Here is a 252,153-nt window from a genome sequence, read left to right on the forward strand (position 1 = left end):
GAAGACTACTAATTCACTCTCCCTGGGTAAGGCTGCAGTAAGAGCCGGCCCCAGCTTCCAGTGGCCTAGGACGACAATTTACTTCCCACATTGCTTGTTGAATGTAGGCTGAGTCTGGCTTTGTGGCTCCACTCCAAATCACTTCTCCATCCCAGGATCCAGGCCGGGGAGTAGCTCTTAACTTGGTTTCATGGCAGAAAGTAAGAGAACAGTAACTGAACCACACAGTGCCTCTTAAAGCTTCTTCCCATTGGGGTCATATCCGTCATGCCTGCCCATACACCATTGGCCAAAGCAAGTTATGGCCAATTCCAGTACCAATGGAAGAAACACTGGATACCATGTGGCAATGGGTGGGGATGTGTAATCCTCTTACGAGAAAATCAGTGACTAACTGGAACAGTAATAAGATACACTGCCAAGACTTTGGGGGTGGTTTGGTTCAAGCACCTCATTATTCAGAGAGGAAACTGAGGCCCGGATTAGTTAAGCAGCTCACTCACAGTCACATGGATCACCAGTGGCAGAGCATGGATGAGGACCCCGGTCTCCCGGCTCCCAGACTAGAGCTCTCCCCTGGACCCCGGCTGCTCTCCTGAAGCTCTGCTTTGGCAAGTGAGGAGAGAATGTCCACAGTGTTCTCTGTCCGCCTCCATTCACTCACACAGTATATCTCCCAGCAGAGAGCTGGCTGATAGGGCCAAAGAGAAAGTTCTCCAGAATCTTTATTTGAGCTTGTTTCTCCCTGGCGTCCAGTAAGAAAAGAAAGCTGGTGGGCGGTGATCGAACAGAGCCTTGGAAGCAAATGCAAGAAATTATGGTTCTGCAACATATTTGGATTTGGATTTGGAATTGGGGATTTGGGGCTCCTTCCTTTTATTCTGATTTTTTTTAACCAGCTTCTAATCCCACAGAGAATAAAAAATACCGGTTAACTGAATATCTAGAAGGTATCAGACACTGATAGATCTGATACATACGTAACCTTTGTTACATCATAATTTCCCTGATAATTTGGAATTTTTAAAAATATTTCTCAAATGCTTCTCTTCCCTCTCTATCCCCTTTTTTAAACATTCCTGAGAATACACAAAATGTAAGAGAAGCCCTGTGATCATGTGGGACTACTATCTAGACTTTTGCTCTGCCAAATATTCCATAAAATATATTTCAAGCTCTTAGTATATAAACTGATTACAGACGCTAAGGATTTTGGAGAAGTCACGGTCTGAAAAACCCATTCACCTTGACTCAACCAGGTCTGAGCTTCAGATCTGGGCAGAGCATTTCGGTTTGTGTTTAGCCTCCCAATGTCCTAACATTCCACTGGACCCAGTGACCTGCATCCTGTCCCAGAACTATTCCCAGTAGGAATTCCCTCAATGGAGTGAGGGGACCCTCTATACCCCAGGCTAAATGGACGAGCCAGGCAGGAGCCTTAACCAGTCTCCTTAGCGGGACCTCTAAGGCTCTGATCCAGAAAGAGTATACTAACTGTCAGTAGTGGTTGCTGTCACCACTGAGGAAATGGATGAATTCTACACTCTTCACTGGCCTTCACTGTACCCTCTCCCCTGCCTCCCTCTTCCTGCTCTCATCCCTGTGACTTTACCACCTCTCTATTCCTTTCTCCCAGAATCGCCATGGATTCTCCAAGGGGCTCTCTTTACCAGATTTCTTCATTACCTCGTACATTAGCTTATCCAACCCTCACACTCTGTGTGACAGACACTGTTATCTTCATGATGCCGAGGAGAAAAGTGAGTCTCAGAAAAGCAGATGATCGATTGAGGCTATCTGGTTGTGGAGCCAGCATTTGAAACCTCATCTGCCGGACTCCAAAGCCACAGACGCTGAAATCCATTCATTCCCAACTATGACAGAGTACCTACCATGTCCAAGTCCAGTGTGGCACTAGAAATAAACGGTGGATAAGACCAAGCCCTCGTGTAGCTTGTTCAAAACTCACTCGACAAACATTGTCTGAGCTCCTTTCGTGTGCCTAGGCCAGAGTAGTTTACAATCTACTAGTAAATGCAGAAAAATTCACAGGGCACTGACAGTGTGATTTGCTAAGTGCCTCAATACGGGTGAATAAGGGGTAGGTGAGAACAGAGAGGGGGAGTGAGAGACACAAAATCTACCACTTGTCTAGGACTGGTTTTGACAAACCTTGGGGCCTACCCAACCCCACTCCCTCTAAATCTAATTAATCATCCCCTTACTGGATAGCTCATCAAAAGCAGGGACCTGCAGGGATTTATGATATACCGGCCTTTGTCCTGTTCTTTGCAGCTCTAAGAGAAATCCATCGGAGCAGTGCCTTAGGCCAGAATCAATTTCCATCCAAGCAGACACGTGGATACTTGCAGTTTAATAATGAGGGGGTGCTGGGAGAAAGCCTGAGACGGTTCTGGAGAAGTCCAGAGCTGGTTCTGCAGTCCATTACTGATGGTGAGTGAGAAATGAGGTCAGCTTCCTGACAGCAAGGCCCAGGAGAAGCAGCGAAATACCACAGAACCCCCATTCTCTGTGGTCCCCAGGACACGGCCTCTAAAAATAGACACACAATACCACTGGATCTGCTGTAGATTTCACAACTGCTGGCCCAGCACAAAATGTTTGGCTTTGGCCAAGGCAGGATGCAATGAAAACCAGCCGGGAAGCTTAGCATGACCAAGATCAACATTCACCAGGACAACAGCAACCCCTCTGTCCATCAGGCCTTGACCATGCAGCTAAGTCACCCACTGCCCTAGGCCCTTGTTCAACTTGCTCTGCAACTTACAGAAAACTTGCCTTGCACGCCAGGGACTTTCTAAAACATTTCGTATCAGGGACGCTGGGGGCAGAGGTACTTTGTGGAAGTTTGCCCTGAGAACTAGAAAGTTAGTGAGAAATGTCCATGATTTTGGTGGAAGGGGAAACACAACTGCAAGCGTGGGATGTGGGTGGGATGGGATAAGAAAACATTTTAAAGAGAAAATAATTACAAACACATGAGATGGAGAAAGGGCATGGCCCGGGCTCGAAATGTGCAAGAAAAGAAAATGAAAACAAGAAAACACTTGGCATTATATGTGTGGATTTAAAACCAATTGTAAAGTTGACAACTCCACTCTACAGGCAGATATCTATTTCTATAATTTATGAGATAGTATTCACTGAGTAAGTAGCATGTGCCAGAAGCTGCTCTTGACCTTTCGTATGTATCGTTCCGTTTAGTCCTCACGCCAACTCTGCGGGGCAGACACTGAGACTATTCCCATTTTTTAGATAAGGAAATCGATCTGCAGCCCTTAAAGCTGGAACAGAGCTTAGCAATCATCTTCAGCAGTGGTTAGTAGCTGACCCGTATATCAGAACTACCTAGGAAACCCTGCAGAATCCGGAGCCCTATTCTAGACACCACCACCCCCAGTCAGAATGAGAATAAGAGTGGGTCCAGGGATATGTGTTTACCGAGCACCCCAACTGGTTCTCACATACAGCCTGCTCTGGAATCCACTTACCAATCCAACTGACCTCTTTGTTTTCTAGACTAGAAAATCAAAGCCCAGAGTGTTCTAATGGCGTGCCCAACATAACCAGTCAGCTGGCAGCAGATCCGGGACTGGAAGAGCCCAAAGCTTGGAATATGTCACTCTTGCCAACACATCATACATTCCTCACCGGAATTGTAAGTGGGGAGGAGGTGGTTTCCTCCTCTCCCACCAAATCACTACACTTACCACTGCGTTCACCCAACTCTTGCCTAAACCTTTCAACTGAACTCAGTGTAGTTTAAGTTTCACTGAGCACCTGCTGTGAGCTGCACACTGTATGGGTGCTAAGAATCCCATGATGAACGACACGATCATGGAATCTTGCCCTCATAGGGTAGAACATCTTTTTTTTAATGTTTATTTATTTATTTTGAGAGAGGGAGAGCACACACAAGCAGGGGAGGGGAAGGGAGAGAATCGCAGATGGGCTCCACACAGTCAGCACAGAGCCCGATTTGGGAACTGTGAGATCATGACCTGAGTCAAAACCAAGAGTGGGACGCTTAACTGATTGAGCCTCCCAGGCACTCCCAGAAAGAACATCTTTAAAATGTAACAGCTTACTGAATAAACTGGAATCAGCCAAAAGCAATTTTATTTTCTCATCATTGCCCCTTCAAAACCACTCTATCTTTCCATTCCCTGGAAATCCTAGACATCTTAGATGGATTCTATAGCTATTCTGGTCAGTCTTTGGTGTTAAAGGACAGCCTCATGCTTCCAGTAACTTTCAAAGTCCCATTCGGTCTAATGACAAAGCTCCAACCTCTCATCCAGTTAACAGTTTCTCCCCACTGTGGACTTGGGACTGGCTCAGGCTCAGAAGCTGCAGGGGAGGAGGGGGTTGTGTGTGCTCCTTTGCTGGTCCTTGTCTTTCTCCCTAGCTCACTATGCTTCTTTAGGCTCCTCAGGGAGGGGTGGGGAAGGGAAAGGGGCAAGGGGCTCAGGAATCAGTAAGCAGAAATGGGAAAGGTAAAGAGGTGAGGTCTTATGGAGCCAAGGTCATCTCTACTAGCCGAATTCATACCAAGGTCCAAACTCCGGTTCTTTTCCTCCAAGGACTTCCTCCCCACTCCCTTCTGCCAGTGATGGAATTGGCCTCCTGCAATTCCCTGATGAGGGCCATGCCTCTCCCTGCTGACCTCTCAAGCCCTGACTTCTGCTATCCTATTCACAGATCCTTTGCTGGGGTCACGTTGTACCTTGCAAGGGATCTCTTGGGTGGGGACCCCTTTCAAAATGACACAAGTCTGGGTCTCCTTCCTGGGACCATATCCTGGCCCCCATTGCCATTGGGAGGACCGTTCACACCAGCATATGGTCCACCTTCCTATCTTTCTCAGCAAGGCAGCTCCCGTGGGCCCCTCTCTAGACCCTCCAGTCATGAGTTGTACACCAGTCACCGAATCCTTTCAATGCCAGGGATTTTTCCAACTGATTCTCAGAAGTCCTCTTCGTCCAGCTTGGAGGAAGGGAAGAGAGGCACGCGCCTCCCTTCCCCCACTCTGAGTATGTATTCTCCAGCGTCTCTCAATCTGATCCTCCCCACCCCACCCCATTGTATGTCCTCTATGTGGCTGATAAGCTAAGAATTCTTTTCAATAAAAACTGATTTCACAATCTCTTAGCATGTACTAAACAGATGGTCTCCACTTTTAGGATTTTGCCAAAACACCAAAAGTCAAACTAAACATCCTGTGACACAAGAAATTATGAATTCAGGGTACCAAGGGAACATAACAGTAAAGGCATTTGAGGCCAGCCCACTTTACCCAGTCCTGAGGTCAATTACCAGTTCCTGCTTTTCTAGAGCCTTTCCAGAGGGCAAGTGAGTAGCTCTTTGCTACGGCTCACAATTCAACCATTCACTTCACCATACTATAGTATATATTTGACACCATTCATGTGTGGATGTTGTACTTCTGTCCCTGGAGGTAGTTTAGGACATCTCTAGAATGATGAGGATGTGGATGTTGCCAAGGACAGTGATGATGTCAATTAACAATAATGATAATGATTAGGGGTGAAGGAGCAAAGGGAAATTATTAGTTTTTCCCTCTTATCTTTTCTATTAATACACTGTCCAGCCTTCTAGATCCAACTCAAAAATCTATCACTTCCACCCATAACCATTCCAAAGATGTGACATATTTTATCGAGTACTTTCTGTGTGTTAAACAATCTATTGTAGTGGCCAACCTCCAAGACAGTCCCCAGTAATCTTTGCCTTGTGGTATTTACACCTTTGTGCAGTCTCTGTCCTCACTGAATAGGGCTGAACCATGTTGCCAAAAGAATATTGTAGAAATGATCATGTGTGACATCTGAAGCTAGGTCATTTAAAGAAAAAAAAAAAACCACAATTTCCACCTGGCTGTATCTTTGAACATTCATTCACTCATTAGAAAGCCAGCTGCCATGTTGTGAGGGCACCAGGCAGCCTTCTGGAGAGGTCCATGTGGTGAAGAATGGAGGTCTCTTGCCCACAGCCACGCTGACTGCCAGCCATGTGCACGAGCCTTCTGAGAACTGGATTCTCCAGCTTTAGTTAAGCCTTCACATGACTGCAGTCCCAGCTAACACTTTGACTTTAACCTTATAAGAGACCCTGAACCAGAATGAGAGACTCTTTGCACCCAAGGTAAACAGCTCCTCAAGTGCTTACTCACAGACACTGTGTAAGATAATAAATGCTCATTGCTGTTTGAAGCTTATAAGTTTTGGGGAAATTTGTGGCATAGCAAGAGATAACCAATATAATATGATGGTTAAAAGCAGGGCCTGCATTTACATTGCGTGCGCTCAAATCTCACCTATATTAATCATGCCTGTGTGATTTTGAACAAATCATTCAATGTCACTGAGCCTCAGTTTCTTCTGAAAAGTAAGGAAACAATGATAGTTGCTTCCTAGACTTTTAAGAAGATCAGATTAAATGTGCCTGTAACACAGACAGTCCAGGGACTGACATAACAAAGGCCCCAGATAAATATTAGCTATTATTTTTAAACTCCTCAAAAGCTTTCCTGACATGCCACATAAAATGAGCCCTGCCTTCCCTGAATGCTGAGAGTATTTGCTTTTGTGTTTGCAAAAAACAGAAAGGGAATGGGGGTGGAGAAAACATCATCCGAGCACGAGTCACTATCCTGCAGACCTGCATGTATTATCACAGTTGATCTTTGCACAGTCCTCGGGGTAAGGGACTTGCAGCTTAGGCAGGTAAGTCATGTTCAACCTAGTATTTTGCCATGTGTGGCTTGTCCAGCAGATGGATGAGGCTAGCCTGCCAGACGTCCATTTGCGTGAGGAACCCCCATTGGGGGAGCAGAAATTTAGCCAATTAAAGATGATCATAAATCCTTTGGTACTCCGCCCACTGAGAGGTGGAATCTATTTCCCCTGAAACTGGGCTGGTCCGTGACTGTTTCTGACAAATAGAGTATGGTGGAGGCGACGCTGCTCCAATTCTAGATCTAGCCTCTGAAGAAGACTCACAACTTCTTCTTTGGTCTCTTGGAGCCTCCAGATCAGACCAGCCATCAGACAAATGCCACCTAGTGATTCTAGTTAATACCATGTGAGCAGCAGAACCGCCCAGCAGAGCCCTGGCCAAATACCTCTGTACAATTTTATGAGATATAATAAAATATTGTTGTTTTAAGCCACTGAGTTTTGAGGTAGTTTATTTTGCCGTGTAAGATAGAGGTGGGACATCTGGGGTCCACTTATTCCTAAGTGCCTATGGATGGAATTCAGGAAGTCTATAAATTTAGAGAACAAAAAATTATACCTTTATTTACACAACCTATAACTCAAAAATAGCATCATATTTTGATTTAGAATGTAGGCAGAAAACTACAGTAGGTATCAGCTACATCTATGACTTTGACACTGAGAAGGGATTTATAGGCGCTTCCCAACTGTCAGATGGGTTCATGGTGCACGTACACATGCACACACACACACACACACACACACACACACACAGTGTAAGAATGCTGGAAGAAAGAGTAGAAACACACAAGTGAGAGCCCAGGGCAATGGGCCAGTGTTACATGGTTGAGTCTGAGCATAAGGCTGTATTCACAAACTGTCTCTGACTCAAGCCCGAGCCCTGGAATCAGGGAGGCTGCATTGAAAGTGGACCAACAGGCTGTTTTACTGAGATAACGGGGAGACTGAGTCCAAAGTGGCCCTGACACAGCAGCTCAAGCAGACAAGTCAACAAGAGTCAGGGAAGAAAGGACAGTGTGGCCAACATCTCCAGACCTCTGAAAGGGATCCTGTGAACACAGGCTTGATTCTTCTTGGAGCTATTCAGAAAGGGTTGGGGATAATCGTGAACCTATCTATAGTTCCACAAAGTACAAGGGGGGAAAGAGTAAAGATATTTGGGGGGGCACAATTTGGCGATACCATTTTTCCCCCACATTGAAATGGCTTTGAAAACATGGCTTGTATGACATCGGCAAAATGATCACCGTTTGGCAGGGACTCAACAAGAATCAGAACAGAAGAGATTGAGGTGATCAGTGGCAGAACCGTGATTCAGATTCATGTCTGCCTGGCTCCAGAGCCCACATTATTTTGGCAAAGTTAGCCCAATGCCCCCTCTTATCACTCCTTCTCAAGGTTTCTTGGTTTTTGTAACACATCTTGAGTTCCCAAACACCTGTGTCACTGCTCATATGTTCCCTCTGCTGATCATTCTCCCCCAGTTCCTCCTACCCCTGCTTGCACTCCTGAAAATCCTTTCCCTCATTCCATCAGAAGAGTTTACCATTCTCTTCTCTGTGTCTCCGTAACCCTTCATTCAGTATAGACTTTATCACATTGTGAGATTTGACTTCTTTGTCTCCCTGCTAGATTGCTAATAGAATTATTAATAATAATAGCCAACATTTACTGAACACTCACTAGGTTCTATTCCAAAGACCTAATATTTAAGTCATTTAATAACAGCCCTACAAGAAAGGCACTACTATTATCCCTATTTTCCAGACTAAACATAAACTAAACTAAACTAAACAGAAACAGAAACTAAAACATAGAGCTAAACCAACTTGCCCAAGGACACTCAGCTACCAGAGGGCAGATCTGGGATTTGAGCCCATGTCTACCTGACTCCCCACCTCACATTCTTCACCACTAGGTTATAAGGCAGAGACCATGTCATATCATGCTCTGCTTTCTCTGCACCCAACACAGGATCTGGCCCTCAGTGTAGACTCCATAAGTAATCACTGGATGAACCATGGCATAAACACATCATCTTTGCTTGTGTACGGCTTCATCCAGCTCCAGGTCTGGTGCCTAGAGCATGGGAACATGGCCACTGATGTTGTTGATTGACTGGTCAACGAAATAAGTCGGTTTTCAGCTCTGTGCCTTGTGACAGTGGGGCAGGAATACTGAAAGGAAATCATCCTTCCAGACAAGAATTGTTAGAACTCTTAATTCTGGAGTCTCTGTTCTTCCCTGGGATCATCATCACCAAAAATATTTTTGAAAAGCCTAACCGGGGGTGCCTGGGTGGCTCAGTCAATTAAGCATCCGACACTTGATTTCGGCTCAGGTCATGATCTCACAGTTTGTGAGTTCGAGCCCCGCCTCGAGCTTTGCGCTGACAGTGCAGAGCCTGCTTAGGATTCTCTCCCTCGCTCTCTTTCCCTCCCCCACTTGCTTTCTCTCTCTCTCTCTCTCTCTCTCTCTCTCTCTCCCCCCCCCCTCCCTCCCCCCCTCAAAATAAATAAATAAACTTTATTAAAAAAAAAAAAAAGAAAAGAAAAAAAGCCTAACAGAACCCAAACCCCTGCCAAGTTCTTGGACTGACTCCCTGAAATCCTGGGGAGCCCAGAGAGCAGAGCAAGAAGCAACTGAACGTGCAGTCTGTGGCGTTCATGCTACACTTATTTTCCAAACCAGACCCAGAGGCCTGGTCTTGAAGCAAGCCAAAACTCATAAAAGGCAGGCTTAGCGTTCTTGAGCCACGACTTCAATAAAACAATAATCATAATGAGTTGAAAGAATCACTGCTTCTAGGCCATTATTTATGAGTCCCTGGGCCAGCCAGGCGGGTTCGGTGTAAACCCTTTTAGGTGTCACAGGTGACAGGGAAAGATGAGGTGTGGGTACAGATAGAAAAGGAGGCCCATTTGGCTCTCCTGGCGTTGGCCTTTTCTGGCTTTGCTGGAGGTGTTGGTCCCAGCCTGAGCCACATGGCAGCCCACTTTCCCTAACCTGTTTTTCATCACCCACTGTGGTCCCAGGAGAGCCTTTTTACCTGCCAGGTGCACGGCTGAAGCGGGCGCGGGGAGAGGAACGGAGAGGCCCAGAGGAGAGAGAACGTCGGGGTGTGCAATCTGAGTTTCTTTTGAAATAAAACGAGATAAGCCGTGGAGTTAAATTAAATAATAGCTATAAAAGGCCCAGCCCAGGACCTGGCACAACATTAAATGCTAAGAAGTGACGAGTTCCCCTTTCTTCTGCTAATCACAGAGCCATTGGCTCTGGCAAGACCTGTTCCGGGAACGTGCCTAACACACGGCAAAAAACACGCTGCGTTATTCTCCCAGTCGGGGCTAACATTTCAGCCAGTGTGCCCATACCAGTTTTTGTACAGTAAGTCTCCATCCCAGTTGGATCATGCCTGTGCCTACTGGTTATGGCATATTTTGAACATTACAACCGGTTTTCAAATACCTACACTTTGAGTCTCTACCACATGCCAGAACCCGGTCAAACAGCAGTGAAAGACTGGGTGAAAAGAAAAATTGAAAATGTCTTCTCTCTGGGCGCCTGGGTGGCTCAGTTGGTTAAGCATCCGACTTCAGCTCAGGTTATGATCTCGCAGTTCGTGAGTTCGAGCCCCCCACCGGGCTCTGTGCTGACGGCTCAGAGCCTGGAGCCTGCTTCAGATTCTGTGTCTCCCTCTCTCTCTCCCTCTCTGCCTTTCCCCTGCTTGCACTCTGCGTCTCTCTCTCTCTCAAAAATAAATAAACGTTTTAAAAAACTTTTAAATGTCTTCTCTCCTATGGCACTTACATTCCAGTGTGAGAGACCAGCAATATAAAGCAGTGTATGTAATATGTCGTGGGTTAGATGGTGATAAATGCTATGAAGAAAAAGCGGAAAAGGCATAGCAAGTATAGGACTGCCATTTTTGCAATTTTTCTTGAAATGTACACACGTAAGGAGAAGTGGGCAAGTCATAAGAGCTCAGCTCAACACATCTTCTTAAAGTGAACCTACCCACGCAGCCTGCACCCAGATGGAGGCACGAAACACGACCAGCGCATACGGGGTTCCTTCCGGTTGTCAGAGACCACTTCCCTGAGATGTGGGAGCCACTGGGGAGGCTGAGCACGTATGACCAGCTCTCTGCCTCCTGGATTTGGGGTAAGACTGTACTTCTCTGCTTCCTGTCAGGGACAGCCATTCCTTTGCTTCTGGGGGCAGAAGTGACCAGGGTCACGTCTCCAGGGCCCCTACCATGCTGTGGTGATTGAGGAATCTGTGTTGCCATGGAGCCTCCATCAGTCTGGGCCCCAAGGGACTCGTGAACAGCACACCCTTGCCAACCCCCAGTGGGTATGTAGCATGGGCACAAATAAATCATTCTTGGGCGAGCCCCTGAGATCAGGAGCTTGTTTGTTACCTCGGCGTAATGAACCCACCCTGACCAATAGTGAAGGTGACCTCTCAGGAGAGATCTCAGGAGACAAAAGAGCGAGCTTTCCAAAATCCTAGGGGAAGAGACAGCCAGGGATGGCGAATTCAAAGAATCTAAAACAAGGGTGCGTGTGAGGAGCGAGGAAGAGTGTCTCAGCATGGAATCCCCCAGAAGCGAAAATTTGAGACAGGAATTTGAAAGTGGCGGATTTATTTGGCAGTTGATCCCAGAAACCGTGAGAAGGGAATGAGGAAGTGAGACAGGGAAGGAGAGGAAGCCATTAGAGGGAGGAGTCTTTCATGAACAGGTTGCCCCTGGGGCTCAGTTCCACTGGGAACCTCTGAGAGATGGTGCAGAATGTGTCCCAGAGCTGTTCCCCCCCGGGGGGGGGGGGGTGAAGGGACTGAGGTGCTCATTCGTCAACATTGGCCAATGGCAGAGGCTGGTCCCCAAGTGTTAGCTCCCAGACAAGCCAGCAGGTGGGGCTGTAGACGCCCGTGGGGTGCCTCAGGCATGAGGTGGGATGGGAAGTGACAGGGCCAATGGGCAGGACACGAAGAGCATCTGCAACAAAGAGCGAGGAGGCCAATGTGGCTGGAGAACCAGCATAGGTATATAGACAAGTATAAATTACAAGAACCACCCAAAAACCACTGGCAACATCCCCAGACTAAACAAATTGTTCCGGCTCTTACTCCCTCATCAGGACTCCGCAACCCTTTCCTATCTGCTATCCCGCCTCCGGCCTCCCCTGGTCTAATCCATCCTTCATATGCAACCAAAGTGGCCTATAAAACATGAGAGGCTGTTTTATATGAAAGTGACACATCCCTGCACAAAATCCTTCAGTGGTGTTTCCCATTTCTGTCAGGACAAGCTCTGAGCTCTTGGGGTTGGCAGACAAAGCCCTGTGGGAGCTGGCCCTGCCCGTCTCAAAAACTCGTCTCCTCCGCCCTCCATCTCCAGCCGCATCGGAAGGCTGAGCAGCCCCCACTGCCCCAGTTCCCTCCACCTCCCTCCACCCGGTCAACTCTTATTCGTTCATTCAGCAAACACTTATTCCGGGCATACGATGCACCAAGCAAGCTATAAATTATCAGACCGAGTCCTCCTATGCACAATGAAGCCTATCGGGGGGTGGGAGGTGGGGCTGGGGCACAGCCCAATAATAAAAAAAAGCAAATGAAAAAGACAACCAAATAATAGTAAATGCAGTGAAACAAAAATAAGTGTTACGTGACACAAAGTGATGATTCCAAGTGGAAGTGTTGTGGCAATTTTGACTGAATGGTCACGGAAGCCTCCTGAGGAGGTGATATGTGACGTGGCTGGTCTGAATGACAAGAGGTTGTCAGCCAGGTAAGAACCAAGGCAGTGTGTTCTAAGCAGAGGAGTGACAAGTGCAAAGGCCCTGAGGTAGGAAGGCATTCGGAGTGTTAGCATAACTGAAAGAAGGCCAGTATGGTGAAGTGTACAAGCCAAGGGGGTAGGTAGGAGATGTGCGTGGAAGGCAGGGGCCAGGCCATCATGGAGGGCTTTTCTGGCCATGGGAGTGCTGGACTTAGTCTTACCATCTTCTGTTCAGGTGACACCTCTCTGTGCTTCTCTCTCTGTCCTGTGGAGAAGGTGAAGGAAGGAGGGGCCCCCTTCTCCTAGCACCCCTTTCATACCATAAATAATCCTTGACTCAGAGATCCCAACAGTTGGATTGCTTCAGGCACTTAGTCCTGGCCTTACCTCTTCCTGGCTGTGTGGCTTTAGGCAAGTTATTCAACCTCTTTGTGCCTCGAATTTCTCCATAAATTTTTGTTCTATCCTCTGAGTGGTATTGAATTAACTCAGCCAGGTAGGTAAATTGGGAGAAAAGTGTATGGTTTTTCATCCATTTCATTGGAAGAAAACCATACATTTTTCTCCCCTCCCTTCCCCCAGAAGAGCGTTTTTTGAGTCCTTCCTTTGTAGTCGTTAAGAACCTGAGTTCTGAAGTCAGACAGCACTGATGTTGCATCTGGGTTCACTGCTTTCCTGAGCAATTTATTTAATTTCTGTGAGCCTTGGTCTTCTTAGTTGTACAATGCAGCTTATATTTGGTCCTACTGCATAGTGTTTGGGGAATGATTTTGTGAAGTAAAGTCTTTAATCATTTACCATAGTCTTAGCACAAAGTGAGGCTCAGTCTATAGCGTCTATAATTTCTTAACCAGTCCTGCTGACCCTGCCTGGGCTTGGGCCGTCTCACTGTCTCCCTTCTAACAAGGCTAAGATATGCATCGCAAGGACCCCCAGCCACCCTCAAAAGTTCACCCTCACATTCTGGTGCAGTGGAAAGACAGGAAGGGGGCCCTAAACCAGGAACTGAGTCCCATCTCTGTCAGTGACCAGCTCTCCAACTTAAAGCAAGTCCCCTCTGTCCTCTGGGTTTTGCCACATGACTTAAGGCAACTGCCTTTTAAAGGGGTCTGTGGAAGACATGGTCCCCATGTGGCAGATGTGGTTCCCCAAAGATGTTCACATCCTAATCCCTCTAAATAGGTCACCTCCCTTTGCAAAAAGGACTTGGCAACTGTGATTAAGTTAAAGGCCGGAGATGGGGAGATTATTCCAGATTACCTAGGGGAGTCCAGTTAATTACATGTCCTTAGAAGAGTTAGAGAAAGAGATGCAGTGACAAAAGCCAAGTCTCAGCGTGATGCCCTGTGGGTCTGCAGATACCACACTGCTGGCTTTGCAGGTGGAGGAAGGGGCCACGAGCCAAGGACTCTGAGTGGCCTCTAGAAGCTGGAAAAGGCCAGGAAGAGATTCCCCTCCAGAGCCTCCAGAAGGAACACAGCTCTGCCAATACCGTGATTTCAGCCCACTGAAACCAATTTCAGAATCGGACTGCCAGAACCCTAAGAGAATAAGTTTGCGCTGTTCTCAGGCCCTAAGGTTGTGGTCATTTGTCACAGCGGCCGTAAGAAACCGATGCACAGCCCGTCTGGGCAGGTTCTTCTGAAACCCCTCTCTGCCTGCCATTTATCCCTCCCCGACCTCTAACATTCAAGGTGAGTGATCTGGCATGCCAGCAGGTAGTTCAAAATCGAGCAGGGGGAGAGGTATAAACACAGGGCTTTATTACCCAGGGGCCAGGGTCACTGAACCTTCAGTAGACCACAGCCGGATGTCACCAAAACTGAACCTGGAGCTTCAGGATCACAGCTCCCCAGGACACCCAGGGCCTGAAGAAGGCCAAGGAACTTAACGATCTTTCCAATAAATACACCCTTACTTTCCACCCTTACTCAGAACCAAAAGATTTTGTCCCGGCCAGATCCAGCCTGGCGGAAAACAGGACCATCCACAGGAATTTAGCATAGTCGTGGCTATTTCACATCCAACATGAAAAGCGCTAAGAAATAAAAAACACAACAGCTTCTTTTCAACCATCACCCGCAGTACACTCATCCTCTGTGATTACCCTGTGTTATTGTTGGGTTTGTGTGTTTTTCTTTTTTCTCCATAAACAATGTAAGTTGCCTTTGCTTTTGAGAAAGTTCCTTGGATAAAATGCCAAAAAGGCAGGGTGGGGGGCTTTCTCAGGATCCCTCCCCATGGTTTAAAACTGCTAGGCTCCAGGTTTTTCTACAGAGAAGTTCCATAAACATTCTGCCACGCAGAGGGCTCTCACCCAGCATCAGGAGCATTGACTTTGGCAGCCAGACGGGTCACCGGGGGCACCTGCTGAAGGCAGCCCTCTCTTGCACTGAGCAGAAGCTGAAGCTGTATGCAGAAGGGACCAGGATGGGCCCTGGCAGGGGGGCAGGGCGGAAATGAGATCTGGGGGCGGGGTCTAGGGGACCCCTAGGGCTTAATGGGACACACCTGTTAGAAACAGCCTCACCAGGGAGCCCTCTAGCCAGCTGGGTAGTTCAGACTTTGAAAATGTGGACCAAGAAAGAGTAATAATAAAGAAGAGGGGAGTCTAGTGTGAGGACAAGGGACGGTGGGTTGGTGGAAGTGGGTGGAAAAGGAAGAAAAGGAATGGGAAAGAGAGAGAGAGTGGAAGGAAGAAAGGGAGGGAGGGGGGAGGGAGGAGAGAGAAATGTAGTATAGGGATTATACATATTAGTCTTCAGAATGTACGGCTGCGAAAAAGATTCACCCCCCACTCCCAAACTCTGACATATTCTGAGAGATTCAGTAGTCTGTGTTGCCCAAAGTTTTCTCTTTCCTAGGACCCTGGGGCAGGGGCAGCCAGCCCCTCTCTTCCTAGCTCACCCTCCATTGCATCCTCCAGGCTTGGTTGGGAGCCCCCTGCCTCTAACTACTCAAATGTGCCCGCCCTCTGGAATAGGCTGACCAGACCCCACCATAGCAAGCTGCTAGGTCAACCGACAGTGTTAAATGCCTGGTGGAGGGTTTGGGACCCAGTTAGCTTGTAGCTGATGGGTAGCTGGGGAGAGAGGCTGAAAGGAACATTGGAAGGTAATGAAACTGGTGATCCCTGGCTGGGTGGATTACAGAAAAGGTAAAAGGAAAAAGCGTGGAGGACAGGAGAATTTTGTGACGTTCTGTAAGGAGAAGAAAGGGATGACCAAAGGGAGGGCTAGATACAGAGCCTTTACAAAACCAGATTGCCCGGCTTTATCGTCCCCATTTTCATTCTGGAACACATAAAAAAAAAAAATGATAAGATGAAAGTGATTCATAATCCTGCCATCAAGAGATACATTTTTAAACAACCTTACTGAGAATAATTGACACACATAAAGGGCATGTTTAAAGTGTACCACTTAGTAGGTTCCATTGTACATCTACAACCGCAAAACCACCGCCACAATCGGGCAATGATCCTTTTCGTCAGCCCACAGAGTTTTCTCCCACCCTGTTACAACCCCTCCCTTCTGTTCCCTTCACATTCCATCTCCTGTGTTGGCTTACTAGCTATAATTTGACTCTTGGCGTTGTGATTTTAGCGGATGCTCTAGGGTTCCTAACATACATCTTGAACTTACCACAGCCTTCCTCCAGGTGGGATTTTTTTTTACATACGTCAGCCTCTGTAATATATGCACGTATGCATACATTCAATAAATCTTTATCCAGAGCATAGCAGTGCCAGGTACCGTAATAGGGCTGAGATCATAGTGGTCACCAACATACACATGACTTGGGGTCTAGGAGATACACCAGGTGAACAAATAACTTTATAATTACCATAGTTCTGAGCTTGTACCTTTCATGGGTCTTGCCTGCAATCAACACAAAACAACTCTGGCTTAGAAGGACATCTGGTGGCTCACCAGTTCATCAGAAAGACTGGAGACCGAGTCACTGAAAATATTCAGACAAGAGAGAAGCAAAATTCATGTGTAAACATCCTGCGGTGGATGCTGCCAGGGGCATCATGACCCCAGGACATTCATCACCTCAACCCTGGACACTCAATTTCTTCAGCATTGATGTAAATAACCTCCGATTATCTCTGTACCTCAAAGACTCACAGCTCCAAATGGAAAGTTTGTGACTGGCTAGAAATAAAAGACAGAATATTTGTGCCCCTTCCACCAAATAAAAAGGGTATTCCAATGATGGGGAGTCTGCTGTAAGGTCTTTGGACAACAGGTAGAAATGTCAAGTACACATTTAACCAGAGTTGGAGAGAACTCAGGAGAGAGGTCTGGGCTGGAGATAAACCCTCGGTGTCCTTGGCTTAGGGAAGGGGCATGTTGAGCCCAGGAACAGATGACATCACCCAGGGAGAGAGAATAGACTAAGGGGAGAGGACTGCCCATGACCAAGCCCTTGGGTCTCGTCAAGGAAGAAAAGCCCACACAGACCCCAAGAGGGAGTGGCCAGACATGTGAAGTAACGTGGACGCCAAGGGAGGGAGTGGGCACCTGAAGTAAACACAGGCATGAGGTCAAAGGAGAAGAGGATGGAAAGATCTCAGATCTTGGAAACCTTGATGGCTTCAGCAGAAAAGGTTGTGACAGCACAAAGGGGAATTCAGGTAGAGGGGAATGAAGAGGGTGGGAAAGAAGACAAGCCTAGGTGACGCCTTCAAGAATTCTGCTGTGTCTCAGAGGCAAGAGGTGAGATGGGCACTGGAGGTCTTCTTTTCTTTGTCTTTCCTGAACAGGAGAGACATGATCATGTTCAAGACTTGACTGGATAGAGCCAGGAGAGAAGAGGCTGAAGATACAGGACAAGGAGGGGGAAGATGGAGAGTATCTCATTCCCGGTCATTCGTTCAACAACCATTACTGACCAATGAGCTGCATACTCAGGCTGGAGAGCACAGCGGTCCAGAACAGCCCCTGGAATGTCCAGATCTTGACTGTGCCCTGACTAGCTAAGTGACCTTGGTTAAGTCCTGCACCTCAATCTTCTTAGCTGTAAAATGAGACTAAAAATAGAACATCGTTCACACATTTGTTGTGACAAAGAAATGAGCTGAGGGACACCTATCTGGCTCAGTTGGTAGAGCACACAATTCTTGATCTTGAGGTTGTGAGTTTGAGCCCCATGTTGGGTGTAGAGATAACTTAAAAATAAAATCATTAGTGAGCTGACTAAGATTTAAATTAAAAAAAAAAAAAAAAAGAGGGGCGCCTGGGTGGCGCAGTCGGTTAAGGGTCCGACTTCAGCCAGGTCACGATCTCGCGGTCCGTGAGTTCGAGCCCCGCGTCAGGCTCTGGGCTGATGGCTCAGAGCCTGGAGCCTGTTTCTGATTCTGTGTCTCCCTCTCTCTCTGCCCCTCCCCCGTTCATGCTCTGTCTCTCTCTGTCCTAAAAATAAATAAACGTTGAAAAAAAAAATTAAAAAAAAAAAAGAAAAGAAAATCAAATCTTTAAAAAAACAAAGAAATGAGTTAAAGTACAAAAACAAGAACACCAGTAAAAATGTCATAAGCATGTGTTATGTGCTTAATATATAGTTGTTTCCAACAGATGGGTAAAGCCAGTCCCTGCTCCCCACATTAGCCTGACACAGAAGTGAGGATAGTAATTTTTTTAAATGTACTTTCCTTGTGGGATATTTCCCCCTCTGGATACATTAGTTTCTGTAATGTAGATATGAATGCATATATTTCAAAAATCTGTAACAGGCGCCTACTTACAATGTGCTAAGCACTTTAATCTTCCTGAATACTGTGAGGTAGGTCCTATTATAATCACTCCCATTTTACAGGTGAGGAACAGAGGCCACAAAAGTTAGGTAACTTGCCCTGAGTCACACGCCCAGACGGTGGAGCTCCAGAGTCTGTGCGTCTAGCCGCTGGACTATCCTGCCCCCACTAGCTCCAGGAAGTCCAAGGGTAGTAGCAGAGTGAGGCAAGATGTCCACAAGCCAACAGGAATAAGCTGGAAAATGGGAGGCGTGGTAGGAGACTCCCGAACAAGGCTCACCTACCCAGATTTATACTTTCACAGCTGGCTTCTGGGTGAGGCTGGCAGTGTTAGAGGCCAATGGAGATACATAAAAACCAAACCACCAAAAATACCCACTCATCTCTTGATGACAAGCTAGGCCCCTAGTGCTCTCTTAAGCACTCACAGCACTCTCACAGTCCCTGGCTTCCGGGGCATCCACTCTAATGACTCCAACAGAAAAAGACCCTGTCCAAAGCCAGTGGGGAGCCCCAGGACCCGGATGGGGCTTCCAAAGCATAACAAGGCATGTTCGTGGGAGCCGGGCTGAGCCAGAAAGGGGTTTGCCAGCAGGCTTCATCTTGTATCCCTGTCGAGCGGCACCCCGAAGCTACCACAGCCTTGCATCAAGCCATTTCTGGAAGGAATTTCCATCAAGAAACAAAATGTAGAGATGGGCAAACCACCAGTGTGTAACTTTAATTGCTTCTTTGGGATTACGCATTAGCCCCAACAAGGGCCCGAGCAGACTATGATGTTGGATTCCAAACTATTTGGGGTGGTTTGACACACCGCCCATCTAGAGCACGTGACCCTAAGAGTTTAAGGCTCCTCCTCCCCACCCCTGCTGGATTTGCTTAGAGAGATTTGAGCCCCTGCAGTAGAAAATTCCAAGCTGCACACACCATCACCCCATCCCTCATTCCTTTCTCCCCCTCCACTCCCCACCCCCGCCCCCCGCCTTCTGGTTTCTGCCTTACATAAATCTATTTGGAGTTCTTGGCCAACTCACTCCAATTCTCTCCGGACAGGATTGCAGAACCTTAGAGCTAGAAGGGGCCATCAGGAAAAATCAGGCCAAGCTTATTCTGCACACCAATGCTACGTCCAAGCAGAGTCTGGACTAGAACCCCCAGCTCCCAGGACCAATTTCTCCTCTGTCCTCTGTGCTACACTGCCCTCTTCTGGCAGTGGAAGGAAATTAATTGCCTTTTTGGTCTGTGCCTCATTTTCAACTGTCGGGATGCTCTGACCCACCTCCGCAGGGCCGACTTTCTCTGCAGACTGACTCCAGGGCTTGAGGTTCTAGGCTGTGCCTCTCTTGGCAAATATCACTCACTCTCTCTTGCACCCTCCTTACCTCAGGGAGCCCTGTCCTCCCGGGGAAGGATGGGAGGAGGGTAGACATCCGAGCAAGGAGGTAAGGAAGCACCATGGAACGGGGGCCAGGCTAAGGAGAGGGACTGCCCTGGGCCTTGGTTCTTGGCTAGAAGACCTCCTGTTCTTGGCGGAAGAAACCATGCTGCACGATGGCAGAACCCAAAGATCTCGTCTGATGGAAAACTGTGAAGTCGCAGGCCTTAAAAGAGATTCACAAAGAGCCCGAAATCTCCGTTTCTCAGGGTCAGGATTTCTATTCGGTCATCTCATACCCTGCAAAGATCAAAATTCCAAACGCCTTTGACAGCCAGACAACTGTCCTCAATGGATGGAGAAGCAGTGGTGTGTGCATGGTGGGAATCGTGAGAATCCACAAGACACAGGCCCACCTGAAGGTGCCCACACTCAAATTCTAAACACACATTCTGCTGGCCAACTACAGGCAGGCTCGTGTCACAAACCTCATAGTTTCAACGCCCTCCTTCCAGTCAGTTTTAAGTGATATTTACTGAGCTCCTTATTATGTGGTGGGCACTGCTCTAAGCACTTTAACTGTAGTAACTATTTGAGCCTCACCCAACTCTATGAGGTGGGTGTTCTCATTAGCATCATCCCCATTTATAATGAGAAACTGAGGCATGGAGCACTGCAGTAACTTTCCCTATGTCAGACCGAAAGTTAGGTTAGGATTTGGACTCAGTCTGGCTCCAGAACCCCACCCCTAACCACCAGTATTATATACACAGTAAAAATATGTGGAGTTGTAGCCTTGGACATTATGGAGTGCTGATTTTCTCTCTATAGAAAAGGGGGTGTGATTTTTAGTGGACTGAGAGACAGACAAATGTGAGTCTGAATCCCGGTCCTACTGACTATGTGACCCCAGGGCAAGTTACGGAAGCTCTGTTAGCTGTCGTAACAAGGTCAACAAATCAAAGATGGCTATTATTACTACCTAAAATGATTGCCAGGATTAAGTGAGATAGTATGCGTTCAACCTGACTTGTGATATAAAACACAGATACACAACAATGGATGGCTACTACTTATGTTAACCACTAAGCGTACAACCCTGGGCTGAGCTGCTCTAAGGGCCAGTGCCTGCCTTTCTGGGCTAGCTGGACATGGGAAGGATAAAGGCCCTTCTACTAACAAGAATCCAATTAGCAAAATCCTTGATCATTATCTAAGTTTTCAGAGGGAGCTAATCAGAGGGAGAGTGGACATATTACAAAGTTGTTTGTGTCATATAGTAATACATTCGTTGGTCTTTTAAATAGTGGGTTTTCTTGGTGTATTTCAATGGTGCAACTGGATTTATCCCTCCTTTCTGAAACACAACAGCTAAAAAAAAAAAAAAAAAGAAACCGTTCCTGTAATCCCAATTTAGACACCAGATGGCGCTAAATTCTCATTTCAAGTGGCATCTCTGGCTCCCACAGCCCCCAGAACTACTGATTTGGGGCGACTCCACAGCCGAAAGTTGAAGAGTTTGAGCTACCCCCGATTCCTGGCTGGTGCATCCAGCCATCTTCTAAGAGTCAACAGTCCATATAAGGTTATATGAGACATCAGCCCAGCCCGGCTGACCTCCCCAGTGACAAAATCTAACAAATCACTTGCCCCACCCCAATAAGAAAGGGAAGATTTGAGCACCCTGTGCATGCCAGGACCATCCCAGCAAATGAGAAAGACCTATGTTCCCGAGTTTCTAAGAGTGACCTATGTTCCTACGTTCTAAGTGGGACAGTAAGCATCTTAACGCCGGGATGTACCCGGTTGCTAACAGGCATTTCAACAGAACATTACCAGGTATTTAAACACAGGCCACGGTTTCCCCATCGCTCATTGCCCAACAGGTACTGCCCCTGGGTGTTGATGAACAACAAGCTCAGCATGGCCAAGGTGCCACTCCCCTTCCACCCAGAATGCAGTTCACTGCCTGCAGGAGCTCAGCTGTCCTGATCCTTTGCTTGCTCTGGGCATTTTGGAAATTTGCTTAGGCTTGGGATGGAGCCTAAACAAATACTGGGAGAGAAGAGAGGGAAGTAAGCCCTGTCTTCTTCTTAGCTTGAGAGCAGGGGTGGGGGTGGGGAAGGGAGCAATGTTCTCTCTCTCAGATTCAGCCTCCCCATCTGTACAATAAAGGAGTTGGATTGAAACCCCTTTTCAGCCTTTGCTAATACCCGCCACATGTTATGAGTGAGGAACATTCACTGTTATGAAAAGGAATCACTGATATGAAAAGGAATTAATAAAACTGAAATAGAGCCCTTCGTGAAGTATATGGAGGTCACTGTCTGTGTTCTGATTTATGCTATTTTAAACAATAAAAAATGTGAGACTTTTCCCCCTGTATTTCTCCCCCACCCTTTTTTTCACTTTTTTTTTTTTTTACATGTATTTATTTTTGAGAGACAGAGCACAAGCGGGGGAGGGACAGAGAGAGAGGGAGACACAGAATCTGAAGCAGGCTCCAGGCTTTGAGCTGTCAGCACAGAGCTGGATGCGGAGCTCGAACTCACAAACTGTGAGTTCATGACCCGAGCCAAAGTCGGACACTTAACCAACTGAGCCACCCAGGCACCCCGTTCCCCACCCTCCTGCCCGCCTTTTGAAAGGTTTTAATTACAAAATATTTCTGGCATACAAAAATGAATCAAGAAAATGGGGAGATGGAGACATACATGACAAACAAATGTAGCAAACTGTTCATTGGGCTAAGGTGTACTCACTGGACAATTCTTTCAACTTTTCTGTTGGAATTTTCATAATAAAATGTTGAGAGAGGAAAGGCACTAAGAATAATATCATGAACACCCAAGTAGCCCCTACTTAGCCTAAGAAATCAAACACCGTGAGTATGGATATTCTGTCTCCTGGTCATTTCTTGATAATTTACTATATGATTATCTTACAGGGTTTCTTAATTTTACATGCAAGTTTTCATACTGTGTATTTTCACTGAAGCTCTTCTTCTTTCAGCATTTCTGTTGAAAGATTCATCTGCACTGATGTGCAGGATTCTAATTTATTCATGTTTATTATTGTTCCGAGGTCCATTGTATGAGCAAGTGACAGCGTCATTATTGCATCCATTATTGATCAGGATGCCAGACCTTTTAGGTGTTTCTGATTTTTTTAGTCATAAGCTATTAAGTCCATTCTTTACGTGGCTCCATGTCACCCTGTATACATATGAAAGGTGGCACCACAGTATGGCCTTCTGTGTAGTGAAAAACATGGCCTGTGGAGCTTCAGGCACAGATGGATCCAGGTGTTCAACGTATGTCATCAGGAACCTGTCTGTTACCATGTCTATGCTCCACTTTCTTCTATGCCGGCTTCATTCTCAGGGGTCTCTCCGTATAAGGTGGCCCCTGGTGGCACTGGGCTTATGTCCTGCCAGCTAGGCAACCCCAATAGACAGAGGGCACTCCTTTCTAGAAAGTCCCCGCAGTAGTCAGCAGGTCAGATGATCGCCGGTGTTCATCTTGAACAAATCGGACTAGGAAAATGGGATTTCTCATTGGCCAAAACTGGGTCATGTGCTTGTGATGTTCATTCTTCTCTGAGCCAAATGGACTCAGAGTGGGGTAGAGGTGATTCTCTAGAGAAAACTAGGGGAATTATTACCAGTCAAAGGATGACTGGATGCTGGGCAGCCCGCAACCAAGGTGGAGGACTTCGTCAGTCCCTCCCACAGGCACATGTCACACTACATGTGATTACGTACCGTGTCCCCTGTTTGGCCGGGACCCGCATCTTTCATCCCGCCTCCCAGAGCAGATGCAGCTCGTACCCAGTGCATAATAGTCACTCACGGAACCAATCCCTTGACCAAACTCAGCCTGAGGAGGGGCAAGGGCAGTCGAACCCTCTGCCTCTGTGGTTTTCACCTTCTCTCCTGTGGACCCAGCCTGAGAGGCGAGCGGAAGAACCTGCACACCATGCCGCACCCTCCCTTTTCTCTCGGAGTCACTGAGCAGCAAGATGGAGATCCCAGAATGCACTGTCCAGTTCAAAAGTCCACGTGTACTCAAACATCTGCTGGCTATTGAACACCTATGTGCCACACAATTTTCTATATCCAGCAGGGGCAAGATTTATCAGAATGGGAATGTGTCCAGCCTTCTGTGACTATACTAAGAACAGGTGTACATTTTAATAGGGTGGATTTTATGGTATGTGAATTATATCTTAATAAACGTGATTTTTTTTAAGGAATACCAAGGGTGATATGGCATGATTTACATGAAATTCATAAATGGGCAAAAGTAGCCTATGGTGATAGCAGCCAGAATAGTAGCTATCTTTGGGGGTTATTGACTGCAGGGCACAGGAAGTTTCTGGAGTGCTGGAAATGTTGTATACCTTGATCTGGTAGTTCGTATGTGATGTGACATGTGGAGAGCTTCATTCAGCTGTGTACTTCAGACGTGCATGCCGGAAAGTGCCTGAAAGCACGCACGTTGTCCTTCAATGAAAAGTAAACTCCCCCGAATGTTAGGTGTTTTTAAGTGGACGAAAGAAACCAATCTACAGTAGTAGTTCAGAGCACAGGTTTTTAACTTAGACCACTGGGTTCTAAATCTGTCTACTTACCAGCTGTAACTAGTAAGTATCTGGAACAAGATACCTAACCTCTCTGTGCCTCAGTTTCTCCACCTGGAAAACGGGGATAACAATAGTACTTCCCCTAATGACTGCTGTAACAGTTGAATGAGTTTGTCCTTACATACCCTCAGAACAGTGGTTCTGAGTAAGTACTCAATAAATGTTTGTTATTTTTATTGTGACTGATGTGGGCGAAGCACAGTGATATCATTGTGGATACAGAGATAAAAGACACAACCCGGTCATCCGTGGAGTGCAACATCCAGTGGGAAGACAGACAAAAAAGCAGTCACAATGCCGAGGGAGGAGCCCTTTCATAGCGAGGAGCCTGGAACATAAGAGCCTGTAGGAAAATCTCCCAAATTCAGCCTGGGGTTCAGGTGCAGGGAGGTGGGGAGCTCTGAGTAGAAGAAGAGTGTGCAAAGGCACTGAGGTGAGGAATGGCTCCATGGATCAGTGCACCTGCCAGCAGAGTACATGGAAGATAGGCTGGATGGCAGGGAGAGAGCAGTCAGAAAGCTCTTTCTCAGCCACACCAGGGAGCTGGAATTTTCCTCCGGAAGCCAAAGAGAAGATACTGAAGGATTTAGTGGAGAAGGGTCATAGGCAGATGTGCTTTTGAGAAAGATCACGCTGGTCACCCATAGGGAATTCCTTGAATGGGAGCCAGGCTGGAGACAGAGAGGCCACTTGAGCTGTTCCTGTCCCTCAAGACATGTACCGCCATTTGCACACTTATATCCGTTTCCTTCCATATTTACTGTTGGTCTCCTCCCAACTGGATCATGAGAATCCTGAAAGCAGGAAGCCTATCTTTTTTTTTTATTATTTTAAAGAGAGAGAGAGAGAGAGAGAGAGAGAGAGAGAGAGAGAGAGAGAACAAGTAGGAGAGGGGCAGAGAGAGAGGGAGACAGAATCTCAGAATCCCAAGCAGGCTCCACGCTGGCAGCACAGATCATGACCTGAGCCGAAGTCAAGAGTCAGATACTTAACCAACTGAGCCACCCAGGTGCCCCGGAAGCCTGTCTGCCTTGTTCTCAGTCATCTCCTTGGTGTCTGGCAGAGAGCCGTATTCTCTGAAAGTTGTTGAATGACTACTGAATGCACACCTGATGTTCCTGTTTCCAGTTAATAGGCAGGGGTGCAGTGAGGGCCCTGCTGGAATTCAGACATCATCCGGTGATGGAGTGGAGAGGAGGCTAGGAGAAGTGGGATGGGGCGGCTGTGTCAGGGCTTCAACAGGAGTGGATGTGGAGAGGCAGGGAGACAGGGATCCCCTGAGCTTCTGGCTCAAGCAATTGCAGGGAGCAGTGGCCCCACTTACTCCTGGGGGAAATCATGACTTCTGCTTGGAACCCACGAGATGTCTGGTGGAGGGGGTGCCCAAATGTTACTGGAAAAACAGATCGATGATTTGGAGGCATGCTTTGAGGAGGACACAGGGTGATTTCAAAATATTTAACCACTGGTAAAGCATGGGTGCCCGCTCATCAGAACTAATGCCGGTCATGGGGCTGGTCCCTCAGGACCCCGCTGTGCCAGGGTGTTAACCTATTCGTTGCTGGACTGTATGCCTAGTGGTCCCTAGAGAGAGAATTGAGAGCTCAGGGCCACAGCTATTTACCAAGCAGCACAGAGCTATTTCAGTCTTTTAGCTTTAGGTATGACCGCGCATGAGCGAGCCCCCAGAGCCCTCACTGTGTACCAGATGCTGTGCTAAGCTATACCCTCTCCCCCCGTGCCTTCATCCCGCCGTCACAACCGCCCTGTGAGTCATCCTTCCCAGTCTCAGGGATCAGTGTGCTGACAGTCTTGCCTGGGGAATTTCACCACAGCCTCTCACCCTGGTGCTGGATCATCTGCAGTCTAATCGATACCGTCAATAACTTGTGCCTATTCCCTGTACAAAGGGTAGGGCAACCGGTTTACTGAAAGTGGGAACCTCTACCCATGAAGGCATTCCAAGAGACTTCCCACTGGCCTGTGGGAACCCTGTTCTAACCATCCCAGCTGAACCCAGGCAGAACTAGGCAATTCCCCTCTGCGCCCCATCATACCTGCTATAGCACCTGTAATTCCCTGGGATGTCTACCAGTTTACATGCCCATCGCCCCCATTGAGCTGTAGGCCCTTTGGCCTATAGGCCCGGATCCGGACAAGGATCCGGTCACGTGCATCCTGAATTCACGTAGCAGAACGTCTAGCTGTGGGGTCGCTAATGTTCACTGAAGGAATGAGCAGGCATGTGAGCAAGACTGAATTGTGATTGTTGTCTGGGATAAAATCTGCCTCCAGCTGCCCCACCATCAGGAGTATGTGAATTTGTAATACATTTTTTATTTTCACCACCTGAATTTAAATTCGGTTACTTCTCTGACCCTTTGTAGAGGTTTTCTACTACAATATTAAATAAGCATCTATTAAACCACTACACTGGGCTGAGATTAAAGACTGAAGAAATGATGGCAAGAGGAAGATGAAGAAAATGCCTGATACAAGAGACCAACCTGAAAAGAAACCAGGACTTAATTTTCTCCGTGCATGGAAATTCAGCACCGTCCCCAAATGAAAGCAAAACTAGTTATTAAACTAGTTATACCTTGCAACTCTTCTGTTTTAAAATAAAATCACAAACTCTTCTGTTTTAAAATAAAACTACAAACTGGGGTGCCGGGGTGGCTTAGTCAGTTGAGCGCCCAACTCTTGATTTCAGCTCAGGTCACGATCCCAGGGTCGTGGATGGAGCCCTGCATGAGGCTCCGCATGGAGCATAGAGCCTGCCTAAGAGTCTCTCTCTGCCTCTACCACTCATGCTGTCCCTAAAAAAAAATAATAAATTAAATTACAAATTATTTCTAACACCAATAAAGGGTCCATCCTGATTTGCAAACTGCTTTGGAAAAGCATCAGCAGAGTTGATGCCGTGCTGCCTGAGACCCAGAATGACTGACAAAGAAGTTCAGGGAGATGGGGACCTCCAGGCAGAAAGGACAAGAGACCACACAGGCACTCAGGTCCTCATCTCCCTCTGTACCCTGGGTGGAAGAGAAAGGAGCCCCTGCAGCCCCTGGTTCTGCAACAGCAGCGGCACGGGTCAGCTGGCCCTGCACTGGTGCTGGTGGGGGTGGCGTTCACAGGTTAAGAGCAGGACTGGGTTCAAATCCCAGCCCTACCACTTCCTAGCTAATGATCTTATGTGATGCTTCCCAGCCTGCTGCTCCTCTGTCAAATGGGGAACGATACTGCCTGCCTTCGGGGAATTTAGAAGGAAGAAACAGGGACCTGTTAAGGGCTTGGCATGATGCACAGCACACAGGTACTCCATAAACAGCATCCGATATTAGGTGGGAGGTGGAGAACAACCTGGGAAGGAAACCCGGGGGCTGAAGGTCACTAAGATGGTCTAAGACCGTGGTTGTCAGGCCTGGCTGCACTTTACAATCAGACGGGGGCCTCGGAAATGCTAGTGCCAGCCCTCTTTGCACGTACCGTTGAATCAGAATCCCAGGGGGCAGGCCCAGGCTTGGTTTCAAGTTCCCAGAAGATTCTATCAGGGAGTCGGGGTTGAGACCCTCTGCTGTGACTAAACGTTAGAGTCAAGCAGTGACCTACAACCAAACCTGCTAACAGTCAATCAAAAGTTATGTGCCAGGCCTAAGAATGAAGCAATCTTGGTTTCAGAATTGAAACAAAGCCTTACAACTGAAAACTTCCCTATCTTTCTAATTGGTGTATCAGAACTGCTAAATCCTCAGAAAGCAACCACTCCAGAAAAGTCATAACAAAGCTCAAGTGTTTATTAAGAATTAAAAATACTGTAAATAAGCCATACAGTTCATTTCACAGTAAACTAAACAAACCTTTTTTTCTCTTAATTTTCTTTTTTTTTTTTTTTCCTTTTTTCTTTTTTCTTTTCTGAAGGGCAAGACAGCCATTAAAGAACAGTACAGCTCGAAGGTAAAGGGAAACAGCAAAAAACTACAGAAAATGCACACCTTCCTCACTGACAGATGGGGGTCTGCCCTGACAGCAAACCTCTTCGTGGACACTGTGGTAAAATAAAAACACTTGGCCTCCATTCCCTGGGGAGACGGCCCAGGCCTTTGTGGACAGCTCTCAGACACATTTCCCGAAAGAATCCAAGGAGTCCCCTTTCTCGGGATTCTCAACCTGGGCATCATTTGGGGACCCTACCAAGGGATGACACAGGTTGGCCACGGGGGAACTCCGTGGGGTGTTGTGCCTTCACATTCAGAACCATCTGGATTCTTTGCATAGTTACCTTTGAGATCACAGGATGATTCAGGAATGGAAAAGACACCCCACGCCACTGGAGGTGACCATCGAGTCAAGCAGCTGGTTCTTTTCAACCTAAAGGCCGAGGGGCTTGCTCCCCTCCCAATGGAGAGCTGACACTTGTGAAGTTTAGCCAGTTTAAAGTGGAAGACGAGAAGTGAGTGACAGCTCATGAAAACTTCGGCCAGAAATATTAAAAAAAAAAAAAAAAAAAAAAAAAAAAAAGGAAAAGCAATTTTCCTTAAAGACAATTAGAAAGAAAAGTGCCTCCTCCCCCCACTTTTTTTCCTTGAAATCTGCCAGCCAGGCAGGGTTTTCTGAGGTTACAGTTAATCTGCTTCTGTTAATCCTCAGTTGAAGCCATTCTACTCTGACACGAGAAACATCCCTTCTAAAAGGCGCCCCTGATTTGCAGGGGCTGGGCCTTCAGCAAACCAACCAAAAGCAGAAGCAGAAAACTTGAGAAACCAATGGTGTGTGGTAATGATCGTAAATAAATTAAGCAGGCATGAGAATAGAAAATGCCTTGGTGTTCGGGGGGGTGTCCACTGCTTTTTAAGAGGGGACAAGAACATGGTGGGGTGGGGGGGGCGGGACACGTGGGAGAAAACAACACAGTTTTTGGTCATGAGAAACTGGACTTTGAATCCGCGCCCTGCAGACACAACTCGCTTAGACTTTTTCATGAATCTTTTCCACTTTCACAAACAACCTATCCAGGTCATTCCTCAGGTCATCTAGCAAGCCCCTGGCTGATTCCAAGTTGTTCTCGTTGGTTTCTATTTTCACCGAGTAGGCGACCAAACTGTCCACGGCAGTCCTGAGCATCCTCAAGTCTGATTCCACTTGGCTGACTGAGGCTTTGAGGTTGTCTAGAGAAGAGAGTCTGTCCAGGAAGTCCTGAGGAGGCAAGGGGGCCGCCCGGGCCGGGTCCCGCCCCAGCAGCGTGTGCACCTGCTCTTGCACCTTCTGGAGAGCCTCCACAGTGCTGGGGAGCTCGCCCATGCTTCTCTTCAGCTCCTCCACGTCGCCGTAGAGCGAGAGCTGGGCCTCGCCCAGGCTCCTCACCGTGCTGGCCAGGCCGCCCGCGTCATCCTCCGAGGGGCCCAGGCTGGCCACGCGCTCCTGCAGGGCGGCCAGGCGCCGCTCCTGCTCCTCGCTCTTGGCCAGCAGGGCCTCCAGGCTCTCACTGTGCCGCGCGGAGGCCGTCTGCACGGCATCCACTCCGTCTTCCACGGTTTGGAGCCTGGAGTCCAATCCCTGACTCTTTTCCTGGAGCGCTTCTAAGGCATCAGAGTTTTTGTAAACCCCTTCTTCCGGCCTGAGGGCCTCAGTTTCCAGGTGGCGCAGCTCCTCCTTGAGTCTCCTGATCTCCTCAGGGAGGCGGGAGGTGGCCTCCTCCGACTGGAGAACCTTCTCCGTGAGGGCCTGCAAGGTGAGGTGCTCCGAATTGGCTGCCTCCTGGAATTTCTGCTGCTCCTGTTTGAGGCTCACCAGCTCCTTGACCTCTGTGTAGACGTCAGATTCCAAGGTCTGGAGGGTGCTTCTCAAGGCCTCGATGTCCTTTTCTCTGGACTTCACAGAGGACTGGATTTCCTTCACAACGTCCTTCAAGGCTTTCAGATCCTGTTTGTACCCCTCGGAGTTTTCCAGAGAGGCGACCTTCGCCTTCACATCGTTGATTTCCTTCTGGCTCCTCTTCTGGACGTCGGTAAAGATGGCAATGTTGTCGTTGATGGACTTGGTGAGCTCTGTCAGCCTTTCCTCCACCGTGTTCTCGAGAGACGTGAAGTCCCGCTCCCGGGCATCCTTCACCACATGGATGCCATCAGAGAGGTCTTTGAGAATCTCATTCTGGAGCTTCTGCAGAACTTCACTGATCCGGTTAATCTCACTCTCCCCTTGCTTCACAGCTTTCTCCGTGAGGTCTTGTTTATGCTGGGAGCTCCTCAAGATGGACTCAAAAGTCCCAAATGTAGCTTGAAGAGACAGCACCTGCAACCAAAATCCAGATGTTAACTACTGAGAAGAGCTGAGAAGTTTTATGCAACAGGCTATATTTCTTTTTGTCTGCCCAGCTTCCAGGTCCCTCTTCTGGAACAGAACGATAATTGTCCTTGGAGAAACGTCCTTCCACGCATAGTGCACATGGTGCGGGGGCCAACCTGAAGGCCCGTTCCAAGTGCTCCAGAGATGGTCTGTAACCGGCCTCACCAATCGGCACTTTCCGTCTACCTACCCCTGCTTCCCTTCCAAAGCCACAGTGATTAGCCCAGGGATGGGCATGTGGCCTAAGGCAGGCCAGCAAGTCAATTCCACGACTTCTGTTAAAACTACTAGTAAAGAGAGGCACCTGGGTGGCTCAGTCGGTTAAGTGTTTGACTCTTGATTTCGGCTCAGGTCATGATCTCACAGTTTGTGAGATAGAGCCCTTCCAGCTCTGCACTGACAGTGCAAGGCCTGTTTGGGATTCTCTCTCTCCTTCTCTCTGCCCCACCCCAATTCACACGCACTCCCTCTGTCTCTCTCTCTCTCAAAATAAATAAATAAACTTAAAAAAAAAAAAAAAAAAAACAGTGGTAAAGAAAGCCTTTTTCCACTGGGATTGCTAGCCATAGGATGAGGAAAGCCTGGAGAGGCTCAGACCATACACAAAGTAGGCCAGTTTATGAGTCAAGGAAGGCAGAACCAGAGACAGCAAGTTCAAGTTCTGAAGACACAATCTGAATCTCTGAATACAGCTACACCTTTAGGAGTCTGCTTTTGAACTTCTTAGTTTAAGCCAATAAATTCTCTCTCTCTCTCTCTCTCTCACCCTCCCTCCCCCTTTCAGCCAGTTAGGCTGAGTTTCTGGCTCTTGGAACTGAAAGAGTCTTGCAACTTATCACAGGAAAAAAGCGGAGGCACATGGGAGACAGTGGGCTGGGAGGCAAGAGACGACGGCACGGGCACCTTCTAGCTGGGGGTCCTGACCAAGTCACTGTCCTCACCCGAAAAAATGACTGTGGATCAGGTGATTCCTCAGCATTCTCGGACTCTGTGAGCACATTATGACCCCATGTGTCACGACACACTCGTTCTAAATAAATTCTCCCCTAAACAAAGTCTGACCTGGGAGCCACTCCAGGGAGCGGTTTCATGCACCAAGGCTGACCACGTAAGGACCACTGACCTGGGCTTCATCCTGACGTGGTGCAAAGTGCCACCCAGGACACTTTATAGCAAAAAAAGAAAAAAAAAAAAAAAGGAATCTGAATCTCTCAAGTCTCCAGTTCTAACCACCAATTCACAGGAAACGTGCAAGAGGAAAACGCACGATGAGGATGCAATCAGCCAAACCCACAACAGATCACCAGGACCTTCAATAATTAAATGGCATTTTTAAAGGCAGAAAGACAGGAAACTGTTACACATTAAAAGAAATTTAAGAGATTTATCATCCAAATGTAATGTGTGGACTTGTACGGATCCTGATTCAAACAAAGCAAGACGTTTTTGAGAGAGTCAGGGAAATCGGATTTTGAACTGGGTATCAGATGAGAATCAAGAATGACCAGTAACTTTGTTAGGTATGATATACTGTGCTTTGCCAAAAGGAAAGGGAAAAGAAGGAGCTCTTATTTGTTAGAAATAAATCCTAAAATACTCTAGGGGAACTAATGTGTCAGTCAAAATTAGATCCTGGTTCCACATCCACCGCGTCTGCCAGAGCAACGTGGGCCTTTCAGAGGGCTTAGACCTGAACTGCCAGCTTTTTCTGCAGGCTCGCACCTGCCTGTGTCCACTGGATCTTCTGAGTAAGGACAGGCCAGCCTTTCTGCCCAGCCTACAGTCACTCAGCAGACCTGGGCTATTTCCCAACGCCCAGAGCATCTGAGAACAAGAGAGACCAGGGGGACAGCCGACAAGGGGTGGAAGAGACGGCTTCAGTGTCACTCTGCTCTGACTCCAGCCCAAAAACGACAAAACAAAATGGGAGGGAAGGGGTGGGGAAAAAATGAAACGAGAAGAGCAAAAGAATGAGCATTATTAAAACTGGGGTTCATTACATTGATCTCTTCTGTTTATGCCTAAATACCTCCACGGTAAGAAGTTAAAACATAAAATAGCATGGGCCTCTGGAACCAGACTGCCTATGTTCAAATCTTAGCTTGGATACTTCCTAGCTGTATGATCTTGGGCAAGTTATTTAGCACATCTGTGCCTTAGTTTCCTCGGCTGCTGGATGGGAACAAAAATAGCACCTGACTCATAGGCTCGTTTTGCAAGGATTAAGTGAATTAATATATACATAGAGCTTCAATTGTGCCTAACACATAGTAAATGATCAACAAACAGCAGATAAGGTCTTCATTATTGTTTAATCTTTCTTCTGGAAGTAGCTCAGAAGTCTGGAGATTCTGAGACCATCCTTAGCCCAATGCCAAAGGGAAACACTATAGAAATGAGAACAGGACACCTGGGCTCTAGTCCCAGCCCCACTTATAACCAGCTCTGTGAGCACGAATAAGTCACATTCACTTTCCAGGTCCCAAGCTCCTCGTCTATTAACAAATAGGTTTCTAAAGTCCCTTGTGGCTTCCAACGGTCTGTGATTTTAACACAGATTAGAATCCAGTTCTCAGGGACTCCAGAATACTAGACAATTTCCCTGTTAAACCAAATATGACCTGAGCCATAAAGGGCACTTTGAGAAGGTATGGGAGAGAGATCACCTCTGAAACTAAGTTATTCAATCACAGTACCTGCCGGTTCTACACAGCACTCAGAAAAGAGGCATGAACGGGTGAGCACAGTACCTGCAACGTAGCAGGCGTTCATTCAGTGTTTTCAGTGTTTTCTGAATGGATCGGGATTTAATTAATTAATCGAGCAAAGCCTGATGAAGAAGGAGCTGGTCCATTTCCCCTCTGATCCCTGTCACCCCTAACCTGGGCTGACTCTTTGCAAATGGCCAGGAAGCGGACTAGATCAGAAATCATGGCGGAAACCAAACACCCCAACCTCCAACACTATAAAAAGAACACAGAAATCGCCCCCCCTCCCGATGGTGCTGTGCGCTGTTCATCTTTACATGCAAAGACCCCATTATAATCAACATGCAATGATGCATCTGTTCCCCCAACATACGCGGGGTGCCCACTACACGGTGGGCAAGACACCAGAGAAAAGTAATGGCTAGAACAGGATCCCTGCGCTCAAGGAGCTCACAGCACGAGGGGAGACGGTGGTAGCTGACCTTCAACGAGGCACTTACTGTGTACCGAAAACTATGCAAAGTACTTCCGAGACATCATCTCATTCCACCCTCGTAATAACCTCCTGAGTTGGTGGTTCCCACTGATCTCCAGTTTACAAATGAGGAGACTGGGAAGCGGTCATGCTGAGCATCAAACTCCCAGAATGGGTGACTTCACCACTGAGCTCTTAACCTCCAGGGATGAGCCAGAGCAGAGGCGTGTCCCAAGTGCACCGAGGGCTCAGACGCTGCCTCCGCCAGAAGCCCGGACTCCTGCAGAGTCAAAATGAGAAACAAAGAAATACAACCAGAGGACTCCGTCTTCTACAAACAGCCGTTCCTCTCATCCAGCTGTCCCTCGGAGGCCCATTCCTGCAAGCACCTTACGCCACCCCGGATCTGCCAGGGCAACACTGGCCCTTCAGGGCCTCAGACTGAACTGCCAACATTTCTGAAGTCCCCGCTCAGTCTTCCATGGAAGGACAGACCAGCTTCTCTGCCCAGGCTCCAGGCATCCGGCAGGGCACGTGCAGACGGAGATGAGGTGGGCACCCACTACACAGAGTAGAGGGCTTCAGGTCACACTGCTCTGACTCCAATCCCAGTTCCAATACTTAAGGTCTGCATGTGACCCTGAATGGTAACACGACCGCTCCAGGTCCAGCGGGTCCATCTGTGAAACGGTGCTAATAAAAAGGACCTGCTTCAGAGGGTGGCTGGGAAGCACTTAAAAGGATGCCTAGCGCACAATGGGGCCACCTGGGCGTCTCAGTCGGTTAAGCGTCCAGCTCTTGGGTTCAGTTCAGGTCACGATCTCGCGGTTCCCTGCATCTGGCTCTGCGCTGGCAGCGTGGAGCCTTCTGCCTGCTTGGGATTCTCTCTCTCCCTCTCCCTCTGCTCCTCCCCCACTTGCACTGTCTCTCTCTCTCTCTCTCTCTCTCTCAAAATAAATAAATAAACTTTAAAATAAAAACGGACGCCTAACCCATACCAAATACTACTTATGAATGATAATATTGCAGGTCTACATTCCTGCAAAGGACCAAACCCCACCCCACACGGAGCATCATACAAAGTTACAAAGGGGCTCACACTTAGGTTGTCAGAGCAGCCAGCACTACTCTCTTCAGAGCAAAGGAACTTCTTCACTGGCCACCTCAGAGGTGCGGACAGAAATGGCCACACACCGTGACAAATCCTAATACTGTTCTGGGCACATTCTGAGTTCCACATCACTGGAAGCAGCCTTAGCTGAAGACCTACTACGAACCTGGCAAGGCAGGGGAAAGACAACAAGATGAACAAACGGTTGAGGGTGTTGCAGGAGCTAACTGCAGGAGGAACCCTAGCCCTGCCACTTACTAGCCGGGAGACCTTGCCGTTACTCTGCCTCCTGGGTCTCACACTCCTCATCTGTGCAAGGGGAGTATCCTAGTGCTTACCTCTTGGAGCTGCTGTGAGGGTCAAAAGACAGGAGTACCCAATAAATACGAGGCATTACATAACAGCTGGCCTACATGCTAAATGAAAAAGAAAGGTCACTGTTTCAAGAGTCTACGGCCAGGTGGATTCTTAAAACTCTGGACAGAGCCCTCCCCTCCCTGTATAGATGAGAAAACTGAGCCCCAAAGAGGAAAGTCATCTGCATACAGCTTCCATAAGAGGAGAGGTGGGAGCCGGAAGGGAAGGAAAGAGGGAGAGGCAGGGGAGAAGCAGAGAGAAAGAAGCCCAATGTCTTCAACATCGATTCAAGACCTCAATTTCATCTGGGCCTCAGCTTCTCTCTCCCGTCCTGCTACAGGCCAGGTAGCCACTGCTGTCCCAACATACTCAAGATAGAACCTCCTGCCTGTGTCTTCATTCCTTGTCTTAACAGTTATTGACCACCAGCTAGATCTAGACTGGCACCACCTTGGCCACTGGGCGTACGGGCCTAGGCAAACTCTACACACTCTCTCCTTCGGAACTCACACAACGTTGACCCTCAACTGAGACCCACTTATGTGCTGCTTCGCAAAACCGGATTTGTCTACTGTACCTCTGTACCCCCCACAGGGCCAACACGCAGCCCTATCACTGTCAGACTTTAATAAATATTGTGATGGATTGGTAAGTGGGTGGATGAAAGAGAGGAAACAGAGGCTAGTGATTATCCTCCAGCAGTTTGTCTACTTCTTAAGAATGACTTGACATTCAGGATAGGCAAAGCAGCGCTGCCTACTTAAATCCCTACAGAAAGTCACCTCCCTTGGCCTGCAGCATTGAGCAGGCTGACTCATTCCAGTTGCTTTGCCAGTCTTAAGAGGAAATTCCTAGTCCTGCATACTCCACAAAAGTCGATAGAAACTTGGCAGGGCAGGCAGCATGCTGGGAAAAGGAGGCAGCAGTTCCGGGCTCAGAAGTGGTGGCGGGATTTTTTGTTTCGATCATACAACTAACTTTCATTGAGCGGTGACATTAGTGGAGGCCGGAGGAGGAGGTAGGAGGCCAAGAGAGCTGCACTTGGTGTGGAAAAACACAGACAGGGTGGAACATGAGAAGCTTTGTGGTGAAAGTTGGGTCCATCCACACCTGAGAGAGGCCTCTGTGGACCCCCCCCACTGGGCAGTGGCCTAGGCATTCTCATGCAGTTTGCCACTCACCAGCTGGGATCTTTATCAATTCACTTAATCTCTCTAAACCTCAATTTTCTGGTCTGGAAAAGGAGTCAAAACTGCTAGTCCTCCCTCCCAGCCAGGGTGGCTATGATGATTAGATAATGAGTAAGCCCTCTTAACATCATGTAAATGTGCCTTGTGATATTACTCACCAGTACCCTCTAGTATTTTGGGCCTTTCCTTTCCTCTAAAGCTGGTATATGGTATTTCAAAGGCCCACATGGAGACATTGGTCCACTAAAAGGCAAGGGGCCTGAAGATATGTAATATTTCATTTGAACTTCACAAATGAGTATGATTACTTGTTTCTCCTTCCCCGGGGTCTGGGATCTATTAAAACCTGGCTCAGACGTCTCCCACGGGGAGAGCCCAGGTGTGGCCTTGCCCGAGGCTTCCAGGGATGCGCTGGCGTCCCTTCCAACCTCCTTTTCAGATAACTCTGCCCATTCAGCGGTTCCTAATCCAAAAAGAATGGGCTCCCCAGAGCCCGGCGGCTTCCTTACAGGTCACCGCTAATGCCCTGTGACAGGCCCTTGGCCCACCCTGGCTCGTTGGCCTGACCATCCTCGCAGCGGCCCATCCCTCGGGGCCCATTCCTCCGCGGCCATTAACAAAGAGGGTCTGGGGACCGCCCGGGAACGGGCCGGGGGGGGGGGGGGGGGGGGGGGGAGGAGGGGACCGGGGACGGGGCATCCCCGGCCGGGGCCGGCCGTGGAGAGGGCCCCGCTCAGGCACCGAGGCCTGGGCAGAGCCAGGGGCCCGGCCGTGGCTCGGGGGCCGCGGGTGGGGGCCCAAGGTACCCACCTTCTGCTCGACGCCCTGCAAGCCCTGGCCCAGCTCCTCCCTCTGCCGGGAGAAGTCCTGGTGGCCGCGCCGGACCTGCTGGACCTCCTCCAGGACGTGGTGGACACACCAGCCCGAGAAGGCGGCCGCCGCCACCAGGGCGAGGTAGAAGAGAAAGTTGAGCGCCCGGCCGAGCCTGCGCGAGCAGGACGCCGAGGACGAGGCGGCGGCGGCGGCGGCGGACTTGCCGCCGCGGTGGCCGCCCTTGCCGTGCGCCTGGTTCTGCGGATGCTGCGGCGGGTGCTGCTGCGGGTGCGGCGCGGGCGGCGGCGGCTGCTGCGGCGCCGGCGGCGGCTTCTTCGCCACGTCATCCGCGCCGCCCGACGGGTGGGCGCCCTTCTCCGAGGGGCTCGCGGCGCCGTGGCCGCCCTTGGAGCCCCTTTGTTTGGCCGAGGGCATGGCGGGCGCGGCGGCGGGTGAGGCCGCGGACTGCGAGGCGAGCGAGCGGGGCGCGCGGCCCGGGAACTTCCTCGGGCTCCCCCGGGGCTGGGCGAGCGGCACGCGGGCGCTGCTGGCGTCGGAGCGGCCGAGAGAGAGCCGGCGGGCGGGCGCGCGAGAAAGGAGGCCGGACGAGGGAGGAAGGAGGAGGGGGCCTGCCTCCGCCGCCGCCGCCGCCGCCGCGGCGCCGACCCCGCCTCCCGAGAAGGAAGGCCGGGAGAGCCGAGCCGGGAGAGCCTGCCACGCACGCGGGGGCGGCACGGCCCCTCCCCCTGCCGCCACGACCCCAAGGAGGGGACCGAGCCGGGGGCGGCGCGGCGGGGTCCACGCGGCGGGGGTGGGGGTGTCTACGAGGCCCCGGGTGGGAGGGCCGAGGCGAGGGTGGTGGCCGAGCGCGGTCCGGGGCGGCTGGTGGGAGGGGGGCGGGTGTCCCGGCGGGGTCTACGGAGGCCGGGGCAGGCGACTGAAGTGGCCGAGTGGGAGGGGGCAAGAGGCGCGGACGTAGGGAGGGCGGCTGGCCTGGGTCTGCTGAGGCGGGGACCGGGAATCGAGGTGGCCAAAGGGAGGAGCGCAGGGCTGGGTCGACCGGCGGCCGAGACTGGCTACTGAGCAGGGGCCACGAGGGCCCCAGGGATAGGCGGCTGAAGTGGCGGTGGCCCAGGAGGATCGGCGGGGAGGAGAGCCGGGAATGAGCTTTTGCCTTGGGCCGAGTTCGAGACCCCCTTCCTTCGACCTATTCCGAGAGAGGAAATGAAGCGGGGGGGGGGGGGTGCGGGGGGGGGCTCCCGGGAGCCGGGTCCCTGGGAGTGGGAGTAAGGAGGTGGAACGGACACCTCCGGAACTTTGCCCCTGGGAGTTGGGGAAATCCCGCCTCCCCATCCATCCCATCCTCTAAGCCCGCCACGGGGTTGGGCCTTGACTCTTTCCTGGAGATTGAAGGCGGAGGCAGAAGGAGCTGTCGAGAAACCAGTTGGCTCTGCAGAGGCAAGTTTAGGGAGAGTTAGCAAAGATTCTTGAACTGCGGGAAGTCTATTCAGGGAAACATCCCACTTAGCATCCCACTTAGCCTGGTCAGTCCATGTCCACGCTGTTTACTTTTTTTTCTGAGGTCCTTTGCACCCCCATTTTCTCTTTAGGGTTCCTGCAGTCTGTCCATAGCCCAACTACGGACGGGCTCTGTGCTGTGCCCTGGGGAAGTCTGCAGGGAGGAAGATGGGGGCTGCCATCCCTAGTCTGGTAGAAAGAAAGAAAACACATCTCGGTATTTAACAACTTAAATGTGTACTTAAAACCTCACAAACAGCCTTGTAAGGTAGGATTATTTTACCCCTTTTATAGGAAGGAAACTGAGCCCCCACCCCAGCTGATTGGATCAAGATCACAGAGCCATGACTTGAACCTGGATCTCTTTCTTCCAGAGCCCATGCTGCTTTGGAGTGGGAAGGAAAGGAGAGGGGGCAGGGAAGTTAAGCAACTTGCCTGCTCTCGCCAAGGCTAGTTGGTGCTGGAGCAAGGACAGAACGCCACTGCTTTCCCCCCTGAACCTGGTGGCTGCTCTATGCCTGGCACTGTGTGTGCCTGACGGTGCTGTAGGAACACTGTTTCCTCTGCCAATTTTGTTTTTAAAATAACAGTCCTTGTCCTTAAGGCCTAGTTCAAATGCCACTTCTTTCATGATGCCTTCCCTATAACACCGCCTCTCGTGACACTTAGAGACAGCTAATAGTTGCAAGAAGAGGCATTATATATATGTATATATAATCATATAATTCAATATAACAAACCTGTGTGGAGGGTCCACTCTGTGCCAGACAGACGTCTACAAACTAGCCTCCCCTCCTTGAGGACAAGAAACAACCATTGCTTCTACTTCTCTTTGTGTCTCACCGTATAAAGTGCTTTCAAAAATCTCTAGTGAACCGATGAACACATGGGCCTGCCCTCAAGGGGCCTGAATTGCATTTGGAGGAATGTGCAGAAACACTTCAAGGGCCAAATTATGTACTTGAAAAAATAAATGTAAAGGGAGCTTGGAAAGCATATCGTGGGGCTGTGGGTACATGGGGAAATCTTCTGGGGCAGAAAGGTCTGAGCAAAGCTGTGAAGAATGGATTTGCATAGAAGGAGAGCAGGGAGGGTATTTCTGTGGCGGAAACGGGGTGAGCCCTGGATCCCGATCTGATATGAAGGGAGTATGTCACGATATAGGGAAGAAGAAGAGGAGTTGGGTGGAATGGGTCCAAATTGCAGAGGTCAGTAGAAGCCAGGCAGGCAGGCAGAAGAGGCATAGTAGTGTGGGAGGCCAGAGTAAATTACAGCAGGTTCTGAACTAGAAATATAATCATCTGCCCCAGACAGAGGAGCACCCACTCCAGCTAAATACAAGGAGTGATAGTAGGACTCTCCTAGTTCAAAAGAGCACATGACCTAGGAGCGGGGAAAGGAGATGGCAGAGACTTACTCATCAGAAGGTGCTAGAAAAGCCTTGTTTAAAAACTGTTCGGCTGAGTTCAGCTTGTGTTTAAAACCTCTAGCATGCAAAAAAGCAATCCTCCTCCTTCAAGCACTCATCCATTAGGGCAGGGCAATGATAACCTTCAAAGGAGCTCTGGGGACCCAGCCCCACCTTGGCCTGGGAGGCAGGAGTGCTGCCCTTTTGACCTTAGTTCTGCCACCTTGAAGAACTTGACCTTGAGAAGTATACTTACCCTTCTCTGTGGATTTCAAGGTCAGCTCTTTGCATCTCTAAAGACCTTTCTTATTCTATTAATTTATTTCCTAGAGAAAAACAGGCATCTGATATCAGAAATAATTGTATATTTTTTTAAGTTGATACAGACCTTAGGCCAGAAAGCATGGAAGGTTTCTCAATTTTCTGCCTCTGCAGAGCACCGGAAGCAAAGCAGGTGGGGGAGGGGAGTGTTACTATTTTCAGCATTTCCCTCTTCACCCTTTCCTCCGGGAGGCAGTAAAGTATAATAATTAAGACACAGGCTCCGAGGGGCATCTGGGTGGCTCAGTTGGTTGAGCGTCCAACTCTTGATTTAGGCTCAGGTCATGATCGCCCAGTTCATGGGTTCGAGCCCTCCATGGGGCTCTGCTGGCAGCGTGGAGCCCGCTTGGGATACTCTCCCCCTCTCTCTCTAGCCTTTCCCTGCTCGCTGTCTCTCTCTGTATCTTAAAATAAATAAATAAACTTGAAAAAAAACAAAAAAAAAAAAGACACCGGCTCCGAAATAGACTGACTTGGTTTCCAATTCAGCTCCATGACTGACTGGAGAGTGTGACCTTTCTGAACCTCTGTGTCTTCATCTGTGAGAGGTGGGTAATAAAAACGACCTCACCAGGTTGCTGTGAGGGTTAAAGGAGAGACACCATATGATATTAGGCACATAGCAGGGCTCAGTGGCTAATACAACTTGCAGTGTAAGTAGAGCTGTATAGAGCTTCTATGTCTAGATTTCAACCATTTTCTTTCATCACTATTTCTTGGCACCCCCAGCACCACATGTGGCTTATAGACCACAGTCTCTGATGTGTTTGACTTGAGAAAGCGGGCAGTGTTTTCCCTTGAAGCGTGGCTCCACCGTGGTGTTTGGCGAACCCAGAGATCAGTGCGTAGTCGTGGACGTGCATCTTTTAGGGCCAGAAGGCGGCAGCGGTTCTTGGAGATTTCCGTCCTCCTACCCTATTTTCTGAATCAGCACAGCATGCATTTAAAGGAAGTCTCCCTTCTCCTTTGCCTCCTGCTTTTGTTTACCTCTATCCCTTGTCCTCTTCTTCCCCCCCCCCCCCCCAAAGCATATTGGATGGTCAGGAACGTGGGTGGGGAAGAGGAGGAGGAGCTGGAGACATCTCTTCCTTTCCCCCAGCTTGTGCGAAGACACTTCTGAACACCCTCCGACTGCATGGACCATGCATTCTAAGATAGAGATTTGCAGGCCTGCAGCCCTCTTGGTTGTCTGCATTTTGGTTGGAATGCCTAAGGAGAAAGCCCCTACCACTTACTGTTGATTGCCTCTTGGTTCCAGGTTGACAAGAAGCCCCCTGAGGCTAGGACAGGTGCCTGAATGCCCTGCAAACAGGGTGTGAGTTAAAGGTGGGGGTCTCCTGTGTAGTTGGCTCTGGAGTGCTAGGACACAGGCTCAGCAGTTCCCACCCTCAGGAGCTCCCCAACTCCAAATGCTATAGCCCCGTGCAGCAGGGGAGTTCTTTCTTGGAGCTCACAGCACTGTGCATGGCGTATGGACCACAGGCTTCACCTCACTGAGTCCCAGTTTTGTGGAACATAACCGTAGCTCCTACCTTATAGAGGCGATGTGAACATTAAGTCGATTTTCTCCTCCACCCCTGCTCCACTCAGTCTCCCTCGTCCCAGCAGTAACATCCATCCAGTTGTTTAGGAATCATTCCTTGACTCTTTCTTTGTCTCTCACCCATCCCCACCCCCAACATCCAGTGCAATATATTAGTAAACCTTGTTGGCTTTACCTTCGAAATACATCCAGCGTCTTCCGCTTCTCACCACCTGCGCCACTGCCACTGATCCAAGTCGCCACCAGCTCACACTGGCCCCTCTGCCAAAGGACCCGTTGCCCATGGTCTGTTTTCAAACCAAGAGCCAGAGCAGTCCCTGAAAACATAAGCCGGGTCATGTCACAGCTCTCTCTAAAACCCCCCAATGACATTTCATGTCAGTCAAAGTAAAAGGCAACATTTCTGCAATGACCTCCACAGCCCCATGACAGGGCTGCTGCTGCCTCTCCGGTGTGAACCCCTCTTAGCCCCTGGATCACTGACGTACAGCCACAGCAGCCTCTTTATCACCCCTCAATATGCCAGTATGTTCCTACCATGGGGCCTTCGTAATGTCAGAACCTGCGTCTGATGAACTTTACCCCCAGGTATCCCCATGGTGGTGTCCTCCGTCACCTCAATTCAAATGTCACCTGTAGGTGAGCTCGTCTTTGACCATCTCATGGGCAATAACAACTGCCCCACCCGAGACACTGTTCATCCGTCTTCCCTGTTTTTTCTCCGACAAACTACATATTTGCTTCTTTATTTATTACCGCCTGCCTCTTCTCATTAGAGTGGAAGTTCCGTGCATGAAAACTTTACTTAGCTCACTCTTGTGTCCCCTATTACCTAGAACACAATGTCCGGCACATAGTAGGAGCTCAATAAATGTTATGAATTTCACATGAGTAAAATCCCTCCATGTAGGGCCTTCCCTTTCATAATGACCACAAGGAGGGACAGTGGAGGGGAGGAACCCAGTGAGGAATGACCTCGTAGAATGTCAATATCATTATGATGATCTCAGGAATGGTGGAGGGAGCGGTGATGATGATGGCAACGATGACGACGGCAATGATGAGAGGGATGACAGAGAGAGTGGTTGCTAACACCGTTAGGCTGCAGGGTACCTGCCATATCACAGCAAGTTCACATTTACTGATCACTTACTGTGTGCCGGGCGTTATGCACTACTGAGATGCCACAGTAGTACCAATCCAGTTCACCAATGAGGGTGGGCAACTTGGACAGGGTGACACAACTTGAGAATGGTAGGAATCATGGCTAGATTATTGAGAGCTCACACTCCCATTTAGCACATGAATGTATAGACAGATAAGAAAACAAACCTAGTCTGATGGAGTAATTTATCCAAGGCCTTCTGCTAAAATCCACATGTTTAATAAGCATCGTGAATCTTGAACTGGGAAGCAGAGGACAGGGCTATATCACTGGTTATTCACCGCCACAACGGCTCCCTCTCACCATGCTGCTCGTGGATGTGTTTCACCCCTTAGGTGTGCTGTAGGGGGAAAAAAAAAAAATAAATGAAATGAAATGAAATGAAAATTATATATGTATAAATCCTTCACAATCTGACCCTTGCTTCTCACTCTAGCCTCATTTCTCCCTCAAATCCCTTCCTATTCTCTGCAGCCAGACTGAGCTCTCCTACAGTTGCCCTAATTTGCCATATTCTCTAAGGAACACAGCTTCCTTGACCCTTTTCCTGCACCCCCACCCCCAACCTGCATAAAATGTCCCTCCCTGGTGCTTCTCCAGTTCCTAGAGGGTCATAGCACCTACCACAATGTATGGTGATTGCCTGTTTATGTGCTGCCATCCACAGTAGAGATTTCAGGACGGAGACTAATCTGTTCCTTTTCTTATCCCTCGTGCCAGGCGGCTTGCCTGGATTGTAGGAGGCACTCAAAACACGCTGGATGGATAATTGCATGGATATGACAGCATGTAACGTACAATGCCTTCTGATTCTCAGCATCCTGCACTGTCAGACTACCCACTCTTCAGGGGGTGAAATGTTGGGAGTGTCTCAAAGTCTTGAAAGTTTAGTAGAAGTGGGTAATATGTGCAAATGCAGTGTCTTATGATAGGTTCAGACAGCGTGTTACAAATGTATGTTGCTAAGTTAGCCAGATAAATATAAGAGGCACATGGCTATGATGGATTTCTAAGTAAACAGGATAGAAGAGTTGCTGTAAAAACCCAGCCCCGCAGAGAACATTTTCATTCCTGCCCCAGTCTTGCTCAAGAATCTCCCATACCTCCGTATCACAGTCAAAGCGCAGGACAAGGAGTGGGGGGCGGGGAATGAGGGTATGGGAGCTACACCTCCCCTCCCACCTAGGATTCTATTCGACCCACCTCTCCCTGCCCCACAGCCACCTCCAAGCCTTTGTTCTTTGTTCAAGCTCTTCTCCCCGGCCTTCCAATCTGGAAGTCCCAGCAGCCTCCTTCTAAGGAAAATCTAGTCCCTGACCACCTGTCCCCTGCCCCCATCAGTCCCTCCATCATTTGGGCTCCTCAGGATGAGAGAGAGTGGTAAGGATACAGATTGGGTTTGATCCTATCTGGAAAACATACTAGGGTGTATGGGGCTGGAAAGTTAACTAACTCGTCCTCAGTTTCCTCATTTATAGAGTAAGATGAATACTTTGCAGGATTCATGGGAGATAACACATATGAAAAAGACCATTATAACTGTAAGCTTCATATACATAATCATCATTCGTGTGTGCCAACTAAATAAAGCTAGCCCTTCTATAATTCTGAGCCTAGCTGGATATTTTCAGCAATAGAAAAAAACCTAAAATACCATCCATAAACTGTGGCTTAGAGTACCAATGGCCTAGGGTTGTGGTAAGATTTCAGTGAAATAATATCCCTAAAGCACCCAGCTTGCTCTGTTTCAGCAGAATGGAGATTAGTATGTAATTAGTGCAATATCCTATCCCTACCAGGCCCTGAATCTCTAGAGGGCAAAACCTTGTCTGTCTCATTTCACTATACCATCCTTAGTGCTATTGATGCATAGGTAACTGACCCAGAAAGTATTATTTTCTTCTGATTCATGCATTGAACAAATCTGAGCATCTGACCTAGGCAAGGGGGCTACAGCAATGATGAAGCAGTTCAAAATCCCCATCCTTGTCGAGCTTTCATGCCAGCAAGGGAAACCAGGTAATAGCACATCAGGAAAACACAGTATGCCAGATGGTGCTAAGGGGGGTGGGGAGGGAAGTAAAGTGGAGAAAGGGAAACAAGAGGGCTGTGTGATTGGGGTTGCTATTTTATTTATTTTATTTTATTTTATTTTATTTTTAAATTTTTTTAACGTTTATTTATTTTTGAGACAGAGAGAGACAGAACATGAACAGGGGAGGGGCAGAGAGAGAGGGAGACACAGAATCTGAAACAGGCTCCAGGCTCTGAGCGGTCAGCACAGAGCCCGACACGGGGCTCGAACTCACGGACCATGAGATCATGACCTGCGCCGAAGTCGGACGCTTAACCGACCAAGCCACCCAGGCGCCCCTATTTTATTTTTTTTTAATGTTTATTTATTTTTGAGAGAGAGAGAGAGACAGAGTGTGAGCAGGGGAGGTGCAGAGAGAGAAGGAGACACAGAATCTGAAGCAGGCTCCAGGCTCTGAGCTGTCAGCACAGAGCCCGATGCGGGGCTCGAACTCATGGACTGTGAGATCATGACCTGAGCTGAAGTCGGATGCTCAACCGACTGAGCCACCCAGGCACCCCGGGGTTGCTATTTTAGATCAGTTGGTCAAAGGGATCTCACTGAGAAGATGACATTGGCGTAAAGACCCGAAGGAAGTAAGGGAGCCAGCCACGCAAATATCTGGAAGAAGAGCCTTCCAGGTAGAGAAAAGAGTGATTGCAAAGGCCCTGAGGTGCATCTGAGGAGCAGAGAGGAGGCCAGTGTAGCTAGGGTGAGTGAATAGTTCATCCAGCAAGTATTTATGCAGCCCCTACTCTTTGGGGAATAAACAAATGAGCACAATGTCTGGCACATAGTCAGCTCTTAGCACATGTTACTGTTTTCATCACTGTCGTTATCACTATTTTCTCTGGATCTCTCCCACCGTCACCACTTGGCAGTATCCAGCCCCAAACCTGGCATCTAATAAGAGCTCAGTAACTGCCTAGTGAACTGAATCTCACTGTCCTATGCAGGCTGGGTCCCTAACCATTAACACCCAGTTATCCCTTGAAATTGAACGGTATCAGAGACTTCTTGTTTCCTTACATTGGCCTTTTGCTCTGAAAATCCTTAGGTCTTAAAACGATACCAGAACTGTATGTAAATGCAGTATTCTATTGCTCTGGTTGAATTCCTCAACCTGCAAAAAGGTAGGGAGGGGAGTCCAGTAGTTGAGATTCTGTGACTTCTGATAAGCCCTGGGCCGCTTCATTTCATAGGGACCCCTTAGGGGAACAGCACGCTCCGGGTTTATCAGCTTTGGGCTATCACATGGGACCCAGCGGCCAGAACTAGGTGCCTGCTGTTTACAACCCAGATAAGCCTCGGAAAAGATTTCACCTAGAAGGGGGTGGATGAGAGTGAGGCCACAAGGTGCTTCCTGGAAGCTTTCACACACAATGATCATCACAGTAAATTCAGGAGACCTGTCCAGCACGTGGAAGAGATTGAGTCAGTAATGAACTAATGAACTCCCCTCTGAACCTCTGTCAGCCAGGGGATTTCAAGTCTCTTGGAAAGGCAGATCCTTAATGACTCAAGGCCCTCTTGCTCCAATAAGCCTAGGTCCTATTGTTCTTTCTTCAAGTGAAAGAAATCCCACCCTTCTTTTGACCTATTTGTCAGAAGTGAAGGGGGAGCGGACGAGCACTCCACTCGGAGGAAACTTTCAATTCAGTTGCAACACGACTTCGGTGCGTTCATCTCCCGCCCAGCCACCCACTCAGAAGCTCAAGCCCCTCCATCATCCAGAAACTTCCAAGACCCCACCTTAAAATACTGCACTTTTAGGGTGTGACCGGTGTACCAAGCAGAAGTGCCCTTCTTCCGTTGTCAGTGTTACCTCTCGTTCCCAAACACACCCTCCCCGTTGGCAGTCTGGCTTGCTTCTCCATCTCTCTCTCTCTCTCTCTGTCTCCTCTCAGGTACCATGCAAGTTTCTCTCTTTTTTTTTTTTTAATGTTTATATTTATTTATTTTGAGAGAGAGAGAGAGCAGGGGAAGGAGGGACAGAGAGAGAGGGAGAGAGAATCCCAAGCAGGCTCCGTACCATCACTGACACGGGGCTCAATCCCATGAACTGCGGGATCATGACCTGAGCTGAAATCAAGAGTCGGCCACTTAACCGACTGAGCCACCCAGGTGCCCCACCATGCAACTTTCTATCTTCTAGACTGAATAAGTTTGTTCTTCCTTTCCACCTACCAAATCTTCTCTTCCAGGAAGAGAGCACTGGCTTAAGAGTAAGAAAGTCATTTTAGAGAAAAGTAAGACCTGGGCCCAGTGTGTTTTCATGATCGACTTAAAGTCACATAGCTTATTCCTATCAAGAGTTAGGGTTTGAGACACATGCTTCTGATTCCAAACTCCTCTCCCTTTCTCCCCATCCTCACTGCCTCTTGGATGGGTGACCTCCAAAGAATACCGATTAGCCTCCTAATTAGCATTCCTCCAAGGAGTACTAATTAGCACCCAAAAATAAATATTTGGTGTCAACTCATATGCAGGGCAGCATGGAAAACTGTTTTCAAGTGAGTGCTATAGAGAGGCCAGTTCCAAAGTACTTGTCAAACAGAAGTGATATCAATAAATATTTGTCAAATCGCTGAATGAATACCAATGGTATGAAGTTAAGGCAGGTGGATCTTCGGAGAAGTGATAGCATTTTCCGTTCTGGAGAAAGGAGATTCTTTCTCTGTAAACAGATTTGCATGAGAATTTTCTTTCATAAAAGTGACTCTGCCTGCCTTATTTTCACAACAGCCATCCTTGGTTTATGCTGCCCAGGAGCTGGAGTTATCTTTGCTACTGAGCCAAAATGGCCTACATACAGTGAAGCCAGATTTTGCCTTTGCCAAGTTTATGAAGGCAAGACCCTTGGGAAGTCCAAAGCTTCTCTACATTTCTCTAAGGAAGGAGGGTTTGTCTCCAAAAAGTATAGCTTCTGGGAAGGCTGCTGAAACGTCTGGAACTAAAGGCCACTTGGACCTCTCTTTGTTTCTCATCCTGACATGTATTTGCATGTTTTCTCTAGAAATATCTTGCATCAGTTCATCTCAAAGACAGCCATGAGGCAGGCCTGGCATGGGCCAAAGGCTTGGTCAAGAGGAAGAAAGGAGAATTAATTAAAATGTCAGGTGCTGAGCCAGGCATTTTATACTTGGTTTCCCACTGATTCATCACAATCCTATAAGGTAACTATTAAGTTTGTTTAGGACAGAAAAATAAGATTCAGAGAAGACCAGTGATCTGCCCCAATCACACAGCCTGCAAATGGCATAAATGGGATTAAAACCTGTGTCTGCCTGAGTCCAGAGTTCATGCTCCTTCTACTCTCTCTCAGAGGCTTCCTGGACCTACAGTTCAACTGGGCTTGGCATTGACACCTCCCTCAGTCTGCTCCCTATTCATCTGACTAGCTTTATCCCCTGAAGTTTCCCATATCAGCAGTGCCCAGGGAGCTTTTTAAAAACTAGGTAAACCCTAGTCTCATATCAACCTACCAATGGAAGAGCCTAAACATGGGTACTTCTTTAAAGCTGCCTGGTCAACAGGTATGTCCATCCCTGGTTAAGAATCATTGCAATATATTGGGGCACCCGGGTGGCTCAGTCGGTTAAGCACCCGACTTCAGCTCAGGTCATGATCTCATGAGTTCAAGCCCTGTGTCAGTCTCTGGGCTGACAGCTCAGCCTGGAACCTGCTTCAGATTCTGTGTCTCCCTTGCTCGTGCTCTCTCTCTCTCTCTCTCTCTCTCTCTCTCTCTCTCTCTCAACAATAAATAAAATTTAAAAAGAATTTTAATAAAAAAAAAAGAATCAATGCACTATACGGACCCTTTATTCCAGAAAACCTCTACCCCACGCCCGTATATGCCCATACTTCTCTCTTCCTCACCATTTTCCATACATATTCCTTAAATTCAGCAAATCCAGTTTCCCTTCAACAACCCCCACCTCACCTCTCCAGCGAGCAAAATTCATTCTGTCATCTCTACAAATCAACGGAGAAGGAAAGATTTCATTAAGTCCAATGTTGGCAAAAAAAAAAAAAAAAAGAAAAAAAAGAAAGAAAGAAAGAAAAGAAAAAAAAAGATCCATTTAGATGCTCAGCTCACCCACACACTACAATAAATTACAAATAAATTAAATCATTCAATACAAAGTTTCAAGCCTAGAAAAACAGGAAATGAATAAAATGAATATTAGCTTAGAATTTGGGTAGGGGAAATGGAATTGTAAGCATGAGAGAAAAAGTTTTTATTAAAGGGAAAGTGGATCCGATTTAACTACACAAAAATGTAAAGCTACCTATTAAAGAAGAAGGATAGCATATAGGAAGAATTTTTGCTGTAAATATGACAGAAAAAAGTTAGTAATATTATCTTCTAAAAAGACCATACGAATAGGATAAGAGCTCTGAAGATGGGAAACTATCTTGTTTGGTCTTGTATTTCCTGTGTCTGTAGACACTTGGCCTATAGTAAGGTCGCAGGATTTTTTTTTACCCCAACACCCAGGGTTTGTTGTCTCACCGCTTCGAAGAATGAAGAGGAGGACACAGAATAAAATGAGCAGCAGGCAACAGTTTATTAGAGTTTAAGAAAGAATAGAATGAAAGGGCTCTTTGCAGAGAGGTCGTTCGAAGGTGAATACTAGGCACTAGGCACTAGGCACTAGGCAAGGGACCTTGTTTTATAAGGTTCTAGTCAACCCTCCCTCCCCTTTCCCCTTGTTCCTTCTCACGTCCTACACTGATTGACTCGATTGAGCTCTAGGTGCTGGGTTGTCCATTCCTGACTGGCTCAATTCCATTGTATGAGGGGCGGTCTATGGCCATATCCTTCCTTGGGGGGCATGCGTTTTATGGTCTACTTATTTTTAGTCAGGTCTTTTGTCAAATTCCTGAGGGAAACCTGAGGGGGAGTAGGTGGGGCCTGTTACATTCTTAAGAGGAAACTTACACCAGAGGGGGTTTGGCCGGAGTCAGACACTCCCAGCCTTGTTCCAAAATATGTGTTTTTCCCCACCCAGGGACCTCAGGTCCTAACCTTTCCCTCTCTGCCTACTGAATCCTATCTTTTCCTATCATAGTAGTATTGGTTGAAGAAGAGATTTTTTTTTTAACCTAAAACCTCAGGAGATTGAGTGAAAAAAAGAAGACATAAAAATCAGTCACAGAAGCAGAAATATGATTATTCAACACAAGGGAACATATTGCAGACCTCACTTGTGATATGAGAAATAGAAGTATTTAAAATACTGATGGGCTATTATTTTTGTCTAAGAAATTAGCTGAGATTTTTTTTTAACTATAAAATATAATACTAAGGCGAGTAGGATGAAATAGCCCTTTAATGCTGTCATTGATTCAGCCACTTTGAAGACTCGTAGAAATGGGAACCAGGTTCTGATAGTATTGAGATGGTCACTGTAATGGGAATTACTGGTTTTGTCTGACCAGAAACTCAACCTCCCCCTTCTGACAGACCCCATGACCCTCAGACAATGCACCTATCCTGGTCAGCCTTCACTGGGATTCTTCAAACCAGCCCTGTCTGGAAGAGAAGCCCTTTTTCGTCTCTGGACACGGACATGATTGAGGACATGATTCTGGAAGCTGCCAGTAGTCTCTTGTAATATGGAAGGAGTATATCTATAGTATGAAAAAAATAGGTTGGTTTGCAGGGAATCCTGTTAGCATTAGACTCCCCGGTCCCCGTCATTCCTGAGGTCATTTTCTGTGTCTGGGCTCTTCTTACAGGGTAGTGACCTGAGTCCATCATCTCTCCCACCCTTAGCGTACCAGAGTAGGCTCTTTCTGGCTTTCAGGCCCATGGAAGTCTGAAAACACTGCAGATCGGTGCTTCTAACCACCCCCTGCCCCTGCCGCAGCCCCCATCCAAGGGCCAGTTGTTACACATTTACCAGCACATCACTTTCCTTTAAGGTACCTGGGCTGGATTTCTGTCACTAGCAATCCAGAGAATATTGGGCAATGCAGCCAGAGACGCTGAAACCCAAATCCCACCTGAGACTTTTATCTCCGGTTTACAAATGGAAAACCCTCCCCAGGCGGTCCCCAAGGGACACAAAAGCCACAGGGAGTTTTATTTTTATTTTTAGCTGGGCTTTAGGCTGTGCATGAAGCTGTTCTGCAAGGTCACAGCTAGACACTTAGGATATTGGGTAAGCCATTTTGCAAGGAAAGGTGACACAGTGCATATCTATCCATGCTGGATGAGATGCAGCCACAGAGAAACAGATCCCAAGAGAAAGTCCATTTGCCTCTGAACCCAGCAAGGAGTCCGGGAAGGAGCCAAGGAGGATCCCAAGCCTGCTTGCCACAGGGAAGAAAAGAGAGAAAAATAACTAAATAAATATAAATAGATAATAAAAAAGCCCATCCAGGCCTCCTCCTGGAATTCATGCTCTGGGTCAGGTTTCTCTCAGACTATATTCAACAGATTTGCCGAAAAAAGAGAACGATCTCTATCTCCAGACTTTTTTCTGCCTGGTGCCTCTGCCCACCAGCAAAGATCACCCAATGAGTGCCTGGGCCTCTGGTTAATCACATTCCGCCTTCACCTGATGCCTACAAAACTCTTTTGACGGTAAGTGGGAGCATTACAACTGTTGATCCCTTCTACATCAGTGACTTCATTTCTAAGAATTGTTTCTAAAGAAATTATACAAAATAGAGGAAAGGGTTTAGGTACAGACTTGTTTATTACTGAATTATTTAGAATGCGGGGGGGTGGCGGGGAGAAAAGCCTGAAATCCACACAAATGTCTAACAATAGGAGAATGACTAAGTAAATTACAATACGCAATCAGAATGTATCACAGTGATTAAAAATGTTTTGAAAGGATTATAATAACATGGAAAAAAATCTTACATTAACTAAGTAAAAATTAAGATTTAAATTTTATATTTGGAATGGCAATACAAAAAGAGAAAAGGCCAAACTAAATTGTGCATTGACTGAAAACTGGAAAGGTGCTCTAAAGCATTAACTGTGGTTTTCTTCTTTGGGTAGTGAAACTATCAAAGGTTTTTAGTTCTGCTTTTGCCTATATTTTCCAAGCTGTTTAATAAATGTACAGACAAATAGATACCACTTAGTATGTCTCAGTGTTTATCCTGGGCCAGGCCTACTACATAGCACATTTCATAGATTATTTTGTTTAAATCTCCCAACAACTCTCTGAGGTGGGTACTTTCATTATCTCCATTTTACAAATGAAGAAACTGAGGCTCAGATAACTTAATTATCTTGCCCAAAGTCGTACAGCTGATAGCCAGGGTTTTAAGCCTGGTCTGTTTGATTTCAGAGCCAAAGCATCTTACCCACCCCACTCTCCTCGATAAGAGAAGAAAATAGATAAATAATTTACATATAACTATATATGGAAATATAGATATTAAACTTCTTTTAAGCAGTAGATCCATTCTTCAAGGTTAATTCAAGACTGATCTCCTTTGTGAGAATTTCTACTTCCTGCCCCTAAGCTCTTACGCTGATGTTTGCTCCCTCCGTTACTCTTACGCTGTCCTACATTATTGGCAGTCTTTCCACATATAGCATTTATACCTCAGGTAGACCAGAAAGCCTGAGTGAAGGAAAAGCATCTTCTCCTCACTCTGGTTCTTTTCTCCTTTCCTACCTCCTTCATTTTGCACCATACACTTCAGCTGTGATCCCTCTGCATGGTAAGACAAAATAAGCTAGGACTGGGGTACCTGGGTGGCTCAGTCGGTTGAGCGTCCGACTTCGGCTCAGGTCATGATCTCACAGCCTGTTGGTTCAAGCCCCGCATAGGGCTCTGTGTCTGATAGCTCAGAGCCTGGAGCCTGCTTCGGTTTCTGTGTCTCCCTCTCTCTCTGCCCTTTCCCATACAACTCTGTCTCTCTCTCTCTCTCAAAAATGAATAAACGTTTAAAAAAATAATAAAACAAAATAAAATCACTGTAACTAAAAAAAAAAAAAAAAAAAAAAAAAAATGAGCTAAGACTCCCAAATTTGTGTCTAAAGGGAAGTTGGAAAGCCTTACTCAAGATTTCCACTTACTTTTGCAAGTTGACTTTGTTATGGCTGTTGCTACCTCCAACTCCTGGCTCCACTGCCCCAGTTCATTCAGAAAATGGTCTCATCTTTGCTGTCCCTGACCCAGGTGGAAACTCAACCCCTTCCTCATTTCTACAGTGAACCCACACTACAGGCCTATCTGAACATGTAGACTTTATCAAGGATGTTGGAGGGCAAGGACAGGCTTACACTGTTGCAACTCGAACAACTTCAATATGAATATTAAACATCCCTATGAAAACAAAACAAAGCAAAACAAAACAAAAAACAAAACAAAACCCTTTGGCTACCAGGCCCTGGAGAAGTACTATTTATCGTCTGCTTTGCTCTATGAGTATCTCACGTAATCCTCTCCCTTCCTCCCATTGCTTTCCTACCCCACCCTCCCCCACACCCAACTCCACACTCCTCCATAATGCACAGCTATCCTGCTCACTCAAGCCCCAAGCTCCAGACTCAGCTCAACCTTTCCAGGTGTCCCACCAAACAAAAGAACCTTTCACTGAAACTGAATCCACTCTGCTTGGACTGTTATGTTGCTGGACAGCAAACATTTTACCCTCCTCTATTACTCTCACATATATAAATTTCATTGAGAATCTGCTTTGTACTGGATGCTGAAGATACACAAAACTGGAAAAATACACAAACGATAATCCTTAAGAACTTAATGATTAAGTTCCTTAAGAACTCACAGCTTATAGAACAGGTAACCACCATACCAGACCATTGGTGCTATAACTGAAGAAGACGCAAATGGTCATGGGGCTCAAGGGGAGGGTGCATCCTGTAAATCTGGGCCTCTTAAAGAAGCAAGGGCCAGACATGAAGGAGTCTTAAGTCCTGAGTTCCTTTCTCTAGCCATGGGTTCAGCTGATGTTCCTCACATTTATTTCCCTTCCAAAAGCTTCTCTTGGGCTGTGGCTGCCAAGATTCTTTCCACTGCAATACACAACATACAGCAATTTATGACAGACACTAATCCAACAGCCCTGACTTGCCCTTAACTCCAATTTGAAACGTGCAGCACATTAGGCCTGCACCATCTCTGCCGCACCCTGCCGGGTACCATGGGCATCTGCAAGACCACTGGTGGGTTGAGCAACAGAGGATATTGAGGATTCGTCCAAAGAAAGTCAACATGCGCTAAATGTTCACTCAGTCAAGTCAATTTTCAACCTAAGTTTCCTGTTTCCTGTTCTCCCCTCTTTCAGAACCAAATGCAAACCAGAGCTCTTCTTTCAGATTCTTTAAAAGCAAAGGGGGACGAGGGAGGGCCAGTGACCTCTGTTATCACAAAGGAGTTGCCTGTCTTGACACTAGTTTCAAAAGTTCGTTTACAAAATACTGTGACTGTGCTTTATTTTAGCCCTTGCTTGAATTTTAAGCATTGAACATCTGGTTGTCAAGACACTCAAGCTGCTTATCATAGAAGTTCTAATATTTGTGGAACCGTGGGATGTGCTATTTATTGTGCATGCTCATTACAATATCAGGTCTAATCCTCATAATGAACTTACAGGATAAGGGGCATGTCTTTTCTTTAAAAAAAAAAAATTGAAGCTCTCAGCATTTTCCCAAGAACACGGGGTTGATAAGTAGAAGGGCTGTGAGTTTTGAAGCCCGCCTCATTGGAGTCTAAACTCACGGTATCGCTCACATGCATTCATCAATGGAAATAAGAATCATAATGATTTTGAGGTCTCTTTTCCTAGTAATTTGAAACGGAAAACCAAATATGTCATCTTTTAAGGGTATAATCAGGATTTGCATTTACCCTAGCATAATATACTGCTATTAAGTTCAAAGTTCAAGTCGTAATTATTGTTGTATTCTGGGCTGAGATATTTTAAATTGTTTTTTTTTAATTACAAAAGAGATATATGCTCATTGTAAAATTTAAAACTTTATGAAGTGGGGCACCTGGGTGGCTCAGTTGGTTAAGCATCCAACTTTGATTCAGGTCATGATCTCATGTTTCATGAGTTCAAGCCCTGCATCGGGATCTGTGCTGACAGGTCAGAGCCTGGAGCCTGCTTCAGATTCTGTGTCTCCCTTTCTCTCTACCCCTCCCCTGCTCACACTCTATCTCTCTCTATCTCAAAAAAAAAAAAAAACAAAAACTTTAAGAAGTATAAAGTTAAATATAAATGTCAATAGCCCACAAAAATTTGAATAAACGCTTCACCAAAGGAGATCTATCAATGGGAAATAAGTATATGAAACATGTACATTGTTAATCATCGAAGAAATGAAACTTTAAGCCATCCATTAGAAGAGCTAAAATTTAAAACAATTTTTTTAACGTTTATTCATTTTTTGAGAGACAGAGAGAAACAGAGCGTGAGTGGGGCAGGGGCAGAGAGAGAGGGAGACACAGAATCTGATGCAGGCTCCAGGCTCTGAACTGACAGCACAGAGCCCAACATGGGGCTCGAACTCATGGACCATGAGATCTTGACCTGAGCCGAAGTCGGATACTTAACCGACTGAGCCACCCAGGCGTCCCAAAGAGCTAAAATTTTAAAGTCTGATCATGCCAGATACTGGCAAAGATATAGACAAACAGAAATGCTCATACAGTGCTGGCAGGATGTAAAATGGTGCAACCACTTTGGAAACCAATTTTTCAGGTTATTAAAAAATTAAACCTACACCTACCATATGATCTAGACAGTCCACTCCTATGTATTTATACAAGGGAAATGAAAGCATATGAAAACACAAAGACTGGTACACAAATTTTCCTAGTGGGTTTTTTGTTTGTTTTCTGGTTTTTTTAATAATAGCCCCAAGCTATTAATAATCCAAATGTCCATCAGCAGGTGAGTGATAAGCAAATTGTGAAACATCCATACAATGTAATGCTATTGAGTAATTAAAAGGAATTAATTATTGATATACTTAACAATGTGGATGAATCTCTAATTTTGTTCAATGAAAGAAGCAAGACAAAAAACAAGACATATTGCATGATTCCATTTATGTAAAATTCTGGGAAATGCAAACCTTTAGTGACAGAAAGCAGATCCATGGTTTCTTGGGGATGGGGGACAGGGAAGAATGGCAGGGAGAGCTTACAAAGGGATGTGAGGAAAACTTTTGAGGGCAATGGATATATTCACTATTTGGATTGTGGTGATGGCTTCATAGTTGTATATGTATGTCAAAACTTATTAAATTGTACATTTTAAATATGTGCAGCTCATCATATGCCAATTATACCTCAATAAAATGGTTACACACACACACACACACACACACACACACATACTCACTCACAATTAATAGCCCCCAAACCCTCTCTTGAAATTACCACTAATATCAATTTTATCATCATCTTTCTAGAGATTCGCATAGCAAGAATCATATTATACACTATTTTACAACTGGCTTTTTTCACTTGGACTTTTTTTTCACATGAGTGTTCATGAAGTTACTTCATTCCTTTAAATGGTTTCTCAGTCATCCAATACTTGGATGTTTTGTGATAGCATACAGGCTCTCTATTTGTGGACATTTAAGTGACTTCCAGCTTTTTCCAGAGATTTTTTTTTTAATCAAGACAGTTATTTCCAGAGTTATGAACACCTGACTTAGAAGCTTCCTGCTCTTGAAAACAGTCCCTTGCTGGTGGTCTCTCCTGCTCCACCCCACCAGCCAGCAACCAAGCTGTTCTGGCCTACTTGCTCCACCTGGTGGGCAGTGTAGGAACTGGGCAAGGCTTATTATTTCTCCTGTGCGAGTGGTTTTCCTGGACTCCAGTTTGCCCTTCTGAAATCCATCTTGCCCTGAATGCCACAGTGATCTTTCTAAACACAAATCTAATTCTCTCTGTCTCCTCCTGAAAACTCATCAACTAAAATTAGCCTGAGCCCCTTATCGGAGCATACAAAGTGTTACTACTCTGGCCCCTGCCCAGCTTTTCAGCCTCAATTTCGGTAACTCCCCTCCTGGCACTTTGTACTCCAGAAATACATAATCAGCTGTGGTTCTCTAAATACACAGTGCTGCTTTCTACATCCATATCTTTGTACCTGCTATTTGCTCTCCCTGGAGTGCCACTGTGCCTTCTCCTATCCAATAAGTGCTTGGTAAACTTCTTTTCACCTTCAAAACCATACTTACTAGTCCCTTGCCTCTCTGCAGTCTTTTCTGTTCCCTCCACATGAAGTTGATCACTTCTTCCAACTGTGCCTGGTATATACATCCAATTCCAAGCCTATGACATTTTATTATAGTTACCTATTTGTATGTTTGCCTCCTGCACCAAACTGGCTCCCTCACTAACCTTGAGAACCACAACTATCTCTTGGTCACTGTGCATCTTTCACGGTGCACAGAACAAAGGAAGGGAGGCTTAATAAGCAGACACTAATAAAATGAACTGACCACATCTGCAGCCTAAAGGGAATGGTGTCGAGTGCTTCTTTTTCTCATGAATGTAGAGCCTGCCAAAGTTAGGATGCCATTGGTTGGGACACAAAGTCCAGAGGCTGAGACCAGTCAGAGGGACCACACACTCTAATCTTTACCAAATACATTGTCAAGTGATATCCACCACTTGGTTAAGCCCGAAGATCCTTGGAACTATCCTGAACCTAGCATTCCTCATTCAGTACTTGGGGAACAAACAATGGGGTATGGTTTGCAGTTTACAGCCTGGTGCCTTTGGCTGCCACAGGGAAACTGTTCCAGTAAATGCAGAGTTTCCTGACTTTTTTTTCTTACGTCCCCAGGAGAGAAACTATGGGGCCATCATGACACCCCCATGTGCCTCATTTGAGACCCAAAGGAAGACGTTTCTTTCTTTTACTCATTCATTCAACAAATATTTATTAAGTGCATCCATGGTTTTAGGCACCATTCTAGGCTTTTAGGATACGTAAGGAACAAAACAATAATCCCTGCCCTTTTGGAGCTTAATGCTAATGGAAAAAGAAAGACAATACTAAAAACATAATAAGTAAGTGCATTTCATAGTGCACATAACTGGAAGTTAAGTGTTGGGGAAAAAGGAAGAGTCAAGCAGGTCGTGGGGTACTCTCTATGAAGCTACTGATAGCAAAATGAGCGAGCAAACAGAATACCTCTGGAGGTCCTGTATGGGAGATGATTTCCTCACTGTGTATGTTCATTTGAGTGGGATTTCTGTTCCTCAGAGCTGAAAGCATCCTAACTAAACTGAAGTAGCCACTCTGGCATGCACTCTTTAAGGCAAATGATCTTCCACAAGTCCCGCCTGTTTCCTGGACACAGAAAAAGAATTACAAGGAGATGCCAGAGTCTCAGTTCCCACTTGGGGATTTTCCTGAGGGTCTCTGATGACCCTATGTTCCTACTCATTCAATTATATCCATCCCAGTTAATCTCTTTCTTGCTGTGAGACATGGAAGTCAGAGAGCTGCACCTCAAAGTATACCCCCAGGACAAGATAAAAGGTTCGAGATTCACACTCATTTGCTATTCAGAGGCATGCTCCATCCACAGGGACCAGGCCACCAGCAAGACACCATCTCCCAGCACTGTCTCCAGCCTGGATAATTGTCACAGCCTCTTAACTGGCGTCCCTGCTTCCCTCCTGCCCAGCCATACCTGGTTATCCTCCCAGCAGCCAGCATGGTTCTTTTAAAACATATGCAACAACCTATCCCTTCTCTCCAACTTCTTATCACTTACTTATCCCTTTCTTATCCCTTCTCTCTCACTTCTTATCACTTACAGGCTGTGTGTGATCTGGCTTGGGTTAGCTCTAACCTCATGGCCCAGCCCTGACCCTTTCCTTACCAGTCACTCTTCCTTAAGTATGCCAGCATGCTTCCATATCAGGCCCTTTGCATTTGTTATTCCCCCTACCTAGAACATTCTTTCTTCAGACACCTGCAGGCTTATGCCCTCACTTCCTTCAGATTTCTGCTCAAATATAAGTTTAGCATTAAGGCCTTGCCTGACCAAGCTCCCTAAAATAGCATGCCACACCTGTCTGTCCATCTCCTTACCCTGCTTCATTTTTCACCATAGCACTTGTCACACCTGAAATTATCATATGGATCCATTTATTTCTGTGCCCCCTTCCTCCTCTACTAAAATATGAGCTCCTTGAGGACACTGACTTTGCCTACTTCATTCACTGCTTGGCTCTCCAGATACAAACAGCGCCTGGCACACAGCAGGTGCTCCATAAAAGTTTGCTGAATAAATTAATGATAACTTGCCTGACTCTACCTCACTCGGTGGCCAAGTAGGACATGCACATAAAGACACACGTCCCTTTAAAGCCTCTTCTTCCTTTTCACTCCTCTTCTGACTCTTAACAATATTTTTAGGAAAGCCTGCCTCCCATCTTCTCTTTTCATTCCCTTGAAGAAAATAAAATATAACCCTTTCAAGAGTCATGTCTGATTAGAATCTGATTAGTGCGACAGTTATTGTGTTGCACACTAACAGAACTGTCTCCTGGATACCAGGCTGTGTGGGAACTGATAAAGCCAGACCTCGTGGGGCCTGAAGCATGAGCAACCAAGGTCAGGGAGGGAGGATGACTTCCACCTCAGCATGGAGCCCAAACAGAAAGTTCAGAAGCTTCAGAAGCATACAGAGTTAATCTACTTGGCATGGATCCTGGCTGTCCTATGGCTTACAGGCAGAGGTGGCCAACCATCTCGGTGAGCATTGGATGTACACACTCAGGAATCTGAGTAGGCGGGGACAAGCGGGATTAGTGCTGTGTGGCGTCTGTAGGCTCAGAGGCACATTTTGCCGCTCAGGAGTATCTGGGCGATGCTTTAAAGGAGATTCATTTCCAGCAACACAGTTGGGAGGCCCCCATGCTGTCACAATTTAAGTACAAGGAGGAAGTGTGACATCATTTTCCACTCCCAAGCTTGTGAGGGCTGGGACTCTAGGCCTATACTTTAAAAAAAAAAAAAAAAAAAAAGTGCAGAGTTGGAGATCAGAGTTAGATTTAAAAGCGAACCAGATAAATCAAGCTTCAAAGTCATGGAAAAGGTCAAGAAGACTTTAGTAAATACACCCCCAAATTCTGCTACTACCTCAGTTTTTCTTTCTTTAAATTAGCTTTTTCCTTCAAACATAAACATGCTGGAGAAGTTGTTGCAAAAACTCTACTCATTCTTTTTCAGTTTTATTTCATTGCTGGCATTGTATTTTTTTTTTTCAATATAACCAATTGCCGTTTTGAAGACATTATTGCTTGAACAGTGTTCTGTGAGTCACCTAAGGAACTTTAACTAGATATTCTTGTAAAGTATCCATTGAAAATTTTTGGAACATTCACCCGTTTACAAATCAAAACTGCTCAACAGTAAGTTGTTTGTTTGAGCACTGATATCTACTATGAGCAGAATGATCTTGGTTAATCCATTTGCTGTGGCCCAGAAACTTCTGCCTTTGGAGAAGAGAAAGTCAGAGAAGGGAGGAGTGTGAAAGGATGGGCTGAGGGGTGACCCTTGCCTGTTTGGAACAACACCATCAATCTTCTCCAGGAAAGTGGTTGTTAATTGGACAGTAGCCATGATAAAGACCATTAATTCTGACTGATGGCATCTGGTGAATTAAGAGCACTTTTGTTCTTTCAGCATTTGGAAGTATCTCTTCCAACTGCTCCAAACTGCTTCAAACCAAATATCACCTAGTTAATAGAAAAGTAGCAAATTAGCAAAATATGCACACGAGTGTGTGTGTGTGTGTGTGTGTGTGTGTGTGTGTGTGTGTGTGTTGAGGGAAGCAGGCTCATTCATTTTATCATCCCTCCTTGAAAGTCTACTGTGGCCAGAGTAGTTCTGGAAGAGTTGACAGTGGAAGGGTGGGGCGTGGTTATAAAAGTAAGTCAAACTTGCTCCTTACTTTCAAGACAGGAAAAATTCAGAGGAGAAAAGAACATGAATAAGAATAAACTCATAAAGGATGCTGTAAGTAACACTTAAGGTCACTTTCACACCTGAGATTTTATTATTCTGTTCGTTTATCTGTCAACAAATACGTATTCAGATCACCTAAGGGAAATTGAAACAGGGGCCCACTGGGCAGAACAAAGAAGGTGTAATTACTTCCAAGTGTGGGCCTGTAAAACGTTATAATGCGGATGGCATCTAAGCTGAATCTTAAATGGTGCGTAGAAATGTGGGAAGTAAATTTGTGGGCTCAGTGGCACGGCAAGAAGTATGGAGAAGCTTGGCCACAAATTCAAGGATCAATGGGTGGCTTGATGTCCCTAAAGGATCAGCGGGGTTTGTGGTAGTTTCAAAATGTGTCTACAGGGGTGCCTGGATGGCTCATTCGGTTAAGCACCTGACTCTTGACTTTGGTTCAGATCATTTTGATCTCAGGGTTCATGAGTTTGAGCCCCACATCAGGCTTTGCACTGACAGCACAGAGCCTGCTTGTGATTCTATCTCCCTCTCTCTCTGTCCCTCCCCTCCTTGCTCTCTGTCTCTCTCTCTCAAAAAAAATAAATTAAATAGATAAAATAAAATATGTCTACAAATTCTTCGAAGCCCCTCCCGCGGTAAGCCTAAGCATGTTATATATTATATATTGTATATGCTATATGTTATTATATATAATGTAAAATGAAGGCGTATAATATAGTTATATTATTACATAGTATATATATTTATCATATATCATATATAATAAATGAAGGTATATAATTATATTATACATAATACATTACATATAATAAATGATATATTTGTGTTTGTAAATATATGCATAAATATATCACTCATTTTATATATTGTGCATAATAAATGAAGGTATATATAAAATTATATATATATATATGTGTGTATATATATGAAATAAGTCAAGGTAAAGCCAACTATTCCAAATATAAATAACAGCTTACATCTTACTGTCATAAAGTCCAAGTGGGTATTTCTGACCAGAAGGCAGTCAGGGACCGAGGGTCCTTCCATCTTGTGATTCCTCTCTTCTAGGCTTTCACATTGTCTGCACAGTCCATGTATGGGGAGAGTGGTGTTTAAGAGCCAGTCTAGGGGCACCTGGGTGGCTCAGTCGGTGAAGCATCCAACTTCAGCTCAGGTCACGATCTCACGCTCTGGGAGTTCGAGCCCCGTGTCGGGCTCTGTGCTGACAGGTCAGAGCCTGGACCCTGCTTCAGATTCTGTGTCTCCCTCTCTCTGCCCCTCCCCCATTCACGCTCTGTCTCTGTCTCTCAAAAATGAGTAAAGTGGTAAAAAAAAAAAATTAAGAGTCAGTTTAGAAAGTGGCACACATCACTCCCCTCCATTCTATTGACCAGAACTCAGTCACGTGTCAATATCTAACCATAAGGGAGGATGTGCAACAGGGGGAAAAGAAAATGGATATGCATGGTTTGTCAATTTCTGGTACATGTTCATATTACCTACATTTCACTTTGCTTTTGCAGGATTTCTGGGTAATTAGGTATTATTATTTCTATTTTTTTTAACGTTTATTTATTTTTGAGACAGGGAGAGACAGAGCATGAACGGGGGAGGGTCAGAGAGAGAGGGAGACACAGAATCTAAAACAGGCTCCAGGCTCTGAGCTGTCAGCACAGAGCCGGACACGGGGCTCGAACTCACGGACCGTGAGATCATGACCTGAGCTGAAGCCGGATGCCTAACCGACTGAGCCACCCAGGCACCCCTATTATTTCTATTTTATAGGTAGAGTAGCTCAGACTCTATAAGATTAAGCAGCCTGCCTAAAATCATGTAACTAATAGATAAGACTACAATTCAAATCTAGGTTTATTTTAATAAATCCAGACTCTTTTATGCTAATTTCTCTTATGCCAATTTCTCCTACCCCTGCTATTCCGTAAAGGAAATATTTAGATTGTTCTGTGTCTTTATAAGTAGTTATAACTGTTTGAAACACTGCTTGATCAAACATCAGTTTTCACAAAGTTCTGTGTAGTCCTAACTGGTCCCTAATCTTTCTTGGTTTGCCTAACATTTATTTCAGCTTATCCTAGCTCCAGAAAATCTATCTATCTAGATTTTCCTCAAGAACCTCTACATTCAGCATTCATGTATCTTTTATTCTTCTTTAATGGGACAACCAGATTTTTTCCAGTTTAAACAGATAACGGAATACACTTCCTTCTTCAATTTCACAATTAGCTTTCCAATCCCTCTGATTAACTTGAATATTTCCTGGTTTTCTTTTTCTTTTTTTTTAAGTTTATTTATTTATTTTGAGAGAGAGAGAGAAAGCGTGAGCAGCAGAGAAAGGGAGAGAATCCCACACAGGCTCGATGCAGAGCCCAATGCAGAGCTTGATCCCACAAACTGTGAAATCATGACCTGAGCCAAAATCAAGAGTCAGATGCTTAACCAACTGAGCCATCCATGCGCCCTGAATATTTCCTGTTTTTCAAGCAAAACAAAAAGAAGACAAGAACAGTTATAAAGCTTATCAGAGTTAATTCTCCTGTTAATCATTGATCTTTCATCAACTAGCTTTCTGCCCTCCCAACCAATATTTAGAAGTTTTGCCTCTAAGGTCATCTCATTGATCACTATGCACAGCACTGAATGCCTGCTATGTGACGGGCATTGTGTAAGAGAATACAGACTGATGTAAAGATAGATTATTATCTGACAGAGGGTTTGGGGCAAACATCAGCATCACTTACTGCAGGCTTCAATGCACCGCAGGAGTACCTCCTGTTCTCTTAACATCTGAAGAGAGGTGCACTTGGATGAGGGCACAGCTCAATGTGCTTCAGAAGAAGAACCCCCATCCCAGGTTCTTATGGAGCAGGCATGGCAATGACCATATTCAGAGGACACAGGGTGGTCTCAGCCATGGCCACCAGGCAGTCTGCGTGTAGGAGGTGGCTGTTGAGAGGACCACCAATAAACACCAGTAGCCCAGGTAGACCTAAAGCACTAGTGAAATTAAGCACAACCTCTCCTGCTCGTGAAGAAGAACACCTCAAATACCAATCAGTTCACAATCAAGCAACATGGGATGAGCATCCCAGTTCAGTAACTGGATATTCAAACTGCCTGTCTCCATACTTATAAAGATGAATTGGAGGGGTGACTGGATGGCTCAGTCGGTTGAGCGTCCGACTCTTGATTCCAGCTCAGGTCATGATCTCATAGTTTGTGAGTTCGAGCCCCGCATCGGGCTCTGTGCTGACAGTGTAGAGCCTGCTTGGGATACTCTCTCTTCCTCTCTCTCTGTCCCTCCCATGCTTTCTCTCTATTTCTCTCAAAATAAATAAAAATAAACTTAGATGAACTGATTACAGTCCTTAAACACAAGGAATTCACGGTCTAAAATGAGTGACTTTCATGTAATCAAATCATTACAAGGCATATGTGATTGATACACGCTTTAAAAGTTTGCCTGAGGGGCGCCTGGGTGGCGCAGTCGGTTAAGCATCCGACTTCAGCCAGGTCACGATCTCGCGGTCCGTGAGTTCGAGCCCCGCGTCGGGCTCTGGGCTGATGGCTCAGAGCCTGGAGCCTGTTTCCGATTCTGTGTCTCCCTCTCTCTCTGCCCCTCCCCCGTTCATGCTCTGTCTCTCTCTGTCCCAAAAATAAATAAACGTTGAAAAAAAAAAATTTAAAAAAAAAAAAAAAGAAAAAAAAAAAGTTTGCCTGAAGTCTGTTTTTCCATCTAGTGTGTTTAGCAAGATTTCTTGGGTGACAATATTGCTAACAGGCTGAGGCCGGTGTTTTCTTCACAGAGAGAGCAGATGTGCCTAAAGGCCAGTGAATCATGCAAATGAGTGAAGTCAGCCACATGAGAGCCCCAGGGTCTGTGGCATGCAAATTCTGACAAAGTATGTCTGGGGGCTGAAACCCACTCCTTACAATGCCCTCTACACCAGGCTTTTTTCAGTTCTGGGCCCGCTCAGAAATCTCTCAGCATGTCTGCCTCAATCTAGAAAATGCAGTGAACTGCTCATCTCATTTAGCAGGAACGATGAACCTCCCAGTCTGCATGTGGCACCAGAGTGAGCCCTTTACTGCCATTTTTGAAAACCGTAAAAACACCCTTGAAATAGTTTAAACCAATCCACGCTTTTAGCTAAGCAATACCAAGTTTCTTCCACATCAGTTAGGCCGACTTCAACCAAATTTTTCTACAGTAAATTTAACCCAAATAATGTGTCTATGGGCTTGCATCTAATCCATTGAGTTAACGTGAGAACTCTTTTAAAAAATTTTTTATTGTTCATTTATTTTTGAGAGACACAGAGACAGAGTGCGAGTGGGGGAGGGGCAGAGGGAGAGAGACACAGAACCAGAAGCCAGCTCCAGGCTCTGAGCTGTCAGCACACAGCCCGACATGAGGCTCAGACTCACCAACGAACCATGAGATCACGACCTGAGCTGAAGTCGGACACTTAACCGACTGAGCCACCTGGGTGCCCCAGCTTGAGAACTTCTTATCCCTGTCCCTCCTTAGGTACCACTTTCTCTGGGGAGCCCTGCCTGGTCCTCAGCTCTGCACTGTATGCTCCCCCATGGAAGCCTAGATTGACCTTTATTTGTGAAGGGACAATTTTCAAAAAGTTAAAAACGTGACTGTATAAAATGGCAGAAACATAAGGTTTAAAAAAAGTATTCATTTTATTAATTAAAGGCGTAGCCAGTAAAATGATAAAGCCGATTTAAGGAGCATTTGAGCAACAGAGGTTTACATAAGTCATCACAAAGGCATTAAAAAAAAAAAAATCTTAGAACAAGGTAAGTGGGTTAGGTACCAAGTTGGCTAATGTCTTATAGGGCAATAAGCAGGAACCTCTAGGGTCATCTCTTCTACGGAACAGAAATCATTTCATTCGTATTGGTAATAGACAAAAATCATCTGTGTTGTTATCAGTTTTCAATAAATTAATGTCTTCTTTTCCAAAATTGTAAAATATCTGAACCAATAGTAAATAGAAAGTCCAAAAAAGGTACACAGTGTTAGCAAATCGGTTAATCCTAGAATGGGTCTGCTCTACCACAACAGCACTATATTGAAAAGACATCCAATAATCTGTTTGACCTATTTCTTTTTTAATTTTTTTAACATTCCTTTATTTTTGAGAGACAGAGACAGAGCACAAAAGGGGGAGGGGCAGAGAGAGAGGGAGACACAGAATCGGACGCAGGCTCCAGGCCCGGAGCTGTCAGCACAGAGCCCGATGCAGGGTTTGAACTCTCAAACTGTGAGATCATGACCTGAGCTGAAGTCGGACGCTTAACCAGCTAAGCTACCCACGCGCCCCTTGTTTTGCCTATTGCTAAGGTTTTGGACAATGTTTGGGTACATATCTACATTTGGGGGGAATTGTTCTTAATATAGCGTATATTATTATTACCTACAAAGAACAGTTGCTAACCTCTACTGAGCACCAACTGTACCAGGCACGTGCATTTTCTCACGTGCTTAATACGAAGGAAAAGGCATCACTACTTGCCCGTTTTACAGATGACACTGAAACTTAGCCAAATTAACCTGCCCCAAATCACTCAGCTTGTGAAGAGCAGGCCTTAGAACCCTGATCTGCCTATTTGACTCTATGTCTGTGCTCTTAGCCGCTCATACCATTCGTCATACCTGTTCATAAAATAGCCCATTTATTTACCTGTATTTTCCTCTGGACTGTGAGTTTCATGAGAGCAAAGATCATGGTTTCTTGTTCATCGATATTTTCCTTGCACCTATTGATATCTAGCATATAGTAAGCACTCAATAAGTATTTCTTAAAATTAAATAGTACATGTAAACGCAGAGAATCAGATTCCAATTCTAATACATTTTTCATCAGCTCTTTCACCCTTCTCTTGTAATTAAACTATCAGTTACAGTCCTTATTTTCACCTTTTATTCTCATCGGTAATAATGTCCAGAACAATGGTTGGGGTGAAGTGCTTAACCGATATAGTCTTTATTCATTTATAGAATTGTTTATAAAACAAGCATTTGTTGAGTGCTTCCTACATGCCAGGCTTTCACTAGGCAGGGCATACATTGCTCCCCCACTAAAACGTAGCTTTATGAAATAGAATCGTGTCTTTTTTGTTTAACTTTTTTTTTTTTTTTTTTAATCTCCAGTACCTGGCAGAGAGACTAAGGCATAATAGGCACTTAATCAGTAGTTGCTGATTGAATAAATGAATAAGTGTTGAAAGAGGGATCACTGCAAGCCCTAGGCATCTTCCTCGGTTATTTCTTGTGTGTCCCAATTAGCAAATATCCATCTAGAATGTAATTCCCCTAATAAAATGCCATTCGATGTTAACTTTTAAAAGTATAAATGATTCTTTCTTACCTTTAATGAAATTTACCAAACTGTTCATCTGGTTTTTTCTCTGCTTGCTCAGAGATCCTTTCTCTTCCCTTCCCCTGCTCTGCTGTGTGTCTTGGGAGCAGGTTGGGGGGGGGAGGGGGGGAGGGATCCTGGATACCCCATTTCCCAGCCTCCCTTACTAACTGGCTCCAGGCTAGGTTTGGCTAATGGTGGTCCTGGAGGGAGATAAGAAGGTGAGAAGAAAGGAGACACCTCTACTCCCACCCCTACACCCGTCCCTCCTCCTCTCCTCAACCCTCAACCATCAACCATTGGAGGAAACCTCTCCAGTGGTGGCTTATCTCCTCTAGAGTTCTACCTTCTTCTCCTCAGTCCCTCCTTCTGTGATCTCCCCTCCCACTGGGCGGCCCCAACGCCCAGGCTCTGTTTTTGTCCCTTTGCTCCTTTAGCTCTAGGGATGGATGCAGCTTCCCACTGATTCTATAATATGGGTTGTTTCACCATTCCATAAAAGGACTTTTAGCTCTGCCTGTGTATAATTTCTGCTGCCTATGGAATTCCTTCAATTGAACTAAGTGGAATAGACTTGTTTTTCTGAAAGGATCCTGACTTACTGGTCTACTGAGTAGAGAATAGCAATATTCACATTGATATGTGAATATTGAGTGATTTGTTAGGCTCCCTCATTAGCTAAGTAAATGGCTCCTGTAACCACCAACTTGGTGGATTCAAATTAGTTCCTTGGCATAGTTTTAAATCATCACATCTCATACATTTAAGTTGCTCAGGACCAATTAAAACTGTAAATATTATAGCAGCAAATAAAAGAGTGTAATGATAGTAGCTATAGTTTATTGATCCATACAATGTACCTGGCACTCTACTCAACTCTTTATACATATTATCTCTTTTAATTCTCCGACAAACTGTGGGGTATGTGTTCTAGTCAAGATGCCTAATGGCAAATAATAGACACCTACTTTGAATAGACATCTCAAATGCTCCTTGGTAGTTCATGGAGTTTAGATGAAGGCTGAAAAACCAGGCTTGAGAAAGAACTAAAGGATATCACCCACAACTAAGACCACACCACAGGATGATCTGCTAAGGACTATCATTTGGGATGCTGGGCCACCAAAATAACAAATCGCCCCCACAATATCATTGTCCCCATTTTACCCCTGTGCAGATAGAGACATATGTATAATGAATGCCACAACACGGCTATAAGCCCTCTGGTCTGCCTGAATCCAAAGCACTCCCTCTTTCCACCATACTACATTCGTTTTTTTATATATGGTTAGTTTGTACCTTAATTGATTTGCTCTTGAAAGTTTTGATCTACATAAACTTGTAAATTTTTAAAATTTTTAACTTACAAATATAACCACTATAGCCTTCCTTTAAATAAGTAATTCGGGGGGGGGGGGGCGCCTGGGTGGCACAGTCGGTTAAGCGTCCGACTTCAGCCAGGTCACGATCTCGCGGTCCGTGAGTTCGAGCCCCGCGTCAGGCTCTGGGCTGATGGCTCAGAGCCTGGAGCCTGTTTCCGATTCTGTGTCTCCCTCTCTCTCTGCCCCTCCCCCGTTCATGCTCTGTCTCTCTCTGTCCCAAAAATAAATAAATGTTGAAAAAAAAAATTAAAAAAAAAATAAGTAATTCGGTTTAAGCATTAATATCTATGTGTACACAGTTATGTTGTACTCAGCTTTTCAGGATTTGCTGATTATGTACATGCAGGTGAACTTGTAACATAAACAATGTCATGGCCAGGAATGCCTTATAATTGTCCTTTACTCCAGATTTTTCTTGTACTATATATATATATGAAGCAGATTCATATATATGTATGAGAGAAACATAAACAGCTTCATATTTTAGGAGAGTTGGCAGCAATCCATTCTCCTTGCTTTCTGGAAAACACAAGCACCCTTCTAGAGTAATGGAATGTGATTATAAATACTTCAGGCACTTAGTTGATACAGAGCTGGTATGCTTGTTGACATGTCGTTATGGAAATTAGATAATTATGTCACCAATGGGTAATACGTTGCATGTGATACTGCACGCGCGTGTGTGTGTATGTATACGTGCATGTTTGTAGAGTAGCCATGAAATGAGTTCTGGTTTCTATTCTTGACCTGCCAATTCAGTGAGTCACTGAATATCTCTTTGGTCAGTCATAAACCCTCAGTGCCCTCATGTAATACCTTCCAGTAGGACACAAAGGAACTCAGGTAAAAGCTACAGACATCAGAATGTCCAGGGCTCTCATTTTTTCATCCTCAAAAGGTAGTATAATTATTTAAGACTCATACCACTTTGGGAAAGAATGCCTGTCCAGTTTACCATCAAAAGAAGAAAAGCCTTAGAGGTCACATGTTGGGGCACAATATGCATTTTTAAATGAAAGTAAACTCCATGTACCTGGACTATCTAAGAATTGGACTTGAAGGGAAAACCCTAAAAAGTAGTAATTTTTACTTTCACAGCAGAAATAATTTTGACATACCATAGTGAGGGGCCTTTTGTAAATATATTCCTTTCTATAGTTGATATGAAAAGTTCCATATCTTATCACAACTTTTAAAAATATGAATAAGATAAATATGTATTGGGTAGTGTTCATCGCTCACCACCACTAAGGTATATTTAAGAGGACATACGATGATCATCATATAGCTGTGTGAATTATAGAGCAAAGAGTGAATAAATACATTCTCAGTGTAAAAGAAATAAGCCATTGGTATGTATATAGAATAAATCAGGAACATCTCCCAACTTACTTCCTAAACAGTTTGGAGGGTAACTTTTTAGTCCATTTCCATGCATTTTATAAATACAGAATAGACACATGTTCTCTCACATACAAGCTCTCCCTTAAGCAGAAATGGTATCAATTCCACAATCATTGTTCTATAAGTCATGTCTTTATGTTAAACAGTCTGTGTAAGGAGACACATCTCTTAATCCTTTCCTTCATGTTTCCTGGGTTTTGCCTCTTAAGACTTTAGAAGTTCTTCCTGCATCCCACTGGTATTCCAATTTATTTTTAAAGTGGGGGGGGGGGGGTGAGTGTTCATCTGTGGTTGAATGGACTAGGCAGGCACTTAGAGAGTGACAGCCTGCTGGCCCAGAGGTGGGGCAAAGACAGAGGCTGTCTTGGCCAGGGCTCTGTGCCAATACCTCTTTGGTTTCTCAAAGGTGCTCCTTAGAGCCTCACCTCACCTCGGCCCTTCCCACTCCCTGCCCAGCCTTGTCTTCAGTTCTGGTCCTCACTCTCTTTGCTTTCCAGGGGACAGCAGTGATTTCCAGGTAAGTGAAGGGGGCCCATGGAGGGTGAACAGGGACAGGTGCTTTCTAAAAATGCTTTTCCTTTTAGTATGTGAGAGGAGAGGGTCTGGGTCTGTATCTAGATGTGAGGGTGCAAGCAATTGAAGTGAGAAGCAACCTCCAATTTTATACTGATTCAGTTCAGAGAAGTCAGGGGGAGAACTGTTTCTGGTGCTTTGGAAACTTAATCAAGCACCAACATTTTGATAAACCATCAAAACTGCTCAATGATCTAAATCTCCTTTATCTTTAAGACCAAAAGAAAAAGAATGACAAAAGTCGATGAGAAGATGTGGTCAAATTTTGAACATTTAGTCACCAGTTTATATCAGTCAAATTGTTTTTTCTTCTTTCTACTTTCTACTGTCTTTCCCCCCAACCCTTACTGCTTTTTAGTCCTTCCCAGCACCTTAGGATGGACAGGGGAGAGCGGGGCTCTGACTGAGCAGTGGCTCAGTCAGATGAGCGTCTGACTTTGGCTCATGATCTCACAGTTTGTGGGTTCGGGCCCAGCGTTGGGCTCTGTGCTGACAGCTCAGAGTCTGGAGCCTGCTTCATGTTCTATGTCTCCCTTTCTCTCTGTCTCTTCCCCACTCACACTGTCTGTCTCTCAAAAATAAATAAACATTAAAAAATTTTTTTTGAAAGATGGACAGGGGAGAGAAAAAGAGATGGGATTCCATGTAATCAATTTTTCTACTACAATGGAGTCATATCTTATGTGAGGAGGTTAGTTTCCAAAGGGAGAACCTAAGGTCAAAATCAGGCGCAGTCAAAATTATCTTTCATAGGTCCTTTGGTGGGCCATAGGTCCTTTGGTGGTCCTTTAGTGGGCCACTTTTGTTTTGTTTTGTTTTGTTTGCCTGTGGCATTGAAACAGATATGTTTCTTCAACTGAGCACTAGAGAAAATAATTGATTTGCATTTGGGAACAGATGAATGGGAAGTAAGTACCTTTAAACTCTAGACTGATGTTCCATGGGGTGAAATCAGGACCAGCTACATAATTTGCAAGGTCCACTGCAAAATGAAAATGCGGGCTCTTTATTGAAAAATTGTGAAGAATTTCAAGATGGCAGCAGCAGAGCATTAAACTAAGTATAGGGCTCTTCCAAGTGTAGAGCTTTGTGTATCGGCACAGTTTGAGACACCCAGGAAGCCAGCCCTGGGTAAAAAGCTTGGAACCTAATGTGAAGCTTGGAAACTGAGATCAACTCAGGAAGAGAAGCCTCACGACTCCCATGGAGAGAACAAGGAGCAAAATCACTGCCAGTGTTTAAATTATTCTGTCCTGCGCCCTGCACCCTGTCCTATCTGAGCACATATAGTTGAATTTACATGATGCTCAGTCAGCACAAGATGCAGAGCCACAATACAAGGTAAATGGTTGAGAGGTTGCAAGTCCATGTTAAAATTACATTTGGGGATTTTCTGATTTTTTTCAAGGACTCGCTATAATTTAAAACTCAGATTTAAGATGTGTAAAAAGAAAATGAGTATTTTTATGTCTCCATCCAGCAATAATTTTCATCAGCCCTTAGTCATGTGCCAAAGGCAACAGAACAGATTTAGACTGTTGTGTAATTTGTAGGTGACAAACCAACTGCATTACTATGAACTTTCTAAGTTGTTCCAAAAGGAACGTTAGAAAGATCAGGTGTGAAAATAAAAAATGTAACTTACTAAAGAGGTTGCCTCTGACCTTTTTTTCCAGAAGGTCGTGAACATAATCTGAGCAAGGAGGATTTTATTCTATGACTGCCTGAACTCTCTGAGCAAGAATGTGAAACAAGGCTCATTTTGAAGGGAACTGCCTAATATTTTATAGTACTATATTTTTTCAAAGTGTCTTTTATGTGCAAGCCAGTATGAGGGCAGCTGGCCAAGTAATTGACCAAAAGGTTTCCAGAGAGCAAGTTATTTAATGTCAAAGTAGCAGTAGATTGTGCTTCCAGGATATTTCCTCTCTGAGCTTGGGTCTCTGATGTTACCCCGCCCTTTCTACCTTAAGGTTCTCACCCCAGCACATGCCGAAACTTGACTCATCTGCTTGGACAAAAAATTGCTTCCTTGTGGCTTTGAGAATTATGTATTTGAGCTTTAAAATAAGTGCCAAGCCTAGGGTCAGGCAGCTGGTCACCCAGGTAGACTGGACAACTTTCCTGACTCATGCTCACCTGCTCCAAGTTATGTAAAAACACAAAAACAACACTCATCAAGCACCTATCAAGCTAACAAAAGAAGCAAAACCACAATGCGTCATTGTCACAGTGCCCAAAAATTGGGAAAATGTTTTTGGTTAATCTATTGTGGAGTTTTTAGGTGGTGATGGCGGTTGTTGAGTAGCGGTTACTATTTGGCAAGAATCGAAATCAGAGGCTTCTGTCATCCTGACTGCTGATTCCAACAAACAATATAAAAATGAGCATGTTCACAAGAATGAATCTATGGGTGGCAACAGCATTCTTTCCTTAATCTCTTGGTTTGTATCAAGTTATATATTTTAGAAGAAGGGAGGAGAGAGTGGCATAAGGAAATACAAATACACGTTTATAGAGATCAGCCAAGTTTGTTCAGAGTGATTTGCCTAATAGTTTCAATAACTAACACTGACTAGACTTACTGTGTACAGCTCTAGGCACTTCACATGCTTTATCTTGTTCCATCCTCACCATAACCGGATGAGATAGTTATCATTGTTATCCGTTGACCAAGATCTCAGGGGTAGTTAAGTCAGAGCCAGGGTTGAACCCAAAACAAGTCCATGTTGTAACACCAAATTATTCCATCTAGGATAACTGGCCTTTTTTTTTTTTTTTTTTTTACATTTATTTGTTTATTTTTGACGGGGGAGGGGCGAAAGGGCAGACACAGAGAGAGAGAGAATCCAATCGGTTTGTTTATTTTTGGGTGGGGGGAGAAAGAGGGAGGAGGGGCAGAGAGAGAGAATCCCAAGCAGACTCTTTGCTGTCAGCACAGAGCTGGTCCCTGGGCTCAATCTGGTGAGATCATGACCTGAGCCAAAATCAAGAGTCAGACGCTTAGCCGCTTAGCCCACTGAGCAGCCCAGGAGCCCCGAGGATAACTTTCTATCCTCCTTTAAAATGTTGCTTGTCTGGTTCAGTTTTGCCTCCACAATTCGGACATGATTTCAGCACGAAATTGAAATACTTCAGCCTATGCAAAATTCACTGCATGACACTATATCCCAAGCAATGCCAATATTCAGAAGACACAGTGGTTTTTATGGCTGCGGTTGGGGGAATGTTGTTTCTGTACATCCTGAAGCACACCCACAAGAACTAAACAGAGCCCACCCTGGGACTGTTTATTTACATTAACCCTTGTCGAACAGAGAGGTGCTGCCAAGCACTCTAGAGGAAGTGAGATGCTTTATCTTTTGCGTGCACACGAAGTTTACGTCTTCAGAGAGCCTGGGTGGGTGTGACTCCCAAAAGCTAATCTTTCAGTCCAACCATATGCAAATCTGGGCCGGTGTTTATGTGGAGGTGCAGGCACAAACGTAGGTGACACGGCTGGTTGCTGACGCGCGTGGGAGCGCACTTGCCCTGTTGTCTATTGGCTTGTGCTGTGCGGAAGGCGTGATGGTGGGCACCCAATCTGGATCGCCCCGTCTAGATGAGGGGTGTTCGAGTAGAAGTTCCACCCCGCGAGGGGTAGCTTGTACCATTATCCACGCAGGTGCTCCCGGGGGCCAAAACAGTCCTGCGCTTCTCGGGAGAACCACGAGTAGATCAGCGCGCAGCCTTGCCCCGCCCCAACACCCCGCTCCGCCCCGCCCCGGACGCCCCTTCCTAGGCCCCGCCCCCCAGCTCCCGACAGCCCCGCCTCCATCTCCGGGAGCTCCCAGTGGCACGGCTGCTCCAGTTCCGTAAACACTTTTCTCCCCGCCCCTAGCAGTTCCCCGGACTGCACCACTTGAAGTCCGTGGGGGGGGGCCGTTTCCTCTGGCATGCAAAACACCGTCAATCCAAGCTCTTCTCGACCTCTTTCATGCGAACGTGAGGAAAAATGTTCGGTAGTAAATCAAATCTGTCAGAGCTCTGCTATCGGAGCCTGAAGTGACTTGGATTTCCCCCTCCCCCGTGGTCCGTCTTCCCCCTCTCGCCGGTTACACTGCTACGCCTAGGCTGACTCTTCGAAGTCCCTCCCGGCCCTTTAAATACCGCGTGGGGGGGAGGGGGGGCGGGGAGGTTGGGGGTTGTTGGACTGGTGAGTGAGTTTTCGAGGTGTTTGAGCGGTGTTCGGTGAGGGGACACCCAGAGATCCTTGATCCAGGCTCACTCAGTCGCCTTTCTCCTCCGCCTGTCTCCGCGCCAGACCCGGTGCGTATCCATCCCGGGGGAGGGGGTCGCGGGTTCTGAGGTGCCGGACCCGGGTCGGTGGACGAGGACATCTCGCCACAGGGCAGCCGAGGGCCTCCCCCAACCCACCTCGGAACTCTGTCCTGGGACGCTGGTGCCAGGGGGCGTTAAAGTCCCGCTTCTTGCTCCCCCCCCCCCCCATCTCCTTGTTTGACCTCAAACAGCCATCCCGCGTGGGAACGGGGAGCTGGTACAGAGTGGCCGCGGCGGGTGTCAGGGTGGCCGCGGGCTTCGGGCCCCGGAGGCTGAGGGGTCGCGGTCGCTTGGCCGCCGTTTACAACCTGCTGGATCCGTGCCAGCGACCGCGCTGCGAACAGCTTTCCACCATCCGGGCCCCGGGAAGGTGCCCGCCTCGCCTGCGACCCGCTGCCCGTCTAGGGTGGGCGAGCCGGGCCGCGGTGGAGGCTGGGCGCAGCTCGAAGCGTGTGTTTGGGGTTTGTTGCCGGGGTTTCCCAGGCACTCTGCTCGGCCTCCTCCGTCCCCTCCCCCAAGGGTTTGTTTTGACAGGAAGCGTGCTGCTGGAGGGGGGGGGGGGTGGGAGGATTGGCCTGGGGGTGTGCAGACTCCTGGGGCGTCCCTCTACGGTCAGTTGGGGGAAGAGGCGGGAGATGCCAGTCGGCCCCGGGCTCAAACCCCTGGCCTCTCGGGGATGGCTTGTGCTTCCCCAAACTGCTCCTCTGGGTGGCTCCACGGGGTGGGTGGACGGACAGCGCAGATTGGAGGTGGCACGTGGACGAGCATGGTTACGTGTTTTCGTTAGTATTTGGAAAAGCTGTCCCATTAAAGGAGCGATTTCACAATGATCTAAAGTTTCCTTTTAAAATAAAAGTATTCAAATGCAAAAAAATCTAGTCAACATAGCAGTGATTGACAAATTAGGGTAGAGATGTGGAAACAGGCGTCAACAGTGGTACCCAAATGACTGAAGTTTGGGAAATAATTATCTTAGGTGGTTGTTCTGTTACATTAACCTTGAGAAACCAGACAAGTTGTCCTTGTCCCCAGTGGGCCCCTCAGCCCCCAAGATCCCTATGGGCCCCATGGTCTCCAGCCCAGCCAGAGACCTTGCTCTTTGCTACCATAACCAGGTTATCGCTGTGGTTCCCACTTTTAGGAGGCTCCGTGCCTGCCTTTTCCTCTTGCCTCCAGGGATTTCATCCATCATTCTGGCAGCCCATGGAGGTTGCCTCACATGCAGTGGCCCAGGGCTGAAGATACCCAGTCACATGTGGAAGCAGCTTCAATGCCATTTTGTGAGGGGTTGGGGCCCCCAGAGGAGGAAGCACAGGTACTAAAACAGGCCAGCCAGGGGTGTGAGGAAAAGTGTTTCCAAGTGTGAAAAGTGCCTAGAAATCCTTCCCCCGATGCTGTAATGTTATGTGTTGCGTGAACATCTGTTTTCTTAGACAATGACTGGCTTGTTGGCTTTTATCTAGCTCTTTGTTGGCTCTAATTTGATGAAGACCAGCATTCTGTAGCTGAATGGAGCAGGAACCTATCTCTCTGCTCTGTGGTTTATGCCTTGCTGCATATGAATAACTTTTTAGCGCTGCTGGCTGGGCCTGGTTCTAAAGCAGAGTTTTGCAGAAAATGGAGATGTTCCATACCATCTACAATTTTTTTTTTCCTTCAGAGCCCAGTCTTATTCCTCTGACTCCTTGCCCTTTACTACACATATGTGAATGCCTGTCTTTGCATTTGACCTTGATCTGGTCTTCACAGATGACATCCACTAGATAGTTCATGAAATTTCTCATTTCCACCACCCAACCTTAACTGGTATGAGGAATGAGGTCTCCATTCCTCATACAGGGCGCTGTTGGAAAATCTGTGTAGTTCACCTCAAAATGTTTTTGATACTAGTTGTAAGCAGTTAAGACTTCTGATACTTGCGTTTTAACTAGGGATTTTGCAGTGCTTAAAGAACGGCTCCCTGATAGAGGATTTTCCTTTACTCTAGTGGGGTGGTTGAGAATTGTTTTGGATAATAGACTCTTTCAGTGATGCCCTTCATGGTATAGCACTTTGAGCAGCCACCCCAGGGTAAGGTCAGCTCGTTACCACATATGTAAGTGTCCACGTGGTGTTGGGTAGATCGATTTGGCAGACTGAGAATGGAAAGAATGAACAACACACTACATTTTGTCCAGCCATCCTAGAGTGGTAGAAAGCATGGGCTTTAGGGATCCATGGCCTCGATTAGAGTTGTGCCTCTGTCACTGCTGTGACCCCTAGAGCAAGTAATTTAACTTCTCTGAGCCTCAGGTTCTTATATATAAAATAGGGATAATAGCAATACCTTAGCTAGCAAGGTTATAATGAAGATTCAAGGAGATAAAACACTTAAAATGCTTATGGGGGCTGGGACATAATAAGCACACAATAGCTATTAGCTCTGATTGTTATTATTTGTTATCAATGAGCATTAAGAGAATGGAAAGACACAATGTAAACCTTGCTTTAAGCTCTGGAACTGTAAGTCTCTGCTGGTTTGAATTATTGGTGCCTGGAAAATGTGTTTGGAATTGGAAAGGGGAGACAGCCCTTCCTGTAAGCAGCTTAAAATTTAGTGGGGAGCCAGTTATGTAAACAGCAACTATAGTACTTTAAGTGACTGCATAATGGGAATATGAGCAATGTGAGTGAGGCAGGAGAGAAGGAAAACCTAAGTAGTAATATGATTAGGAATGTGGCCTAATTTGTTCATCAATGATATTCCTTGAGCTCCCCCTCTATCCCAGGAAGTGTTCCTAGCTCTAGTTGGCTGATTTAGATGGAGTGGGGATATCAGGGAAGGCCACTTTGAAGTTGTAACATTTAATTTCAAATCTGAATGACAACAAGGAGCCAATCACATGGAGATCGGGGAGAACATGCTGGGGCGGGGTGGGGTGTGGGGCGTGGGGTTCGGAGAGACTCTAGCAGGTGCAAATGTTCCAGAATGGGGAGTTTGGCAGGTCTGAGGAACCTGAAGAAAGCCATTGTGTCTGTGGCAGGAAGGGTTAGGGGGAGAGTGATACGGGATGAGGTGGGTAGAGGCCGGATCACAGAGGAATATAAACCATTGCCAGGAAACTTCTTAAGAAAAGGGAAACCACCTGGAGATGAGCTCTTAAAAGGGATGATTTATTTTGCCTCTTCTGAAGGGCTCTGGCCTATTTCCTGTTTTATTCTCTAGGCACTGTTCAAGAAGGACATTGGGACAAGTCTGTCTAGAAGAGCTTTTGTAATAGAGTGGTATCTAAGCTATCCCAGCGGTGGGAACAATCAAAATCTAAAAACTGCAGGAGCCCAGACTGTTCTGAATTAGACTTGAAGTTTTGGTTTAGTACTTCTCTTTTAATTTTCCGCTTGGAAATAATTTCAGACTTACAGAAAAAGTTGTAAGAACTGTACAAAGAACTCCCTATCGTCTACCTTTTGCTCATAATCACCTGTTAACATGTTGCTGCAGTGCTTTATTGTTTTCTCTTTTTCTCTCTCGTTAAGTTAGTTGAGAGAAAGTTGCAAACATCATGGCCTTTAATTCCTAAATATATAATCACAGTACATGTATCAACTTTAGTAAATTAACATTGTTACACAGACAGTAGGTTCAGGTATTGTTACCTGCTGTCATTTGACCCAGTAATAGCATTTTTTCCCCCTCTGGTACAGGATCCAGTCTGGGATCATCTGTTACACTCAATTGTCAAGTCTCTTTTCATCCGGAACATGTCCTCAGCCTTTCTTTGTTTTTATGACATTGACATGTTTGGAAATCATAATCTCTTCTAGTGGTAATAAAATAATAGTTGGCTGTCAAGCACTTACTAGGAGCTCAAGTACTTGACATAGACTATTTCGGTTCATCTTCACAACAATTCTACGAGGCAGATGTATTAATATCCCCATTTTGCAAATGGCAAACCGGAGTTCCCTCTCTCCAGTCAGTAAATATCAAGAATCAGGATCAAGAACCCAGACCACCTGACTCCAGAGCCAGTGTTCTTGCCTCTTGGACATGGACATTTGCGTTGTCACTGGTGGATCTTTATAATCCTGAACCCATGCAGGACCATTTGCAGATGAGTTTGCTACAAAAAGGAAATAAAGAAGTGAAGTTGGTAGTGTGGACACAGGCTAAGGAATCAACCCATTTCGCCTCCATCTGTGGTGGGACATAGGACTATCCCCTTCAGGTTCTTGCACCCATTTCCCTCCTCTCTAAAATGTCAGTGATCATATTGCCATTCATTCAACAATAAATGTCTAAGTGTCTGCTGCATCCCAGTCATTGGTCTTGGAAGGAATTCCATAATATTGAATTTATTATTATTAAATGAAGAACAGTGCAATGAAAAATGTGATTATTCTCCTTGATGGTGACCCACTGTAATATTGGAGGCTGTGCTTAGAGTTATACGCTGCTTTCACCTTTGACTTTACCTTTGGCCAGTAGGTAAATCCTGCAGGTAGGATGAGATGTGGTGTTTCTGAAAAGCTGTGTGGTTTGCTTGTAATTCCCAGTGGTGAAGTTTAAGTAGATCTAAGTTTGTCGGTATGAGAAGCATTACCTCTCTTAAAGAAATAGACTGGTTTTATTATCACTGTTGTCAGAATCCAAAATAGTTTTTAAAGCAGTCTAATTACCCTCAAGGCCTTTTGAGTCAAGTAGCTTTGTCCCCAGATGACTTATATGGAAACCCGAGACCAAGAAAAGTAAGAACAGATGTGAAGGAACTTGCAGAAGACCATTTACACTGGGATGGGCCATTTGCTTTTAGCTTTTGTATTTGAGACAAGCGCAAACGTTCTGTCCTGGGTTAACTAGCAGTGTTATTTTATCATCATGGGATAAAACAGTTCTCCCCTCTAGAGTAGTTTTTAATGCCTGAAATGATGATGATGATAGTAACAAGAAAAAATGCAGGGGCACCTGGGTGGCGCAGTCGGTTAAGCGTCCGACTTCAGCCAGGTCACGATCTCGCGGTCCGTGAGTTCGAGCCCCGCATCAGGCTCTGGGCTGATGGCTCAGAGCCTGGAGCCTGTTTCCGATTCTGTGTCTCCCTCTCTCTCTGCCCCTCCCCCGTTCATGCTCTGTCTCTCTCTGTCCCAAAAATAAACGTTGAAAAAAAAAATTTTTTTAAAAATGCAAATAATACTAATAATAGTCATCATCTGTATCCAGTTTTCTCTGTGTCAGCCACTGTTCCAAGCACTCTACATATACTGACTAAATGAAGTCTCACACTTGCCCTATGCATTAGGTGTTATTAGTATGCCTTAAGAAAACAGTTTCCTTATAGAATAATAATGGGCATTTGGGCTTCAAAGAAAAGCTTCTCCTTGGATGCACTAAAGCCCATTTGTGCTGTGGAGGCTTCTGCCAACCAAACAAGAGTTTCTAAACATTTTGAAGCTTTTATTTTGTGTTTTCTGTTGCATCCCCTGTGCCAGAAACTCTACTTCCAGTGAATTGTTGGAAGAAAGCATAGTTGCACATTAAGTATGTCTGCTGTAAGCACATTTAATGTCTGAGAACTTCCAGTGAAGCCTCATGGAGCTCTGGGTGTATAGCATTTTAGCAATTCCTAGTTGAAAGGGACCTTATAGCCAGCCCAACCTGCTCAGAAAAATGAGGTGAAGAGAGCCGATGTGATGTGAATAAAGTCACACAGCAAATTAATGACAGACCCAAGCCTCAGACTCTAGACTTATAACTCCTAGCCTACATCTTTTTATTTTTGAACCTTTGTACTTTGCTGCCTTGTTAAACACAATTAAGGAACCTACAAAGTGTGCTGTTCGGCTGGAGTAGAAAAATGAAATGGACAGTTATAACTATTAACCTAGTTCATAAATTCCAATGGATGAAAGCTTTTATTCACCTTTACTTGGAAAAACAGCCAAAGTGAAGGAAAATTAAGAGCAGAGCGTACAGAGCACAGTTGTTATAGTGGAATGACTGCAAAAAATAATAAAAATAAAAAAATAAAAAATAAAAAGTTTAAGATAAGTAACAGCGTGGCCAGGACCAGGGAATATTGAGTCTTACACCTAATAAAGAAAGTTTAGGTGGTAGGTTCCCTGCTCCAGTGCTTGAACTTTCACAGTACGAGGCCTGCAAGTGTGTGATATCAGTTTGCGAATGTTCTGGTTGAAGCTGTACCAAATGGGATTCAATGATTCCGATTCAGCTGACACCAAGTGAATACTTGTCACGTACTTGACACTGGCGATGGACGAGACACAGTCCCTGCCTTATTAAGGAGAGTCAGAAGTAGCCATGGGAGGAAAATAACTGTACAAGGGACTCAGCTCTGTCGTGGAGATACGGGACATGTGTTGCAGATGTACAAAGAAGAGTGCCTGTCATTCACTCTGGCCAGAGGGTAAAGGCTTCCTGAGGAAGGTAGCATTTTCAAGAAATGCCATCAGTGAGACATAAAATGTTGGCAGAGAGAGAGAGAGAGAGAAATCTAGAGGGAAGGGCAAGTATTCCATTTAGGATTGGGGTTTGGTGGCAGTGGAAGAGTTAGGGCAGATCCCTTTCTTCTGTCCTCTATTCCCTTCCCCCCAGCAGATGGGAATTAAAGCTCAAATAGAAATGGGGCGCCTGGGTGGTTGGTCAGGCATCCGACTTCTGCTCAGGTTATGGTCTCACAGTTTGTGAGCTCGAGCCCTGCATTGGGTTCTCCACTCTCAGCACAGACCCTGCTTTGGATCCTTTCTCCTTCTCTCTCTGCCCCTTCTCTCTCTCTGTCTCTCTCTCTCTCTCTCTCTCTCTCTCTCTCCTCTCTCTCTCTCTCTCTCTCTCTCTCCTCTCCTCTCCGTCAAAAATAAACATTAAAAAAACAAAAAAAACTCAAGTAGAATCTAGCTTGCCTGTGGTAAAGGAGGTTATTTCCCCACTGGAGTTGCAAGGGTCCAGGTTATCTTATAGCCTGTGTTTGTGGTAGTTGGCGTTGGGACCCTAGGATAAGGCAACTATCTCTACATGGTAGCTTCCTGGCGGCTTCACTCAACTCCTGGCACAGTCAGCCTCCAATTAGCGCTTTTCTGTTTGTGAAAATGATGGGCCGAGCAAGGGCACACTTTTACAACTGGCAGGGCTGAAGAAAGTTGTTTAAGGGAGGCCAGGGGCAAATGCCCTTGGGCATTTGACCTTTTAATAAGTCCCTCTCAGGTTCATCCTTGTCTCTGTGACCACACACGGGATAAAAAAATGGCACCATGTCTCTCAACAAAGGCTAGATTCCCCCATAGTCCCATGCGGCCTCTCCTCGTGCTTCAGCAATGCCTTGTTTCCCCTTTTCTCATGTTCTGGCCTCTGGCACACACAGTTGTAGGTGACTGGACTTCAGAGACAGAGGAGTAGGACCCTGTCTCTTCCATTCACTGTTACCTTTCCCTGTGCTGCTACACAGCGCGCACTCAATATATATAAGGAATCATTTGAAGAAACTGCTCAGGATTTCCAGACATACTATGTGCAGCCGTGGTTTCAAGTTCTTGCAGCTTTCAAAGCTCTGTATACCTCATTGCCTGGGCTGGTTCAGATTTAAAGAGACTCAGTGAATCCTTACTATCATTATTGTCTATTCAGGATTTGAGGTGCCTTCCTCCTCGGGCCCAAGTTTCCTCTCTGTTTCAGCTAACGCCACACATATCAGAGTCAGTGCCTGCTGGGCTTTAGTTGAGCCTCCTGGGCTTAGGCCAGGGTATCCCATGTGCCCAGGATCCCCTTTCTAGAGGGTGACTGGGCCCAAGTGCCCTGCCTTTGTCTGGGAGGCAATCTGATGTTCCAGAACAGCACTGGATGTAGATAGAGTCAAGGGACTGGTTTTACGGCATGGTAAGTCCCCTTGTCCCGAAGTCTGTTCCACCGACCTGTGAATCAGGATCTTTGATGCCTGTTTGTTCATGGGGTGGTAGTGGGTCCTTAGTCGACTGTCAAATGCAGACCCAGGGTCAGGCTTTAGTCTTTATATGATGGCAGTCCATGGGAAAATGGAGAACGTGCAGACTTGCCAGCCAGAGATTTTAATTAGTCTTCTCCCTTCCCCAAGGCACTCATAAGGAACCAAAGAGGCTGATTTCAAAACTATTTTATTTAAAACAAAGCCAAAGGAACAGTAAGAATAGCTAAAATTTGAGTGCCATGCTAAGTACTTTATTAAGATTAATCCTATTTAATCTTCAAGACTGAACCCTATAAATTCAGTCTTTCAGCCCAGTTTTACTCATGAGGTAGGTGGGTAAGTAAGTGACTTTCCCAAGGGCACATGGCAAAAGACAGCACCAGCTTCTAACCTAGGTGGTCTGTCCCCAGTGCCCCATCCTCTCATACTCTTAACTTGCCATGTTTTAGCAACCCAGGAAGAGAGAGATTGTGTGTCTTCTGTACACTTTTAAGGGATCTGTTAGGGCTGAGAGCTGCTCCTCATTCACACTGCGTATGTCCTGAGTAAGTTCCCACTCAGGGCTATGGGGTCCCTTTTCTGGAAGGCAGTCTTGGTGGCCTGGCCGGGCTGCTATGGGAAAGGAGAGGTTATCTTCTGGGGCCTTTCCAACACTGTGACACGTGTGGGCAAAGCCGTCTATGTTGGAAGAAGCATCCGTGATGCTAGTGGAAGCCCCACAGAGTGTTGACGCAGGGTCTGTTTGTCTATGCAGGTGTTATCCCACACTCGCGTGACACAAAATGCCCTTCAATGGTGAGAAGCAATGTGTGGGTGAAGATCAGCCAAGCGATTCAGACTCTTCCCGGTTTTCCGAAAGCATGGCTTCCCTCAGTGACTCTGAGTGCTCCAGGCAGAGTTTTACGAGCGACTCTTCCAGCAAATCCAGCTCTCCTGCTTGTAAGCTGACGGGGAGCAGGGGCTAGGGGTGGCCGAGGGGAGGTGGTTCTAGACACGTGTGCTGGATTTTAAAACTCCTAAATGAATGAGAGCAAAGTATAGACTTCCCCGGTTTCTAGATGTACCATAATAGCACTGCAAAGGCAGAAGTAGCCACTAACGTTTACCACCTAACCATTTTTATTTTCATTACAGTCTCTGATATGCTTTGCTTTGACTATAAATCAGGTCCATAAACCCCACCTGTCTTTTCTCTTAAGCAGTGGAAAGCCACTCCCTCTTGAGATCACTTCTTGGACACATTCAAGGATAAATTCAAATTGGTCTTCTCTAATCATTGCCGATTTAAATGAAAGGAAACTTGCCCCAATTCAAGGGTCAGGCAGGAAGTGAAATAATCTAAAAGGGTTTCCTACTGATTGCAAAAACTGTTGTGCAAATCACCCCAGAAAAGTAGCCACGAGGGGAATTACTACACTAGGGGCGTAAGAAAGAGTTCAAAAAGTGGCCACAGTGCAGGAGACGTCTTTTTCCCCTTTTGTGTGTGACAGCTAAAGGTGTGTAAAGCTAGTGTTTTTTCTTTCTCTTTTTTAGCTTTTTAAAAAAATTTTTTTTGTTTTCAACGTTTATTTATTTTTGGGACAGAGAGAGACAGAGCATGAACGGGGGAGGGGCAGAGAGAGAGGGAGACACAGAATCGGAAACAGGCTCCAGGCTCTGAGCCATCAGCCCAGAGCCTGACGCGGGGCTCGAACTCACGGACCGCGAGATCATGACCTGGCTGAAGTCGAATGCTTAACCGACTGCGCCACCCAGGCGCTCCTCTTTTTTAGCTTTTTAATTGACATCTTGTATAGGAAATGTAACATCTTAAAAGACAAAGCAAATGCAGAAAGAAACAACAACATAATCAAATGCCCACTTCAAAAAGTTTGTTCATTTGTGTTTAAATTTGTGCAATCTCATTTTTAAAACATGTGGAAAGTACACTAGTGTAGAGAAAAGAAGATTTTGCCTATATCACCCAAAAGCAACAGCTGGCAGCACTTTGTCACATTCATTTTTCACATTGACACGTGTATATGTAGGTGTAGACTGTTTTCACTTAGAATTATAATTAAAACGTTTACCTATGAGGATATACTTTTAAAACATTTAGGGGTGCCTGGGTGGCTCAGTTAGTTAAGTGTCTGACTCTTGATCTCTGCTCAGGTCATGATCTCACGGTTCATGGGGTTGAGCCCCATGTCGGGTTCCACATTGAGCTTGGAGACTGCTTAAGATTCTCTCCCTCTGTCCCTCTCCTCTGCTCACTCTCTCTCTCTAAAATAAAAAAAAATTTTTTTTAATTAAAACAATGTAAATTACTTCATCAAATGACTATATAATAAATTTATTTAATCATTGATTTATCATTGGACATTTAATTTCTTTTTTTTTTTTTTTTTGCTGTTACAAATAGTGCTTTATGGTACATAAAGCCTTTCCAGGAATTCCTTTGGATATAATTGGATTATTGGACCCCAGAGTACAGACATTTTTGAGAAGAATCTTAATGAGCCAGAGGATTGGGAAAAGAATTAACTAGCAGTCACCCAGCTTTCTGTGCTTTTTGTCATTTTTTATATTATATATATGGGGTTGATGCCTCCAACAGGGTATCTAGGCATCTTGACAAGGGACTTTGCTAATTCCATATATCACCATTTTTTCCTCTTCTTCCCCCTCCTCTTCCTCATGGTCTTCTTCTTCTTCCTCCTTCTCCTCTTCTTTTAGAAATTATTTTAGGTAGCAATATATTGCCAGTCAGTATTGTTTTTTGAGGAAATGATTTTTAAGTAATTGAAGCTAAGAGTTCCAATAGTGATTTTTTTTTTTAATTTTTTTTTTTTTCAAGGTTTATTTTATTTTTGGGACAGAGAGAGACAGAGCATGAACGGGGGAGGGGCAGAGAGAGAGGGAGACACAGAATCGGAAACAGGCTCCAGGCTCCGAGCCATCAGCCCAGAGCCTGACGCGGGGCTCGAACTCACGGACCGCGAGATGGTGACCTGGCTGAAGTCAGACGCTTAACCGACTGCGCCACCCAGGCGCCCCTCCAATAGTGATTTTTAAAAGACATGACTTATTAGAACAATTTTCTAGAATAATCTTTAGAAATAATCAGAATAATTCTTTATTTACTACTTCTGACTGAAAAGTAGATTATCCAGTTTACCAGATTAATTTTATTTTAATCATCTACATTTATTAAGTTCTTACTATGTTCTTCTTTACTAATCACCTCAAGACAGCCCTATGAGGAGATATGTTATACCTAGTGAAGTCGAATGATAACCAATTGGTAAAAATTGGAGCCAAACCCAAGCATTATGCTATACCACCTATACTTTTAGAAGTTATAGTTTTAAGAAATCAGTTATTTCATTTTGAATGTGCTTAAATTAATGAGTTATGAATTACAGAATAAAAGTAGTCTTATCAAGTTCCTGCAGAGTACGTGTAATAAATGCAGATATCAATAGGTACTAAAATATAGGGTGATTTAATAAAAGAAAGGTAACTTATAATAGCTTCTATTAATAAGATAGTCTCTAAAACACTTGAGAATTTTTTTATCAATAGAGTAACTGAAACTATCAAAGGAGTTCTTAAATTTTTGAAGTCTTAAGTAGTAAGTAAGCAGAGGAATCTATCCAATTTAGTATGTATTCTTCTTACTTGTAAAACCCTGCATGTGTATGTTGGGATAACTTACACTCTGTCTGCATTCGGACGCTTCACTGGATGACAACTTTTCCGTGACATGAACTGGATTTTGTTTTTCTTTCAGCAACAAGCCCTCCCAGGGTAGTAACATTTGACGAAGTGATGGCTGCAGCAAGGAACTTATCAAACATGACACTTGCTCATGAAATTGCTGTAAATGAGAACTTTCAATTGAAACAAGATGCCCTCCCTGAGAACAGGTAACCCGGAGGCATTTGTGTGTGTAAACTGAGCTGCAGATTCTCACACATACACACACATACACACACGTTCACACTGATTCCTAGAAGTCTTGTAAATATCCACTGAGAGTAAACATTGGTTAGTTCTCTAACAAGGTCTTATACTTGTTTTCAGAACCCTCCTCTAGAGTACATGTTACCCATAATTTTAGAACTCAGTGTGTACGTCACTTTCTGTGGAAAGCGTTTCCTGACATTCCTGAACATACCAGACCACATCAAATCCCCTTCCTAAGGACTCCTGTTGCCCCTTCTGCCTCCCTTTGTTAAGAAGTCTTTATGTTCAGTGTCTGTCTCTCCCATGTGACCAAAACACCGTAATGGAAGGACTATGTCTATATCATTTGGGGCTCTATCCCCATTGCCTAGCAGAATGCCTGACGTACAGTACATACTCAAGAAATGTTTGCAGATTGACTTATTAAAAACTGATATTCAGGTTGTAAAAGATAAATCAATGTAGCTGAGCTGCCGAAGTGCTAAGAACAGATGATCCAGAAGCATCTGGTGGTAGGAATCACAACTACATGGGCACCCCTGGTTAACCTCAATCCCTGCCCCCTCCCCAAAACCCGGGGACCTTTAGTTAGAGCCACACCCTATATCCTACCTCAACCTCTCTGACTTTGTTGGCTCATAAATCCCCTGGGACAGAGAAGAGAAAAGGCTTGAGGCCATAATTACAGGTAAGTCATCTTTGGAGGCAAAGTTAGCTCGTGAATAATCGCATTAAATCTTCAACCTCACAGTATCATTTATAAATCCAGAGGCATTCCTATCAGTTAAGACAACATGTAATATTTGATTCTATTTAGAGGTTTTATGCTTATTTGTTTTAAAGCAGGAAAAATAGGAAACATAATAGCTTTCCTTCTTTAAAATCCAGATTGTAGTCCTGCTCCTGAGGACATTATTCATAATAATCACTAATATTTTTTAAGATTACTGGCCAAAATAGGTATATCTGTTTGGTTTTCTATGGTAATTGCATTTCACCACGATCCTTCATACCAGCTCTACTGCTACACCCCTAGGCCAGGCCACTGTCATTGTCTGACCTCTACTCTTTCAGTCCTAATTGGTTGCCCTGTCTCCGTCCTTAGCCCCCCATAGTCCATCCTCTCCATTCACACGGTAGCCAGAGTGATCATTCTGAAGGGTTAATCAGAGAAGGCCATTTCTTTGCTTAAAATCCTTCAGTGGTTTTCTATTACACTTAGAATAAGAAACCCAAACTTCTGCAAACCCATATGTTTGGCAGAAAGTATGGCAGCAAGGCTCCACTTCCTGACCACGTCTTTTACTCCTGTCCCTCCTGCCTGCTGCACTTCTGCCAAACTGGCTTCCTCGCTGACCTCGGAGTATACTGGCTTTATCCTGTCCCAGGAACTTTGTCCTTCTTCTTCCTTCTTTTTTGATGTTGTTCCCCTAGATTTGCACTGGCTGCTTTTTTTCTCCTCATTCAAGTCTCAACTGAAAGGTCACTGTGCTAGAGAAGCGTTCTTCAACCTCCCGGTGAAGGCAGCACCCTCTCCATCACTGTGTACCACACTGTCTTACTCTGTCTTCCTCATGGTTCTGAAATTGCCTTATTCATTTTTAATGTGTTTTGTTTTTGTCTTTCTGTCCCTGCTAACAGATAAGCTTTTTGAGAACAGACAACTTTCTTTTTTACTACAGTAACCGCAGCACCCAAAACAGGGCCTGGCACATATTGGATGTCATATAAACATTTATTGACTAATAAAAATGAATGCTTGAAGTTTACAATGTGGGAGTATTTGTGCTTTAAATTCAAAAGCTGTGAATACAGGCCATAGCAAAAGCAGTTGAGGATCAGGCAGACTCTGGATTTGAATCCTGGCTCTGCTGAGACCATTTCTGAGCCTCACGTTCCCCAAGGACGTGATGGGTACTAAAACGCTTCAAATGCATGCTCATGGGCATCCGAGCGCCTGGACCATAAGGATTTTGATACTCTGGGAAATAGGAATACCTCTCTCCTTCCTTTTCTGCCTTAGCTGGAAAATGTGAGCAAGGAAAGCGAAATGCAAACTTAGGACAACTAACTTTATTTAAAAATAAAATAGCATGTTATGAGCTGTTGATTTTTCAGATGGCTTTTTACAAATGGCCAAGTTGTTACCTTTTAAAATGTGGCTGACTCTCATATTCTACTAAATATTGTCTTTGGGGGAAAAGACTTGGCAAAATATGTCTGATTTCTGATACTTAGCAAGAATGCTTGTAAATGATTTGATTGATCTCATTCCCCTCCCCCCCCCACCCCATCATCCTCCAGAAAATTAAAAAGCTAAAAAATATCTTTCAGCCTTTAGGAAACCTTATATTTAAACTCTGATGTCCCTGCAGGAGCTATAAAGTTATAGCTCTTCCTTGGTCGATCCATTCAAGCCACATACATAAGGCTGGTAAAGTCAAGAGTGAAAGTCCATCCCAGCAGTGTTTGCCTTTCTCATTGTTCTGAAGTTGCTCAGGAGGGTCAACACTAGAAATAGCATTTATGCTGAGTAAATCTAGTCAGGAAACTAGAATAAGTTTTAACATTTAAAGTTGCTGAGTAGAATATAGCATTTGCAGTTATAGAAGCAATTTTAACTCACACTCCTCAGAAAGCTGATTTTAATGTCTCATAACATTATTGTATGTTTAGCTATTTGTACTCTAAAAAGGAAAAATAAGGACATGTGCATAACTATGAAGTTATTAATTCATTTATCATGCCTTCATCAAACACTCACTGTATGCCAGGTACCGTGCTAGGTACAGTGGCAGGTACTTAGAAGAAGTTACAGGCTCTGCCTGGGAGAGATGTGTGCCCTGTAGAGAATGGAGACACCTAAGTAAGTACAGTGCAGAGAAATATGTGATTTTCCTAAAACTGTTGCCAAATGGTGTAGGAGTTCAGTAGGGATGTGTATTTAAATGTGCACCTATTTTAGTGCAGTGACATAAGGGGTGAGGCAAAGTGGCCACCTATTCTATTGTGAGCTCTTCCTGGGAAGGTTCCTATTCCAGCAGTGTGGTCTGGCTAACTTTAAATGGGACATCTAAGCTGCGGTTGGCAGCCTGTCCCATGCATGTCTCCTTGGGGCCAACCTGTTCTATTCCGTGCAATGAAACTTTAGCTGTTGAGGAAAGAGCAACTTTTCCATATCTCAGACCAAAAATCTAGAACACGTCTAAAGATCCAAAGAGCAGCTGGGCAAGTTATGGCATCTCCTTACGGTACAATTTTAAGAACTTACTGAAAGCTGTAGCAACAAGGCATTTTTAAAGTCGAGGGGAAACTCCTAGGACAGGATATTAAATGACACAAGTGTATACTATACCTATAGATTATTCTCAACTATATAAAAACATGCATTGAACAAGGGAAATATGTCAAAAGATTAAAATGAGATTATGGGCCATTTTTATTCTCTGGGTTTTTTTTTCTTAATTTTGTAAGATTTCTACAATGAGCACATTTCTTTCATAATCAGGAAAAATAGTGCTTATTTTTAAAAACAATTCATTTCCTTCCTGTAGCTTGGCCAGTCGAGTGAAGCACATTGTCCACCAGGCCTTCTGGGACGTCTTGCAGTCAGAACTGAATGCTGAGCCTCCGGAGTATGAACATGCCATCAAACTGTTTGAAGAAATCAGAGAGGCAAGTTGATGTTGTCTGTATTAATTAGTAATTTTCTTCCCCGAAGACTGTTTTTGCGTCCTTCAAAGGGTGCTGGAGATTCTTTTTGGAAAACTGAGTAAGTCCGGTCACTGGAAGGGTGTTTTCCGAAGTGCACTTCCCGGGGCGGGGCGGAGGCAAGGGAACTCTGGCGGTGGAAGGAGCGAGCGCAGGGTGACGCTTAGCACACAGAGTGGTTGGTCACAGCAAGTCAAGAGCACAGACTCAGGAGCTAGAAACCTGGTTTAGCAATGGGTTTAGCAACAGCTTTCCAATCCTTCAGTTTTAGCGTTCTGAGAATTGTAAGAATTAAATGATAGGGCGGAGTTTTAGTGAACATTCACGAAGCCCTTGCTCTATACCATACGCTAGATTATTCATCTATCATTACCATAATGCTGTGAGGTAGTTACCACTGTTACTCTTACTGAATAAAAGGGAGCTGAGTTCCCTCACTTGCCCACGGTTACCCAGCTTTGAGGGATGGAGAGGGATTGGAACTGAAGTGCTTGGGCTCAGAGTCCGTCCTCCTAACCATGTGCTGTGTGTGTAAGCACAGTGTCTGCTGTGTGGTGAATACTCAGGATAGGTTGCCTAAGGAATATATAATAAATATCTTATACGTAAAATATACTAACGTAGCCCATGGGGTGTTTCCATCTGCTCTTCTTTAATTTTTTTTTAATGTTTATTTATTTTTGAGAGAGAGAGAGGCAGAGTGTGAGTAGGAGAGGGGCAGAGAGAGAGGGAGGCACAGAACCCGAAGCAGACTCCAGGCTCCAGGTTCCGAGCTGTCAGCACAGAGCCTGATGCAGGGCTCGAACCCACGAGCCGTGAGAGTGAGATCATAACCTGAGCCGAAGTTGGACACTTAAGCAAGTGAGCCACCCAGGCGCCCCTCATTTGCTCTTTTTTAAAGGGTTCTTTGGAACCATGATCTGCAACTTATTCCTTCCTTACGTGATTTATTTGTAAACTTTTTGAAGTTATTTCAGTAATACTGCTTCCTTGCCAGTTGCTCTCATTCTGGTAGTTTCAGTAACTTCCCATGAGTAGTGGTAAGTTGGAAGGGGGCTTTAATGCAGAAGGTAGAGCTTTCTTTTTAGATTTGAGACACTGGAGTGCTCCTCTGACCCACCACCAGTCAGTGTAAACTTCTGTGGCACCCAGGGCATTAAAATATGGACAAGGAGCTTGGTCTTCTAGACACTGAAATAAAAAATGACAACCCTTAGTCACGTAAGAATGCCGGTACCTTTTCTTTCCTTTCCCTGTGTAGATTCTCCTTTCTTTTCTGACTCCTGGCGGCAACCGGCTTCGCAACCAGATCTGTGAAGTTTTAGACACAGACCTAATCAGGCAGCAGGCTGAGCACAGTGCTGTTGACATCCAAGGCCTGGCCAACTATGTCATCAGTATCATGGGAAAGCTCTGTGCTCCTGTGCGAGATGACGACATCAGAGAGCTGAAGGCTACCAACGACATCGTGGAGGTGCTGAGGTTAGCACTTTCCCTGCTTGCATTTTCTTTCTTTTTGTTTGTTTATTTATTTTTGAGAGAGCGAGCACAGGACAGGGAGAGAGAGGGGGAGACAGAATCCAAAGCAGGCTCCAGGCTCCGAGCTATCAACGCAGAGCCCAACCCAGGGCTTGAACCCACAAACTGTGAGATCATGTCCTGAGCCTAAGTCAGACGCTTAACCGATTGAGCCAGACAGGTGCTCACGGCTTGCATTTTCTGAGAGTACCTTTCAGTTCATTCAAAAGGGAAGTGTGGGAATTGAGGAACACAGAATAATTTCTGGTCTTCCAAAGGAATCCTTGACCCTAGAAGAAACCAGAGAAGCAAGGAGCAAGTCAGTCATTTGCCCTGAACATAGAATTTTCAGAGAGAATGACCTAACAAAGTTGTTAGTTGGTGTGGGGGGGGCCCTGGAGATGCAGTGAGGAAAAAGACAGATACAGTCTCTGACCAGGGAGTTTACAGTCCACTGGGAAAACAGACCTCGGACAAGGAATTGCAATTGTGGTAAGTGCTATAGGAGGGGATGTACAGGGGATTAACAGAGCTTCTAGCAGAGGGACCTAATCCAGTCAAGGATCTAGGAAGAGGTCTTTATGAGTTAGGGTAATGGTAGCTGCTATGACACATAACCCCTGAACTCTTGGTGATTTAACCAGTATAAGTTTCTCATGTCACAGTCTGAAGCAGGGGTTCTTGGTCAGGCAGCTTTCCACATGTTATTTGGGGACCCAGGTTCCTCCTATCCTTGATCCCACTGTTGCCCAAGGCCCTTGGAGTCCTGTACATTCAGCTAGTGAATGGGAAAGAGATCGGGGAAGGCATGCCCAGTGTTCAACCTCTTCAGCCCAGAAGAGACAGATTCCACTGACTGTAACCAGTCCTGTGGTCCCACCTAGTTTGAAGGAGGCCTGGGAAACGTGGTTGCTGTCTGGAAATACATTTCCCTAGCCACAAATATACACTGTGGAAAAAGAGCACAGACCTTTGGTGGTCACCTAACCATTTCTGCCACTGCTTCCCTGAGGAAATGAGGTATACTTTAAAATTGTAAGGGTCTAATTCTGGCTGTATAAACAATAACTTCTTTGTGATCCCAGAGGAAAGACGAGTCTATAATAGTTTTCACCAATGAGAGGAACTCCCCCCACCCCCGCCTTTTTTTTTTTTTTTTTTTTTTTTTTTGTGAATACAGCCATGTTGAAAATTAAGTTTTATGTAATGGTATTGGAAAGGTAGGAGGGGGAAACTGGTATACGTAGAGCAGGTCACTTACGTTACTAACTGGGGCAAGTCGATAACCTCTCAAAGTCACACTTTACTCCATCGGTGAAATGGGCTGTATGTGCCCGTAGAGTTGTGTTCAGCTCTGGCATACAGTGACTCTTCAGTTGCAGAATCCATGCTCTGAGTTACCTTATTACCCACGTGTGGTATCACATCTGTGGTCTTCATCTTGGTCATCTATCGAGCACCTATTGGGGACCACTGTTCCCTCCATGATGCGTTCATAATCTCATCGACTCTCTACAACATCCCTCCAAGACTGATCTTGTCTCTTCTTGCACAGATGAGGAAACTTGCACGGAGAGATTGAGTAACTTATGCCTGGCCACAGAGCTGGTCAGTTGCAATGCTGCATTTGAGCCCAGGCGTGCCCAATTCGAAACTGAAGTATTTTTCCCCTGTGCCTTACTTCCCTGTCCTTTTTCTTCTTTTCTCCCCACCCCACCCGCGTTCCCTTAGGAGGAAAAACCAAGTACACTATGTACAGACTCCTTAAAAGTTTAGGGCTTTCCGGTGAAAATTCCTTCTTGAATCTTTGTCTCATTGTTAAGACTCATTGCTTATGCTTTCTACTGTCTACCAGTTCACTGCTGGCTGTAATGGATCAGCTGGAGGTATTGTATTTGCTAAAGCAAATACTCTTGAGATCTGTGAAGAATAAATTTGGGATGCATGTGTAATGCCTTCTATGAAAAGTGACCTTGCCAATGGCAGTTGGAATTTCAAAACCATTTGGGAGATGTTTATATTTTCCAGCCTGTAAAATAGATTGCAGTTAATGAATTTCAGCTTAATTTCTTAATCACCTCTTTAACTATTTTCACTCTAAAATTTTTAGACAAATATTTCATGTCCTGGACCTCATGAAAATGGACATGGTCAATTTTACAATTAGGAGTCTTAGACCACATCTTCAACGCCAGTTGGTGGATTATGAGAGAACCAAGTTCCAAGAAATTTTAGAAGAAACTCCAAGTAAGTACAATATAATGTGTATATGTTGAAACTAAGTGGAAATATGATGTGTTATATTTTGGTATCTTAAGGAGTGTCCCTAAAGAATTTTGACTTTTCTGTTAAACATTTTCGTAACTTCTAAAATCGACATCACAAATTTATAGCTGTTTGTTGTGTCTCAAGCACTATTCATTTCTTCATGTATTAAAAAATATATATTTATTGAGCACTTGCTGTGCCCCAGATACTAGGATTGCTGTGGGTCCCAGTTGCTGTGGATACCGCAGTGAACAAAACAATGTCGTGACCCCTGGGGAGCTGACATTCTAGTAGGCATGACAGACAAACAAATAAGCATGTATTGTCAGATGTGTTAAGTGCTATGAAGAAAAGTAGGAAAAAGGGCAGATAGCAATGGGGCAGGAGTGGGGGAGGTGGTGGTTTTTAAGACAAGGTAGACTGAGATGAGAAGACCTCTCTAAGAAGGAATGGTTGAGCAGAGTTTGCAAAGGGAAGAGGAAGGGGCATATGAAGACATGAGAAAAGAACATTCCAGCCAGAGGGAGCTGCAGGTACGAAGGCGCTGAGACAGAAGCGTGTGTGTGAAGTTGGACAGACACACCACAGATAGTGTGGCTGGAGTAGAGCAGGCAGGGAGAGAGTGGGCGGAGACGAGGCCAAGAGGTAGACAAAGGCAGGTCATACAGAACCTTGCTAGGAAATGAGAGCTTAGAGTTTATTCCAAGTGTTGACAGGAAATCATTGGAGAGTTTTGTGCAGGGGAGCAACATGTGATTTGCATTTTTAAAGACTGCCCTGGCTCCCCCGTAGAGAGAGAATAGATGGTACGGGAGCAGAGGGGGAAACAGGGGCACCATGTAGGCGGTATTGTGACTGCATGTGCAAGAAATAATGGTTCACCTGGCAGTGGTGGAAGTAGTTAGACGGGGTCAGATTCTGGATGTGTTTTGAAAGTTGAACAAGACGATTGGCTGGAAGTTGGATGAGGAGAAAGGAGAGGAGGTGATGATGCTAAGGTTTTCGCGTGAGCAGTAGGGTGAACAGTGATGGTTGTTAGTGGGGTGGGCAACTAGGGGAAGGCAGGTAAGGAGACGGTATGGGATCGGGGTTCAGGTTCACGTATATGAACCTTGAGATCTTACATGGCATCAACATGGGCATGTCAGGTAGGTGTTTGGATATAAAGGACTAGAGTTCAGGGGAATGGTGGGTACTAGGGATATACATTCAGGACTCACCAGTATATTTGTGATAGATCAAGCCACAAAACTGTATAATAGTTAACATGAATAAAATGCTTTCTATACGCCAAGCACTTTACCTGTATTAACTAATTTGATCTTTGTGACAACTTCAGGAAATTACCCCCCATTTTATAGATGAGGAAACTGAGACACAGAGAGGTTAGATCACTTGCCTCCATAACACAACTTGTAAGTTATGGAGCTGGGACTCACCCAGGTGGTCTGTGTGCACTGTTCATACTCTTATCCACAGTATTGCACTGGGTGAAATTACCTGGGAGTGAGTGTAGATACAGAAGGGGCCTGACCTGGAACTCTAGAGCATGTAGAGATCGACAAGAGCAGACGGATCCAGCAAAAGAGACTAGGAACGAGTAGAGCTCAAGAGGAAGGGACGGAACCAGCAACGGTGACTGTGAAAGAGCAGCCAGAGAAGTGAAGGAAGCCAGGAGCAGGTGATGTTCTGTAGGACAAGTGAAGAAAGTGTTCAGACAGTGAAGGCATGATCTGCTATGTCATGTATTGCTAAGTGGTCAAGAAAGATGAGGCCAGGGCTTGACCGTGGGTATGACTGTATGAGAATCCTTTATAACCTTGATGGGAGCAGTTGCGATGGACTGGTGGGCATTAAAGTTGGACTGGAAGAGGGGTCAAGAGAGACTGGGAGTAGACAAAGTAGTACCTCAATGAATCCTCACAGTTACTCAGTTAAGTAGGTACTGTTAGACCCCTTATTTCACAGGGGAGGAAACTGAGATGCCAGATGGTGCACAGCTGGTAAAAGGCTGGCTGACTGATTCCTTCATTGGCAGACTCTTAACGCTGGCTTCTGGGCTGTAATTAACTACAGTATAAGGCCGTTAGGTGACCCACCCACCTCATCCCACCCCTCTTGGACGGAGCTTTTCTGTTAAGATAGTCAGTAGGGTAGCCTTAATTGTGAACAAAGCCAAACAAGTGCCACTTTTAAAGGGACTCCAAGAGCCTGAAGTATGTCCAGGGAAGAGGGCATGGGTTACGAAGGGTCACATGAGGAGCCATCCATGAAGCTGTGTGTATTCTGCTTGGTAACGGGATGCGCCTGGGCAGTGAGCATTGCCTTCCCTGTTGGTATTGAATCAGGGACTTACGGTTATGTTCTGCAGGGCAGACTAGGATCCACGGAGGGGAGTAGCAGGCAGCCAGTTTTGACATTTATAGCAGCTACAGCTGTTTTAAATTTGGAATGGGCCTCTCTAGTACTAATAGTACTCAGTGCCAGCTGTCATTTTGTTGAGCACTTATTATATGCTAAGTCCTTACTATGTGCCAACACTCTGATTAGCCCATTCAAGCCTCACAATAGCCCTGTGAAACTGGTACTATTATCACTCACTCTTTACAGATGAAGAAATTGAGGTTAAGGTACTTACCCCAGGTCACTGCTGAAGCCTGGATAACCCAGACATGTCTCTGCCCCAAAGCTTGTACGCTCAACCGCTACGCAGCACTGCCTCTCTTCAAATGAGACACTGACCGCCTTTGGGGGATCTCCAGAGGGGGCGCTAGCACTGAGTGGTGGATATGACTAGATGACTTCCAACCATCCTTCCACAACAAAAATTCTGTGACTTCAGGGCTGTATTGTTTTAGCTCTAAAGGGAGAGAGGGATTAGTGGAAACAGAACCCTGCATAGAACCTGAATCTGAAACCTGAACTACGGTAACTATGTTCATAGCAGTGTTTTCCTTTCCAGCCCGTTATTGGTTGGTTTCATTTGTGTGCCTGTGTACATGTGTGTGTACAGGTGTGTGCAAATGTCTCCATGTCTCGAATCAAGACAGCTTGTCATTTGGAGCGAATTCCTTAATATTGGGTTGAATGACAGTTTTGATCATCTTAAATGATTTGTTTGTGTCCTTAAAACTCAGGCTTAGTGACCTGCATTTGTACGTTTCACATTGACTTGGATATTTCCAGAGATTTAAGAATAGAATATATCCAGTTGTGCATATAGGTCATTATTGCCCAGCTCTAAATATGTTCCCAGAGAAATCAAGAGTCCAGGAAGCAGAGTGTATGTCAGCTGTTAATTATATCCTCAAGTCACTTTGCCAAAAGTCGGCCACTGTGCCCTAATATCAAAATAAGAGCCTCACAGGAACATGCAGAAGGACAGAAGAGTTGGATTTTTGTGTGTATGTGATTTTTATAAAATAATTATTGGAAAGTTAATAGAGAGGAGTACTGTAGATTTCTGAGCTGATTTCAGAAAAGATTTTATTTTGCCAACAGAGAGATTTTATGTAATTGCCTGATTTACAAGTCTTAGGCACTGATTGGTCACATGTACAACATCAACAAGATGACCACATCAGGTCCAACAACTAAATTACCCGTGGAAAGAGTAACAGATTACCCCGAGGGGGCCAGACCACAGGTAATTTCTAAGATACTCAGCAAGAAAAGGTTTTTATTTATTTAGATAATATCTTATATCTGATAAAATATTCTCATAGAACTTCATTTCATGTGATTCTTTCAAAAATCCTACGAGACGTAAATATTTTTCAAAAACCCATGAAACTGCATTGTGATTGTCTTTGCCTGGCACACAAGGCAGTCAAGGACTACTAACGGAACATTCTGAAGATGAGCCAACTGATGCTGAGCGATGGCCTGCCCAAACACAAGAGCTCCTAATAAGTAGTGGAAGCCAAGTCTCCCGCATCCAAGCCAAGATTTAACCAAGCTGCTGCTTTGGCTGCTTTCTTTGGATTTTTCACTTTTGTGTTACATCAACTGGGTTGTATGGCAAGCAACAGAAACTAACTCTGGCTGACTTGGCAAAAAAGGAAGTGAATGGAAGGACGGGGACAGTTCACAAAAAAAGCTAAAATACCTGAGCCTGAACAAGGCCAGAAACCAGGAGAGCATCAGGAATCTGGGCAGAAAAAAATAAGGGAAAGTTCCCAGCTCCATCATCAGAACCGTTAACGTGTACTTTAAAATGGGCTAGCCTTGGGGCGCCTGGGTGACTCAGTGGGTTAGGTGTCCGATTTCAGCTCTGGTCATGATCTCGTGGTTTGTGGGTTTGAGCCCCAAGTCAGGCTCTGTGCTGAGCCTGGAGGCTGCTTCAGATTCCGTGTCTCCCTCTCTCTCTGCCCCTCCCCCACTCACACTGTGTGTGTGTGTGTGTGTGTGTGTGTGTGTGTGTGTCTGTCAAAAATAAACATTAAAAAAATTAAAAATAAAAGAAAGAAAGAAAATAAAATGGCCCATCCTTGAATGCTATAGTCACCCTTCAGGTCCCAGGAAAGTCTGATGGGCATGTGATTCTCTAGGCCAACCCCAGGGGGTCAGGGGGCTTTCCTGGTCAGGGGCCTCTTAATTGATATTCACAAAAGAAAGCATGGAAAGAGGGAAAATGATTTCTCAAAGAAATCAGTACCAAGGGACACCTGGTTGTCTCAGTCTGCAGAGCATGTGACTTTTGATCTGGAGGTTGTGAGTTCAAGCCCCATGTTGGGTGTGGAGCCTACTTAAAAAAAGAAAGAAAGAAATCAGTACCAAAAGAAGGGAGGTGAGGTGTTGATAGGCATAAAAGAGCGGGTGTCATGGATAAGGGAACTATATTCTTCTAACTGAAAATCGGGGTAGTTAATCTGAATATTTTCCAGAATACTGAAAAGGGGAGCGATCTTTGCACAACATTGGGGGCTCCCATTCACATATTCCGCACCATTCTCTTAGTTTATGTGAATACTGCCTGCTCGGAATTGTCCAGGCCATCCCCCAAATCCAGGATGTGGAGTTGTTGCCTTTTTAGGGGTCACTCAGAGTTCAATCTCAGGTACCAGATTTCATGCTTAGCTACCATATTAGAAGTCAGCAGACTTCAAGCAATTGTATTCCTTGAAGAATCTATATATGACTACGCTCGATACATTCATCTTGGAAGACTCAAATACTAAACTCATTCATACTAAATGGGGAGGTTTTACAGGACATTCCCCTGACTACTATTTCTAGTACTAAATAGCACAGTCAATGGCTCTTACATAATGTAAATATTTGTATGTGTGTTTAGTGTTGATGAAGCTGTATGCGACTTCAACCTGCGTTTACTAGGGTTAGATTCAGTGACTTAGTTGGCCAATCCACAACCTATATCCCTTTTTTAAACTTCGTTGGAGTATGCTATTCATGCAATAAAAAATGTGCCCACTTTAAGTGTGTAGTTCTGAGTTTTGACAAAAGAATATGCTCCTATAACTACAACTACAAACAAAATATAAAACATTTCTGTCATTCAAAAAGAACCCTCTTGACCCTTGTAGTCAACCTCCCCCATAAAGGTAGACACGGATAAAACTTTCATTATTGTAGATTAGCTTCGCCTCTTTTAGAACTTCATATTAAGTGGAACGACACTCTGTGTTCACTTTCTTCTCCAACTTCTTTTACTAAACTAGTAAGATGTTTGAGATTCATCCATGTTGTGTATGTATCAATAGTTTGTATTACTGAGAAGTATCCTGTTATATGATTATACCATACTTTGTCCATGTACCTGTTGATGGACATTTGCATTGTTTCTGGTCCTAGGCTACTATGAATAAAGCTGCTGTGAACATTTGTGTACCAGTCTTTGTGTGTGCACACGTTTCCATTTCTCTTGTGTAAACACCTAGGAGTTGAATGGCTGGGTCATTATGTTAAATATGTGGTTAACTTTATAAGAAACTGGTAGTTATTTTCCAAAGTGGTTGTACTGTTTTATACTCGCCATCAATGTATGATAGTTCCAACTGCTTTACATTTTCACCAACACTAGGTATTATCAGTCTCTTAAATTTGACCCTTTATAGAGGGTGTGAAAGTAGTATCTCATTGTGGTTCTAAGATACATTTCACGGATGATGAATGATGTTAAGCATCTTTTCATATGCAAATAGCCATTTATCTTTTTATGTGAAGTGTCCATTCAAATCTTTTGCCCCGTTTTTAAATTTGGTTGTCTTCTTATTGAATTGAAGAGCTCTCAATATATTCTGGAAACGAATCCTTTGTCAGATATATGTATGTGTTGTGAAAATTTCCCCCACTGTGTGTGGCTTGCCTTTTTCATCTTCTTAACACTAACCTTTGAAAAAAGAGAAGTTTTTAATTTTGATGAAGTCCAAATTATAACATTTTATTTTATTTGTGGATTTAATGGTTTGTCTACAAAATCTTTAGGTATCCCAAGGTCATAAAGATTTTTTTGAATATTTTCTTCTATAGGTCTATAGTTTTAGGCTTAGGAATCATTTCAAGGTAATATATTTCAAGGTTCACATTTTTCCATAGGTGTATCTACTTCTAGCACCATTTCCTGGAAAAAGACTATCTTTTCTCTCTTAACTGCTTTGGCAACTTTGTTGAAAATCAATTGACTATACATTTGTGGGTCTGTTTCTAAACTTTTTATTCTTTTTTTTAATTGAGGTATAATTTGCCTACCATAACATTAAATTTTTTAAAGTGTTTAATTCAGTGGTTTTAGCATAAGGTTATACAACCATCATCAGTATTTAATTCCAAAAGATTTTCATCACCTTATGAAGAAACCCCATGCTCACTACCAGCTTCCCATTCCTCCCTTCCCTTAGCCTTCGACAACCACTGGACTACTTTCTGTCTCTAATCTCTGGATTTGCCAATTATGGACATTTCATATAAATCACATCATACAATGTGTGGCTTTTTTGTGTCTGACTTCTCTCAGTATAATATATTCAAGATTTACCTATGTTGTAGCACGTATCACTTTTTTAAATGTTTATTTATTTTGAGAGAGAGAGTGTATGCACAGGAGGGACAGAGAAAGAGGGAGAGAGAGAAATCCCAAGCAGGTTCTGCTCTATCAGTACAGAGCCTGATATGGGACTCTCTCCCACGAACGGTGAGATCATGACCTGAGCCGAAATCAAGAGTCGATGTTTCACCAACTGAGCCATCCAGGCGCCCCTTTACTTCATTTTTTTTTTTTAATTGGATTCTATCCTATTCTGTTGATCTATATGTTTTCTCCTAGCCAGTACTACACAATCCTGATATTGAGGCTAAGTCTTGAAGTCAGGCAGTGTTAGAGTTCCATCTTTGTTCTTCTTTTTCAAAATTGTTTTGTCTATTACAGGTCCTTCGAATTTCCATATGCTTTTTTAACTAGTTTATCAGTTTCTGCAAAACTGCCAGCTGGGATGGTGACTGGAATTATGTTGAATTGACATCTCAATAATAGTGAATCTACTAGTTTGTGAACTAGGTATCTCAAATCTAATTTGTTTCAGCAATACATTTTATTTTTTATTTTAAAAACAAATTTTTTGGGGGCGCCTGGGTGGCGCAGTCGGTTAAGCGTCCGACTTCAGCCAGGTCACGATCTCGCGGTCCGTGAGTTCGAGCCCCGCATCGGGCTCTGGGCTGATGGCTCAGAACCTGGAGCCTGTTTCCGATTCTGTGTCTCCCTCTCTCTCTGCCCCTCCCCCGTTCATGCTCTGTCTCTGTCTGTCCCAAAAATAAATAAACGTTGAAAAAAAAAATAAAATAAAATAAAAACAAATTTTTTTAATGTTTATTTTTGAGAGAGAGAGAGAGACAGAGTGAGAGCAGGGGAGGGGCAGAGAGACAGAGAGAGAGGGAGGTATAGAATCGGAGGCAGGCTCCAGGCTCCGAGCTGTCAGCACAGAGCCAGACGCAGGGCTTGAGCTCACGAACTGTGAGATCATGACCTGAGCCGAAGTCGGACGCCCAACTGACTGAGCCAACCAGGTGCCCCTGTTTCAGCAATACATTTTAGTTTTGGTGTACCAGTCTTGTACTTACTTTGTTAAATTTAATCTCATTTATTTTATGTTCTTTGATGGTGTTATAGATGGTATTTTGTAAGATTTTTATTTTCTAGTATATAGAAATGTAATTGGCTTTTGAATATGCACTTTGCATGCTGAGAACTTGCTAAATTCACTTCTTAATTCTAGTAGTTTTTTTGGAATATTCCTTAGGGTTTTCTGTATCTATAATCACACTGACTGCAAATAAAGACAGCTTTACTTCTTTTTAAAAACCTGTGTGCCTTTTATTTCTTTTTCTTGCCTTATTGCACTGACTAAGACATCCAATCAGATGTGCAATAGTAGTCTTGAGAGAGGGCATCTTTGCTTTTCTAGGGGAAGAATGTTCATCGTTTGACTCTTAAGTATGATATATGTCATACTTAAGCCATGTCAGCTGCAGCTTCTCATAGATGTCCTTTTCTGTATTGAGGAAGCTCTATTTCTAGTTTGCTGAGAACTTTTATCTAAATAGGTCACATGTTAAATTTGGTCACTGTTTGCTGTTTCTGTATGCTGAAGTGATCATTTTTTCTCCTTATTATGATAATGTGCTGAATTACAGTGATTGATATTTTTCTTGTTTTTAAAATTTGTTTATTTATTTTGAGAGAGAGAGAGTGCGAGTTGGGGAGGGGCAGAGAGAGGAGGGGGGAGAGAGAATCCCAAGCAGGCTCAGTGCAGAGATCTCACGAAACTGTGAGATCATGACCTAAGCCAAAACCAACAGTCAGATGCTCATCCGACTGAGCCACCCAGGCGCCCCCAATATTTTTCTAATGTTAAACCAAGTTTGCAGTCCTGAGATGTTTATCCCATCCCTTATTCATGGTGTATTACTTTGCCTTACTAATACTTTACCTTGCTAGTGCTTTCTTAAGGATTTTTGCATCTATATTTTTAGAAAGAGATCATTCTGTAATTTTCTTGTAATAATGCCTTTGCCTGATTTTGGTATCAGGGCAAAGCTGGCCTCATAAAATGAATTGAGAAGTATTCCCTTTTCTGCTTTCTGAGTTTACAAGAAACACCTTGCACTGTGGGCATTAGTAAACATTTTACTGGATGACGGTGGGAAAGGAAAGATCGCTGCAGGCCTGGAAGACCAATCAACTTGTCAGTCTGAAGGAGACTGAGCCATTCCCTAAGCCACGGTTACTTCCAGAAATGCTGAAATAAATTGGAAACCTACTGGGTCTCTCACGCCAGACACAGAGAGCGGAGGTTTTTGAGCACCCACCGTGTATTGGTGGAAAGTGAAGTCAGGTGCTGTGTGCCTGGGCCTCCATGGATCCTGGGAAATTCTTAGGCAAATGTGCCTGTAAAGCCATTGCTTGTTCTTATGTTCCTCCCTCCTAGTAGACTAAGAGCTTCTTGGGTGCAGGGAACATGTTCACTCATCTGTGAATCCCTGACATTAAGTACGGTACCTAGTGTATAGTAGGTGCTCAGTTATCATTGGATAAATGAGTAAATGGAGAGAATTACTGCCCACATGAAAAACCAAGGGTACAAGTGTCTCCTGGGGTTGACCTTGCTTTTGGAGCCACATAGAATGGTCTGTGTACTAGCTTGTGGGAGTGATAACTCAGCAGATCCCTTAGAGGAAAGCTGATGATGCTTCACTGTAAACTCATGTCCTGTTTTACCAGTCATACTCCATTCTGGCGGTGGACTAGATCACCTGAGGTGTTTAAACACAGATGCCTGAGCCCCATCTCAGACTGATTAAATCAGAATCTCCAGGAGCTGTGTGCAAGATCTTTTTTTTTTGTTTTTAGAGCTCCCCAGGTGATTCTAAAATCAGCCACGATTTGAGAAGCACTAGGGTACACTGTTGCTTTTGTTTGAGATAACTAAAAGGGCTTTTAAATGTGTCAGCTGTAAATGATTAAGAGTGCAGTATAAATGCTTATTAATGCCACATTGTAATTATACCCATGAAGATTTCCTCTCTCTCTCTCAACTGCCCCCCCCCCTTGGATATCTTTTAAATAAAAGACGGCATGTCTTTTACATCTTTATGAACAGAATTTGAAAAACCCAGAACATTTGCCAACTGAGGAGACACAAAGTTGCAAAGTTCTGGGGTGGTGGTGTTCTAGTGTGGCAAACACAGCTGCTCATAAATTACCTCTGTTCAGGCGCTGGGTCTGAGAAGAATTTCAGGGTCATTATTCTTTATTTCATTCTCTGGTGCTTTAAAAGAAAAAATCCACACCTGTGTTCATACTGCATTTTTTTTAAAGCAGTTTCCACCTTATAAATTCTACTAAATATACAGTGTTATAAGAAATGTGGTATAAAAAGCCAATTGTTTCTACTGGGAAACCGTAGAACTGGGTTGAAAGTAAAGTGCATGCATGTGCATTTTGGGAAAGGCATAGCTCTAAATCAGACACTCAGGGGGTCCAGGACCCAAACATGTTTAATAATCAATGCCTTTAGTCTAAATACCTTCTCTGCACAAAATTCAAGATTGCGTGTGAGTTGGCTCCTGCCTGCCCGTCCAATACCACCTGCTACCAGTCTCTTCCCCCTGGTTTTCTGTGGACCAGCAATCAGATTTTCCTGCAGCATCCAGAATGTGCCATATTCTGTCACTTTTCTGGGGTTTTCTGTGGGCCATTCGCCTGTCCTGGAGTGACAGCTCTGTCCTCTGTCTTGTATCTTCAGGCGTCAGTCCAGAGCTCTTCCTTAGAGTCTGTCCCGGACAACCTCTGCTCTCTCCACTTCCATGTGCCTTCTAGCATTTACTATGTCTGCTGTAATTGTTAGTTCACAGCTCCGTCTCCCCATCTGGACTCTAAGTTCCTCAAGGGCTGTGCCTGTCTTTTCATTCGTGGCCAGTTCCTAACATAACGTCTGTCGTGTAGAATGCACACATGGAGGGATCTGTCAGCTGTAGGACAAATAATGTGGCCTCTTCACTTTCAGGTGCTCTCGATCAAACTACAGGATGGATAAAAGAATCTGTAAATGAACTGCTTTCTCTTTCTGAGACGGCTTTAACTCCTGGGGCTGAAAATAGCTCTAAGCCAAGCCTGAGCCCTACACTGGTGCTAAATAACAGTTATTTAAAACTGTTGCGGTGGGATTATCAGAAGAAAGAATTACCAGAGGTGAGTGATTTTTTTTTTCTTCCCTCAAGTCTTCCAATATTTTAATTCTTAAGCTAGTCTGTCTAGTGTTGCGTGTGGTTTAATGACTTTCCTGAAATCAGATGAAATGGGAGTTTGGATGTAACATTGCTTGTTTTACATTTTCATGGTATTGAGCTTCCCTTTCTATTTTTACATTTAAAATAAATATGCTAGACACTCATGACAGATGGAGCACGTCTTCAGGAACTGACAGAAAAGCTGAATCAATTGAAAATTATTGCCTGCCTGTCCCTAATTACCAACAATATGGTGGGTGCTCTTACAGAAGGCCTTCCTGAGCTTGCAAACAGGTTAAAAAGGATTTCAGCTGTTCTACTCAAAGGCATGAACAAAGAGTAAGTTCCAATTTTATCTGCTCATCCCCGTCTTAAGGCTCTGCACGTGTTTCAGAGATGGCGCATAACCCTGGACGTCTGCGTGTGATATTCAGGACTGTGCTTTAGGGAAGCTTATCTTACAACTTCTTTTTCTAGAATTTCTTTTGATATCTCTGAAGGCTTCGATGTCCTTTCATAGGGGAGGGAGAGGTCCTTTCCATGACAAGTGCCAGGGTGAGTGTCCCGTTTCCACTTGGGACGGGCATGGACAAGAGCTCTTCTTTGACAGCGCTGTGAACCAAACCCACAGAAACCAGAATTCCGAGCTCAGTGTTCAGAAGGCCCTGTCAGGGAGGCTTTCCTATTCAGTTCTGACTCCGTCGTCTTTCTGCAGTGAAATGGTTACCGACTTCACTGATCCAGCCTGCTGTAAAGTCTTCAGGAGTAGTGACCTCCTGTCCTTCAGAGACACTACACAAGTCCAGGGAAGGACTTGTTTTCGCTAAATTCATTTCCCAGTGTCAAACCTTCATTGAACACTAGGATTCCATTTAGATTTTGCATTTAGATCTTCCTGGTGGGAATCCTATCCAAGTCAGAAAATTCCTAGTCTTAGTCAATGATCACATGTTTTCATGGGTCTGATATGGGTCAGCTCCTCCTGCTGGTTTCCCTTTCCGGTGTTTTCAAGGCCTTACGTTCTTCCTTCCTGTCTTTGAAGGGAGATGCACCTATCCTGCTGCCCATTACTCAGAAAGCACATAAATTACCTGATAAAATCCCAGAATATCAAGAGCCAAAAGGAGCCCGAGTGGTTACAGCATCCAGAGTTCTCAGAGAGAGAAAGATTTACCTTAGCTGCATAGTGAGGAAAGGGGAAACCAAGGCCCTGCCCTTTCTGCTGCTTCTGTGCTAAGCATCCAGGCTCATTTACTTCACATTCCAGGACCCAAGACCTGTAATGAAGAGAAACCTCCTCTGGGCTTGCAGCTGGTCTTACCTTGGCATTTCCCCATACCGGGTAACTTACTTTCCAGGAATTTTTATTTATTCGAGAACCCACAATGCTGCTCAAGTATTAATATAAAGCATATAGCAAAGTGGTTACTGAGAAGTCAGGCTTCAGGTCAGACAGACCAGAGTTTAAGTCCAAGCTCTGCTATTGACTTGTTAGGTGCCCTTGAACAAGTTCCCAAAACACTCTGAGCCTCGTTTTCTCATTTGTAAAAAGAGATAACTGTGCCTGCTTACAAATGTGAGACATTAAGATGATTCCTTGTGAAGTACTTAGGGCAGGTGTCTGGCCCATGGCAAGTACTTGGACAATGTTCACTGTTAATGGCCTGTTGTCAAAGCATCTCCTGTATACATGCTTTGCCTCTCTGATAGCTTTGTTTTGTTGAATCTCCCACCTCCACCCCCGTTCCCTCACCCTTTAATTCCAAGTTTGCACGTAGTTATCTTAAAGACCTTTTCTAGGGGCGACTGGGTGGCTCGCTTGCTTGAGCATCCAGCCCTTGATTTCAGCTCAGGTCATGATCTCATGGTTGTGAGATTGAGCCCTGCGACAGGCCTCCATGCTGCGTGTGGAGCCTGCTTGGGATTCTCTCGCTCCTTCTCCCTCTGCCCTTACCTCAGTTGCATTCTCTCATGCTCTCTCTCTCTCTCTCTCTTAAAAAATAAAAAACAAAGACCATTTCTGGACAGCAAGAGACCATTTTTAATGATCATTCCTCAATAGTGTGGACCCAACACATGCCCTTTCTCATTACCTTTTTTTTTTTTTTTTACTTTTTAAGTAACCCCCTACCAATTACTGTTTATGATTTTCTGGACTCTATGTATTTGGGATTTTTGATTGGTTACTTGAAAGTAACAGTAGGAAGGAGCTTCTTATCTTTGATCATGAGAGGTCAAGAATTTTAGGTAATTTGTCATTATGGTACTAATCTCTGAATATCTTCATTTCTTGTTTTTGATTGGTGTTATAGATGCACTGTTCAGGCATGGATAAAGGAATTGACTTTACCTCATTGTATAAGCATAGATTTAACAACAACAAATCTATCAATAAATCCACTCAGACCCAAGGGTTTATTCTAAGGAGTAAATAGGTAATTTCTTTTCCTTTTTGATGGTCCTGCATGAAAACGAGGATGCAGACTTCTTTTCAGGGACCAACTTCTCTGAATGCTTTCCCAACTAAACACTACCTACAGAATTGAGTGCTTTAACCATTTAAAAAATCTGCTACATACAAAGGTTGGTGTTTAGGAGAAGTTACCATATTCTAAGTTCGTGCTAATGGAGGTACTTATTGTCTGTATAAATGAAAAGTAATGGACATTTGAAACAAGTTGGTATATTAAAAATAAATAAAAACTAATGAAGAGAAAAAGTGTTACTGATGCAATTTTGTTTTTGTTTTTTAGGACCTTTAACTTGAAGGAAGTCCTGAATTCTATTGGTGTTCAGACTTGTGTTGAGGTTAACAAGGCCCTGGTGGAGAGAGGTTTATCCATTTTAAATGCTGAGGTCGAAGCTAATCTTATAGGTCAATTTTCAAGCATTGAAGAAGAGGACAATCCTATCTGGTCCTTGATTGGTGGGTCCTCATGTTTTTATCGGTTTCTACTTCGATTCCAATTTGCTTTAACTTTATGGTTTTGACTAGTGTCAAGTGTCCGTTACATTTTAGGCATAAACAGCTTACCCGTTCCTTTGGGAGAATACATATTAAAAATATAAAGAAGGAATTTGTACTTTCAAAGGTTTGGGACTCACCGCTTCTTCTGCGTGTATATGTAATAGAGTGGGGGGGGGGGGGAGTTGTTCCAGGGCCTTCTATCTTACTATCCAGCCAATAGATTTTTTTTTTCAATATATGAAGTTTATTGTCAAATTGGTTTCCATACAACACCCAGTGCTCATCCCAACAGGTGCCCTCCTCAATACCCATCACCCACCCTCCCCTCCCTCCCACCCCCCATCAACCCTCAGTTTATTCTCAGTTTTTAAGAGTCTCTTATGCTTTGGCTCTCTTCCACTCTAACCTCTTCCCCCCCCCCCCCCATGGGTTTCTGTTAAGTTTCTCAGGATCCACATAAGAGTGAAACCGTATGGTATCTGTCTTTCTCTGTATGGCTTATTTCACTTAGCATCACACTCTCCAGTTCCATCCATGTTGCTACAAAGGGCCATATTTCATTCTTTCTCATTGCCACGTAGTACTCCATTGTGTATATAAACCACAATTTCTTATCCATTCATCAGTTGATGGACATTTAGGCTCTTTCCATAATTTGGCTATTGTTGAGAGTGCTGCTATAAACATTGGGGTACAAGTGCCCCTATGCATCAGTACTCCTGTATCCCTTGGGTAAATTCCTAGCCAATAGATTTTTATGGAGAAAATAACATAATGCTACCAGTAGTGTTAAAATCCTAGATCAGTGCAACAATCCAAACCTGGCAATATGTTCACAGAAAGCAGGTACCAGTTCTTCTGTGAGCTAGGCTAAGTGAGCTGAGGCCTATTTTTCGGGTCAGGCTTGAAAGAGACAACGAGTAAATGAGTAAAGAGGCTATGGAGCTGGCAGGCATGATTTGGGGCTTTTTTTTTTTTTTTTTTTTTTTTTTTGTACTTGATTGCCAGGCAAGCGACTATTTCAGTGTCAGATCGTGTTGGTGAGTTGGGAAAATGGAGAACGCATCAGTGAGGACTCTTTCTGTGACCTGTGACAGAAGTGAACTAGCTTGAGCAAGAAGGAAGTGTATGTCTCATATAACCAACAAGAGCAGAGCAGGACTGGCTATCTATACAGCTTAGTCGGAGCTCAGACTGTGTCACTGGCATTGGTTTCCCCACCTCCATCCCTCCGCACTGCCCCCTTCGGGCTGGCTGTCTTCACAGATAGACTCTTTCCATCCTAGCAAGACACCTTCAGCTCTAGCCTGCATCTTTCCACCTTGGAGTCCAGAGAAAAACAAGGTGTTCGCTTCCCTGTTAACTCAGAGAACGACCCCAGAAATGAGTCTCATTAGCTCCACTTGGCATGACTGTACGTCATGTCATGTTCTTGAATCCGTCACGGTGGTCGGAGGGGAAGGAACTTGAGCCTGAGACGTGTGTTCATTTCCTAGAACCAGAGTGAGTCCACTTTCCTTGTAACACCTGGTCTGAGAGTAGGGAAGAGATGATTTCCCCCAAACAGAACCCAGGTGCTACAGCCATAAGGAGGGGGGAGAGGATGACGTGGGGCACAAAGCAAGTGTCTGCCACAGAGAGTGAAGAACAAAGACCAGAAGGAGGAAAAGAGCACAGAATGGGAGCATACTAACATTCTAGGACTAATTTGCAAGTTTTCAAAGTACAACACTGACTTCCCTAAGCACACAAATACTTGTTATTATTTATTTGAGGCTCTCACATAGTTTCTCTCATCCTTACCCACTAGGGACATGGAATGCTGGGATCTAGGCCCCTTAAAGCTCAAGGCTTCAACCCCTCCCCAGAAAGGAGCAGTGCTGGGGAGCAGCCCCGTGGGCTACTGGGAGGTGACTGTGGACGGCAGTGACAGACACAGCATAGCTGCAGCCACCTGTGGCTGAGCCCTTCCCCGCCTACTCATGTCTGTCCTCACAGCCCGTGGTCTCCAGCAGAACAGCCAATACCTGGGAGATTGTGTTCCTGGGAGGAAGAGGGGCAGGCTGTCTGCAGTCTCTTCCACGTGCTGCTAGCCCCCACTGGTGTGCAGGCCTCGTGAGGGTGGGACGCGTGTCTCTCCTCTGCTGTATCCCTGTACCAGGCTGGACTCAGAGATGACATTTCATAAGTACAGTTGACCCTTGAACAACACACGTTCGAACTGAGCAGGCCCCCTTACATACAAATTTTCTTTAATAAATACAGTACAGCACTGGAAACGTATATTCTCTCCCTTAGGATTTTCTTTTTTTATAAACTTTTTTAAAATGTTTATTTATTTTTGAGACAATGCAAGAGACAGAGTGCAAGCAGTGGAGGGGCAGACAGAGGGAGACACAGAATCTGAAGAGGGCTCCAGGCCCTGAGCTGTCAGCACAGAGCCCGACGCGGGGCTCGAACTCACGAACCGTGAGATCATGACCTGAGCCGAAGTCGGACGCTTAACTGCCTGAGCCACTCAGGCACCCCTCCCTTAGGATTTTCTTAACATTTTCTATTCTCCAGCTTATTTTATTGTAAGAACAAAGTGTATAATACATATACAAAATACATGTTAGTCAACTATGTTATCAGTAAAGTTTCTGGTCAACAGTAGGCTATTAGTAGTTGGGTTTTTGGGGAGTCAAAAGTTAGATACCTAGTTTGACTCCATGGTGGGGGAGGGTCAGTGCCTTTCATCCCCATGTTCAAGGATCCAACTGTTTTGTGGAAGGGGTGAGGGCACTGGGGACTGAGACTGGGTGAATGTCTCTCATGTAACCAGCTGGTTGCAGACTAGGGACTCTCCCTGAGCCAGTCTTACTCTGGAGCTCATATTCTTAACTCCTCCTGGAGGGCATTCCAGTCAGAACTGGAGCCCTGCTACTGGTTGGCATGATGGCCAAAGCATCCAGGTGTCCTCTGTGCCCTTGCTTTGGATAAGGGAAGTACTTGTAGTTTCAGAAGGGAGAGGGAAGCTGGGATGCCCCAGCTGGATGGCCCCACCCCACGGTGGCCTCTTAATATCCAGTAAAGCACCTTTTTTTTTTTCACTCAGTTATCCCCAGTCCAACTTTCCTGCTCTTTTGCAAATGCTCTTTTGCATTTTTCATAAAAAATGAAAGCATTTTTTAACCTCAAAGTATCATCGCCTAGCAACTCAGCTGACAAACGTCAAGGTCTCTCCTTCAATCCTGGAAGCCAAGGGCACGCCTTTGGCAGGGACTTGGTTTGGCTGCTCCTAAGTGGACAGACGCTTCTGTCATTTTCGTCTTGGCCTCAAAACTGACTCGTCCATAGAGGAGACAGAGCTACTTGTCAGCATAATAACAGTTTTGAAAGAATCTTACTCTTTCAGCAATCTTTCAGGAAGGTGTTCGGACTCTATCTGTGTTGAAAACAGACCTGGGCTTCTAAGAGTTAGGTCTAACAGGAAATTTGTTACCCAACTGATCCTTAATTTTCTGCTTGCAGAAGAGCTGGAGTAAATTAAGCCCTCAGAGGAATCCTGGGCACGTAAGAAGGACCAGTCACCCATGGATTTCCTCCCCTGTTCCCAATATCCATAGTCTGCCCTCTTTTGTTCTTGAGTGATGCGCTCTTTATTTACAATGGCATACAGCTCCCACTGTGTTCTTAGCCTTTTATAAAGATAATTAGAAAAGTTTTCTTTCAAGCCAGCTTTTTTTCAAATGCGTATGGAAACCAGATAAAAATTATTTATAGATTACCTGCCATGGAGACTATTTGCCTGCTTGGAGCCATCTCCGTTTTTTTTAAGTAATTTTCAATTATGCGAGTGATACACGAATGGTTTCTTCTTGTTGACAAATTACAGGTCAGGCCGAGTCCTCTTTGATTGCCTTCGCCCACCCCGGTCCTCCCTGACTCTGTTGTTTTCAATTGGGTGTATTCACCTTTACGGAGATTTTTCATTTCGTTCTCACCTCGACTCAGGCAGCATCTGTGATGTGCCTGCCACATGCCAGACCAGGGATATAAAGATCCCTCACCCTCAGAGAACTCCCCATCTAAGAAGGGAGAGAGACACACATTCCCAAGTAACAGTAATATAGCATGATTATCTGACAGATGTTAGGGAAAGCCATGGAAAGGAGGTAACTTTAGGCTTGGCGTTGAAGGATGCTTTGGCCTTTGGGCAGAGATGAGGAGAGAGGGAAGAGCAGTCTAGTAAGAGAAAACAGTTCTGGCTAAAACAAGGACATGGGACATTGGGACTTAGAGTTCTAGGTCAGATCCGGTTGCAATATGTGACTTTTGGGAGAAGTGTTTGGAGATAAGAGTTTCATTCATGTCATCATTGTCCATATTCGATGGACTGTGTTCTCCTTAGCAAACTTTCCTTTGTGAAGTTTCTGTTTCCACGGCCGAAGAAAGTCCTCGGGGCAGCGTGGCCTGTGGCAGATCTGGTTGGTCTGGTATTATTTGCCGGATACTGTTGCAGCCCAATTTATTTATGCATTCGCATCCTTTTGTAAAGTCACCTCACACGCAGATGCATCGAAGCAGTGGATTAGGAGGACAGAGAAGATGGCCAACTGGAGTGCCAGTTGGGGCAGCCACTCCTCGGTGCCTCTAGATGGTTGGTCATAGGTGGGGTAACCGTATAATTTATTGTCCAAACCAGGACGCTTTTTAGAGCACTCTTGTTAATTATGCCAGGACAACAGGTGTGAACTTTGACTGTTCTGGGAAATCCTGGAAGTGTGGTCCCCCTTGGCATGTGGTATTTTGGGTGCCCAAGTTTGCCTGACTTCTAGATCTTTCTAGAGGAACCAGAAGTTTGGATTTCTATGTGAAATCCCCTGATTTTAAATGGTTTCTGTTTTTAAAAAAACACTGTGTGGGGCCAAGCTGGCAGAGCTAGTTTACAAACTTAGCTGTTGTGTACATAACTAAAATTATGGACATTAGGTATTGAGTTTTTGTAAAAGAGGCCCTGTCTTGCTCTAAAAGTGTCCTGCATTTTTTTTGTCAGTTAGCCATTGCTGTGTAACAAGCCACTTCAAACTCTGTATTTTAAAACAACACAAATAGTTAGTGTTGCTCACAGGTCTGTGGGACAACTGAGTAGTTCATCTGGTCTTGGGGGCTTGCACAGGCATATTCAGACAGCTATGGCTTGGCTAGGTTGCTCTGCTGGTCTTGGCTGGACTCTCTCAAGTGTGACAGGTTGTTGGCTGTAGGTTGGTCTAGGATGGCCTCGGATGGAACAGCTGGGCTTCCTTCGATGTGGTCTCTCATGCAGCCCTGGCTTGTTCACGTGCAGTGGTGGGTGGAGAGAACAGATGTGGACCATGGCTCTTGGAGCCTCTGCCTGGAACTAGCATACCAACACTTCTACCACATTCTCTATCAGCCAGAACAATCTATAAGGCCTCCTCAGTTCAAGACATGGGGAAACGGTCTCCAGCCTTCCATGGAAGAGCTGCAAAACCAACTTGTAAAGGGCATGGATACAGGGAGGGCAAAGAATTGGGAATATTAATTGCAATTTACCTACCATAATCACTATTCTCATTTCCTTTTAAAAACTCATATTCTTTAATAAAGGGTCAGATAAAGATATTTTATTTTTCTCCAGATAAACGAATCCAACTATACATGAAAAGCCTACTTTGTCTTCCAAGTCCTCAAAAATGCATGCCTCCCGTGCCAGGAGGCCTTGCCATCATTCAGCAGGAGCTAGAAGTGCTAGGCTCTCAATATGCAAACATTGTGAATCTCAACAAGCAAGTGTATGGACCATTTTATGCAAATATACTTCGAAAGCTGCTCTTTGGTGAGGAAGCCATGGGAAAGGCTGATGCTTCATCTGCTAACTAAAGAGGAACTGACATTGGATGCGAGGTTGGAAATCTAGCACTTTGGTACCCAGTCTGTTTCCACCAGTGGCATTACAGATGTGGCACATCCTCAGTCCTGCTTGTGGTGCAGCGTTAGCCTGAATTTGTGTAATCCAGTAATATTAGCATTGCAGAAGACATGCACATATAGAGACCCTATTCATGCATCATTTTCAAGTTCAAAAGAGATGTTTTTAATGGACAGAAAGCAATTTATAATTAATTATATTACCTATATAATACTTGTAAATGTTTTCTTAAGCATTTATATGTGGCTTGTTCATTCAACCTTTAAGGAGTTGTATTTCCTCACTTGTCACTATCAAATCTAATGATTTTTAATTTTGTTACAACTTCTTTTTTTTTTTTTTTTCCAACATTTATTTATTTTTTGGACAGAGAGAGACAGAGCATGAACGGGGGAGGGGCAGAGAGAGAGGGAGACACAGAACCGGAAACAGGCTCCAGGCTCTGAGCCATCAGCCCAGAGTCCGACGCGGGGCTCGAACTCACGGACCGCAAGATCGTGACCTGGCTGAAGTCGGACGCTTAACCGACTGCGCCACCCAGGCGCCCCTGTTACAACTTCTTAAAAGGGTTGCAAGTCATGAGAATAACCAAGGGGACTGATGTTCTGAATAAATGATGTGACATAAGCATAATTGTATTTGAAATGTACGATTAAATTTTATTAATGTGTAACAAAAACTTACATAGTAAGTTTATAAAGCCCAGAAATGTACCAAATCACATTTTATATTACCAATTGCCAGTATTTGTCTAGAATTTAAATTTATTAAAAACATTTTAAAGCTATGTACACATTTTAGGTAAAACCTCTATTGTTCATTTAGTGAAAATATATTTTAAAAAATCCCTTCTAAAATTTTATTCTAGAGGTTGGTTTCTGCCTGTAACTTACCCTGCTCTCTGAGAGAAACAAGTTTTGCACAAATATATTAGTGAATGTCCTTGCATTTCTCAGGCCATTGGTAAGGTTTATATAAGATGTTAATATTTTTATGTAAGGCAGGAGTGGTTTGAATTGGTTTATTTAGAATAAGAAGGGAAGTTAACAGTAAACGAGATCCCCAGGAGATCCCCCACTGTCAGTGAAGTTCACGTGCGAAAACGAAATAGTTGAAGTTTGGATTTTTTTAACCATATAACTTGTTAGCAAATGCCTCCTGTGCTGATTAGATTCTTACCCCGCTATGACCAAGATGCTCTTCTAAGCATCACTATCATTTGACATTCTTGAGCATTAAGTCAAAACTTTGCCAAGCTGGCACTGGTTGTCATTGGGGTTTTGGAGAAATCTGCTTGTCCGAGAATTACATACTTCTTCTAAAATGTTAAGGGAAGCACTACAGTCTGGGCAGACTCCATCTAGAAAGTACTTTATTCCCATAAAACACCTTTGGATTATTTTGTTTTCTAAGGACCCACTGAATCTTAGTAGTCTGGTAGGGAAGAGTGGGTAGGAGGTCAAAAGGAGGGAGTACTCTTTTTTACCTTACCTCCTTTTCCTCACTCTGACCTCCACCATTATGGTGTTACTTAATCATTTGGTAAAGTTCTAGGACATGATTGTGTGAATAAATTATCTCCAGTCTTTACATGTTGGAGGGATCTGCCAAAACTTGAGGAAATTTTGAAAGTCTTTTTTTTTTTTTTTTCCTCACAATGACCAATATATACATCTGCCATTCTACCCATGTAAGCAGCTGTTATGAGTAGAATTTTCCTGAAGAGCACATCACTGGTGTTACCCATTTCTCCCTGTCGTCTTCCTGTATTTCCCTTCTGCCCATGTTTTCCTGTGCTTAGAAACCATAAGGTGCTGAAAACAAATTTTTTTTTCATTTTCTCTTAAGTCAAGGTAGTTTTCAATTGTGTTCACTTTGGAGCGTGGGTGGCAGAGGGTTCTGACGTGGAAAAGTAATGTGTAGTGTGACTTTTTGTTGCTTTCCTAGGTAAACCACATACTTAACAGGAAGACTGAGTGGTGTACTTTTTTATTATCAGATTGGAACCCAGCTGGTATTCTTGATTATACTGCAATTGCCAGCGGGAAAACAATGTGCAGACATTTTTAAAAATGCATTTAAAATGAAGGGCATTCTGCTGCTTTTTTTTTTTTTCTTTCTTTCTTTTTTTAAGTCCCAAGGTAAATCTCAATGTCTCAAGTCTGGATTTAGGCAACTACATTTATTAGGATTTTTAAAAGCATATCCCTTAGCATGTTGTGTTCTTTTTTTTTGTTTTACTTAAATGTTTACTTCTACTTTTGAGGTTTTCATAACATGGTCTTGTTTTGTAATGTCAATTTTATTAAACACCATATACACATTTTCATTCTTCTGCTAAAACATGTATTGTGTGCACTAGTTAAATTTTAAAACATTAAAAATTATTTGCAGATAGCCAGTGTCTCTTTGTTTTTTGTATTTTTTTATTTTTTGAGAGAGCGAGGGTGAGCGAGAGAGAATGAGTGGGGGAGGGGCAGAGAGCGAGGGGACAGAGGATCTGAAGTGGGCACTGTGCTGACAGCAGAGAACCTGACACACAGTTCAAACTCACAAACTGTGAGGTCATGACCTGAGTTGAAGTCTGACACTTAACTGACTGAGCCACCCAGGTGCCCTCTTTGTTTTCTAAACCACCTTTTGGTAGCTCAGGGCTGGAATATTGCACAGTCTTTATTGTGGTTCTTCTACAATGATTGTTCTGGTGATTGTCAGAGCCTTACAGAGATCAGGTCATGTTCACTCAGTCAGTCAGGAAATACATACTGAGCATGTACTGTATGACCAGAAGTATCCTAAGTGTTGTGTGATACACAGATGACTAGATAGACACCGTCCTCAAGAAGCTTATAATCTAGGAAGAAGGACAGACTCGTGAACAAAGTATCATAAAGACGAAAACAAGTACATACAGTGCTAGAGTAAATACCATCCCATTCTATTCCATGGAGATCATTCTTGAGCTACAACAGGATGGGTCAGGAATGGCCAGGAGGCTAAGAAAGGGGAAGGCACAATAAGTCAAGTGCATGGTGAATATAGTGGGGTGGAGAAATGGCAAGCCAATGACTAGCATATGGTAGAAGAGTGGAGGTGAGGAGAGGCGAAACAAGAGAGGTAAAAAGGTTCTGGGATGTTATGCTAAAATTTTTGGGGTTTGTCCTGAAATAGATAAAGAATCAGAATCTTTTGAAATAAGAGAGGGTTGTGTTTTAGAAATTATGTATTTGGAAATTATGTTTTGGAAAGATTACCCTGGCAAAGAACACTTGCTGTTGGTGCGGGAATATTCCTCTGTGTGAAGTGTGAATACATATATGCACTCGCACGTGAACACATGGTATAAGCAATGGAAATGGACCCAGGCCTGCTGAAGCAGAAAGGGAGCTTACTGCATAGGTATTAAGGACCTCATAGAATCGTCCTAATCTGGGGCGTCAGGCTTGGAAAATGGGTAGGAACCAAGGCAATGCAAGCTGCAGGACTCTAGCCAAGCTGGATGCAGTCCTATGGCTTCAGAGATTTATTTCTCTACTGTCCTTGCTTCTTTGCCTAATTTGCTCAAGATTCAAAGTCCCAGGTATGAACAAGCTGTTAGAAGAATCTAGGCCAAGTTCCCAGGCTCTGATTTGCAGGAGATGGAAGGAGTGAGTAGCTGACCCTTGGACTCCCATGGTCCCATCAAGGTCACCCAACTAGAGATTGCTTCCAAATGGAAAAGAGTTGTTGAGGAGCAGAAAGAGAAAAAAAAATCCATAAAATATACATTTGTGAGGGCTTTAAAATTTGGATGTGAGAAATGTGTGTGACCACCCACCCAATCCCACATTGCCTCTGAGAATAATGCTAAAAGATGATTCAAGGAAGGGCAGCAGCATGTGAAGTCGACCATTATTGGTGTGTGTGTAGATGAACTGCCAAACGAATAGCTCCCAGGTCTCAGTGGCCTCATATACCCACATTTCTCAAATTATAGTTCAAAGCAGGGGTAGGGTGGTGGGCTGGGGGAGGTGCTACTCCATTCAGTAGTAGAAGAAGCCCAACTTCCAACGGTCCTGTGACTGCTGTCCCCTAGCTCTTCAAAGTCTCCATTCCCTCAGAAGATAGGGAAAGAAAAGGATTGTTCACTTTCACTCATGGTTCATTGGCCACAACTCAATCATGCGGACTGGACTCATCTAACTGCAAGGGAGGCAAGATTATGGGTCAAGGAAGAAGAAGCTGATATGTTGGTAAGCGTTAGCAATCTCTACCTCTGGTCCCTCCAGCTTTCTTAAATAAGCCCCATGAATCTTCTTTTCATGAAAATAGGTTTAAAACCATGTGCCTGTTCTGATCTTTTAATAGTAGTTCTCCAGAGCGCCATGTTGAGAGGATTTTGAAGCCAGATCCATGGTGAGCAGTAAAGAGTTCTGTGCCTGGTTGGCAAAGTATGCCATGGGTGTGGAGCGCACCACCTTTGTGCAACATATTTTTATTTCTAACTCAAACCCTTCTCGAGACTAAAGTTCAACCTGTTCCACCTCTGGGGATGTTAAGTTCCAAAATTTTCTACTCATCGCTTAGTAAAAGTAGCATGGAACTGAGAATCACAAGACCGGAGTTTGAATTCATTTCATCTACTTAATAGCTCTATGAACTCAAGCCAGTTTTTTAAATCTCCTTGAGCCTCTGTTTCCTACCCTACCTCACAAGAGATGTTGTGAGAATCAAATGAGATAATGTATTCAAAATCATCTGCAAACTCTGAAGCATAATGTAGTCAGAATACATTAAAATAACTGTAATTTATTAGTCCTAACTCTCTTTCAAGCTTCAGGAGGTTTTAGTATTGTGAGATGTGATGGTCAGGTACTTAAGTACACAAGAGCAGAAATTGTCATACCTCATCAGAACCATGGTTCATTAAGCCCAAGATTGTCATTGGCAGAGAAACTCAAGGGTATGTAGAAGGCTGCAGTCATTGTCCTTAGTGTCAACTGCAAAGGAAAGTGACAAACCCAACATGTTCTTATTTTACTTGGTAATCACTAATGACTTTATCCTCCATGATTTAATCTAACCTTTTAGAAAGTACGTTTGTTATTACTGACTTGTGTCTTCTTGTTCTCTATTTTTGGGGTGAAGCTTTATCTTGTTCATTTCTAAGTTTATGCGTCTTTCAGATTTCAAGGGAAGGAACCGAGGGATTTATTGCAAAGCTTTAAAAAGAAGAAAGAAAACACAGGAATCTGTCTCACCAGCTGCACTTGCAGGCTTGATGGAGGATCTGAATATAATTCTTTATTTTTTATTATTTACAGAGTGTGGGTGGGGAGAGAGAGAGAGAGAGAAAGAGGGAGAATCCGATGACCCTGAGATCATGACCTGAGCTGAAATCAGGAGTTGGACACTCAAATGACTGAACCACCCAGGTGCCCTTAATTCTTTTTTCTTTCAAGTAAAATAATAATAGCCACTGAGCACTTACCATATGGCAAGGAATACCCTAAGCGCTTCATACACATGATCTCCTATAACTGCATAACACCCTGTAGGGAAGCCTTTATCTTTATTTCTATAGATGCAAATGAAGCTCAGATTAGCTACAGAAGTTGCCCAAGGTTACAGAGCTGGTGGGTGTCTTTAAACCCACCAAAGAGTCTAACCCTGGAATGTGTGCGCTAAAACCTTTTGCTATATTGGTTTCTCTAGGTCATCCGATCAAAAGTATTTCTCACTGTTGTGATGCTACCAAATGCTTCCTTGGTGTTTTACTTCGCTACTTCTTTCTGCGGCCGCCCTCCCTTTTGGTACCTCTTAATGACGTCCCAGGAGAGAAGTGATTGGGTTTAATTGCCATTAGTCAGTACAGACACTCCTCTTCCCTACTCTCCTGCACTGGGTAGGGGCCACGTCAGCTCCCCTACATGGCTGTCTTTGGCAGGTCCCTGACCCAATCAGTTCTTACAGCATGGTTGGGTCCCATGACACAATGCAAGGCTGTTTCAGAGAAGGGCTTTGTGGGCATGTCAGGCAGCAAAAGGCTTCAGACCATCCACCCTTGCTCAAAACGTAAGCTGTTTTTTCTGATTACAGTAGAGGTTTCGGCCCGTGTTCACCCTCACCTTGCTGTTTATGAAATGATAGGCTTCACAGAAGCCCTCTTTGCCCTTGCCTTTTCAGACTGAAGAGCCCATATTCTTTCTCCAACATTGTTCTAGCCTTTTCTAGTTCTATTGTGAATTTACTCAAGTTTGGAAACCAGGATCACACATGTTTTCTCCCAGTCTGGATGCATCAAGGTTTTGAAGGCAGGATAATCCTTTTTTGTTTACAGTGTCTTCATGTTGAAGCCTCTCAGAATAAGGTCTTATTTCTTTAACATGGTATAAGGGCCGTCGGGCTCTGGGCTGATGGCTCAGAGCCTGGAGCCTGCTTCCGATTCTGTGTCTCCCTCTCTCTCTGCCCCTCCCCCGTTCATGCTCTGTCTCTGTCTCAAAAACAAATAAACGTTAAAAAAAAATTTTTTTTAAAAAACATGGCATAAGGGCTAACAATGGCCCAGTCCCAATGGATCTTTCTAGTGTCACCTACAGACACTTCCTTATAGACAAGCCCTATGGAGATCACACTCAATTGCCAGAATGTGGTCCTATGTAAAGTCCTCAAGCCATTGGTCATGCTGTTTTTCTCTGCTTGAAATATCTTCTGCCACTCCATCCATCCAGGGTGCTATTATAATAGAGCAATTGAAAGCATGTCAGATAATTATGGATTTAAATTCTAGCTCTGCTTGGCGAATTTCTTAATCCCTGTGAACCTTAGTCTCTTCGCCTGTCAAGTGGAGATAATCATACTTACCTCCCTGCGGTTGACCATTAAATCAGAGAATGCACACGAAGTGGTTATTCCAATGCCTAGCAAAGAGTAAATGCTCAGTCAGTAAATGGAAGCCCAGCTTGGACACCTCTGCTTCCCCCTCTCTTTTGCTGTCCTTTAACCAATGCCCCTTTTTCCTTACCCACTTCTCCACCGCATCAGTCACCTTCTCACCTGGCTACCACAACACTATATACTTAATTGATGGTACAATATTCCAAGATGTCAGCCATTTTTCTTTCTGCGATTTCCCTTCCCCAAATGCCCAGCCTTCTATTCAAACCACGAATCTTTTTGTACTAATATCTCAGGAAAAGAATGTGACAGCAGAAAACAGAAGAGTCAGGAGACTGTTCCTGGCTTTTTGGTTTTTAAAATTCAGTTCCCTAGGGAATCAGAAGTCACGGGTGGACCTGGGGGCAAGTGCTGATACCTGGTAGGGGTGAGAGAGGGGAGGCAGGGGTAGTAAGGGAAGGATTGCAAGGATTGTAGCAGCTGTGGTCTAAGCGCCCCAACACCACTCAGCGTCAGCTAACTGTTGCCAGTGCGGACTCTGGGTTCACTGCTACCTGATTCATCTCTTTTCAAGAGAAACAAACAAACAAATCAAGGTTTTTTTTTTAATGTGAAATACAATATCAAGTTTATTATCACTCACTACATTATTTTCTTTCAAATAATTTATTCAACAAAAACTTATTCAGGGGCAAACAGTGAGTTAGAACCTGGGAGTGCAAAGACAGACAAGATGGTTTCTGTTCCAGGAGCTCCTGGTGTAAAGAATTAGATGCATAAACATAGGATATGGTATCAAGTGATATGTCTTATGTTAAAGAGTGATTTCCAAAGTGTGATCACTGGGCCAGCAGCAGCAGCAGCAGCATCACCTGGGAACTTACTGTAAATGCAAATTTGCAGGCCCTGGCCCACACCCACCTAATATGCAAGCTGAGGTTGTTTTAACAAGCTCTCCAGGTGATTCAGATGCATGCTAAAATTGGAAAATCACTTTGAGAATGAAAAGCCAAGAGGACTTTGGAGCAGTAAGCTAACACATCTGAGCCAACCTTGAGATCTCTGCCATCTAAAAATCACTTCACAGTCCCTTCCAGCCTAGATTCTAAATAGGTTGCTCTCTGGTAATTCACAAGGATGATACAAAAGTATATGTGTCCTTTTAAGCGAACGCATAAGATCTTCAAGAATGGGGTTTTTAATTAACCTTTAAAATTTTTCTTTCCCTTCTCCTACTTTCAGATTTCAGCACAATACTTTGGAGATACAGGCACTGAAATTTACCTGAAGCAGCTAATTTGGAAATTAACCTCGTGAAAGAGTTATACAGTCACGATGAGAAAATGGCATTTGTGTTTTTACAAATTTTCATAATTTACTGTGGCAAAATATACAGAAAAGTTAACCATTTTTTAAAAAGTTTTATTTATTTATTTTTGAGAGAGAAGGTGAGAGTGAGCAAACTAGTGGGGTAGGAGCAGAGAGAGAATCCCAAACAGGCTGCCAGCTGCCAGCACAGAGCCCGATGTGGGGCTTGAATTCAGGAACCACAAGATCATGACTTGAGCCAAAATCAAGACAGATGCTTAACCTATTGTGCCACCCAGGTGCATTAGAACCATTTTTAAGGGTGCAGTTCAGTGTCCTTAAGTACATTCATGATGTTGTACAACCATCACCACTGCTCCATTCCATAATTTTTGCATCTTCCCAAACTGAAACTGTGCACCAATTATACAATTGTTGATATCTTTTGCCTTGTTCTCTTCCAATGGGAGTTTTTTCTATTGATCTCAGTTCATTCTAAAGTACGGCTATCAATCCTTTGTCTTCTTCCAACTCATGTTTTTAAAGGGCTCTATTCATGGTGAATTTTAAAAATATGTTCAGAAAATTCTGCATTTTCATGGAATAATAAAACTGTGGTTACAATTATATTATCAAATCTATGAATATTTTCCTTTAGGATTTCTGTGTTGCTGTCCTTGAAGGCTTTCACAACCTCAATCTTATGAATACACTTAATCCATTGAGGATTTACTTAAATTTTTTTTCTAAATGGCTAATCAGCTATTCCGACATCATTTATTGGATAATTTGTCTTTGCCTACTGATTTAAAATGTCATATTTTCATACTAAATTTTTCTGCGTCCTGATCTTTTCTCTAGTCCTTCGAGTATATAACACAGCCTTAATTACCGTCCTGTTATGCTCTACTCTCCAGGGAGTTAAATCCTCCTCACTTTATGTCATTTTGATGGTTGTATAATATCCCATCACACGCACATAATTTTTTTAACCAACCTCTTAATACTAAGCATTTGTTAAATTTCCTATTTTCCAATACCATACAACCTGTAGTTTTGGATTGGATTAAACAAAAATCTCTGCAGCCGTGGCTCAAGTTGTGCAAATTACCCGTTTACCCTTTTCTCTGAACTGTTTAAACAATTAGAACGAATACGCTTTACTGGTCTGAATTATGGGATAATTGGCACCGAATCCGTCCCCTGGTCAACATTATCCGACAGAGACTTCCAAGTGACACCAGGGGGCGCAGTTTCCCAGCTCCGCCTCAGCCACATCCGGGTTCCACCACAGGTTCGGGCCGGGAGCAGGCGGAACGTTTCTATCACGCCACCAATTAACCTGCGCGGCGGGGACTATTTAGGCCTTTGCGCACCGCTCTTACCGGGCGCTGTGGATTGCTTGGGGCAGCCGAAAGCGGGCGTGGCGGCTCTGCTCGCTGCTCCCTTCGTCGTGAGCAGCACAGCATGGACGTGCTTGCGGAAGAGTTTGGGAACCTGACGCCGGAGCAACTGGCTGCGCCCATCTCCACTGTAGAGGTGAGGGCTGGGCACGCGGAGAGCGGAAGGGGCCGGGAGCGTCCGCAGGAGGCGTTGCCCGAAGAGCTCGCGTGGCGGGGGGGAGGAGGGCGGCGGCGGCGGCTTCTGCGCATGCTCAGCGCGACGGAGCGGGTCTCTTCCGGAGCGGGCCGCCGAGTGCACGTGGAGGGGCAGAGCTCGGAGGAGCGAGACAAGACAGCCCCCCGCACTCGCGGCCTTCGGCTGGGTTGGGGGGGGGGGGCTCTTCAGGGTTCGTGGGTGTCAGGGAAGGATTGGCCCTCGCTCCCACCTAGTGGGACGTAGTGCACGCTCCCGGGTTAGAGGAGACACCGAGGTCCAGGGAGCTTAGGCCACCTTCGTGGGGTCCCACATGCCGGTGGTGGTGAAACCAAATCGTCTGAATCCCAGGCTAGTAATCCTTTTAACTTGGAATTCAAGTTTGGGCTTTAGGAGTATTTTAAACGCCCTGGAAATTTACTCACAACACTTTCAAAAAAGAAATTGTGTATTTTGGGGAATAGCCCCGTACCTTTCGTGAGTTAATCAGAAGTTAGGGATAACTGCCCTCCAGTGAGCTGTCTAGAGAAGTTCAGCTGTGGACGTAGTCTTATTTTCTGGAAAACCACATGTAAACCCTCTGGGCCCCAGAGGCTTTACTGTCATGGAATGGAAATGGAGAAATCGTGAAGGGAAAGCTTTCAGGTAGAGCAACGGGACACTTGAATATCGGTAGGTGACATAGTAGGTCAGACAGCCTGATGTTTTCGAGGAACTACGGTAGTATTAGAGTGAAGAAAAGTGGAGGAAGAGAGATGAAAAATAGGTCGGCGAGGGTCCTGATTATGAAAGGTTTTGATTTTTCATAGACCTCCGAAGGAGCTATGGGATTAAGCCGGAGAGTGACATGATCGGTGAATCTATTGGATTGTAATCTTTTCTTTATATTTATTTGACAGATTAATGAGGTTAATTATGATTAGTCTATCAGATTCAATACACGAGTGCCTACAACACACTGATGATCATCAGGCAATACTGGATTTTTAACTCTTTAAGAGTTAATAGTAAGAGCCAGCATTTACTGACCACTTGTTATGTGGCAGGCTCTGTTTAAGCCTGATATGCATTGTGTTATTGATTTTCTGAAATAAGCACTATTTTCACCCCATTTTGCCAATGAAAGACTTTGGAGGCCCAGAGAGGTTACATGATTAATCCAGTGTCAGAAAGCTGTTAAGTAGCTGATCTGGATTTTGGACTCTGCCAGTCTGATTTTAGTCTTCATCCTTAAGATGAAAAGACTGCGTTTTCAAAGACCTGAAGGAATAAGCTTAGAGGATTTGTAAATCTTGCCTGACTTCGCACAGCTGTGAAGGGACCAGAACCACAGCTCCAGGCTTCTGATTCAGGAATAAAACGTCCTCTTCCTGACCCCCTGTGTCCAATCCACCATCACATCTTTCAGCTCCTGCCTAGTAAACCCATTCAAGTCTGAAGCTTCATTTCTGCTATTGTCCAATCTGGAACCACTGTCCTGTCCTACTTCCTAGGCTGCCAACTTGTCTCACTCCAACCTGTTCTCTGCTCTGTAGCCAGAGCAATTAGTTTAAATGATCATATTGCTTCCTTGGTTAAAATTCTTCAATCTCTCCTGTGCTCTTAGGGCAAAATCTAATGTCTTGACCATGTTTATAAGGCTGCCCTCAGTCGGGTCACTATTTACTTCTCCAGCCTCTTTTCCCACCACTTTCTCCATCCTGCCCTGAGATCTTTCTACTCTACTTTGGATTTTTTCTGATTCCTCATTATAGATTTACATACAACAAAATGTACAGATACCAAGTGTTCAGTTACATTTATTTTGACAGTTATGTATACCCAAATAACTACCACTCAGTACAAGATCTAGAACATTTCCATCACCCTAGAAAGTTCCTTTGTGAACCCTTTTGAGTTTATAACCCAAGCACCTTTACTTATTTATTTATTTAAGACAGAGAAAAGGAGAAGGGGGAGGGGAGAGAATGAATGAATCCCAAGCAGGCTCCATGCTCAACGCAGGGCTTGATCCCAAGACCCTGGGATCGTGACCTGGGCTGAAATCAAGAGTAGGATGCCCAACTAACTGAATCACCCAGGCACCCCTCCTCCAAGTGTACTTTTTGATTTCTGTCATCATAGATTAGTTTTGCCTGACTCCCTTCTTTTTGTTAGTAGACTAACTTTTTTAGAGTAGTTTTAGGGCCGCAGCAAAATTGAGAGGAAGATACAGATCTATATACTCCACAAATCCCCTGCCCCCACATCTCCTCTTTCTTGAAGAATGTTTTTTACTTTCTCCAGGTTGTTTGCTTCCCTCCCTGAGCACTCCCTGCCACCCCTTTTTGCTGGACCTGTCTTTTGCTCAGGAGGTGTCCTGAGAATAAAATAAAGTATGAAGAATGCTTGGATCATCAAGAGATTAAAGTATATTCTGTTTAAGAAATCTGTGGTGTATGTGTGTGTGTGTGTGTGTGTGTGTGTGTATACATACATATACATATGTATGTATATGTATATTTGTATGTGCATACACATATATGATTTCCATAAAAGTGGTTAAAATTTTAAAATTGTTCTTTTCATTTTGATTTATTTTCTTTTTCTGTGATAAAGTAAGTCATTTTGGGTATATTAAAATAACTTGTAAAAATATTGTGACTACAGCCACAGAGTTCTGATATTCTTGTTTTGCTTCACAGGAAAAATGGAGGCTGCTTCCAGCATTTTTAAAGGTAATTGTGTAATATTTAATACTAGTGGTTATTTTTCAGATGTAAAAGGGCAAATTCATCTTTTTTCAAAGATTAAATGTTTATCATCAACTAATAATTTTTGACTTTGCACAACTATGTGATTTGCTATATTTTGGAAATACAAGGAATTAGACCATGACTTAACCTATGTCTAAGGTGCTAGTTGGATGAGTGGTAATCTAATTTTAGAGAAAGGCTGTACTATATGCAGTAGCACAGTGGTGTTGGCAAAAGTGGTGATGCTCCAGGTGGTCACAGAAGGTCTCCCAAAGGAGGTGAGACATAAACCACATCTCAGGAGGACAGGATTTAAGCAAGCAAAAAAGGTATAATACTGAGCATGCCTCGATAAAAGTGCTCAAGTGGAGCCTCCACGGCATCTGTAGGGACCAATGACCAGTCTGTTTGGCTGGAACGGATGAGTGGATAGTCACAGAGACTGCTGAATATAAGGTTAGTCTAGGATCTAATTCAATTTTCAAGAGCTTATGCTAAGAAGTAAGGGGTACCACAATGATAGATCATTTGACACCCACTAGGATGGCAGTGATCAAAAAGAAAGGTAACAAGTGTTGATGAGGATGTGGGGAACTTGGAAGTTTCCTGGTGGGAATGTAAAATGTTGCAACTGCTTTGGACAACAGCCTGGCAGGTCCTCAAATGGCTAAACAGAGTTACCATGTGATCCAGCAATTTTCTTTATTTACTCAAGAGAAATGAAAACACATCTTCACACAAAAACTTGTACACAAATGTTCATAGTGGCCAAAAAATGGACACAATCCAAATGACCATCAACTGATGGATGGATAAGTAATATGGTTTATCCATACGGTGGACTATTATTTGGCCGTAAGAAATCAAGTGCTGGTTTACTACAGCGTGGATGGGTGTTGAAAGCATGTTAAATGAAAGAATGGAGACTTGAAAAATGAGTAGAGTCTTATTTGACTTAGTTCTGTGTTACAGGCAGAAGGGAGAGTGCTGGGAGGGGACGCGGGGGAAGCTGTCAGGGTCGGAATTCTGACCAGGTTTGAAAGCCATGTTAAGGACTTTGGCTTTTCTTCTAACAGCAATAGGAAGCTATCTGAGAGGTTTTAAGAAGAGTGACCAAGAATGAAATAAAGTTTTAATAAGGTCAAGGGAAACCTTTTTTTAGTTATAACTCTTTTTTTTTTTTTTTTTTTTTTTTTCAACGTTTATTTATTTTTGGGACAGAGAGAGACAGAGCATGAACGGGGGAGGGGCAGAGAGAGAGGGAGACACAGAATTGGAAACAGGCTCCAGGCTCTGAGCCATCAGCCCAGAGCCTGACGCGGGGCTCGAACTCACGGACTGAGAGATCGTGACCTGGCTGAAGTCGGACACATAACCGACTGTGCCACCCAGGCGCCCCTATTTTTTTTAAAGAAACTATAAGCAGAGGAGAAAGGGTGATATTTATCATTCAAAAAAAGGGGACACAATTGGTGGCACAAGGTCCAAGAAGAGATAGAGGGTTCCATACAGACATGAGACTGGTTATTTCATTCATTCATTCATTCATTCATCCATTTATTCAAAGTTGGGATTCTCCTGTACTCACACCACCTTGACATTTATTTGTCCAAGAATAAAGGTATGATGATTTTAGTATATAACTGGAGACAGGAACACAAAGCTTATGAGGCTGCCAGTGCTGTTGGTCAACAGAATCAAGGCTCTGTTCTTGGGCTGGGATGGCAACTGTGAAGAGGGACAAACATACTTAGTTTTGTACAAGTACCGGATTGGGTGTGTTTGACTTAATAGCATTGCTTTACGAAGATAAAAATTACCTTTTGAGTTTTAGTTGATGAGTCTGTAAGTTGGCCTTAATTTTTTTATAGTGGTGGTGTAATATCCAGAATGAGGGAGGCAGTGGCCCCATGGTGTCCTGGTCGTACTGTTGAGAACATTGTCCATGAGTTCAGGGTGCCCGTGTTAGGAGGAACACTGACCAACTGGAGCATGCCCGGGAGCAGGCCATCTGCTGCCGAAGGGTCTGGAAAGCATGCATGTGAGACATAGTTGAATAGTTCCTGTTTGGCCTGGACATGACATCATGAAGGAGAGATAAAGTAAATAAACAGACTGTCGAGAGCAGGCCTTTCTTTCCAGAAGGACAGTTAAGTCCAAGGGCTGGAAACTGGAGGAAGGCAGACCTCAGATCAACATAAGGTTGAATTTCTTCCCCCAATGACTAGGACTGCTTCTGAATGGGATGGTTTCTTTGTAAACCAGTAAGATCCCAAAAAGGAAGTGTAATTAAAGCAAAGGCTCTATGATTATGTGTTAGGAATGTTCTAGCAGTGCTGAACTCAATTGTGCTTGAAGATTAATGTTAAAAAAAAGAGAATACATACGGTCCTTTTAAATTCTAACATTTGGAGTCTTTGTTATTGTTTCAGTGTTTTCAGTAGCAGGAGATGTAGTATCTCTGCAAATTCAAAGTATGCAAAGAAAATCTTGCCTTATTTGTTAGCTTATGGAGAGTCGTTAGGTATATTCAGATATTCCTATCTTGAATTCCAAGTGTTAGGCTGATTCTCAAGGAGGAAAATTTGAGGGGTATTAGTAGGATGGGGGAGAGATGGAATGAGGACACATACATGTTAAGTTCTAAGTGAAATTCATGGATTTTTTTTTTTTCTGTCTTTGGTTTTGAGAAAAATCTGAAGAACATCTGTGGTTAGAGTCGGTAACATAGGGTGTTAATTTGTCACTAACCTACTTTATATTTTTTGTCTGTTTAGGTGAAAGGCCTCGTGAAACAGCATATAGATTCATTCAACTATTTCATTAATGTGGAGGTAAGCAGCAGGGCCTAGAAGTAGAGAGAGGGGCGCCTGGTTGGCTCAGTTGGTAGAACATGCGACTTCTGATCTCAGGGTCATGAGTTGGAGCCCCATGTTGGATGTGGAGCCTACTTAAAAAAAAAAAAGTAGAGAGGAGAATTGATTTAAGCTAGAGACATTCCTAATGGTGTTCTTTTCCCTACAGATAAAGAAGATAATGAAAGCCAATGAAAAGGTTACAAGTGATGCTGACCCCATGTGGTACTTGAAGTAAGGAATCAACTACTCTTGATTTGCTACTTTGATTACGTCTAACATTTTTTAAAGTGAATGTGGTTGTTACCAAAACTCTATGAAAATAACTCTCCTTATCTGTTTAATAAGGAGGTAATTATCAAGTGCTCAGTTTTGAATCAGTAAACTAATTATAACAAGTAGAGTTATGGTTGAGAAGTACTGAAATTATTAAGGTTTAAACATTTTTTAGAACAATATTGAATGGCAAGAAAAATTACCGAAGTAATACAGAGTTCCATATTATCCTGCGCACAACCTATGCTGATATTAACATCATACAGAATCATACCATAATTAGCAAACCCAGGAAATTAGCACTGATAATAATACTGTCAACTAATCTGCATGTCTTATTTCCAGTTTTCCCGCTCAAGTCTTTTTTTCAGGCCCAGGATTCCGTCCAGGGCTCTACGTGATGATTAGTTTTCAGGTCTCTCCTTAGTCTCCCCAAGCCTGTGACTGTCCCTCACACTTCCTTGGTCTTTTATCACCTTGTCACTTTTGAAGAATTTTGATCCATTGTTTTGTAGGAAGCTCTTCAGTCTGAGTTTGTATGATGTTTGCTCATGATTCGATTGGGTTGTGCATTTTTGGCACAGAAGTAACGTTTCGTGCCATTCTCACTGCATCATATCAGGGTACAGGTGTCAGTATATCTTACTATTGGTGGTTTTAACTTTTCACTTGATTAAGATGGTATATGCAGGTTCATCCACTATAAAGTCACTATTTTTCTTTTTGTAATAAGTGCCTTAGGGGGAGATCCTTTGATTGATACTATGCAAATACTTACTAACTATAGCCTGCAAGGACAGGTCTTACAAGTTACTGCTGTGTATTTGCCTGTTGGTGAGGCTTTCTTGCTATCGTTCCTTATCCAGTAATACTGGAATTCTGTTGTAAGGAAGAGCTTTTTCTTCCCTTTATTTATCTCTTTAACTTTATTTATATTAATATGAACTCTTGTATGTTTTAATCTATGGATCGTAATCCAGCAGTATCATTTTATTGCTTAACTTGTCCCAGCTTTGCCCAAGGGAGAGGCTTCAGGTTGATTTCCATGTCCTTTTGGCACACTGCTGCTCATTTTCAAGCACTCCTTTACTTTATGGCACCATGAGATGTGGTTGATCTGGTATTTTCCCTGTCTTAGCCTGGAATCCACTATTTTCCCAAGGAGCCCTAGTCTCTTTTTTTTGGACAATAGGGTTTAAAAACCAAGATCGGGATACTAAAGCCTTGGTAGGCAGAGTAAGGAAATAAATGTGTATATACTAACCTCTGCATCCACACATCAATATTTCTATGTCTCACTCATTTTTACATATATTTTTAAAATCCCACTGTACGAACACCTCCTGTTTCAGTCCACCTCTGCAGGACTCATTCTAACTAACCTCTTTCCTTATTTGTAACTTCTGTGTCTAAAATGAGAAACCTGGCTCTCGTTGACCACTCTATTTTTACTTATTTATTCAATCCTAGAATATACGTAGTTTCAGAATAGCTAACTCATACCTCTGTGAGAATAAAATTTAATTAGAGTACAATATCCGTGTATTGCTTTTTTGTCTTTATCTTTACAATATCCAAGCAACATGCTGTTTCCAAAGCTACTTAGATTTGTCATTTCCTTTCTCACCTTCTCAGGGCAGTTACTTATGCATTTGTAAGGCAGGAAGGTTTGTTTTCCATTTTGGGGTCCCCTTCTGCATCCTGGTAGGTTTTAATTACGCACTTAACTTTTGGAGTATGTGAAACATGGTTGTAAGAGTGAGAGCTATATAAAAAAGTATTTTCGGGGAATTGTCACTCCCTTCCCAATTCTTTCCGCACTGTTGCCAGACTCCCAGTAGGTAACCAATCTCCTTAGTTTCTGTTTTCTTCCTGTGTTTCTTTTGCCATAATGAGCATATACAGATGGTCCCTGACTTACAGTGCTTCAACGTAAGAATTTTTCAACTTAACAATGGTGTGAAAGCTATACGCATTCATAGAAGTTGTACTTTGAATTTTGATCTTTTCCCAGGTTAGCAACATGCAGTACAATCCCGTCTTGTGATGCTGGGTGGCTACAGCCACGGCTCCCAGTCGGCCCTGCAGTCACCAGGGTCAACAATGATACAGTTACGATCCTTCTGTTTTTCACTTTCTGTACATATTCAATGAATTCCATGAGATATTTAACATCGTATTTTAAAACAGGCTCTGTGTTCTATGATTTTGCCCAAATGTAAGCTAATGTAATTTGAGCACGTTTAAGATAGGCTAAGCTAAGCTATGATGGTTGGTAGGTTATGTATATGAAATGAATTTTCAACTTAACAATCTTTTCAACTTATGTTGGGTTTATTGGGCTGTAGCCTGATTGTAAGTCAAGGAAGAGCTGTATCTTTTTTCCTCTTATAACCTCTTCTTTCTTATATGAATAATAGCTCTTTTCATTAAATAATCATCTTTAGGGAGCTATCTTTCCGGTATTTTTTAAAAAGAGATTTATAGTAATTTCTTTAAAAATACTCTGATAGTATTTTCCTTCCTTTGTAGAACTGTACGTACTATCACTTCAAGATCTCCCAATTATAATTTTTAATTTGTTGTTCTTAGCAAGATAAGTATTTGTCAAAGTGTAATCTTTGCATTTGGGAGGAAAATAGCTTGTTTATATGTTCGTTGAAAAGCTGTAACTGGTAATGGAATAATTTGCTTTTCAGATATCTTAATATCTATGTCGGGCTCCCTGATGTTGAAGAAAGCTTCAATGTAACTAGACCGGTATCCCCCCATGAGGTAATTATCTACCTTACCATGATTGAATTTGTTTGCCTTAACTCAGAGTCTGTGCCCTTAATATATGTTCTTGAAGTGACTTTAAAATAGGGGGAAATATCTCTTATGAGACAAAGCTAACCAAAATAAATTAGCACTTGTATAATACTATATTAGGAAACAATTCTGCAGTGTTTAGTTTTTCATTTAATCCTAGTTAATCTGTGCTGTCATATAGGTATGTCTCCTGTTCATGTCCTATTCTGAGCTTTTGGGCAGCCTTCCCCCTGCCCGCACTTGTTCCCTGCCCCAGCCAGCCACTTGTGCCTGGTACCATGTGCTGTCCATCTGCACAGGTGACTGAGCACATGTTTTGAGGGTCAGCAAGCATTGTGTTAGGCAGAGGAGACCAAGGACAGGGGCTCACAGACCATTAGAAGAGATAGGTGGGTAGGAAGAAAATTTAATTACCAGGATTTTAGCAGAGCTACAGACAAAGGGTTGTGGAACAGGTCTGTTGGCTTTTAACACATTCTACATTCTTCTTGAAATTCTTCTACTTGGTGTCCATAATTGGGAATTGATTCAGGAAAGAAAATGATTTTTGTAGATTTATCTAGTTTGTGTTGATGTAGAACTAAAATGTAAAGCAATTAGGGAAAGTAGCAGAGTAATCTTCATTAAACAAGTAAGTTAGAAAGTTAGGGTTGTTGTCTGAGCATTGTTAAACAGGAAGTACGATCAAATAACCAGATATTTCACACAGGTAAATTTTGTTACTTAATCACCGAGTTTTGAGTGTCAGTTGAACATTTGTCTTGTGCCTCAGCATTGAGAGATATACAAAAGAAATGAGACCCTCTCCTTCCTCAAGGAGCGCATACACTTGTGGAGAGCGTAAACTAACAAAATACTTGAAACAGACACCAGGGCTTGCACACTTGACTGCCTGGAAGGGTAAGATAGGTACAGTAAGTGAAGTTGTGTTGAGGTTTGGAATGTTGGAAAATGTGTGCACCAGTATGGCTTTCCCCGCTTCCCCATTCCTTCTCCATTTGCTGGAGTTTTCTAAGTATTTTAGAACTAGGCAGCCAATTAGCAAATTCCACGTCCTTTTCTGAACTACATCACTGAGCGTGAGAAGAGAGAAGGCAAAGTAGTTTGAAGTAGTTCGAGAAGCCTGAGGCTGCAGTTGTCATAATTTTTCTTCCTGATGTTGGAGCAAACATACAGGCATTATTGCAGTAAGAGAGAAAGGGCATGAAGATTCTCGGAGGGATTTTGATCCTTGGAGAGATGGGGAGAGTCAGAGCAGGTGGGTGGGCAGCCAGGGCACCCACAGCAGGAGTGGGGGGGGGGGCGCTGCTGCAGAGCCCCCAGCACAGCCCAGTCCTGTGATAACAGAGAGGCTGAGGGTGACAGAGGGAGCTCACGGGAGTAGTTTGGGGCCTGTGGAGAGGGTCTCTGTGTTTACCGCATCTGTTGAATTTCATTTCCATTTGAAGGAGAGGAGTTTGTTAAAACACACACAAGTTTACCTATCATGGGTGTTACATTAGATTTTTAATAAAAATGAGATTCTGTCTGTAAGGTAGCCTGTTCCAGGAACTATTCTAAAAAAATGATTCTCATTCCCTTTGTACGTAGGAGGAGACCAAGGTGCAGAACTGAAGTGGTACAGCCAGTGTTTGGGCATAGACGGCAGGGTGCACACTCTGAGCCTCTAGGCCACACCGCCTTTGGAGTGGCCTGAAGGAGACAGCTCAGTCTAATTAAATATAAAATACTCATCAGTAATAAGGGTATCTAATATTTTTGGATCTCAGGCATTGGGAAAGAAAGGCAGAAAAAGTTTAAACCTAACTGTCTTTGGTTCACTTGAAGCCAGAGGGAGGATTCAGTACCATAAATTGTATGGTTGATATTCAGAGAGATTCTCTTTTTGAGAGTACAAGCCACCTGATCACCATCAGTAAAACAGGGAAGTCGTTGAAGATTTGGTGGAGTGTGCCATGTCTGACTATGTGGTCACGGCTCAGAGAAGGGCTGAAGATTTGGTGGGGTGTGCCATGTCAGGGCATTTAGTGAGTCATCACCTTGTCAAACTAAGGCACACACCAGTAATCTCCAGAGTTCCCCCAAATGATTCAGAAATTGTAATATGATGTGATGAACGATTTGTGCTATAAGATACCACTTGTTAAGGAATTTTGTGAACAGGGGTGCCTGGGTGGCTCAGTTGGTTGGGTGTCCGACTTTGGCTCAGGTCATGATCTCACCGTCCGTGGGTGTGAGCCCTGCATTGGGCTCTGTGCTGACAGCTCAGAGCCTGGAGCATGCTTCAGATTCTGTGTCTCCCTCTCTCTCTGCCCCTCCCCCGCTCAAGCTCTGTCTCTCTCTCTCTCAAAAATAAATAAATACTAAAAAAAATTTAAAAACAAAAGAATTTTGTGATACAGTTAGTTTCTGTATGTGTATACTTTAGGTATCATACTGGTTGTTAACCGCATTGGTAACTACATTGATTAATTTCCATGGACCCAGTTGTCAAGGAACAGTCTAACTGCTTCAAAGATGGGGAGCAGACTGATGATGGCATCAGATAGAAGAAAGTCAGTACCAGATTTATTGTTCCATTTTTGGGCTGTTAGGGCAGAGATGCTGTGGGGATGTCTAGATCAGTGGCCAACATCGTTCCTCATGGAGAAGGTAGGCTCCTCACTCCCAGTGCCCTTAAGGCAACACATGGAACAGACCCAGTTCAGCATAGGCCATACTGCTACCAGAGACGGAGTTCTTGGAAGCTTCAGGACTCTGATTTCCAGGAAGAAGGAGCACTGACTGTCTGATTCTCTTTCAGTGCCGTCTGCGGGACATGACGTACTCTGCCCCCATCACAGTGGATATTGAATATACCCGAGGCAGCCAAAGAATCATCCGTAATGCCTTACCCATTGGCAGGTGAGAAATGACATCTGAGTTAGAGCCACACTGCCTGCATTCTAGCCCTATGGGGTGACCTTGAGCAAGTACTACAGTTCCCTTTGCCCCATTTCCTCATGTGAAAAATGTGGGAAATGGTGTCTGCTCCATGAGAGTCTTTTCTGGGGATCCAGTGAGTCAGCCCAAGCAGAGCACTCGAGCGGTGTCCAGTGCAATGCTGTGGTTGTTGTTGTTTTTAATTGTGAGGTCTTTTCTGTAAAGCTAAGGAAAATGCTTTCATTTCCTTCTGAAATCCAGGCTGTTAGGGAACCATTAGATAAGATAGCATTTCAGTGAACCAGGCTGTTAGGGAACCATTAGATAAGATAGCATTTCCCTATAACTAGGGAAATATACTGACTCATCTGTAGAAATGGTCAAAACCCACAATATTGGGAATTTGATAATGGTGTCGGACTTTAAACTTCGTGCAAACCCTTCCTGGCCAAGTGTTTTTTTCACCCTTCAGAAGTGCTAAAGGCATGATAAATATCCACAGGTTCAGTGAATATGCACCATTTGTTGGTCACTTGTGATACACTCTGCTGGGTAGTCCAGTAAATAGAAGATACTTAGATACAACTCCTATTGGCTGTCTTCATTCCCAGCTGCCCAGGAAGGCAGGCTTGAATAGCTGTGGTACCATTTGGTATGTGCTGTGGTAGGTCCAGAGTAATGGAAACACACAGGTTTAACAAATCCTTCCCCCATAGTGCCCTAAAGGAAGGGGCTCTTTGTGTTGCTTCTGTCCTCACTTCTTCAGTTAGGGAAATAAGTTGGGATATTAGAATATTAATCTTTGTTTTAGCAGGACTGTTTATCAGTGTTAAGACCTTTCCTCTTTCTCATATACAGACCATAGTGTGTCCAGTTAAATCTTGGATCATTAATAAATTATTACCCAGATTGAATATGGTGAAGGGAAGACTAGAGAGACAGGAGCAAAGCATAACTAGTACGATTTAGGATTTAAATCACAGTTAAGAGGAGGCAAGGAAGGGCATGCATGTAACTAGTGTTTGGTGGACACCTGCCATGTGCCGGACTCCGGGGTAGAAGATAGCATTTTTTGCATTCCTTAAAGTGACCTTTGTGAATTAGAGTGCTCATATGTTCCATGCACTGTCTGCATTACAGACATTACCTTGTGTAAGTGTTGTGTGGGGTTTGTTTGAGCTAAAAAGATTTCCATTTAATCCAAATACATCAAATAGCACATGAGAACATTTGCCACAAAGCAACCCCCCCATCCCTCCTCCCCCAGTCTCATTCCCAACCTCGTGACCATTTCTCTTATTCTGGTGGTCATCCCAGCCCGATCTTTAAACGCTGTGTTTATACCTTTATTTCTTGGTATGTCAACTTTAGACACTATTTATTACAAATTCTGAATTTCTCTGTTTTAGCCTGAAAATATCCTTAAGTGGACCTCTTTCTGAATGGTGACTTCACAGAACGCACACATTAGCTTGATGGGGACTTTCGACACTTTGCACATGCCCCTCCGCTGTCCTCTGTAAATTGCAGGTGTGCAGCTATCTGACCAGTCATCTTCCCTTGTTGGCAAGCGGCCTTTTCTTCTCTCTGGCTTTTAAATCTTTGTCTTTGATGATTGTATCTTGACTGCTATGTGTTTTGATGTGGCTTTCCATTTATGTATTCTGAGTAGATAGGATTGTGTGAGTTTATGGCTTTCATACATTTTTGAAAGTCCATAGCCACTATGCTCTCTTTGAATAGGACATCTTGCCCATTGTGTGTGTTTTCTCCATCTAGAATCTGATTAGATGCCTGTGAGACCTCTTCACTCTGTCCTTCCCTCTTATGCTCTGTGATACATTTCTTCCCTCTGTCTTTCTGAAATATGTTCGCAATAATTTCTTCAGCTCTCTTTTAATTCAATAATTCTGTCTGCAGCAGTGGCAGATCTATTATTCAGCCTATTCATAGATTTTTGAATTAATATTTTTCATGTAGAAGTCTTGTTTAGTTCTTTCTTAAGATTGCCTGGTAAGTCCTGATAGTCTCTCGTTTCTTACTTTGATTCATTGTGGTATTTCTGCGTAACAAATGAGGGTCCCTTTGTTGACCATGAGTGAAGAGTTGCTGCCGTTTCTGAAGACCAAAGTCTGTCTGCAAAGTTTAAGGAAAGCCAACATTGGAGTTTTTGTTATCTGAACTAGTAGAGCACTTATCTGAGGAAATACTTCATTTCACTTGGCTTTTGATGTAACTACCCCTCCTCTGCCTTTTCTAAAATGTGGAAGACGAAAGCAGACCCGTTGGTGACATTTTGCCAGTGACAGTCTTTATGTGATATTTTCTTTTACTTTCAACAGAATGCCCATAATGCTGCGTAGTTCAAACTGTGTTCTTACAGGGAAGACGCCAGCAGAATTTGCCAAACTGAATGAATGTCCTTTAGATCCAGGTATGTGTGATTCCTTGGATTGGCTCCTGCTCTCCCACCCTTTTTTGGGCTTGCTTTTGCTGTTGGCTTTAACATTTTTTCTCAAAAACAATACCCACCTGAACTTGGACAAAACTGTTCACAGAACGTCTGGAAATTTGGCCCCAACTTTATTCTGAGGTCAACGTTTCTAAAAGGAGTACTGTTTCCTCTTTGATTGCAGGTTTGAAACTTTAACACTCCAACATGTGTTTTATTGTTACGGTTTGTCAGACTTTTGTCTCTGCCCCATGATTTCTTTTGGTATGTGTAGAAATTCAAGAATAATCTTATGAAGTTACTTGTTTAGCTAGGTGGAAAAAAGTTCACTTCAGCCTATTTTAAATGCAATAAAGGGGCAAAAACCAAAAGTCTTTTGTTAAAATTTAAAAAAATTATATGTTTGTACTCATTTCTAGGCAGTTTATTTTGTAAAGTTTCAAGCTTAGCACTTAACAGAAAAATATTTAATTTCTTAATTCACGTTGATTTAATTTGTAGTTGCTTTATTCCTTTAAAGTTACACTGGTGTAGAATCACAGAAGATTTTGAAAGAGGTTAACAAAGAACATGACTTTCCTAGACTATAACAAAATGGTACATAAGTCAATATATTGCTTTTTTTGTTTATATTCTGAAATTAAAATGAAGTTCACTTTATTTTATTCTGAATTGTATGCAAAAAAAGCTATGATAATGTTTTATGGGTTTTATTGAGTATAGAAATTTTAGGAAACATAATCGTAGTCTACTGTTGTCACTGATTTGTTAGAAAAGTTAGGGCAATTTTGAATTTATATTGAAGATTGTTGCTTATTTCTGTGCTTAAGAAATCTGAAGACTATTTGACACATTTTTTTCATTCACCTCTTGTGTCTGTCAGATGCTGATAATATGTATGCCAGTAAGATCTGTTCCCTGTCTTCAAGTTTATTTTCTTGTAGCGCATTTTTATAAAATCATTTGCTGATATGGTCATCAGTTCATAAAACGGTATCAGCAAACCCCTTCTAATTGAGTGTTGGTCAGCGCCATGGAGCAGAAGGTCACAGTCGTTACTAAATCACACTGTCAGAAGAACAGGTGGTGAAACTTTTCTTGTTTCCTTTTGGCAGGTGGCTACTTCATCGTTAAAGGAGTAGAAAAAGTGATTCTAATCCAAGAGCAGCTATCTAAGAACAGGATCATTGTGGAGGCTGACAGGAAAGGGGCTGTTGGTGCTTCAGTTACCAGGTACGGAAAGCAGGGATGGTATTAACAGAATTATCAGTATTTCTTAACATCAGATGATTGTCTTTCAGGACAGAGGTAGCCGGTTATGTCTGGTAACAGGCAGCAAAATACTTATCTAACTGTTCAGTTTATTGTGTGAGGCTGTAAGCATGGAGTATTGACTTAAAATTTTTAGCAGTTAAAAGTGTGTGAGACCTTGGTCGAAAGGCCACTAGTTATTTTATTCAAGTTGAATTTTGTTGCATTAAAGGAACTTTGAAAAAAGAAATATAAAACCACTCTTCAGTTTTCCATGTTGTTTTTACTCTTTGATCATTCTACATGTGTATTCCTACATGGAATACAATTAGAGATTACTTTATATTTAATATTTTTTGGATTCTGTCATGGACTTAACATCTTATTGTTAGTGTTCTTAACCAGCCTCTTTCACAGCATACTCCTTTTCCTACAGCAGCATCTCTTGTGTCCTGTAATTTCTTTTCACTAATTTATTATCATTGGTAACTTGAAATTTGCAAATTAATGAGTTTTGGGAATAAAAAAATATCATAGCATAGTTATGATGTCCGTATACAATAGTTTGTCTTCTGATGACCTGTAATGAATTGCTTAACTCAGACTTTGTGCCCCCTTTCTGATGGAGAGGCAGCTAACAATAGTGGCCGTTTATTGAGCAGTCAGTAGGAGCCAGGCAGAGTAACGGTGCTCTACATTATTTGTCCCCAAAGCCCTCCGAGATAAGTGAGCTTATCTCCATTTTACTGCTGAGTAACAGGCCTTGGGCTCAGGGTCCTACTGATCAGAAGAGGTAGCCAGCATTTGAGCCCAGATCTAATAATTCTGCAACCCATGTCTTCCTATTTTACTACTTTTTGGAACCAGGGATTTGGGATTTGAATCCCAAAGTTGTTCAGTAGCTATGAGGCACTTGGGTGGGCAGTTACACATCTTCTCTAAGCCTTTGTTTCCTCATATGTGATTTGGAGACACTACTTCAAAGTATGTAGGACATGAGAGCCATTATAAGTGGGGTGGGTATGTAGCATCACATGTATGTAGCAGGTGATCAGTAGGAGTTACTATTGTGACTGATTAAGCTTGGAGCTGTTATTGGGTTTTTTTAATGTTTATTTTTGAGACAGAGAGAGAGCGCAAGCTGGGAGAGGCAGAGGGAGAGGGAGACACAGAAGCTGAAGCAGGCTCTAGGCTCCAAGCTGTCAGCACAGAGCCCAGTGTGGGGCTCAAGCCTGCAAACTGCAAGATCATGATCTAAGCTGAAGTCGGACGCTTAACGTCGACTGAGCCACCCAGGCGTCCCTGGTTTGGATTTTTAAAAAAAATTTTTTAATTGTTTTTAAGTTTATTTTCTTTGAGAGAGAGAGCGCATGCACGCATGTGAGTGAGTGAAGGACAAAAAGGGAGGGAGGGAGGAAGAGAGCGAGAATCCCAACAAGCCTTGTATTGTCAGCACAGAACCTAGCAAAGGGCTCAAACCCATGAACCATGAGATCATGACCTGAGCCGAAACCAAGAGTCGGATGCTTAACCGACTGAGCCACCCAGGTGTGCCAGAAATGTTTTTAGGTCCATTAGTAATTTTGTAGTTAATAGAGATACCAATAAAAAGGGATTTCTTAGTTTCTTTTGGCTTCAATGTATAATAAGAGTGTAGATATATTTTACTGAATTGTTGATTTAAACACTCCTAGTACATAGGGGCTCATTTTGAGGTTTATCTTTGGAAATGTATAAAATCGCTCATGAATATACCCCACACTGAATCAAAGCAATTCAGGTGGAATCACAGTGAAGTAAATCAGAATGAATTGGTGAGTGTCACTCATTGACCTACAAAACTTTCACCATAATCTCAAAGCTTAAAGAAACATCGTAGTAGATTTTAAATATTCGTGGAAGTGGCGAGTTGTGCATTGTTAAAAGGTATCTGTTAGGAAGGACCTTACAGATGGTTATTGATTGGTGAACCTTATTGATCATTGCTGTTGCATGTGACTAGCTTGAAACCAGGCAGGGACACAGTTTAACCAACTTTTGTTTCCCTGTAGCTCTACCCATGAGAAAAAAAGCAGAACCAATATGGCTGTAAAGCAAGGTCGATTTTATTTGCGGCACAATACTTTGTCAGAGGATATTCCCATTGTAATCATATTTAAGGTAAGGCTGCAGGTACCTACTGGAAATTGTTTTCATACATTTCATACGTTTGTTTTCATACGTAATTAGAAATTTGGAGGATAAAGAGTTCTAGGAATAGAAAGATTTGTGGCATAGATAAATTGTCAGGTATGTAATATATTTTAAATTGAAAGCTAAGATCAGGATTCAGATATTAAAAAATACTATTTTTTAGTAGCTACACAATTAAAAATTTTAAGGGTGTAAAGTGAGAAGTAAACCTTCCACCCACCCATACCTAACCACCTAGTTGTTCTACCCAGGAACACCACTGTTACTGGTTTCTTGTGCATCTTTCTAAAGACAGTCTATGCCTGTACTAGCACATGAATACATGGTAGAGTTTTGTTCTGTTTTTTACTTGCATACATTGCACACCATTTTTCATTTAGCTTGTTTTCTTTTTTGTAACTTCTGTCTTGGAGATTGTGTTATTAGTTGGTACAGAGCTACCACATTCTGTTTGACAAACTGTTCTATCATGGCTGTACCACAGTTTAATCATCCCTCCATCGGTGGATACACACATCTCTTGCTGTTACAGAAATGCTGTAGTATCATGTTATACAGGGGCAGGAGTATCTGTAGGCTGAATTCCTAGCAGTAGACTTTTCTAGGTCAAAGAGTTTAAGTTTTTTTTTGTTTTTTGTTTTTAGTGTTTATTTTTGAGAGAGAAAGAATGTGCATGTGGGAAAGGCAGAGAGAGAGGGAAAGGGAACAGAGGATCTGAAGCCGGCTCCACTTCTCACTGACAGCAAAGAGTTGGATGGTGGGGCTGGAACCCACAAACCGTGAGATCACAACCTGAACCGAAGTCAGACATTTAACCAACTGAGCCACCCAGGTGCCCCCCAAGTTTGTTTTTTTGTGGACTCGGGAGTCTGGTGTGTTTCTACATAAATATGAATTTTAAAACTGATTTTTTTCAGCTTGTTTATGAACTGGTGGCATAGAATCCAAAAGATACTTCCACACAGAAATTATGTTTAAATGGTATATACTTGTGACCGCACAGCAGCCCGTTTAACCTGCTCTGGGACCTAAATGTCCCCCACATTGTATGAACACTTGTAGTATTAGTCACTAAGCGAAATTTAAAAATACCATCATGTGATACAGTTGACCCTCGGCATTTGTGAATTTTGCATTTGTCAGTTATATGTGCTGAAATTTATTTGTGACCCTGAAATCATCACTGGTGGTGGTTTTACAGTTATTCACAGACATGCACAGGCTCAGAGCAGTGACAAATTTGAGTCCCCAAGCTCTATGTTCCCAGCTGAGGTCGAAGAAGGTGACATTCTGCCTTCTTGTTTCCACTCTCAAGCTGTAAACAGGAGCCCTTACCATGGTCTCTTTAGTGCCATGTTTTTTCACATTTTTGTGTTTTTGGGGGAGGGGGGATTTTGCTGTTTAAAGTGGCCCCCAAGCCAGGGGCTGAAGTGATGTCTATCTTTTCAAAGCACAAGAAGGCCATGATGTGCCTTATGGAGAAAACACATGTGTCAGATAAGCTGCGTTCAGGCATGAGTTAAGTGCTGTTGGCTGTGAGTTCAGTGCTAATGAGTCAATAACATACATTGAATAAGGTGTCCTTAAGGAGAAAGCCATGTCAAACAAGGTTCTGTATTGATGGGTGGAGGAAAACCTAACCAGAGGCCCGCAGGACACAAGTGCATTTCCCATTGGTGCAGTGCTTCAGTGTTCTCTCATTCAGGGTTTGCAGTGCCTCCGGAGAGCACACCAGCCGAGGAGACCCGTGCCCAACTGTGTATGGGCCAGAAGTGAATCCTGACTAGGGCTGATCGAAATGAAGAGTTCAGTTTGAGTCAGTACTGAAGAGATCTTGAGAGTGGGGACGTGGGGTGATTTTAGGGGTTGATAACACTTGTTTCTCATTTAGAGCTAACTCACTTTGGAGTTAAATATTCCTGCTCAGCAGTTGTTAACGATATCTGAAACCTTTTGGGGGCTGCAAGGGGAGAAAATAGAGAGCCTCTGAGATGGAGGTAACTAAGCTGGTTAAAAAGGAAAAAAGCATTTGGCTATACACCTCAGAGGAGTAAGAGAGAAGGACTTGAACTTGTCTTGTTGGACTTGTGACTCGGCCAGGGCCCAGGAGGCGGGGAGACGGGCCCCTTCCTGTCAGGCTCTAGTTGGTCGCTGGGAGGGATGCCCCGGGCTGTTCCTGGGTATTGATCAGCTGGGTTCTCTAACTCAGGAAATAACTGCATTCTGAATGCAATTACATGGAGAGGACTGTAGGAGATTTTTTTAATGTTTAGTGCAACTTAATGTGCTTATAAGTTCTCTGAGATGCTGGCATTTATTTTCCTTTTAGGACAGTGATGATTGACGATGATGATCACAGTAGCAGTACCATTATATGGGGGGGGGGGGCAAAGAGAAGTCTTAAATGTACTTTTCATTATATTTCTTCAAGGTTTATATTTTTAAAGCATGGAAGTAATTTTGGCATTTCTCATAAGGATCCCCTAGTACCCTGCAGTGTCTTGTGTCCATAGCGGTGGTTAGTGGGTAAAGAGAATTTCATCTGACTGTGTAGAATTACATCTCCAGCAGAGGGCAGTGTGTTCCTATACATCAAAGGACTTTTATGGATGGTTTAGAGGCTTAAAGATGCATAGGACTGCATTCCTTAGACCAGAAATTACAAATTAATTCTAATGCTCATAGTCTTCTATAATTCACATGGAAAATACATCACTAGACACATGGACACATTAAAATCAGAAAACCTTTATTAAATGCTTTTTTGGCTAGGTAACAAAATTTTGATAAGACCGTTTCTTTCAAATTTGTTTATTATGTTGCAAATGTGTATGTGTATTTAGAGCCAACTTAAATCCTTTTTAAAATGGGCCTATAAGTTAGCAATATGCATTTTTAGGTAATGTGTAGTTGAGATTATACAACAGTTCTTGAATTGTACAAATTTAGAAAGCCACTGAGAAGCAGAATTCCATTTTCAGCTACACTTTTTTTCAGAGCCTTTTTCCTTTGTTTTTGTAATATATACATGGGTTTTATTTTATTTTTTCTGCTTCACTTACCAGTGAATTGTGAATAGCTTTCTGTATCTGTAAATACAGAGCTACATCATTATTTCTGGTAGGCATTGTACAGAAGTGTGGGTGGTATAATCTATTTAACCAGTTTCTTGTAGGACAACATTCAGGTGCCATTTTTTCCAAGTTTTCCATCTTATGCACAGCCCTGAGTATTCTTCCACATACGTGTTTGTGCATGTTGCTGAATGTTTTGGGAGACTGAACTCCTGGGAATGAAATTATATGTGTTTTTAAAAAACTCGGTGCATGTTGCCAAACTTTCTTCCTGAAATGTAACCTTATATTCTAATCAGCCATGTGTAAGAATTGAAACAACCAATTAAAATTTTTCTGTTTGAATAAACTAAATACATTGGTCGCAGGTAGTCACATTTTGTGGTCTCCCGCTAGAGGGATGTTTTAAAAGCCTGATGGAACCTTGTTTGATAACTTGTAAGACTTTTCCATCTGGGGAGCAGCACGGGATTTGGGAGAGCTTAGCACCAGACAGACATAGGCCTAATTCCCACTTCTCCACTTGTTAGCTGTGTGACCTCCAGACAGATTTCCCAGTCTCCCTGAATCTTGGATAACTCCCCTATAAAGTGAAAATTTCACCTGAGAGGGTTGTTGTGAAGAGCAAAGGAAATCACGCATATTTTGAAAAGTGGATGGCCTAGAAAGAAGATACGGTTTCTCTTGCCTTCGCTCTCCTTATGCAGGAGCAAAATAAACTGGGCGACCAGGAAAGTCACATCATTTCTCTTTTTGTGTTGTGTGGCCCTAACACAGACCTTGACAGTCATTAGGACTTGATGGTTGTTGATTGTAACCAACAATTGGCTAAAAGTGACAGAAGCAGCAGGGTTTCCAGGTTTCATGCTGGGTCTGAATATGATGGCTAAAGCTTTTAAGACCTAGATCAGCCTTATTTATGGACTTGAATCACTACAAAGGTTCTCCTGCCCATGAATCTTTTCCCCCTTTACATTTTGTATTCCCAAGTATTCAGCAGTTGCACTGTGATGGCATCTGTAGTCTGAAAGTTTTTACAGAAAAGATCAGATTTCAAGGGAGCTGGGCATTGTTTCTTGGAAACCAACTTACATTAAAATTGTTGATCTTTGAAGAGAAAAAACTGCAGAGTGAAAGAGGGCTATTACAGTTCTTTTATCTGCTAAGACCGCTTTGAGTAATAATAGATTGATTTCTGTCTAAAGAAAGATTAGAGACTTCTGAATATTAGGTATTTGAAGGACTTAATCCCTTCCCATCTTTCACATGATATATTTCAGCATATCCCCATCACTGGGCAGGTTTTTCTCTTCTGCTCATTAGCGTCTGTCTTTAAACGTCACACTTGTAGTCACACTTCGCGGCCATCCAAGGAGATTTCATGCCGCTTTTTAAAGAGCATATTCTCTTACTTTTGTTCATCTTGTTGCTGATGGCCAGACTGGGTGACCTGCTGAAACATATTGTCTCTGCTAATTGTTCATAAGGTCATTATGTAGCACTTATTTCTGACTTATCAGGTGAAATGATTTCAGATATCTGGAGTACAAAGAGTTCCATATATAAAAGCTAGTTTTCAGATGTCTAAATTATGTCTGTGAAGCAAAATGGTTGGGCATTTTGCTATCGTTTCCATAGCAATATGCCATTTATTTGTAGCTGTGACATCCCAAGGCTAAACAGTCACAAAATCAGTTTGGTCTTTGGAGCTAGAGCGCTTTTGATAGCGCTGAGTTATCACCCTGTGGTTCAGAGACCCAGTATAGGAAGAGTTTAGTCCTTGTAGAGCAAAGCTTTGCCACTGATGATTCTTTCTGCACATGTGGTGTCATTTACCATGTGCTTGGCATATCTTCACTTCATGGCTTAGAAATATTTGGAGGGCCTAAGCAGTCTGTTTAGATCCATGTTAGAACACTTGAAAATTTTATGCAGTTATCAAATTGCCGCTTAGATTCAGCCTTGGGACAACTTGAAGCAAAAATTCATCATAATGTCAAATGAGGAAGGACTTTTTCATTATTATTAAACACCAAAATGGGTGATGAAGTGTATAGTCTCTCCCATTTGGAGATTTCTAAACTAAAAATTAATTATTAAAATAATCCAGGTGGCCTTAGTTCAGAAGATTTAGATGTTGACATGCCTAAAGAAAGGGGGTGGGTGGGCCCAGAAAGCTACTGCCAGTTCAGCTCCAAGATTCTTTTTCTGTCCCAGTGAGACCTTGTCCTGCTGTATTATCTGGACGCACTCGGTTTAGCATCTGCCCATATAGCTCCCTTTTAGGGTTTGCACTTTACTCTGAGAGGGTAGTGTATTAGTTACAAAGTTTTATTATCAAAGATTTTAGAGAAGGGTGATTGGATTCTACTGCAAATTAGTTGTCCTAGTATTGTTTTTCTTATATTTTTATTCCATTGAAATCCACATAACATTCTTTTTTTAAAAATTGTTTTATTTATTTATTTTAGAGAGCGCGTGCACGTGTGAGCACAGGGGAGGAGCAGAGAGAGAGAGAGAGAGAGAGACAATCCCAAGCAAACTCCATGCTGTCAGTGTGGAGCCTGATGCAAGGCTTGATCTCCTGAACTGTGAGATCATGACCTGAGCCAAAACCAAGAGTTGATGCTCAGGCTACTGAGCCACCCGGGTGCCCCAGAACCCGATAATATTATTTTGAGATTGACAAGTGGAAGTTAATTTATGTTCTGATTAGCTTTTCACAGAGAAATAGTCTCTTCTGGTATCTCTGGCTGGCTTCTTGCAGACCAAGGAGGAAACGTATACAGCTGTCCGTGCGGGCCATAGCTGTCAGAGCACATGCACTCAGTGCTTGTTCAAAGGATAATCTAGGGTCTTGTTTTTGTTTCATTTGTTTAAAAATTAGAAGTGATCATTTTTGAGGATTGCTCTCCTTTAATCCATGAAGTGCTGAGTGTCTTAACGAATTTATGTAATTTTTAAACAGTGGAGTTTATGCCTAGCATCGACGTGAACAAATGCATCATTTTAATTAGAGATAAAAGGACATGAAAATCAAAGTATACAAAAGAGATTTGTGTCCTGAGAGCATCTTTATTGTTCACTAAACAAAAAAATGTTTGGATGAAACAAGTTACATGTTTAAAAAGGTTTTTTTTGTAAGTTTCAGTAGTGAATCTAATGCCAAAAGTTGGTCTGTTAGTTTTTGCGCAAATTCAGCATAGTTTCTGTCGTCAGAGATTTGGCAGTTGCTTGCCTGGGTGGCTCAGGCTCAGGGTCTTTCATGAGTCAAGATGTCAGCCAGGGCTGAAGTCATCAAAGGCTGGGCTGGGGCGTGGGAAGGTCTGCCTTCATGGTAGCTCCTCCACATCAGACCTTTCCATAGATGGTTCCGGTGTCTTCATGACACTACCCGCGGCTAGCTTCTCTACCCACCCCCCCACCCCCACCCCAGAGGAACACTCTAAGAGAAAGAGCAAGCCAGAGGCTGCAGTGCTGTTTCTAACCAGGCTCCAAAGTTGTACTCTGTGGCTTCCACCTTTTTTTCTGTAGAAGCGAGTCATTAAGTTTAGCCCAGACTCGAAGAGGAGAATTAGTTTTTTACCTTTCGTAGAGAGGGTCAAAGAATTGGCGAACCTTTTCTAAACCGCTACGGTTTGCCTCAGAGGGGGGACATAGCATATATTTAGCTCCCCGCCCCCCGAAAGCTTCGAACTTTCAGTAAGTTGACATCTGATCCTAAAGCATCCGGATGGAATTTCTGGATGAGAGATTACTCAGAGTCAAACGGAGGACTGTAGAATTTTGAATCTTGTTGTTACAGAAATGAAGAAAACTGAGGTGGACAAGGTGACGGGATGGTAGTGGTTGTGAGGTCTGTCTTTGACCTTGCTTTAGGATGGACACCTGAGATCCCTTGACCTAGAGAGGTGCCCTCTGTGTTGTACTCCGGTGCGTGTTCTCAATGTTCCTTACTGGAACTTGAGATTCAGTTTTCCCTTTCTCCCTCGTGTGTGGAGAACTAGGAACCAGAGCATCGAATCCTCACTAGATAGTTATTCCTGGTTCTGTTTTCTCTGCATAGCTAAAGGAAGAATTTTAATGCAAACATAACTTTTCCCCTAACTTCTAAGAAGCAGATTCTTTCTCCGCCAAGAGAGGTGTAGTGAGATTATGCTCTATTTCTTGATGTGGCAGAATTCCAGGCAAGTGTGTGAAGGAGTGAGCCTTCGTGCCATATGGAATCTACAAAGACCTGTGCTGCCGGCTGCCACCTTGAAACACTTAAGAGAAGAGGGTTTCCTAAACCTCTTGAGTGTGTTTTTAGTGTTTAAAAAAACCTCTTTTTAAACTTGCATAAAGGATAGCTTGATATCTCCAGACTAGTGAGGTAAAACATCCTTTAAGAAAAATCCCTTTAGCCTAAATGTGAACGATTTGACAGTTCTCAGAAAAATTAGTCTTGTGACAAAATTAATTGGGGTTCTGTTTGTTTTCAGCGATGTGTATTTTCTGATTAGTGCCCTTTGGCTGTTTGGGGGTTTTTGTTTTTTGTTTTTTGTTTTTGTTCTCAGTTTGTTTTTGTAATTGTGACCAGTGTCTCCACTATACCTTCCTACCTCCTTTTCTCATGATGAAACTCCTAGGCTATTTAAACATTTTAGAAGATGACACACATGCAAAAAGTGCTTGAGAATGTTTGTTTTCGCCTTCCGAATCAAAATTTCTGTTTTCAGGTTCTTCTGCAGCTTGTGCTATGGCTGCCAATGCCAGATGGCACCGTTTCTGAGAAAAGAGCTAGCTTTTGCTTAGAAGTAATACCCACAAACAATGCCGAATTAGCATAAGCAAATGTCAGTGAGTTAACACAAAGCCAACACTCTTTCTATCTTTTCTTTCCTTCCTAGGCCATGGGTGTGGAGAGTGACCAGGAAATTGTACAGATGATTGGAACAGAGGAGCACGTGATGGCTGCATTTGGGCCCAGTCTGGAAGAGTGCCAGAAAGCTCAGATTTTCACACAGATGCAGGTGTGTCTTTTCATGTCGTCCTTTGCTATGAAAGGGAATTGGAGATTTAATGCTGCCCATGGATAAAGCATCGGATGCAGTCACTTCTTGGGGTGTAGGTGTGGGAGGGTGTTGGGGAGGACCAGTAGAGAAGCTTCTTTGACTTGTGCTTTAGGAATTGGAAGAAGGAATTTGCCTTGACAGATTATCAGCCTGTGGTGTCTAACTTGGAAGGGGGATATGTAGCCAAGAGGCTTTTGTTCTGATATAATAGCAAGTGTGCTTTTTTCATTTATTTGCCTAAATGATTTATGATTTTGAACTACAACAACTCCAGTGTAGAAGACTTTTTTTTCCCTCAGTTCTCCTCAATTTCCCTTTTATTCCCTACTTCCAGTTGCTTTCAGTGTCCAGTGTGGTCTGAATCCCTTTTTCTGAATTCCCAGTGTCATCAGCAAGAAAATTCAAGATCAGAAACCCTTTACCAGGGTAGAGCTCTGTAGAGCCTTCATCGACCTGCTAAGGAAGTCCTAGTTGGAACCTGGGGATTTTAGGACACAACACTCAAAGATGAAGACAGGGAGATATATATGCTAAACATAATAAAATGAATTGTACTTCCTGCCCTGGTGACAGGGAGCCCTAATGCCCACATTTAGAATGTTTAGTCCCACATTTGTAAAGTACTTTGCTCCATGTAAAGTGGTGGCCTTACTCATAGCCCTGGGAGGCAGGGATTCCCTGCTATCGAAGCACAACAGACTGTTCTTACGTATCCATACGTACATTGTCTGTTCTGTGGGTTACTTTCAACAAGGTGTAAATTCCAGGCTGCTTTTTCCTTGTTACCCAGGATGCTTGTAGAGGTAGCATTTTCCCACTTACATCTGTTAGTGTGTGTTGATGTTTTCTTAGAGCCGGAAAAACATTCAAGAAGGTTGATCGTTGTATGTCAGTGTATATATAATCCCAAGGCATAAACCAGTAGGGATTATTATTACTGCCTTCCTCTTTTTATGCAGTTAAGTAATAGCTCCAGTTATTGGGCAGGTGGCATCAGGAGAAGTTGTTTGGATCTAGGAGGTTCTATCTGTGGTCTTTATTGAAAACGAAATATTTAGTGTTCATGAATCTTTGTTTCCAACTGGAATTGCACTGTACAAGGGTTCCAAGAACATGAAGAGGAAACGTTAAGAAGCAGCCAGGAGTTGGCTCAATGTGGGGAGACAAGCTCTCTCCTTCAAAGCTACGAAATGCTGAGGAAGAGCAGTTTACCTTAATGGTAGTTCAGCGGATTCAGTGAGATCTGTGAATATTCATTTTATAACAGATAGCATCATTGTTGGTCAGATAACCCTGTAACACCATGGTGTGGCTTGTGTGAAAAGGCTAAATAGTGGGTTGCAAAATCATTTATTTTTTTTAAATAGGTGCTGACAGTTAGCTAACTGAATGAGAGAAGTTCAGTTAAAGGTGAGGGGAATATACAAACAGGGGGTGTAAGGTTGACATGGTTTGTACTCTGTGTGCTGGATTAGAACATTGATTAATTATTTGCAGCTAATAAGAGGCTATAGAGAAATGCATACTCCGAAATGGTTGGTAAGTTGAACACGAGTTCGGGCAGTGTGGCTATTTGTTATTCTAAGTGAACGTGGAGCAGATCTGCAGTGTATTCTTCTATAATAGAACTTTTGACAACATGGCACTTAGTGGATTGCTAAACCACCTGCGTTGTGTTTGTGTTTAATGCCTCCCCTCTCAGTCTCTCCTCCATTCCTTCTGCCCACAGAGTCTTTTGCTGGGCCTTGGTCACGGACGTTTTCTATCATCCTTGTCAAGGGCTGTGGTATAGAGAGAAGGAATTATTAGCCTTTTGGAGGATAGGATGCACTTGGGGGTGTCATTTTGGCCTGTTCGTGACCAGACTGGGCTCTTACCCCAACCCTCACACTATGAACCCTTGGCAACATTATTTATTATTTTAGGGAAGAGCTGACTTTTGCTATATAGAAGGGACACTGGGCTCCCCTGTGTTCCTCTGTTTTTCCCTCAGAGTGAAGGATCTTTAGCCTCTTTCCCAAGGGAACTGGAAGACCAAAATTTAATGAGGACAGCTTAGTTTAGGGAAGACTGAACTGCCTGTCTCTTGGCAGTTCCCACTGACTGTGGGCTTGCTTTCATTAGTTACTCGGTCCCCACTTGCTGCTAGGTCCCTGCAGCAAGGCTTGGCACAGTCTTAGTTTATCATCTGCTCTAACGGATGTTTAACTGAGAAGATTCTGGGTCTGATGTCCCAATCTCACCACGGAGGAGTTCTGTTCAGTTCCTGGCCCTGAACCAGTCAGTAGGAATCAAAGAAGAAGATGACACAACGTCTAGTTGGAGAGACATACCCATAAATAGACAATCAAATTACGGTGTGGTCTGAAGTGGAAAGAAAGCACTTAGTTCTTTATCCATAAGGAATTCAAGTCGAGAAAAAGGAGTGGGGTTAGGAAGGCTTCAGAGAGGAAGTGATACCTGAGCTAAGTTTTGAAGCACAGAAAAGAAATTTCCCATTCAACTGGGGACAGGAATTTCAAGATAAAGAATCGGGAATCCTAGCCCTCTCTTCTAATGGAAAGCCAATTTAAAAAAACAAACAAACTAAAAAGCGTGTTCATTTGTTGCTACAGAATAATAAGAACCACATCATCATCTTCTTGAAGAACTTTTTGTTATGGGAAAACCTCAACACATACAAAGTATACAGATTAGTATTATGAATCCTCATGTGCCCACCACACAGCTTTGATAATTACAAAACGCTTTGACATTCTTGTTTCATGTAAATGTCTACCTACTCCTCACCAGTTATTTGATTAGTTTTTAATACTTCATTTTTATATGTACATTTCAGCATACATAAATTCTAAGTCTTAATTGCACAATTGTACATAATTTTTATCAGATGTAGAATATTTTTCCATTACCCTGGAAAGTTCCTTCATGCCCCTTCTTAGCTACTTTTCACCTCTGTCCTCTGATTTTCTTCCCCACTGTCCTGACTTTTCACCACAGATTAATTTTGCCTGTTCTAGAACTTTATAGGTGGAATTATGCAGTATGTACTTTTCTGTGGCCAGTTTCTTTTGCTGAGCGTACTGGCTGATATTCATCCAAGTTGTTTTTATGTCATTTATCCACGCAGTTCCATTTTATTACTGGATAGCATTCCATTGTATGAATACACCACAGTTTATTTTTTCCTGTTGATGGGCACTTGGTTGTTTCACTCGGGATGAATAAAGCTGCTGTATGCATTCCTGTACAAGCCTTTGCCTGGACACTTCAGCATTTCTCTTGGATAAGTACCTACAAATAGGATTGTTGGATCAAAGAGCCATTGTGAATATAACTTTTTATAAAGTTGGAACTGCCACACCTTTTTCCCAAGCAGTTGTACCATTTTGCAGTCCCACCCCCCTGTGTGAGAGTTCCGATTGCTCCGCGTCCTCACCAACATTTGGTCTTGTCAGTCCTTTGAATTTTAGCCATTCTACTAGGCGTTTAGTGGTGTCTGTACCATTGTGGTTTTAATATGTGTTTCCCTGATGACTACTGATGTTTAACACTTTTTCATGGACTTACTGACTGACTTTCTTGGTGAAGTATGTCCAAATATTTTGCTCGTTTTCCTCGTTGGGTTGTCTTTTTAGTATTGAACTTAAAAGTCTTTTAAAAAACATTCTGGATATAAATCCCTTGACAGATTTATGTATCATAACTTTTTTTTTTGGTTTGACTTACGGTTATTGATTTCTGTCCTGTGTAAAGAAATTTTTCTTACTCCAAGGGCAAGAATATGGTTCTAGTATTTATGCTTATGTCTAAAATCCACTTAAACTAATAATTTTTTTATTTGTTGTGAGGTAGAGGTCAGAGTTAATTTTTTACTTTGTAGCTGCTTAATTGTTTCAACACCATTTGTGGAAAAGATTTTCCCTTGCAGATTGAATTGCTTTGGTACTTTTGTCAAAAATCATCTGACCATGAAAGCATGGGTTTATTTCTGGATGTATTTTCTTCCATTGATCTATTTGTCCTTATGCCAGTATCACACTGCCTTGAGTACCATAGCTTTCTAATCAAAAGTAGGTAATGTAAATCTTCCAACTTTCCTTTTTCAAGAGCACTTTAGCTATTCTAGGTCTTTTGCATTTCCAAGTAAATTGTAGAATCAATAGATTTTTGGTCAGTTTGGAGAGAATTGTAACAGTAAGCCTTCTTAACACTATTAAACCCTCCCAGTCCATGACAATGACATAACCCTCCATTTACTTAGGCTTTGTTTTCTCCCAGCAATGCTTTGTAGCTTTCAGGATAGAGGTCTTAACATGATATGCTTCCTTTTTGAGGGAAAAGAAGCACAGCTCCAGAATGTTAACTGTGGACAGTGGTTCTCTCTGGGAGGAGGATTGGTGGCTGCTTCATATATGTAATGCATGTGTGTATATACGCATAATCTGTTCATTTGTATATTCTAAATTTCCTACAGTGATCATGTATCAATTTTGTAATAAGAAAACTATCAAATAAGGGAACCAGTGTATTGGACAGCATATAATGCTTTTTGTCATTGATCCGTGACAAATGTTGATTTTTGACTAAACCTCATGCAGCATTCCCTATAACCAGAATCCTTGTCTTTTTGCTTATAGTGTTATGTATGGGTTGGTGTTTAATAAATTTCCCCTAGTGGTGTCATTCAAACATCATTATATTCTGTTTTTATAGGCGTTAAAGTATATAGGGAACAAAGTAAGGAGGCAAAGGATGTGGGGAGGTGGACCAAAGAAGACCAAAATAGAGGAGGCAAGAGAACTCCTGGCTTCTACCATCCTGACGCACGTCCCAGTGAGTAGCACTGAACAAGTGTGAGCTGTGGTCATTGTGGGGTCCTTGTGTTGAAGGATTTTGAATACAAGTTTACATTAATTAAAATCTGGTTCTGTAAGGAAAGAGAGACTCTGAAAAGGACTGGACTGCCCCCATGGAAATAATCTCCCATTATCAATGGTTTATTTGTACTTTGGGAACGTTAGCTGTATTCCATCATTACCATCCTGTTTACTCTCTTGTGGTTCTTTTGATCTAAAATTACAGTTTTTTCTATTCATACCTATATTAGTGCTGCTACTAGATTTCATGGTTTTGAAGGGCAGAGATGGTGTTAGATGTTTTTATTTTTTTTTAATTTTTACATATATTTCGTACATATATATTTCATACATATATATATACATACATATGTGTGTGTATGTATATGATATATATATATATATCATATATATATATGTTTTTATTTATTTTTGAGAGAGAGACAGAATATGAACGGGGAAGGGGCAAACAGAGGAGGAGACACAGAATCCGAAGCAGGCTCCGGGCTCTGAGCTGTCAGCACAGAGCCCGACGTGGGGCTTGAACTTACGACCCATGAAATCATAACCTGAGCTGAAGTTGGACGCTTGACCAACTGAGCCACCCAGGAGCCCTGATGGTATTAGATGTTTTCAAATGAAGCAAGCTTATAGGGCCTTGCTCACTTATTCTTTTTATTGTAAAATACATATCAAAATTTACCATCTTTAAGTATACAGTTTTGTGGCATTAAGTACATTCTCACCGTTGTGCTACCATTACCATCATAGATACTTTTTTAAAATACTTGGGGCGCCTGGGTGGCGCAGTCGGTTAAGCGTCCGACTTCAGCCAGGTCACGATCTCGCAGTCCGTGAGTTCGAGCCCCGCGTCGGGCTCTGGGCTGATGGCTCAGAGCCTGGAGCCTGTTTCCGATTCTGTGTCTCCCTCTCTCTCTGCCCCTCCCCCGTTCATGCTCTGTCTCTCTCTGTCCCAAAAATAAATAAACTTTGAAAAAAAATTAAAAAAAAAAAAATACTAGATGGTTTATCTCCTAGACCTTGAATTTAATTTAATTTGATTTGATTTTAAGTTTATTTATCTTGAGAGAGAGCATGCAAGTAGGCCTTGCGCAAATAGTGATATGGGGCTCAAACTCACGAACCGTGAGATCATGACCCGAGCTGAAATCAAGAGTTGGACACTTAACTGATTGAGCCAGCCAGGTGCCCCATAGACCATGAATTTTAGAGTTCACATTGTCCAGCCACCTTTACTTACAGTACAGATTCTCCAGTCCAGACAAGCTGGATGGTTTGTCTTGCCACCCAGCTGGTTAGTAGACAGAGAGCTAGAATCCATCTTTTGACCCTGGAACCTGTGCTTAATGCAGTTGACCCTTGAATAAGACGGGTTTAAACTGTACGGGTCTACAGAGAAAGACAGATACCATATGTTTTTACTCTTAAGTGGATCCTGAGAAACTTAACAGGAACCCATGGGGGAGGGAAAGGGAAGGAAAAAAAAAAAAAGGTTAGAGTGGGAGAGAGCCAAAGCATAAGAGACTCTTAAAAAATGAGAACAAACTGAGGGGTGTTGGGGGGTGGGAGGGAGGGAAGGGTGGGTGATGGGTATTGAAGAGCACATCTTTTGGGATGAGCACTGGGTGTTGTGTGGAAACCAATTTGATAATAAATTTCATATATTTAAAAAAAAATAAAATAGGGGCGCCTGGGTGGCGCAGTCGGTTAAGCGTCCGACTTCAGCCAGGTCACGATCTCGCGGTCCGTGAGTTCGAGCCCCGCGTCGGGCTCTGGGCTGATGGCTCGGAGCCTGGAGCCTGTTTCCGATTCTGTGTCTCCATCTCTCTCTGCCCCTCCCCCGTTCATGCTCTGTCTCTCTCTGTCCCAAAAATAAATTAAAAAACGTTGAAAAAAAAAAAATTAAAAAAAAAAAATAAAATAAAATAAACTGCATGGGTCCCCTTATATGTGTTGTTTTTTTCTTTCACTAAGTACAGTGCAGTACCATAAATATATTTTCTCTTCCTTAAGATGTTCTTAGTCACATTTTTTCCCCTCTTATTTTATTGTAAGAATACAGTATGTAACAATCAAAATATGTGTTGACTGTTTATGTTATCAATAAGGCTTCTGGTAAACAGTAGGCTATTAGTAGTTAAGTTTTGGGGGAGGTAAAATTTGTACATGGATTTTCAACTGTGCAAGGAGTCGATGCCCCACATGCCTGTGTTGTTTAAAGGCCAGTTGTATTTACTTTTTATTAATTTACCATTAAACAGAGATTGGCCATGAGGGATATGGGCCATGAGGGAGTAATCATTCCTCTCCATTTACTATAACGTTACCCTTTCTAAGTGATAGAATTATTTATTAGACATTCTTACTAACCAAATACTGTAGTCTGGCTTATAATGAGTGTATTGTTCATGTGTATTATTCACAAATGATCTAATTCTAGGGTTACATACTCTCCCTTCAGGAACTGATCATAAAGGAAAGTCAAGGGATCTGTGGAAGTGGACAGTGACCACCGAAATACATTCAGATTGGATATTCTTATTTTAAAACACCTTGTTGGCTAAATAATATGCAGATCTCTGATTCTGCCATTTGTATGTGTTTTGACTAATTCAAAGAATTAGAAAATTCTTAATATCAAAACTAGGTCTCAATAGAATTTTAAATTCTGGATGACCATTTAAAAGTCAGGACAGCTACAGTGAGTGTCTCTGGCTCCCCACTGCTTTTCCAGGCAGCCTCTCTGTCTCCAGCAGAGACAGAGTCTCTGTCTCCAGCAGAGACAGAGACAGTCTCTTGGACTGCCTCAGTGCCTCAGGACCCAGAGAAAGGAAGTGGTAACTGCGAGTCCATGGGCCAGCCCAGGGAGGGTGGTGGGCTCCACCTCTTTGAGGGAATGGCATGAAACGTACGGGGAAGGAAGGAAGGAGTTGATAGTGGCTAATGTGCGTTGTCTCAGAAATTTTCTCTAACTCCTAAATTACAGGTTAAAGAATTCAATTTCCGAGCAAAATGTATCTACACTGCAGTGATGGTGCGAAGAGTGATTCTGGCTCAAGGAGATAACAAAGTGGACGACAGAGACTATTATGGTAACAAGCGATTGGAGTTGGCAGGACAGGTGATTTAATTACTTTATGTCAGCGGGCCTGAGCTTCAGGTGTAGGTGTGGGGTTCAGGGTTTTTCAAAGCATTAATGCTTACTCAGAATCCCAGTATTAAATAAAAACAGAGCCTCTCTGGCCGAGGTGAGGTATAAGGGCTTATTTTTCTACCTGCTGTCTCTTTCCCCACCTCTCCTCTGGGGATTCGTAAAAGTTTGCTCTGTAGCACAAAGTGTAGCCTCTAGCGGGGTCCCTGATGATCTTGCCCCACTGCACCTTTCTAGCCCTGTCTCATGCCAAGGCAGGCCACTTACATCTTCCCAAACACTCCACGATCATGGCTCTTTCCTCCTTCCACACCTTTGAGTTCTGCCTTCTGCCTAAGTTGCCCCTCTCCCGTGTCCCTTTACCCTCCCCCAGCTGAGGAGCTGCTATCCATTCTTCATTCTTGGAGTCACCCTCTTTGAAACCTTCTGTGAACCCCAGGAGAAGTTAGTCGCTCTGTCTTCCAAATGCCAAAGACACTTTGTTCAGGTCTTTATTTATACGCTAAAGTCTACATAATTCTTTACCTGCAAGCTTCTTCCCCCCCGCCCTAGACAGTAAGCTCATTGGGGACAAGAATACTTTATATTCATCTTTCTAATCCCCCTGTAAAGTGCTAGGCACCAGAGATGCATTGGTGAGTGACACTCTCTGAGGCACCTGCTCTCAAGAGTGCATTTTGGTAGGGGAGACAGTGAACAAGTAAACAGCAAAGAAATGAGATGATATTAAACAGTCATATGTGTTTAAAGAAAACCCCAAGTAGGCTAATGTTAGAGAGTTGGGGTGTTGGTGGAGGAAAGGCATGTTACTTTAGTCAGCATGATTAGGAAAGATCTCTTTGAAAAAAGTGCTGTATTTTAAGCTGAGCCCTCAGACATGCCTCTGAGAATTGAATGAGAAGAAACCAGTCTCAGGCAACCTTGGGAACTGCATTCCAGCAATAGCCCTTTGCACATGTGCACAGCCCTGCACAGTTCCAGCACCAGGGGGCTGGAGGAGGATCAGGGCAGCTGGAGTGCATGAGGCAGTGGGGCTGGGGGGTGGGCAGGGAGGGTGCAGAGGACATTGGAGAACTAGTCTGTGGGCCATGGAAGGGGTTTTGGATTTCGTTTTCCTTGTAGTGGGAAACCACTGGAGAATTATAATCATGGAAGTGACATGATCTGATTTTTATTTTAGAAAGCGCTGATATGGAAACGAACAGGCCAGGAATGAGCCAGTTAAGAGGCTGTGACAGTATTGCATGTGACAGATGTTGGTGGCTAGGATAACAGATACTACAACTAAAACTTTAAAAGTAGGATTAAAAAGTGTTAGCAGTTTTAGGTTTTGGAAGAAGGTTAGTGTCTGGACTACTGGGGAAGTTCTGTGTGGTTAATGGTTGATGCTAGCAGGTGGGTTTTCCGCCACCTTCAGATTGACCTCTGTTCAGGGTATCATGAGTATCCCCACCACCATCAGTCCCAATTTTTAGTTATTTAATTGGCAAAAAACATGCTGTTAAATGAGTTCATTAAAAAAATGTTGATTGTTTAGAAGCATAAGTAATGGAGTCAGGAGAGGAGAGACTATCCTGTTGCTTAAAAAATTAGAATTAAAAAGAGAGTTCCCATGTGCAAGAAAACATTGCTTTATAAACAATGTAAAGACATAAAAGGCATTGTGTTGGCAAAAATGTGTAAAAACAATAGCTGCTAATTTCACACCCCATGGGATGAGGGAGTATAAATGTGCTTCAGCTTTAGATAACAGAGCTGGATCCACTGGCCAAGTGGGTTCACAGAGCTTTCCCTCCGTCTCTCTGCCACCAGAGGGCTGGCAGGCCAGCCGCCAGTAGAGGTGTTAGCAAAACCTACCGATTTCAGGCTTAATCTTTTCACCTACCTTTTCTTTTTCGGTAATGTGTTCATTATTTGCTGAGCATTACTCTGTTCTTTGTCTGCAAATTTTTTGTTTCTAATGCAGCTCGCTTTGTATGGGTGAGATATGGAACGGCACCAAAAATCCGGCACCCTGGAAAGCCAGGGATTTCCACCCTGTGACAAAAGAATGCCGTCTTGACTTCAGAGATTGCCTAATCCCAGCTGTTCTGATAATGTAATTAAGGCTGCCTAATGTCTTTAATTTTGCAACCAGTTTGTGTGAAAAGGAGAATTTGGCACTCTGAAGGCTTAACACTAAATAGCAATCTCAAGACGCCTAATTAGAATTCTCTGACATTAAGCTAATTGGTGAAACTGTATTTCAGCAGCTTAACTTCTTTATTAATTTTTTTTAGCATTTTCATTGAAAATCAATTGATGAGCTGTCAGCATTTTTTCCTTAAATATAATTTGCTCTTTAGTGTTCCTGTCGCAAGCTGGCTGGAAGGCCTAATACTAGCAATGAAAGGTGTTGAATATTATCACCAGCGTTTCATCTCTTCTAATCATTTTACTCTTGACCTAGATAATGTGGCTTATTGTGTGACTTGGCCTTGTAGTTTCCTACTGCCCTGTGAACTGGAGAACGTAATTTCTCTTAAACCAAAAATCTTGAGGGGGAGAAATTTAATGAGGCAGTAGTTCTGTGGAGTGTGCTCTTAATGTTTTACTTGTTTAGGACGAGAGGCGTTTCCTTGCGTTTGAATCGGGGGGCTATGGCGAATTCAGCTGGGATCCAAGAAACTTTGTCATAATTTGAGACACAAAAGTCTAAGTGTAAAGGACTAATTAAAATAGAGCTGAGCCTTTGTGGTTTAGGTTAAGGGCATTTGCTTCTGTTCAGGAGGCTTATTCAAGTTCCTTTTGCCAGTTTCCACAGGAAGTTGCTGCAATGGGCCTCTTCATCCTGCTCACCCCTCTGCACCTGCTTCCATTCCCATATTCTTTCCATGAGTGAAGCTGCTGGGTCTGAGTTGAAGAAAGGATTAAGCTCTCAGAGGAGGAAGTTTTCTTTTTAGAACACTTCTGACATGGTACATTCAAGTCCAAGGTCCTGGCTTTCCTCTCTGCAAAGTTGATTTTAGTAGAAAAGTGGAAGGACATGTCCTAACTTAAGGGGGAAAAGCATAAAATCACATTCCACTTTGGAAATTCTTCAGCAGTTAGCTCGAGGAGAAAACTCATTTGCTTTGAATATCTTCTTCATTATGAGTCCAGAAGCTACCTATGGGTTATAAACATTCAAGAATATAGTCAGTATGGAACTTGGATAATCTTTAGCTTACATGGTTTCGCTGAGTTCAGAATTCCCACTTCAGTAAATAGTGTATATATGATGCCCCCATGATATTACTTTAATGTTTTTTTAGGTGACTTAGATTACAAAGACATCAAGCTTTTTTCTTTCTCTGTAAAGGAAAAAAAAAAATGCCTACAAAAGGGAGAAAAAGAAACTAACGCAATTAATTGTACAGAGGCACTGAAGTGTTTGTAGTGTCTATTTGATTGTTGAAGAAGCGTACCTGCTGTTTATTTGTAGTGAGCCACCGGTTTAGTTTTGGGAACTTTTTATAGATGGTATTCTGGTTATCTGTTGCTGTGTTGCATGCTATCCCAAAACTGTGGCTTAAATTAACAACCATTTCATTATACCTCACAGTTTTGTGGGTCAGGAATTCAGGCAGGATTTGGCTGTGTGATTCTTTTGTTTTACATGGTGTTGATGGAGGTCAGTTGGTGGTACTCTGCTATAGGGTGTGGGAAGGGTGGAAGGCTGGTCTTGGCTAGGGCCTGACCTTTCCAGTGTTGTGGCAATGGAGTGGCTCAGGGCTCCAAACGAATGTTTCCTGTGAACAAGACACAACCAGTACAGCCTTAATGACCTAGTCTTCAGCTTCGTTTATTTCTACCCAATTGGGAAAAATCGGTTACAACCTCCACCCAGATTTGGGGCAGTGGGAAGATTTGGGCCACACTTCTCAATGTGTAGTTCAGGGGTCACCCAGAGATTTGTAAGTTTACATACATAATTGGGGTTTCCTCCCTGTGTGTCTGTCATTTTCCCCTTTCCAGCTATTGTGGTAGCACAGATCTTTTTCCTCTGGGTCTTCAGTCCAGTAAGACTTTGGGTCTCTCTCTGAGTTTTAGCTTCTCAACGTAGCTTTGACCCTTCTTACCAATGTGGCCTCCCCTTAATTGAAAAGCCTTAACAACGGGAAATGCACCCAGTGCCATTCACTTTTGAGACATGTTGGCTTTCCTCCAGTTTCTGCCTGCTTTTAGACGCTCTTCAGTGGCCTCAGATAGTTTTGATATTTTGTCTGGAGTTTATAACTATTAGCAGATGAGCCCATCTGATAGGAGCTTCTCTACCAATTCTGGAAACAGAACTGTTCTTGTCTGTTCTTATGACTTCCTATTACATCCCATTGACTTGGTTTCTGTGGTTATACTATTTCAGATAGTTACCATGGCTTAATATCATTTAATACTTTATTATGTAATTTTTAACATGAAAATAAAAATGTTACATAAAGTTTTGAAGGGTACAAGTAAAAACACCCTCAGAGCCACTCTCTGACTTAATAATTCTTAATAATCAACCATTAATACCATTCCGTTAACCGGTGTATTTCTTCCTTACTCTGTTTCTCTTTTCCCCTTATCCTGAATTTTTGCACTTTTTTTTATTATATCATCTGAATTTTTAATTTAAAAAATGTAATATATATTATTAAAGTATAAGTTTTGCTTATTTTTGAGTTTTGTAAAAATCGATTCATACCATGTACCTTTTTCTGGAACATTTTCTTCATTCAACATTGTTCTTAAGATTTGTATTGTTGGGTGTCACTATACTTCCAGTTTTGTATTATATTCCTTTGTATATATGGAATATGATATGATATAGATGATAAAGAACACTTATCCATTCTACCAGTCAAGGCCTTTGTATGATTTCCCTTTTTAAAAAATATTAACATTCATATTTATTTTTTCAGGTGCCCATATGCAAGAGTTTCTACAAATAGGATTGCCAAATCCTAGAGTCAAGTTAAATCTTCAGTTTAACTGGAGAATGTCAAACTAGTTTCCCAAGTGTTTGTACATTATACCGTATATGAGTTCCTGATCATCTCCATTCTATGCCTTAGTAGCAAACTTTAAAATTTTTGTGGTATTAATTTGCATTTCCTTTATTACTAATGAGGTTGAGCCTCTTTTACATATGCTTATTGACCATTCCTGTTTTTCCCTCTTTGAAATGCTTTTTGGGTTGTTTGCATTTTCCTTATTGATTTAGAATTTATTTATTTATTTTTTGTAATTCTAGGTTTTGCTGGTGGTTTCCTCATGGTGACTTTCAACTATATATTCCTCTCTATTTCTCTCCTTTAAATTTCTTTTAAACCAGGAATTAAATTGAGAGACTAGATCAAATTCAAGTTCTTTTTTTTTGGCTAGAATGCCATTGTACAGTTTGCTGTTATATCCTATCAGGAAGAATATGACTAGTTGTATCTATATTTGGTGCCATGGGAATTGATCACTGGGAATTTGATCCCATGGTGCCATGAGAATTGATCGTTGGGATCTTTCTCTCATGTGAGAGAGAGAAATTCCAGGGAAATATCCAGTATTTGGGACCCTGATTCATCTGTGAAGTTCCCCATCAACTTTTCTCCTGATGGTTTTATTTAACAGCTGATGATGATTATTCCATTATCCATTGTTTAATTAGGGCATGGAAAATAGTGATACTTTTTCTGCTTATTTTAGCTAGAATTTTTCAATAAAGAATACTTTTCAGTATCATCTCTTTGGTTTCCCTGAGACATAATTTATATGGAAAAGGCAGAATAAATGCTTGCTGGATTTTTTTTTTAGCCAGTTTACAGAGTATTAATTTAGCTCTCTAGTTACCTCCACAGATGAAGGGTTGTTTTTTTTTTTTCTTTCTATCATCATAAACTTAGGAATTTTAACATTTTAACTTAAGTGTTAGAATTACTGTCTCCATTAAAAAAAAATAATAAAAAGCCTGCTAGTTTTTGATAGAGATTGCATTTGAATTTATAGATTTGGGGGAGAATTGACATCTAAATACTGAGTCTTCTAATCCATGAACATAGTAGATCTCTGCTATTGAGATTCTCTTAATGTCTCTCAGCTTTTTGTATACTAACCTTGTATCTTACAAGCTTGCTAAACTCATTGGTTCTAGTAGGTTTTTTTTTTTTTTTTTTAAAACTCTTTGGGATTTTTTTTATATGGACATACATGGTATCTGCAAGTAATAACAGTTTTCCTTTCCAACACTTACATATTTTTTTTCTTGCCCTAGTGTACTGAATGGTACCGCCAATACAGTGTTGAGTAGGAGTGGTAAGAATGGGTATTCTGTCCTCTTCCCCAATTTTATAAAGCAAAGCTTTCAGTTTCCTGCCCTTCCCAGTGGTATCTGGCCCCTGCCATGTACGAGTGCAGAATCCTTGACCCAGGCATGTTTCCTGCTCCTCTCCCAGGGAAAGATGGTTTGGCTTCTCCTCCTCTTTCCTCTGGCCTTGTACCTTTTCCTAGAATTGGTGACCAGAGGGTTTGCTGGCCTCCCTCCAGGGGTAGAATGCTGTTGCTTGTTACTAGATGTAAGACTTAGGGTGGGAGCAGGGGGGCTTTCCTCTCCACCCTTAGGGACAGATGACTTTTGCTTCTGTCCTTCTCTCAGTGCAGGTCACCTTTGCCCGGAACTATTGGCAGGAGGGTTTCCTGACTTCTCCAGTGACTTAAAGATTTTGCTTCATGTGAGAGAAAGTCCAGGGAAATCAGGTGTTATTGCTTGTTCCAGTGAAGGAATCTTTCTCCGGTCTTTTGCTTTACTTCAGTCTTCCATGAGCACTCCACAGCAAAGAACTTGGGGGTATGGATCCTCTTGTAGGTCTGAGGCTCAGAAGGCATCTAAGCTTCCATGGTAGCCCACATTTGGCTTGTAAGAAGTCCTTAAAATTTTGACTGATTTATTCTTCTGTGGCAGACTTCATCTCTGTCATGTGTCCCATCTCCCTCGGGAGAGACTGTTACTCTTTGTATTCAGCTCACCTGGGTGCCTTGCAGCCTTACCTCTCTGTTGAACCCTAGAAATGTATGACTTTGTAGTTGATTTATCTGTTTTTGTTATTAGAGTGGAAAAGTATGTTGTCGTGTGACTTTCTGCGTCCTACTGGATGTGGAATTTGCAAACTTTCTTAAGCTCTCTACTCCCTCCAAATCCTAGCTTTCCTTCCACCTCTGCTATTCATCTCTTCCATGAAATCATTCATTAATCCTGTTTTCCAATAATCTTACGTAAGGGATTAAACACTTTTTTTTTTTTTTTCTAGCATTGGCTGAACTGTGTCGTTTTGGACTTTACTTTGGTCTCTATTGCCTTTACATCCTTCTCTGCTTATGTAGACTTATGCCCAGACCATTGGTCTGATGATTGGTGTGAGTCTGTGGTCCAGTTTTCACTGGTCTGGAGAGGAATGAGTAAAGATGGATGATGTGAGTTTTATCAAACAAATTGTATTTACTTTTTTGTGTTTTTCTCTTGAGATTATTTGCTCTGCCATTTTTGATGTTAAAATGTGTTTTTGAAAATGAGATGATGTCAGTACATGGGTGTTTTTTATTTTATAACCTTTTTATTGAGAAACATTACAGACAGAAAAATGCATAAAACATAAATTCCAGCTTAATAAATTGTTGTAAAACAAATAGCTTTGTAAATAACACTCAGATTGAAAAATAAAATTTCAACACTTTAGAAGGTCCCCACCCCCAACATATCCCTACTTGATTGAAATCCTCCCCCTCCAAGGTAAGACCCTTAGCCTGATTTTTATGGTATTCACATCCTTGCTTTTCTGTAGAGTTTGGCCATCAAATTCTAGTTCAATTTTTGCTGGTTTTGAACTTTACGTAATGGAATCATACTATATATATATGTGGCTTCTTTCACTCAATACTATGCTTTTAGGATCCAGCCGTGACTTTGTGGTTATTTTTTGTTCATTTTCATTGCTCTATAGTGTTCCATTATTTCGAGTATGCTGCAATTTGTCCAACTAAATTATTACTTGTTTGACTTCAAGTTTATAGCTCATACAAATAATGCTGTGAATATCTCCTGTACTGATGCACATTTCTGTAGGGCTGTGGTTCTCAAGGTGCCCTTCCCCCACCAGCAGCTCCCGGCATCTCCTGGGAACTTGTTAGAAATGCAAATTCTTGGACCTATTGAATTAGAAACTGTAGGGGTGGGGCCAGCAATTTGTGTTTTAACAATCCTTGAGCGTGATTACCATGCATGCAGAAGTTTGAGAAGCACTGCTGTGGGGGTGTACCTGGGGAGGAACTGAGGGGGCTTAGGGAAGACTAGATTAATGAATGGAAAACTGTCCTCCAAGTAGTTTTAGCAATTTACATTTTTACCAGGGATATAGGAGAGGTCCAGAAGGCACCACATTTTTTGGTGTTGTGAGACTTTTTAATGGTAATTCTTCTCTGCCACTCCCCTTTTGGGTTTTAATTATCTTTATCTGTAAAATTGAAACTTAGGTCACTGGTCAGTGAAATCTAAAAGTCTGGAAGTGACTGGTCTAAATGAAATATATTTGAGTACAGAAATTTTGTCATCATTTTTGCTTTACTCCCAGTGCCTAGCATAGTGATAAGCGCATAGAAAAGTACATATTTATCCAGTTGAATTTTAAAATATTTTTTCATTGTTCAGCAGTTTCTCTGTCTCTTTTTTAAAAAGTTTATTAAGGACCTAAAGTTTATCATACAGACTAGTAATGCATTTTGAAAGTTCACTGTATACTTTTTTTTTTTTTTTTTTTTTTTAGCTTTTATCACTTCTTTTTGAAGATTTGTTCAAAAAATTTAATTCTGAAATGAAGAAGATTGCAGACCAGGTGATTCCTAAGCAAAGAGCTGCCCAGTTCGATGTTGTGAAACACATGCGTCAGGACCAGATCACCAATGGCATGGTGAATGCCATTTCCACCGTAAGTCTCCACGCATTTGTTGAGGCTTTTGTAACTTCTTTGTACCTCTGTTCAGTGGAATGGAAACTGAAAGTACTTCGGGAATGTAGGTAAAAAAATAACGTTTATATTTGGAGGATGTTTACAAATCACACATTTTTGACCTTGAAAGACAGTCCATAATTTAAATGTTATCACTAGGAGTCTTGTTACTGTGTAACTTTATTGCCAAATTATAGTCTATGTTCTATAAGGCCATAAGAAAATAGACTCTTACATAGAGGAAAAATCTTTTAGTTTAACTGAGAATAGCCCTTCTTTTAAAGGATACTTCTTCCCCTTGTTTTCTGTAATAAAACTGATATATTGCAAGTAGGTTTATTAATGACAGTTTTTGTCCAAAACAATACAAAATGTTTCATTTCATTGTAGGTTTATGTTCCTTGTAGGGCTATCAGCTGTTCCTCACGTGAGTGATGAATTCAGGCCTCGGTAGCTGCTGTGTATTCAGGGCCCCTGGCTGTTCATAAAGGGTTATCAGATAGGTTTTTGCTCTCTTTCTTAAAGCGTAACAACTATAGGTCTATCTGATGAAGTCTAGCTGTGTTTTGTATGCCAGACATAAAATTAGTTTTATAGATGGGAGTTTGCCCCGACAAAAGGATAATGTGCTAGAACACGTCGATTCCTTTAACAATGACAGAATTAGTGGCAGACTTGCTTCAGTTCTTGTCTTTAGAAACTAGCAGGCGGGTCTGTGTGAACTGTCCTTGCCGTGACAGCTACCTCTAACTTGACACGAACTGGGCCTTTGTGCCTATTTAGGCACATTAAACTCGTGTGGCCCGAACTTGTGTGAAAGTAGCTCCCTGGACATTTGAAGAGAAGCCTCCAAAGAGCACTTGAACGCACATCAGTTAGAATTACTTTTCCTCACTTTCTGACCCATGATTTTCAGGTCCTGAATGCTTTATGGAGTAGTTCTTTTACCCCTTAGGGACACGGCTCTACCTCCCAGAGATAGCCTGCTTATTTGAAAAAGCCTTGTTGTAGGTGTACCCCAGTCTGTAGGCAGCCAGAAAAACTTGTGTTCTCTTCCTAAATTCTGTGTTACTGTAAGTAGAATATTTGCAACAAATACGTTTTCTCAGAAGAGCAATTTTTAGTCTCCTTGTCTGTTTCTCTCCTCTCCCTTCTTGTAATACTCATGCAGAAGACTAGAACAAATCCTCTTGTTGGACACCTGGCTTCACTTCCCATCTACTTCCCGTTTGCCAGCAGCTGCTGCCTTATTTTAGCTCTGTGTGGAATATTTATTTACCTTCCTCACACCTACTCTCTGGGCATCAGTCCATTTGCTAGTTTACCCTCATTCAGAGCAGAAAAGGAGTTCACTGACGAAGCAATGCAAAAACTTGTGGAATAAATGTGTTTGCTCTGTTTCTTTGCTTTGTAAAATGTACAGAGCTTCTTCCTAGAATTTAACTCTTTTCCATGTTACCAAGAACTCAAAGTTTCTGCAGTGATAGATCTTTACTGTAATGATGATTAAACGTTAGTTCGTGAGGGAACTGCCCCAGAGTCACACATTTTAATTCAAACAGATCACCTTATCTCCTTCTGAAACTCTAGCAGTTTTTCTCCGTTAGAGTTTTTAGCTTGGGATCTGTGAGCTCCCCTGTAAGTGAAATGTTTTAAAATTTTGTGTTCATGGTCCTACATGCATTTTTCCCAAGAGAACAGACACAGCTTTCATCAGATTCTCAAAAGAAAAATGAAGACTCACCGTTTAGCAGATGTAGTCCTTTCTTTTGACTCAGATTATTGAGTCAGTGATTTTTTGACATTTTCTACTTTACTTTCCTACACATACTCTTTTCTACTGCTAGTTCATGTTACCATGAATTGAAAATTTAATTATTGCTAACCTTCATCTTTAAATTATCTTTCAGAATATTTAATGTATATGTTTATTTGCTACAACTATAAGGTGATAGATTTAATATGATTCAGTATATTGAATGCAAAGGAGATAAACTAAATTTAATGTTGAAGATTTATTTCCTGTGAATCTATTTTAAAATTGACATGACAGCCACAGAGGATACATGATATTTCTTCATATGAATATATATGCAGTTTTTAGCCTTGATTAAGAAGCTTACAGTTTATTCATTATCCCTGATAACTGCTATTGGAATCATTTTTCTGGTCCTTTTCTATTAGTATATTTTCCTCTAATTAAGACAGATTTTGGAAGACATCCAAATAATGACACATTCCAACATGAAATTATCTCTTTGAGCTTCCAGCTACTTTTACCTTAAAATATGTGTAGAAGTTGCTAGTGTTCTGTTAATTAGCTTATTGCTTCCAGTGGAAGTCTCTGGTTGAACTGGCTTGCCAGGATATAATTAGTTCTTCAGACAATAACTGCTATGACATGGTAAGGCTGATACATCACAGCATTCTGGCCTGGTTGCTAGACATAGGTGATATTCATTAAATCCCTAGAGAAATCCTAGGGAGTGACCAGGCTAAATTTTCATTTCAGTTGTGATATTTTGATTCCTGAATATGCACTGTGGCTCTCATTTCACAAATAGTTCCTGTGATGAACTTCTTAGAGGGGCTGGAAAGTGTCAGGCAACATACAAACGGATCAGGGGTGGCCTTAGGTCTTTTTATATATTTATTTTCTTCTACAGGGAAATTGGTCCCTAAAGAGATTTAAAATGGACCGCCAGGGTGTGACTCAAGTGCTGTCTCGCCTGTCGTATATATCCGCACTGGGCATGATGACAAGAATCTCTTCTCAGTTTGAAAAAACAAGAAAAGTGAGTGGTCCTCGATCCCTCCAGCCATCTCAGTGGGGAATGCTCTGTCCTTCGGACACTCCTGAAGGAGAGGTAAGGGATCTAACGAGTCTCTGCTGTGTCAGAGGTAATATCTGTTGGTGGTGTTCTAATTCTGCCCCTGTCCCCCCCAGGCCATATCCTTTTTTTGGGTCAGTCACTCTCTGGCAGAGAAAAAATTGATGCAGCCTGTCAGGACGACATCAGTGTCATTCCAAAACCAGTATCTACAGAGACATTCGATTTAGTACCTCACCTAAATAGAAATATGATCCCAATTTTCTTGTTTTAGCTTATCCCAAGAATCAAACCATGCAATGAAGAGGGGATGAGAATGTGAGGGAAAATTGGGAGGCCCATCATCTTTATTCATGAGGATCTCATTTTATAAACAACTCCTTATTTTCCTTAGGTGTGCTTGGCGGGCATCAGGTTTTTGCCAGGGCAGCCAACAGAGAGCACAGAACCAAGCAGCTTAAATAGGTTTGCTCCCCCAGCATCACCATTTCTGCATCACGGCCCTTTCTCCTTCATGCTGACCATTACTGGTTTTACCCGATTCTGTTCGTTGTGAGCTGTGAGTTTCCGGAGGAAAGAACCTCATCAGGTTCACATTCTACCACAAGTTCCTAGCACAGAGCCTCGTCCACAGTAGAGGCCCCTTAGATATATGCTGAATGAATAAATACATTAGTTATTACATGTAAAAGATGTAAGTTCCAAAGAGTAGGAATTTGTTATGACTTGGGAGAGGTGAAAATAGAAGGCCAGGCAGAGTTACAATTTTTTAGAAAATTATCATCCGTCTCCTAATTTATCTTAAACCCTATGGAAATGCACAGTACAATTATGCAGCTTGTCACATTTGCATAACTTCTACTTCTTGAGCTTTGGAGCACTGAATTTCCCGGAGATGGCTTCAGCTAACTTGTGCATCACTGTAGCAGATGGTTTTGAAGAATGGAAGACAATCTTTACATGTCCCATGTCTCAACTGTTTTTTTTTTTTTTTTCTTACTTGCTGTGTTATGTCCTTGTTCATATTTCATCTTAGATCTTTGGGGGGTTGTGTAAAAATTCAAAAATATTTTATTTACTTTTCATTTTGAAGAAACTTCAGATGTACACAAAAGTTGCAAAATTGGTACAAAGAATTTCCATAACCCCTCACCTAGATTGTTCAGTTATCAGCCTGATGAAATTAAAATTGATAACAGTATTGTAATCTATAGATTACAGAATACATTGCAGATTATAGAATCTATACCTTATTCAAATCTTGCCACTTATCCCACCAATGTCTTTTTGCTGACCCAGGATCACCCACTGCTTTCAGTTGCCATGTCTCCTTAATCTCTACTCTGGAGCATTTCTTCGGTTTTGTCTTTGCCTTTTATGACCAAGAAGCTTCTCATGAACCATGAGATCATGACCTGAGCCAAAACCAAGAGTTCGATGCTTACCCCACTAAGTCACCCGGGTGCCCCATCCTTTACTGTTTTGTTTTGTTTTGTTTTTGTTTTTTTTAATTTTTTTTTTTTCAACGTTTATTTATTTTTGGGACAGAGAGAGACAGAGCATGAACGGGGGAGGGGCAGAGAGAGAGGGAGACACAGAATCGGAAACAGGTTCCAGGCTCTGAGCCATCAGCCCAGAGCCTGACGCGGGGCTCCAACTCCCGGACCGCGAGATCGTGACCTGGCTGAAGTCGGACGCTTAACCAACTGCGCCACCCAGGCGCCCCACATCCTTTACTGTTTTTAGACAGTGTCCTCTTAATGACTGTGACGTTCCGTTTTCTGGGAATAACAATTTATGTAGTCAGCTTTTTTTGAGGATGCATTAAACGATGCCATCATTATTTGCCATTTTAAATAGTACTACGCTGAGCACTTCTGTGGCTAAATCTAGGTTTATATCCTTGCTTATTACTTTAGGGTAAATTCCTCTGGATATACGTTTTTAAGTCTTTTGTATCATCCCCAAAGTGTCTCCTACAAGGCTGTACTGCTTTATGTTGCTGCCAGCAAAGCGGTGAGCTATTTTCAGACACAAATGGTACTTTGTATTACTAATGGTCATTCTTAGAAATGACTGTCCTTTGCTTTTTAGGCATGTGGTTTGGTTAAAAACTTGGCCCTTATGACACACATCACAACTGACATGGAAGATGGACCCATTGTTAAATTAGCCAGTAACCTGGGAGTAGAAGACGTGAATTTACTATGTGGGGAAGAGCTCTCTTATCCAAATGTGTTTCTTGTCTTCCTCAATGGTGAGTGTATCACAGAGACCTGTTGATCCTGATCAGTCTCTGGGTGGGGAGTAGTAGGGAAGCCATTATTATCCAGGTATTTAAAGGACAAAGGTACTTCAATTTTGGGCCTAGGGGCCTTAATTTAAAGGTAGAAAAATGGTAACAGAAGCAGTCTAACCCACTGGCCGGGGCATCAGGTGCTGAGGATCCCAGGCCAGAGCTAAAGGTAAGGTTGCAGACACTGGCTGCGTACTGCCCTTCCACAGATAACCGCTAGGCCCAAGTGGAAAAGGCTCAACATGGCCTCTTTAAGTTCAAGTTAAATATGTGAGACATTCTGCAGAAACAGATCATCCCTGACAGCACGTTGACTTCTGTTCAGCCACTCGGTGATGGATTGTCAGCAGCCTGTCGCGAGAGGTCCCTTTTTTTCTGCTTGTGTTCCATTTGCTTCTTTCATCCCCTCTGAGTCCTCCAGAGCCTTGGCAGCAAGCGTGCCTCATCCTTGTGATTTGGTGGCCTGGGTACCTGTCCCACCACACATCCTGCAGGCTCGTCCTGACCGCCTAGCTCCCATGCTCTTCTCCCCTTTCCTTCTGTTCAGGGGGCGTTAGTCCTTCACTGTGTGGGCAGGTGAGAAGCAAAACAGGGCTGTTCGGTACATCCCAGCGACCGACGCCGAGAGAGCTCTTCCTCTGCAGTGTCGCCCGGGACCTCTCTGCATCCTCACGCTGACCCCGGGGTGCAGAGTCCATCCTCCTCATTGCACAGATGATGATGATGGAAGAGTGGTTAGTAGGAGCCGGGCAGAGCTCGAAGCGCTTTACGTAGGATCAGGTTCACATTACTTAATCCTCACATCAACCCTTTGGAAGGGATAGAGCCAGTGTTCAAACCCAGGGAGTCTGGACCTCGAATTCATGCCCTCAGCGTGGTGCTGACCAGTGAGGAAAAGGAGGGTAACTTTTGCTACTTCAGCAGGCACGGGGCAGGGCTGCCCTGAGCTGCTCGGCTGTGCTGCTTTCCTACAGCCTGTGGACCGGCTGCCTGAGTCAGTAACTGAATTTTCAAATGACTACTCAGTGCTGTTTATCGTCTTTATCAGGTAGATATTTCAAATCAGTATAGATCTGTTTTTCTGCCTGTTGTAAATTTTTCTCTTTCTGCTTAGGTAACATCCTGGGTGTCATTCGGGACCACAAGAAGCTAGTGAACACGTTTCGACTGATGCGAAGAGCAGGATATGTCAATGAATTTGTTTCCATCTCGACAAATCTCACGGATCGATGTGTCTATATTTCCTCTGATGGGGGAAGGCTGTGCAGGTATAAGTTGCTAAAAAGAGTTTTTTAAGTTTACTTCTGAAAGAAATACGCTTGTTTTTGTTTTTGAATCCACTTCAACCTGTTTCATTGTCGAGATAAACTTAATTCAGTTAGCAGACCCCTCATGAATATGCATCTGGGTACTGAGGATTCAAAGATTAACAGGAATCTGTCTCTGCCCTCAGAGAGCTCAGTCTGTGGGCAAAGGCAGAAATAAGTACTAAAAACAACCAACCACGCTAATAATAATGCTAGCTCGCTGTTACTTAGCATTTTATTAGATACACTATGTGTAAGGCTTTAACTACATTCCGCCCTGTGGGTTGGATTATTGTTTTCTTTTTTTTTTCTTTTTTTTTTTTTTTAACGTTTATTTATTTTTGAGACAGAGAGAGACAGAGCATGAAGGAGGGAGGGTCAGAGAAAGGGAGACACAGAATCCGAAACAGGCTCCAGGCTCTGAGCTGTCAGCACAGAGCCTGACGCAGGGCTCGAACTCATGGACTGCGAGATCATGACCTGAGCTGAAGTCAGCCGCTCAACTGACTGAGCCACCCAGGCGCCCCAATTATTGTTTTCATTTAACCAATGAGGAACTGAGTTTTAGGGAGAGTAGATAACTTACCCAAAGCTAGATGGTGGCGGGGTCTGTTTTTCACTTGAAAGTCCTCACAATTCATTTGACTCCAACAATCATGCTTTTTACCCACTGTATTCTGTTGCTATGAACTGAACTTTAAAGGATGAGTGGGATTGTGTTCCTTGGATGAAGGAGGAAAGGACAAATGCTGAGGAATGGCAAGAATAAAAAACGTGGAGGCATGAGGAAGTAGCATTAGGCCCAGTAGAAAGTAGGTGCATTAAGTCATTCAGTACATCTTAAGGGCCTGTTCTTCACGGGTACTGGCCAGGAGGTGGGGGCACAAAGACGACTATGACAGGGTATCTGGTCTTTGGGGGATATTCGGGGACATCAGCTGAGGATGTTACCTTATTCATAAGCCTCTGTGTTTTACTGTGGCCCTTCATTGTGGACCTCAGGTAGTGTTAGGGCACAAGTTAGTGAGCCAGCAATGGTTGGAGTGGTGAGAAGGGCTTGGGCTTTGAAGCCTGTCACAGCTGAGACTGGGCTGCCATTGTCCAGCATCCAACTTCTTCCAGTTACCCTCCTCATTTTCCTTTGGAGACTGCTCTTCCCTCTTCTTGGGATGGTCTGTCAGGTACCCTCTCCTGCTCAGCCACAGGTCAGGCACATGACCCAGGTAGACCAGTCACACTCTCTCCTTAGAGGATTTGGATCTCAGATAGAAAAGCTCAAGGAAGAAGTGGTTGGAACTGATTCATTCTGATGGCAACACATGCAAGAGACTGCCTGTTACTCCTTCCGTCCTGGATCCTTAGGGTCTGTCGTGAGGCTGGGCATTTCACCATTTTTTCCCCCTAATTTTAGAGCATGAGTGAGGGAGAGAAGGGCAGAAGGGGAGAAGGGGAAAGAGAAAGAGAGAGTATATATCTTAAGCAGGCTCCATGCTCAGTGTGGAGCCTGACATGGGTCTCAATCCCATGACCCTGGGATCACTACCTGAGTCAAAATCCAGAGTCGGACACTCAAACAACTGAGCCACCCACCACCCACGCTTCCCTTTTTCGGGGATTCTTAATCCTTCTAGTAAATTCTTACACTTCCAGTAAATTCCTTTAAATTTTTTGTTTTGTTTTAGTAAGTTCCATTTTTGTGTAAATGAGCCAGAATTGGTTTCTCTTCTTTGCAACCAAAGAACCTGAGGTGATGGACATACCTGAGTTTGAATCCTGACTTCCTACGTACTGACTTGGTGGCTCTGACTTTATTACTTTCCGTGGCTGAAAAAATGTAAATAATAATAATGCCTCCCTAGGATTATCCCAAGAGCTGACTGATGGAAGGTATGGTAAGTGCCTTGTAGGTGCCAGGCTCACATTAGATGCTTATTTGTAGCTATTAACATATTCAATCAGGGGTAGGGAAAACCATGACATTTTCTTAGGTCATTCTGTTTGAGGAGTTTTCTCTTTCCTTACATCCAGTGTATTATGAAATAGTCTGAAAGAAATGAATTCTTTTTTTAGTAGTCATTTTATAATGGCATGACGTAGAGCCGGCAGGATGAACGTGTAGAGTTTATCGAGTGAGTAGAAGGTGAGGGAGGGGCGCCTGGGTGGCTCAGTCGGTTAAGCGTCCAACTTCAGCTCAGGTCATGATCTCACGCCTTGTGAGTTCGAGCCCTGCGTCGGGCTCTGTGCTGACAGCTCAGAACCCGGAGCCTGCTTCGGATTCTGTGTCTCCCTCTTTCTCTGCCCCAACCCTGTTCATGCTCTGTCTCTCTCTCTCTCTCTCTCTCTCTCTGTCAAAAATAAATAAACATTTAAAAAAAAAAAAAAGTGTTTTTTTAAATAAAATTAAAACAAAAAGAAAGTGAGGGAGCGGAGTGTGACCCTTGCCCTGCACCCGTGTCCGTCCTCACTTGGGCGTCTCTCCGCCTGAGCTCCATGCAACCCTCGAATGAGGTGGCAGCGTCTCCGCTTCCCTCCCCGGAAGCCAGGATTTCGAGGTAATGTTGATTTGCATGAAAAGTTCACTCAGTTCATTGCTCAGCGACTTGTGTTCCCCTTTTGTAATTGTGTAGCTCTTCTTCTTAACTGTTTAAAAGTGCTCATTAGTCCTCCAGTAGCTATTTGGACTTTCGGGTAGGGCGCACAAGTGTCTGGGGGTGGCTCACTCCCCGCTGTAAGAGCTGCTTATCCAAATAGCGACAGCCCTTGACGTTTTGGTGCCGCGTGCCATCCTTTGTGTCGGCGTCTCCTCGTGGTGGCGAAGCCCTCGGAGGCAAATCACCCCTGACAGTTACAGGTTAATCTACCAGAACGTGGAAGCCAAAAGCTTTCTCTACCTTACACCCATTCTCTCGTTAAGAAGCTCTATTTTCTTTAAACGTGTAGCCCCTCTTTCGGTTCGTGTGTAGCTTTACGTGACCTGCCAGCATAGCCCAGCGGTGTCTGTCCAAAATGGAGCCACTCTGAACAGCTGATGTTCATCAGACCTTTGCTACAGAATGCCATTGTTGTCCTCAGTGACAGTTCTCTGCTGCCGACCTCTTGGGTGGTAGATCACATATTCCTATGTGAAATCTTAGGAAATGCCTTTGGTCTGATGCATCTACACGGTTTTTAAAACCAAGACATTAAAGATTTGTTTCCTCTTTCAATCTTACTGAGTATTGTTTTTGCCTTGCCTTTTCATTTAAAACTAAGTATTTCCTAAGACACTTGGGGGAAATACTGTGTGTATATATATGTCTGCACATGCACATATACACACATGGGCTGGTGTGTGTGTCTTTTTGTGTATATGTGGGAGAGAAAATAGGCCTCTGTGCCCTTCACACGTGCAAAGACTACCCGGTGTCCTCAGGCAGTCCAGAAATCAGGTTGATTATATCTCTAGCTTCCTTCATTTTACTGTAGTAAACTTCCTTGCTGACTTAATTCTTCTCTTGAACTACTGTGAATTTGTTATTTTTTTTCCATTCCAGACCCTACATAATTGTTAAGAAACAGAAGCCTGCAGTCACAAATAAGCATATGGAAGAGCTGGCTCAGGGGTACAGGTAAATGGCCAAAAGCAAAACTTCTCAATCTCCTTGATACTCATGCATATATGATTTAATCATCGGTGGCATTTTTTGATCTGAGCTTTTCAGAAAAGTATGTTTTCATTTATAGTCTCTTAATTCCTCTCTACTAAATGTTTCAGACTTTTAAAAACCTATTCCTCTCTATGTGAATTTGCTTAGACTTTGTAAAATATTAGCAGTTTGTGCTGCGAGGACCACAGGGTGTTGGTGTAAATTAGCACACTGTGAAGTAACAGGGATATGTTGATTTACACATGGTGGGTCTCTCATCACAGGAGCTTTTTAAAGTCCTAGGAGATATTTTCAGAAGTGGGGGCCAGATTGACAAGTGTCATAGATGTTTTACTGTTTTTATTTCAGTGATTTGTGATCACTGTATGATCCAAGAATAACATGTTTCAGGCATCCCAATATAGTGACACTTTCTGGGAGAGAAAGATGCCTTGGGTGTAAATGAAAGCCAGCATCCTCCATTATCGCATGTAAAACACTGCGGTGAAATGCTGTTCAGTCATGTACATGTCACCAATATTTTCCCAGGAATTTTGAAGATTTCTTACACGAGAGTCTGGTTGAATATTTAGATGTGAATGAAGAAAATGATTGTAACATCGCACTCTATGAACATACAATTAATAAGTAAGTAGGATCCATAACAGCCATAATTAAAACCTGTTCTGATTATAGAAAGAGCTTTCTTTTCATTTCATCTTTTCTGTTGTGTTCCCTCTTAGTAGGAACTGTTAGAAGTATACTGTCTTATAATAAAGCCTTACCCATCCTTTATCCCACTGTAAGAATATCACACCAAATGCTAACAGTCTTTAGATTTCATTATCTTTTCCATTCATTTTACACTTAGTGTGTATTTTTTGAAAGGAATTGCTTCTCTGATTTTGATATTTGATTACTGTCAAAATTGAACTAAGAGGTCAGGCTACTTTAAAGATGTATTTCTCTCTTCTAGAGAGGACACCTGAATTCTTGTCAGTGCAGGAATTCCAGACGTTATATGTTCTAAGGATGTCTCTAAACTTATGTGCAATATAAACAAAAACACGGTAATATGTTCACAATGTTTCAAAAATAGTGCATCTGTTCTCTTTAGAGGACATTAGAGGACATTCCTAGAACTTCCTGTCTGATGCCCAGGACTGATGATACTGCTTACCTGAAACTGGAATTTTCTCAGTTATATTGTTTAATAGGTAGGAGTTTATTACTGGCACCTGATAACTTTATGTCTTCAGTCAAGAAAGTACTTTTCTGTTTTCTGCCACCAGATGAAATGTACCACTCCCTTTTTGTCTTATTGTGATTTAGTAAACAATGCTTTTCAGTCGGAATCTTTATCCCTTAAAGGCGTGACTGTCTCAAAGTACTATTTTTATAGTGTCCTGTGAAGACGGAGTGGACATAGAGGAGAACCGTTCTGTAGTAACCCCTGTAGAGAACTGTTCTGTAGTAACCCTGTGAATAGCAGCGCGTCCTTGTCGCTCAGCCTCCGCTGCTCTCCTCAACACCCACATCCAGCGCCGTAGCTCGTCATGTCGACCTCTGCCGTATCCCTGCTGTCTAGCCTCTTTTCCCCACCTGCACCTACCATGCCAGTCCAGGCTGCTGCCATTGCCTGCCCGGGGCCTCGCAAAAGGCTCCTGACTCTTTGGCCCTACTTCCCACACAGTCTGTTCTTAATAGATGAAAGTGGTCTTTTCCCGACTCTTCTCAAACCCCCAGCGGCTTTCCCTCTCCCTTGGAAGTCCTTGCAGAGGCTTCAAGTTCCTGCACCATCTGCCTGCCCCACCTGGTGCCTGCAGCATCCTCTCCTCCCCCTCCTCCCTCACTCTGTTTAACCACACTGGGCTCTTCACACCTCAGGCGTGCTTCTGCCTCAGTACCTTTGCGCTGGCCATTCCCTCCCCGGGAACACTCATACCCTGCATGGCTCACTCCTTCAGCTCCCCCAGGTCTTCACTCGGGTGTCACCTTCTCCGTGCTTTTTCCTGATGACCCCATTTAGAATAGAAACCTCTCCTCTGTGCACACCCCTCTTCACTGCTTTATTTTTCTAGTGCTTATTACCTTACAATAAAATCTGTGAAATGTGTATTTTATTGATTTATCTGTGTATTTATCTTTCCACTAGAAGCTTCACAAAGGCAGGGATTTTTCTCTGTCTTGTTTGCTGTGATAAGGGAATGCAGCCATTAGAATCAGTACCGCCCAATCACGAAGCTGACCCATACATCAAATTCATTTTATTTTAAAAATAGAAAAAAATTGACATCCTGTAATTCATACTTATGATCTTTTTTTTAAGTGTAGACAAGCATAAAGTAAAAAGAATGAATCCCCTTCCTTCCCCATCCCACCAAACTCCAGCCTCCAGATGTAATCAGTGCTAATGGTTTAATGTACTCTTTCAGATTTTTTTCTAAGGGAATACAAACATACCTACACGGTCACTCACAGTGTATGGGACCAAGGCAGCATACTTTATGTTTAAACTTGATTTAAACCTACCATCATTACCAACTTCATCATTCTGAACATTTTTATATTAGCATATGTATATATACCTATATAAATATATTACTTTAGTTTCTTTATATTACATTGTCTGACTACACATAAATAGTTTATTTAACCTGTCGTTGAATATTTAGGCTGTTTTCTGACTTTTCTGCTGTTGCAAACGACAGGTTACAGAATCTTGATTTGAGCTAAATTTAAGGCCCTTATGCACATTGACTAGAAAGTCTCCTATTTCCTGTTCAGGACAGAAGGTTATGGTGGTTTTAATTTCAAATAATAGTATTCCTTTTTGTTTTATAGAAGTCAAAATCAGAGCATTTGGACTTTGAATAATTATCAGAAGATACATGATCTTAGATGTATTGTTATGAAAAGGTCTTTACCTTTTTCATTTTCAGCTTCAATCTGCATAGTTTTTATTTACATGAAGAAATTGGCCCATTTCAAATTGGCCAATATTTAAACAAAACTGTACATTTAAAATGAACTGTTATTGTAAGCCATAAAATGTCATTATAAGCAGTTTCTCGTTTAAATAAAACAAAACAAAACCTAGAGCCCTTTCCGTCTCTGCCGACGAAGGCCTAACATATCTGAGAGAGTTGGGGTTCTGCCAGGTCATAAGGTCAAAACTGTGTGTTCTTCAAACCAAGAGCCACATGGAAAGCATTCTCTCCAACCAAACTAGGAATATAATTCATATGTATACTGGGGAAAAAAAAAAAACCCATGATGGATGACTGGATAAGTGGGAAATCTTTTGCCATGTGCATTGCAACTAATTTTCCACAATGGGTTGGCCTATCTTGGAAATCACTTCACAGGTACTATAAACCATTGACATTATTTTTTTTTTTCTTAGTTTATTTATTTTTTGAGAGAGAGAGCAGGGGAGGGGCAGAGAGAGAAAGAGAGAGTATCCCAAGCAGGCTCCACGCTGTCAGCGCAGAGCACGATGTGGGGCTCAAACTCGGGAACCAGGAGATCATGACCCAAGCTGAAATCAAGAGGCAGATGCTTAACCCACTGAGCCACCCAGGTGCCCCAGCCATTGAAATGACTAAAATTATGTCTTAGAAATGCTTGAGGAAGGAATAGAGGATCAGCAGAGACCACAGACACTGGATGTGATGTCTGTTACTTTCAGCAAGACACAGAAACAATCTGGCTACCCTTTCCTTTTAAAATACCTGAGCTGCTGTATCATTTAGCCAAAACTGGTATTTTTGCAAAAATGTGTTACAAAAGTAACGAAGATTCTAACACCTACTAGATAAAGTCTTCCTTTGTGTCCAGTACCTACAGCTCAGCTGTCCAATAAAAAAATGTCATGCAAGCCCATATATCTACGTTTTCCAGTAGCCACTCTGAAAAAGAAACAGATGAAGTTAATCTTAGTAACTGTATTTGACCCAGTATATCTCAAATGTTGTCATATCAACATGTAATCAATATAAAAATAATGAGATTTTATGTATTTTTTTCCTTATTATAAGTCTTCAAAATCTGGTGTGCACTTAACGCACATCTCAGTTTGAAGGCTAGATGTTCATTGGAAATACCTGATCTGGTTTCATAACATTTACATTTGAAAAAGTAGACTCACAAGTGTAAGTTGTTTCAAACATAACTCAGAGGTTTTGAACAGCTGAACTGAGTTATTTAAATTTGAGTTTTTAAAATTTAAAGTAATTGAAATTAAGTAAAATGAAAAATCCCATTCCTTAGTTATACTAATCTAACTGAACAAGTGCTGAACAGCCACACTTACCTGGTGGTTGTGGTGTTGGTCCCCTTACATCTTATAGTAACTTCTTCAGCAGGATCTATTCCTCTTGAAAATGGTCATACAACTTTGTCATTGATACAAGTTGGAAAAGGGCAGAAAAGCAACGCACTCAGCCATGTGGATATTTTTGGTATTGCATTTTGATATGCCCAATATAGTGATTTCTTTATAAGGGTTATTGTTATTAGTATGTAATAATGTTTTATTTTCTTACAGGGGCATTTTGTACTATCTCCCTTCTTTTACATTTCTATAAGTAATAAGTTTCTATTACTGAAAAAAATAATTCATTTTATTATATTTTATTTTTATCAGTTTTACTAGCAGCAAACATTGAGGTTTTATATAAATTACATGTATTTGTGTATAAATTTTTATATTCATATAGACTTATAAATTTTATTATCTAGGTCCTTGGGGGACTTTTGTTTTTATTTGAGAGAGAACGAACGAGCAGGGGAGAGGGGCAGAGGGAGAGAGAGAATCTCAAGCAAGCCCCACGCTCAGTGTAGAGCCCGATGTGGGGCTCGACCCCAGGATCATGACCTAAGCTGAAATCAAGAGTCAGACGCTGAACTGACTAAGCCACCCAGGCACCCCCATTGGGACCTTGATAGTAATATTTTTATACTCTTTAAGAGCTATTTGTTCTAGTCCTTGGTGTCTTAGATGTCTAATTTTTAATTAACAGAGATACCACCCACTTGGAGATTGAGCCCTTCACTCTTCTTGGCGTTTGTGCTGGCCTCATCCCATACCCTCATCATAACCAGTCCCCAAGAAACACATACCAATGTGCCATGGGGAAACAAGCCATGGGTAAGATTTCCTTCTTGAACTTGGTTGCAAATACTTGGAAAAAGGCTTAAATCTTTATCCTTACTCCAGTAGTATGAAATGTTTGGTTAAGTCAGACATTGCTAATTCCTGAGTGTTACTGACCTCAGAGGGTTGCCTGTGAACTCTGCAGGGCTTACAGGTGCCCCGCCATGTTTGAAGCATAAACAGAAATAGAGAAAACCTCTCTGAACTTGTTCCTTTGACCAAACAAGGAGATATATGATAGATGTCACAGAATGACAAGGCGGTAAACATGAAGAGAAAAGCTCCATAAAATGTCAGTTGTGAACCAGAAGAAATGGAAGAAAGAGCAGAAAAACACAAGGTGGAGGGAAGAGAGGGAGGAAGAGAGCCGAAGATGCATGGTATATATTAGAATGTGCTAGTGATGGTCAGGGTGACAGTCCTTGCACCCATTACATCCTCATCCTTGCTCCCATAGCTTCTGAAACACCAGTTCATGTCATACAAATTTCTGAATTCGTTTTTCTTCCATTTTCTTTCCTCTCTCCTCCATGTATCTATTAATTTATCTGTTCTCCATCCATAACACTTGTTGAACATCATGTGTAGACCAGACAGTGAGTCTGGGACCTGAACATGGCGAGGTGAGACAGAGCCCTGTCCTCAAGGTGTTCACAGTCTAGTAGGAGAGCCCAACAAGAACAACTATAGTTCAAGATATGTGATAGGTGCTGGAGTTGACCAACAGCTGGAATCTTAGGGAATGAGAGCTGAAAGGTCACTAGAGGTTAGAGAGTAGGTTGTTTCCGAAGAATGGAATTGAACCAGGTCTTGAAAGACCCTGAGTATTTTTCACAGGCATGAAAATAGAAGCAAGCGTTGCATGGGGCATCTTGGTGCTTTGGTATGGGTGTTTAGCCTAATATGGGTATGGTGGCATACTGGGAGGAGCACCACATATTAGCAATTTTTGGTTTTATCTTGAAGGTGATATGGTGAAGATACCAGGCCAAAACAAGAAAAAGTTTTGCTTATAAACTTTTTCTGAAATGTTTCTTAAAAATCATTTAAAAATGTTTTTTAAATCCTAGTGAGTTTAATAAGTTCTATTTTCATTTATGTCTGTGACATCAATATGGTATGTCATTTCTGGTTTAAAGTATGATACAAGGAGCTTCGTAAAGAAACTGAAAGGTTTTTGCATTGCCTTTGAGTAACCACCAGAAAGCATTTAGCTTCCCAGTTGCCAGCAATCAGCTGCAACTGACCGTAGCTTGACAATTAAGGAATCCTACATCTCATCCCAGATAGTGTATGTTTCTTTTCGAGTTTTTATATTGCGCTTTGTTTGGCAAAACATGTTGTCCTGCAGCCATTTACCTGAATGACATAATGCCTGGACAGTTCAGAATAATTCCCAGTGGGAAAATCTAAGCCGAGGCTCATCAATTTCGCCTTTCCCATTCATCCTCAGCAGCAGTGTAGGCTGATTTCCCGCTTGTGGTTGTGACTTGCTAACAAGTTGAAATATACAGTACTGAACCTTGTGTGTCATGAAAGGGCTATCACTTCTATTGGGTTTACCAAACCATTTTGTTTCATGATGTGAATCCTGGCTGAAACAATACACCTTTTGTGTAGAACCTTCAGCAGAATTAACGGAAGACTAATCACTTCATCGCTAATGCCACTCTTTGCTTGTGTTTGAACATTGAAACAGAAAGGGCTACGAATCTATCTCCACTTGGTGAATCTTTTTTTTTTTTTTTTTTAAATAAAGAAGAGACTTGAAGGGAAGAAATAATATTTTTATTTTTGTAACTCGTCTGCCTACCAGAAAAAAAAAAAAAAGCCTTTATTTTGTGGCCATGAGTATCTGCAACGTTTGGTTAGTTACCACACACAGTTAAGCAGGATCAGTGTGTACAGAAAGCCAATTCAGTGTCTGTAGAGTTCTTTTGTAGTTTTCTGTGTGAAGGTTTTTTTTCTCGTTTTGTTTTGAGTGTCATTTGCAATTCATTGTCTGTGTTTTCTGAGGTTGGTGTATTCAGCTGCTCTGACCCTGGGTCCTGCACATTTAGCTCCTTGGATACAATCCTCTGACGTTACTGCTGACGCTAGGAAGACAAAGGCCACTGAATATCTTAAGTAATAAAAAAAAAAAAAAAAAAAGCCTTTGTTACTGTTTGTTACTATAAAACACCTGACTGGGAAGAAAAGCATCAAGATAAAAGTACATTCAGAGTTGGCACATTACATGACCACGTTTCTCTTTGGACGCTGAAATAGCTGTAGAAGTACCAAGCTAGGTCTAGATGAAAACTCCCAAAAGGAATAAGGCCAGCAGAGGGAGAAGACCCACAGCAGAGGCCCAGGTCTGTAAAGCAGACCTAGCACTTTGAGTTGGACTTCTCGGAGTCATTTTAATTCCATGCAGTCTCGGCTGCTGGTAACTAAAAGTCGTGCTATCCCATTTTAAGTAGGAGCCATTGCTGAAGACTGTATACATCTCAGGGATTCTGTGTGAACGTTCTAAAGTATTATTTTAGTGCCGTTCATCCGTTAGTCCATATGGATAGTGGAAGACAGCAGCCCAGAATTAACACACTACATATTCTAGCCAGCCTGGAAGATTTGCTGTCTACTTTTCACTACCAACCGTCTGCCCCCAGTGAACAGAGTGAGAAAATGAGAGAAAGTCATTTTTCTGTCACTACCAAGGAGACCAAGATGAGCACAAAGCACAGACTGAAAGCCTCACCTTGTACATAAGAGAAAGCTCACTTTAGTCGTGAAACCCCAGCAGAGGTGTTTCTTAAATCTAAGGTTCTTTAAGTTGTTGATAAAGTACAGGTTTCCACACACCATCTTATTGTGCTACTAAGAAAGACCTAACCTTCCATGAATATGGCTGTGTTGTGACAAGGTTCCGAGCAAGAAGCCAGGTAGACGTGTGTGGAATTGGCGAGGGTGACCTGGGTCACTCAGCGCTCCAAGTGAAGGCTGTGTGTCGGAGCTGCATTGTACGTACTCCCTGGAACCAGACGCCAGTCCACGAGTCACGCTTTCATATCCTGCCCGTTTTATTAATTGGCAATCTGCTAGTGGAACACTTTCTCCTAGTTAAAGGGATCTTTCAGTCACTATCAGCTCAGTTCATGAATATGCATCACACACCTCCCCTAGGCCCCGTCTCTTCCCAGCCCTCCTTCACCTCCAAATTGCTCGGACTTTTTATCTATTTATTTATTTATTAGCTCAGGAAGTAACGTAGCTTCTGTTTTAGTTTTTGTTTTCAGTAGATGCTGTTCCAGAGCAGATAGCTCCTTCTCTTGTATTCCCCACTTCACAGTAGAGTGGGTTGTCCTAGAAGTAGCCTAGAAGATTTTGAGATCTTAGAAATACATAATATACAAAGATCCTCATAAAATTTTGTTTCATTCTACATCTTCCTCAACATTTCATTCAACTTTTGGTTTGATTTTCTTTTTTTAGAGTATTTATTCTTTATCAATTTGGTGGGTACAGAATGAAAAGACGTCTTGACCAAATTATCCCTGACGATTGTATTTAGAATTTCACTGTTTGTTCAAAAAAAAAATTTATTTAAATCCTTGTCAGTATTTCAGATGTAAGATTATATGATGTTTCCTGAGACTAGAATGCTAATAATGAATACTTGATGGAGATAAAATTAAACCGTCGTTCGGTTTGTAGGGTTAGCTTTGGAGGTGGAACAGGTGACAATGCAGAGGTCAAGGGATGTATGTTTGTGTTACTGCTAATATTAATAGTATTGTTAGTGAATGATGCCGCTTACTGACTACTCAGATGATTTATATGCATTTCTTCTTTTAATCATAATAATAATCCTGTCAGATCTAATACGTACCTTTTGTGTTTCTGACAAGGAAACAGACTCCCACTTTGGTTGAGTAACTTCTAAAAGGTTACGTTATATCTTCTGTGCAATGTTATCTATAAAACTTAACTAAAATTCTTCTCAACTGAAACTATCTTATTTCCTCACTTTTTCCTCTTCACTGCAGACCATGATCAAGGTGGCTTCGCTGCTAGACTGTAGGATATAAGCACCTTCAAGACAAGATTATGTCTGTGTTATTTATTACTGTATCCTTGGTGCCTAGCATAGTGTCAGCTCAGTAGGTATAGTAAGATACACAATCTGAGGCAGGCTGCAGGCTCTGAGCTGTCAGCATAGAGCCCAACGTGGGGCTCAAACACACAAGCCGTAAGATCATGACCTGAGCCAAAGCTGGACACTTAACTGACTGAGCCACCCAGGCGTCTCAAAAGTCTTCATGACTTTGAATGACCTAAGATTTCTTAGAATTCAAAAAGTGCAGGCTGTGAAGAAGAAAAAAATTAATCATTTGGACTTTCTCAAAATTAAACTTCTGCTCTATGAAAGATCTTAATCCACAGAATGGGAGCAAGTATTTGCAATATAGATATATAACATCAGATAAAGGATATGTATCCAGTATATATAAAGAACTCTTCAGTGACAAGACAGCTCAGTTAAAAGATGGCAAAAACAAAAACCAGACACTTCACAAAGGGTAATAGTAATAGGAATGACCAGTAAGTTCATGAAAGTGTATTCATTGTTACTAGTCATCAGATAAATGTAAATTAAAACTGAGACACCACAACATGCTTTTTAGAACAACTAACATAGGAAAGACATATTAAGTGTCAGGATGCAGAGCAGCTAAGAAGCACATACAGTGTTGGTGTGAACATAAATGGTATAACACTTTGGGAAATTATTAAGTAGTTTTTTAGGTTAACCTTACCAAATCCCACTGCTCTGTATTTACCCAAGAGAAGTGAACAAAGTCTTGTGCATGAATGTTAATAGCAGCTTTATTCACAAGTGCCCCAAACTGGAAACAAGGCCAGTGTCCATCAGCAGGTGAATGGGTAAATAAACTGTTTATACGTGCAGCAGAATACTTCTCAGCAATAATGAAGAGTGAATATGATACAGCCACATGGATGGACCTTGGAGTCATTATGCTAAGTGAAAGCAGCAGCAAAAGAGTGTCCCTGCTGCATGATTCCCTTTATATAAAATTCTAGAAAGTGCGAGCTTTAATGATAAACAGCAGTGGTTGCCTGGGGTCATGGATAGGGAGGGATCTTTTTTGGGAGGGTCGGAAGTGTTCTGGATCCTGATTGTTGTGGTGATTTTACAGAGGCATAAATCTGTCAGAACTCCTCAATACTTACACTTTGAATGATAAAGTTTGTTGGTTTTAATAATGTTCTCAAATAAAAAGAAACTGGACAAAGGAAGACAGAAAACATAAATTCATTAAACTTCATTTTATGTTTTTCAGTATGCATTTCCTTATATTCTCCTAAGCTACATGTATCTTTACCAACCTTTTTTCATCCTACCTTAAAACATGTCCTCACTGTTTTAACCTACATCTACGTACTTTGCTGTGCCAACCTGCAACTTAGGAAAGTTATGGTCAAGAAAATGTGATTTTGTAAGAAAGATTATGTCCTGGGTAATGAGGAAATGAGACTGTAGTTAGGGCAAATGGAGCAGTGGGAGGGAGAACCCAGCTTCTGGTCTCCTTGCATTAGTTATTACGTAGACGCAATGCCCTTTTTAAGGAAGCTGAAAACAGTAAGAGGCATCCTATTTTGAGCCTGTGCTTCACCAGACCAGTCTTTTAATTTCTGCATGACATATTCTCAAAAAGCTTGCTTATTGGCAAAATAGTCATCAGGCTTTTTATAAAAATTATAATAGAGTGTGATGGCATTTTGAAGTTTTATGACAGAGAAGTCATAGTTTATAAATCCTGTTTTAAGCAACACACCCATCAGTGCTGTTAAAAATGTATATACACATGTGCTCCTACAAATTCTTCAAAAAGCCTTTAAGGAGAATTTCTAATGAGATCATAAGCACCAGACATTTGCTAAACCATTTTGCTGTTCATCCATTCAGTGGTCAGGTCAGTTGTAATGCCTGAGAATTATGTTCTGGGCCTGGTAGCACAATTTATAGCGGGATCTCATCTCTTTCACCATTGTTTGGGGGTGCAGCCATCAATGCCTTCCCTGCTGCATAATAATGCTTGTCTCGGGTTTCAGAAGACGGGTTTGGCAGCCTGGTGGGACATTGCCTGAACCCTTGTCTCAAGCTGGGTGGAGGATACAATTGGAGCTGAAATCTCAACATAAATTTTAAACGATTTCATGTAAAAGGACAAACTTATTGTCAGTGAACTTTACCACGATCCAGGCAACAGTGATTTTATTTCTGAAACAGTGATCCATTACCAGGTATCCTGCCCAGTTTATTAGTTGGCACTAAAATAACATAAATTAATTGGCAGTTTAGTGTAAACTCAACAAAAAGTTCATGAGATTCAGTTTAACTATTTTTTTCAGCTGAATCTTGATAAGTTTTCTAGAGATTTAAGTGCAAATATTTATTATAAAAATATGCAATTCAGTTTTGTTTACTGACACTTACTGAGCCTCTATAGTGAGCCCTGAAGGTTTCATGATTTCTTTCAATAGTAATCGTCAAGGAGTCCCATATCATTTTTGCTGCGTGAATATGTTATTTTCATCCCTGAATTGAAATCATTGATTTCATGACATGAGTACAGAGGAAAAGGTGAAGGAAATAATGAGTTTTGATATCTGCTCACCTTAGAGCTTAACTCCATTAAATGGCACATGGGCATCTTGGGACATGTGGGTATTGAGGATGTGTCCCTATGCAAGCATGTGAAAGAGAAAAAGTGACTTAAGCTGCCTTCTTAGCCACTCAAGGGAAAAGAAGAGACACCTGGGAGAAGTTAAAGAGGCTCAGTAACCCACACATAAGTTCAGGAGTAGGGCAAGTGTGAGTCCCCATTTTAAGGTCTCTGAGTAGGAGCAACTATGTATTCACAAGACCATGAGAGTGAAACCCTTTTTTGGTGCAAGTCTCTGAACCTTAGTGAGCCCCTACGGGGGAAAGGGGCAAAGAATAACATCCTAATTTCACTTCCAGTTGACAGGAACAACTTCCAAGGTCCCAACAGGTGGAAAGTCTGATTGCTAAGGACAGAAAAGCCTGTACCTGATTGGACAGGACCTTGGATTTCTTAGAGGAAGGGGCCACCATGCCTTTCCCAGTTTTACCTCCCCTGTTGGGTATAGAGTAGTTGTGTGTTCATTGCTTAGTAAATGAAGAGTTAAACAAATGGGTAAATCCACTCTTCTCTGCTTTCACTTTCCTCCTTTTCGTTCCTTCCTTTCTTTTCCTCCGTTTTCTCTTTTCTTTTTCATTTAGAACTTTTCTAATGGTTGATTAATTTTTATGAAACGTATCCTTACCTGTCAGCACTTGGCAGTGGTTTCTAATTACCTTCTCATCCCAGTAGCTGGAACTGTATCCATAACATGCTAGACCTGAGTTTAAGAAATGTGGATTTACCTATGCAATTATGAAATGTGGATTACCTATGAAACCAGTAGAGACTGGTTCCTCAATGGGGTTAGGTTGGTATACTTTGGGTGTGATTTTTCCTCTTTGTAGGACTTTTTTTTTTTTTTTTTTTTTTAAGATTTGTTTATTTTTGAAGTGGCAGTTGGGGGGAGTGGGGGCGGAGAACAGAAGATCTGCAGTGGGCTCCCCACTAACAGCAGTGAGCCGGATGGAGGGCTCGAACCCACGAACCATAAGATCACGACCCGAGCTGAAGTCAGATGTTCAGTAAACTGAGCCACCCAGGCACCCATGCAAATGTTTCCTCTTTTATAGGACTTTTAACCTTATGGAGAAAAATTGCTTTTAAAAGTCGTTATCCACTATGAGGGTATTATTGCTTTTGAAATGTTTAACCTGAAGGTTTTCTTCATTTTAGTGAAATTAATACCTTTTTTTAATCTCGGTACACATGGCTACCTAATTATTTTACATAATAGAATGTGCACTTTGTTTTGTCCAATATCAATGAAGGTACCATTGGATACAACCAGCGGAACAGAATCGATACTCTCATGTATCTGCTAGCATATCCACAAAAACCCATGGTTAAAACAAAGACCATTGAGTTGATAGAATTTGAGAAACTGCCAGCTGGACAGAATGCAACAGTTGCCGTGATGAGTTACAGCGGCTATGATATTGAAGATGCCCTTGTTTTAAACAAGGCTTCCTTGGACAGAGGTAAGTGGGTCTACAGAGCTCACGGTGTGCAGAATTAGGTATAATAAGGATAATCAGCTAAAAGTCACCTGGTGTCAAAATGTTAATGTCAGTTTCAAGTGATTTGAATTTTGTAACATACAAACAGGAGGTGGTTAGGTTTCAGTGTTGACATTTTTTTTTTTTTTTTAATTTTTTTTTTTTTTCAACGTTTATTTATTTTTGGGACAGAGAGAGACAAAGCATGAACGGGGGAGGGGCAGAGAGAGAGGGAGACACAGAATCGGAAACAGGCTCCAGGCTCTGAGCCATCAGCCCATAGCCTGACGCGGGGCTCGAACTCACGGACCGTGAGATCGTGACCTGGCTGAAGTCGGACGCTTAACCGACTGCGCCACCCAGGCGCCCCTCAGTGTTGACATTTTTAATGAATATTACATAGAGGTAATTTGTTAAATGTATTATTAAGTGTATCTTTGTTGTTGTTATTTTACTTTATTGGGGACTTGAGAGAGTTCCTCAACAGAAAACATGCAAGAATTTGTTTATTTCCTAGCAGGAATTATAATAAATGAAAAACGGTTTTTGGATATATCTAGTTAGTCAACAACAAACTGAGAAGGCCGTAGCAATATTTCTGTGTTAAAGGGTTTTTTAATTGTATGTCTCAACCCCATAATGTTAGACCTTTTTGTTAGCAAAATGCTAAAAGTTAAAAATACCCATGCACAGACCCCCGACCTACCAGTTCCTGTGCAATCTTTTTGTCAGTTTTCTGACAGTTTACTTTTGCAAGTCACTGCTCATGGTTTGTTAGCTGTCACCTGACCTGAAGTCTGACTCCTCTCTTCATAATCTCTCTCTTTTTCCTCCCTGGCATACTCACTCTGCCTTCCCCTTTACTCTCTGTAGTTGCTAGGCAGCCGTAATAGCACTCCTAGACATGTGTCTTTGGCATTAATGTTGGCTGCACTTAATTTATGCCTCTTTTTTTTCCTCCAGATGACAACAGCCATGCTTTAAAACTAGATGTTTTCCTTTCTGATTAACTGGTAACGTTTATGTGGAAATCTGAAGACTTTGTGATATCTGTCAGAAACTCTGCAACACCATTTAATGATCTGAGTTTACTGTCCTCTAGCTTTTAAGCTATCACCTGTAAATAAAATGTCCATTCACACTTGGAGGAAAACGCTTCTTGATTTCAGGCAGCTCAGATTCCCACTGCACTCTAACACGTTGCAGTTAATGGCCAGTGTACGGAATTTCAAGATCATGTAATGTTTCCAAAGCAGCTGGCTCGCTGAGCGGAGTTTATTATGGCCACACACAATTTACCAGGAGCCATAATGACTGAGACCTTTCTCAGAGACATACTAACATCCTCATCTCCTGTCCAGATGTCGAAATTTGTTACTTCATCGCACGGTCACCTTCATATTTTAAAAGTTATATTCGAGCACGGAGGCTTTATTTAGAAACCCACTTTTCCCTGATTTTCTAAACCCACGTTCTTAGATTTCTTATTAAGAGTTCTGCCTTTGGTGGAGAATCGTAAGTGAAGGATTTTACAGCCATGCATTTATTTCATCAATAATAGCTGACATTTAATCCTGAGGTGTCTCCCTATTTAAGTAAACTCTGACATGGCTCAGTATATCCTAGGGCGATTAGAGAGAGAATGCAGTTTAGAATAACTGCTTGGCCAAAGGGAGAAAAGAAAAGAAATGCAGTCACAGAATCTTGGGTGACTCTACAGCAGATGGGTCTTCTTGAGGGATTCAGTGCGGGAAGTTTTTCCTCCACCTAAAGGTTTCCTTCTGTTCCTTTTGCTTATCTTTCATAATGCTTATTTAGATTGTTGGTTGTGTCAGGACTTTTCCCTCACTCACTAGATAAATGTGATCCAAAAGTATAATCAGAGTAAACTCTCATCTTCGGGGCACAGGCAAATGATTTCTCCTGTTAAAATTATTTGACTGCGGCTTCTTTTCATTTTCTCTCCTCTCGGGAGAAAAATTAATCTTTTTGTGCCCTTGTTTGGGACTTCCTCTGAGTGCCAAAATTGGAAAAAGGAAAACTTTTCAGAGAAGGTTAGCAGAAGTTATGCACCAGAAGGGTGTGTGGGAAGAATCTTGGTTGATCAGTAGACATGGTGTGTTTCCACACTGCCACCCAGCTGGCTGGGCGACCTAGGCCACGTGACTTCCCTGGACCTCATTTTGTAGCACTTGTAACACTGTACATAGAGCAGTTAAGCTAGGTGGTCTCTGGGGCCCTTTCCGGTTCCCATATTCTGTGGCTCTGTGCCCTGAAAGAATCACAGTGATGTTCAGGTTTCTCTCACCTTTCTCCATCATGACAGGATGTATTCCATGCTGAAACATGGTTGTAGAGATTCCAGTGTTTATGTGGATAGTAGGTGTTGGAGAGTTTCTGAGCCAGTTCTTTGGATTATCAGGTTGCTATTTGGCCCATCCCAGATGACCCAAATGTAGAGCAAGTTGTGGGTCATTCAGTAACACAAATACATGTTTTCTCATAGATGTGTTGGTGGTTCTGACCCCCAGTTTGGTTTCATTTTAGGCTTTGGGCGCTGCCTTGTATATAAAAATGCTAAATGTACATTGAAGCGCTATACCAATCAGACTTTCGATAAAGTGATGGGGCCGATGTTGGACGCTGCTACGAGGAAACCCATCTGGCGACACGAAATTTTAGATGCGGATGGTATCTGTTCTCCAGGTAAGAGCCCTTTTTAAAAACAATTTAAATGTATACTCTTTGCAACAAGAAAGTTACACATCAGTATTTCTGAACATTTGGTAACAGGGAAGAAAAAAATAACAACTTACAAAACCACTTTCCTAACTCAAACAGCGTGGTCATTTTTGATGAATTTCCCTTCTCGTCTGTTTTTCTACGCATGTATTTTTACATAGTAGTAGTTCTATTCCAGTTATACTTTTCTACTTAAAATTTTCAAGCACAGAAAAGCCACTTTAAGGAAACGTTTAAAACAAAACGCTTTAAGAGTGTAAATGCCATTTCCCTGCATCTACACTGGCGTTTTTCATCATTTGTGCATCTAACATGCAGACTGACTTGAGACTCTTCTTCCCCCAAAAGTGTGACTCCGTGATAATTACAAACTCGCAGTGAATTTTGTTGATGCCACCGCAGCCCCTGCCCTTGAGTCTTACAGTCCAGCGTGGGAGGCTGACAGTGACCAGAGGATCACATGTAAACATGTCACGTCATAGCCAGGCTAAGGAACCCTATAAAGATCTGTGAGGGCATTTAATAGCAAGAGGATCTGACCTAGGCAGGAAGCGCAGGCTCGCCCTCCCTAACGAAGGGCGCTGAGATCTGGAGGATGCGTGCAGTTAATTAGTAAGTAGGGGAGCAGAGTGTGTCCTGAGCTGTGGTGTCCTGTAGCTATAGATGGTTAAAGGTTCTGAAAGGCTGGTGCGGCTCAAACAGGGAGAGGACAGGGGAGGGCAGTAAACAAGAATCTAGAGAGAGGAAGAGCAAGAGGCGGGGCAGGGCCCAGACACAGGCCTTGCATCATGATGCTGTTTTCATCACGATCCTAAAAGCAACACTACAGTCAGGTACGCATTTTGAAATGATCGTTGTGACCACAGCGTGGAGAGAAGACTAGAAAGGGGCCAAAACAGAGGGAGACCCAGCGAGAGCTCTGGCAGCAGAGCAGGAGAGTGGGGCCACAGCGAGGCGGAAAGATGGGCTGTGGTGGGGACGTTGCTGGGAGGGCAGAGCCACGTGATTTGTCACGATGGTGCCTGGGTGGTGGGTACTTGCATCTGCTGTGGTGCCCACAGCCACGTGGCGCACGGCTTCCTCTCCTCCTGGCTGCGTTTCTTTCTCGGAGAATTTTGCTCACTGTTAACCTGGGTTTTGTGGCAGAGAGCTAGCACCGTGACAATACTATAGAGTAGTTGGCCTTGGAGCTTACCAGGAAAAGATGCAAAGAAAGGTGAGAATAGCAGGAAAATCAAAGAAGTATTTTGATTGCCTCATCATCCAAGTTGAGTTGGCAATGAGTGAGTACTAGGTGAGATAACTTAAAGTAAGTGGCCCAGACTTGTTCTGACACCCCAAGATATATAAAATTGCCATTTATTGACATGAAGTTTCTCCTGTTAGTCTGGTTCTCTAAACCAGTTGCTTGATTTTTTTACACACTGATTTTTCAAATGGGCTGCCACAGTTACTGACGAGCCCTGTTGAACTCTGTCTCATACCATATCGACCTTTTCCTTCCTTGTCTGCATTTCATGGACCAATCTAATCACCTAGTTCCATGCCCCAATAATGTGTGCATTCCACAGAGGTGGTAGCGATTGGACTGTAACACGCTTCTCTTTTTCTTAGGTGAGAAGGTAGAAAACAAACAAGTGCTTGTCAATAAGTCCATGCCCACAGTAACTCAGATTCCTCTGGAAGGAAGTAATGTTCCACAGCAGCCACAGTATAAGGATGTGCCCATCACGTATGTATTGGTTTCACCTTGGAAATACCTAGAAAGATTCAAAAAAAAAAAAAAGAGAGAGAAAGTCTAGGGGAAATTAGAAGTTAGCTCTTGGAGGGTTGGAGAATAGAAATTACAGTTGGGGGTAATAATAGTTGTCATGAAGACAGCGTGGCGTGGAAGATAAAACCAAGCTGTGGAATCATGTAGGCCTCCCACCCTGGGTTTGAGTTGTGGGCCAAATAGGCAGGACTTCCAGGTAGAGGGAACAGTGAGGTGAAGGCCCCTTGGGCAAAAAAGCACCCAGATTTAGAGGACCAGTGTAGCCTGCTGGGGCTAGGTTGTACAGTACTTGGGGATTCCTTCGGTAGAGAGTGATAGGATCAGATGTGTGTTAAATAAGTAAATTAAACACACTGGCCACAGTGTGGCATCACTACTGCACGGGATTATAGCTGGGTTCAGTACTGGTCATGTGGTATGTTACCTTATGTGGATAAAGCACTCACACCTTGGCCTCAGGTTTTTCATCTGTGCAATGAAAGAGTTACACTCATTAATCTCCAGATGTCTCAAATACAGTGAAATTGGAGACTTCATGAGATGAGCCATGGGCCAGTGATAGCAACCACACTCTGACATAAAAACAAAACCTGAAGAAGTAACAAGATGCTTAGTCTAGCCGGGGTGATTGGAGTTAACTGAATTCTTGAGGTGGGGGTCTGGGGTGACACGGGAGAGCTGGGTTCCTGGGCCCTGGAAGGTAGTTCAGCAGACCCGTTCTGACCCACAGCTGAGCCCTGCTCCCGGCCAGTCACTGTGCCACTTGTATTGGAAACACAGCTGAAGTGAACCACGACCCTTCCCTGAAAGGAACCACACATAGTTAGCGGAGGCCTGCACAAAAAAAGAAGTCCAGTGAATATCCTGATCATAGTGACTTCATTGAGAACTTTCTCTGTACCGGTTATGGTTGTGGGCAGTTTACCTGTGTTAGTTCACTTGTTCTGGCCACCACTCCATGAACCAAGTGCTCCTAATAGCCTTGTTCAAAAGACACAGAAACTGAGGCACAGAGAGGTAAAGTAATTTACCAAGGTCACACAGCTGCAAGCAGCAGAGTCAACATTTGAACTCCCACAGTTTGGCTTCAGAGCCCACCTCCTGCCCTCTGTGCTAAATGCTGCAGTGTTGTGTGTGCCGTGGATTTGTCTGTGGGGTGAGTGGGAGCGCAGAGGAGAAACTGGGCTCTCCACTTAGGGGAGGGGTGAGGGCCCTTGCCCCAAATACTACAAAACAAAAAGCTGTTTTAGGGTGAGAAAGGTGGTTATGCTAACTGGTTTTCATCCTGTCCTGGAGGAGGAGATCTTTTTTCTTCTTCAGAACTCGTGTCCCCTCCTCCTGGGTTCTGCATTTAATCTAGTCTTTTAGGGACCTGACTCTCTCATTTTCTCTTCTGTCCTTCCATGCCTTCAGCCAGCTTTCTGTTGATTCCTTCCCCACAGGCTAGAAAGTGTGCTCCCATATTTCTTATCTTGAAAAGAAAACGAAACCTTCCTCAGGGCTCTGCGATCCTTCCAGGCTGCCAAGCATCCTGTTTCTTTGTCTGCCATGAGGGAGTAGCGTGGGAATGGTGTGTGCGGTGTGGGTTAAGTTGCCTTACGCCTGCCTCTCACAGTGTTTCCTAAAGGTTAGCCATCTCAGACAAAGACTGGAAAAGGGAAACGGTAACCTTTGGACTTAATGTTGAAAAATGAAAGGCACGTTTCAGAGTCCAAAATGGCAGGGTCAAAACATTCTGTGGTTGATCTTAAGTAAAATACGGTCTGTGGGTGATAGGTTCACAAAGGGCAGTTTGAAAACTCTGTTTTAGTGACTTGCTGTTAATATTAGCTACAAAGGGGCTACGGATTCATATATCGAAAAAGTGATGATCTCTTCAAATGCTGAAGATGCTTTTCTGATCAAAATGCTGCTGAGGCAGACGAGGCGTCCGGAGATTGGAGACAAGTTCAGCAGCCGCCACGGGCAAAAAGGTAAATTGTGTCACTCCTCGATTTGTTTACAAAACTGAAAATAGTATTTGTTAACCACGTATATAAGAAATGTGTAACTTTCCCCTGTTAAAAAAAAATATACAGTGTGTTGGAAAAATCATTACATTGTTAGCCAGATTTATGCTGGTTTTATTTCTTAGACTTTGCTGTTTTTACTTTAATAGCATTGAAAAATGTACCATAAGGATGCTTCTCTTTGCCATTTATTTCATTTTTTTGCAGCTGCTCCACCCAAAATTATAATTACGAATACACTCTAGACAACGTACCTCCTAAGATACAGGTAGACGTTCAGAAAATAAATAGCAGCACCTCTTTTTTGTGGAAGGTGCGTATGTGTTCCTCTGTCTGTCGGGTCCTAGTACCGTAGGGCGTCAGCACGAGCAGACCGCTCAGAATGGTCTGCGCCTGTGTTTAACGGTGAGCAGCCTGTGTGAGGTTCCCAGCTGGGGGGCTGTGGAGCTGAATTAGAACGCGGGTGTCCGGATCCCAGCGCGGCGCCCTCCCCGTCTGCTGCAGGTGGCCCCTCGCCTAGATATGTTTCTCCATGTGGTCCCGCTGGTGAGCCCTGCTCTTCCTGGGAGGTTACTGCTGAGTCTTCACGCGGTTGTGGCTCAGCGGTGTCTTGTTTTCGTATCTTCAAGAAACAGAGCACTGTGTCACTACTGATTAACTTGCTTTCTGTAGGCTCCCTCTTAGGTACGCATACCCGCATACCCTTGGCGGTTCAAAGGGGAACGTTTGCCCTGGGGGTCGAATTTGGGCCGCGTCTGCCACTTAACTAGTTGAAGAACAGCAGCAGCAGCTAACACTTTTGTGGCACTAACTGTGTGCCCAGCAGTGTTCTCAGCACTTCACACACACCAACTCGCTGGCTTCTCTCTCACACAGTCCTGAGAGGTCGCTGCTGTTTTTGTAGATGAGGAAACAGAGGCACAGTGACCTGAGTAGCTTGCCCAGTGTCCCCAGTTGGTGGCGGAGTTGGTTTTTGAACCCTGGCAGTCTGGCTCCGGAGTCCGTGCTCCTGACTGACATCCCTGCTGTCCTGAGCGTTAAGCATTTGGCATAGTTCCTGGCACACGGTGGGTGCTCAGGAAGAGACGGCAGTGACCACTGACATTGGCTCTTTTGCATTCTGCTCTCCAGCTTTGTGTCTCCTCTTTACTCCTAAATTCCTAGTGCCATGTCTTCGTGGTTTTAATTGATGGGCTTAAAGATAATGGCATATTCTCGCTGATCTCAACTTTTATTTGCTTGCCACACAAGTATATGAAATATTACAATTCATTTACTCAAATGAATCCAGCCATAGTTGTCATTCCTTCCATCAGTGAAACTGTTCCAGACTAACATTGTTTTTCAGTTGACAGACACGAGATTGTTTTAGGCTGTCAGTGTTTTGTTTAAAAAAAAAAAAAAAAAAAAAAAAAGATTTTATCCATGTGAATTTGACACTTCTAATTCATACGGTTCCCTAAAATGCTAACTCTTAATACCTTTTGAGTGTTTGTAAACACTTCTTGAGATTCTAGTGTTTTCCAGTAATTAGCAGTGAAAATCAACTTCTCTGTATTGAAATTATTTCTCCCTCTCTCTTGGTCTAGGCAATTGCTGAGATACACTACTAAGTCATTCTGGAGTAACCATAATCTTATTTGTAGCCTCTATTTTTCTTGACCTATTCCTTGGACTGGGACAAAGCTTGAAACTCTTCTTATAAAATATTGGCACTGGACACTTTATAAGAATGCACACTGTAAGAGAAGGTCTCCATTTTCTGAATCAGTTTACAAACTTCAAATATCCCAAATCCTCATGTTTTATTCCACCAGAGTGCTGTGCAAAGAGAGGAAGGCTGGCAAACATTTCAGTGATTATCCACTGTGTTCTAACTCCACTAAAGTTCTTGAGGACAGGGATCACATTCTTAAATTCTTATAAAGCCTGATAGAGCCACTCTCATGGAGGGTACCTGATAGGTGTGTGGTAATGGTTAAATATGTGAATGAATTGAAATAGGGAAATGAAAAGGGACAGATTCTGCACTCTTGATGGATTGATTTTACTCAGTTTTTAATCCATACATAGTATGTGAGTATGTGTGTGTATAGTATAGACAAAGCAGTACTTTTGAAAATGAGAAACACACTTGATTAGTAAGCTCCTATAAATACAGACCTCTACAGGTGCAAGTAATGGCAGTGAGTCTTTCTGCTGTAACATTTTTTCAAACTAATAATATGATAGGGATAATGTTCATTGACAGAAGTGGTTTCCAGCCTGAAGTGATGTGAAACTGCAGATTTTGGAGATCGGTTGAACCTTACTGGGGCTTGACTTGTACATCTCTATGAAATGGGAAGAAGCCCTCCTGGGGTTAGGTGACCTTTCACTTGCAGTGAGGAGTTTATCTTGCTAGTATTCTTTTCCAGATGGCTTTTAATCCAAGGATGAAAACCTTCTGATTAGCCTAGATTCCCTTGATATTCCCTTGTCTTACAGCTTCATCAGATTTATTGAAAAGATTGGGGGGAAATGGACAAACAAAACATAGGTAGTTTAAGCCTTAAGAGAGTAGTGGAGGGAATGATGTAGAACACTTAACATAATTTTTGTTTCTTTTAAGTGTAGTTTTTTAATCAAGTAATAAATGCATGTGGTTTAAAAGATCAAATAGTACAAAAAAGGGGGTTTTGAACTGAAAAACATCTGTCCCTGCCTTTTCTCCAGTTCTGCTTCCCAGAAGAGATTTCTTCTCATTTTTATTCTTCTATTTTGAAATCATGTTTTTAAATATTATTTATTTATTTATTTATTTATTTATTTATTTATTTATTTATTTTGAGAGAGAGAGAGTGGGGGTGGCACAGAGAGAGAGAGAGAGAGAGAGAGAGAATCCCAATCCGGCCCCAATACAGGGCTCGAACCCACGAATCATGAGATCATGACCTGAGCTGAAATTGGATGCTTAACCGACTGAGCCACCCAGGCGCTCCTCGAAATAACATTTTTAAACAGCTATTTATGTTATTCATCCATGTTTGCTATTACCCATTGATTTTCTGTTACAATGGATAGGAGGAGCTGGAACTTGGCTGTCTTTCCTTCTCACTCTCCACCTCCATTCCCTGCACAGGTTTATCGTAATGTTAGGTTACTTATTTTGATTGTATTATTACAACTATATAAATGTTGTTCACCCACAAACCAAGTAGTTGAGGGCATTTTCTTTATGGTCTAACTTTATTTTTTCAGAAATTAACAATCTTTTTCTATTTTGCTTGATTTTCTGATTTCTCTTTCCATTCTTCTATACCATCAATATTCTGTCAACACAATTTTCCACACGATCAGTTGTCTGTTAGGACCATTTTTCTCCCCAGAAGACCTTCTCTGTAGCACCCCCATTCTTCCTGCTCCAATCTGTGGTGGTTTTCCTCTGAGCCCCAGCTTCCTAGCCAGTGTCTTAAGAACTGATCGCCACAGGAGTTCTGGGCAGAACCTGGCTCAGGGCCGCGAGCAGCCTCATCTTCTGTGCCCCAGAAATGTTTTCAAGAAAGGGTAGGAAGCACTCTGTGCTGATTTGCTTTAATCCCATATCACAGACCAAGGAGTTACACAACAGAGAATGTATTGCCTCACAGTTCTGGAAGCTGAAGTCCAAGGTCAGTGTATTGGCAGGTTTGGTTTCTCCTGAGACCCCTTTCCGTGGCTTGCAGGTGGCCACTTTGTCCTGTGTCCTCACACGGCCTTTTCTCTGTGCACCTACCTCCTCATGTCTCTCTCTCTTCTTAAAAGGACACCAGCCATACTGGATGAGGGTCCACCCCATGACCTTATTTAGCCTTAATTACCTCTGTAAAGACCCTGTCTCTAAACAGGATCACATTCTGAGGTATCCTGGGTGATCTAGACATGGGGGACACAGTCCATAACACACTCTAGTGGCAGTCATTTGTGAAATTCCCATCTGAGCCCCCTGTTTCTTGGCTCATCCCATGTCATCCCACCACCACCTGCCCCCACCACAGTGGAATAGTCTGTTCATTAAATTGCTGAGAAAGGATGGCAGGAAGTAACTTTTGTAAGATCATGTATATCTGAACATGTTCTGTCTTCCTAGCTGATTTATACCCTGGTTGGTTATAGAATTCTCGATTGAAAAATTCTTTTCTCTAAGGATCCTGACAACATTGCTGTATTATTATCTAGATTCCATGTTACATTATTCTTCCTGATCTGTGTGTGTGTGTGCGCGTGCGTGCACAAGTGTGCTATTTCTCTCTCTCTTCCCCTTCCTCCCATCCCCTTCCCCTGAAGTTTTTACTATCTTCTGTTCTTGGAATTCTAAAATTTTCATTCCTTGTCCTAGGAACTCAGGTACCTTCTTATTCTGGAAGTTCAAGTTCCTTCAATTTTCAGATATTTTCTTATTTTGTTGATAATCTTCCTTCATCATTTTCCTTGTACTCTCATTGTCCATTTCCTTCTCTTGTTTTTCTTTCTAGGATTTGATTGGCTTTATTTTCCATATTTTTTTTTCATGTTTGTTTATTTTTGAGAGACAGAGCGTGAGCAGGGTAGAGGCAGAGAGAGAGAGGGAGACACAGAATCCAAAGCAGACTCCAGTCTCTGAGCTGTCAGCACAGAGCCCGACGTGGGGCTGGAACCTTCGAACTGTCAGATCACGATCTGAGCCAAAGTCAGATGCCCAACTGACTAAACCACCCAGGCACCCCAATTTTCCAGATTTTTTAAAACCTATTGTATTTTAATTTCTAATCAAAAATATTAATTTATAGTCTTTCTTATAGCCATGAGTATATATTTTTAGTATTATATTCATTTTTAGTTTTAGTTGTTTGTTTTCCTTTTCAACTGTGTTCTGTTCCTAATTGTCTGTACTCCTTGAGGGGTTTCTTCCCCCTTCTCATTTGTTGTTGGGAAATTTTCTCTAATACCCGAAATGTCCATGAACCCTAAAAAGCAATTGGAAGCTTTATGGCCCAGGAATAGAATTTGTTGACTGGTGGACATCACTCACTATAGGGGAATCAGGCAGTGAGCCATGATTATTGCCAGTGCCAGTTTCTATTAGGATCTTTCTAACTTTTGCTAGAAGGTTGGAGCTGGGAATGAGGGTCGCGACAGTACTTAAGACCATCAGCTGCCCTTCAGGGAGCCAGGTAGGGGCAGGGGGCTGGGACCCACTATTTAGTGCACAGACTTTGATTTAATTCCTCTGTATCAGGCTGGTACCTTACCCTACCATCTGCTGGGCTTGCTGCCCTGGGGTGTCAGGTCATTGTGGTTCAATTCTTAAGGAAGGGTTGGGGGAGAATTGTGGTTTCTGGCTATTCAGGGTAGGGAATAAAAAGTCAGGGGCGCCTGGGTGACTCAGTAGGTTAAGCATCTGACTTTGGCTCAGGTCATGTTCTCACAGTTCGTGGGTTCAAGCTCCGCATTGAGCTCTGTGCTGACGCTCACAGCCTGGAGTCTGCTTTGGATTCTGTGTCTCCCTCTCTCTCTGCCCCTTCCCTGCTTTCTCTCTCTCTCTCTCTCTCTCTCTCTCTCTCTCTCTCAAAAATTAATTAAAGAAGAAAGTAAAGAGCTGATGATGTCTTATATAGACATTTATTTTTACAAGTATTTATTAAGTATCTTCTAAGTGGTGCTATTCTAAGCCCTGGTAACAAGAAGTGAACAAAAGACAAAATTGCAACCTTGTGGGGCTTCCATTCTTGTGGGCAAGAGAGGTAAGGATACGTATTGAGATAAAACAAAAGGGGACAATAGGAAGCATGTGGGGGGAAGGCATGTGGTTAAGAGTTGAAATTTTAGGTAAAATGGCTGGGGTGCTGCACCTTATTGAAAAGATGGCAGTGGGAAAGTAAGGGAGCACACCCTCCCTGGCCAAAGAGCATTGTAGGCAAGAGGAAGGCCTGAGGCTAGAGGCCGGCATGGCTGGAGCAGAACTAGTGAGCCCAGAGCAGTCAAAGCCATGCCGTGAACTTTGGCTTTTCCTCCGAGCAAGGTGGACAGCTGCTGGAGGAGTCTGAGCAGATGAGAACTATGATCTGACTTACTCTGGCTCCAGTGATGAAAACACAAAGCTGTAGGGGACAAGGGAAGGTGTGGTACCAGCCGAATGCTATTACAGTAGCACAGGCGGGGTTGGTGGTGAGTGGGGAAAGCGTGATGATGGGGAAACAGTGAGGAGGGGTCAGTTGAGGCACCTTTTAAATTCCAGCACCCACTGGAATTGTTGCTGGGTGCGGTGACTGAGCCTCACACCTCCTCCCGCTCTTCATAGTACTTTGTGTCTCTGTTTCCAGAGCCTTCCAAGGAGTGGGGGTGAGGGCTGAGCCAGTTCTCCGCTCCACCCTCTTCTGCAGGCACTTGGGTTTACCTTGCTCCTTGTGTTCACCATTTACCGCTCTTCACTCGTCAGTTCTCACAACAGAATTCTTATCTCTTGCCTGTTGTTTTTCTTAAAGGTCTGGACCTTAATTTTTGTCAACTTTCATATTAGGTTTAGAGAGGACGTGGAGATAAACAGATGTGTCCCAGCTGCCATGTTGACTGGAAACCCCTGTGTCTGTTATCTGGGAAAGCTCAACACGGGAGTGCCTGGTGTCCTCGGTTTTCTTCCCTGCACTTGACAGAACTGAAGTTAAGGGCTCGCTTAGGCAGCACATGTACCTTAGAACAGAAGTAAAAATTGTGTCTAACTTATTTTAACACCCAGTGAGAAGGATATTTAGAGCACCAACCTTGTATCTGGTGTCCAGAGCTTCTTGTTTTGATTGGCTATTTTAATCATTCCAAAGATTGAAAACTGACTTAAAAATGTTCAAAGCTCACACACTCAGAATTATGGCATAAATGTAACAGTCGTTAGAGGGGATACTAATTGCATTCTCTCAACTCTTAATTATCTGAGAATAGCTTATCTTTTGCCTGGGTTATTAACTGTAGTCCAAAAGCCCTGAGGCATGAGCGAGCTCAGTACCTTCAGGAGACAGAATGAAGACTGTTCTGGCCAGTGAAGCTTGAGGAGGAGGAAGCACAGGAGAGAGAGGTGGGGGGGGGGGGGGCACGCCCCACAGGAACTTGTTCCACGTGGACCGGGAGCCGGTTGGGCTGTTGGGTGGTGAGCAGAAGAGAGGCATGAGGAGATCTGACTGCCAGTCCTAGAGGGCACCTTGGATTCCCATGGAGAGCAGATTGAGGAGGGGGAGGAGGGAAGCAGGTGGTCGGTGGTCCAGGCAGAGAGGATGGCTGTGTGTGCTCAGGAGGAGCAGCGGACGGAGGGAAGTGATAGACTCCGGGTGTGCTCCGAAGGTCCAGCCAGCAGGACTTGCTGGTGGCCAAGGTTTTGGGGGAGCAAGGGCAGAAACTGAGGGAGAGGATGAGGTCTGCACAACTGCTGATGTTTACCAAGCAAGGAAGACTAGGGACGAGGTGTTCAGAGTTAGGCAGGGGTTGAGAGTTTGGGCTTCAGGTCTGAAATGTTTAGGAGACTCTAAGTGACGATGGTAGGTGGGTACTTGGGATAGGTTGAGGCAAGACATAAAATTTGGGAGTCATTTGCATGTAAACTTATAGCAGTTTTTATCTTCTGCCTATTAATAATTTGTAAGCATTTTCATTCCCCCCATTTAACCTTTACAGATCTAGTTCATGTTGTTACTTCTACTCTATAGAACCAGAATGTGGAGACTCAGGCGAGTAGTTTGCCTACTTCAGCTCAGTGCTGGCGGAGCCAGGATTTGAATCCGGGTTTTTGATCTGAGTACATTTCCCATTCTGTTAAAGGTAGCTCCTGTCTCTTCTGATATCCCACTACCACTCTGCTCCCAAGATTGCCATAGTCCCTAGGGATCCCCCCTTGGGAGAGACAACCTTTTCTTGAAACTGAAATCTAATATTTCTTACAGCTTTTGTGTATCTCCTCCTTAAGGTGGTCATTTTCTCAAAACTCCCATTCTTGGATAAGCAGTTTTACAGGGCTCGCCTCTACCACCAGTTTGGAGTAAATACTGTCCCCACATACTTTATTCCAGAAATGTCTGCCAAACCCCCATCTTAAGACATACTCCTAGCGTAAAGCTGTATTTTTCAGGAATCCCTTCCTATCCAGGATCAACTCATTATAAAACACTGTCCCCATTTCTTTCTTTAATCAGTCCTCTGGCCAGGCTCTCATGGCCTAGGTTAAAATTCTATCAAGAATTTGAGCAGATATGAAAGGAAGTATTGAGCCCTCAACTTTGAGCATTCTCCTGATTCCTCTGGCTAGCTGTGACAGAGCCAGCAAAGAGGGAAGCCGAGGGACAGTAAGGACAGTGGGCTGGTTTGGAACATTCACGTGCAGTAGGCACAGCTGGTGGCGTCTGTGAGGAGCCATACGACCCAGCCCTTAGTGTGGGGTCCAGGGAGGAACAGCAGGAGGTCTAGAACAGCTGGATGTTGGCAAGTGAGACGTCATGAACAGGATGGAGAAGGCAGTCCACAGCCTCAGCTGTGGTCGTCTGTCATTGTCATGAAAGGAGCTGATGGAGGTTCAGTAGTATGTGAATCTTCAGGACATGTGTCACACCAGGATCCCTGCATTGATTCGTTTGCCTTTTGGCCCAGACACATGCCAGAGTAAGAGCAGTGTTAGCTGGGCTTCCTTTTCACTATTTTCAGGCAGGATCGTTTGGAAATTGTATCTTTTCCTTTGTAGGAAGGAAGCTGACACATGTGTATTCTGTATGAGAAAATGTAAAGATCGTTTGATTTAATGTACCTTTATGCCCATTTCTGTTTTCCTCCTGCATTTAGAGCATTGTATTTGTTATCTTTGGTGTTCAGAGAGCAAAATATAACCCTGCAGATGGCCTGATTTTTGTCCTTTGTTAGTAGTTAACTTTTACAGAGCTGTTGTTATTTTAGCAAGGACTCTTTCAGTACACGTGTAGTGTGTCGATCGTATTTCTACCCCTGTTGCTTCCCATAATTTCCTCTCTGACAATTAGAGGAGCCTTCAAAATCTAGTTTCACAGAACCTGAGTGTCTATCCTGCTGGAGCCTGATCAGTTTTAAGGTGGTGGGGTAATGAGTAGCTAAATGAAACAAATGTGTGGTGGAGGCTGTACCGTAGTAGCATGCTGTGTGTTGTAACCGAGCTTACGGAGAAGATTGAAGAGGACAGAGCGGGCGGTGAGCTGCGGCAGGAGTGTCAGCACCGAGTAGTCAGTTGGGAATCCGCACCAGTGCCGTGCGATAAGCAGACAGTGAGGTAGCTGATACAAGAAGGCCCACGAAGAATCAGCGTTGGAGCAGGAGCTGTTAGAAATGCGACAGCCTCAGCAAACGATGTTGCCTTCTGTGACCTCCGGAGTGGAGGAGTACTAAGCCGAGAGCCACATGTGGGGAAGGAGAAGTATTTCATGAAGGCAGAGGAGGCAGGATTCGCTCACAGCACACTCTTTAGATAAGGGAATTCCAGTAGTCTTCTAATGAGAAATTCAAAGAATGTTAATGAAGTACAGCCTTCCTTTGGGTCTTTGGGAAGCCTGTTATATGTCTCCTCACTAAATGCCACTGAGTCAGCGGCCCCTCCCCGCCACCCCCCCCCCCACCACCAAGAGCTGGGTCTTGAATCAAGAAGCTCTAGAGCAGTGCATTCTTTACTAAAATTGCAAAATACGAATTTGCTGTACTTGTTTACAAAAGAAGGACAGTTTTATTTAGTCTGTTTTAATCTCAGTTGGGGAGAAGTTTTAAAACCCTGAAGTTTTGTTCTCTTTTCCAAGTATTCTAGATTTGTAGATGCCTTAGAAGGACTTGGCAGATGGGGCGCCTGGGTGGCGCAGTCGGTTAAGCGTCCGACTTCAGCCAGGTCACGATCTCGCGGTCCGTGAGTTCGAGCCCCGCGTCGGGCTCTGGGCTGATGGCTCAGAGCCTGGAGCCTGTTTCCGATTCTGTGTCTCCCTCTCTCTCTGCCCCTCCCCTGTTCATGCTCTGTCTCTCTCTGTCCCAAAAATAAATAAACGTTGAAAAAAACAATTAAAAAAAAAAAAAAAGAAGGACTTGGCAGAGTGATGCTGCATGGGGCAAAAGAGAGTAGAACGTGGTTCTGGAATGTTCTTTGTGTTTTCTCATCATAGTCTTCATCAGTAGAGTTGAAGATAGAAAAAGATGTTCACATATAATGTGATTGGAGTCATGTTTAAAACAAGAGTTTTTATTAAAATCGAAATTACGTATTTAAGTCTCTTGAACTTTGGTATGTATAAGTTCTATATGAAGGGAACTCATCCAAGGCAGACATTTTTATCTTGAGCTTTGTGTTTTCTGATGGTTACTGCATTTATTAGAAGGACACGGGCACCTGGGTGGCTCGGTTGAGTGTCTGACTTCAGCTTTGGTCTTGATCTCGTGGTTCATGGGTTCGAGCCCTGCATCGGGTCTGTGCTGACAGCTCACAGCCTGGAGCCTGCTTCAGATTCTGTGTCTCCCTTTCTCTCTGCCCCTCCCCTGCTCATGTGCTGTTGCTGTCTCTCTCTCTCTCTCTCTCTCTCAAAAATAAACATTTAAAAAATTTTTTTAAAAAAGAAAGGGCAAGCAGATTTCCCCCTTTTTAAAAAAAATTAACAGAAATTATCTGTTAGCCTAGGGAGTTCCCAAGTTGAGTATCCTTTCAGTGTACAGGCAAACCAAATTATTATATTTCCAGATTTCCTCCTACTTTTGCTGCCATTCACAACGAGGGAGGAAAAGTGGACTCCTTTGATGTGGGGGGGGGTGGGGGAAGCAATATATCACTTCCCTGAAAGAACAGTTCTCAGTCTCTCATGTGAAAAAGGATTAGCACCTCCAACAAAGGTCCTGTAGATCACAGAATTGGGCAGCAATACCAAATAGTATTCCTGAGGAGAGGAAAAACTGTATTTGAGCAAGAGTGTTTGTCCTGGCAAACAGAAGCTTTTTAATAACTGCAAATCTGAGATAATGGCCTGCGCTCCTCGGAATCTCCCCCTAAATCCTCAGACAGCCAGTTTAAACAGAGCAAAGCCAACCTTTGTTTTAAAATAGAAGTATAGTCTTATCAGAATACAGTGTTTTCATGGACTGGTTCAGAGTATCTTTGGTTCATAAGGATCACATATTTACAGATAAAATGGTTTGCAAGAGTCCTCTGTGACCCTCGCCTGTCAGCAGCAGTTCTGTTACAAAGCCACTCGCTTCTCTATTTTGCGTTAATAAAAGTTACTCATCAACTTGCTGAGTTAACGTATTAAGATTTTGGTTGAATGTGTATTAGAAGAAAAAAAAAACTACCCTGACTTCCCAACACATTACAGAATCCTTGTACGGTTGGGAGAAAGAGGCTGTGGGAAGTAAGAACATGTCAATTCTTGAGTGGCAGAAAAGCTGAGAGGAAAGTTCGTTGGTTAAACAAGCTTCGGTTAAAAACTTTGCTTTTTCCGGGTCTTAATTTATTTCCTTTTTCTGGATTCTGTTTTCTAATACCGAGAGAATGAAAACACTCTGATTGAAAATAATAATAATAGTACCTTGTACACATGTAGCACTTGAGGCCGCCTAAAATCCTCTCTGCCAGACTGAAGCTTCAAAGTCTGGATGTCTTTGGCTCCCTACTTTGCTTGATCCTGCTTGAATGAAAGATTCTAAGTGGGAGGGGAGAAGGAGGCCGAAGGAGCTAACAGTGTGAGCCCCAGAACGAGGTGTAGGACGCCAAGTGACCCTTCAGAATTTTGGTCTGAAAACAAATTCTGGGAACTCTTAGTTTAATGCTAGAAATCAGGATTATTTTATCCACATGGACCCCTTAATTGTAAGAAGATTTTATTTCATTTACTTTCTTAAGAACAAATTTTGGTCTTGGGTCGCTAGCTAGTAACCCTCTGACCTTTCAGTAAATATCCAACTAAAGCTTTGAAATTAGGGTGTTTAGTGTTTTATGGCCCAGAATAAAAATCTCCAGTTCTGTTTCCAAATAGTGTAGCCTCAACACATTTTATTAAGCTCTTGACACATTGAGCCGTGTGTATTTTGTAAAGTTCCTATGGTTATTGTTTTACAATAGCTGCTTCCAGAAGCATTGTAAGGGTTTCAATTAATCAGCCCTTTGTGTGCTTCAGACTATGCAAATTTATCACATCAAACCATTCAACTGCTCATGGGAAAGCCGTGTAAAAACTGTATTGTCTTCTAGCGCCTCCTCTCATTTAGAGTGATGTTTTAATAAGAAAGCTAATCAAGTTTTCTTATGCATTATTTATCTGTTAAGATGTAAGGAAGAGCCAAATTAAAATTATGTCAACTGGGATATGGCAGGAGATGTGATAGATCTGGAAGTGATTCAACGGCAAAACAAAGCTAATATGATTCAACAGTTTTTGTCTCCTCCCCTCCCCCTGGGGATTATTTAAGGTGGTGGTGTGAAAAATAAAAGAAGGTTAATTCAGTAACTGGAAAGGAGGGAAGGAAGAAAGGAGGAACCACCTGTGTTAGCCTTTATGTTTCGATTTAAAGATTCACATTTCTGAATATACAAAGGCTTATCGAGATGAGTTTATTCAAAGCAAAAACGCGTTTTACTTGATACAAATGGTCAAACTGGAAAGCATCCCCGCTGCTCACCCCCCCTTTCATCACTTAGTAAACCATTTCGCTCTGGAAGTCTGCAGCCCAGGGCCTGTGAGTTGTAAAGTTGGTAGGGGACACCATCCTGATGATGTCAGATGATCTCAACAGCCCAGCCGAGTGAGCTCCTTTTCGGCCCCTTCCTCCAGTTAGTGCCACAGCTACTGCTCCTTCTATTCATTAGGCTGGTCTCCTCTGCTTTGCTAGTTTGCTTCCTGCTGAGAGTAATTAGGTTTCTTATATAATAATAATTCCTTGTGTTTAGTTGCTGCCTTTCTCTAAGGACCTTAAAGTACCTCTCAGACGTTAGTTCATCTGGTCTTCTAACACAATTGCCTCATGAGATAGGTGCTAATTATTCCCATTACAAAGACCAAACAACCAAGGCTCACCAGAAAGTGGTGCTTTCCCTCCCACAGGAACACTGTATTGCTTGAACCTCAGGGAGTCAAAGGAAGGTCCCCTGATTCCTTGATATTCTGCCTTGATCTGAGAGTCCAGGGGGTGATGAGCCCTTTGCGGATGGAACCCTCTCCTCCCCGCCTCCCCAAGTCTGCGAACCTCATTAATACCAAGTAATACCATTACTTCTCTACAAAACACCAACACTTTTCTTACACTGGGACAGATAAAGAAAAATCACAGCAGCACTTCACCCCGCCTTAGTGCTGAGAGCGTTAAACTCTGCAGAATAAATAGCTTATCTAAGAGGTGAGTACGCACAGAAGGTCAAAGTAGATCATTTTAGCCTCTGATTAGTATTATTTCAGCAGAACCCACTGCCCAATGTACTCTGCATCATTTAGAACATGAGAATGTCTCCAGCTGAATTGTATAAATGTTCTCGTTTTCAATATTCAGTCACTGAAATCTGTACAGGACACCTGTCGGTGGGGTTGAGTCCTGAGCCCCCTCCTGCCACCTCTGACACAGCCCTCATCCGGAACATATGCTTGGTAACTGAGGGACAGGATCCTCTTTCCTCCCTCAGGAAAGGAAGGGTCCTAAGATACCAGCCTCATAGTGGCCTACATCATCCAAAAGTGCTTACACGAGACAGTAGACTTACTTATAAAAGTTAAAGCAAGGGGGACCTGGGTGGCTCAGTTGAGTGTCTGACTCTTCATTTTGCCTCAGGTCATGGTGCCAGGGTTGTGGGATCGAGCCCCACTTCCATGCACATGCTTCCCCCCCCCCCCCCCCCCCCGTCAAATCAAAAAAAATTTTTTTTTAATTAAAACAGTGAAGCAGAGCGTGATGTTCAAGTGAGACCTGGTTATCAACAAAATAGAAAATGATTTGTTAGTCCGTTCTCAACACACTGAAGTCACATCAAAAAGAGCCCTCAGGGCTCCTGAGTCACTCAGTGGGTTAAGTGTCCGATTCTCAATTTCAGCTCAAGCCATGATCTCAGTTTGTGAGTTCAAGCCCCACATTGGGCTCTGTGCTGATGGTTCGGAGTCTGTGATTCTCTCTCTCTCAAAATAAATAAAATTAAAAAAAAAAAAAAAAGCAGCTCTTGAATTAAAAATGTCATTATACTTTTCTCCTGCCAGTTCTGTTCCCTTTCCTGTCTTGACATGGTACTAGAATGCTTTTGTTTTCCTTATCTTTTGTTTTATCTTTTATTTTTTTCTATTTGAATTAAGAATGGTCCATTACACTAAAACTAGTTTTTAAAAAAAGAAGCCAAAAATGACTTGTGAACAAGTCATTTGCTGTTTATAATTAGAAATACTTTCTAATAATGATTCATTGGATTAACTCAACTTTGGTGGGACAAACCTATTCTTAAAATGATTTATATGTTGTTCTGCAAGGCTACGGAAATAGAAATAACAAATTGGTGTAAGATCCTCCAGTGCTTAGGGGGTGGCACACAGACAACTGTGACAGTGGGTCCCCAGGTTTGCCTTTCCTGTGTGGCTTGGGGGTCAGACTTGTGGGTTTAGACTCTCTAACTTCTTCACCTTTACATTTGAAATTAATATTGATGTTGATGGAATAATACATCACCGATGGGGTATCTGTGGAACCGTTGTGCTCTGACATTGTGTTCTAGTTTCTCCCTGTTACCTATTTTCAGCTCCTAAAAGGTCTGGAGTGTAGACTGGGGTCTACTTCCCAGTTGGCCCCTGTAAGTCCATTACACATTCCGGGCCCTGTTAAACTGGTGCATTTGCATTTCGCTGCCAGGAGGTTGTGCTATAAACAATGGGGTTAAGACACCAGCGTGAGCCAGGGGATGAAATTTTATTTTAAAATCTGAAATGCTGTGTAAGCATTTAAGGTAGGAATCGGTAATTGTTTCAACAACAGCTTCCATTAGATATGGTTTATTTGTAGTCCATCGTCTTTTCAAGGATCCAGGGGAGTGTTAACACACTGGAGCGGACTGCATATCATTTACATTTTTAAACTAGCATTAAGGGAAAGTGACCATAACTTCTTAAGAGTTCTAAATGTTGGGAGAAATTTTATGCCTCCATCCTCAGAGAAAATAGTTTTAATGTTTCATTTGAAAATAAGACAAGAAACCTTCCTTTGCTTTGATGAAGGATTGGAATAATTCTGAAACTGAGAAGTACCTTTTTAAAAAAAAGAAAAGTCTGGTTCTAAGCCTGTGAGCTCTCTTCTCCCCGCCCCTAATGAATTCCGTAAAATACAAACTTTTAAAAATCATCTGTCTCATTTGAGATTCAAGATCATCAAATTCTGTCTAAATATTTTGTTTTAACTTCTAAGCTCATTATGGTTTCTTTGTGTTAACTTGTATTAAAATCTGTCAGCTATGACTGGTCTCATAAGCACAGTCAGCGGACCAGAATAAGTTAATTATTTACTTGTGTCACTAGTGCTCTTCATCTAATGAAATGCACAGCTGTGTTAGATCTGCAGTTGGATGTGTAGCTTCCATTGTTCCGCGAGTCAGCAGAGGGTAGAAGCCCCAGTGATGGAGAGCCCTCAGTTCTTTCTGCTGTTCTGGCTTTCTGTGTCGATTTCATGGATCTTTTATCATTCACTTTCACACAAAACAAACAACACAGGGCTGTCTGCTATGGGAACCATCTTGGCATATAAAAGGGTTTTCAGAGCCTAAAGTAATTTTAAGTTAGCTAAGATTTAATTTTTGGCTTACAGGTGCCCTTGATTTGGATGTGGCCAAAGCAGTTCCTATAATGGGATGGAAAAAAAAAAACCCAAAGTTACTTACATGTATTTTTAAATGCAGGGTCAAAAAGGGGCTGATATAATTACTTCCCAAAAAGGAAAACCGGTACTACATTTTAATCAGGTTTCAAGCAAAGTTATTAGAGATTCAGATTTCAGGGGAAGGAGCATTGCTTTTGTTTTCATAGCTTAGTTAAGTTGGCTTGATTAACCGTGTCAACTAAAACTAAAAATACCAAAATGCAAATCACCTCTCCCCCCCCCCCCCCATTATAAGTATTCCCTGCTTCCTCCCGAGCTGCTCTACCTCCTGCCCCTCACTCCCACCTCCTCATGTTGCTGGGGGTGGGAGGGGGGGGCAGTGGACTCCGGCTCCCCCCTGTGAACTGCTACTGAAGGGTGCTGAGGTCTTCCTTTGGTTTTGTTTTGAAGGGAGATAGCCAAACCCTCCACCTCCTCACCAGCCAAAGTGACATTCTCTCCAGAGCACATCCCAGGACCGGCCTCTGCAGGAACTGCCATTTTTAACATTTTGTTCGCTGCTACACAATGTTGTTGTCGGTGCACCTAGATTTACAATTTGATCTCTTTCAGAGTAGATTTCCCAGTAGCCCGAGTGTTTGTCAGATAATTTCAGTGTGGACAAGATGGATTTTTGAAGGGAAGGAAGAAGGGGTCACACACTCTGCTTGATTTAAATTCTAAGACCTCGTAGTTGAATTTGAAATAAACTGAATTGAATGATTGTTCCTGTTCTTCATGTAGGAAAGCATACGTTCTTTATAATAAACAGTACAGTTTCAACCAAAAAGCCAGTTATGGTACCTACGTGCTCTAGAATTCAATACCACGAACCTAATTACCATATTGTAGGCAGCCGCTGGAAATCGGGATATTAATAACCAATACTGAAAGCACATGGCTTTCTTTTTCTTTAGACTTTAGCTTTTGGTGATTAGGACACATCACAAAAATTTTATTTCAAAAGAGTTGGAGTAATTATGTAGAAATCAAACAGGAATGAAGAATTTCTTGTAGAGCAGTTTCTGTGTAGTAGGTGCACATACTTGATAACTTTATATACAAGGGAAAGGGAATTTTATCTTAGTAAGTGTGAAAGGACTTTATTTCTCCATCCAATGCCATTGTACACTAGTTTTCCAATTTCAAATCGTGTAGGTTGCGGTTAACAATCTAAAAGATGCCCCATCCCTCCTACCAAGAAAATGAAATCAGAGGAATTAAGCAACAAAATCCCCTACAGGTTGGAATAATATGAAGAGAGTAATAAAATAATGTAAGAGACCATCAGTAGTGTGCATGGAACTGGTAGGTTTTTGTTCTGTTTTCATTCTTAGAATTACGCTTCTAATTCCAGTCTTTTCTTCCAAGAATGATCTGGCATTTAATTTTCTTGTTCAACTTTACAGCTTCAATCAAAGATCATTTTCCTAATGTGTTGTAAGTGGTAGGAATTAAAATTCCTTAGGGCAGTTTAGGCTCAGCCAGGGAAGCCCTGGCAAAAACTAGCCCATCAGCCAGTGCTCTGGGTGCCCTATTAGCAAGTCAGCCTCACACGGATCCTCCTTATCACAGTTTTTTAAAACCACAATGTGAACACACCTGTCAGACAGGTAGTTCTGTGTTTGGCGGAGGAGTCGGATTCCTGTGATTTGGCAGTGGGAGGTAGCAGATCACAGACTAGCTGACCAGGAGCGAAATCGCTGTTGACTTGAAGCTTCAGGGGCCGGGGCCCAGCGGAGTTGTCGCTCTTGGGTCTCCGTGGCGGGAGAGGTTGGGCGAGCAGCCTGACAGCACCAGCGGGTGTCGTGCCAGCAGGCCAGTCCACAGGCTGCGAGGCTCTCTGCAAGGACGGCCGTTTTCAAATTGTATCATCTGGCAAGATGGTTGGAAATGGCTCTTGTGACTCTTGATGGAGACCATGCAGAAGGCTGTAGAGATAGCGGTGGGGAGCTGCCAGTTAAGCACTGCAGTCTTCTTTTCTGCTGATGTGCTTTACATGGCATGGGATCTTCTCTCCCCCAGGTGTTTGTGGCTTGATCGTCCCTCAGGAAGACATGCCGTTTTGTGATTCTGGCATTTGTCCGGACATCATCATGAACCCACATGGCTTCCCATCGCGAATGACGGTCAGTATGTCTTTCAGAGGTACTGCTTTTTAGGAAGAAGGCAGGAGTGGGTTCGTAGGGAGTGTTGGCCGTGAGAGCCTGAAAGTTATTTTTAGAAAGGGCCCTTTGACCCTTTTGCCAAATGAAGAGGTTCCTAGCTCCTGACAGTGCTAGGTTACCCTCCTCTAGAGAGGGAGTGCAAAGCATGCCGGCCCTTCCTTCAAGAGCAGTCTTCTGGGGGATGCACGTGCCCCTCAGCAAAAAGAACCTCTTGTGTTAACCTTATTGTATCTCCCTTCCATGGTTATTGTTTTGCAATCCTGGCTCCACCACTTACCGGCTGTGCAGCTTGGGAAAGCTGCTCAGCCTCTCTGTGCTTCAGTTCCCTCATGTGTACATTGAGGGAAAGAACAGTGCCGATCTCGTGGGGCTTTTGGGGGCATAAACTTGGATCCCACGCGTCAGGCTTTTCCAAGCGTCACACGTGGGAGAGTGGTAACTATTCACTGCCGTCTCACAGCTGTTTGGGGAAGTAGGCCACAGCTAAACAGACAGAATTCCTATACCCCAGGAAGCTGCCCACTAAGGCTGTTCAACCCCACAGGTGGGAAAGCTGATCGAGCTGCTGGCCGGCAAGGCCGGGGTGCTGGACGGCAGGTTCCACTACGGCACTGCGTTTGGAGGCAGTAAAGTGAAGGACGTGTGTGAAGACCTCGTCCGCCACGGTTATAACTACTTGGGGAAAGACTATGTTACATCTGGCATCACAGGGTAAGTGTGTTTTTAGACATTTTAAAGAAAAGCGTGATTTTATTAGAGTAAGAGGTAGGAGCCCTTGTGGTACACCTTAGGATAAGTTTTACTCTTTTAAGAAATTGGACACAAGAAAATCTGAATTTGTGATGGAGGGGTTAGCTTAAAACCACAGTGGTAATCGTCTTGCAATATATGAGTGGATCAGATCAACATGCTGCTCATTTTAAACTTGCTCACAGTAGAAGTCAGTTATATCTCAGTAAAACAGTGCTGGGGGGAGGAAATCCAGATCAGAAAACTGACAAGTTAAGGAGTGCTGTTCTTACTGGTGAGGCTATCATTTTAAAAGTAGAAGAGAGTTCATTTTCCAAAATAGGATATCGATACAACTTTTAATTGTATATAATGTAAAATCCCATAACCACTGAACTTTCTCTGCATTAACAGGATGAATATCAGGTAATTAGTGCTCTGACAGTGCTCTGATAATTAGTGCTCTGAGTCCTAGCATTTGTGTATTCGTTCACGATGTGTGCTAGGTACTAGGTATATAATGGGAAACAAAATAAACACGGTCCTTGAACTAGGGAGCCGACCACTAAAATTTACTAGACTTAGTGCAAAAATATGACAAAAGGTAACTTCTTAGCAGGACCTGCCCTGACTTCCCAATTTAAAACTTACACCTCACTGTACTGCCCATTTTCTACTTGAAATTTCTCTGTTGCGTTCATCATTATCAGACACCCCATGTAATAATGCTGCCTAATACTGTTACCTGTCTCCTCCGTGAGAGCAGGGCTTGTCTGTTTTGTTGACTGTTTTATTTCCAATGCCTGCACACAGCAGGTGCTCCATAAAGATTTTGTCAGTAAAGGAACCGAGAACAAATCAGTACACATAGCTCTCACCAAAATGAAGGGAAAGAATGGGTTAGGAGATGTCTCTGAGGAGGTGGGTGATACAGAGGATGAGAAGGGAAGACCATGTGAAGAGTGTGTTTCCTGCAGAGGAGAAGTGGGTTTGACATCTTCCAAGGGTCAGACCTCCGCTCACCTGAGGTGAGTTTGCGGAAGGGAAAGCGCCTTCTCCTGGGCTGAGCACTGGCTCCTCCTGTTACCCTGGGGCAAACAGACAGGCTCTTGAAACTTGACTCACACATCCTTTTCAAGGGTCAAATTAGCTGCTTAAGTTAAGACACACATTGTGTTTTACGCTGGATAAAACTCTGGGACATGGTGTTTCTACTGTTTTTCTGAGGCTTCACCCTGCTTGAACACAAGTGAAACTGGGTGTGGAGGCGTGCGCAAGGACCCAGGGCTTGATTTGTGCTGTATGTAGATCAGCCAGATAGGATTACAATGGCTGGAATGTGTATCTTTTGAAAATATTGAGTGCTTTCTAAAATGATCTATCCGAACTGTGATAACATAGATTTCCCTAGGTGTATCGTGCCTGAGATGTTCTAGAAAATCGCATTACAGGAAGAGAATAATGGTCCATTTCCAAAGTGACGGACTGAAGGTAGCTGATGTCCACTTCAAAAATTACAGTTGTCAGGGCGAAACTGATGGTCTTGGTCTTTGTTCCTCGTCCATAAATAATGGAGTTGACCAGAAACTGTGCAGATCCAATGAATGGATTTGATGGGCCTTCTAAACATCATTTTACTAACAGATTTGGATGGGTTATGCTCTGCTTCTGATAGATTACTTCAGGTTCTGTCTACACCATCTTCCCCTACGCCCCAGCTAGTGTTTTCATGTGTTTGCCATTCATCTCAAGAGGCAGAGTTTGAGAAACATTAGTTTAGCTTATTAGTTGAAAGTTCTCCAAAGGGCTTGCGAATACATTCACCCACCAGCTTCACCCCTTGCCACATCCTTGAGATAACCAGGAGGGAAAATTGCGCACGGCTCTCTTCATTTGGGGATGGGGTGGCATTAGGTGACAGAGTTCCATAAATTCTGCCACGAGCAACCATGCTGTGGAGGATTGGAACCTTGACTCTCAGAGCTGGAAAGAACCTTGGTCTGACCCCCTTGTTGGACAACTAGGAAGACTGAGGTAAAGAGGTCATGTAATTACTGGGTGACAGAGCTGGGACAGGAGTGGTGTCTCCGGACACCCTGTCCATTGTGTCCTGCACCCCACTTACCTGGCTGTCCTTAAGCCAGTGCGGTGGCCAGACAGCTAGAAAAGCCTATGGCGCTGAAAGTGGTGGAAGACAAGCCAAGCAGGAGGGACCAAGAGCTTTGATGGAACCTCTGCCACACAGCTCGCTGCCTTTGCTCTTCCCACTCGCACATCGTGCCGTGGCCCAACGTACGGGGTTCAAGACGGGCCAGCGTGGCAGGGAGCGCCCTGGATCTGCCTCAGCCTGTTCCGCAGCTCTGATAAGCCTCTCAGACCCTCTGTGCCTGTTTCTTCATTTTAAAAATAAGCCCCCTTTCTTCTGAGGACGTTCTGGGACAGTTCACATTGTTCAGAGGCTTTAATCCCCTGCCTGCTATTGCTCCAAACTACAGAAAAAAGGTTTCTCCTGTCAAAGCACTGAAATATTCACTGTCCTTTACAACTTTCACTATAGTTTTTCGAAGGATGCATCGAGTCAGCTGTATTTTAACAGACGTTTACTGAGCGCCAGTTATGTGCCAGACAGGGTTAGTAGTGCTGGAGCCACAGTGGCAGAGGAGACCAAGTGCTTATCCTGAGGAGTTTACTTCAGGTGGGGAAGACAGGCAATAATCAGGGAAATACTAAACGTGGATTATAATACCAAGTGGTAATCCGTGCTCTGAAGAAGCAAAGCCAAGGTAAGCGTTGAGATAGCATAGGGGCACGGTGATGGGGTGGGAGCAGGACTCCTCTTTAGATAAGGTGGTGAGGGAAAGGAAAGTCTTTAAGGAGGTGAGATGCTTGACAGCCATGTGAATACCTGGTGGAAGAATGTTTTAGGCAGAGGAAAGAGTAAATGCAAAGGCCCCGAGGCAGACAGGCTTCCTACATTTGAGGAGCAATGAAGAGGCCGGTGTTACTGGAGTGGAATGAGCAATGGGGAAAGGCAACAGGAAATGAGTCAGAGGTGGGCAAGAACCAGATTATGTTAGACCTTATTGCTGTGTTACACAATTTGGAGGATACAGATTAGTGCTGGGATTTACACTTTAGAAGGAATCACTCTGGTTTGTCTGTGAAAAGAAGATCGTTAAGGGATATGAGCAGAAGCAGGGCCTGTGTGCAAGAGTCCAGGCAAGAAAAGGTAGTAGCCTGATGAGGGCGAGGACAGTGAAGGAGGGACCTTCCTCTACATACTTTTTCATAGTCTGTTTAAGGTTTTATTTCTTAATTAAACAGTGTGTCTTCTAACGTATCCATGGTATTTTTATATTTCCAGATCTTGCCTTTTCATTCAGTGCACAATGAAAATCATTCTCTCCCACTCATTCATAAACCTGGTCTGAAGCAAGGCCCTGCCATTGAGGGGTCCTGGAAAAGGCTGTCTGTTGTTCGCCCAAACTTGGTTTCTTAGCCCAAAACTCTGACCTTTTCTTTCAGCGAGCCCTTAGAAGCATACATCTATTTTGGCCCCGTGTACTATCAGAAACTGAAGCACATGGTGCTGGATAAGATGCATGCCCGGGCGCGGGGCCCACGAGCTGTTCTTACCAGGTAAGAGAAAAGCATTCACAAAAAGAATTTCTAATGCAGTCGAGTCTACCTTGCATTGCCCAGATACAGCAGTAAGCTGACTCCGTGAAGTTTCTATTTCCCTGAGATGTCAAAATTTGGAGTGCTGGGCATCAGCAAAAGTCATATATGTCTGGTTAGCATGAAAAAATAGCAGCCGATTAAAAATCGTTTCATAGGCACAAGAGCAGACCCATTGAAGGTCTTGCCAGTAGTCGCGTAACATGCTCATTGACCTTGTACCTGTCTGCAAACGTGGTCTCATTCAAAAAGGTTCATGTATAAGAACGTAGACGCACTTACACATCATAGATACACACGTGGATACTCCTGTGGGCTGCCATGTGTACACAGAAAACACATACGTACTTTGTTTGGGAGCCCAAGCCACAACTCATTTCTTAAAATTTGTGTTATTGGAGCATAAGGCACCTGTACTTGCCTGCTCATTCGAATAAGCTCCAGGAGGTCCACCTGTGCCCCATTCGCCAGCGCATCCTCAGTTCCAAACACAGTGTCTGCGTGTTGATGAATGGGTATAATTGTTGGGAAGAAATTGCAGGTACTGTTTCACGTGTTCTTAGTGCTTAGTTCTTAGTATTACATTGCTTGTACTATATCACGTGTACTTAGTACTAGTCGGAGAAGCATAGTCCAGGGCAGTAGTTCTCAACCACAAGCAAGTTTACCTCCCGGGGAGATTTGACAATGTCTGAAGACACCTTGGAATGTCACAACCAGATGGGACAGGGGGGAAACTACTGGCATCCAGTGGGTGGAGGCCAGGAATAATGCTACATACCTAGCAATGCACAGGGCAGCTCCCACCACAAAGAATTACCCAGTTCATCATGGTTCTCATGCCAACATCGAGGAATCCTGGGCCAGGAGAGGGAACACAGGCCTTGAAGCCAGAGAGACATGGACGTAAACTCAACTCCACCTTGTGGCTCTGCCACAAGCCTCAGACACATCACTTAGCTTCTCGCAGCTTCGGTTTTTCTCCTACGTGAAGTGGCGACACTAATGCCCATTTCACGGCGTGCTGGTGAATGTCAGAGGTTTGAATATAGAATATATGTATAGTGCCCATCGATGGGGGATGCTCAGGAAATATCCAGTTCCCTGCCTGCCTTCACTGATCACGGCATAGATGTTACAGTAGGGACAGGACCGGCGATGAAACAACTAGTATGTGAATTTACTTTTTTAGACCAAGGGAGGGGGGTGGAGGGCTAAATCCCATGATGCAGATGCATATGGCTGTTGAAATAATAGACATGTGTGCTCAAAATTGCAGAAGAGGGAAGAGAAGTTGAGATTCTCAGGACACCAATGATCCCAGCAGTGAGACCCTGCTTGGGTTGGGTGTATCTCTCCCCTGAGTGCGGTCCCTCCAGAGCCTTCATTTCCGTTATAACATCTAAGATCGATTCCAGAGTAACAAGTGTCAAAACGGTTTTTGCTTCGTTGTGTAAAAAACTTACTACTTTAGTACTTTAGTGCATTCCGTGGGAAGACTGCCAAGAGTGCATTTACCCATTCCTAGTCCCTTATCTCACTTGGTTTATTTCAAGTCTGGGTTCTGCTCATGTATGATCCGGCCACCTTCACTTGTTCAGTGGTCAGGGAGAGAGGGACCCTCCTACCCCAGGTGTTCTGTCAGCAGGTAAAGACGTACATAAGTTGTGCTCAGTAAGGAAGTTTCTACTAATGGTGTGTTCATGTAGACTATTTGTTTCATTTAGACTTACTGTTTGTCAGTTTTTTATATGTAAATTGTCTTTGAACAAATAATCTACAACTCAAGTCTAGTTCCTAATGTAACCTTTAGCAACAACATAAGGTAAAATTTGAGCACATGTTGGCCCCGCTCTGTTTACCTTTCTCTTTGGAAAATCGGTGGCAACGGTAAAAAGTAAAAGATGCTGTGGGATAGAGCAAACAAGGTTTGTGGTCCACTCCTGCTTAAGGAGTGTCACCCCGAAATCAGCCAGCCAGGGAGATAGCTCACTTTTTCTTTTTTAGACATTGTGGCGTCACTACCTGGGTGGGGTTGCCTGTGTGGTTTCAGAATCCCCCAGTTGTATCTCTGAGTCCTAGATTCTTAACTTTTTCAAAGTATTCTCAAGCACGGCAGATACATCAGCCCCAGGGAATCCATTCAGGGGACTCCTAGCTCCCAGCTGAAGTGCCCCCTCTAAGGAGGAATAGAGTGTTTTCATACCTGAAGGGGACACACAGGACTTTCCCTGTCTCTGGGGAACTTCCCTTCTGGCTCAGGCACTCTGTCCTCCCAGATGATTCCTCATCTAGTCCAAATTTTATAAAACTCCATTTGCTTCTTTCCATGTTCGTTTCTTAATAACCTGGAGCTGCTTCTCCCTGGAGCCCTGGCAGGAACTACCGGGGACCCAGGCTTCTTCCACAGTCTGTTCTGCTTAGTTTCTCCACTTTGAAATAACAGAACCGAAATATCCCTGAAAATACTCAAAAGACCATCTTCCTGACTTGAGGACTGTGCTATCCTAACAATAATGATATCGCGATGGTAGTAGGAATGGTAGCTCTGCTGCTTCATATGATTATATATTAACTTACTATGTCATATAATATTACACAATTATTTTTTATTATCACTCAATTATAATAACAGTAGCAATCACTAGTATTCCATCTCCTCTCATTTAAGGCTCTTTGGGAGCCTTAAATTTTACATTTTGCCAATGCGGCTGAGAGGCGAGCTAAGCCCCCAACTCCAGGTCACCGTCTAGTAAGTGATTTGGACCCAGGCGAACCCTCCTCTGAAGCCGTGTGCTCTCAGCCAGCGTGTGATGCGGCCCCTCTGTTTGTTTAATGTGAAAATGACACGTTTGTCTAACTTGTTTCAAAGGCAGCCCACCGAAGGTCGATCTCGTGACGGCGGTTTGCGTCTTGGAGAGATGGAACGTGACTGTTTAATCGGTTATGGAGCCAGTATGCTTTTACTAGAGAGACTAATGATTTCAAGTGATGCCTTTGAGGTGGATGTCTGTGGGCAGTGTGGACTTCTGGGGTATTCTGGCTGGTAAGTGGATACCATATGTCTCTCACACCCCTTGCCTCTTAAATCACAGCTCAAGAATTGACCCTGGAGCACACCCACATATTCTCCAACCTTCCCCATCCATGCATTCCTAGAATTGGGGATTTTATATGTACCTGTTTAGTTTGTCTACCTCATGTTCTGCTTTCTACACCACTAGAGGTTAAGGACCCAAGGAGTATAGACTTTGTTTTCTTCTTAATGTTATCTCAACACTTTTTTTTTTAAGTTTGCTTATTATTTTTTTTCAGAGAGAGAGAGAGTTGGGGGTGGGGGCACACAGAGGGAGAGAGAGAATCCCATGCAGCCTCCACACTGTCAGTGCAGAGCCAATGTGGAGCTCAAACTCACAAACTGTGAGATCATGACCTGAGCTGAAATCAAGAGTCGGTTGCTACTCAGGTACCCCTCAAACACCTTTTATAACACTATTCACCTCTAAAAAATCCTAGCAGATTCACTGTTAGTTATGAGAATTATAGCATTTTATAACTAGAAACTTTTTTTTTTATTTTCTTAAGATTTATTTATTTTTGAGAGAGCGCAAGCTGGGAAGGGGCAGAGAGAGGAGGGGAGGACAGAAGATTTGAAGCGAGCTCCGTACTGACAGCAGCAAGCTCCACATGGGACTTGAACTCGTGAGCCATGAGGTCAGGACCTGAGCCAAAGTCAGATGCTCAGCCGACTGAGCCACCCCGGTGCCCCTGTAACTAGAAACTTTAGAGAATGTGTGTTGAACAGCCTTATTCAACCTCAGGCCCGAAGAGCCGTGTGTGTTGTTCCACGTTATATGGCAAATTAGGGACAGGCAGGACCAGGACCTGGTACCCTGACACCTGTTTGTGTGCTCTCTGCGTAGCAAACTGCTACACACTTGGGACTGAATTCCGTGATGGCAGCAACAAGGTCTGTCTCAGTCATTCATTCAACAGCTTGAGGCTGCCAAGTGCCAGATACTCTCTGGGCCCCAGAATATGGGGGTGAATAAGACCAGTGAATGGCTGCTTACAGGGAACTTATCTCCTAGTTCCTTCTAACTGCATTCTCTCTTGTTTATACCTCCTGCAGCCTGGGGTCTGGTGGTTGCTTAGTGAAAAACAATTGCTAAATGATAACTAACCCTGCATATGGAGGGTAGCAAATAAAGTATGTGAATCATGAAATATGTCATTTCTGTGCAGAGTTGAGGACACAAAGTCCAGCTTAAAAGATGAAACTATGTATTTTTTGGTCTTTCCTCTTCATAAATGTTCCACCCTCCTGCCAAGGAACAACTGGTCTGCTTCGGGCCAGTCCCGACCCGGAGCCCCGACTTACCTTGTAGGCAGGAGAGCCTGTAGCTTGCCGGTCTTGGTTTGCTTTTCTGTCAGAGACGAGGTCTCACGAGGTCCAAAGCAGGTGCTGCAGGAACAGGAGACAGTCTTTACTCCCTTTTTTTTTTTTTTTTTTAAACGTTTATTTATTTTTGGGACAGAGAGAGACAGAGCATGAACGGGGGAGGGTCAGAGAGAGGGAGACACAGAATCTGAAGCAGGCTCCAGGCTCTGAGCCATCAACTCAGAGCCCGACACGGGGCTCGAAATCACGGACTGCGAGATCGTGACCTGAGCTGAAGTCGGACACGTAACCGACTGAGCCACCCAGGCGCCCCAGGGACAGTCTTTACTCCCTTGTCACCCCTCACCTGCACTCCCAGAGCCCCTTTTCCCTAGGGAGGCGCCGTCCCCTGGGAGATAGAATTGGGCCCAAGTGAGTTCCAGGGATACCTGGGCCACCTTTGCCCCACTGAGTCTCCCCTAAAAGCAGGGACTTCTTGCTATCCTAAGCCTCCAGTCTCTTTGTTATTCTGAATAAAGCCAATCAAGAGTCAGAGTGAGGGGCATCTTAGGACGTAGTGTATATACCTTGCTAGGTTAATGACAAAACCTTTTAGCCAGTTATTTTATGGTTTTTGGTGTAGAGAAGTTGATGAGACTTGTCTGTGAAGAAATCACTTCATTTAAAAACAGACACAGGAGGTGGCCGTTTGCAGCTCTTTCCTTTCCTGAGGGTGCAGAAATGGGTGACATTATTAATCTAAGCATAAGCCTGGCTCTTTCTTATATTGGTGACTCAGGGTGGGGCGGGGGGGGGGGGGTTGTCTCAATTCTGAGACGTCTGTTCGTCTTCTGAAATGCATATTGAATTTGCTTTTTATTGTCCTGGCTGTGTAACAACAGCCACACAAATGTAGTAGGAAGCTCCCTGGGACCAATTCCACTATGCTGAAATCTTCCAATTTGGCACAAGGATTTTTATGTAATTTACTTTGAAAAAATGGTACAGAAGAGTCACTTTATTAACAATAGGGATCATGAAACTTCAAAAAGAATTTCCAGGGCACCTGCGTGGCTCAGTCGGTTAGGCATCCAACTCTTGATTTCGGCTCAGATCATGATCTTGTGGTTCATAGGATCAAGCCCTGTGTCGGGCTCTGCAGTGACAGTGTGTGGCCTGCTTGGGATTTTCTTTCTCCCTCTCCCTCTGCCCCTCCCCCACTCACTCATTTGATCTCTCAAAGTAAACTTAAAAAAAAATTTTCCTTCCCTTTTCCATCCTCTCTGCTTTTTTTCCTGTGCCCACCACCTACGACAGAAAGAGAGCGGTAGACCAGATTCACTCACAGACTTTGAAACCTTCCCATCTCTTTCACTAAATATTCAGGGAAACTAATGAAAGCAATTATTGATCTCAATATTATTCTGTTTAATTCTTCTTTCCTGCTTCATTTCTGTCTCATCTAGACATCATGTGATGGCAGTGCCTGATTTCGAAGCTCAGGTGTTCCTTGTGTATTTTAATAGCAATCCTTTGAAAAGGGGCTAAATCAGGTTACACGCCTTAAGGTCTTTCCTGTAATTAAACAGACCTGGATATGCTGTGTGTCTGATTTTGAGTGGCCTGCTTGTCCCCTTGTTGCCAACAGAAAAAAATCCTACCCCAGTGTGGTCGTCTAGCAGCCTCCGCGTGTGCCGCGCTCTGGCAGAGGAGCATAATGATGCCGTGGCTTTGCCATCATTACCTGCCCGTGCGTGCGGGCTGTGCGGGAGGGGGCACAGCGTGTGTGGGAGGCAGTCGTTCTTTAATGAACAGCACAATGAAGGCTGAGTAATTAGAGCAGTTCAGAACCTCGAAACTGGCCTTTTGTCAGTGATTTGCACATTAGTAAGGCATTGCTATGGGGATGTTTACAGCAAGACTGTTGTTCTGCAGAAGACACGAAGGGCATAAGTCACAAAAGAGAGGTCTGGAAGGAAAACAGAAAAAAGAAAATCCCTATTAAGATAATTAGCTCATAGAGGACATTTTACTGGACAGCGATTTCTCCTGTGAAGCCACAGCCACCTCCCCCTTTTGCCGCCTTTGCCCTAAGAAGTGAGTTTACATAACTGTTGTTTGTGTCAAGTTTCTTCCTTTTGAAATTGTTCAGACACAGGGTAAGGTAATATAATAGCTTTTAATTTATATATGTGTGTAAATATATGCATTTATATATGCACATACATACATGCATAGGAGCATTTTAAGTGATGGAGAAATATTTAATAATAGAAAAGATTAGTGGGCTTTCTGGGTTATGAACCAGCAAGTATGGAAGTTCTGAACAGATAAGCCTGGGTTGAAGTTAGAGTGACCTAGAATCAGCAAGAAGTTGCTGCAGTTAAATCCATTTCTCCAATTTAATTAAAGCATCCACATGATGCCTGAATAAATGACGTCAGCCAGGCACATTAAAAACATAGTTCTTAAACAATAATGTATTGGGGCGCCTGGGTGGCTCAGTTAAGTGTTCGACTCTTGGTTTCAGCTCAGGTCATGATTTCGTGGCTTCGTGGGTTCAAGCCCCACATGAGGGGCAACGCAGAGCCTGCTTAGGGTTTTCTCTCTCTCCCTCTCTCTTTGCCCCGCCCCAACTTGTGCTGTTTCTGTCTCAAAATAAATAAACTTAAAAAAAAAATGTATTAAGGAGGTCTTTAGAAAAAAAATGTTGTTACATATGACTTTGGGGGCTTCATATATTTCCTGAAACCCATCTGATGACCTCCTTGGGACCAGGCTGTTGAGCAAACTTCTTTTTTGACTCCAGAGTGTGTCCTGAACACCTTTATATTTCAACAAATATGAGTGTACATCATCACGATTAATGACTGCCCAGTATTCTTCTGTGTAAATGTCCTGTAACTACAAACCAGTTCCCTCTTGGACAGTCTCCTGCTTTGTGCTGTTATAAACCGTGAACGTTCTCATGAGCTCATCTTTGCCACTTGGCGATGAATCAAATAATATGCACATTTACACTTTTACTCATATTGCCTTACTGCCTTCCACTATGGCCCTTCCTGCTCACGATGGAGTCCCCTCCAGTTCCTAGTCAGCACTGAATCCTCTAAGCCTAGTCCATATTCATCTCTTGCACTCATTTACCCACTCTGTTGACTGCCCCAGACCCTTGAGGTACAGGATGAAGTCCTGTGTTCATCTGAAACCTCAGAAGATAATTCACTTTCTTCCTGGGGACTCTTCATCATTTGTAGCCATTGATTTAAAACCTAGGTTTAGTGAACTAGCTCTTCCTGAAGGAAGAGAAAAGACAACCCTCCTTGGCATAGCAGGCATGTTGATTAGGAGCACGGGCTGTTGTAGGGATCAATTGGGAATATGTGCACACAGGGAGAGAACGTTGTAAGTACAGTAGCTTCTTCTACTGATAGAACCAAACTTGAAGAATACTGGAAAAATAAATCGCATTGGATTGGACACCACATTCCATATGAAAGTCTTATCTTCCCCATCACACTTCCAAGTATCTCAGGGACGGATCAAATTGTAATTGTTGAGCATCTTGCCGTGAATAGTACAGTAATAGATTTTTATCAAATACATGGAGATTGAATCGATTTAAAAAGCTTTCCACAATGCCAGAGTCTAAGTCTGAATAACTTCGAGATGGCTCAGATTTCTGGGCCTCATTCAAAATAAGTAAATAGGCAGATGTTTTGCATTTTAAAGAGAATGGTCTAGAAGCATAGTAGTAACTGATTAAAATTGCATGCTTTTAAAACTGCAGGAGTGATACTTGTTTTGGTTTTTTTCTTTTGCTTCCTTGGATGCTGCTTTTCAGGAGGTGGAGTGGGGGGGGGCACATATCTGCACATATTTGATAGCAGGACTGAACCCTGAAAAACAGAATAGAACTGATGGGATGGTGGTAGACTTTTGTAGAGAAACTATGCACTTCTACACGCAGGCCTTGGTTTCTGAGTCCCCGTCCCTCTAACACATGCGGACTTGGGTTTCAGGTGCCATTACTGCAAGTCCTCGTGCCACGTGTCCTCCCTCCGCATCCCGTATGCCTGCAAGCTGCTCTTCCAGGAGCTGCAGTCCATGAACATCATCCCCCGGCTGAAACTGTCCAAATATAACGAGTGAGGATGGAAACGGTGATTATTTAAAGAGAACAATCGCTATTTCTGACACAGTGGAAAGCAGAGGGGATTGAGGATCCTGCTCCTGTGAACAATTCCTTTGAATGTTCTCCCTCAAAAAAACAAAAACAGATGGAGAGGCTTTCTTACACTGAAGACTGACTCCGTGGCCTTGGGCCCTGGGAAGGACACCACCAGTATGGACTGGGATGCAGTCTCTTCGTTCCTGTACTGAATTTGATTCACAAGTGGATGTGACCTAAAAGATAAACTTTTATTTATGTTCTGGTATCTTGAAATCAACTCATTAGACTTTCCTCCTTAAAAAGAACATTTTGGGTTAATATTCCCCACAGTGCCTTCCCGGCTAACAGAACTCAAGACTCTATGACACCTGTAGGATCTGAAGTCTGTTGGAACAGTTGGCATGGCCTCTGTCGAGAGGGCTGATTAGGAACAGTGTGTGAAGGGAGAGGACGAGTGTGAAGGGGGGAAGGTCGAGAGCAGCGGATGAAGGGATGGCTCTCTTACCTGCTACTGTTGTGGGCATCTCCCCAACTATTGAGTCTTGCCTTTAGATGCCCACACATTTTCATCTTGGTGAAATGTAATAAATGTATTCCTACCATCTTAAACTTACCAAGGAGGTCCCCTTCTCTTATGGACCCAAATGCTCTTCTTTTGAACCTCCATGATCATACTATGCAACAATATTTGTTGAACCCCTGAAAATAAGCCCATGGGTGCTTTGTGATTCATTTGTGCCTTCCATTCCTGCCAGGATGTTAGCCGTCCATTTTCTTTTTAATCTGACAACCTTCTTCACCCTTATTTCCTTCCAATCTGTTCTGAATCTCTCTGCCCTGAAGGCAGGTAAACAAGGATTGTTTATAAAATAAGTCAGAAAAGCTTTCAGTAATGGTCTAGGGCTCCATCCGTGGCATGTCACACTGAAGATGTTTCATAGAATGTTAGTAGGTACCATGTGCCAATAAGAAACAAGTGTCAGATAAGGTTGGGAAACTGGATGTAAGTTAAACGTATCCGGAACTTTTTCAGAGCCTTTACCAAGCTCTCGGACTCTCCAAAGGAGGGATGTGCCAGGAGCCAGGCTAGTCACTGACTTGAGAACCCAGCCTGAACAGCACTTTGTCTGCTTCACAGTGAAAAGCTCTAATTCTGGTGTAAAAGTCCTAGAGGCTTTACGGTCAAAGCAGAATGGATGAGGACACACAGTAGGTGAGTGGGCCTTCTCAGCCCTCACCACATGTCTCCAGTCATTTCAGGGGCTCCATAGGTGTTACAGGGGCAGAGAGCTTTGAATGCTGGGTCGTTGGTTTCCTTTCTAGTTCTTAAAATTGACAGTGCCTAACGATTGCTGTACTAGATGCTGTTATGCGCCGCGGTACGAAACCCGAATTGTACCTTGTGGGCTGTTTAAGGGGTTTTCTAGAGTGATTTTGACCATTTCCCATGATGGGACAACTCCACTTACCGACTTCGCTGGGAACACAGTTGCCCTCCAGTGTGTGGCACACCATTTTGGGGAACACTCGGGGCCGGTGTCAGAAGAGCCCCTGTGTGCTTGGTACAGGCCCGAGCACGCCATTTATCATTCCGTGCCGCCACGTGTGAGGCAAGGTACTGAGGATAAAAAGAGGGTAGGCGAGGCCTCCACCCGGTGCTCAGAAACCAGTGAAGGAGGCGGAGACTTCAGCCCTGCAGTCAGTGCTGGGAGTTAACCCCAGCAGTGCTGAGGGTGTTCCTGAGGCAAGATGATCACCTGTGCTTTGGAGACTTGAAAACACTTGACAGATGTGAGTATTCCCTTTATACAGCCAAAGAAACTGAGGCACCAAGTGGCTGAGTCCCCCAGCGCCCCACCTCTCATGGAGGAATAGGATGGGCCTTGGGACCAGGCTTCCTGACTCTGAGCGCATTGTTTGGGATTCATCTGTGATTCTGATTTTCAGTCACCAAATGGGGCATTTTATTCAAGTGCCACTGAATGGTTGTATTTCTTAAACATCTTTTTTCCCCCAAAACAATTCCAGGCAATTCTGATCATTCTGAGAGCAATTGCCTATCCTTTTAGGAAATTCTCTGTTCTCTAACAAAGATCTAGAAAGTGTGGGTTCCAAACAGAGACCTCCTTAGAGGAAAAAATTGTGTCAGGTTGATATTTCAAAAACCAGCAGATTCTACGCTTGAATAGGTGTTTGACTCTGAGAAATACTGTAATTGAAAGTGGTCAGAATTGCTGAGTTAGTCCTGCTGGAGTTCTGTTTCTTACAGCTATTCGTAAGTTCCTTGTTTTAACAACTACCAATTAGATTTCTATTTCCAGTAATGACAGAGTAAACTTTGACAGGCCACCCTCAAAGCCTGTTTTCCCTCGAGGCTTTGCCATGTTGGAAGGGGCACAAGGATGAGGGGCTGAAAACCACATGAGAGCCACTAAGAGGCCGTAGCCCTGACCTGAGCTTTCGCAGAGTCCAAGAGCTGGAGAGACGAAGCTGTGAGCTCAGAGTTGCCAGGACACCAGAACAAGAAAGGCCAAGATCCTAAATAGAAAGCAAGCTCATTGAGGTGAGCCCAAACTTCTGTACCACTTTTCCCCTTGTATTAGTCTATTTAGACTGTCACAACAGAACACCACAGACTGGGTGGCTTGCACATTTATTTTCTCGCAGTTCTGGAGGCTTAAGTCCAAGATCAAGGTGCTGACAGGTTGGGTTTCTGGTGAGGACTCTGTTCTTTCCTGGCCACAGATGGTCACTTTCCCACTGTGTCCTCTGGTATGTGCTAAGAGAACAAGTGAGCCCTGATGTCTCTTCCACTCCTTGAAAGAATGCCCGTCCTGTCAAATTAGGGCTCTTGTGACCTCATTTAACATTAATTGCCACCCTAAAGGCTCTATCTCCAAACAGTTACATGGGAATTTGGGGCTTCCGCATATGAATTTGCAGGGGGGGGACACGGTTCAGTCTGTAATACCCCTCAAGTCATTTGCCAACTTATAATGCACAGGTTGAAATGGCTAGCAGTATGTGTTCAAGCTGAATGTGCCCAGAACTTCCACTCCCAGATGGATATACGCCCAGCAGAAATGTATCCATATATGTCATCAGTAGGCACGATGTTCCAAAATGTGCCTCATAGCATCATTTGTGATGGCCCAAATTTATAAATAACCCTGGCCCATTGACAATAGAATAAATTTTGGTATGTTCGCACCATGGAATGCTAGCCAGCAATGAAAAAACTGTTACACTATCACAGATATGTCTCACAACTGTAATATTGGATTAAAAAAAAGGTTGAACACAAAACAATACATATTGGTTCCATTTAAGTTCAAAAATTGACAAAACTAATCTAAGATCTAAGAAATCATGATAACAGTTCCTGTGCAGGGTGGGTGGCTAGTGACTGGTGCAGGAAAGGGGCTTCTGGGTGCTGGTAATGTATTTTTTTTTTTTTTTTTTTTGGCTCGAGTGTTCTTTACATGACTGTTTATTTTATGAAAATTCATTGAGCTATATACACTCTGGGTTTTTCATTTTTCTAAATATGTTACACTTTTAAGTTTTAAAAAAGGACACACATTCTAAACCTGTGTTTGTCTCTTACACAGCGTAATAGCTGTATAAGAAAGACTTAATGGCTTTGTCGTCCCAGGTAGAACATACTGTATTCTTTTAATTCTCTCATCTTCAAAGTGGGAACGATAGCAGTGCTGTCACCTAGGGCCATTTTTAAGATTACAGGAGATAGTACATCCAAAGGGCTCAGCACAGTGCCTGGCCCACGACAGGTGTTCACAGACGTTTGTTATGTTATCATTGACCATATTCCCTTCACAGCGCTGCTGGGACCGCCCTTCTGTATGGCTTCGTCAGGAATGAGGACAGGCAAACACTGGGTCCGCTTTGCAAGAGAGAGTTTGGAAACTAGGAATAAGTGCAGAAACTTTCCGGTTTTGCAAAACCTATTTGAGAAAGCCTCCATGTTTGGTGGCGATAGGAAGGAAGGAGGGTGGGGGATCAGAGAACGCGCACTTCCCCGGAACAGCCATTTAGCACAGACATCAAAGTGAGGCCTGTCGTCGGCGCGGGGAGTCCCGGAATCGCTTCCCGAAGCCCTCAGAACCAGTTCTCAAAACGCTTCCATGTGGTGAGAGTCAAGAAAAGGATTTAAAAAAAGAAAGAAGAAAACGGCCTTGATTGGGTGCTACATAATGAGATAGTTTTCAGCTGCTCCAGAGCATTTGGGGCCAACACCTCCATTTGCAGTAATGAGTCACATGAGAACGAGCACATCAGGGCCGGTGGCTGGGCCTGGCCGCTTCTCGGCCGACTGAGTAACAGAGAAGCCGGTTTCTGAGAGACCTGTAAATAATTTGTGAAACGGATGGTCAGAAAAGTGATGGTAAAAGTAGCACCTCTTTACCATCCATATTTACTCCAGATGTGTCTTGAAAACAGTTTATTTCATTTGCTGACCAAAAGTTGGGTTTTTACTACATCAGTCCCATAGGGCCAAGGTTGATGGGAAATTAAAGTCAAGCTTTAAAGAGACAGTTTTCGAATGGGAAAAACAAACAAATGGTGGCAATCCAGAAGTATGTTCTGTGTGTTGCCGAAACCAAGCCACCAATCTGGATTTCAGATGTAGGCTCCAGAAGCAATTACGAGATTTGCTTCATGCACATCAGATTTATTGTGATCAAGGTATGGCAGAGAATTTCAGAACAACCTGAAACTCACATTTTCACTCCCAAGTCCCACTCAGACCGTGGTCAAAGGAGTTCAAGTGGTTCTCAGGTCAAGGTGATAGCTCTCGTTCCATGCGCAATAAATTTTAAGTCTGGTTGACTCCCAATCATTCACGTTAATGGGGGCAAGGAACGATTTGAACAAATTAAAACAGATGATAGATCCAGGTTCTTTTGTTTTGGATGCTGGGGTGAAGCTTACATTCACGTTCTTAATACAACTTGAGTGGAGGTTTGGTGCATTTGCTGTGCTTGAAACAGTGGCTCCTATGAATACTGTATTTGAAGAAAGTGGGGTAAGAATGTCCTTTGCAGTTAAGTAATGATGACAGACCTCAGAGAGTCAGGTAGCCTAACAACTACTGGGAGGTTCTAGGCCAGTGGCTCTCAAACAGTGGTCCTGCACTGGCAGCATCAGCATCACCTGGGAATTTGCTAGAAATTTGGGTGCAACCCAGCAATCTCTTTAACAAGTCCTCCAGGTGGTTGCAACAGAGGCTTCCTGTCATAAGCAAGCTACATGATGAGTTTTGCATCCATCCCATCCTTGGAGCCAGCCTTTGGATGTTTAGGGGTGCCAAAGAACCCCCCTCTTGGGAACTAGCTGCCCGCTTCCCTGTCTTTCTTGCTGGTGGTCCACTCCTCTTTACACGGTAAGTTGTACTGGACTGTTCCTCCTACAGGCTGTAGCCTGGAGCTTTCCATTATCCCTTCCGTAGCTCTCCCGCAGAGCTGCCGACCAGTCCCACAAAGATAGCCCACATCAAAAGTGGTCTTTCTGAAATCACTCCTCGGAAAGCTGCAACGTCTGTCTCTGTCCCGGCTGGTCGTTGCAGTCTGCCAACCAGGTCCTTGCCTGTTCGGAAGCAAAAGAGTCAGCAGAGATGCCCTTGGTGCCGCAAGGCTTCCTTAGGGTCTGCAGGGGTAGTCTGGTGCTGTGATTTTCCAACTCTTTGCAGAGGCTGTGCCTACAAGAGTGGGGAGCCCCAAGAGCAACTTATCTGCTACCCTGAAAATGAACGGGTGGGGGTGTTATCAACAGACAGAAGCCACTCTGCCCTGTGTTGTGCGCATGTGAATGCAACAGAGGCACCGCCATGCCTTGGGCTAGAGCTGGGAGGCCCAAGTCTTCTCTAATACTGGGTCTCAGTCTTCTTAGGCACTCAGTAGGGTGTAACCTCCCTATCTGCCTCATCCACCTCACGCAAGCCTGGGTAAGAACAGTACCTACCCCATAGATTTGCTGTGACAAGTAATGAGTTAGTTCAGGTGAAGAGGGCCTTAGAACGGAGAGCACAGCCCCAAGGTAAACAAACCCTCAGTAAAGGTTACCTTTCCTCTACTTATATTTGTAAACACCAAACTAAACCAGAGTTTCTCAACCTTGGCACTATTAACATTCTGGGCCAAGTAATATTTTTGTGTCAGCCACTGTCCCGTGGATGTCGAGCAGTGCCTCTGGCCTCCACCCACTAGGTGCCAGTAACACCCCCTAGTCATGACAATCCGAATGTCTCCAGACATTGCCAAATGTCTCCTACAGTTGAGAACCCCGGAACCAGACAATGCTAATGAGAGTGGTTTAAATTGCAAAGTCAAGGAGAACAATTCCAGCTTCAATTTCAGGTTTAGTTCCTGGACTGGTTCTCAGTAAACGGATAGCTGCTGTGCTTTTGGATAACCGAGGCATTCTACGAACAAATGTTAGCATGACACAGCCCTTGTTTTTTCTTCAATGTACCAGTTGTAAATGGCATAAGATAAAACTGATGGCCATCATATTGGCCATCATGTTAAATAAGTTTCATCCCTGTTTTAAAATGTGCTTTTATACATTTGATGATAATGTTAAAATTACTAACAAATGAGGTAGTTGTCATTTCCATTTTTACCCATGTTTGCCTGATGTTGTTTGAGATCTAACCTATTTTTTTTTTTTTTTTGTCAAAGACGCACCCTGATTTTCACCATTTACCCCATCAAACCAGCTTCGCATCTGCCTGCCTACAAAGATGGCAGGGACTGTTCTGTCCTCAGTCCACCCCAAAGCCAAAGACTCTGCCATCCTTTGAATGGGGTGCTAAGGCCCTAGAAGTCAGTGAAAAGCCCCCTCCCAGCAAGCTGACCTACCGCCCACACTTTAAGGTGACAGCAGTAGGGTCCCCCGAGCAGCAATCTCAGCAGCAGCAACTGTCTTTCTGAGTTATTGGACAATTTCCTTCGTCATTCCTCTGGGTCCTGCATACCCCAAGTAGGGCTACAATCCATCAGGACCTGAAATATATCAACGCTGGTCCAGAAAATGAAACAGAAGGCTGTTTGTGATTCATTACCTGCTCTGCCTGCAGGGAGAGTTACTCTAATTACCGTGCTCCATGTCAGATGTTACAGAAATCTAGGAGTAAATATTTATAGAGGTTGAGACAGGCACAGTCCTGAGAGTACAGATGTTTTGGACTTTTTAAGTAGTCAGGGATGTAAATACACATACATGTGCTTCTATTCTGTGTCTGGATTCCCTTAGGCAGTTCCCTAATCATTCATGGCAGGCGACTCTGCTAAACCTGAATTTGGCCTCAGACCCTTGAACGCCAAGCTCAGCCAGCCATAACCCACCAACCAGGAGGCAAGAGTGTACCATGGTCGAAAGCAAGGACTGCAGTCCTTCAAATCCTGCCTACCTTCAAATCCTGGCCCTACCATCTACTGGCTAGATGATCTTGGACGTCTTATTTAGCTTCAGTTTCCTCATCTGTGAAAAATGAGGTGATAATAGTACCTACTCATAGGGCTGATTTAGTCTGTTCATGTGACCCCCACAGTAAGTGTTCGATATATATCCGCTATCGTGTGTGCCTTTGGTCACAGTGGAGACTGGGTTGAAGGGTATGGTCGACTCGAGGTAAAGCCATGGCCAGTCTTGGAAAATGAACAACTGATTCACCCAGTACTGAGTTAGGAGTACAGTCTCTACGTGTGAAGGAAATTCAGAGCATGCATATGGCATCGCTGGCCTTCCCGTCCGGCATCCCTGCTCCCTCGAGTTACCAGATTGTGTATATACATTTACATTCGGCAGTGTGCATTGAACCCCACGTTAACATCTCCCGCATAAGAATCCGATGACCTGCGTAAGAAAGAATTTGTGTATGAAGGAATCTTTGGCTTATGTGCAAAGGAAAAAGTCTCCCTTGGAAAAATGCAGGCCTTACACATTTCGCAGACCTTTGTGTCCACAGAAACAGTCACTGGCAATTAGGCAGCCGCTGAAAGATCAGAGACAGGAGCCCGCACATGAAACAGAGGCAGCGCCTGAAGATCGCCGCCTTCTATCTCTGAGTTATGGGCGGCCAAGGTTGCCTCCCCCTGGGCCCAATATGCTCTGAGCTTTTCCTGCTGTGGACGGAGGCCCCAGGGACTTTTATGCACCCCAGTTTTCATGCAGCTTACTGATCCCTTTTTCACATGAATGAAAAACGCCTTTGATTTTGAATACTCACGTCTGTTTTGTGTAACACTTAACTGATGTGCCAGAATCATTCTGTACCTTAAAGGGGGTCTTGCACTGGGTTATTAAAATCAGTCCTTCTGTGAAGAGTCACTTTGTTCACTTAAAGGATAACCACCCTGCCTTTCTTAATGATGCTCATCTCGTTAAACCTGGATTAGAGAAAAGAGGCAAGCAGACCAGCAGTCGGAACCCGGCCAGAGCCCGTCCATGAGTTGGTCCAGCCACAGGAGAGGCTTCAAAGAAATATTATTATCTGCTGATCAGCTGATCTGGAGTCATCTAAGCCTTTCAGACCTGCTTTCCTTTGGGGACCCTGCTTTAGAGCATTAATTCCAGTTACAATCCTGATAAGCCAATAGAGATCTTGACCCTGTGGGTTCACTTCATTTGTTCAGATGGCATAATGTGCTGTTTCATTATCTGTGGAATTCTCCATCTCTAGAGAGGTCCATGGAGTTAAACCATTAATCCATTCAACGAACATTCTCTGTTTCTTCTAGGAGGAAGCCATTCTAAGTCCTGAGAATGAAGTCATGAATCAAATGCTCAAAATTGGGAGGGAAGACAGAAGCTACAGTACAAGAGGTGGGGGTGGGGGAGAGGCTGCCATTCACATATGTAACTTTGGCAAGTTCAACTACATGTTCAGCACTGGAAAGGAAGAGGAAGGGTAGTATTTAAACAACGCTGGCAACTCTGCTCTCACCTCCACTCTCCTTTTGAGTCTAGATAGTCCTGCCTCTCACAGTGTGAAAATCTCTGCTGTAATGTGAGTCTCTAGAGTTCAGACAACTGTGGGTACTGGTCTTGTATTTTGTACGTTTTGGGTCCTAAATTTAAGATACTGCCTTATTGGGTGCTCAGCCAAAGAAATGGCCAACTCTTCCAGTGCTGAGTGGCTTAAGTTGTCTTCAAGAGTAATTTTAACTTATGGGGTTTTCACTTTAAATGCTTTTTGTAGAAGCTAATGCCTCAGTGAGACTAGATTCCTCTATCTTAACAGCCGAAGGGAAGCCAGTCTGTGACATCATAAAATGGGAGCTTCTGAGCAGTCAGGACAGCTTTCCCAGAGGAAGCAACTGCCAGAGCTGGCTTTGGAAGAGTGAGTGGACATTAAACAATGAATGGAAAGTCTGGGGTGGGACTGGTGGGGAGGAGGAGGAGAAGGAGGGTGACGACAATGATGACCATGGTTGGAGACAGCAAGGAACTAGAACTGACAGGACTTTGGAAGTCAGAGAAAGAAAGGAATCAAGGAGGAGCTCTGAAGTCCTGGCTTGGACACCCGAGTGGGTAGTGAACCACCAAGATGAGCAACAGGCAGAAAACCAGTGATGACGGAGGAATGATGTGTGCCATTTGGAGCACACTGAGTTGGGTGCCTGTGAGACACCAGAGTCAGCCATGTGACTGGAGATGAGAGGCAGGGGCTTCCATGGCAGAGTGGGAAGTCGCCAGTGATAAAAGGCATTGGAATGAGTGTGACACCACCCCCAGAGATGCACAGAAGGAAGAGGGCCAGAGATGGAACTTCAGAGATACCAACAAGCATGGATGGGCATGGAGAGAAGTAGGAGCAGCAAACAAAAGCCAAAAACAACAGTGTTCAGCAACCCAAAGAAGGGTTTTGAAGGAGGAGTGGGGATCCAGAGTGGGGCACCAGAGAGACAGAAAGAGGAAGTCTGAAGGCATCCACAAAGGGGCTGAGCATGTGCAGAGGTGGAGGGTGAGTGGAAGGTGGCAGTTTAATAGGGTGCCATGGAGCCCCTGGTCTCCCTCCTACTCAGTGGTCCACAGAGGCCAACACCAAGAGAACACCCCTGACCTCTAAAGAGCCTCTGATATGAATGTTTTAGCGCCCTTTCCAAGAGTTTTCTCTCCATCAGTCAGCCTCAAGTCCCCACCGTCAGACTCCTGCAGGCAGGTCTCCTGGGAGAATGCGTTAACTAATTAACGAATGAACATCCTGATCAATGTCATGACTGATGAGATTAGCTAACTTGTCTTCTCAAGTCCCTAAGGGGATTCACAGAGATCAGGAGGAAGAGGTGAGGGCACTAATTGAGGAACAAAGCAGGCAGACTCTGCTAGGGGTCTCCTTCCCCCCCCCCCACCTCCACTTTTAGAGCGGGGGCTCTTGGATTAAGGATCAAGGGAGCAGGGAGGGAGATAATGAGAACATGGTGTCCTCCCCACGAGTCCCATGGTTTTGAGTCTGACCAACTTGATCAATCTTGCTAGAGGAGGAAATTTAGATTGCGCTATGGACTAGCCCCTTTGTATAACATCCCACCACCCAACCCTGCTAGGTAGGCATTATTCTCCCCCATTTTATTCCCCTCTAACCAGATGTGATGGGAAGGATGTCTTAATACCAATTAGTATTCTAGATTTTTTTCTATATATAGTTACACAAATGTGCGCACACACACACATGCATGCACAATCTATTGTTTGAACTTGAATCATGAAAAATTCCATATATCTACAAGACTAGAGAAAAGAGCATAGTGGACCTCCATGTACCCATCACTCAGTTTCAACAGTTATCAATTCATTACTGATTTTGTATCTGTAACCATCCACTTTCCCCTCCTAGGTTGTTGGGAAGGAAATCATGGATTTACAAATATCATTTCACCCACAAATGTTTCAATGTGTACCACTAAAAGGACTCTTTAAAAACCATAATCAGGGTACCATTGTCATGCTAAATAACAAGGACAATAATCTCTTTTTATCCTTAAATATCCAGTTAGTGTTCAGATTTCCCAATTGTCTCATAAATATTTTTCCCAGGTATTTTAATTGGAATCCAAATAGTTCATATTAGTCAATGTTTTTTAAGTCTCTTATAATCTATGCTGGTCCCATGTCCCTATCTCTTTTTTCATTCACAATTCATTTAAGAGCCAGGACATTTGCTCTCTAGTTTCCCATAATGTGGACTTGGCCGATTGTATTTCCCTAGTATAGTTTAACATGCTTCTCTGTACTCTGCATCTTCTGTAACTTTGCAGTTAGATCTAAAGGCTTGATTGGATTCAAGTTTGATTTTTGTAACAAGATTTACTCATAAGTGGCTGTGGTCATCCAGTTGGAGGCACATACATCTTGTCTCTCTGTCTGGGATGTCAGCAGCCACTGATGCCCCATGCTCCATTCCTTCAGTAGAGGTTGCAAAATGGTGATATGCTGATTCTATCACTTCTTCATTTATTAGCTAGGATACACCTGTTTAGAGGAACTCCCCTTCATCAACTGTTTCACTACCCAGAGATATATTTTCATTTAGTGAAGGCTGGGTAAGTCCTTGCTTCTTTTCCTTTACCCACCAGTTCTCAAAATAATGAGTTGTTTCCCTAGCATCCTTTCAGTGAGACCAATGAGATACCAGTGAGGGGACCAGTGAGCTTTTGGAGGGTATTATTATGAACCCATAAATTAAGCCTATTTCATGTGTCCCAATCCATTGCAATTATTATCTTTCTGAGGCTCAAACTGTCCCATCTTTGGCCAAAAGAAACTATTCAAGTTTGCTCTGAGTACTTTGAATAGAAACCCAGGAGCCCTTGAAAACTTCTTTGCTTTGAGGTATGCCATGATGTTCCAGTCTCCTATTGTACGTTTCCTATCCCAGGACTGAACTTCAATGATTTCTCCAAGGAGCACCATCTTCTTTTTGTGAGAAATGATATTTCAAGACCACAGTCCAAGAATGCTGATTACTACTGAGTAGGTAATTGTTTCTAGGTCTTTTTGCTGGTTAAAGATAAGCGAGAAGGGGAAGGAGAGAGAGAGAGAAGGGGAGAGAGGAAGAAAGGAAGGGAGAGTATATCATGAGTTCATGCTATTACTTTCAATTCAGGACTGCAAGGTTTCTTAATTTCATCAACAATACATCTATTTCCACGCCCAACTCCCTAATTCCCAGTTCCTAACAACACCATAATTAGTATCCCACAATGCCTGCACTACAGTCTCTGACTAGCAATACCAACAACAATACGACTACTGAAGAGAATTTAATATTCTTGTGGTTTTAATCTTTATACAGTACATGTCACTAGGGATATATAGTCAAATTACTAGTTGAACAGTAATTTAGAATTGTTTTCCGTGAGGTTTCTGCTGATAACATAAAAAGTTAGGCTCAGTTATTTCATTTTGGCTTTTAGGAATTTTTAATTTCATTTCATTTTATATTAAGCCTTGATTCTTTTCCTGTTCTCTATAACAATTTAAATTTTTTATGTTTGTATTTTTGTTGTTTTTAAGATGTAGACATATATCCTCCAGAAAGAGAAACATACTACATATACTTTTCCAACTTGATTCTTTGACCTAATGTTATATCCATGCGACCCCTCCATAGTATATGGAGCAAATGGGTCTGTCAGTGGGACCAGATATTCCATAGTATTTTGTAGCTTGCCTTTTATCACCTAGTTCTCCAGGAGCTGCTTTTCCCCATCCCCCAAATGTCTTAGAAATACGATCAGCTGCCCACTAGCTTTATGGGTAAGTCCTCATGGCAATATTTCTCAGGCTTTTGGTTTCATCCATCAGTGAAAGAGTACACATACATGGTCCACCAATTTTAGGTCAAATAACACAGAGTGTTAACAAGTTTTGTAAACAAAAATACCAATATTTTAAACTATTCCCACTTGTTTTAAATCTGTGAAAGGGATGATATTTGTCATTTTTTAACCCAGGATTTATATGCAGCTTGATGATGAATGGCTGGAGATCAAAGTGAGAGTCTTCATCAATCTTGTCTTGTTTTTTCTCAACTATTACTTTTCACTCAGAAAATCTTAAACTCACATGTATTCAGTAGTTCTGATCGTTCTGGATGCTCATCGTGGAAAGTGTTTCTATTACTGCCTTGAACCACTTCAAAACTTAGCAGCTTAAGACAGTAATTTATTTCTCATGACTCTGTGGGTCAGGAACCTGTGCGGGCTTGGTCAGGCGGTTCTGCAGCTCCATGCCATGTGGGTCCAGCTGGTGGCTGGTCTGGGCTAGATGGCCCAAGAAGGCCCCACTCACATGTCTTTATGGGAAGTTAGGAGTGAAGCTTTGGGGAGAGAGTGCCCAGGTTTGAATCCCAGCTCTGCCACTTGTTACTACATGCATGGACCATTGGATAGATGACCAGAGTCAACCAGTCATGGATCATATTCTGAGAACTCCTGCCTCTGCGTGACTTGGTATAAGAATCCTTGGAATAGGGGGAGCACCTGGTTGGTTCAGTTGGTTAAGCATCCGACTTGGGCTCAGGTCCTGATCTCATGGCTCATAAGTTTGAGACCTACGTCAGGCTCTGTGCTGTCAGCAGAGGGCCCACTTCAGATCCTCTGTCTCCTCTCTACCTCTCTCTCTTTCTCTCTCTCTCTCTCTCTCTCTCTCTCTCTCTGTCTCTCTCTCTCTCTCTGTCTCTCTCTCTCTCTCTCTCTCAAAAGTAAATATACATCAAGAAAAAAAGAGTCCTTGAAGTACCTTGGGGCTTGGGGGGCAGGAGTGAGGATACGGCCCAACTTTCACAAACTTCTTAAAGATATTTGTGACCATAAAAATTTTGAACTATTGATGTAAAGAAAGCACACCTTCATTAACCATTCTGAATTGGCAACCTTGTAGAGGGTTCCTGAAAGAGGATATACCAGAGATTATAATCTGTGATGTAAAAGGAAGTTAAAATCGGATGCTTTGGGGTCCTCTATCTTTTTTTTTTTTTTTTTTCTTTTTGACTAAAGCCCCAAGGTGAGGAAAATAGAGTATCTTCACTTCCTAAGTCAAAGTGCTAGACCCTCTATGCAGGGCATGCTGAGATGATGAAGCCTGTTCTGTCAACTTCAGGAATCACCCACCTCTATTCACAAAGGAAGGTGGAGAGGTCACAGGGGAAGGATTTCTTTGGAGAGAAGAATTGGGTTGTTTTGGCATTTTCCCTTCCCCTCACCTATAAGGGATACTGGGGGAGGGAAATTCTTTCCTCCCTTCAACCCAAAAGAGAGGAACTTCAAGGGTGCCCAACAGGGGTCAAATCTGAAGCCTGACACAGGCCTAAGAAAACAAAGAGAGGCTGAGGTCATTGGACTGAGAAAGTGGAGAGGGACAGGGCTGTGCATGTTCACCGATGACAGGGACAGGGATGCATGAGTTTCCCCAGGGACCAAGTGGACTCACAGAAGGAGGCTGCCTCATGCTATTGTAATGGGGACACCAAGCAAGAGAATTGCTTGTGCAAATCCAAGAGAGCTAGAGAAGGATTGTATTAGTTAGGATTTAGTTTGCTACAAGTGAGAGAAAATTTCTCTTAAGACTTAAAAGAGAAAGGAGTTAATTTCTCTCAGGCAAATGTAAGGCCAGGGTTGGTATGGTGGTTCAAGTCATTAGGGATCCAGGATCCTTTGGTCTCGTTCTGCTGTACTCAACACATAGCTTGTACCAGACGGCCCAACATGATTGTTCTAGCTCCATCCATTCCCTCTGCATTGCAGCCAGCTGTGAGGAAGGAGAAAAGCAGTCTCCCCAAATCTGAGGACAAGTCCCAGGAATTGCACACATGACTCTCACTAACATACTATTGGTGAGAGAACATGGTTATAGGCCACGTCCAGCTACAAGGCTGGGAAATTTCATTACTCTAAGTTGTCATGTGTTCAGCTAGTTGGGGACTCTATTTCTGAGGAAGGGGGGTAAAACTGATATTGGGGAGTAATTAGTAGTCCCTGTCACATTGGTAGACTGCCCACAATTGAGAACTGAGTTGTAAAAGGCTGGGCATATGAGAGACATTACCCGGGTCAAAAGGAATTACAGGAAGTTCCCCGCAAGGGCATTACCAAACACATTCTCATAGTGCCGTGTGACAGACAGAATCAGCAGCAGTGCAGATGATAATTGAACTCACCATGTGGGGCTGTGCCTCCTTTTCACCAAATTGTCTCTCCCAGCAGACCTCAAGTCAGAATTCGTGATCCATAAGTGGCAGTGGAACCAGTAAAGTAGAGACAATAAAAGCCCCCTTTGCTCTACTCCAGGCTTGGGTCCGGACCAAAGTGAAGAAGGGAAGGAACTGTAATTAGTAAATTAGGTAAGAGCTTGGATTTTTAAATTATTATTCTGCACTTTTATTTATTTATTGATTTATTAACAATTTAAGTTTGTTTATTTTTGAGAGAGAGGCAGCAGAGGAGGGGCAGAGAGAGAGGGAAAAAGAATCCCAAGCAGGCTCCGCACAGCCAGTGCAGAGCCCAGGATGGGGCTTGAACTCACGAACCATGAGATCATGACCTGAGCTGAAACCAAGAGCCTGATGCTTAACCAATTGAGCCACTCAGGTGCTCCTATTCTGTACTTTTAAATCACTAAAACAAGACTTGCTGTTATTTTTTTTTAATTTTTTTCATGTTTATTTTTTTGAGAGAGAGAGAGTGACAGAGTACAAATAAGGGAAGGACAGAGAGAGAGGGAGACACAGAATCTGAAGCAGACTCCAGGCTCCAAGCTGTCAGCACGGAACCCACCACGGGGCTGGAACTCACGAACCACAAGATCGTGACCTGAGTTGAAGTCGGACGCTTAACTGACTGAGCCACCCAGGTGCCCCAAGACTTGCTATTCTTATAGATGCCTGGAAGACTTTAAAAAAAAATCTAACAGTGGCAGTTCCTCAAAAATTTGAACATAGAGTTACCATATAACCCAGTAATTTTGCTCCTAGCTATGTGTGTACACAAAAGAATTGAAAACAGGTGTCCACACAAAAAACTGTCTATGAATGTTCCCAGCAGCATTATTCATAATAGCCAAGAAGTGGAAACAACCCAAATGTCTATCAACTAATGAATGGATATGCAAATCATGGTATATCCATACAATGGAATATTATTCAGCCATAAAAGGAATGAAGTACTGAGAAAACTTGAAAATATTGTGCTAAGTGAAAAAAAGCCAAACACAAAGGTCACATATTGTATAATTCCATTTATATGAGATGTCCAATAGGCAGAGCGCAGAGACAATTGATTAGTGGTTGCCAGGGATTGGGGGCATTGGCAAGTAACTGGGGAGTGACTTCTAATGAGTATGGATTTTCTTTCTGAGATGATGAAAATGTTTTGGGGTTAGATAGTGGTGATTGTTGCTAAAACTCATGAATATACCAAAACCACTGAATCACACACCTTAAAAGCGTGAGTTTTGTGGTATTTGAGTTATATCCCAAGTTTTTAAAAATTTTAATCTAATACCAGTGAGAAAGTTATTAATCCTGCCTGAGATTCCACCTGGAGCTGGGGCAAGAACTAGTGCACGGTCATACCTGAAGGGACAATGGGAGAAAGAGTTGTTTTTTAATTGTACTCATGAGATCCCAGTCCCTTCTATATAATGGTTACATTTGTGAGAGCTTATCTAGGATCCTTTACATGAAAAACATGTGATCAGAGTGGTAGGAAGGATTAGGGGACTTCAGGTTCAGCTCCCACATGTAAAGAGCTTGGAGTCTGTCATTCCCATTCTTACATTAAGCAAAAACTGAGTCACCTGAAAATCTACTTTTTTTTTTGAACCCAGCAGAGAACGAAGTCTGCAGGCAGACTGCTGTAACAAAGATGGTTGTAAACACCAGAAATTTATCTCGCAGTTCTGGAGGCTGAAAAGTCTGAGATCAGTTCCAGTGTGGGCAGGTTCTGGTGAGAGCCCTCTTCCAGGTTGCAGACTGCCACTTCTCACTGGGTCCTCACACGGGGTGGAAAGAGGGCAAGTGAGCTGTCTGAGTCCCTTCTATAAGGGCGCTAATCTCATTCACGAAAGTTCCACCTTCACAACCTAATAGACTCCCAAAGGCCTACCTCCTAACATCAACACATTGGATGTTAGAGTTTTAACATATAATTGGGGGGAGGGGGGGGGAGATCAATGCAAATATTCAGTCTATAACAGCAGAGCAAACTGCCACCTTGAAATCTAGAGAAACAGGAAAATCCGGAGACACATCTAAGATCTGCTTACCTGGAGCAGAAGCTGCTGGAGCCATAAACCAATAGGAAAATTTAAAGGTAATTTTGATGAATTTCTAGAGAGTGAGTGTAGACTAGCCTGAAAGTGAGAAACTTTGGGGGCCTTCAGTTTTAGGGGGGCTTCACACTTTTGTGGGCTTTACCTTCCATAACCCCATCAGGTTATCAGATGAAGATGTTATAAAAATCTCCTAATGACTCTGGCAGGGGCAGGGGAAGAGTAACCATTGTTACTCAATCCAGAGCATTGCCCATAACAAAGACTATGCTCCAGGGAAAAAGCCTACATCAGAGCCTCATCCCACCTGGGGGAAAGGCATTGCTCCCCCTTCAGCCCCCTCTAACCTCCAGTCTCACTTAGGGAGGAAAATCTATGCCAGTAGAGAATCACTTGTGAAGGTCATAGGCCAGAGGCATAACTCACATGAATGCTGAGCTCTCAATGAGGTCACAGTATGTTCTTCCCTCACATTTTACCACCTCTCCAACAGGGCTCCAGTAGAGTAACTGGAATTATTAGAAAGAGCTGCAAGATACATACCAACTTACACTTCACAGATGAGGAGTACTTAGGGAAGCCCAAAGTCAAGAGAGAAGATAAATGGCACCTGTAGCTACAGGAAACATTAAACAGAGTCCACCTTCTAGCCAGAAATACATAATCCTCACACTAAAGGCTCAGTCCCTGTTACTTAATACAATATGTCTGGATTTCAACCAAAAATTCCAAGGCACACCAAAGGCAAGAAAAAAGTCTGAAGAGATCAAGCATCAGAACCAGACTCTGATATGACACAGATGTTGGAATTATCAGGCAGAGATTTTTAGATAACCATGATTCATGTTAAAAGCTCTAATGGGAGGGCTGCCTGGGTGACTCAGTTAAGCTTCTGACTCTTGATTTAGGCTCAGGTCATGATCTTACAGTTTGTGAGTTCGAGCCCTGAATCCGGCTCTGTGCGGATGGTGCAGAGCCTGCTTGGGATTCTCTCTCTCTCTCTGTCTCCCTCCATCTCTCTCTCCCTCTCTCTCTGTCTCCCTTCCCTACTTGCTCTCTATCTCTCTCTCAAAATAAATAACAACTCAACTTAAAAATAAAAGAGGCTCTAATGGGAAAAGTAGGCAACATGCAAGAAGAGATGGGAAATATAAGAGAGATAGAAATTCTAAGAAAGAATCAGGACGAAATGCTAGAGATAAAAAACACTCTAACATCAATTAAGATTGCTTTTGATGGGCTCATAAGTGGACTCAACATGGCCAAGGAAAGAATCAGTAAGCTTGAAAATGGGTCAACAGAAACTTCCCAAATAGAAATGCAAAGACAAAACAAAGAACCAGAACAGAACATCTAAGAACTATGAAACAATCTCACAATTTTGAAATGTGTACCAGACATGTAATTGGAATATCAGAAGAAGAAAGAACAGAGCTAAAGAAATATTTGAAATAATGCCAAGAACTTTCCAAAATTAATGACAGACACCAAATCACAGATCCAAAAATCTTGGGGAACAAGCAGAATGAATACCAAAAAAATGACACCTGGGCCTATCATACTCAAATTACAGAAAACTAAAGAGTGAATCTGGAAAGAATCCAGAATGGAAAAAAAAAAACCTTACTCACAGAGGATAAGAACTACAGTCAACTTCTCACCAGAAACCAAGCAAGCAGGAGGAAAGCGGAATGAAATATCAAAGATGTTGAAAGAGAAAAGCCACCAACCTAGAATTCTATATTCTGCAAAATTATCCCTCAATAGTGAAGAAGAAATAGGCTTTCTCAAACAAATAAAAATTGAGGGAATATGTGGCTTGCCAGACCAGCCCTATATGAAATATTAAACTATTTTCTTCCAGCAGTGCCTGGGTGGCTCAGTCAGTTGAACATCTGACTTCAGCTCAGGTCATGATCGCACAGTTTGTGAGTGTGAGCCCCACACCAGGCTCTCTACTATCATCAAGGAGCCCACTTCAGATCCTCTGTCTCTCTCTCTATATATATATCTCCCCAACTCGTGCTCTCTCTCTCAAAAGAAAAAATAAATAAACATTTAAGATATATGTCCTTCCAGCAGAAGAAAATTGTACAGGACAGAAACTTGCATCCATACAAAGAAGGAAGAATAAATGAAGGTAAAAGAAAAATCTCCTATTTTTATTTTTCTTCATCTTAAGAATTACTGTTTAAAGTAATAATAATGATATATTGGGTGGGTATAACATATGAATGAGTGAAGTAAATGGCAGCAGTATCCTTCGGGTGAGTGAGATGAATTCAGAGTACTCTGTTAGAATGTGCCTTCCCTGTACAGGACCTACACAGTGTGACTTGAATGTGGACTGCACTTAGTTAAAATGTGTTTTGGAAACACTAGGGCAACTGTAAAAAGTTTTTAAAAAGAAATATAATTAATATTATAATAGAGGAGATAAAATGAAACCTTATAAAATGCTCAGTTAAAACCAGATAAGGCAGAAGAAAAAGAAACAGAACAAATGCAATGAACAGACTACAGTTATAAATGTGTTATTAATCTAGCTTTGCCAATAATCACTTTTAATATGAATTGTCTATACCAATTAAGAGAGAAATTGTCAGAGTAGATTAAAAAAAAAAAAGACCCAACTGTATGTTGTAAGAAACTTGCCTTAAATGTAAAGATTCAGATAGATTAAAAATAAATGATCTGGTCCTGATATTGTCACTATCTAGCTCTGTGTTCTTAAATATACCTAGTATCTTTTTTTTTAATGTTTTTTAATTTTATTTATTTATTTATTTATTTATTTATTTATTTATTTAACGTTTATTCATTTTTGAGAGACAGAGAGAGACAGAGTATGGGCAGGGATGGGGCAGAGAGAGAGGGAGACACAGAATCTGAAGCAGACTCCAGGCTCTGAGCTGTCAGCACAGAGCCCGCCTCGGGGCTTGAACCCACAAACCGTGAGATCATGACCTGAGCTGAAGTCGGACGCTCAACCGACTGAGCCACCCGGGCTCCCTAAATATACCTAATATCTTTAAAATAAGTTTCCTATTTTTTTCTTAAGCTATCTTGCAAACCACTACTCTACAGAAGAATGCAATCTGCAAAGACAAGAAAATGTTTGCACACATCATAAAGACAAAAACAATGAAACTAACACTGTATGTTAATTATACTTGAAGAAAGAAAGGGAGGGAGGAAGGAAGGAAGGAGGAAGGAAATGAAGGAGGAAATGAGAGAAGGAAGGAAGGAAATTGTCTCTGCAAAGAGCATTGAGTCAGCTTGGGAGTACATATACCTTCCTATAAAAATTGTGTATCCTATGAAGTGTAACGTGGCTAGCTAAAAAAAAAAAAAAAAAAAAAAATGCATAGTGTGGAAGGTTTCATCTGATTATTTGGAGCACCTGAGAAATAGGACAGAAGGAAGCATAAAGGTTGCCATGTTTTTAGCATAGCTACCAGGGAGGGGAAAATAATGGGATGGAAAAGACATACTATTCTAACAGTATCCAAAAGAAAGATGTAGGCACCTGGGTGGCTCAGTCCATTGAGCTTCTGACTCTTGATTTTGGCTCAGGTCATGATCCCAGGGTCATGGAATGGAGCCTGCTCAAGATTCTCTCCCTCTGCCTCTCTCCGCCACTTGTGTGCTCTCTCTGTCTCAAAAAGAAAGAAAAGAAAGATATAGTAGCTATATTAATTTCAAACAAAACAGGTTTCAGGACAAGGAAAATTATCAGGAATAATATGAGACATATAATAATACAGGAGTCTGTTGTCTAAGAATACAAAACAATCCTTAATGTGAAGGCACCTAACAAGAAAGCATCAAAATACATAAATCAAAAACTCATAGGACTGAGTGGGAAATAGACAAATTCACTGTTACAGTTTGTTTGATCAGTACCCCTGTTTCCGGTAACTGATAAATAAAGCAGACAGAAAATCATAAGGACATGTGGCTTGAACAGCATTATCAATCACCTCAATCTATTTGACATTTCTAGAGTACTCCATCCAACAAGAGCGGAATATGCATTCTTCTCAAACTTATGTGGAACATTCACCCAAGACCACATTCTGGACCATAACACATAACTTAACAAAATAGGTTTGGTATCTTCATGAAGAAACTGCAATACTCTGATAAAAGAAAGCAAAGAAGATCTAGATAAATGAAGAGATATTCCATGCTCATGGATTAGAAACTCAGTATTGTTAAGATGTCCATTTTCCCAGCTTAATTTATAGATGCAATGCAATCCTAATCCAAATCCTAGGAAGTTATTTTGTAGATATAACCAAAATTCATTCTAACATTTATAGTGGAAAGGCAAAACATCTAGAGTAGCCAAAACAATCTTAAAAAAGAAGAACAAAATTGGGGAACTCACCTACCCAATTTCAAGACATACTATAAATCTCAGTAATCAAGATAGTGTGGTATTGGTGAAAGAATAGACACGTTAATTCATGGAACAAATTAGGAAACCCAGAAATAGGCTTACACAGATAGAGTCAACTTATCTTTGACAAAAAAGGAAAGGAGATCCAGTAGAGCAAAAACAATCTTTTTAACAAATGGCGCTGGGACAACAGGATGTCCACATGCAAACAAAAATGAACCTAGACCCAGATTTACACTTTTCACAAAATGTAACTCAAACTGAATTACAGACCTAAATGTAAAATTCAAAACCAAAAACATGTAGAAGAAAACAAGAGAAAATCTAGGTTTGGCAATGAGTTTCCAGACACAACACTAAACTCGTGAGCCATGAAAGAAAATTTATTGAAATTGAAAAATCTGCTTTGTGAAAGACAAACCACAGACTGGAAGAAAATATTTGCAAAACACACATCTGATAAAAGGCTTGTGTTCAGCATATGCAAGGAATTCATAAGCTCCATCATAAGAAAACAACTCAATTTAAAATGGGCAGAAGATCTGAGCAGACACCTCAACAAAGACACATAGATGTCAAATAAGCATATGAAAAGATGCTCAACATCATTTGTCATTAGTAAGTTGCAAAATAAAACAACAATGAGATGCTAGTACACACCTTTAGAATGGCAAGACTCCTAGCTGAGAATATAAATCACTGGTGAGGGTATGAAGCAACGGGACTTCTCATTCATTGCTAGTGGAAATGCAAAATGGTACAGCTACTTTGGAAGACAGTCTGGCAGTTTCTTACAAAACTAAGCATAGTCCTACCATTCTATCCAGCAACTGTGCTGCTAGAGATTCATCCACTGTGTTCGAAAACTTGTACACACACAAAAATCTGCATAGGAATGTTTATAGCACCTTTATTCAGAATTACCAGAAAAGGGAAGCCACCACGATGTCCTTCAATAGGTGAATGGATAATCAAACCATGGCACATACATACAGTGGGACATTATTCAGCAATCAAAAGAAATGAACAATCCAAGCCATAAAAGACATGGATGAATCTTAATTATATATTACTAAGTGGAAGAGTCTACAAAAGGCAAAACACTTTGATCAAAAAGAGGTGGTAAAGACATTGGTGGTTGTGAGAGGTTTGGGGGAAATGGAGGAAGTGACACTGGAGACTTCTTTAGGGTGAAGAAATTATTGTATATGATACTGTAATAGTGAGTGAATGATACCATGCAATTGTCAAAACCCACAGAACTTTATAGCACAAAGAGTGAGCTTTAACGTATGTAAAATTTTTTAAAAAATCATTGAAGGGGGATCCCAGGATAGAATGTAGAATGTGACAAAAGAAGCCTAACTGTTTTACACATGTATGAAGCAACTTCATTGAAAGGGGTGGAAGGAAAAGGTGCTGACCTAAGTAATTTTGGAAATTAGTAGTTTTATGATTATAAGCACAAGAAAGTGTACATAAGCCCTGTACTCTAGTTGATAAAGTTGTTCCCTATGGGGGTATGGGATAACAATTCTGGTGCCACTATACATATACACTGGATTTGAACAATAAGTAAATGGTAGTTTATGGTGGGGGCCAGGATCCTCACTATTTGAGTGGGAAGGGCAAGAGGGAGGGCCAAGAGAACCCTAAAGAGACAGGACTACTAAACGTAATATGTATCTTAAATGGGATTCTGAAATCAGAAAAGGACATTAGGTCAACGCTAAGGAAATCTGGATGAAGTACCAACTTTAGTTAATCATGAATCAATTTTGGTCGGTTAACTGAGTATACTATATTAGTGTTAGCTGTTAATAATAAGGAGATGTGGAGTGTATGTGAACTCTCTGTATGATCTTTGCAATAGTTCTGTAAATTTAAGTTGTCCTAAAATAAAAGTTTACATTAAAAAAAAAATTGTAGAGTTCCTTTGAACTGTAATTAGAATGAATGATTGAAGTTTATATTTCATCTCTGTATTCTGGTAAAATAATAAGTGAAACAATAATAGTGAATGCTAAAATTTTGAAGAAAGGATTGGAGAAAATTATAATGAGATACCACTGCACCCATTAGGATGACTAACATTTCTTAATTTGACATGAGAGATGATGTTGGTGATGATGTGGAGACACTGGAACTCTCATACAGTGCTGATGAAAA

At 43.3% G+C, this 252,153-nt stretch overlaps 3 protein-coding genes and 1 long non-coding RNA gene across 6 annotated transcripts; 3 read left to right on the plus strand and 1 right to left on the minus strand.

Moving 5' to 3' along the window:
• Nucleotides 1-28,126: 28,126 nt before the first annotated feature.
• CKAP4 (cytoskeleton associated protein 4) lies at nucleotides 28,127-38,498 on the minus strand. The gene is made up of 2 exons (XM_045462930.1): nucleotides 37,347-38,498; nucleotides 28,127-30,641 (listed from the first exon to the last, which is right to left on the minus strand). The coding sequence occupies exons 1-2, from the start codon at nucleotides 37,782-37,784 to the stop codon at nucleotides 29,319-29,321; spliced, it is 1,761 nt and encodes a 586-aa protein (XP_045318886.1). The 5' UTR covers nucleotides 37,785-38,498; the 3' UTR covers nucleotides 28,127-29,318.
• LOC123590085 lies at nucleotides 38,479-39,733 on the plus strand. Its single transcript, XR_006708600.1, has 2 exons — nucleotides 38,479-39,135; nucleotides 39,242-39,733. It is a non-coding gene; the product is annotated as an uncharacterized LOC123590085 (long non-coding RNA).
• A 35,447-nt stretch (nucleotides 39,734-75,180) lies between these two features.
• TCP11L2 (t-complex 11 like 2) lies at nucleotides 75,181-115,268 on the plus strand. Of its 2 annotated transcripts, XM_045465702.1 has the most exons (10): nucleotides 75,181-75,403; nucleotides 84,101-84,285; nucleotides 87,119-87,254; nucleotides 90,849-90,969; nucleotides 92,267-92,487; nucleotides 94,634-94,770; nucleotides 105,813-105,997; nucleotides 106,193-106,374; nucleotides 108,789-108,961; nucleotides 114,648-115,268. In XM_045465702.1, exons 2-10 carry the CDS (start codon nucleotides 84,129-84,131, stop codon nucleotides 114,887-114,889), a joined length of 1,554 nt encoding a protein of 517 aa, XP_045321658.1. In that variant the 5' UTR covers nucleotides 75,181-75,403; nucleotides 84,101-84,128; the 3' UTR covers nucleotides 114,890-115,268. The 2 variants fall into 2 exon arrangements, with proteins under 2 accessions (XP_045321658.1, XP_045321659.1); XM_045465703.1 differs by lacking the exons at nucleotides 106,193-106,374; nucleotides 114,648-115,268 and having other exon boundaries at nucleotides 75,248-75,403.
• A 9,099-nt stretch (nucleotides 115,269-124,367) lies between these two features.
• Nucleotides 124,368-228,897, plus strand: POLR3B (RNA polymerase III subunit B). Of its 2 annotated transcripts, XM_045465699.1 has the most exons (28): nucleotides 124,368-124,661; nucleotides 127,403-127,435; nucleotides 130,231-130,287; nucleotides 130,478-130,542; nucleotides 133,284-133,359; nucleotides 136,199-136,299; nucleotides 138,660-138,751; nucleotides 139,885-140,002; nucleotides 142,072-142,180; nucleotides 150,177-150,299; nucleotides 155,058-155,177; nucleotides 158,208-158,342; nucleotides 167,183-167,344; nucleotides 170,032-170,232; nucleotides 172,291-172,453; nucleotides 173,607-173,760; nucleotides 177,333-177,407; nucleotides 177,975-178,073; nucleotides 182,450-182,577; nucleotides 190,565-190,774; nucleotides 193,340-193,498; nucleotides 195,149-195,266; nucleotides 197,139-197,281; nucleotides 215,180-215,283; nucleotides 215,867-216,033; nucleotides 219,577-219,690; nucleotides 222,602-222,775; nucleotides 228,133-228,897. In XM_045465699.1, exons 1-28 carry the CDS (start codon nucleotides 124,590-124,592, stop codon nucleotides 228,260-228,262), a joined length of 3,402 nt encoding a protein of 1,133 aa, XP_045321655.1. In that variant the 5' UTR covers nucleotides 124,368-124,589; the 3' UTR covers nucleotides 228,263-228,897. The 2 variants fall into 2 exon arrangements, with proteins under 2 accessions (XP_045321655.1, XP_045321657.1); XM_045465701.1 differs by lacking the exons at nucleotides 215,180-215,283; nucleotides 215,867-216,033; nucleotides 219,577-219,690; nucleotides 222,602-222,775; nucleotides 228,133-228,897 and adding an exon at nucleotides 197,525-197,651 and having other exon boundaries at nucleotides 124,407-124,661.
• The last annotated feature ends 23,256 nt before the right edge of the window (nucleotides 228,898-252,153 follow it).

The sequence above is a fragment of the Leopardus geoffroyi genome, chromosome B4, assembly GCF_018350155.1.
Source record: "Leopardus geoffroyi isolate Oge1 chromosome B4, O.geoffroyi_Oge1_pat1.0, whole genome shotgun sequence".
NCBI classification, from domain to species: Eukaryota; Metazoa; Chordata; class Mammalia; order Carnivora; family Felidae; genus Leopardus; species Leopardus geoffroyi.

Coding starts and splice junctions, on each gene's coding strand:
- CKAP4 (XM_045462930.1), bottom strand. CDS start 37,784: ATGCCCTCGGCCAAACAAAGGGGCTCCAAGGGCGGCCACGGCGCCGCG. Junction 30,642..37,346: donor TGCAGGGCGTCGAGCAGAAG/GTGGGTACCTTG, acceptor TTTTGGTTGCAG/GTGCTGTCTCTTCAAGCTAC.
- TCP11L2 (XM_045465702.1), top strand. CDS start 84,129: ATGCCCTTCAATGGTGAGAAGCAATGTGTGGGTGAAGATCAGCCAAGC. Junction 90,970..92,266: donor TGTTTGAAGAAATCAGAGAG/GCAAGTTGATGT, acceptor TTCCCTGTGTAG/ATTCTCCTTTCTTTTCTGAC. Junction 106,375..108,788: donor CTCAAAGGCATGAACAAAGA/GTAAGTTCCAAT, acceptor TTTGTTTTTTAG/GACCTTTAACTTGAAGGAAG.
- POLR3B (XM_045465699.1), top strand. CDS start 124,590: ATGGACGTGCTTGCGGAAGAGTTTGGGAACCTGACGCCGGAGCAACTG. Junction 195,267..197,138: donor TATAAGGATGTGCCCATCAC/GTATGTATTGGT, acceptor TGTTAATATTAG/CTACAAAGGGGCTACGGATT. Junction 222,776..228,132: donor CTTCTGGGGTATTCTGGCTG/GTAAGTGGATAC, acceptor CTTGGGTTTCAG/GTGCCATTACTGCAAGTCCT.